The sequence below is a fragment of the Equus caballus genome, chromosome X, assembly GCF_041296265.1.
Source record: "Equus caballus isolate H_3958 breed thoroughbred chromosome X, TB-T2T, whole genome shotgun sequence".
In the NCBI taxonomy this organism is placed as follows: Eukaryota; Metazoa; Chordata; class Mammalia; order Perissodactyla; family Equidae; genus Equus; species Equus caballus.
The window spans coordinates 33,625,150-33,913,507 of NC_091715.1; the positions used below are offsets into that span (position 1 = coordinate 33,625,150).

A 288,358-nucleotide genomic window follows, 5' to 3' on the forward strand; every position below is an offset into this window, starting at 1 on the left:
AATTTGCATTTTGAAGAGAGGGTCGATGGTAGAAACAATTCAAAGATTTCAAGTTTTTTTTTCTTTTTAGTCTGTGCCAGGACTTTGTTTTTTAAATTCTGTATATGCCACTGATTTCTAGTTCTTGCTAAAAGGCCATTTGCCCTTGTTTAAGGGCCATCTGTAAGGAGGCATCTAGATCGTTAGGAGCATCCTGTTTCATAGTTGTACGTTTGTTACAGCAGAATGTATGGACTTAAATTCTTAGAGTGATACTTGGAAAAAGAATTTGCTGATGTTTAGAATTCAGCATATTGTTCAGTCATAATTTAGTATGCTAAGTCAATACAGAATGGGGAAACGTATATTTAATCATTTTCACCATGGATGCAAAAGATTTATGATGCTGATCATTTACTAATCTGTTTTCTTTTCAGGTGTTTTGGGAAATGAGTTTAGTATATTAAAATCACCAGGGTCTGTTGTTTTCCGAGATGGAAATTGGCCTATACCAGGAGAGCGAATCCCAGACGTGGCTGCACTGTCCATGGGCTTCTCTGTGAAAGAAGTATGTGTATTTTAAAAAAAATATTTGGAACTGTTTCTGAAAGCATTTTTGTTAACTTCTGCTAATAGCCCAAGAAAGCAACAAGCAAACATAAGTACATTTGGTACAGGTTATAAAAGTAAAGAAGCTCATTTGTAGTTGGGGAGATTTAGATAAGTGCTTCAAGCTTGACTTATGAAACCAAATCATTATAAATCATTAACCATGTAAGACTTTATTCATAGTAGTGACATTCTTTGCATATAAGAGAATGCATCTGGCCTACTATTAATAGGATGTATAATTTTATTTTATTTTTTCAGTACATGATAGATTTGTGTCTCAGTTCAGGCTGCTATTAGAAAGTACAATATATAGACTGGGTGACTTATAAACAACAGAAATTTATTTCTCACAGTTCTGGGGGCTGGAAGTCCAAGATCAGGGTGCCAGCAGGGTCAGGGTCTAGTGAGGGCCCTCTTCCAGGTTGCAGACTGCCAACTCCTTGTTGTATCCTTATATGGTGGAGAGAGGGCGCGAGAGCTCTCTGGAGTCCCTTTTATAAGGGCACTTACCCCATTCATGAGGGCTCCAGCCTCGTGACCTAATTACCACCCTAAGGCTCCACCTCCTCCTACCATCACATTGAGGATTAGGATTTCAACATGAATTTTGGGGGGGATACAAACATTGAGTCCATTGCCATTTATTATGAATGATAAAATGTATATGCATCCTGCCTGAGTTTAGGAAAATCCTGTGGTCAGCAGCTGTGGGAGAGCCTGGGACCTTGGTTTCCTGCAGTGAAGCCATAATCTGTTGTAGTAACTGGCTGCTTGCGTGAGGTAGCGGAGGGGGCCTAGACCTAGTCAGTATGAGACATCTGAAGTTAAGGGCTAGAAGAAAGGAGATGCAGTTTCTGTCTTCCTATCATTATCTCCTCCCACTGTATAAGTTTGGTGCTTTTGATGTGGTCTCGAGATATCATCAGTCACTCAAAGGAACGTTCCTCTTAGGTCCTGAGTGCCCCTACAACCAGAAGTAATGCATGGGAACTGCCTCTGCGGGGCCCACAGGTGGAACCCCTGAGCTCCTTGCATGAACATGACTGGTTGTTTACATTTAAGGATGAAGTCTGTACCCAGTTCTTTACGAACTTAAATTCGACTACAAAAAGCTGTCAAAATAACCTTTAGAAATAATTATTAGTAAACTAATATGAGTTAGGCTCAGCAGGAATTTTATTTATAAAGAGCTCAGCCTAAAGAATATGTTGTAATGATAGTCTTGCTATGTAACTGTGAAAGAGAAAACTGATGCTGTAGATAAGGGCCAACAATGACATGGGGGAGAAAATGTCCGTGGTTAGATGAAGAGGAGAATATTTTGTAACCTGGAATTTGAAAAGTACCTATTTTTGTTTACTTGCCTGCTTTTTTCCATGAAAGGTTTGAGATGACTTACTGTTAGATTTTAATATTTCAAATCTGGAGAAGTTTAAGAAGATGAAAAAGGTAGAAATCAGCCTCCTTGAATAGGAGATTGCAGCTACAGTCGTGCGTCACTTAACGGCAGGGATACGTTCTGAGAAATGAGTCATTAGGCAATTTCATCATTGTGTGAACATCAGAGAGTGCACTTACACAAACCTAGATGGTACAGCCTACTGCGCACCTAGACTATGTGGTACTAATCTTACGGGACCACCGTCGTACGTGCGGTCCGTCGCTGACCTAAATGTCGTTATGCAGCGCATGAGTGTACTGCGTTAAATAAAACGTTTACTCTCCCTGTGAATTTTCATTGCCAGTGTCATCCCAGAGCCCCCTTAACTCTGCTCATTAGGTGATATTGGGGAAGTGGTTTTCTGGGTTGATAATGAAGTACCGTTTGATGCTTTTCAATGTTTAGGACCTTTCTTGGCCTGGACTTGCGGTGGGTAACCTCTTCCATCGTCCTCGGGCTACCGTTATGGTGATGGTGAAGGGAGTGGACAAACTCGCTCTACCCCCAGGCAGTGTCATTTCCTACCCTTTGGAGAATGTGAGTATTATAAAAAATTAAAGGGATGCATTTTAAATTTTGTCTGGTCAGTTGTCATTATGGATTGTGTTCTAAGCACACTTGTCTTTTGTGATGCACTGATTGATAAGTAAAACAGTTTCTTTTTTTAAAAAAATTACATGGTGGTTTTAAATTTATTGAGACTTGGCTGTTTCTTATGGATGAGAGTACTTTTCTAAGATAAAGAGGTAGTGAGCTTGCCCCACTCTCAGAATAGTCGGAGGCTTGACTAAGAGAAACCAGTTGAGGGTGTATCTGTTGCTATTTCTTAGGCATTATCGTATCACCTTCCCTTCAGAATTTTATCTCCTTTTTGTGTAAGGAGGAGACTGGAAGCTATTTTGCTGGCTCACTTGTTCCTTTGCTGGCCCTTCAGGCAATAAGGCTGACTGAGCTGTTGTGACAGGCCCTTCTTCCACTGCAAGCATGTAGAAGTCACCAAAACATTTTCACATATATTACTCAACTTGAAAGGAAGGAAGGAATACACACACACACAGGTGCCAGACAGGAATAGAAAACTCAAAAGCCACAGTGGTAAGCGGGAGCTGAAGCTGGAATTGTGTTCCCCGCAGAAAGCCAGGCGCTGTAAAATGCTGTCTTGTTCTTAAAAGGAGGACTGGTAAATCCCCAACTGCCCTAGGGCTATCACGGAGGACCTGGCTTGCCACCCTTGGCTGTGGGACCCAGAGTCCCCTAAGAGAAACCGGAACTACCAGCTTGTGCTGTCCAGAGTGGTGCGCTCCGGATTCACATGACCCACCCTGTACAGACACCTCCACGGCCCAGGGCTCCTTTGGTAAAAAAAGTGAAGAGGAGTCAAATTTACAGAACACTTGAAGGAAACAACACCACGAGAGAATCAGCAGGTGCAACAAACAGAAGTCATCTCCCTAGAGCTGCAGATAATAGCGCCCTCTCAAAGAGATGCATACGTTAAAGTTGTGCAAGAGTTAAAGGAAGGGATAGAAACGAAGAGGCAGTCATAAGACATTTTTGATATGTGGTGCTTTCATTAGTAGTCACTTCTAAATATTTCATAATTGATATTGTGATTTCTTTAACCCATGAATGATTAGAAGTGTTTAACATGTGGGTTCTTTTAAAATAATTTTTCATTTTTCATTTTCTTTTTTTTTTAAAGATTTTTTTTCCTTTTTCTCTCCAAAGCCCCCAGGTACACAGTTGTGTATTCTTAGTTGTGGGTCCTTTTAGTTGTGGCATGTGGGACGCCACCTCAGCGTGGCTCAATGAGCGGTGCCATGCCCATGCCCAGGATTTGAACCAATGAAATCCTGGGCCACCTGCAGTGGAGCGCACGAACTTAACCCCTCAGCCATGGGGCAGGCCCCAATTTTTCAGTTTCTCATTTCATTGCATTGTAGGACTGTGGTCTGTATGATGCTGATTTGGGGGAATTTTTTCAGACTTCCCTGTGGTCTAGTATAGATTATTTCCAAGCACACATGACATGCTTACAAAACATGACCATGTGGTAGGCCACAAGGCAAATCTCAACAAATAATAAAGAATCAGTATCTCATAAACTACCCTTTCTGACCACAATGCAGTTAAATCTGAAGACAATAACAAAATGTTACATTATTATTTTTTTTTTTTGAGGAAGATTAGCCCTGAGCTAACTACTGCCAATCCTCCTCTTTTTGCTGAGGAGGACTGGCCCTGAGCCAACATCCATGCCCATCTTCCTCTACCTCATACATGGGACGCCTACCACAGCATGGCTTTTGCCAAGTGGTGCCATGTCCGCACCTGGGATCTGAACCAGCGAACCCCAGGCTGCTAAGAAGCAGAACGTGCGAACTTAACCACTGCACCACTGGGCCGGCCCCAATGTTATGTTATCTTTATTTATTTTTTTGCTAAGGAAGGTTAGCCCTGTGCCAACATCTGTTGCAAATCCTCCCTTTTTTTTTTGCTTGAGGAAGATTAGCCCTGAGCTAACATCTGTGCCAATCTTCCTCCACTTTATATGTGGGACACCACCACAGCATGGTTGATGAGTGGTGTAGGTCCGCACCTGGGATCCAAACCTGCGAACCCAGGCTGCCAAAGTGGGGCATGCCAAACCTAACCACTATGCTGTGGTGCTGGCCCCAAAATGTTACCTTAAAAATGTAATTGGAAATGGTAAAAACAGACGAAAGATATGACTCCTCAGGTTTAAAACACACTGAACGCCCACTAGGTTAAAGCCAAATCAACACCTAGACACAGTGAAATTGAAGAAGCATCAAGGACACTGAAAATCTTACAAGCTATCAGAGAAAAGACATTGTCATTACAAAGAAGTGAGAGTAGAATGAGTAGATTTCTTATCCATTGCCGTTAGGAACCAGAAGAGTAAGAACAGAAAAGCAGTAATTGTATAGTGTAAGGCTAGGCTGAGAATATTGTTTACAGAGTCATAATAATGAAATGATATTGAGCCAATGACAATTTTAACTATTGGGAGGGTGGAGAGAGAGAAGCAGTGCCTGTATGGGGCAGGGGGTGGGTTGTAGGTGGTGATGTGGCAGAGCTTTCTCTATAATGGGTGATAAATAGATAATGCCTAAAATTGAAAAATCAAGATGTAGTCATACAAACATTAGTTAGAGATGGTGGGAAAAGGAAAAGGAAACAAAGGATTTGAACGTGAGGGCTTCAGAGGAAGGGGAAATGAGGGGAGGGGCAAACTTATTTTTCAAAAAAAGTCTTATAGAACTATTTGTGTCTTTAAACTGTGTATATATATCTCATCTTTCTATATAACTCTTGAAAAATTTTTTTAAAAGTCAACAAGAAAAGATAGTTGGCACTCCTAAATAATTCATGGGTTGAGGATAAAATCATGGTGGAAGTTTCAAAATTATTTGGAACTGACTATCAATGAATGTACCATATATAAAAAATTGTAGGGTGCAGCTAAAGTGGTAAGAAAAGGAAAATTTATGGCCTTAAATGCATGTGTTAGGAATTTAAAAGACTGGGACTTAATGAGCTAAAGAAACCAGAAGAATTTCAGAGTAAATGGAAGGAAAGGAACAATAAATAAAAATCAAGAGGCAGATTTAAAAAAAAAAAATTTTTTAATCCTCACAAGGATTATTTATTAAGTACATGATTATGTGATTTCTGTGAAAATCATTGTGGAAGATCCCTTTAAAGTAAGTATATAAAAATATAAAATGCTGTTAAGATTTTCATTAGTATACAGTCCAAAACTAAACATTTTAAAACAGACTAGCCTTATTTTACATAAGTAGAAGCTGTGGAAAGAGCTTGTGTTGCTTGACCCTGACTGACTGCTCTTAATACTTTTCCTGGCAGTAGGTGGGGAATGAGATATAAGGCTCAAGGCAAAACCCACAGAATATAGAAAAATCAAATGTCTTAGAACTCCACTTAACAAAGCTTCTATTTTATTATTTAGCTCTTTTCATTAGAATTTCTAGTCATATAGATAGAGAAATTCTATTTTATCCAGGACAAACATGTGTATCCTTATAATACAGTGGAAGAAAACAATGATTAGATTTTAAGCGGCTGAGCTTTTTCCCTTTTGAACTTAGTGGTCCATATAATTTTTCTTTTCCTTCAGTTTGGTGCTCATCTGATTCAGTAGCTCCTCCAATTTGGTTGCTAGAGGTGTGTTACCTTTAATCTTCAACTTTCCTGCCACGAGTGCCATTCCATTAGGTGAAATGAGGCTGGAGAGGTGGTGTTACCTGTTCTCATATTCCCTCCAAAGCCTGAGGCGGCGAGCTGTGACTGCAAAAGGAGTGCACTCGTGGCTGACTCAGGGAGCTGGTAACAGGATGCTTTTGCAAGTTTGAACTCTCTTTCCTCTTCAGTTACTCATTAACTCATTTTACTTAATTTAATATTACTTAATTTAATAATACGTAATATTTAATGAGCTTTAATATACTTTCTCTATTTTATATGAGGGACGCCTGCCACAGCATGGCTTGACAAGTGGTGTGTAGGTCCACGCCTGGGATCTGAGCCTGTGAACCCCGGGCTGCCAAAGCAGAGCATGCAAACTTAACCACTATGCCACCAGGCCAGTTCCCATGAACCTTTTAATAGTAAAGAGAATTACTGAAAAAAAAAAATCATTGTAAGAAATCTCCATTAGCACAACCAGAGGCACTCAGAACTAGAATATTACAACTATGTACTGGGGCTTTGGGGAGAAGAAGAAGAAAAAAAAAAATCTCCATTAAAACAAAAACACTACCATTATACTGCTTGTTTTAATACTTGTAATAATATTGGGAATAAAATAATTTTTAGGGGAAAATTACTGTAATTTGTTTTTAAAAATATAATGTGGAGCAGGGGCTGGCCCCATGGCTAAGTGGTTAAAGTTCTGTGCTCCCTGCTTCGGTGGCCAGGGTTCACAGGTTTGGATCCTGGGCATGGACCTACTCCACTCATCAGCCATGCTGTGGAGGCATCCCACATACAAAGTAGAGAAGGACTGGTGCAGATGCTAGCTCAGGGTGAATCTTCCTCACAAAATAAAATAATATGGGGCAAAAACAGATCTATGGGGATAGAAGTCAAAATTTTGGTTACCTTTGAGGGTGGAGTGGCTTCTGGGTGCTGATAATGTTCTGTCTTGATCTGGTTGGGTTATATGAGTATATCCACTCGTAAACATTCCTTGAGCAACAACCCCAAGATTTGTTTACTATATTATACGTATGTTACACTTTAATAAAAAATTCAAGGAAAAAAAGTAGATTTTACCACAATTGGTTATTTTAGTTTAATATCATCACATGGTCCTAAGATAAAGGCTTCAAAACTCTGACATACTTTATGCCCTGAGTCTTTCGACTATCTGAAGACAAACCCTAAATCTTACTAAACATTTTTAAAATTTTGAAATGAAAAATGAAGTCTATTTCTCTTTCAATTAAATTCAATTCTTCAAATTCCTCTGACCTTCTTAAATACGAGTTAATACTTTATTGTAAAATATACATTCATTGTGGCATGTTTAATTAACGTTGAAACCAAATGTGTTGCTGCTTAAAATACACAAATGACCACCAGAAGATGATGGTTTGTGCAAGATGGTGTTGTGTCCTTCTTGTGTGCAAGTTGTTTCCCTTTAGGCACCTTGGGAGACATGAACTCTCCAGCCCATTAGGGCTATTTAATCTTCTGTGCAGGTGTGATTTGGGTCTTTTGAATTTACATGGAAAATGCTGGTGCTTTTTTTTAAGGCTCCTTTTTTAATGTGAATGGTTTTTCTTCCCACTTTGGTTTAGATAATAATTAAGGTCTTACTCTTGAATTTCAGGCAGTTCCTTTTAGCCTTGACAGCGTTGCAAATTCCATTCACTCCTTATTTTCTGAAGAAACTCCTGTAGTTTTGCAGTTGGCTCCTAGTGAGGAAGTAAGTGGTACAGTTTTTATTTGAGATGCTCTAAAAAATAAGCTTTCATTATTAATGAAAATTTAAAACTAATTTTATGAAAAATGCTGCCAGACCTCTGTATGTTGGAATTAATCTGTAGAATGTAACTTAAAATTTTGGATTCTTGTTGCAGCGAGTGTATATGGTGGGGAAGGCAAACTCAGTTTTTGAAGACCTTTCAGTAACCTTACGACAGCTTCGCAATCGCCTGTTTCAAGAAAATTCCATTCTCAATTCACTTCCCCTCAATTCTCTGAGTAGGAACAATGAAGTAAGTGCAGTTATTGAATGAATAAATGAATATCATTACTAGTTTCCCATTTCTTATGCTCCTGACTTCTGAGCAAACTTGAAATTTTAGAAAATGAAAAATTTTGCAACTTTACTGCTGGGGTTGATTTTCTTTCCTTTAGTGTAATTTTCTTATGAATCTCATGAATAAACTGACTCTTTTCATGAGTTGTGCTGTAGTAAATGATATTATATTCTAGCATGAGGGGTGCCACCAATTAATCCGGGCAAACCAGAGATCACGGTATTTACTTGGTGGCTGGTGGAGCTGTGTTGACCTGGTGACGTGGGAGCCATTATTCACCGCCGCTTCGAATGTCTTGCTTCATTTTTCTCATTCATTCTCCACAGTACAGGGGCGGGGGCCACTCTCACTTTTGACTCCTGTCTGTCAGCCTCCCCACCTGCTCATGCACCCTCTTAACCACACGGCACGCCACCTTTGTGGAAGCCTCCCCTCTGCCTACTGTGGATGACCAGGACCACCATCGTTTATTCCCTGATGTGGAAAGTGCTCAAGGGATGTGAGCAAACTGGGCCTTTGGCGGGACCTTGTTGCAGTGCGCCAGAATATGCCGATGCCTGAGGGAAAGCCACTTTAGAGTTTGCATGCTTTATCATAGCTTTATCAGAAATACAGCTGTTGAGTGCTAGTCACTGTCCTGGGGAATGACCATCACCTTTGTCTTAGGAAATAATGTTTTAGATGCATTTTCAATTGAAATGAACCTACCAAATGGAGGACGTTGTTGCATAAATTCACGTCTGTGCTTAAACATTTGTAATGTCCTGTGCCTTACTTGGTAAATGGCAAATACAGCTGTCAGATGCTCATTTCTCTCTGCTCTCTGCAGGTTGACCTGCTCTTTCTTTCTGAACTGCAAGTGCTACATGATATTTCAAGTTTGGTGAGTAGGCTGTTCTAATTTTTCAGTTCGTTTATTTTGGTTTCAGAAGACATTTCTAGAGAATCCTTGAATGATATTGAAACCAATTGAAAAGTTTGATTAAGTATGCCCTAGATTTATGATCCCACGAAAGTTGAGAAATTAGTGGTGATGGTGGTGGTGGGAATTCTGAGCTCATCTCATGTTACAGTCAAATTATGTTGCGTTTCTACTTTTGGGAGAGACGGTCAATGTATCCTCCGAGAACAGGGCCTGGGAGTAAGGCCACCCTGGCTGTGGTCCTGACTTGACTGTTGATTTCTTGTCAGACATTAAGACCTAATTCCTCTCTATATTTCTTTGGGTCTAAAATAGAAATAACAGTTTGAACTAATAATGCTGTCAACCAAGTCAGGAAGGAAGGGAATAAATCTGCCTGAAAGGACTTCTGGGGGGATTTTTTTGGTGAATGATTTTTTAAAATTCCTCCTGTGACTGAAATTAAAAAAAAACTTATCTGATTGCTTTCCACTGAAGTTGTTGCCCAAAGTTTTTCAGCAGGGTTGCTTAGGGAAGTCTGTAAGCATAGTGCTGGGGGCCAGTGAGGTAGTCCAGGAGGGCATATAGATGGCGTCTACTCTCTGAGCACCAACGGCTCATGCTCTCCTGGGATCAAACTGGTGCAACCATCTGTTCTTTCATACCCTGGCCCACATCTGAGGTTTTATTTATTTATTTATTTATTTTTAAGAAAGTTTAAGGTATGCTTTTTTTTGGTGAGGAAGATTGGCCCTAGCTAATATCTGTCGCCAATCTTCCTCTTTTTTTGTTTCCTTCCCAAAGCCTCAGTACATAGTTGTAGATACTGGTTGTAGGTCCTTCTAGTTCTTCTGTGTGGGATGCCGCCTCAGCATGGCTTGATGAGTGGTGCTAAGTCCATGCCCAAGAGCTGAAGTGGAGCATGCGAACTTAACCACTCAGCCATGGGCCCGGCCCCTGAGGTTTTAAACTAAGGAATTTTTTAAAGAGCTTTTATTAAATATCCAGGGAGTAGTGTAACTGCCCCTAACAATGAGATTTGTGTTGGATTTGTTTTACCAGAAACTCCCATTTAAACCCGTTCCACTTCCACCATTTTAGACTAGCTGTCCCTTGTGGCACACTGGGTGGTCCTGTTCAGCCTAGTTTAGTTAGGCCTGGAAATTCACTCAGCTGTGTTTGACATTACTTTATCTACTGCCTTTTGTTTGTTCTCCCAAGTTGTCTCGACATAAGCATCTAGCCAAGGATCATTCTCCTGATTTGTATTCACTGGAGCTGGCAGGTTTGGATGAAATTGGAAAACATTACGGGGAAGACTCTGAACAATTCAGAGATGCTTCTAAGATCCTTGTTGATGCTCTGCAAAAGGTAAATTATCGATGAGATACGAGAGGTTAGAGTATGACCGTTTCACTTTTAGTCTCTGAATGGAAAAACCTGCTTAGAGACCGCTCAGGAAGATTTCTTCATTTCCCTTTCCTACTTCCCCATCTTATATGCCAGCAGATTCAGTCTCTTCTTCTTAAAGTAGTTTTATTTTGAACATTTGAATATATTGAAGCTTAACAGTCTTCTGAATATTTTAACATAATCAAAACCTTTAAGACCTGCCTATTTTAACACACAGTGTATTTCATGAGCCCATAAGTAAGAGTATATTGTTCTTGTAGGTGCACAGAAGCTTTACAAATAATTTTAATTAGTATGTGTTTAAGATTCACAAGAATGTCGGTAACTCTTCAGTTTGCAGATGACATGTACAATCTTTACGGTGGGAATGCAGTGGTAGAGTTAGTGACTATCAAATCATTCGACACGTCTGTTGTGAGGAAGACAAGGACTATCCTTGAGGCAGAACAGGCGGTAAGTACAGTTTTAGATCCTGCTTCAAAAGTTTAAACTTAACTTTAAAAAACCCACTAAATCCTATATCACCTATGGGCTACATGAATGAGCAGTCAGTAAATCTGAAAAACAGTTTCAATTAAAACATAGGTTTCTCCTTCACATAGGGATGTGTGTTTTGCCAGTGAGGCTCAGTTCTTTGGGCTTGTAATCAGATAATGCAAGAATTTGAGTTAGGGATAAAAACAAATCTCTCAAAACTGATAAGATAATTCAAATCTTGGTATTACAAGGAGACATCAGCAGTTAACGTGAGGCTGTGATGTGGCTCTCTCTGCCTGTGGCCTCTGCTTTTCCAGGAGGTACATTGTCTTTGTGGCATAAACCCTCAGTTTTTGGGATCCGCTATGTACACTCTTTATAATTTGATTTACACCTACAGTTTTTTGGCCTGGACCTTGCTTTGATCTTAAGCATTTAGAGTGTCATAGGCAAGGGTGCCGGCCACGGTAGAATGTGTGTGTACATGCACATGTACAAGAACAGCAGTGTGGATGCTCCAAAATGTTGTGTGGCCAAGAGCATTCTTTATTATATAAACAGAATCATATGTATTTTTTTGTTTTCTTTGCTCCGTGTTGTTTTGAAGTCATGCAGGCTGATCAGCATAGCTGTAGTCAGTCATTTTACTGCCGTGTGTCCCACTGTATGGATGTGCCACAGTTACCCATTCTGTTGATGGACGTCCTTGTCCATGTCTCTTGGTGCACACAGAGAAGTTTTCGCTAGGGTATGAACTTGCTGGATCACAGGATATGTACACCTTCAACTTTATTGGCATTGCCAGATTTTCTCAAGCAGTTGGACCGGTTTATACTTCCACCAACAATGCGCTTATCTTCTCCATGAAGGTGCCCCTTCTTGGCTCCTCCTAGTATAAGAAGTTCTTATGCGACTTATGAATAATTGTTTGTTAGATAAATGAATCACAGCTACTAAATTGGGGTAATTTCCTGTCTTAAAATTCTTCCCTCTTGCTTTTCTTTCTTTTCTTTGTTGTAGAAGAGCCCATCAAGTCCCTATAACCTTGCATATAAGTATAATTTAGAGTATCCAGTGGTTTTCAACATGGTACTTTGGATAATGATCGCCTTGGCCTTGGCTGTGATTATCACCTCTTACAATATTTGGAACATGGATCCTGGATATGATAGCATCATTTATAGGATGACAAACCAGAAGATTCGAATGGATTGAACTTTCCTTATGCCAAACTTAGAAAAGGGGTTTGGAAATTGGCTGTTTTCTTAAAATAAGTCTTTTAGTGTAGTTTAAAGTAGATAGTATACTTTGAATTTATAAAAAAGCAAATTTTCTTCTCTATTTTGCGTGTACCTGTGATGTTCTTTTAAGAGTGAATTATAGTATTGATGTGAATTGATTTGTGTGATGTAGATCCCATAATATGCTCAAATATTATGATATAACCATTTAATATAATTTCATTCCATTTAATATCTAGAAATATGCACTGAAATAAATGTAAAACATTTAGAATAGTTCATGCTATTTATGTTGGAAAAATGCACTGAATTTATTAGAGAAACTTATGAATGCTTAACTTCCTTACACAAGATAGGTGAAAGTGATATGTGGGCTGTTAAATACTATGAACCATTTGTAAATGTCTTAATTTGATGTAAATATCTCTGAAACAGCAGAAAAGGTTTTTACCTTGGGGCAGCCCTAAACCATGAACGCGCTGTACCGTGGCTTGGATTTGAACTACATCTGACTGACAGCATGGCCGTTTTTTAACCTCTTCTGAAAGTCTGGTGATCCGGATAGTCTAGTGCGGATATTAAACATATTACATTGATCTCAAAGGAAACTAGCTTTGTGGAGTTATAGATGTTTGTAATTATACACACAAAAACAAATATTTGGAGGAAATCTTGGCATGAATGTAAGCTCTTATTTCAGTCGCTTCTCCCCCTGTGTACGTTACTGTTTGTGGTACAGCATACATAGAATATTACATGGAAGTAGATGCTCCCTGCTTTTCATGTGGAAGTGGACCAGTGTCTATAAAGAGTGGCAAATAAAGTTAACAATGATTCCAAATTTGTGTCATTTCAATATTAAATCTATTTGATATTGTAAAAACCTGACTAAACAGGGTTTTATTTAATCAGAATTGGCTGCTTTGTTACACAAATGGTTCCATACTTTTTTTTTTACATTTGTTTATTCTCACTGCCTCCTGAGATTCAGTACCAGTATAAGGAAGACACTTTCATTACCATTCTTATTATTGAATTTATACAGAACATATGATAAATTCACACTAGACTTTAGGTAGGAAAAGCTTAAATTTCCCTATAGCATTTTAAAAGATGAATAAGCAACTAATTGGTTAGAATACGAAGGACTATCTAAAGTAAAGGCCTAAAGGTTATAATTTTATTTCCTAAAAGACTTACATGTTAGAATTCTAAGTTTCATGATTATGTAGCAGAATTCTTTTAGTATGAGAGTTGTGCTGTCCTGTTGCTGGGAACGCTCCTTGGGTACAGTATTAGCTGTTTCTGCCTCTTCTGTGCAAAGATCCTCAAATCATTTCTAAATAACATTGAGGTTGGCAGCTTTGAGAAGATGGAGTCTATTTAGTTGTGTTTTCTACCACTTACTGCAAGATACTGTTGACAATTACAGTCTTAAACCTCCATAAAGTGGAGGAAGTTTTTCATTGAATTATAAATAGTGAAGCTGATAATCAACTCCACAGGGAAGAAAAACTACATTGTTCTAAAATCACTGAAGTATTCTCCACTGCTTCCCCCTGCCAAGTTTATGGGGGGGGTGAGGGTTTTTCAGCTACCAAACCCCAAAACACTCCGACCCCCATGGAACCCAACAGGGCCCCTGTTTGGGGAGCAGGAGTCTATAATGCTGCAGAGTGGTTAAAATCCATTTTTCTTCCACAAGTTTCTTATATAAACATTGCCTTAGAGGTTAGATTGTTATGATTAAACATGAAGTAAACCAATGCCTTTGTAATTTAGAACTGAGGAGACTCTAAGTTCTAGGGGAAGAAAAACAATTACATGACAACACTAATCCTTACAGGGTAAATGGCGTCAGCACCCTTCCGTCTACGTTAGGCAGAAAGCAATTAATTAAAGTAAATGTTCTGCCAAGATTATTATACCTGTTGCTGATGATTTGCTCTTAAATTAAGTCTAATTTGTTCAGGAACATAAATCACAGTGTCGAGATCTGTGTGAGAGGCAGGAAAACCAGATTCTTGGCAGACTATTCCACTGACATTGAAAGAGAAAACCCATCACTTTCTATCAAACTGGTGGAATATTACAGGTCTATAAAATATCTGAAATTCTGCACGTGACAGATACTGTTTATGGCCTCATTCTATTAGGAATGATATAGAACTAATTTTATTTTCTTTGGCTTTATCTTTTTTGAAGGAATGATATTCTGAATCCATTATTTTCATTGGTATCAAATAATATGGAAGCTCTAAACTTACTGTTTTGTTTTTTTTTTAAGATTGGCCCTGAGCTAACATCTGTTGCCAATCATTTTTTTCTTCTTCTTCTTCTTCTCCCCAAAGCCCCCCAGTACATAGTTGTGCATTCTAGCTGCAGGTCCCTCTAGCTGTGCCATGTGGGATGCTGCCTCAGCATGGCCCATCCAGTGATGCCAGGTCCGTGCCCAGGAATCCGAACCAGCAAAACCCTGGGCCGCCGAAGCAGAGCACGCGAACTCAAACACTCGGCCACGGGGCCGGCCCCTAAACTTACTTTTTTTTTTTTTTTGTGAGGAAGATTAGGCCTGAGCTAACTACTGCCAGTCCTCCTCTTTTTGCTGAGGAAGCCTGGCCCTGAACTAACACCCGTGCCCATCTTCCTCCACTTTATATGTGGCACAGCATGGCGTGCCAAGCGGTGCCATGTCTGCACCTGGGATCTGAACTGGCGAACCCCAGGCCACCAAGAAGTGGAACGTGCGCACTTAACCACTGCGCCACCCGGCCGGCCCCTAAACTTAGTTTTTAACAGATGATCAAACCAATAATTTCCAAGGGACACAAAAACTGGAGTCAATGACCAGGCCTACTGAGTCATGCAGTGCAATGGCATCAAGCCTTCTAACCTTGGACTTAGGCAGTTTCTTTCTAGCCTTTTCATGACAGAGTAACTATGCAATGGTTTCTTGGAAAAATGAAGAGTTGTTGGAGAAGGCTATTAGTAAAAAGCTCTGTGATTAAAATGCATCAAGAGTCATACAGGTGAATTCAGTTTACCACTTCACCACTTACTAGCTGAACAATCTTGGGCAAATCCCTTAATCTCTCTGAATCAGTGTTTTTAATCTATATAATGGGGACGGTAATTTCCAGGTTTGTGAAAATTAGCATTCAGTGGGAGAACATGTTCTGAGGCTTGTGAATGCATAACATAAACTAGAATAACAGTACTAAATTCAAGGAATTCTGCTTGGACCCATCTTTGTACCATTGAGAATAGCCAATTTCTTGGTTGCAAACAATAGTAACAAGCTTTGGTTAAATTATGTCACTTGTCCTACTAATGACCTTTTGCTGGACCAGGATTCAATTCAGGAGCACACATTGCATTTAGTTGTCATGTCACCTTAGTGTCCTTTAATCCGGGACAGTTCATTTTTGAAGAGTAATGGCCAGTTATTTTATAGAATATCCCTCAATTTGGGTTTGTTTGACACTTGCTCGTGATGAAATTCAGGTTATACATTTTTGGAAGGAATACCGCAGAAATGGTCTGTCCATCTCAGCAGATCCTTATCAGGAGGCACATGATGTTAATATGTCTCATTTTTGGTGACCTTAACTTTAAGGTGGTATCTGCCAGGTTTCTCCTCTATAAAGTTACTAATTTTCCTTCTTAATTAGACGCTTTAAGACTATACTTATATCCCACTTTTCATTCACCCATTCATTTTAGCACCCATCGATGATTCTTGCCTGAAATATTACTGTGGTGTTTGCCAAATGATGATTTTCTATTTCCATCATTCCTTCTATATTTATTAATTGGAATTCTAGTGTCAAGAAGAGCTTTCCCTTCTCTCCCAGTAATTTACTTATTCCATTTATATCAGCATGAACTCATGGATATTTGTTTTAATGTCTGTGTTATAATTCATTACTATCATTTATTTTGCTGCTCAATTGTCCCAGATTTGGCATTGGGAACCCCTTTAGTTGGCTCCTGTGTCTTTTTGACATATGCCCATCATTTTTTAAGCACTTGTTTACTTTCTGGCACCACGTGATAATTGTGGACTAAATTTTCAACTGGACCACCAACATACCTTTATGTGATGGGGAGAAAGATGGGTAGGGGGCAGGTAAAGAAAGAAAAAGTGGTATCAATTGGAATATGTAAACATACACGAGAAAATAAGGAAGGAATTAGGGGTAGCTGTTCTTGTTTTTGTCACTTCAAAAGATAATAAGGTGATAGTTGGATTTTAGGACTTTTTTCTGGTCTACTACTCCTTCGATGTTCCTTTGACTTTCAGTTAACATCTCAGCTAGTTCTTCCCTCATCACAGAAACCCTCTATCCCTGAAGATAAAGGAGTCTCCCAGTAACTTGCCAGTGGACCAAATGGGCTGCTCAAAGTGGCCTGTGGGCTCGTGCCAGTCTGTGGGCTGCTACCAGCCTGCAGTGTGGTAAGCATAAACATTGAGATCAGTGTTGAGAAATTTCTACAGCAATTTGACATGACATGCTGTCCAAACACATGATCAGTAGACTTACCTCACTGAGCAAGGCACAGAGCAGTGTGGGGGTTGTGAAGCCTGCGTGGTGAGCCACATAGAGAACAAGCTGCGTCCTGGTCCTGCACAGCAAAAGCATGTCATCGTGGGAGAGATTTTACAGTTAGTTTGCCAACTGTTACCCAAAAGTATAAAAAATTCAGAATTTATATTTAACTCTAACTTTTACATCAGAAATTGTTGGAAATGGATGATGATTTGAAGACATTTTGGGAATAAATCATCACTTGCTTTTATTTTGGATGAAAATTAAAAATGAATATCCTGAGCTTGCTGAATTACTTTAAAATTTCTTCTTCCATTCCTGTGAACATAGCTCTGTGAGACTAGTTTCTCTACTATAAATGTTATTTAGACGAAACAGAGAAATAGTTGAGCTATGTATCATCTGCTACTTGTAGCATCGTCGTCAGTCCAAACTCAGTTAAATAGGTTAACAAGCAACCAAGCTTATCTATCACATTTAAAACTTTAAATTTCAATAAACATGGTTTTTGTTCAGAGTTTACGTATAGGCATTTAATACAGGAAAATTATTTCGACTCATAACTATTTACAATTGTGGAATAAAAGTAATGAATATAATAGTGATTATCTCAATTAATTGCCTATATATTCACTTTTATTGAATGTATACAGTTTTTATAATCTTTTTCTTAGATTTCTTCTGATTATATTGATAAAAAATGCAATTTTATCTGTTAAATATAATAAAACAATTGGGCTTGTATTTTTTTGTCATTTAAAATATTCAATTTCAGAGTAATTCATTTTCATTGTATTTTACAAAAATACTGGCCCACAACAGATTTGAAGTTAAAAATTAAAAACTGGTCCTTTACCACAGATAGCACAGAGGTATTGCCCCAGTGGAGCCCCTGCCTGACCCTCCACCCAACTCCCGCCTCGGGTGGCAACAACCCGATTTGCTCTTTGAGAGGAAGCAGCAGCTGCTATTGAACTAAGAGCTCTGTCCACAAAATGCCTGGGAGTAGGAAAAAAAATTTAACTTGATGCAAAACTACTTTAAGAAGAAAACAGAAAATAAAAATCAGCTGATGAAAATTCTCCCCACAAAAGCCAACCATGAAGCAGAAGAAAACTCTTAATACAAAAATCCAAATTGAAATAAATACTCTCAAGCACGTTTTTCAATATAAAAAATCCTAAAATCAGAAATGTAAAAACTAAGAATGGAAATGGACAAAAAAACAGGTAGAAATGCAAGAGAGTTGATTGAACTCGGGAAAGAAATTAAAAGTCAAGTTCTCAGAAATGAATAAATTACAAGGCACCCAAGGGAGAATAGATTCAAATGAGAATTTAATAAAGGATACTGAATAGAGATGGGGGTAAAGACAAGAAAATAAAAAGCAGATAAATAACTAAAAAGGGTCAGAGAAAAAAGTGGTTGAAATGGAAAACATGCAAGAAAACGCCAAAATATATATAATTTGAGTCCCTGAAGAAAAACCACCATGGAAGAGAACTGATTTTTTAAAACTCCAAGAAAACTTTCCAGAAATAAGAGAAAGCTTAAATCTACATACTGAAAGGGCCCACCATGTACTTGGGAAAACTGACCTGAATCTATCAACTCTGAGATGTATCTTAATAAAGTTTTCGACTTTTAAGACAAAAGATCCTCAGGGCTTCCAGGCAAACAGTCAAATTACTTATATGAGTAAGAAAATTTGCCTGGGATCTGACTTCTCCAGCATAATACACAAAGTACTGCAAGAGTGGAACAGCATTTGTAAGACACCCAAGGAAAGAAAATGCAAGCCAAGAATTTTATATCTAGCCTGGCTGCCCTTTAAGAATCGTGTATACAGAAAACAAGTGTCAATTTTGAAACACTCCTAAAAGACACAAAAATAGACTTGGCAAATGAAAAGACATCTTTTTGAACAGGAGAACAACATGTATATCAATGTGCTCCAGAGAATATATGAAATAATATATATTTATATATATACATATCTTCATACATATACAGACAGATTTATTTTAAGGAACTGGTTCATGAGATTGTGGGGGCAGGCCAGCAGGCTGGAAACAGGCAGTATTTCTATGTTACAGTCTTGAGGCCAAATATCTTCTATTTATAAAAACAACAGTCATATTGGAGTAGGGACCCACCCTACTCCAGTATGACATCATCTTAACTAATCACATCTGCAAGGACCCTATTCCCAAATAAGGTCACACTCTGTGGTCCCAGGGATTAGAATTTCAACAGGTCTTTTTGGTGGACACAATTCAACCCACAACATCATAAAAGATGTCAGTTCTCCCTAACCTAGTTAACAAATTTAATGTGATCCCAATGAAAATAAAGATATTTTTATGGAGCTAGACAAATTGATCCTAAAGTTTATATATGGGAAACTAAAAAACCACAGAAAAGGAAAAGTGACAAGGGTGAACTAGTCTTAACAGATATTAAAACATAAAGCCTCAATGATTAAAACAGTATGGTCCTGGTGCATTAATAGACAGACATACCAGTGGAATGGAATACAAAGTCCAGAAATAGACTGAAGTGCATATGGAAATTTAGTATATGATAAAGGTGGCGTCTCAAATCACTGGGCAAAGGTAGACTTTTTAATAAATGATGTCGAGGCAAAAGGATACCCATTTAGGAAAAGATAAAACTAGATCCATATCTCCCAGCATACGCAAGAATAAACTCCAAATGGATCAGAGATCCAAATTTTAAAAAGAAAGAAACCACAGAAGTATTAGAAGAAAACAGGGTGAATTATTTTATAGCCTGAGGTGTAGGGAACAGCTTTCCTAATTTGACTCAAAATCCAGATGCAATAAAAGAAAATATTGATAAATTTGACGATCTAAAAGTTCAAAAATTTTTCTAGCTTTATTGAGGCATATTTTAGATATCATATAACATAGCTATTTCAACTGTACAATTCAATAATGTTTTAGTAAATTTACCAAGTTGTGCAACATCACCATAAATCAGCTTAGAATATTCTTGTCACCCCAATAAGATCTCTTATACACATTTACTGTTAATCCCAGTTCCCACCCTCACCTCCTGCCCTGGCAACCACTAATCTATTTTTTGTCTCTATAGATTTGCCTTTTCTGGATGTTTCATATAAATGACATCATACAATATGTGGCCTTTTGAGTCTGGCTTCTTTCACTGGGCATAATGTTTTTGAGGTTCATTTAAGTCACAGCATTTATCCATAGTTCATTCCTTTTTATTGTTGAATAGTATTCCCTGTATGGATATACCACATTTTGTCTATCCATTTATAATTTTGGGCTATTATGAGTAATGCTGCTAAAAACACTACAAAAAAGTTAAAAGACAAACTAGGAGAAAATATTTGCAACATACATCACAGATAAAGTACTAATATTTCTAATATATAAAGAGCTTTCAAAATTTGAGGGAAAAATGCAAAATTCCTATTTAGAAATAAGCCAAAGACATCAATAGACAATTCACCTAAAAAGATATTAAAATGGCCCTTGAACATATGAGAAGATGTTCAAATTCACTCATAATGAGTGCAAACTAAAACTATACTGAGAACACCAACTAGGATGGCTATAGTAAAAAAGAGAATGACAAGTGTTAGCAAGGATGTGGAGAAATAGGAAGCATCATATACTCCTGGTGGGAATGTAAAATGTTGCAGCCACTTTGGAAGACAGTCTGGCAATTCTTTAAAAGATTAAACATAGAGTTACCACATGACCCAGCAATTCTTTCCTAGGTATCTACCCAAGAGAAATGAAAACATACACCCACACAGAAACTTGTACCAGGATGTTCATAGCAGCGTTATTCATAATAGCTCAAAGTGGAAACAACCCAATGTCCATCAACTGATGACTGGATAAACAAAATGTGGTCTGTCCACATCGGGGAATAGTATTCTGCCATAAAAAGGGATGAAGTACTACCACCTGCTACGACATGGATGAACCTTGAAAACATGCTAAGTGAAAGAAGCCAGACACAAAACATCACATTGTATGATTTCATTTATATGCAATGTCCAAAAGAGGCAACTCCTTAGAGTCAGAAAGTAGAGGTTGCCCAGGGATCCAGGGAGGGGAGAATGAGGGGGGACTACTAATGGGCACACGGTTTCTTTTGGGGGTAATGAAAATGTTCTAGAATTGATTGTAGTGATGGTTGCACAGCTCTGTGAGCATACTAAGAACCACTGAATTGTGCACTTTAAATGGGTGAATTGTATGATATATGAATTATACCTCAATTCAGCTGTTATTAAAAAAAAAAAAACAGTGGCCAGCCCAGTGGCATAGTGGTTAAGTTCACATGCTCCACTTTGGTGCCCTGGGGTTTGCAGGTTCAGATCCCAGGCGTGGACCTACACACCACTCATCAAGTAATGCTGTGGAGGCATCCCACATACAAAAAGTAGAGGAAGGTTGGCACAGATGTTAGCTCAGTGACCATCTTCCTCAAGCAAAAAAGAGGAAGACTGGCAACAGATGTTAGCTCAGGGCCACTCTTCCTCACCAAAAAAAAATAAAACAAAACAGTGAGATACCATTTCTCATATATCAGATCACCAAACATTCTAAAGCTTGACAATATAGTCTGTTGACAAGGTTGTGGGGTAACAGACACTCTGGTACATTGTGAGAATGAAAAATGGAAGGTGAATTTGGCAGTATCTAACAAAACTAAATTTGTATTTACCCTTTAACCCAGCAATACCATTTCTAGGGCCTTACTCTTAAAATACATGTGTAACAACAAGAAAATACATATACATAAGGATATTCAACATTACTTGTACTTGCAAAATAGCAGAAACTACCTAAGTATCTAAACAAAGGACACTGGCTAAATAAACTATGATACATCCACACAATGGAGTACTATGTAGCTGTAAAAAAAGACTGTGGAAGATCTCTATGAGATGATACGGGGTGGTTTCCAGGACATATTGTAAAGTGAAAAAGAGTATAAATAGTCTGTTCCCATTTGTGTAAGAAAGGGGAAATAAGTAAATATACATATAGCTCCTTATTTTTGCAAAAGGAAACACGAGAAGGATGAACCAGAAAACAATGAAGTTAGTTACCCATATGGTGTGTGTGTGGGGGCGGACAGCATGGAATAAATCAAGGTATATGGCCCTTACAGGGTATATTTTTTTGTGTAGTTTAATGCCAAAAGGTCAGAGGAGACAGCTTCAAGGGGCTCCCACTGTCCAAATATGGGCCAAGTAATCAAAATTAAGAGGACAGTAAAAGATTATACACCACGGAATAAAATAGCAATCCATGAGACCACATTAGTAATAAATAGGTAAGTACATAAACGGGGGGAGAAGGGAGGTTCTTCCTTATAGCAATGCTGCCTGATATATACGGAAGGACTGATGGAACTGGAAAACTGTCATTTTGCATACATCATAGTAAATATTGATTTGGACAAGAAGCATCACTGGATGCTAACTCTATGGGAGAGGAAGTCGGATAAGGAGCCGGATATTTACATAGTCTTTAAGTATCTACCTACTGATCATTTATTAGACGCAAGGGGCAAAGCTGTAACTCGACATTGGAGAAAGGAGGATGCCTTGACTAGGCGATCAAAATGCCCCTTATACCGAAGAGGGGCAGGTAGATGTGTGCTTCTGGATGCGACACTCTGAGAAGGACACAGATCACTTTGATAGTATTTTGGCTGAGAAAGTATAACTTGAATCTAACTATGAGGAAACATCAAGCAAGCCCCAACTGAGGAACATTCTATAAAATAACCGGCCTGTGCTCTTCAAAAATGTCCATGTCATGAAAAACAAAGACAGACTGAGGAACTGTTCCAGATGAAAGGGGACTACGAAATGTCCTGCATGATCCTGGACTGGATCCTGTACTGAAGGAAAAAAATGCTATAAAGGACACTGGGGCAATTAACAAAGTTGAAATATGGACCGTAATTACATAAAGTACTGTGTACAATGTTACCTCCACGACAACTGTACTGTGGTTACATCACAGAATATCTTTGTTCTAGGAAATACACACTGAAGCAATAAGGAGTAAAGGAGAATGATGTCTGCAATCCACTCTCAAATGGTTCAGATACAATAAATAGTAATGTGTGTTTAGACATCTATGTATTACATATATATAGATACACATATATAGAGATAGATAGACACACATATATACACACACACACACATATCCATAAAGAAAATGCTAAAACAAACATGGCAAAGTTTAAGATTGGTTGTAGTGGTCTGTACTAGGTCAGCCTGGTTAAGTCAGAACAGTGTTTCCCAGAATCCCCTTCCCCGTATGGTTCCAGGTAAGAGTTGGTTCAGAGATCACTGTCAGAGATTTGGCATACAAACATGACTCAGAAGGCAGACAGGGTTAAATGCAGTGGAAGACAGACGCAGAGGTATTGGCAGATTCCAGTTTGTTCTATTCTCTTCCGCTCTGTAGCCAGCTCTTCTGCCCAACTGCCCCCTCCCCAGGCCCATCGCCAGACTCTTGGCTGCGGCATCTCAGAGGCAAGAGCCCCCCTAGGCCTCTCCGCCAGCCTCCCTTCAAGGGGCCCAGGCCCCACTTTGGTGGCTGAATGAGCCTGGCTCCTCACATGGACCAACACCCCCTTTCAGACCCCGTCACCTCCTCAGCTCCCTCCACAGCTCTGTCCTGTCTATTCCCTTTAATAAATCCCTTCTCACTCACAGGGCCCTGCTTCCCTGATAGGACCCTGACATTGGTGAATCCGAGTAGAGGGTATATGAGAGTTCCCTGTATTCTTGAACTTTTTTGCAACTGAAATATTTTCAAAATAAAGTTTAAAAAAAATCAAAGTTCTATGTTTTTATGTATTTTTCTAAGATTTAAAATATTGGATGATCTTCTCACTAAAAGGTTAAAAAAGACTTTTCATTTCTGGTGCGAAGATTAAGTACGAGGAGTAGGCACTACCCTATTTCCCATGACAGGACTCTCCAAATGAGGCCCGGCAGGAGAGCGGGTGGCGGGAGGCTCCGCAGCCTTCTGCTTGTTTCACCGTTAACCTGGTCTGAGGACACATGAATAAGGCAGAGATGAAACAAAAGATTGGGAGGAAGCAACGGTTCACTAGGGGCTGGACCCAACCGATCCCCTCCTGCCACTTGATTGCATCAAGTGACCCAAACCAGACTACCACACAAGGGGCATTTTATAGCTAGAGAAACTGAGGTCGACACACTTAACTGACATTCTCACAGCTACTGGAAGATGCCGGATAACCACCCAGCCTTCAGCTATTGTATTCATGTACAGAGAAAAAAACAGTGTAAGAAGGAAGAAGATTAGAATCAGGGTCACAGATGGCTCTAAAATTACTTTCAGCAGTAACTGAAAAGAGCAGAGCCAATATATCCGCCTATTGTTTTATTCATCCAGCTTCTCTTGAGGCACTATGCTATTTATTCCCTTTGGTAGAATTTAAGAGCAAATATTCCAAGGAAATCAGCATAGGATATGCGTGGCAAAAAAAAAATTCATAAAATATCCAAATCGTAACATTCAGTTTTCACAGCCACAATTCAGAAACAGTCATATGTTTTGGAAATGTTGGCCAGCATTTCAGGGCAACTTTAATGAAATACAATTCCTGACTTTTGTTTTAAACCACAAGAGAAAAATCATCTAAAAAATAAAATGTTGCCATCATTAGAGTAATACTTGATTCAGGCAAAAATCATCAATGGATGCTAAAACTAGTAGGTTAAATATTTGATGAGGAAATGGATATTTACATAGTCTTAAAGTGTTTCCCCACAAATGACTTATTAATTACAAAGGGGCAAATACCGACTTTACGATGGAGAAACCTGGTGAACCCTACCTTAATATCACCAATAATCAGACATACAGACATCACGTGCCTCCCAATGTGATGCATGGAGGACAGAACATCACTCCCGGGGGGTTCCTGCCCAAAATGAACACCGTGAAGGTAGGCATGAGGAAACATCGAATGAACCCAAAGTGAAGGACGTTCTATCAAATAGCTGGCCTGTACTCTTCTAAAATGTCAAGGTCACGAATGCCAAAGAAAGGCGGAGGAAGGCGCAACTGTTCTAGATTAAAGGAGATTAAAAGGACATCACAATTGAACGCAATGTGTGATCCTGGTCTGGGTCCTGGATTAGAAAAACAAAATGGTTATACAGGACGTTATTGGGACAATTGGAAAAATTTGACTAAGGACTGTAGATTATAGTATTATATCAATGTTAAATGTCTTGATTTTGATGGGTGTATTGTGGCAAGGTAAAAGAAAGTCCATGAGTGCCCATATGCTTGGGAAATACACACTGAAATTCCTAAGAAACACCCTTAGGGGTAGAGGAAACAATAAAAACATGGCAAAATGTTAACAGTAAATCTAGGTGAAGGATATATGGGAGTTCTTTTGACACTTCATGCTTTGTTATTCTCGTTTTAAACTATTTTAACTTTCCTGTCAGTTTGAAATTATTTCAAAATAAAAAGTTAAAAAGAACAATTAAAAAGGTGCGCTCTCTATGGTCTGCTGCATTGGAACTCACTGAAGAGTCATCTGGGTCCAGGATCAGTGACATCAAGCAGGATTTCATGGGACCTGTGACCTGGAATCTTCGTTAGAAGAAAGTGTGTGATGGCACATTTTCAATAGACTGGGAAAAGGTATGAATCTATCTTTGTATTTGCTTGTCTTCTCCCATTGTTTTCCTTTAAAAGATGACAGTGAACTTGCCAACCATGTCCATGTTAGTGTCTGCAGGTTGAGTCACACAGTGGGCCCTGACAGCCCTATGTTGGAGAGGCAGCACACAGAGAACTGCTACTTCCAATAACATTAATGGTAAAGAAATAGTATTTAAAAAAAATGATAAACTTTTACCTGTTTTTTCGTTTTTGTTTTTTGAGGAAGATTAGCCCTGAGCTAACATCTGCTGCCAATCCTCCTCTTTTTGCTGAGGAAGCCTGGCCCTGAGCTAACATCCATGCCCATCTTCCTCTGCTTTATATGTGGGATGCCTACCACAGCATGGCGTGCCCAGCGGTGCCATGCCCTCACCCGGGATCCGAACCGGCGAACCCCGGGCCGCCAAAGGGGAAGGTGTGAACTTAACCGCTGCGCCACTGGGCCAGCCCTCCAAACTTTTACCTGTTTAGTTTCATCTATTGAAACAGTGAAATCCACAGCAGGACTAATTCACCTGTGAACAAGGGTAGTCACAGGACAGCCTTACTGATCTTCTTGAATCCTCAAACTGTTTTGTCGCTCTCTTTGCTTCAGCCAGGTAGACTTCTCTATAGCTTTGCTCATTCCTCACCCTGTGTCTTGCTCAAGTCTCCCTCCAAGTGTTGGCCAAGTTCCATCACAATGTCTTACCCTTCATCTGGGCCATGCATTGCAACCGTCATAACCAATAAACATCTACCAGGCACAAACCTGATACAAAGACTATGTTTGGTCAGTCATCTACCAGCCTGGGATCTACCAGGAAAGCCATTTACACATTGTCTGTACCTCTATTTCTCTAGCTGTAAAATGCCCCTCTGAACAGGCAAACCTTGTCTTGTTCAATTTGGGCCTCATCCAGTCAACACATTAGAAAGGCTTGTTGGAAGAAGGAACTTTTCGTTTGGTGATACCGTCCTCGGCCTGAGGGAATTTACAACATAGATGGAAAGACAGAAACACACAAGATCTTAAAGTGATTTGTGCAGAGGATTGACGTGAGAAAAGGAAACCTTAATCCTGGTCTACCATGAATTCAGTGTGTCACCATGGCAAAGGACAAAATCTCTTAAGGCTTTATGCCTCATTTGTAAAATGAGGGGGTTGGATTGGATGATAATAATGATGCTAGCTAAAATTCACTGAGCACTTATATACCAGGCCCCACCCTAAGAGGATAACACACATGGATTAACACACTGACACCTCACAATACTGCTGTGAGGTACGTACCACGATCATCCCCATTTCACAGATAATCCGAGAGATCCCTTCAACTCTAATATTCTATAATTACGTGATTTCGAGTTAAGTACTATGATAGACTGTATTTTCTAAAAGTGGCCACAACAACGTTTCCCATCCCACACGCTCTTCTTAAAGTGTGACTCTGCCACTCCTGCCTTTGAGAGGTGGACTATGTCCCCTCTCATTGTATTTGGGTGGGCTTGTGACTGGAGAAAGTGATGTTAATAACTTCTGAGGCTAGATCGTTAAAGCCAATAAAGCTTCTATTAGTTTTCTATTGCTGCACAACAGATCATCACAAACTTAGTGGCTTAAAACAATACCCATTTATTAGTTCACAGTCTGTAGGTCAGAATTCTGGGCACAGCATGGCTGGCTTCTCTGCTCAGGGTCTCACAAGACTGAAATGAAGGTGTTGGCTGGACTGTGTCCAGGGAAAATGTGCTTTCATGCGCATTCATGTTGCTGGCAGAATTGAGCTCTTTGTGGCCGCCGGACTGAGGTCTGGCTCTCTTTGCTGGCTGTCAGCGGGGGCTGCACTCAGCTCTTAGAGGCTGCCTGAATTCCTTGCTGCGTGGCCACCTCCACCCTCAAAGCCAGCTAGAGAGAATCTCCCTCACACTTCAAATCTCAGACTTCCTCTGTCGCTGACCTCTAGACCCAGGTTTAAATGGCTCATGTGATTAGGTCAGGCCCATCTGGAGAATCTGCCTGTTAAGGTCAACTGATTTGGGGCCTTGATTACATATGCAAAATCCTTTTTGTTGTATAATCATGGGAGTGATATCTAATTATATTCATAGGTTCTGCCCACACTTAAGGAGAGATTATGCAACTTGGCAAGGGTCATTTCAGAATTCTGCCTACCACATAGCATCTGTTTGATTCTCTTATACTTTTCTTAAAGCTTAGTTACCATGCTGTGAGGAAGCACAAGCAGTTTGTGGAGAGGAGCCGAGGCCTCCTGGCCAACAGTCCCAGCTGAGCTCCCAGCCAACAACCAGTATCAACTTGCCAGCCATGTTAGTGAACCATGTTGAAAGTGGATCTTTTAGCCCCAAGCTGCACTGCCCTGGCTGGTGACGCATGGAGCAGATGAGCTGTCCCCACTGAGTCCCACCCAAACTGCATATTTGTGAGTAAATTAAAGGACTGTTGTTCTAAGCCGCTTTTTGTGGACAAGGAGTAGTAACTTACACTTTTTTTATGATATTGGAGCATCTAGCAATGTAGGCCTAAAATGTCATTCAGTTCATGCTTGCTGATTTATTACTCAAACTTACACTGAACTGATTTACACAAGCATACCAGTCATCCATATTTGAAAGCCCAGCATTTTAAAAGGGTCACCTAAGAATTATGCTGCCTTCCTTTTGAGCAATGGCTCTACCATATATTTTAAAGCTATATTTGTAAAATATTTGGGGTATAAATGAACATAGATAATGAATGTATTAATTTTAAAAGTACAATGGGCTTGTTTATAAATCACTACTTAAAGTATTAATATTTCAGTGTATACTTGTTCACTTTCAACAATTATTTTTATTGGAAAAAGTAGAAAACACAGGGAAATAATCATCAGTTTTGTCATTAAAAATTTTAATCAATGGATATTAACTATTAGGTAAAAGACTATTGGAGAATAGATTATCCATACACTCCCAAAGAGGCTCCCCCCGGATTATTTGTTAATTACAGAAAGGAAAAGGTACCTTTACAATGGAGAAACCCAGCAAATGATCCTTAACCAAATGATCAAACTTAATATCACCAATGATGGAACAAAGTGACATCACGTACCTCCCACTGTGATGCACTAAGAACACATCATCACCTGTGTAATATTCTTGCCAAAAAATGTTTAACCTAATTAGGAGAAAACAGACATATCCAAATTAAGGACATTCTGAGAGGCCACTGACTTGTACTCTTCAAAAATGTCAGTATCACAAAAGACAAAAAACGCTGGAGAACTCCTTTAGATTAAGAGAGATTAATCTCAAAGAAATTATAACAAAATGTGAATCTTGATTGGATCCTGGATCTCCTCCCCTCAACAAGAAAGAAAAAAGCCACAATACTGTAACATTTAACTATGCACGGCACATTAGACAATAGTACTGCACTGAACGGTAAGTATCCGCGTGGATTATCGTATTGTGGTTCAGTAGGAGAATGCCCTTGTTAAGAGCCAGATGTTGAAATATTTCGGGGTGAAGCGTCACTATGTCTGCAAGTAACACTCAGGCAAACTGTGTAAGGACTACAATTCTGTACCTGGTTGAAGTGTTCTGTATCAACATCCTGTCAACACCATCCACAGGGTGGACAGAACAAGCAAAGCTGCCCTCTGTGTAGCCGAGGAGAAGCAGGCAGGCACACTCTCACCTCTCTGGGCGGCTCACGGAGCCCTGGGAGCTTTACGGGGCCCGCAGCATCACGTGGCCCGAAGGACGAGGCTGCGGTCGCGCCTTTGCCGGCAGGACACACACACGCCCCCACGTACCACACCCTACACACTTTACGGCAGCCACGCTAAGGCGTGAGCTTGAGGCCACATCTCCGACCCAAGAGGCGCGCACGACAGCGGCACGTGCTGTCCGACGCCCTTTACGGCAGGCACGCGGAGGCGTGAGGCCGCGCACGGACGCGCGTCGGGACAGGCTGCGGTTGCGGGTTGGCGCCTCACCTCCCTGGCGGCTGCTGCTTCGTGTGTTGGCGCTCCCGCGGCTCGGCGATCATGGCAGCCGTGGCGGCACTGTGGCGGCGGGCGAGGGACTACATGAAGACCAAGGAGTTCCGGGAATACCTGATGAGCACGCACTTCTGGGGTCCAGTGGCCAACTGGGGGTTACCGCTGGCCGCCTTTAAGGACATGAACGCACCGCCGGACATCATCAGCGGCCGCATGACGACAGCGCTCATCTTGTACTCGATGGCCTTCATGCGTTTCGCCTACCGCGTACAGCCTCGAAACTTGCTGCTGATGGCGTGCCACGGCACCAACGTGGTGGCGCAGAGTGTGCAGGCGGGCCGCTACCTAAGTCACCACTACGGCGACGGTGCGGCTGCCGCCGCCACCACCGCCGCCATCACCATGACTGTCGCCTACGACCCTGCTGATGACAGCTGCCGCTAGAAGTTCGCGCTAGCCTCAGTCCGTAGTCCCCGAAACGTTGCTGAGAGGGCCGGATTGAAGCTTTGCGGCTTGGAAGCACTGAACTGTTATTCTTCCTAAAGAAAAGACCAGTGAACAGCTTGGTGTTGACACTGAAACAGTGCGAATCTGATTTAAACCTGCAGTTTGGTTAATAAAAAAATAGTAAATAGCGCATAACTGTTTATGCTGTTGAGTGTTGTTTATTTCGTGATCTGGAAAGAAAATGTTTTTTAGAAGGTGAGGGTGGATTGGCGGGTCTTCCTCTTTACAAGACGGGACCTGCAACTCGAAGTTTAGTTTATATAGGGGAAGAACACTGTTTGAATGAAGATGCCTCAAATTATCTAACTCATTGCTTTTTTTTTTTTTTTAAAGCTCTCTTGGGAACATGCTTTTGTTACTTGTTTTGGGTGTCCAGGCCAAATAGGAGTGCTTAGTACTAAGCACACATGACCTAAAACTTAGTATGACCATCAATCTCTTTACACCAAAAAAGGCCCAGGGGCCATTTCTACTGAGGGAAATACTTTGAAGTGGGTTTAAATGAATTCAGCGAAATACAGTTTAGACTTTTAAGGAGTACGTATTAAGAGAACCTAGAATCTCTTGGTGACCAAGAACAATTATGGAATCTTTCATGGGAACAGAATAAACAACTCCAAGATCAGTTGCTGTCAACCCTGGATGCTAGGTAATTAGAAAATACAGATGGCAAAATCAATCACTTTGTGCTGAATGCTAGTTAGGGTTGGGGGTGAGGGTCAGTGGTCAACAGTATTAGCGCAGAGTGTCCCCCTAGGATTCCTATGGGTGCTAAGGACTTTTCTGAAACCAGGGAGCATGAGGAGGGAAAAGAGAAGGGTGGGACAGTGGGTGTGAGGACATTACCTCTGCAACAGAGGCTGTCCTCTAGAATTTGATGCCAAATCTCCCACCGCTTCTGGAGGAAATTCCAGAGTGGTCTACTGGGAAACTCTAGTGTATGTGTTTAAGAGTGCTTAAACTCTGCTTTTGTTAATAATTTCAAATGCAAAGAAATTTAAAACAACTGTCTGAAAGGTTCTGAAGACATCAGGTCTTGGATAAGACAGGTGCAAGATAAGTGGAACTCTGGAAGATTCCCCTTTATCTTCTGTCGCATAAGCAGTAGTCCTCTTTGTAGGCAATTGCTGCATTTCACATTCTGCATACCGGGTCAGGGTAACCGGTTTGGGCTGCAGTCTCTGAAGACTTGCCTGGGGCTAGAGGAACCACTTCCAAGCTCACTCACACAGTTGTTTGCAGGCTTCAGTTCCTTCTGGTGTGGGCCATAGGGCTGCTCACAACATGGCTTCCCCCAGAGAAGGTGTTCCAAGAGAGAGAAAGCCCAAGATGGAAGCCATAGTCTTACAGCTTAATCTGGGAAGTGACATACCATCACTTCCGCTATGTTCTATTGGTCACATGGACTAACCCTGGGACATTGTGGGAGGACAATACAAGGGTAGGAAGGCCAGGAGGCAGGGATTGCTGGGGGCCATCTTGGAGGCTGGCCATCACACATGGTTCTGAAATAAAAATTTGCATGCCTTCCTGAAACTCAGTAGAAGGTAATAAAGCATGTAAGGTCACTGCCCACCTTCCCAGAGAGATGTCAGAAAATGCTTAGTTTACAGTTTTGTGGTCATTACTAACATGCACATATCATAGAGCATGGCTTTGAGAAGTAGGAAAGAAGTCTCGAAGATAGTGGTAGTTCCTAATATCTTAGATAGTTCAGACTGTAATGCAATAATAAAAAGCAGTTCTTAAAGTTCTGAAGTGAATCATAACCTTTTGGGAAAATTTTTACTAAAACTTTAAAGGATTTTCTTCCCTTCACTGTTACAATGAGTAGAAATTAATGTATTTTTAGATTTGTCTTGTTACGACATGTATTTTGTAATTTGAGTATTATATTTCAATAAAAGGCCACTGTCTGTTTAAGACATTTCAGAGCAGGTAGGTCTCTAATTAACCTGGTAAGGGAAAAGGAGGTAATCCTTGGTGATCATTTCCTACCACTCTACATTCATAGAAGGCAAAATGATTAGAGAAAATATCCAAGATTGCACACCTCCACTGCATGCCATGCTCCACTTACATGATCTAATTCATAGTATGCCCACCCAACTAAGAGTCTCACCCTTTGTGGCCTAGGATATTACTGCTGAAAGCCATATAAGTGATTAGTACCATAATAAAAATGAACCTTTCAAATCATTAGGGTGACAATCATTTCATAATCTCCCAAAACTCTCAAAAGTAATCCTTCCTGGCCTTGGCAACTTAAACTGTCTACAGATCTCCACCACTACTTTATGAAGCCAATAACATTTTCTGAATTGGCAGTTATTTTTCCAGAAGTTTTTGTTACTGACACACTTTTGTTATTTCCCAGAATTCGTGTTTTATGCTGAGTTTAATAAATAACGTCTTTCTCCTTAGGTCCTCTGGGTTTCCTGACGAAGCACAGGCTAAAATCCAAGAATTGCCTTATCTTTGCAACTATAATGCTTAAACCATTTTTGTCCTCTAATTCTTTCAAAACTATGAACCACCTATTGCGTCCCAGGGAGAAGCCGAGAGAAAATCACAGTGCTGGGTGAAAACAAGGCACACTGAGACGAAAGAGCCCTGTGCGGCAAGGAAACCCCTTCCCGGGCTTCTCCTGACCCTCCCCACTCACAAGGGCCACTGGAGGTGGAGCGGATACCCACAAAAATGGAGGCGATATTGTATTCCAGAAAATGACACATAAGCCTTGCAGTTTGACCTTATATTATTCATGTCTCTTTATTATTTTGAAATTAAAAATTTTAATTAAAAAATCTCAAAATACATGAGTGCATGTTTGTTGTAAAAATTTCATACGCAAGTATACAAAATAGAAAAGCTGAATTTCTTCCACCCACCTCCCTCAACCCCAGTCCTTTCACAGAGGGAACACAGTAAAAAAGCCTGGGAAAAGCACACAACTTTCCAGACCTCTAGTATTTGAAAATACAAAGAGTTTCACTGCATGCTATGCATTGTTAAACATTCTGCTTTTCTATTAATATGTCTTAGAGACCACTCATATTACTGCATTGCAGCATTACCTCATTCTTTTTAACACTTGCATAATACTCTAGCGTGGACGTGCTGTGATTTATGTAACCAGGCCTCTCTTGATGGCTGGCCGCCAATGCTGCCGCGAACACCCTTTTGTGCACGCCCTGCGCTCACGTGCACAGACTACGTGCACAGATCTGCAACAGAGGCCCACAGGTTGATGTCCCTGTACACGCTCCATTTCCTTTTAAAGCCCGCTCTGGGCATGTCTTCCTTTCTTCATTTCACTTTGGATGTAATTAAATGTTGACAGTATGTTTTCTGAACAATATCTTTATCAGAGCAGACAGTTAATCCAGTAAAATGATAGCTCGTATACAATTGTCCATACCTCACAAATCCTCACATTTGCATCTACTTCAGTGCCTGGCATAGCCAAAAAATGTTTGTTGGATAGATAAGGAAAAGCTAACTAGATATGAGAGGTGTGAAATAAAAGTGTTCATAACCCAAAGTTCCTAAAGTTAGAAATTAGGTCTTAAAGTGGTTAGAGAATCAAGATTTAATTTGATCCCAAGTTTTGTATCTTCTATCTAGAAGCTGGGAAACAGTTCATTAAGTTTCTTAGTTTGGGGGGGAGTTGCAAGATGAATGAAAATCCTTACTTTACTATTGAAGTCTTCTAAAGGAACTCCATGAAATGAAGGAAGAAAATGTAAGATTAAAGACTAAATAGTAACAGGAAAGATTAAAGCAGGAAGTTACAGGCATATCTGGATTGATCCAGGTTTTACTGAATTACCATACATGCATTTTAATGCAAGAATATACCAAATATACCTACCCTCTGCCCATCCTCTACTGATCGCATCCTTGATGGGCAGCTGGGTAAGCAAAGGAGTAAGGCTTCACTTGGGCTTGGAATGAAGTCCTTCCTCCAGGTGGTGAAGAACATGGCAACTCTGTCCCTGAAGGTCCATAGGCGACATGGCCCAGTTAAGTGCTGGGGGCTCTGAAATGAGCAGATGTAGGGGAAGGTAGGCGTGAGGCTGACCCCGCAGACCACTGCATACAACAGGACGGTGGTTTCGCAGTCCAGGAAACAAACAGGACAAAGTCAGAAGTGGATGACTTTTTGCGTAAAAGGAATAGAGGAAGTATGAATGAATTCATGAATTTGTTGAAAGAAAATGATGTCTCAATTTCCATAAGGATGTTGAAATTTCCTTCTTAAATGTCACAATGAAGGCCCAGGCTTAGTTAATCGTCTAACTAACATTTACATCTCTGAATACTCCTAAGCTATCGGTTGACCTTCAGTCAACAAATAGTCATCGAGCACACGAGGCCAGGCCTTGTGCTCAGAACAGAAAGAGCTGTGACTGCCGTGGGAGTTGGCTTTTCCTAACGGTGCCATAAACAAGATAGCCAGTGCAGAGCTTTCCCCGACACCCATTTGTGACGCTGGCCTGGGCCCTGCCCCAGCTTTGGTGGGTCAAGTCACTGTGTTCTCCAGTCCCCACTGACCGGCCTGAGCCCACCTCCTTGCCCTGCTGCCTCAAGATACCAGAGACACCGGGTACTAACAGTTCTGTAGTAATTGGAAATGGCTAGAAAATGGCCTGTTAGGCAATTGTTTTTCTTGCCTTCTTCCAAAAAGGAAGGATTTCTATCTCAACACTTATATCACAGCCCACCCTGTGGGCATCCTCATGAAAAAGACTTTTAGGAAGGGTGGGGGGGGACTGGGGACAGGACTTGTGTGCCAGTGGGTAGAAAACCGTGTGACCCTTCACACAGGCCTGGCTGAACACAGCCTTTACTATGTTAAATAGCTAGAGTTTAGGACCAGAAAAGAATCTCACCTTTTAAATAGTGAACAAAACAAAACAAAACAAAAACCCCTCAAACAAAAACACACACCCTGGGTGATAGCAAGCTTTGGCAAGAGAGTATCTAATATTTTTCAGTCAGTTTAGATTATACAATATCAAGCTTATGAATATTAAAAAAATACTCCCAAAGAGTCAAAGGAAAGTCCAGGAAAAGACAACAAAAATTCCTTTTTGTTTGGGTGGAGTACTGTCGTAAAAGATTTTCCCATTGTACAGAAAAGGATGGCTGAGATGGACGCCATGTTGACTTTCACAGAACATGCCTGGTTTTTGTCCAAGGGCAACCTAAAATCAAAGAAAATATTTAGTTTTGTTTGAAGGAAGAAAAGTAAAATACCGAAGGCATTTATTTTAACAAGTTTTTCTTCTGGAAATTAACGAGTTGCTATTCATGCCACAGCTAACGGCTAGGCATCAGCAGCACCACTTTAGGGCTGAAAGGGGTTTTGATTATCTTATAAAGTTGATTCACTGCAGACCAGCCCAGTGACTTCAGGTATATTTGACTCAACAGAGCTGACAGGGAGTTTATGTTGAATTACTCCACAGATGTGAGAAGCATCAGTCAGAAAGAGCACAAAGCTCAGTGTCCTTTCTTTCAAATAATAAGGACATAGGGAAACCTCAGATGAGACTAAGGTGTGTGTTCATTATGGCCTTACATAAGAGAACACATATCTGAGAGACGAGGCTGGTCTGTCCTTACTTAACATCGTATGCCTAACCTCACCTCAGGCTTTTCCTTCAGGTGTCTGCGCCCCAGGCTCCTCTGAATGCGGTTTTTGATGCTGTAGATGGAAGCTGTCTAGCTTCTGCATGTCTTCCGTAAGACCACTTCTAAGATCCTCATTGTCTTTCAGAAATTCTTTCAGCACTTCCAGTCGATCTGAGATCTGCAAGAGGAAACCGTACAGTGTACAGCTTAGCTAATTTTATAGCACACTTGTAATTCAGATGAAAAGCTTACCAGCTCCAAGACTGGCTGCTCAGGTGTTCACCAAGAGACAGAAACCTTGGCTACAGGCATCTCTCCACAGACAGGTTAAGGTTTGAAAACTAAAACCAAAACAAATCCTTTAAACAAAGCATCCTCTACTCAATTAAAACCCCGGATAGCTGGTTCTGGGCCACACAAGGGGGTGTTTGCTTGTCTCCTCAAAGTTTTTTGTTTTAAAACTTCCTGCATTTATATGAAAGGACTTCATATATATACACGTACACACACATATATATCACACATGTATACACATATACACATATATGTATATAAAAACAAAATGAACGCTTTTCATTTTGTGTTATACCCATACATGTATTACTATTAAATATATATACACACATATATGTACATATGGATAGCCATACACACATATATGCATCCATATACATATAGATATATATGTAGATGTATATAGATATATAGATTTTTTTTTTTGAGGAAAATTAGCCCTGAGCCAACTACTGCCAATCCTCCTCCCTTTGCCGAGGAAGACCAGCCCCGAGCCAACATCCACGCCCATCATTCCCCACCCGATACGCGGGATGCCCACCACAGCATGGCTTTTGCTAAGTGGTGCCACGTCCGCACCCGGGACCCGAACCGGCGAACCCTGGGCCGCCGAGAAGAGGAAGGCGCAAACCCAACTGCTGCGCCACCGGGCCGGCCCCTAGATGTATATATATTTAACATGGATGGGTACAGAATTTGAAATGAGCACAAGGGTACAAGGTAAAAAGTTGGTCCTCTTCCAAACCCTGTCCTCAGTCACCCAGCTGCTCCCCCGAGAGGTGACCACAATGAAGTTTCTCGTATTTCTTCCAGAGATATTCTATGCATTTACATGTGAGCATGTGCATATATTGTATATACGTTTTTAAAAACATAAACGGCAGCACAGTAATCTTTGTTCTTCAAGTGATTTTTTCTATATCAGATCAGAAAGAGTGGCCTCATGTATTTTTGAATGGCCAGATAGTATTTCAGTTATGGATGCTTCATATTTTAACATATTTCAGACTTTCTGCTAAGACAAATACTGCTGCAGTGACTAACCCGGCGCACGTGTCAGTTTGCTAAGTGGTAAGTCCACTTGTAGGATCTGTTTTTAGAAGTGGAATGCAGTTTTAATTCTGATGGAGTTTTTTGTTTTAATTTATTAATAGACTTTGCCAAAACTGCCCTCTATAGAGGCTGCAGCAATTTAAATTCCCACCAGTGACGTTCTTCCCGACATTTTAACCAAGAAAAGCACTCTCAGCCTAGTACTACAGAAGTGTTTTCACGGGGCTCATCCCAGGATACCCTCACCGGTCACTGTGCTTACTGCAAAGATGAGAGTTACTCATATTTTTGGGTGGGGTGAATTTTTTTAATGGGGCACCCCCAACTCCAAGCTAAGTCCAGGTGATCTAAATCTAAGGAAGATGGAGTACCCTACCCCTAGCTGAGAGGCAGATCTTAAACTTTAGAGATGCACGTAGCTGATTCAGATGCAGTAGGTCTAGGGCGGAACCTAAGCAGGCACTCAGGTTGTCGTGATGTCAGGGAATAAAATAGCCAGATGCTGGACGCCGGCTGCCAGGGATGGAAGGGAGGGGGAAGACTGGCTATGGCTTGTGGCCAGGATGAACAGGGAGCAGGGGGGGCCAGGGAGGAGCTGAAGATGACTGGAGGTCTTCAGATAGCTTAGTAAGTAGACGGGGATGTGCCTTTCAGCTGGAGCTGTTCATTACACGGCTGGAAACAAGCCTACAGCTCCTGAAAGATACCTGGGCTTTAAATAATAAACCTGGAAACCATAAAAACGTGAAGTGAAGATTACACCAATGATATTATTCACAGCACACATTAGTAACCATGGGTACTGCACTGGTAGTGCTTACTGCCTGCGCCTGGGGCTCTAGACGCACCGCAGGTCCTTGCTGTGGTTTCCATCAGATGCCCACGACCACAGTGGCTGGGTCTGTGCACCACATACACGCTCCAAGACAGAGTGGGGTCTTCCCTCCTCCTGTTCGGAGACCTTCTCATTTGATGACTTGGGAGCTGTGATCCTCTCTGCTGTCACCTCTTGACCCTCTCTGCTCTTGAAATGTGCTTAATAGGAGCAATTCTGGGGCCAGCCCAGTGGCCAAGCGGCTAAGTTCACGCACTCCACTTCAGTGGCCCAGGTTTCGTCAGTTCGGATCCCGGGCGTGGACATGGCACCACTCATCAGGCCATGCTGAGGTGGCGTCCCACATGCCACAACTAGAAGGACCCACAACTAGAATACAAAACGATGTACTGGGGGCCTTTGGGGAGAAGGAAAAGTAAAAAATTAAAAAAAAGAGAGAAGCAATTATCTTTTAGCTGGGTGGGGAGACAGAGTCAAAAGGAGCTTTTTTTTAAAAAAATTAAGAATGGGGATCGCTTGTGCACGTTTATATGTAAAGGGAGAAGAGGAAGCAGGGATGGAAAAACTGAAAGTACTAGAAAACTTATGGTATATCCAGACAGACCTGGATATTGAAGCCCAGCTTTGTCACTTAACCAGCTGTGTAACTTCGGGCAAGATACTTGACCTCTCTGAGCTTACTTCCATGTATGCAAATAACGGATGATGATACCAACACCAACTAGGATTCTTGTATGGATTAGAAATCTACTAAAAGCACTTAGCATTGTGTGTGGTACATTCCTTCCCTCCTGCATTCATTTAACAAATGTTTATTGAGAGTCTACTATGTCCCAGGCAAAAGATGCTTAGCACCTCCATCCTCCCAGTCACTTAAGCCAAAACTCTTGCACTTGTCTTTGACGCCTCTCTTTCTCTCACACGCCACACCTGCCCACCTTCTCACCACCTCTGCACTTCCACCCTGGCCCGAACCACCATCTCTCCTACCCAACTGCAGCAGCCTCGTGACAGGTCTCCTTGCTTTTACCTTTGCCCCCTCCCCCGACAGGGCAACCTCACCCTAGCAGCCGTGTTATTCTGCTGCTCAGAACTCGGCCACAGCTCCCGCCTCAGGAGTAAGAGCCTAGATCCTCCTAATGGTTCACAAGGCACAATATGACCTGCTTCCTCCACCTCCACTTTTCACCTCCCCACCTGCTATTCCTCCCCTCCCCCCCTCCAGCCACCCTGCTCACCTTTTTGCTGTTCCCTCTGCCTGAATGTTCTTCCTCCAGATGTGCACGTCGCTAATCCTCCCCTTCTCCACGAGGCCACTCTGACACCCATGCCCACTCTGCCATTCCTGATCCCCCCAGGCTCTGCTCGACACAGCACTTCTCCTCCTTCTAACGCACCACATCCTTTACTTACTACGTTGTCTGTATACTGTCTGTCTCCCCCTACAGGGATCTTTGTTTTGCTCACCGAGGCACATCAAGCTTCTAGAACTGTGCCTGGCACATAGCAGGTGCTCGCTCAGTAAATATTCTGAAATATGAAAAATGAAGTGCCTTTCGCTCCTTGCCCTGACTGCCTCGAATACATTCTGTCACTGCTCCTTCTCCCCAAGCTTCTCCACGGACCTCTGAAAAGGTGGGTCCCTAACCAGGGTTTAAGAAATCAGTAATGATTTTTAAAGGATGCGCAAATTCTTTACACGTTTTTTAGCTACTTATTGCTCTCCATGTTCTCTAGCTAAATTTTTAAGCCCCCAGATCCTAACAGAGCACCAAGGGCTGGTGGGATGATGTGAAGGGCTCTTGGGTGGCAGCTGAATTGGCCTGCAGACGGGCCCATGGTGGACACACTCCACCCGTGTCCCGAGGGGGCTGAGCAGCTGCTGTTCCCATTGGCTCCGAGGCAGAACGCAGTTTACAATCACAGTTATATGTGCATAGTGTACTTTAATGGGAGCCCCTTTTTATAATGTTATATTGATATATTAAGGCTTGTCAGTGGAACAGAAAAGAATGGAGATGATAAGCTCTCTCTGCGATGCGCTCCTTGGCCTCCCAAGCTCCGCGATGCATTTGCAGGAACTGTCACACTAAATTACCAGCATTAACCATTTTTTCCCAACTTGGCGTTCCAACCCTAGACCTACTGTTTTAATGAATACCAGAAACAGGTCTTGTTAAACATTTGAAAAAAAGGTCTCATGGCCATAATATAATCACTGTATTTCTTGATTTCTAGATGCATATCTTAACATCTCAAATGAGAATGCATCTTACCATTGATAGTGTCTTACAATAAACTGGCAAGTTCTTCTTTCTTAGAAGTAACTGAATTAATGGTGTGTCTTACAACTGATGGCATTTTAGACTCACTGAAATTCAGTTTATTGACTCTTCTGACTCTGGAGGCTAACCCTAAAGAACATGGATAACCATATACGGTATTGAACTTTCAAAAGAGGTCAGTTCCACACACCATGGCAAGCCAACCTTCACTTCTTAAGAGATAACATGCCAATCAATCTGAACTTACATTTTGATCAACTGAAATATCAAGAGAAATGCCATGGTCTACTGAACAGAAAGCATGAAAGATGAGCATTTATCAACTCTGTCTAGAGACTTTGGGACCCAGAGGACAAGCCAATTAACCTCAATTTGCTCTCTGTAAAAGAGAGATAATGAGAGAGTGAAATTTACAGTTGCTAGCTCTTCGGTGATACAAGATCTGCAGCATGGCATGTGGAAAGGCACAGGACCAGAGCGGGGAGACCGCCGGGCCAGTTCTCACAGCCCAGCGTGTCGCCTTGCATCTTTGCATCCATCAGTGCCTCCTGCTCCTTGGGGTCACTGCCTCATGTGAAAAGTGGGGGATATGATGATTGTCAGGTTCTCTTCCAGCTCCCAACTTACACGGACTCCTGGCTTGAGTGTGTTGCTACTAATGCATTTTGCTCTTTGTTACACAAACAGGATAAGATCTGCAGCGCCCTCAAGAGAGAAGAGAGAACTACTGACAACTCAGGGGCCTGGAGCCTGATCCTCCGGTTAAGACTTTTTCTGTTCTGCTTCTGAAAGCAGCAGCAGAAGGAGAACTGCGGCTGGCTCCAATGGCATTTTAAAATAAAGCAAGATGAAACACATGGACTCAGATAATAGAAGATTTAACATTCTTATTCATCATTTTAAATTCCTATTGTGTGCCAGGATGGGCACCCCCAATAACCAGTGGTACCCAGTCCCTGTGCTAAAGGAGTCTCACCATGCTGGATAAGGCATCTGGGTCAAGGTCAGAACAGTTAATATGGACCAGTAAGGAGCATGGCTTAATGAATGAAATACACACTTCGTATTACATAAACACTCTCCCTGTGTATTTAGTGAAGTAATCAGCAAAACTACTTTGCTCGGACAAGGTGGAATGGAGAGGTAAAATGATTTGTTCAGGATCCCCTGGTGATCTAGAATTGTAATCCAGCAAGTGCTGGAGTATTTCTGAATCTTCCTAGAATACAATTCTACTACTGTTGGTTTTTTTTAATACCTTGCATGTAACAAAGGGGAATCGTTTCTCCTGCACTCCCTATCAAGACTTAAAACCATCATTAGCCTGCAGTGTCCTAAGCTAGAAACCTGTTGATCCTTTAACTGCCCCCACCCCTTCTCCACCTCCTTCCAGCCCCATGCCACCTCTAAGTAATCTAAGCAGCCACTAGGAGCCATCAGCTCTGCCCAAGCAGTGCCTCCAGAATCCGGCTCCTCCCCACCTCTAGTTTCTGTCCTCTTTCTCTCACCCTCACACAACCCCAAGAGCCTCCTGGCTAGTCTCCAACTCCCAACTGCTGGAAGAGTGACCTTGCTAAAAGCCACCATCTGATCCATTGCATCTACTCTTTCTTCTTAAAAACCTCTGTCTGCCCCCTGCTGCTTTTCAGGAATAAGGTCCAAACACCTTGGTGTGGCATGGAAAAGCTTTCAACATACAGCTTCAACCTACCCGACCACCCTCACCTCTGACCCACCTCCTATGCCTGCGCAGGCCCAGGCTATTCTTTCTGCCTTTCCCAGTGCTGTTCCTTCTGTGAAGAACGCCCTTCTCCTCTTGCCAATTTGCCAAACTCTTAACGAATTCTTAGTCCCAGCTCAACAGTGCCTTCTCAGCGAGGCCGCCTTTTGCAGCCGGCCCTGGCCTGCAGAGAGCCCTCAGGGCCTTTTGTTGAGGGCTCCGTGGCAGCCCTTCTCGTGCTGCTCCACTTTGAGGCACACCCTCAGCATTTAAATGCTTGCTAAGGGAAAATATTTAAGGGTAATAGTAATTTGTGCCAAAAGAATATTCACTTCTGGAAATTATCTGACTATAAATCAGAAACATAACTGGCAATATGTTAAAATGAGCCACTTTTCCTCCCTGGCACCCCTCTTCGTTTTGTTTACTCACACAGAGGATGTAATATTTTTTACCTCTTCAGGCAACACTTCTTGTTCTTTTGCTTGTAGATACATCTCTTGCAGTTTTTCCTTTAGTAATTCCATTTCTATTTCATTTATTTGGTTCTCACTCAGGTAAACTCCTGTTTCATAGTTACATCCATCTCGTTCATCTTCCTCGGGAATGTGAACAGCCCAGTCAGACGTCAGCAGCTGTTGGATTACCAAACAAATATATGAACCGATTGAATGGAAAAGATATTCTATTGGATTACTCAAAGAATTTATAATTCGGGGCCGGCCTGGTGGCGCAGTGGTTAAGTTTGTACGCTACGCTTTGGCAGCTCGGGATTCGCCAGTTTGGATCCTGAGTGTGGACCTATGCACCACTTATCAAGCCATGCTGTGGCAGGCATTCCATATATAAACTAGAGGAAGATGGGCATGGATGTTAGCTCAGGGCCAATCTTGCTCAGCAGCAGCAGCAGAAGAAGAAGAATTTATAATTCAACATCATTGAGTGGATCCATTGTAATAACACCCTGTGACCACAGAAAAGCTCTTCAGCCTAGCACAATTCTAGATTTCATATCAACATTTCTTCCCCTACTTACATTCTAAAATTTCACTTAAATCGAATAAACTTCAAATTCTAAATGAGTGACTATGTTTTTGTTCCCCCTTAGTTCTTTATGCCAGAACTGTTAAATATGATTTTTACCTGTTCTATTCTGGAGTATACGGCCACAATCTCTGGGATATTCGTGAATTCATTCAGGAAATTTCGGATTTTCATCTGAAAATCTCGAAGCCACACAGAAGACACTTTCATCTCTGAAGAGTGCATGATCTCATTACGACACTTAATCACCTAGGAAAGACAAAAAGGATAAAAGGCTCCAAAGTCAAACAATAGGGTAAAGTGAGATTTTGTAGTTCCAAAGAGAACGTGCAGAAAGGCTCTTATTAATTACCAAATCCACAAGTGGGGCCCGTGGGTGCTGTCAAGGCTCAAAGATATGTTCAACCCCCTGCCGCTTGAATACTAAATTAATCAGGGTAAGAAATACAAGCAAGCGTCCAACTACCCTTAGCCCTTGACATCGAGTGACTGGCTGGATATCTCTCACCCAATCCCCCAGAATCCCTTGACTGAAAACTACCCGCCAAAGAATAAGAGTAGTGGCCACTGGCCCTGGGTGAACCCAAAGGCTGAAGCAGACAATGCAAAAACCTTTAAAATGTTGTTGGAGCTCCAGGAAGCTGGGCCAAGGGAGTTTTTGGTGTGAAAACCATGATGAAAAGAAAATCAACTTTTGCCTACATTTTATGACAAATAATTCTGTCTAATCATATATTAATATATAATTCATGTAAAGTCTTCCCCATTTTTGGTTAAAAGATATCAAAGTACTGTGATAGTTTTTGTCTCTGCTGATGTCATAAAGGATTCTCCATCCTTTCAGCTCTTGGCATGCTAGCAAAATAGACATGTATTTCCTCTACATATAAATAATCCAAGGATGCTATACACTCTTTTCAATGACCCAATGAGCAATAAATGTGCAAGAGCTGTTCTCTGGTGAAGGAGGGGAAGCCTAAATCTCCCAGAGGAAATCTGACAAGCATAGCGATCTATTCTGACCTTGTTTATCCATTAGTGTTTGTATTTTCTTCAGTTCTATGTAACTTGATCTCTCAACTGTTTAGCCAATGAGACTCAAAGGGCAGGATTCAAATGCTAGCATACAACAGACAGAAGGATGCACTGCTCTGTATCTTTTTTTTAACATGGAAAATTACTTTGCTTCTGTTTATGGCAGAACAGGGAAGAGAAATCTGAGGTTCATCTATTTTAGCAGCAAAAGTACAACAGCAGGCTGTTGGGAAACTTCAATTCGCACGGGGGTTCTTGGACATCATGGAAGGTGCACCTAATGTGAGCCCCGCTAGCCTGCTTAACGATGCCAACTTTGAACCAAAGCCTAACTTTCTGTGCACACCACTGTTCTGGGGAGAAACTGTGAGCTATGTCTGCACCGCCCACTTAGCATCCCAGGGTGTTTCTTGGCTGGTCTTCACGGTACCGACCTGACTCTCACTGTATGGTTTTAAATCTGACAGCTCTTACCTCTGTGACTTTCTTCCGATCAACCATGAAGTGATCACAGGAGTTGATGAGACTTAGAAGAGCAACTGCATCACATTCCTCGGGGCCTGTTTTGTCTGCCAGTCCTCGGGGCATGAAGGCCTGTAGTAGGGGAGGCACAAGGGGCATCAGTCTCCTCCAACTCCAGGAGTAGGTGGGGCAAAGGTTATTGGCTTGTTTCCCAAATGGTGACTGAAATTCTCTTACTGAGGTTTCAAGTTAGAGCCTCGTGAGTCCAAAACACAAGTCAGGAAACTGTGACAGCTGAGCCTCGGCCAAGGGCAATAACTGAAGAGTGGCTCTATCTGTCCCTCTGCTATTAGAGACCACTGACATAACTGGTTTTCTGTCCTTTCTTAAGGACATAAGAGCAGGAAGCATGGGTAGTATGCACTTTTTTTCTTTTCCTTACTGAAGTTTCAGTGGCTGAGTTGTTAAAGAAGAGTTAAAATTTAAAAATAATAGTTACTCCAAAGTGGACACTTTAAAATGACTTGAGAAAGTTACGTATGGTAGTATAAAGTTAAGAGTCTGGGCTGGTTCAAATCCCAGCTCTGCCACTTGCCAACTGCGAGACTTTGGGCAAGTTATTTATCCTCAGATTCCTCACCAGTAAATGGAGGATAACTGTCCTCATTGACCTCAAAGGATGTTCCGAGAATTCAATGAGTTAATGCGGGTAAAGCACTTGAACGGTGCCTGGCACATGCTAACAAACAGCCCAGAAATGTTGGCAAGCATGTTGATGGTGCAAGGTGAGCAGGACCTACAAAGGAGTTACAGATGGACCCCCAGGCTTGAGATACTAGATACACCAGAAGGGCCTCATTCTAGCATGATCTTGCCGTTTGTAGGCTTTTAGGGCATGGACCCCAAAAATGGTGTTATAGCAAGGCCTGGGCATATTTCTTTCTTGAAATATTTCCGAATTTACTTCTGAATGCAACGATTTTAACAAGCTAAGAAGCCAAGAGTACCTTCCTGCCAAGGGACTAGAAAAGAGGACTATGAAAAACTCCTCACAATAAGAACTCTGGATAGAGACTTGCTCCCTTGAAAACACGTTTCAGTAGGCAAGCAGCCACAATGCCTCCTCGAGTCCCTCTCGTGCTGGTATTTCAGAGACTTGTGGTAGTTGCCGACACGCCCCAAGGAGAGGCAGGGCTGTCTTCCTGATGGCGGTGGAATGCTGCACCCGAACCTCACGTCATTCAGCATTTTATATACACTGAATGGCCCCTATCAAAAGGTACAGCAGCCGTACTATCACTGTCTTTTTACGTCTTAACAGCCAGGGACAGGCCGACCCTCTGAAAGAAGCCTATTATGGACGCTACAGATGTTAAAAAGAAGTTAACTAACATGCCACACTAATTCAATAAAACAGAAGAAAAGAAAGGTCGCTTACTTCACCTGTGGCTGAGAAGAAAATCCAAAGTTAGAGGGGCCTCAAAACCAAGCATAGGTTTGCTTTCCATTGTAACGTATGTCCTGTCTGGCATCTTCTCACTGATAGAAACCTGTCTCTTCCACGTTCAAGTTTCATTCTAGTACTTACTCCGCTTCTTCAGAACTAGACGGCGACAGGGAGGGAGGCTCTGCTGCCTCCTTGCCACGGAAAGCTATTTCTGAAAACTGTACCACTTCCACCGTGTTCCATATGGTAAACACACAGTGGCGAGCAACACACCCGACTGCCTCACACTACCCTCTACCGTTTCTTCACTGAGTAGTAGGAGACAAGGCTGGAGAAGCAAACAGGGGCCAGATCATGCTGGGCCTTACTGGCTCTGGAAAGGAGTTTGGAGTTTCTTCCAAGGACATCAGGAAGCCATCCAAGGGTTTTAGGCAAGGGAAGAAAATGGTCCAATTCCCACTTGAAGACCACCCTGCTGTGTGAACAGACCAGAGGGGACCAGAGCCGCAGAGGCGGGAGGTGGCTGCAGCCGGAGGCCAGGCAGGAGACGGTGAGAGCTGTGATGCGCAGATGGAGAGAAGGAAGAGCCCAAAAATATTTTGCAGGTACAAACAAACAGGTTAGTGAGAGGGGAAGAGATGCAACAAGAATTACTGTGGTTGGCTGGTGGTGGGGCATGGGCGCAGTTTTCGTGGGGACAGATGCACTGAGTCCTGCTTGAGAAGCATTACACTAAGTGAAATAAGTCTGAGAGAAAAATACCTCACTCACATGTGGAACCTAAAACAAAACAAAACAAAACAAAACATCGAGCTCACAGATACAGAGAATAGTCGCCAGAGGCAGGGGGTGGGGGGTGGACAAAATGGGTGGAGGAGGTCAAGAAGTACAAACTTCCAGTTATAAATAGGTCGTGGGGATGTGATGTACAGCATGGCGACTGCAGTTAACAATATTGTATCACATATTTGAAAGATGCTAAGAGAGTAAATCTTAAAAGTCCTTATCACAAGAAAGAAAAACTTTTGTAACCATGTATGGTGACCAGTGTTAACTAGACTTATTGTGATCATTTCACAATATAGACAAACATCTAATCATTAGGTTGTACACCTGAAACATAATGTTATATGCTAATTATACCTCAATAGAAATTTTTTTTAAAGTGTACAGTTTAGTGGTTTTTAGTATATTCATTGAGTTGTGCAAACATTATCATAGTTGATGTTGGAACATCTTCACCACCCCAAAAAGAAACCCTCTACCCATTAGCTATTACCCGCTTTGTCCCCCAGGCCCTGGCAACCACTAATCTATTTTTTGTCTATAGAGATTTGCCTATTCTGGACATTCCATGTAAATGGAATCATACAATATACGACTGGCTTCTTTCACTTAGCATAACATTTTCAAGGTTCAGCCAATGCTCTGGCACGGTCAGTACTTCACCCCTTTTTATGGCTGAATAACATTCCACTGTGTGGATAGACCACATTTTGCTTATCCATTCAGCAGCTGATGGACATTTGTGTTGTTTCTACCTTTTGGCTGTTGTGAATAACGCTATTATGAACATTTGTGCACAGGTTTTTGTGCGGACGTATGTTTTCATTTCATTGGGTATATACCTAGGAGTAGAATTGCTAGGTCATATAGTAACTCTGTTTAATCTTTTACTTCTTAAAAATTAAATAAACCGAGGCAATATTAAAGCTATTTGGATGGTGACGGAAATAAGCTGGGAGGGAGGAAGAGTGGCTAACTGAAGACTCAAAGTCCTTGGCAGGTGGGAAGGGACAAGGTCCAACACACAAGGGGAGGGACGGAGTGATAAGAGGAGAGACGCCCTTCCTCCTCTGTAGCAGAAGGAAGAATATGGAGCACATGAAGGCAGGTTGGTGGGTCTGGTAAAAAGACAAGGCAGCACGTACATGGGGGCATTCGACTCCAAGAAGTGGGAGCCAGGTTAGCAGCTGGGAGTGAGGGTAGAGGAACAGGAGCCTATGGAAAGACATGGCCAGACCGTTAGGGCTCGTGATCATGAACTGAAAGTGAAACCAGTCAGCTCCCTTGTGAGAGTCTTCCCCCGAGTAGAAGCAGATGATGGTGCCATCAGGGCTGGAGTTGGGCCAGGCAAGTTCACGGAAAGGAGAAAAAAGGCCAAAATGACTGCAAGGGACTGATGAGAATGATGGACCGTGGAATCTGGGCTGGCTAAGGAGACAAAGGGAGCCAGAAGGGCAGAAGTTGCTGAGTATTGGGAAAGCAGTGGAAGCCTCAAAGATGTGGAAGCGAGGGGCCGGCCCAGTGGCCAAGTAGTTAAGTTCGCACACTCTGCTTGGGTGGCCCAGGGTTTCGCCAGTTCAAATCCTGGGCACAGACATGGAGCTACTTGTCAGGCCATGCTGAGGCGGCATCCAACATGCCACAACTAGAAGGACCCACAACTAAAATATACAACTATGTACCAGGGGACTTTGGGAGAAAAAGGAAAAATAAAATCTTTAAAAAAAAAAAAAAGATGTGGAAGCTGGGCAAGGGGTGGGGCGAGGGTGTTTGAATAAGTGCACCAAGGGCAAGCAAGCAAGATGTTGGACACTGCGACTTCCTGTGCTGACACGGTCCAGGTGTGAGCATGCAAGTGGGAGGCTGAGGTGGAGTGGACCAGAAGATGCTAGAGCAGGGAGCCCAGGAACTGAGAGGATGGGAGGTGGACTAGGTCTGCAGGTGACAGCAATGAAGAGGGTGAAAGGGTGGCATGGGCTTCAAGAGGATTCTGAGGGTATGAAAGCAGCAACAGAGACCAAACAAGTGAGGGACAGTCACAGAAAAGGGTAGAGTTTTGTTTTTTTCTTTTCTAAGTAAAGACAGAAGTTGGCAATGAAAAAAAAACCCGGGAGGGTGTAGATATGGTGGGTTTACTGGTCCATGACAGCCAAAAGTCTGGGGTCCACTGATACAGTCCAACTTCCTCATTTGAGGTTAGGGAACAGAGGCTGGCCCAATGTCACACCACAGAAGCTGCCTGTGGCTAACTAGCATGCAGACTGACTGACTCCCAAAGTTAATTTGTGTTACGAGGCCCCTTTGACTGCCCCTCCTCACCCCCTACTGACCTGGCAAACACGAAAAAGTTACAATTCTGGGCCCCGGCCCCGTGACTGAGTGGTTAAAGTTCTGCATTCCACTTAGGCGGTCTGGGTTCACGGGTTCAGATCCCAGACACAGACCTATTCCATTTACCAGCCATGCTGTGGAGGTGTTCCACACACCGAAAAAAAAAACAAAAAAAAACGGAGGAAGACTGGCACAGATGTTAGCTCAGGACTAGTCTTCCTCAGGCAAAAAAAGAGGAGGATTGGCAAAAGATGTTAGCTCAGGGAGACTCTTCCTTAGCAAAGAAAAAAAAAAAGTTAAAATTCCGCAATCAGCCCAGCTAGTAAGTCAAATTGCCAAGACCTGAAAACAGGCCTAATAGTCTCCTTCTGGCTGCCTACCCCACCCCCACCTCCCCAAAGTTGTATCCCCTCGCTGAGTACTTAAGGTCCTTTCTATTTTTTTTTAAAGATTTTTATTTTTTTTCCTTTCTCTCCCCAAAGCCCCCCAGTACATAGTTGTATATTCTTCGTTGTGGGTCCGTCTAGTTGTGGCATGTGGGACGCTGCCTCAGTGTGGTTTGATGAGCAGTGCCATGTCCGCGCCCAGGATTCGAACCAGCGAAACACTGGGCCACCTGCAGCGGAGCGCGCGAACTTAACCACTCGGCCACGGGGCCAGCCCCAAGGTCCCTTCTATTTTAGCCCTAACTTCTCTTGGTTTCTCTGCCATCCTCATGGCACCCTATACCCAAAATGAGCTACCCTCAAAAACGCCTCACATGCTTCCCCCTCTGTGCCCGTGCTCGCGATGCTCGCTCTACATCTTGCCCCAGCATCTCCTTGTTGAAACCTTTGCTATCTAAGCAGGAGTAGCTAACTCAAATGCCTGCAGGAGGCAGCCAGGTAGAAGAAAGCTTCCACTTACTTCACTAAGCTGACTTGGGTCCAAGATAACAGCCCTGAACCTCCTAGATCAAAGACCCAATCTCTCTCTCTGCATCTGTCTCTGAGGCCCAGGCTTCCACACAGAGTCCACAGACGCCCAGGGCTCCAGCTGACCCCTACCTGGTGAGTCACCTCTTCCTACCCTCTCGACCGCAGGTGCTTACCTTGGCTACCTCCCAGGCGTCGACGGGCCAGCGGCCCGGCCGGCAGTTTCCCCAGTAGACGTCTCCATTTCTGTTGGTATGATGTTTCAAAATTTCCTGTTTCCACGCTGCGCACACCTGACACTGAGGCTGAAACTACAAGGGGCGGCGGTGAGGAGGGGCCCCGAAGGGAGGGGCGCGTCTGGGTATCCGAGCCCCGGGCACTGCAGTCGGCCGCGCCCCAGGGAGGGCACGGGACACTGCGCTCGCGAACGGGGTGGGGGACGGGGATGGGGTGGAGGGCGGTGGCCGGGGCCCCGGTCCAGGTGCTCACCTGGCGGGCGCGCGGGCTGCACCGCGAGCCGCTGCGGCAGGCGGCTTGGGGGCCCAGGCCGGGGGCGGCGGCGAGCAGCGCGCGGTGGAAGGCGAGCACCTCTCGGCCGACGAAGCCCTGCAGGCAGCCGCGCAGCAGCAGCAGGCAGTGGCCCGCCTTCACCCAGTTCTTGTACTCGGCGCAGTTGAGGCGCGCGGCCAGCTCGGACGGCACCATGGCCCGATGGGGCGCCAGAGGATACAGGGAGAGGGGCGGGGCGGGCGGCAGCGCGCAGGCGCAGAAGCCTGGACGGAGCCGTCAGCGGGGCCCCGCCCGGAGGCCGCCCCCACGCGCAGGGCGGGGCTGGTACAGCGCGCCGCGCGGCGTCCTCGAGCCCCAGGGCGGGGCCCTCTGGCTTCCTCGGCACGTCGGCCCCACCCCAGCCTTAGGTGACAACAGACCGGGGAGTACTTGCCCGGTGTTTGCCCAGAAAGCCTCTACCTGAAACTCTCACACTCCCTTCTCTGTTCCCCCCATCTGAGACCCCGCTGGCCCCCGATTCGACTCCCTCTCTAGATGTCCGTGAAACACAGAAGGTGCTCAAGGCACACTTCTTGAACTACATGTGTTCCTTGCATTATACAGTTCTATAAAATTTACTTAACTGGCTCCTAAACCCACAGATTGGCTGTAGTGAATAGGGGCATTAGTGAAATGTGTGTCGCGCAAAATAGCACCTGTGGTGTGCCAAGGTGAGAAAAAGCTCAAAAATATCTGCCATTGGGCCACCTAGCAGAGGCAAACAGGACCACGCATCACCTGGACTCTGGAGAGCTGTACCGCTTCCAGCGGGAGAATGGCTTCTTCCGCGATGGTCCTGAAGCATCGAGCTTAGATGATGACTATTTAGTACTCTTGGTTATCTGATAATTAGCGCTCCTTGCATAAGGCAGTCTTAGTTAAATGCCAAGTGGCAGGAGGGTCAGAAGGCAATGGATCGTCAACTCCAAATGACAAGAAGTCATGTCAGTTATAGTTGCTTTTATTGAGCTTCTTGAGCTTGCAAAAAAAGTTAAAATTTACGTGTAGTCAAAAGGCTTTGAGGGAAGAGTCTAAACGTTGAAGTCTTCCCCTGACTCCGTGGTTCACAGCAAAGTGGCGCAGTGTTTAGGAGCGCTAGCTCTGGACTCAAACTGCCCCTTCTTAGCTGTCTGATCTTAGGCAAACTTAATTTGATCCTAGCAAATTACTTCATTTCTCTGGACCTCGGTTTCCTCATCTGTAAAAGGATGACTATTAATATTCTTTAATATTAATACCTAGCCCAATGGGTTGTTGTGAGGATTAAAAACACATTGAAATACTTAGAACAGTGCCTGGTAATAGTAAGCTCTCAGTAAATATTAGCTATTATTTTATATTGACCTAAATGTGCCCTTTCATCAATCAGTCATATTCTGGGCAAAGGTATTTTAACAAATCAACGGCCACTTGGAAGTGGAGGCAATTTATAGAAAATTGTGAGCAGATCACGGTCTCCTGGAGTTGCATAGCACAATGCTGGCTGGCCTCGGCTAATTTTTTCTTAATAACCTCAGTACTAAATCCATCCTAAGTAAACTTCTTTTTTTTTTTTTTTTTTTTAAAGATTTTATTTTTTCCTTTTTCTCCCCAAAGCCCCCCGGTACATAGTTGTGTATTCTTCGTTGTGGGTCCTTCTAGTTGTGGCATGTGGGACGCTGCCTCAGCGTGGTCCGATGAGCAGTGCCATGTCCGCGCCCAGGATTCGAACCAACGAAACACTGGGCCGCCTGCAGCGGAGCGCGCGAACTTAACCACTCGGCCACGGGGCCAGCCCCCTAAGTAAATTTCAAATCATTCCCTTAGACACACTATCCACTCCCATCAAACCAAATGAAAAAGAAAATTCCACAAGAAACAATGAAATATACATTAACATTTTCCCTTTCTGTCCCTTAAGTTCCCTGAACATAAATTCTCTTAAAATCTTCTGTATATTGATTTTATATGAAGAACATTTGGATGATAAATATTAAAGTGAAATGTAATAGGTATTTCTTTGGGGGAAAAATCATGAAAGAAAGGAACAACTTTTTAAGTTGGAATTGGATCTAAATTTAGAGCAGCAAAATTATACCTCTTGAAGTTATCAAATTAACCATGGTCCAAAGAATGCCTAATAAACTGTTAGTATCCTGTGGCTGAACAGGTTACTGTGTTAACTGCAACATAGTAAAGCTATTAGTGGTATTTATATTCAAATCCTGTATAGTTTAGTTTATGCTTGCATTAGCTCACTCAGAGTTAGTTTTCAAACATAAGGTTCAGCCTGTTATTAATAACTTGATATGCTGTGTTGAAATTTTCTCTTTCTCCCTCTCTAATTCTGAAAGTACGTCTATAGATTCTGAAACAGCATTTCAGCAGACGGAAAAAAGAAGGTGCCAATCAAGACCAATTTCTTCCTTCAAGGTTAAACTAACACTAAACCAGACTACTATCCAAAACATCATCATAAAAATTAACTAGAGAGAGTTGGTAGTTCTCTGAAACTTGTGTAAGTTTTATTCATTACTGAAATTACTAGAATCACATTGAAAACACCTTAAAGTTAAGACCCAAACCACCTATTAGGAAAAATCGCTATGGGCATCCAGTGCCTTTGATTGAACCTGGGTAACAAAAGAGGCAAAAAGACATGGTTTGTGATGAAACCTAAGATTTGAATGCTAATGTTTTCAGGCTTTAATAAAGTGTATACCAATTCCAAGTACCAAGCATGATATCAAAATTCGTATTCCTGGGTTTACTGTTCATAAGCATCAAAAGCAAATTCTGTTCACTGAATCCTGTCTTACTTTTGATTTGCACAATGCATTCAGAGATGAGTTATAATGAGGAAAAAAAGTGTCCACTGAATGCATCATGTTTAAAAATGCAATTAACATTTCCAAACCACACTTAAAATGGAAAATACTTGAAAAGTTAACTATTAATTAATTTGAGACAATATTATCCTGCGGATAAAAATACATTTTCTTGTATATACATGTAGATTTCCACATGAAAGAAAGGATTCAGCTGCAAATAAAGAAGGGCTGACCCTTGATAAAGACATCTCAGACTGCCAAACCTATGTGATTACCATTGAAAGGAGAACTGAAAACAGAAGGATAAAAGGTAAGTTAAAGGAAGGATAAAAGTTTAGTCACCTGCTCCTGACTAGTGGCAGAGTTGGGCAAGAAGCAGGAGATGAATGCAGAAGATAAAGAAGAAAGGCGAAGAAGGCCTCAACTCTGACCAGAAATGAGTGGAGAATCAAGCAAAGTTGAGAACAGATATGATACAGCTGCAGTGAGATGCTTGAAACTAGAATTTGGTAGCTGATAGTTACAGAAGCTCAAATCAGCTTAAAATGGATTTAGACAAAGCATCTAAAATTTACTGGAGAACAAATATTACAGTGATCAGATAACTCAGCATGGTATTACCATTTTAAAAACTCTTCCAAATAACATCAAGTCACCAGAAGACCTTTGCTTCCAATCATGTTCTTTGAAGCTTAAAAAAGTCCCTGACTGACTGGGAGAGACAGCACAGTACTCCAAAGAGAAACTCTGCCGAGATGTGTCAGTACCAGAATCTCCATTTGCCCCTGGACAGGCCCTGGATCTTGGATTCTTCAAAGTGAGAGGACTGTACCAGGCTTCTTCCAAACAAAACGTTTTATCATTTTGTTGACAATGAATTAAATTGAGATTGTTTAGAACAACCCCAATTTTGGTAGGAAAGGCAAGGGGGAGAAGTTAAGCAAGATAAAGAAACGTCATAGAAATTTCATGCAAGGGTGCTGTGTTCAAATTCTTTGTTTCCTAATTAGTGCTGTATGCAGAAGTATCCTGTAAACTGAGTCTTACAGGATAACTGAAAAGTTCCCAAATCCTCAACAGATGAGAATGATTACAGTATTTGGGATCGTTGATCAATATGAACTACTCACTGTCTTTTCTCAAAGACTGGGTTCCTTCTCGTTTTCCCCCAAATCCTACTGTGAAAGACAACCAAGGTGCTAAATGTTCACCACCAGTCAAGTTAGGAATATCTGAAGAAAATAAATTAACCTTGAAACAAAGAAGCAGATGTTTTTGGTCAAATTTCAGACACGTATCATTAGAAATTAATTACTGGCCCCACCAGGTTAAAGATGAAGGGAGGCCCTGAGAAGTCTATAGAGCTGATATACACACAAGTGAGTGTCACTGTTTGTTTGTTTTTTTTTTACCTAGTTTTATTAAATATTGCTTCCTTGGGATGAGTTTATAACAACTCCCAGAACATTTTCATGTAAGGATCCAAAGCGGTCATATTAAAATACAGCTTCAATATAAAGTTTATCACAGTTTTACAGTATTCAAAAATGACAGACCTGCCTTAAAAAACAAAACGAAACCAAAAAAGGACTATTACACCCAAAACATAAGAAAACAATTAAATAAACAAGATTGGCATTTCCATAACTTTATAGTATAAAACAGAATATTAAATCTATTACTGGCAAGCGGACACTGACATATTACCTAGTTTGAAATGTGTCCCATTTAAACACACTATACAAGTTCACTATACAAAAGACTGATGGTCTTTTTGATGAAAGAAGTGCACCCTGAAAATTTTTGCCAGTTTAGAATATTAACCACTGAAAGTCAAAAAAGTCCTTTTTCTTTTTTAAACTGAAGGCTGAGTTCAGATTTTTTTTTTTGTTGTTTTGTCTCATTTGTCAGCCTTCCTGGTTTAAAAACAATAGTGTCTATGGACGCCCACCAGGGGGCAGTGTAAGATTAGCCATTAAATCACGAACAGCTGCAAATATTGTGCATTCACCTGCAACAGAGAAAAATGGTCATTAGCTATTCGCAACACAGGAAAGATGATGTTAACACACCGGTGGGGGTAGGGGTAATTAACTCTAAAATTAGCAAGAACTTTAAAGATCAAAATAAAAGACTAAATTTTAACTGCACAGGTTATAGGGGATTAAGTTTTGGTGTTACGTATCAAATGATATTTGTTTTGGATTTTCTTTTTCCTCATGAGGACATTTTGGGCCAGTCCCAGTTAGATTTGAATTTAAGAAGATATGCCTAGAGTTTCTCTATAGAAACACTGGAGCATTGGATAAGCCGTTGAAGTTGGGCTTCAAGGCTACTGACAACTTGCTTATGCATTTTGAAACTAATGAAAAGATCTCGTTTATATTTATGCATTAGTTACAGCATTAATGATGTCCTTCTAATGCTGCATTAAAGGCCAGGTAAAAATGTCTATGACAGGACTGTCCAAGAGAACTTTCAGTGACGATGAAAACATTCTGTATGTGCACCGTAGCTTACCAAGCATTTGTAATGTAGGAAGTGTGACTGAGGAACAGAACTTTAAATTTTGTTTAATTTTAATTAACTTAAATTTAAATAGCCACATGTGGCTAGTGGTAGTCATATTGGACAGTGCAGTTCTATGACATCTACTGGAGTTTTCTCCCAAATTTCAAGGAAATGGTCAACTTCTGGAGTTCAACATTAAAATCAATTAATGTAAAATAAAGTGATTTTTCTTAAAAGCACTTCACCAGTGGGGGGAAGTGATGGGTTTGGGAGGAAGGGAGGGAGGCTGAAGTATGGCACAGCAACAATCCAGAAACAAGATCTGTTAGGGGTGAAGGGAGGCTCATGAGTCATCCTCTCAATTTCCCCTTTGCTCAAAGAAACCAAATACCCTGCCTGTTACTTCTTATAAATATTACATATATTTAAATATAATAAACCAAAACCAGTTGTAACTATGATAAACCAAAAGCTGGATCTCTTCCCTAGAGCACAGCCTAACACTACAGTGGCTGCAAGTGAGAGAACGGAAGGCCTCAGCTGAATAACGGCCTCTGGCAAAGGGCAGGATGTGCAGTGACCCTGTGCACAGTACTGCAACCTTCTCTCCAGCCACTGGAAAATTAAGGTACAGAAAGAAAATGAAATCCAAAAGGTTTGCCCAGTCTAAGGCAGAAATAAAAGAACAAAAGAAAAACACTTCCAAAATATCACAATTTCTTAAATCAAAGGGGAAGTTATATCTTTTTCTTTTTTAAAAACACATCTTCATTATTGATAGGTAGAAAAACTTGCTTGATCTCAATAGGATCAAAACATTCTTTCCTTTTAATTTTAAATTCTACAAGACATTATAATGATAGTCATCTGCTTATGAAGGAACGGTGTTTATTAGCAAAGTTTTACCGGACTGCTACTTTGAAAATTCTGATAGCTTTAAACTTTGATTTTTAAGGACCCATTTTTAGCTGAAAGAAGAGATAAGTCAAAGGATGAAAGCAGGAAATTGTAAGAAGCAGAAGAAGTATCACAACAAAAGCAGCATACCTTCTCCACTGCCCAGTGCACTCCTCATAGACCGCACGTGAGCGAGAACTCGCCTACGTGCACAACATGGGGAAACAAACAACTAGAAACGACTTCTCCCATGATTCCTGTGTCTAGTAAAATTTGACTGTGGTACCTAAAAATGTTTCAGAGAACAACTTCCCCTCATTTAAAAACACAGTTTTGTTATCATACTATTCTAAACTGAAAGATATCGAGGACTTCCTTAATATTAGAAATGAGCAAAATTTAATGTCCTTAATATTAAAAATAAGCAAAATGGAAGAAAAGTTCTCTTTGCTGAGCTTTATGTTTTGTAACCAAAAAATTTAGCAGTGCCAGGAGTTACATGTTAAGCGTAGGCTACTACAGTATTGGAGGGACCTTGTTTGTCTGCCAGAAACATTCTGGTTCCTGGAAAATGTTCGGTTTGAGAGCTTCATCATGCACTTGGTGAAAAGCTTCACTTGCACCCGCCTGACACTTCTGTAAGAAGCCCAAAAAGCAGTGATGCCGTTTGTTCTTCACAGCTTTTATTCTTCACAAAACATTTAGAAGATACAGAACTTTGAATGGTATTACTCTACTCGTGATCGAACCATGAAATATGAGAAATCCACATGCATTTCAACGTGGTGATGTACAGACTGGCAAGTATTGATGGTAGGGCAGGAATTCACAGCCATGGAAAATTCTATCATCCTAACCTAGGGCTTTGTGGCAATGTGTGCTATAAATACAAGCTTCTGGCATTAGCAACTGGGTCAGTCCCAACAGTAAATCACTAACAAAAATAAAGTCCAGGCAGCAGAGACATGGACAAAAATGAAGAACCAGTGAGGAAGGAAGAAAGCGACAGGCAGACATCAAGAGGGCCAGGGCAACCAGAGCTCTACTACTAGGATTGGGGGGTGAGGTGGGTAAAGAGGGAGCAGAGGGGAGAAGGGGGAATCTCTCAAAAGAACTTTTATAACATATACGCAATAAAATACCATCTACTGGTCATGTACCTTGTCGTGGTGGGTTCATCTCTGCAAACCTCTTCAGAATGTTGCTGACCGTCATGGGAGCAGCAACAGAAGAGTTCTGCTGTCTGGGAATGTCTGCCTGCTGGGTTGTACCTGAAGCCATGTCATAAATGATTGGAACTATAATACTAACAGGTTCTTGGGGAGGGACCGATGTTTTCTGAGTTAGTTGAAGCTGCAGACACACAACACACACAAAGAGAATAAAAACATAGTAAGAAAATAAAATATTTGACTAAATTTATCAACGGTACTATCATTTACTCTACTGTCAGATTAAGATACATCAAGCAAAAGAAAATTAAATATGACAAGAGTGACAAACAACTGAATATTATGACTAAGATGCAACTATGTCACACAATAATCTAGTTCAAGTCTGTTATTACTAAAGGAACCAGGATTACATTAAGTCTAAACTGACAATTAAGGCATCTGGGCCTCTATTTGGCAGCAAAGATAATTTCTGCAGTTAACCAAAAGTTGCTCTATTATCCTCACATGGCTTTTTCCTCAGAAGCTCTGCACACACACACATGCCGGGTGGTACTTACAAAAAATAGCATTTTGGATTTTAGCACCACGGCAGGCGTCCCAGGAGGTGCAATCGGTGGTGCGCTGGGAGGGATCGTCAGGCAAAACTGAACGTTCCATTTTAGCTGTGTTGCCTGGTCAGGAAACTGTTTAAAAAAAAAAATCATGATAAAATCATATGAAAATTTAAAATTATATTGGAGTATAGGAGTCTAAAAGGTTAGAAAGAATTTTATTTTATACTCAATTAACAACGGAACATAAAATTGATAATCTACATTTTTTCAAAGGAAATATATATGTGAAGTTAGTGAAAAGTCAACTCTGGATTTGTGTGATAAGTTCCCCTACCTTCCCTCCCACTTCATTAATTCCCAAAGCCTATGGATGCTGCTTCCTTAGTGTCTCTGACATCTGTTCCCTCCTCTCTATTTTCACTGATGCCACCAAGCTCAGGGCTTCATGACTTCTCCTGCAGCCCCCTAATGGTCCCAGTCCCTTCCAGTGGCTGCTTCTCCCAGTCCATCCTTATACCACTGCCAGACACATGTCCTAGGGCATGGTTTTTATCTAGTTCACAAATGTTCAGTTAAATGCAGTGACATATGTTCCCCCACTCCCACCCCACCAGGACCAAGACCTGGCCTTCAAGGCCCTTCGTAACTGGTGCCAACCTAGACTTTCCAGTCTCATTTCCTACTCCTTCCCTAAAACATAGTAGTTAAACTGTGTTAATAATTTTATATAATATTCACTGGTGCTTTTCCAGCCACATAAATATTTACTACTTTAAAAAGTCAAATGGATTTCTGTTTGATACAAATAACCTTTCCTATAGCCTATCAGAACAGAAGCCTAATGTTGAGACTATTAGCAAAGGAACACTGTTGTCCCAATATTAACAGTAAAACACCAACTGAGAAAAGGAGAGAGGTATTTGGAATTACCCTAAGCAATACTAGAAACATTAAAACGAAAGGACTACTGTGAGATTGGAAAAATATAATCAGCTGCCACCTGGATTCCATCTATATAATTCTATACTTTCATAGGAAAGAAAAGGAATTAAAAATAATCTCCCAAGAGAAGATAGATTTTTCGATAAATGGTATTAGGGTAATTGGGGGCATCTGAAAAAGTTGGATCCATACCTCACATCTGACACTAAGATATATTTAAAATGGATCAAAAATTTAAATAATTTAAAAAATGAATCCCTAACAGTATTAGAAGAAACCATGGGAGGATTATTTCATTATCTGGGAGTAGGAAGAGTATATTAAATTTATTTGCTTTTGTAAGAGGTAAGCCACTGGCAACTCAGGTTACCTGTGGGGAGGGGGACTAGATGGCTGGACAGGGATGGGTGGGAAACTTCCCACTCTATCATCTTGTTCTAAATTCAAAAGATACAAGAGGATTGTGTTACTTATTCAAGGACGAAGTTTAAGCTAAAAATTAAGAATTTAAAAGAAAGGGGCCGGCCCCATGGTCGAGGGGTTAAGTTCGTGCGCTCCGCTGCAGGTGGCCCAGTGTTTCATCGGTTCGAATCCTGGGCACGGACATGGCACTGCTCATCAAGCCACGCTGAGGCAGCGTCCCACATGCCACAACTAGAAGGACCCACAACTAAAAATATACAACTGTGTACCAGGGGGCTTTGGGGAGAAAAAGGAAAAAAATAAAAAAAAAACTTAAAAGAAGAAAAAGAATTTAAAAGAAAAATGGAAGTACACAAGTGGGTGAAAACCAACAAACACTGCTCCCACCAACTCCAACCTCCTCAGACAGACCTGGCTATAAAAGTGTGTTTCTCTGTGACTTACCAGCTCTAGCTTCATAATATGCACACAGTCTCTGAGGATGTGTGTAGGAGCTCCTAACAGCTTGGTGAAAGCTATCAATGTATTGGCTTTAAATGGCGGTCCAGCAACCTACAGGGATAAATACAAGTTACTCTTCATTCTACCTTGACTCTTCGGTTACACTGATTATAATGAAATTACAATGCATTAATAAACACATACTCTTGTTTCAAAGAATTTCTCCAAAACTTGGAGTTCATCAGGTTTCCACTGCCCTGCATTTTCAGGTGTCACTTTTAGCTGAAGTGTTTGGTTGGTTTTGGGACTAAGGGCTACTCTGCATTTCAGTGCATCAGTCTTAAACATGATCACTCCAGGTTCATTGGAATTTATCAGCTGTAGCTACAAAACAAGAAGGATGCATCAAATTAACATGTGAGACAACATGTAAGACAAAGAGAAAATGAAATGTTGCCAAGAGAGTCATTTGAAAAGGAAAACAACTAAGTTGATACCTGTTCTAAAACAAAGGTATCTAGGCACTGAGCAATGATAATTGCTAAAAACATCGCACAGAGAAAGGCAATCAGACAGTAAGTGACTCCTGATGGAAGACCATAACACCACTTATGAAATATTCTTGCAAAACAACAAACTTGAGCCTGAATTCAGTAGTTAGATCCGTAGGATTGATCAATATTATAGAAATATGGGAGTCAAAAGAACATGTTAAATGATTCCAAAGGGATACGATCAGCAAAATCCAGACTGTGAGAAACCCTACAGGATAAATGATATGCTTTCTTCAACAGATAAAATGTATAAGGAGAAATGGAGAGGGAACCTACAGTTTAAAAGGAACTTAAAAACTTGTTTGGGTTCTGATTCAGACTGTAAAAACTGACAACTTGGGAAATCTGGACACCAACTAGACATTTGATGATAAAGAAATTGTATTTAGGGATGAAATGATGTCTGGGATTTGCTGTCAAACTATCTAGGGGGAGGAGCTATGGCTGAAACAATATTGGTATGAGTTCACTGTTGAAGGTGGGTGATGAGAACATAGAGGTAGAGGTTCATTATACTATTCTCTCAACATTTGTATATCCTTAAAATTTTTCACAGTAAGTTTTTAAGAAATGGCACATTAGAAAAAAAGAATAGAGTTCAATTACAAAATGTTAGCTGGAGTGGAACCTTATGCTAGCCCAGGGGTTGGCAAACTTTTTCTGTAAAGGGCCAGAGAGTAAATATTTTAGGCTGTATGGTCTCTGCTGCAACTACTTAATGATGCCATCACAGCTGGAAGCAGCCATAGACAATATGTAAATGAATGGGTGTGACTGTGTTCCAATAAAACTTTATTTACAAAAACAGGTGAAGGGCAGGACTTGGCCCCTAAAACTAGGCCTGTAGTTTACTGACCTCTGCTCTAGCCTAATATGTTGATTTGCAGATGAGGTTCAAAGAGCTGAAAGCTTACATGGCTTGTAAGTGGCAGAGGTGAGGCTAGATCACAGGTCTGATGATTAACATTTTAAAGGCTAATTTATTCAACTTATGTTAAAACTTCTATTTTTTTCAAATCTGAACATGAAGGTTGCAAAATAGCGTGGTGCCATCTATGGAGTGGATATTTTAAACATTCACCATTCTGACTACCTCATTAACACATACATATATTAATAATTATAAATAACTAATATGTATTAAATACCAAGATATTATGCTAAGAGCTTTATAGAAAATATCTCAAATTCCCCCAATTGTTCTGAGTTAGGTAGATATTATTATCTACTATTATCAAAATCGTGAAGAAATTTGCCCCAGCTTGTACTAGCAGGTGGCATGGCCCGGCTACAAACCCAGGTAGCCTGACTCTAGAACTGCTGCTCTCCACTCTGAACTATCTCCTAAGGGGACCACCAAAGGATAGGTTAGAAGTCATTTTCTATAAGAGTTTGAAACCAATTCAATTGTTCATGTATTTAAAAAGTAGCTTTCATCCTTGGGATCATAAATAATTTTATTTCAATGGAGAAACAGATTCAAAGTCAGCCTGCCTGCAAGGGGATTTGAGAGGGGAAATAGTTACTTGTATGCTATTGTCTGCAAAGCCAGATCCTGGGCGTACTTGTCCTATGGTATTGTGGGGACCTAGCTCCAGGTCCACGTTAGCCACAGCACAGCCAACTATAAAATGCAGGAATATGTTAATGTAAAAATGTAAACGAAAACAGTGGAGTCCACTTTTAATGCCAGGGCAGGGTGAGAAGCACAATTCTAACAAACTGGCTAAAAGAGGTGAGGGACTATCACTTTAGTTCAGATCCTATTCTGCCGGGTGATTTAGCACTCGCCTTTGACAGTCACCACTTAGGAGTTCACTAGGGACTCGTACCGTTTCTTGTTGAATAATTCTTTGAAGGTGTCTTCTCATGATGACTGATCCAAGGAATCTCTCAAGCGGAGAACAAAGGTAACTACCTGCCAGGCCAGGCACAAGGCCTGGCGTGGGAGAGGGCAGCAACAAAATGTTCAAGGCACTGTGAGTGAGGATGGTAGGTATGGAGGCCGCCCAGGAGCGCTGAGGTAGTTTACGAGGCGGAGGCATGTTTGTTGGCATCGTTTGGGAACCTTTGGGGAAGGAAAACATGTCATTTAATTTACAAAAACATACTATTTCACTGTTCTCTGTTTTGCTTTTATTACTAATCTTTGATATTCTAAAGCAATCCATACTGTTTTAGTTACTCCTTGTGGTTTACCAATCGTGTATCAGCTTCCTGTTAGCAAAAGTAGTCACACTCACTCTCCTCCCTGTAGCCAGGTCCCCTGCAATGTGACTCTGCAGCAACTCCTTCAAGGGGTGGAATCTGTTTCTCTACCTGGAATCCAGGCTGGCCCTGCAACTTGCTGTGGCCTACAGAATGTGGTGGAAGTGACATGGTGACAGCTGCAAGGCTAGGCGTCCATTTACTTTCTTGGAACCCTGTCCAGCCACCAGTGAACAAATCTGTGATCAAGTATGAGACCACCTTAGACCAGTCAGGCCCCAGACAACCCAGGAGCTGACTGCAGATGCAAGAGTGAGTCCAGCAGAGCCTGGAGGAACTGCCCAGCTGGGCTCAGCCCAAATTGCTAACCTGCAGAATGGTGAGCTAGTATATGATTGTTGTTTGAAGCTACTAAAACTCACGCAGCAAAAGCTAACTAATATATTTGTCCAATTCTTCTCTTCTGTGTTAACTTGCATAACCTTGTCAGTTAACTTGAGGTATCTTTTCAGGTCTAGTACTATAGCTAAGTTAGTAGTCATAACAGAGGTACGGGGACACGGGGACTCACCTCAGAAGACTTCTGGAGGAGACATTTCTCTTTCTTACATTTTGCCTGACTTTGCAAATTAACTATTATTACAACCAATTTACTAAATGGATAAAGTTTAAGTTATTAAGCATCCCCATTCAACAAATAGGTCATGACTTTCAAATGTGAGGATGGAATAAAATAGGTCGTTTGTTGGTTATACTAAAAGCAAACATAAAAAAGTTGATGACACTCACTTGTTCCAGCTCGAGGGGAATGAGAAGCATCTGGAACTGGAGAATGTAGTGATGGGTTGGCTGGTGACATTCCAGGCATGCGTGTTGCTGGTGAGGGGCCAGACACTTGAGGAGACCCCGGCCAGTTCCCTGCTCGTCCACTTGGTGACACCATAGTGTATGGAGAACTAGGGTCCAGGGTTCCTGTAAACATGTAAACAAATTATTTTCAAAACCTGTATTTTAATAACTGAAAAATATTCAAATGCTTACACCTTACATGGTGATAATTTTATTTTTCTTTCAATAAGATATTTCACTAAGGCATAATGTTTAACATGGCGGATATGAATCTCTATTTTATGTAGTTTATGTACTTTTTAACCTGCTACAAAACTTAGAAAAATTGAAAAAGACTGAGAAAGGATAACATTTGCCTTCACACAAGCTTCAACACACGTAATATGTGACAATCCACTTTATGCTATATAATAACCTACTATAAGCATGAAAATATTAAGCAAAAAAGTCTCAAAGCTCCTTTAAAGGTAGAAATCTTCTATTTTTAAACTAACTCTGACAAATTATGTTTTCATTCTAGTCAGAGAAAGCTGAGGAGAGGGAAATTTTCCACTTTCTTTATTTAGTAAAGGCTACACTGACTAAGAAATGAACCAAGAATCAAGTTTTCAAAGAGGCAACTTTCTGAACAATTTGATATTTAAATTTCATCCTGCAGATACCTTTAACATATTATTTATACCCCTTTGTAACCAAATGACAAACTGAGAAAATACTTCCACCATATATCAGAGTAAATGGTCCTTACTTAGAAGTCTTACAAATTGGTAAGAAAAAACACAAGAACACAGGCAAAGGATATAAACTGGCAGGCATAAAATAAGAAATACCGAAGACTAATGAAAATAAAAAAAAGGTTCAACTTCACTAATAATCAAAGAGATGCATATTGAACAATAAGATACCATTTTTCACCTATCAAAATGACCATCATTTTTAAATGCTTTTGAAAAATCATAATACCCCATGTTGGCAATGATGCAGGAAAACATTCTCGTATGATGCTAGAGGAAATTGATACAGCCTTTCAGGTGAGCAATTTGCAATATGCTTCAAAAGCTTTAGAATTTCTCAAACCCTCTGAGACAGCAATTCCACTTCTAGGAACTTACCTAAGGAAATAACCATGTGAGCAGACATGACACCATTTTTAGTTGTGAAGAAATGGAAACATTTTAAACGTATAATAATAAGAGAGCAGTTAAATTCTGGTATGCCCAGACAAGGGAATACCATGAAGCCATTTAGTATGACGATATAGAATTATTACTGACAGAAATGGTCCCACAAATATTCATAGTAAAGAGTAAGATCATAGATGCTACAGAGCTCTAAAACCGAGGAAGCTCTTTATGTTCTGATCTGGCATGGTATTCATGATTTATTAAGTGAAAAAACGCACTGAACACTGTGTGAGGGATGCCGCCGTGTGTGTAAGACGGGGAAAAACACTAACATGTATTTGCTTGTGTACGCATAAAACACCTCTGCAAGAACGCATGAGAAATAAACAGCACTAAATGCCTCTGAGAAGAGGAACTAGGTGGTTGGTGGAACTGAGAGAAAACACTTCACTGGCTATCTCGTCTATTCTTTATCTATTTGAACCAATGCAAAATAGAATTTTTGAGTTAAAAATTCAAGTCTCAAAACAATACATATAGTAGAGTACCAATTTTTTTTTGGGGGGGTGGCATCCGAGGGGGAGACAAGCAGACAGGTAAAGAGCAAGCGAGAGCAACAGAGATGTGAGCAGGCAGGCAAGCAGGGGGTGCGTGACAAAAAGAGCAAGACAGTGAGGGGGAGAGAGAGAGCAAGTTCAAAGCAGACACACTGTTAGATCTCTGCACGGTGGGATTAGGAAAAAATTATCTTCTTTTGCTATTTCCCCAATAAACAAGTGCTAATTCTGCAATAAAATAATTTAACAAAAACTACTTTTCACGTTAAACTCTTATGCTATAGCGATTTCCATGTATGGACTCACCATGCGGACTAGCAAAACTGGCCCCTGGTCCTATTGAGATTCCATGCGAGGATGGGGGAGGAGTTGGAACAAAGGACGCTGGTGATGGGGCTCTCAAAGCCCCACTGGGGGAGCTGGCGGCATGCAGATTTCCTAATAAAGGAAAATAATTATAGATGATCTTGCAGGACATATACTATGTCCTGTCCAAGGACCCCAAGTTAAGACTCTCTACAGACTAAAGAAACAAGTAGTAAAGCTCCCATAAATAGCACAAGGAAAAGCTGGAACAATTTCATTATGGAAAAAAAGAGAGATCAATTCCATGGGGCCCACATTCTAGCTCTTGTATTGACTGATTTATCCAGTGTCCTTTTTAATTCACTCATTCAACAAGCAGGCATGAACATCAATTTCATGCCAAGCGTTGTTGTAGGCATTGGGGATGCAGCAGTTAATAAGAGACAAAAATTCCTGCCCTTGTGGAGCTTACATACTAGTAGAATGAGAAAGACAAATATATGTCAGGTTGTAATAAGTGCTATGGAGAAAAACAGGGCAAAGTAAGGGGACAATATCATGTAGCAGTGGGGGTGGGTGCTGTTCTTTTATATAAAGCAACCAGAGAAGACCTCTCTAAGAAGGGGACATGTGAGCTGAGACACGAAGAAGGTGAAGGGTAAGGCATGAGGGTATCCAGGAGATAAGATATTCCAGGCAAACAGAAGAGCTGGTGCCAACGCCCCAAAGGGAGCAGCAGTTATAAATAACAGGGGGAGGCCAGTGTGGCTGGAACAGCGTGAGCAAGGGGGGATGGGAGGAGATTAGGTCAGAGAGGTTGGGAGGAGGGCCCCAGATCACACAGGGACTTGTAGGCCACACTAAGGACTCAGGGTTTACCCTGAATGAGATAGGAATCCACTGCAGAGTTTGAAGCAGAGGAGTCTTGAACTGACTTCTGTTCTAGAAAGATCACTCTAGCTGCTGTGTGAAAAACAGCCTATGGGGTGGGGGACAGGGGCAGGGAAACCAGTTAGAGGCAACTGCAATAAACCAGGTAAGAAATGGTTAGTGACGTGGGCAAGGGTGAAGGTTGATGGGGTGAAAAGTGGTTAGATTCTGGATGAATTCTGGAGACAGAGCTGACAGTATCTGGTAACTGAATGTGTGTGTGAAAGAAAGGAGTTCTCCATGACTCTAACAGCTTTGGCCCAAGTAGCTAGAAGGAAGAAGCTGCCATTTCCTGAGATGGGGCGTCTGACAGCAGCAGCACAGGGCAGGGTCGGGGGGTTAGTTCTGGCCATGCTGAGTTTCAGATGCCGACTAGACATCTACTTGGAAATGCTGAACAGATAGCTGGAAAAGAACAGGACTCGAGTTCAGGGGAGAGGCCTAGATGGGAGATATGAAAAACTGGGAGACATGAGCTTAAAGATGGTATTTAGCCACAGGACTAGCTTTAATTTAGGATTATGAAAGGGGGACCTATGGCTACCAAAACTATGGATAAATGCATTATTAAAATACTTGATACATTACCATAACTATCCTCAATATCAGCAGGTTGCAAATTCTCTAGCACATAAGAGAATTTCACAATTTTTTATGTTCTCCAATACCTAATGCAGTGCCTTATATTCAATAAATATATTAATCAATTTGATTAACCTTTAAGTGTTATATTTACATATTTAGCCGTGTGACCTGGACAAGTGACTCTCCATGCCTCAGTTTTCCTTATCCCTCTATAAAATGGGGATAATAATAGGACCTACACCACGAGCTTGCTGTGGGGATTAAATGAGCAAAGTGCTTACAACAGGGCGTGGCACACAGTAAGCACTATATACCTGTCTGCTATTGTAATTCTTTCAAAATAATTATTTCTCCTTCCTTCTGTGCCAAACCAGTCTCAACTCATAGCCTAGAAACACACTCCCCTTGGGTTCTATAACCCTGTTTCTCCTGTTTTCCTCCGTGCTCCCTCGCAGCTCCTTCTCAGGCTCCAACAGCACTGACTGCTGGCACTCCTCAGGGGATGGGCTCACCCACCCACTCGGGCTTCAGTGACCTTCAATGACATGGTAGCAACTTCCAAGTCTTCACCTGTGGTCCAGCCATCTGATGAGCAGGTAAGGGATTATCTACCCAAGAAATCTGATACCCATCTTCCTTGCCAGATAAGCTCGAGCGCAGGGCTGGTGTCTGGCTCACTGCTGAATCCCCAGCACCGTGCAGCACTCGCCACAGAGCAAGTGCTTAAGAGACACCAATGAATTGTTCAGTTAAAAGGAGAAATTTGGCATTCTCAAGAAATTCTACAATGCACTTCAGGGGGCCGCCAACAGAACCATTTTGTTTGGACAAAGCAGGCTGTGCACTGCCCAACTCTGGGGGCAGGGCACCATTCAAGTATAGCAGGGCTCGGCAAATGTTTTCTGCAAGGAGTCGTTGTAGCGGGAAAGCAGCCACAGACACTACACAAATGGGTGTGGCTATGTTCCAATGAAACTATTTACAAAAACAGGTGGTGGGGGGCTGGCCCCGTGGCCGAGTGGTTAAGTTCGCGCGCTCCGCTGCAGGCGGCCCAGTGTTTCGTCGGTTCGAATCCTGGGCGCGGACATGGCACTGCTCGTCAGACCACGCTGAGGCAGCGTCCCACATGCCACAACTAGAGGAACCCACAACGAAGAATACACAACTATGTACTGGGGGGCTTTGGGGAGAAAAAGGAAAAAATAAAATCTTTAAAAAAAAAAAAAAAAAAAAAACAGGTGGTGGGTAGGACTTGGCCCCCAAGCCTTAATATGTCAACCTCTGACACAGATCATGTTGTGAGTAGCTCTTGGAGTTGTGCCATGAGTCTGGCTCCAGGTGACAACTCCTCCACTTAATTCAAACCTTTTAAAGTGCTCCTGAATCAGGAACACAGATTTCACAACCCTGCCATAATGAATGACTGGCAAATATCTAGCCAGAGACTAGAAAAGGAGTTGTGTCTGAAGTCTAAGGCCAAATGTGTAGTGCTTCTCAGTGGGTGTACTTTGGTTTTGAAGTTGAACACGACAAGAGAATAAGTGATATCTTACCTGGAGACTGTGTGTGCATCATAGAGGGAGACTGGTTAACTGTGCTGTGATAAGACGTAGGGGGCGAAGTAAGAGGATAAGCACCTGATGATCCTGGCTGTTTTGGAAATGGCTGAAAAGAAGAAAATTAAATGTTGGTAAAATAGCCAACCACATATGGTATGATGTGGCTTTCCCTAATAAATAGCTACAGAGTTAACATTTACACACTTCATTGGTTACCAAATAGAAACTGTGAGGTATGAAAATGCCTCATCAATATACAATCAAAATATACATCAAAATATCCATCAATAACACAAGTTTTTAAAAACACCCTTACTTTCAAAATGTTTTAAAAATAGCAATATCCTCATTCCTGACCTTGCAATACCATTGTTTATATCCCTCAAGATGTTTATTGCTCATTTTATCTACCTATCACTAATTTAGCTATATCATTTATCTACTATTTCATTGATTCTAAGGTAATTTCCCCCCACATTTTAACATCTCTGAAATCCGGGTGTGTCTTTCAATTCATGGCATGTCATAGTTTAACTGGCAGTGTTGTTTCTGGCAGTACATAAAAAATAGTGCATCTTACATTTGGTGGAGTTTTAGAGTCAATGAAATATGGTAGTTCAACCTGACCTCTACTCACCTTCTACTTACCCTCATTTCCAGTAATGAAAAACCTAGGACAATGTAATCCTTCCTAGTCTATTTTTTAAAATTGAAGTACAAATCACATAAACTGCATAAATCTTAAATGTACAGTCTGATGAATTATTACAAATGTAACTGCCAAATAGATCAAGATACTGAAGAACATTACCAGAACCCCAGAGGCCTCCCTCATACATCTTCCAAGTATTATCACCTCCCCAAAGGTAAGTACCATTCTGATTTCCATCACTCAAGCTTGGTTTTGCCTGTTTTTATAGTTCATATTAATACTGAACGTACTCATTAGTGTCTGGCTTCTTTTGTTTAACATTATGTTAGTAAAATTCATCATGTTGTTGTGTGTAGCAACAGTTTGTTTTTTCATTTCTGTAAAGTATTCCATTGTATGAACATACCCCAATTTATTCACTCATTCTACTGTTGCTGGATATTTGGGTGGTTTATAATTTTTTTGACAAATAACGTTGCTATGAACATTCTTGGTTTTACTGATGCATTTCTATTGTGTATACACAGAAGAGTAGAATTATTAAATCATATGCATGAATAATGTTCAGCTTAAGCATTCTGGAATACTGCTAAATACCACTGCAAGGTAGTTGTACCATTTTACGCACTCTTCAGCAGCAAATCAGAGTTTCAGTTGCTCCTAATACCAAAATGTTGACAAGGATTATCAATTTTTTTCTTAGAGCCATTTCTGTGGGTATGGAATATTATCTCACTGTGGTTTTAATTTGTATTTCTGTGATGCTAAATGCTGTTGAACACCTTTTTTGTGCTTACTGCCATTTGGACACCCTCTTTTGTGATCCCCTGACATCATTTTAAGAGCATGTGTCTGAGGTTAATGCTATTTCCGGTATGGTTAACGCCATTTCTGGTACTATTCACTCGCCATCACCGGAATCCTCATCTCCCTCCGTCACTATTTTTTCATATGGATTTCCTGGGTATCTTAGGCCCACCAACAATCTCCTTGCCTTTCAACAAAGAAGCCCAGACACGTGTAGAACCTGTTAACTACACAAATGCGATACCATTTGGAATTTCAGCTACACATCACCTGTTGCTGGGGTGGTGGCTGGAGTTGTGAGATTAAAGAATCCATCATATCTCCTCCTATAGGAGAAGGAGGATTATCATCCTCATTTACAGACCTTCTTCGAGCATCCTGATTGCTGTCAACAAACATATTCAGGAATGTCTATGGATATAAACAGGTAAGATTTAGATTATTCTACCTAACTTTAATATGATATTTTTAATCATTTAGAATGTTTTAATAGAAACAAACATATTATGTCCATCTCTGAAATATGTTTGACACATGACCACTATTATTAGGACAACCTGGAGAGATACTGATAATTTTGAAGGAAGGGAGGAAATTGAGGAAAACAGTTAACCACCACAACAAAAATAATATCTAAGTTAAAAAATCCTGCCAACTAAGAAGTGCTGTGTAAGCAAAATGCTGAAGAAAGAAGTACACCCTGGCACCTCCTAACACCAGGTCAAGACATTTTCTTATTAACTTCTGAACTAGAAAGGGGGAAAAAAATGAAAAGTTGTATGCTGGCCATACATATAACTTAAATGACTTGGAAAATTTCCTATTGAGTGAGAGTTCTCACTTTTAAGCTAGAAAATATTACAGAGGAAAACTGAATAAAGAAACTAAGCCACTTTTTCACTTTTTATCTTACATGACTTAATCTTGAACCATCAAGAATGGGAGGCTTGTTTTATAGAATATGTCATCAAAATTAAGCAAGGCTACCAGAGTTGGTGTCTTAAGCACAGATTTTCTGGCTTTTAATACTCTCCACCTTCCCAATCTTCAAAACTATAGACCATAAGCTTATCTGACTCACTAGAAAGCTTTTAAAAGTAGAGAGCCTGATTTCTAATTAAAGGTGATGGATTCCCAACACACATTTCATTTTCTCCCAATACCCCACTGAAACACCTAAAAAAATTTTTTTCAAAGCAGTAAGTCACAAAGATAAAAAGAATGGGAGAAGAGAAAAATAGCAGTAAATTCTGGAGGCTGCAGAGCAGATGGCTGAGTGGTAACTGAACTATCCAACGTGAGGAAACTGTATCCTAAGCAAGCAGTGGGGAAAGCCAAGAAGCAAAGCTATTTCCGTCTCTATCTCCAAGACGTGCAGGAACTGGCAGCACCAGACACCTCTGGAAATAGGGATGAAGGTGGGACCAAAAACAGAAGGATTGGGTGGAAGTCTCTTTAATTAAGAGAGCCTCCGAGAGCCTCTGTTACTTCCAGAGTTAGGCTGACCTCTACCACCCTGGCAGACTCGAGAATAATTGAGAGAAGGGGTACCATATTAAAAATGGAGATTAAAGTTTACAATCTGAATGGTGAGAATACTCGTTTCCTTCTCTTATTTGACTTGCCCCAAATTGGGAGCCAGATGCACACCATCTATGCAGAGACTTGGAAACTCTTCTCTTGGTGCTCACAGCAGCCCAACAAAAAGACCTAATGCTACTGACTTTGGGAGTTACCCAAAGAAATGGCCCCAGCAGATCATCCTGCAGTGAAGACCGGTCAACAAATCTCACCTTTAAATAAGAGCAGAAAGTTAAGAGTCACTTATATAACAGAGAGAAAAAAGCAAGGTGGATGAAATGGAGATTATGTAGGAATCAAAGAGATAAGAGAAGACATTGTAGCCATATAGAACAGGATGGCATAAAATGAACATTTAGAAACAAACAAATAAAAAAGCCTTGGAAAATTTTTAAAAGATGGTCCAAAAAGAGTTGGCAGAAATAAAAAACAGAAGGAGTGGAAGGAAAAAATGAGGAAATCTCCTAGAAACAAAGAGATAAAAAACAGAAAAGATAAGAAAATTAGAGGATAAGTCCAAGATGCCCAACATCAGAATAGTAGGGCTAACAGAGCTAACAGAGAAAAAAAAGGAGGAGAATTAAGAAACAATGCAAGGAAATTCCCCAGAGCAAAAGGATGTAAGTTTCCAGACTGAAGGAGCCCACTTTCTCACATAAGGTTCAAGAAGTGGAACAGGATTAAACATCTCAATGGTCACAACGGAAGCTAGAAAACAATGCAGCAGTGCCTTCAAAATGATTGCAGCCTAGAATTCTACATCTAGCCACTCTTTCAATTAGATGAGGGTAAACTAGTAAAGACGCTTTCAGACATACAAGGTCTCAAATTAACCTCCCACGTACTTTCTCCCAGAAAGCTATGTAGGAAGTATTCCACCAAAACAACAGAATAAACCAAGAAAAAGACATGCGGTCCAAGTCACAGGGCATGCAACACAGGAGAGAAGTGAAGGAACTGCTGCTTCACCATCCTTCTGCAGATTCCTAAGTCAAAATTGTGCAAAAGGTCTAGAGTGTTGCCATTCCAGATTGGAGGTCAGAGGACTATGGAAGACACTTCTTCAAGATGGAACTGAGAAGGTATGTGATATGTGAATGTACTGAGGGAAGAATTACACACGTGGGAGAGACTTTAAGCTTGAGTTAGTGATAAGTATGGAGAAAGCTAAGCAGGAAAAAAAAGGTAAATTAATAATTCCCAGGAAAATAAAATGTTGATCAAGAAAGGAAAAGTAATCATAGTAAGCCTGGTAGAATAGTATTTACATATTCATGAGAATTAAATTCTCATCTTCCATTGTGAGACTCATATAATACCCTCAACTCAGAGGTCAACAAACAGCAATGTAAGCATGCTACTAAGAAATAAGGATGTAAATACCCAGAAAATCAGCTATATAGAGTTGAAAACAGAGCAGGAAAATGGAAAGAGTGGGTTGCAGGGGACTTATTTTCAAAACAAGCCATTTGAAACTATTTGACTCAAAATTATAAGCACATACAATTGAGCTATTATACCAGAATCTCCAGGGATTGTGGCCCAGGACCCAACATTTTAAAAAAGCATCATAGTTGAACTGATAATCAAACTTTCTTGATAATCAATGATAAAGACTACTTTTAAAGTCCCTTAAAGTTCCAAATAGCAAACAGGACTCTCTTCAGTATTTTCCACCTTACTCATCACAGGGTAAGAACATAAACGAAGGGATATTTTCTCATCTCATACACATAGGCACAGCACTTGATCAGAACTTCTAGCTTCTTCAGAAGGAAGTTGCAGAGATGATGAATTAACACAGCTACTTATTAAATTTAAACAGGAATTTGTTGCTTTTCCCCATTATTTTCTCCTCAAAGGAGTTCTTTCAGAGATCATATTTATGCTTACTCATGTTATAACACTAAAGTCTGTTACCTTTAGTCCTGGTGCGGGATAAAAACCTTCAACTAACTTGCTATTATCAAAAAGACTATAGGCACCATCCCGTATTGCCACAACGCCTCGACTCCGGCAGTATATATCAATGCAATACATGTTCCTGAAGGCCAGCCTGATGTGCGTGGACGACTGTGGCAGAATGGAGAAGCACTGGTAGGCAGTGTTGGTTCTCTGGGTCAAGCCCAACATCGGCACAGTGGGGAGTTTGTTGATGGCATTTAATGGAGCTTGAGTATCAAACAATACCTATATGGAACAAACACAGTGAGAGCGGCCAGTTTCTGTACAAATGCTAAAACCTCACAATTTTCCACGTATAACAGTCACAAACGAGACAATGTCCTTCTGGCACATTCCCTAAAGCTTTCCCTTGAAGAGAATGCAAACTAGATCGCTGTGTCCACTTTGAATCAAAGAAAATTCTCCAAAAAAGAGTGCAAGATATAAAACACAAAGGCTCTCATCCTCGTCATTAAAGACAAGAACACGAGTTTTTAAGGAGTTTTACATGAGACAGGAACACTGACCGAGACTTATTTTTAAACAGAAAATAAACTTAATTACCTGTAATAACTGAACCACATTTGGTGTTTTGTTGAACATTTCTTGAAGCTGATGGAGAATGGTATTGTGACAGTTACTGCAACCTGAGTTTGGGCCAACAGTTCCCAAAGAAATGTGAAATTTCTGATGTATAGAATTCCATTGGATACTAATCTAAATCAAAGAGATTACATGTTTCAGAAACTCAGAACATAACAGATTCAAGTAGAAGAAAAAAATAATGTTTAAACAGTAAGGTAAAATGTCAAAGATCTAAACGAGGTCTTTTCTGAAAGCAACTAATAAGGCTGGACTCTGCAAACTCTAGATATGCTGTTACTATGGACCAGTACATTCTAGTAAGTAAAACAGAGAAGACGCTAAAGACAAAATTTTGATTAAACTTTATTTGAAAATTATCATTGGTGTTTCTTATTTTTCATTTTTCTCTTGAACTGAAGAGTTACTCTCTTGGTGAGCACTGTCACAAAGGGAAAGGAAGCTGCCCCCAACACAGACACCTTCAGTTAATAGATTTTAAAACAGCTGAGTCATTTCTCTTTCTGAGGAAGATTCGCCCTGAGCTAACATCTGTGCCAATCTTCCTATTTTGCATTTGAGACACCTCCACAGCATGGCCAACAAGTGGAGTCAGTTCACAGCCGGGACCCGAACCTGCAAACCCAGGCCACAGAAGCAGAGCACATGGAACTTTAACCACTCGGCCCTGGCCGGCCCCTTGAGTAATTTCTGATATAACTTGATGTGGAAGAGTCCAGAGAGAAGCCAGGGGGCTGAATTTTTATATGAAATTTCTAGGGCTTTACATATGGGGTAGAGGAAAAATAAGGAACCATGGATTGTGGGGAATACCTTTAAGATTAAGACAGGACCAAGCAATGTTAACAATCATGTAACCAAAAGCATAGATATATCATACTGTCCAACATACATGATCTTCAGTACAGTAATTACATTGCTAAATAAGCAGATGTGAAATCAGTGAAAAAACAAATACAAACACCAAAAATATGTTTTCTTCTCCAAAACTTTTAAGATTATAGACCCCATCAAAGAGGGTACTGTTTTTGTTTTCAATTTTAAAGAGTTAAGCATTATAGTATACAATATTTATATTGACAAAGTATTCAAAATTTACTATTTTATCCCTAATTTTTACTTGATCCTTTAATTATTTCAAGGCAGTTTTCATAATTTGTGAATTCTTTATTTTTAAAAGATTTATGCGAGGAATTACAGTTTAAATTAATTCATAGACTTACTGAGCTTCCCTTGGTGGTTCCATAACACAAGATAAGTTTTCGGTAATTATAAACACGAACTTCTGAGAAAATATTTAGATGAGCAGGTATATCTAAACAGAAAGGAAAAAAGGAGATTAAAATTATACATGCAGAATTTTAAAATATATATTTGAAAAAGAGGACATTTTGGTAATACTATATGCCTAGATAGAAAGGTCTCTAAATACGTGCTTTAGAAAGATAGATAGCAGGCTTTCATTTCTAAAAAAGGGGGCCAGAGCAGGGATGGGGAGATTTGTCTCTGTGAATTGTTTTCTTCATTTGTACAATGTGGAAGAATAAAATACCCTACCTCACAGGGTGATTGTGAGGATTAAATGAGTTAACACAAGCACTGTGTTTATTACATTGTATGGCACATAGTAAATTCTCAATAAGTACTGACTAGTATTATAATATGGCATACCGATGTATAAAAATTTCTGGATTTAAGAAACTTAACAGTGATTGTCTCTGGGGGAAGGAAATGGAAGTTTAAGGTAAAGGGAAACTTATTTTTCATTAGATATACTTTTTTTTTTTTTTTTTTTGCTGAGGAAGATTTGCCCTGAGCTAACATGCATGCCAACCTTCCTCTATTTTTTAGTATGTGGGCTGCCAGCACAGCATGGCTGCTAACAGAGCGGTGCAGGTCTGTGCCCAAGAAGTGCACCTGGGCTGCTAAAGAGGAGCACAATGAAGCTAACTACTAGACCACTGGGGCTGCCCCAACATTAGATATACTTTTGAATTTTTTTTTTTTTATAATGTGCATACTTTACTTTTACAGCTAAAACAGGAGGGGGGGCTTTTTCTACCCCCAAAGGAAGATTATCACATGTACCTGGTAGAGAACGTGCAAATTCCAATACACACTCATACAATCGTGCAATGCTATTCCAGTCATTAAGGAACATTTCAACCACTTTTCGACCACCAACAGGTTCAGATAACAGGTTTTCATATGTCAGATAAACATGCCGGGATGGTCCTACAGGATTAAAAGAAAAGATTAATAGCAATCAATACTGAAAAAATCCAGAAATACGCAAAGACAAAGTGTGTGAATCATCTCACCTTGCTCCCTGGTAGAAGTGCCATTAAGTGGACAATTTGCAAACACTAACTCTGCCACCCACGTGCGGTTATTTCTACCTTGTAATCGGAAAGTGCAATCGAGGAGAGAGCGGTCCAGAGCCTTTTGGGTTTCCTCATTTACACCCTTACAGGGAGGAATTCTGGTGATGAAAGACAGCATATAAAGTATACTTCACATCAAGAAAGACAAAAGCACAATCCACACAATGACAGGCAGGGTATCATGTTAGAGGTTCAGTTCAAATTCCACTACTAGGCACCTTCTGCAAAGGAAGGAGGCAATTCATGGCAATTCACAGCAATTAATAGCATTTAACCCATTCCCATTCACAAAAACATGGATTAGGACTCTCACTTTATGTTTGTCTTCATCCTTAATCTTTTTATGAGAAAAGACTACAGTTCTTCAGAATGAAAATCAAGGATATTGACTTTCTACAAAATCTACCTAGAACATCCTTAAGAAAAGCTAAGGGGAACAAAAACCTTGTAAAACCACTTTTCAATGGCGGGATGATATAGTAAAAAGAACAGGAGCTTTGGAGCCAAAGACCTGCACTCTCATTCTGATTCAGCCACATTTAACCTCTCTCAATTTCAGTTTCCCAACTATGAAATGAAAATAAATAATTACCTTATGAGTCACTGATTTTAAAATGGCAAAACACATATAGAGTGCTTATGGTGGCTGCTATAGCAGGTACTCATATATGTTAGCTCCTCCTGGCAGTAAAACCAAGTCTTGATCACTAACTGCCATGATAAGATTCCAGGTTCATTGGGCCCCCTTCCTCCTCCTCTGTAGATAGACAAACTCCGCATTGTGATGGAGTTTTACATGTATTAACTCATTTAACATATATATTGTCACTTATATCTATCACATGTAAAAAGGAATGTATTAGCTTTGGTGTTTTAAAATACCTACCTATCCATTTTCCTTTTGCAGCTTTATGGACTATCTTATTTGTCGTAAAATGTTATGAGGTGATATGTTTTAGCTGTTAATGAGTTATTTCAGTAATGGATGAAATAATGAGATAACAGATTATTTAATTACATGTTATGCTTTAACTCATAGGGAAGATGGGTTAATTCTCAGACTCGGTATAATTATCATCAATATCTAAGGCAAAAAACAAATATAATTGGAAATACGGCATCTTGGTTCAGTCCTCTTATTCAGAAGGCAACACCACCTCAATCTTGGCAATATTGACATTTTGGGCTGGATAAATCTTTGTTGTGGGGCTCTGTTATGTGCAGCCCTGGTTTCTACCTACTAGACACCAGTAGCACCTCCCACCCGCTCTTCTCAGTTGATAATAACCAAAAGTATCTCCAAACATTGCCAAATGTCCCCTGGAGGGCAAAATCGCCCTGGGAATGAGAACCACTGACCTAGAATAAAACACTTCAGAGAGCAAAAAAGAGACAGAGACTGCGGACGGTAAAAACAAAATTTGTAGGGGGGAAGGAAGAAAGCTATACAAGTTGCATAAAAACAGAAATAATGTAGTTCTGAAATTTTCTCAATTAATTAAAAATTCCACCACAGCTCCTCTTAAATGTACAAGTTAAGTTTGTCAAAAGTTAAATCTTTTATACTACATACTTTTTATCACTACCAGAAAGATTTCGTCCAATGTTATTTGGGGTAATTATTATAGAACTCATATACACTGCATATATGCTTCTCAACTTGATTGGTATCCTGAGGACTTCTGCCTGCCCCTACCCCTCAAAACATAAGCCTGACCCATAGGAGTTACAAAGCAGCCAATTCAGATAGATTTTTAAATCTTGACTTTGAAAATAAAAATGCAGTACACTATCTTCTTTAAAATAGGTGTTCCATGAAATTTATCTGGTCAGAAAATGCACACACAGAAGCCAGCCAGCATGTTTTCAAGTAAGAACCAAGGTACAAGTAAGACTCCTTTCAATTTATGCTGTCAGGGACAACACGACCCTGAAAATGCATTCTATGTCACTGTCTTAATCTATGATACAGATATAATTGGCTCTTCTTCAAGAAACCTGCAAAATATTTACTTGCTTTTAAGGTTATAAATGTAACAGAGAGAATAAAAATAAACTACAATTGTAACTTTAATCTTCCCCGCATGATCACGTGAGGGGAAAAAACAAAAGGTTGCCCAAACAGAAATCAGACAAAATTGTTACAAATGCAAAATAGTATTATATTTGCCAAAAATTAAGAGCTGAGGAAAATAAAATTAAGAACCTTATCTGAAAATTTCTACCAATTCAAAAAAGATTTTTGATCTGAACAGCTACTCCTGACTGATTTTTCTCCTATAATTCTGAGTACTGAACAAATTTAGGAACTAGGCTTTGGTCTTCTAGGGCAGATGTGTGTAAGCACTGCTCCTTTTTTGGCTGCCATGTGCTGTGTGTCAGTTTCATGCTGAGAGGTTTTACAAACATCAGTAACCACATTATGTCCAGGTGGTGCAAAAGTGGGGCGATCACTGAAAGTGCTAGTAAAAGAAGCGCATCTGTGCCTGCAAGGAAAGTGAAGAGGGTTTTATAAAAGTTGCACATGCAGATGCAGAAGGACTAAGTCACACAACTGACACAAGGTGAGTCACACAACCTGCAAAAAGAGCTGTGCCTATGCATTAATTGCATAAGCTACAAGAGGCAAAGAAACGCAATGGACAAGATGAAAAAACCTCCTGGGTGTGGCTAGAGGACCAGCACCACCACCCATCACTGTAATGTTAGTTCAAGAGAAGGTGGGAAGTCTGCTCAAGAGCTCCAGACTAGGCAGTGTGAGCATGCTGCTCTTGAGACTTGTTTCGTTTGTGCTGGTGGGTCCAGGCCCTTGTGAATCTGCACAAGGCACCGGTCCACGAACCTCAGCAATCTAAGGTGTTTACCAGGAGACACAGCAAGGAGGCCTGCTCAATAGTCTCAAGGAGATAAGTTGAACAAGAACAGAACAGATTTTTAGCAAAGAGAACAAAAATGTGCTCAATTTTAAAGTTTTGAAGTATCAACTTATATGCTCATCTAGGACTAAAAGCTTTTAAAAGAAGTTTCTGGGGGCCAGCCCCGTGGCTGAGTGGTTAAGTTTGCGTGCTCCACTGTGGCAGCCCAGGGTTTCGCCGGTTCGGATCCTGGGCGTGGACATGGCACCACTCATCAGGCCACGCTGAGGTGGCATCCCACATGCCACAACTAGAAGGACCCACAACTAAAAGTACACAACTATGTGCCCGGGGACTTTGGGAGAAAAAGGAAAAATAAAATCTTTCAAATAGAAGAGTTTCTGAATATTAAATGCATTAAAGCAACTATCTACTAATTAGATCTATGCCAGATTTTTAATTTAATAAAATCATGGTTAGATATTTATCATTTACTTTTTCCTTCTTCATTTCTATACTTTACCCCCATAATGGACAGCATGTACCAGACAAACAGATATCTTTAATGTATCCATTTCTATATATTTTCCTTTTAAGCTTTTTTTTTTTTTTTTGGTAAGGGAGATTGTCGCTGAGCTAACATCTGTGCCAGTCTACTTCTATTTTGTACGTGGGATGCTGCCACAGCATGGCTTAATGAGCGGAGTGTAGGTCTGTGCCCAGGATCCGAACCCACGAACCCCAGGCTGCCGAAGCAAAGCACATGAATTTAACTACTACACCAGCAGGCCAGCCCCTCCTTTTAAGTTTTAAATAAAGAAAACAATAGCCAGGATATAGTAAAGACTTTCTTAAAAATTACTGTAAAATGAAACTAAAAAATATGAAGTGCTTCCTTCCTAGGTAGAATTATTATGAGTTCTCTTGAGTTCAAGAAGAAAGGGGACTGAAATTTCTTTCATAAAAATGCTGATAGCAAGATATTTTAAAACTCTTGCAAAACATGAAAAATATAACTAAAGAATAGAACACAAATGTTAACATCATCTAGTTATCCGCAGTTGCCAAGAAGAGTGAGGAAAAAAACCCTTAGGCAGAAGTAATTCAAAACCAAAGGCAATTAAATGAAAAGTATTACATTTTCCTATTGATTTCCATTCTAAGACCTGCTCTCCTGAAAACTTTCGGTAGAGACGGTTTTAAGATAGCAAGGAGGGGAAGCTATTCTAGCTCTTCAACTCTTTCTCTAAAGTGAGCACCATGACACAGGGGTGGAGTGCACGCTATTTGCCATTCCTTCCCATTTTCCACAGAAACAAACTGATTCCCAAGTAGCAAAAATTAAAGCCCCACTGGCTCGAACTGCAGAGCTGCCATTCTTGATAAATAAAAAATGCTTATATGATTTATGTTATTAAGTACCATCTAAGAAATAATGCAAATGCCAAAAAGAGAGAAAGGTTTCTCTCTTAAACGGCATGCTAGCTTTGCAAGTCCATCCTGGTCACCTCATATAGCACACAGACTGTGTTAGCTTTCCTCCTAAGCATTCTTTGACCCCTTGTCCTCTATCTGTTTAGAAGCAAACCCTCTGTCTCCTCTTTCCTCGTCATCTAATTTACTATCCCAGCTCAATTACTACCACCTTGGTAATGATTCATCTATTTCTCCTGCCCAGACCTGTCACCTGAGCTTGAGACACATCCTTGTCTTCCCAAACGGATGTCTAGGCACCCCAAACTTAGCAAAGCCCCTTCAAACTCACATTCAATGTCCCTTATCTCAGAAAACACCACAATCATCCATCATTTGCCCAAGATAAAACAGAGTCATCTCTGCTACCTGAGTCTCCTCTTTCTTACCTTCGACATCAATCTAATCACCAACCCTTGAATATTTCATCCCCTAAGTCCTTGTGGAACCTTCTCTGGTCTAAGCTACCAACAACTCTGGTGTGAACCATTTCAGCAACCAGCCTTGCTACTTCAGTCTTGTTCCCCTCCAATTTATTCTCTATATTGCTATCAGAGTGAGCTTTCAAAACACCTATCTAATGATGTCAGTTTCCACTTAAAATCATCTGATGGCTTCTTATCACCATTAGGATAAAGTCTAAATTTCTTAAGGACACTTACAAAGCCCTAGCGGATCTGACCCCTTCCTACTTACATCTCTGGCCTCATCTCACCCAATTCCTGCCATGGTGAACTTCTTTCAGTTCCAGGATGGCGAGCATTCTCTCACCTCCAAACCTTCACATTAGTAGTTACCCCTTCTGGTTAGAACGGCCCACTCCCACCCTAGCTCCCTCTCCTCTGGTAAATTTTCACGTATCCTTCAGTCAGAGTACAATTGGTACTTCCCTAGGGATAACCTTCCTGACTTTCGAACTAGCCCAGAACTCCCTGCTATGTGAACCCCTGGCATCCTGAAGGGCCCCATCAGAATTCAAGCCTGATACATAGTTGTACTGAGTAAACATCTGAGGAATGAATGAAATACAGAGGAAAGACATCCTAAAATACCAAGTGGCGCTGGATCTCCACTCAGCAGGTGAAAGAGAATTCTCCCCCAGATCTTAGAAATGCTATGCAGAAATCTGTGACATCCACAGGTTCTGAACTCTGCTTTATGCTGTCTCATGAAAGGAGAGGATTAGCTCTGGCAGTCTGGCTGCAATGTGTCTAGCGCCAAGTGAGACACACGACAGGGACTTACTTCAATAAGCGAATTGCGTGGCTGAAGCCATCACCTTCCATTTGCACCCCTTGATGTGGAATCTCCAGATTGGACAACTGGAAAGAGAAAAGTACGGTTATACCAGACCACCAATTTTACAAAGGAAATTACCTTTTCTAAGTACTACTGTCTCTATTCTCATGGCATCTGTTCTAGGGCCACTGTGTCCCAAAGTTACAACATATTAGTCATGAGCATTGTCTCACATCATTTGATTTCCTGGGAAACTACATAAAGTCCAGTGAAAATCAAAGATGACCTAGAGCTTCTAGTTAACAAAACACCTCCACAGGTGGCAAATATTCAAAGTTCAGGAGAATTTACCTAAATTTTATATCAAGCCAAAAGTAGTCAGAATCAATTCTGGTGGTTCTAAATGATGCAACTGTAAAATAAGATTGGTTTTCTTGTGTAATTCCATTATATTTGTTCAAAACAAAGTTTGAGTCGCTCATATCTCACTTTTAATCACAAACAGTATTTTTTAGTTTCTAACTTTTCTGGAATACATTTCTATTTTTAACAATTAAACTATTTCCTGCATGAAACCAAAGAAGAAGGGATTCCTGACTTATTCATTTATCCAATAAGGTATCTTACCCAATTGAAGGATTCAGAAAGTGAGTTAAAAAGATGAATGCAGGCATAGCGCCTCAGACCCTACCAGTGGAACTACAGATTATTTAGGTATGACAGCAAGTCACTTGATCTACCAAAGAACTGCTTGCCTTTGGCAGATATTCCCAGGTCTTCTACGGCAGACTATTTATTTACACCTACCTTATTCCAGACAGGATTTAAGGCAACCCTAAGTATTTGACTGAGCCCTGCTTTTTGGGTCTGGGAAGAGCAAAGATTTGGGAAAATAGCTGCTAATCAAATAGGCAGTAGGGGTTCAAATTCAAAGGCAGCGAAGCGTGGGAGGGCTCAAAAGTACTACCTCCATTCTATGGATCAGAGATATAAAGATCCCTGGTAAGATTAAATTTGGTTACTCACGTCTCACTATAAATTACTTTAAGCAGACAATGTGCTTGCTGTTGTCTTTAACATGCCTTTTTCATTGAGAGAAGGAAAAGGTGGTTAGTTTTTAAGAGCTTGATTGAGTTCAATACAGCACAGGCATACCTCGGAGACATTGCGGGTTCGGTTCCAGACCACCGTAGTAAAGTGAATATTGCAATAAAGTGAGTCACATGAATTTTTTGGTTTCCTAGTGCATATAAAAGTTCTCTTTACACTATATTGTAGTCCAGTAAGTATACAATAACATTATGTCTAAAAAAACAATGTACATACCTTAATTAAAAAATACTCTATTGCTAACCATTATCTGAGCCTTCAGTGAGTTGTAATCTTTTTGCTGGTGGAGAGTTGTGCCTTGATGTTGATGGCTGCTGACTGATCAGGGTGATGGTTGCTAAAGTTGGGGTGGCTGTGGCAATTTCTTAAAATAAGACAACAACGAAGTCTGCCACATTGATTGACTCTTCCTTCCACCAACAATTTCTCTGTAGCATATGATGCTGTTTGATAGCATTTTACCCACAGTAGAACTTCTTTCAAAACTGGAGTCAATCCTCTCAAACCTTCCTGCTGCTTTATCAACTGAGTGTACGTAATATTCTAAATCCTTTGTTGTCATTTCAACAATCTTCACGGCATCTTCACCAAGAGTGGATTCCATGTCAAGAAACCACCTTCTCTGCTCACCCATAAGAAGCAACTCCTCCCCCGTAAAGTTTGATCATGAGATGGCAGCAATTCAGTCCCATCTTCAGGCTGCACTTCTACTTCTAGTTCTCTTGCTGTTTCCACCACATCTGCACGCACTTCCTTCACTGAAGTCTTGAACCCCTCAAAGTCATCCATCAGGGTTGCAATCAATTTCTTCCAAACTCCTGTTAATGTTGATATTTTGATCTATGAATCACAAATGTTCTTAACGGCATCTAGAGTGATGAATCCTTTCCAGAAAGTTTTCAATTTACTTTGCCCAGAGCCAACAAAGGAATCACTATCTTTGGCAGCTATAGCCTTATAAAATCTATTTCTTAAATAATACAACTTCAAAGTTGAAATTACTTTTTGACCCATGGGCTGCAGAATGGATGTGGTGTTAGCAGGCCTGAAAACAACATTCATCTCGTTGCACATCTCCATCAGCGCTCTTGGGTGACCACGTGCATTGTCAAAGAGCAGTCATATTTTGTAAAAAATCTTTTCTGAGCCAGAGGTCTCAACAGTGGGCTTAAAACATTCAGTAAACCATGCTGTAAAAGACGTGGTGTCATCCAGGCTTTGTGGTTCGATTTATAGAGCACAGGCAGAGTAGATTTGGCGTAATTCTTAAGGGCCCTAGGGTTTTCAGGATGGTAAATGAACACTGGCTTCAACTTAAAGTCACCAGCTGCATTAACCCCTAACAAGAGAGTCAGTCTGTCCTCAGGCATTGACTTCTCCTCTCTAGCTATGAAAGTCCTAGATGACATCTTCTTCCAATGGAAGGCTGTTTTGTCTATACTGAAAATCTGTTTTTTAGTGTAGTCACCCTCATTAATCATCTCAGCTAGATCTTCTGGAAACTTGCTGCAGCTTCTACAGCAGCACTTGCTGCTTCCCCTTGCACTTTCATATCACGGAGACGGCTTCTTTCCTTAAACCTCATGAACCAACTTCTGCTAGCTTCAAACTTCTCTTCTGTAGCTTCCTCACCTCTCTCAGCCTTCTCAGACATGAAGAGAGTTAGGGCCTTGCTCTGGATTAGACTTTGTCTTAGGAGAATGTTGTGGCTGGTTGATCTTCTATTCAGAGCACTAACACTTCCTCCATATCAGCAATAAGGCTGTTTCACTTTCTTATCATTCGTCTGTTCACTGGAGTAGCACTTTTAATTTCCTTTAAGAACTTTTCCTTTACATTCACAACTTGGCTGTTTGACTCAAGAGGCCTGGTTTTTGGCCTATTTCAGCTTTTGATATGCCTTCCTCACTAAGCTTAATCATTTCTAGCTTTTGATTTAAAGTGAGAGACTTGCAACTCTTCCTTTCACTTGAACACTACTTAGAGGGACCATTGTGGGGTTATTAATTGGCCTAATTTCAGTATCACTGTGTCTCAGGAAATAGGGAGGCCTGAGGAGAGGGAGAGAGATGCCCATCGGTGGAACAGTCAGAACACACACAACATTTATTAAGTTCACCATCTTACATGGGTGTGGTTGGTGGTGCCCCAAAACAATTACAATAGTAACATCAAAGACCACTGATAACCATAACAAATATAATAATGATGAAAGAGTTTGAAATATTGCAAGAATTATCAAAATGTGACAGAGATATGAAGCGAGCAAATACTGTTGGAAAAATGGCACCAATGGACTTACTTGAGGCAAGATTGCCATAAATCTTCAATTTGTAAAGAAAACTGCAATATCTGCAAGGTGCAATAAAACGAGGTCTGCCTGTACTACAGAATGTTCTTACACATCCTATGTGTGCAACAGACAGAGAAGGAGGAGAGAGAAGATGTCTGTCTATAGGTGTTAGTCTATGTGGGCACTACAAAGACACAAGCTTTTGCAATTTCTAGCCTGTGGGAAGGGGGAGAGAAGCATTACATTGCCCCTGGGTACCATGTAGCCTCCCTTCCCACTGCAAAGGTAGTAACTGAATGACATTCATGTAATCAATCCACATGGACAATGAAAAAGCCCAAGAACATGGTCAAGTAGATAAGAAACGTAGACACTGTACAGTTTAGGAGCCATGGCCAGTACCCAGACAGAGGACATTCATCAAGCTCACAGTTCTAGGAGCTGGGACATCGAGGACATGAGTTTTATTTTAGGTGCCTGTTTCTGGGCTTGGATTTCTCTGGGCTCTTGCTGCTCTTCACAATTTCACACCTTATCCTCTGCCTTCAGATCCTGAAGCCCTATAAAGCAGGGGTCAGCATATAATAGTTCATGGGCCACATCTAACCCACCGCCTGTTTTTGTAAATAAAGTTTTATTGGAACATAGCTATACTCATTTGTTTAAGTATCAACCATGGCTAGTTCACACCACAACAGCAGATCTGGGTAGCTACAATAAGAGACCATATAATCCACAACACCTAAAATACTTCCTATCCGGTCCTTTACAGAAAAAGCTTGCTGATCCCTGCTCTAAAGCATGAAAGTGTTTTCAACAAGTCTTCCCAAGACTATCGTAAGCTCAACTGAAATAATCCACTTCCACATTTCCAGGTCTCTTCTTCACTCACAACAATTTACAGAGGCGAAGAGTCTTACAAAAAGTAAAACTTTAAAGTAGAGGGAAATAATTAAGGTTTAGCATATTGCTTTTAAGGGCTGCTGATCCTTGGCCAAAGCCTTTTCTGGAAATATAAAAATACAGGTTCTGTTACCTCCCTTTAGTTTCATGTTTGGGGATCATGCTGGATATCACAACCGTGTATCCTTGAAAGATATTAATTTTGCAAGTCTATTGCTTCTTCCACGTGACAAAAGTAAAAATTTAGTTTAATGTTCTTTCTGACCTGCTTGACAGAAAGGAACCCAATTTTATTAGTGTGTAAAGCAATATGTATGGCTTCACCTAAGCCACCCCTTTATCAACTAAGCATCACTAAGTGAGTTAAATAACGCTCCTACTAAGAGGTATACAAGCAGATGTTAATTCTCAAAAGTTGTCCTTTTTTTTTTTAACTGGGAAGAATTTACTTTCCATTTTCATAAAGAGCAGAAGGCCTACAATTTGGATTCAGAGAGATAAAACAATTTAAGTCATGTTTTAAATGTATACCATGAGATACTATGATTTCACCCCTACCCCTCCCAAAACAAACAAGATCACAACCATTGTGGTTCTCCTAACGGAACCTATGTAGCTTTAGCAAGGCATTTTAAAAATTACTCTTTCATTTAGAGTACCCAAAATTGTTCCCAACAATTACCTCCAACCGAAGTCCTACAAACGGCATATTTGTATCACACATAGCGACAAAGTGAGCTAGGATTTTATTGAAGGCACACATTTCTCCTGATCGTTTGGTTTTCTTGGGTTCTACTGGACATGGGTCATCAGACAACTAGAATTTAAGTAAAGAACACAAATGGGTAAAAAAGTACATGTGGTACAATTAGTTAAGGCAGTTAAACTACTGTAACAAAGCTCAAAGTGAACAAAAAAAAATGCTATTCATTCAACGAATATTTATTGAGCAAATATTGACAGAAACACTGGAAATACAGTAGTAAATATTGTGTATTTAATAAGTTCTCTTGTGGAAAATGGTATATAATTAATTACAAGACAAGCATTTTCAAGAAAATGTAGACAATTGTTACTTAAACCTTATTGCTGCCCAGTCTCTTAAAAATCATATCTAATTCTTTCCCATATTAAAAATGGTTAAAGAACACAACAAAGTTAACTTAATACACAAATTCTGTGGTCATTTCCACATGTGATCATACCTTGCGCTTGGTACCAGTTCTAGGCTGTTTCCCGGCTTTTGTACGAAAAACTACCTCCTGGACGTTCTCCTTGAACTGCTGCAGTAGGAGTGCCATGACGGGGCTGTCCTCGCGATCTGTGGCATTCACAGACATGAAGTAGTACTTGTACAACAGCTGTGTGGGTTTATTTGGAACCTCCAACATCTCCACAACCTAACAAGGCCCAAAGCAGAAATGAGACTCAGAGAAATAAGAAGTGTTGCATATTTTCCTCCTTATATCAAGTAGGGCTCAGAATCATAAATCTAATGTAGATGTCTTTTTTCTTTAAACAAGGACAAATCAATCATGATGTCCAAAAAGCCCACATTTGTAGTAAATATATAATTTGCTTTCTAAAAAATAGATCAGACTAAAGAAGAACACTAAACTATACCATAAACTATACCAAATGGGACATTGAGACTATCAGTATTAGGTGTTCTTCATAGTCATTCCACAGCTTATAAACTGACAACATTGTATGCTGAAGTCCAGCAGCTCTACTAGATCTTCTAGAATGGTATCTATTTTAAATTGCCCTGCAGTCTCCCTTAACCATTAAAACATCTTAAGAATTCCACTACGACGGCAGAGAAAAATGACAGCTCTCTCATACTTGGAAGGATATAAAAATAAACTTATTTTTTCAAATGAAAAATCTGGTAATGTGAGGATAAGGATAGCAACAACATCAACAATAGGTTAACATGACATAGAGCTTGCTATGTGTAATGTCCTGTCCTAAGAACTTGACAGATGTTAACACATTTAATCCTCCTAATAACTCTGTGAAGTCAGGATTATTATCTTCATTTTTCTGATGAGGAGACTGAGGCACAAGAAGATCAGGGTACTTGCCCAAGGTCTCAGAGCTAAGAAGTGATGGACTCATGCTTTGATCCCAGAAGACTGGCTCCACAGACTTTGCTCTTACCCACTAGACTAGCTTACAAAGTCTGCCTAAAATTTAAGAAAAGTCCTCCAAATACTTTAGTGAGAGAAATAAATGCCACTGGACAAGGCTCTTAACCAACACACACTTTCCTGTCTCCCTTCCTGCCTCCCTCTCCCCGCCCCCATTCTCTTCAGGAAATTCTTTGGTCAACACCTCTAAGTGTCACACTGATGGAAAAAGACGACTTGAAAGTAAAACGGACACTTCACCAAAGGATATATGGATGGCAGTTAAGCACATGAAAACACATTCAACATCATTAGTCATCAGGGCAGTGTAAATCAAGACTGTAATAAGATACCACTATACATCTATCAGAATGGCTAGAATTTAAAAAAAATTACACCACCAAGTGCTGGCAAGAATGCGGAGCAGCTAGAACTCTCATGTATTACTGGAAGGAACGCAAAATGGTCTGGCTACTTTAGAAAACAATTTGGCGGTTTCTTATTTAAAGTTAAACATACACTTAACCATATGACTCAACAATCCCACTCATAATTACTTATCCAAAAGAAATGAAAATTTAAGTTCACAAAAACACCTATATGCAAATGCTTATAGAAGCTTTATTCATAATTGCCCCAAACTGAAAACAACCCAGATGTCCTACAACAGGAGACCGGTTAAACGAACTGTGCTACATCCATACCATGGACCACTACTCAGTGGTCCTTTTACTCAGTAAAAGGAATGAACCATTATATATACAACAATATCAATGAAAGTCAAAGGCATTATGCTGAGTGAAAGAAATTAGACTGAAAGGCAAAAACTAGAGAGAGAAAACAAGTCAGCGGTCACTAGTTGAGACTGAGGGGAGGGTGTGATTATAGAGGGGCAGCATGAGGAAATTTTGGGGGGTGATGGATCTGTTCTGTTGAGATGCAGGTTACAAAACTGTATGCATTTATTAAAACTCAGACGCTAAAACGTCTGAATTTTTACTGTAGGTAAATTGTATCTTAACAAAGCTGACAAAAGTAGAATGGCTAAATGACATTCAAAGGCAGCAAGCCTTTCTGCAGTTGTTCTTAATGTTCATGGTAGCAGTTTTTTCCACTTATATGAATGTGTCATCCCTAAGTGAGGATGAAGAGTAACATACATTCAGTTTTGCGTCTAGGTCACGTGAAACAAATTATTGTTATATAATAAATCACTAATCATTGAAACCAAAGCCTGGCTTTTTGTTGATACAAAATAAGGTCAGAAAACAATAAATTATCACCATTTTATTTTGTATGTGGCTGAGTATAAGAGATCTTTGTGTGCTCACAGGTTTGATTATTATGTGAGTATTCTGCACATCATTTCACATGTAAACCAGGCAGCTGAGAACTGAAACAACAATCCTTTGTCACGTGTCAAATCTAGGTCCATAGCTGGTGTTTTAAAATTCAGAAAAAAGTGAAATTCACATCAACGATAGACTTACTAGTCTACATAAGTAACCCCCACTTAAAGTACGTCAAGCTACACAGGATAACTCTTAAAGATAATATCTTTAAAAAGTACAACTCAAAACCTTAAAAAAGTTTACTCCCATCACCTTCAACCAACAATCCTGAATTACGTTTTTCAAACATCTTAGATTCTTAGCCAAAAGTATCTACTTGGTGTACACAGAACTTTCTACAAGTAGGGAAATACACTTAGGGCGAGTCCATATTTCAAGTTTTTGGAAATTTTAACCAATTCAAAGATCTCAAAGAAACTAACTGGAAAGCACCTAGAAAGAGCGAAAAAAAAATAAGAAAACATCTTACCGTGCCCTGAAAGGTATAGGCAGTCAATAAAATGGATATGTATCTGCCTTCAATCAATTAAGGATGAGAAAATAAAGCTACTTAAGGCAGCCCATATTTAAAAGCCTGCATTATGCAGGTTAACATTCCAGTAAAACCAAACAAGTTGATCTGACACCAAAACATCTCCAGAGCTTCAGAGTAGGTGCTTTCAAATTTTTTCTTCTATACAGAGGAGATGCCTCATTCCAGGCAGAAACTAGACCTTTCTATAGGAGAGGGTGAGGGATGGGGGCATAACCTTATATTCCCCAACTCTGATTGACCATTATATAATTTCTTAGAGACATGACTGTCCTCTCTCCTTGCTCTCCTGGGTTGAGAATCACTATACAAAAGTCAAATATGCAATAAAATCAAACAATAAATCTTTCAAGATACTAACAGAATTACTCAACTCAATCACCCAAATCACCCCTTTGCATACTTACAATGTAGTATTGTGGAAGACGGGTAAGTTTAATGAAAAGCTTATTCTTAGAAAGGCTTCCAATAGGATGGGTTGAGTAATTGGACAGCTGCAATGTTTCACTACTTATTGTAGGCAGATGTTTTATAGATTGTTTGCAACGCTGTTGTCCAAGCCAAAACCTTAATTTAAAAGAGAGAATCCACATCACAAAATCGTAGACTTTTCTGATTAACTGTGTGCTATTGATTTATAAAGATTATTGAAGACCACTAAAAAAACCAATTAATTTAAAACCTAATTGACCTGGTAAAAGGACACATGATCGTGGTGATGAATCCTTTCTCCAGTTTTGTAATGGACTGTTAGTTCTAGTTCTAGTTTAAGGAGTTTAAACTGCAGTGTGAATGATTTTCATCAGTTATAAGGTAGAATTAACTAGTTCCAAGGCAGAGACACTATCAGTTTATTATAGGGGATGACAGATTTCCTACGGTTTATGATAGCACAAACTAATCTGAACATCCTTTATAAAATGCCTGAAGTGTTTACAAAACAAAATAGAACAAGAAACAGTAAATAAGTATAAAAGTACTTCATTTTTCTATCTCTGGAGATATACAGTTCCAGTTCTTAAACTGTGTGTAAAGTAACAAGTATACCTAGCAGGTGCCAGTAAGTATTCATTTCCTTCTTTCCCTCTTCTCTCTCAGTGAAGCCACCAAATTTCACTCTGATGCTTTTCATAGTACTCTTCTCATTCCTTCTATGTGATTATCTATCCCTGAGGCTAGAACACCATATAATATGTGAATAAGGGATAAAAGGATTGGTTCACAAACTCTCACTGACCCATAATGAGATGACTACAGAAAATAAGAATACGAATTCAGAAACTTCCACACCAACACAACAATGCCACAATATCCAAGCTCATGATCAGTAAGCTCACCTTGCTGAACAGGGTATAGACCAGTTCAAGATCAGTTGCATTTGGGTGGTGAGCTGCTTATGGTACAAACTGTGTACTAGTCAGGTGCAGTAAAACCATGTTATAATATATAACATTTTAAGGGTAGTCTGCCAACTATTACCCAAAAATGTATAAAATCTGGAAACCATTTAGAAACAAGCTGAATTTAACTGCAACTTCACAGAATCAATTGCTAGAACTGGCTACTAATGAAGGAATGAAGATAACTTTTGAAAATACACCAATACTTCATTCATTTTGGATAAAAGTTAAAAATGAATATCCTGAACTTGCTAAAATTACTTTCAAATCTTTATTTCTAGTCCCATAAACATATCTTTGCGAGACTGTTATCTCTACTATGTTCTTAAAAGAAAAACATAGAAACAGTTAAGACACAGATTATCTCCTGTGAGTAGCATCATCATGAAAAGAATCTAGATGAGTTACAACAAGCAAGAAACAAGCTCACTTGTTAAACATTCTAAATACAAGATATTCTAAACACAAGATATTCTTTTCAAAGCGTACATGGAATTGCTATTTTACTCTTGACTTTTTGTTTGGTTATGACTTTGTGGATCAAAACATTTGAGCATAAGAGTGAATTTTCTATATTAATCGCCTATATATATATTCTCAATGAAAACTGTGTATAGATTTTTAATTTTTTTCTTATATTATTTGTTCTGATTATATTTATTGAAATGTAATTTCAAAAATTAAGGCTTAGGGGCTGCCCCTGTGGCCGAGTGGTTAAGTGCACGCACTCCGCTTCAGCAGTCCAGGGTTTCACTGGTTCAGATCCTTGTTGTGGACACGGCACTGCTCATCAAGCCGTGCTGAGGTGGTGTCCCACATAGCACAACCAGAAGGACCTGCAACTAGAATATACAACTATGTACTGGGGGGCTTTGGGGAGAAGAAAACAAAAAAAGAAAAGAAGACTGGCAACAGATGTTAACTCAGGTGCCAATCTTAAAAAAATAATAATAATTAAGGCTTATATTTTGTACATGTTCTTTCATTTCTTTTTCCAGAATTTGTTTTCATTGCATATTATAAAAAAAGTAATCACATGAACAAATGCTCAACATCATTAATCAATAGGGAAATGTAAATTAAAACAAAAATGAGATATGTCATCACACTCACTAGGATGGCTATAGTCAAAGATAGTAACAAGTGTTGGCAAGGATGTAGAGAAATGGAAACCCTCATACATTGCTGATGGATTGTAAGATGGCACAGCTACTTTGGAAACTAGTTTGGCAGTTTCTTTAAAAAGTTAAACGAATTTATGGTATGACCCAGCAATTCCACTCTTAGTGGAACAAAAACATAAGTTCACACATAGACTTGCACATGAATATTCATAGCAGTATTATTCACAATAGCCCAAAAGTGGAAACAACCCAAATGTCCATCAATCAATGAATGGATAAACAAAATGTGGTATATCCATACAAGGGAATATTATTCAGCCATAAAAAGGAATGAAGTACTGAAACACTCTACAACATGGATGAACCTAGAAACACTATGCTAAGTGAAAGAAGCCAGTCACAAAAGACCATATACTTTATGATTCCATTTACATGAAATGTCCAGAAAAGGAAAATCTACAGGAACAGAAAGTAGCTTCATAGGTGCCTAGGGCTGAGGCTGGGAATGGGGATTAACTAAACGAGCACCTTTCTGAGGTGATGGAAATGTTCTAAATGTTCTAAAAGTGGATTGTACTTATGGTTGCAAAACTCAGTAAATTTACTGAGTCATTGTGTTGTACACTTAAAATGAGTGAATTTTATGGTATGCAAATTATACTTCGATAAAGTTATTTCAAAAAAAATTCATGTCCCATGATAGATTAGTGATAAACTGATCATTCACCAAAGATCATTTAAATGAGAAGCACTATTATGAGTGACAACCAGGGGACCCTTCTTATGGATAAATTATACGAGTTTAAGTATAGACACACATTTGATAAGTTTAAGGCTTTTGGGACTAAGCTTTCTGGTTTTAGTTTACTTCTGCTTGCTGAACTGCCAGATACACAACCTCAAGTTATGCAAGATGTGAATTACTACACATTTACGTACTTAAACTTTGTTTGGCCAAAATGCACAAAAAATGATGCTGAACTACTAAAAATTTTTGGAATTGTTACCCAGAGTACTATCATTTTTCATATACAGATAAACTAAACACCTATTCAAAAGAAAGCTCATATATTATGTATCTATTGGCATTAAAAACCATGTCTTCTTAATGAAAAATTACTTGATTATATCAAATTCTTCAAATATTTACAAAATCAAAACTGGCACAAAGAGAAGGGGTAGGCCAGAAGATCACAAAATCAGTAGATCCCACTCAAGAGTCTAGCCGCTCCCCCCACCCCCATTTGCCAGTTTGGGTTTTGATGTCTGAAATTTATTTTTATCCCCTGGGATTTTGTTTTATTAACTTTAAGAGAGAGTTTGTTAGAGTTGTAATAAAGGCACCCTTGTGTGCCAGGGTGGTAATGAAGCCTCACAGAATTAGCACGAGCTCCATTTTCAATCTTATTTAGTTTAACAGTATGAAGCATTCAAAGGATTTTGAGACAAACTGAATGACAGTATTAAAGCAGTAGAAACAACTATTCTGAAAGTACCAGCTGGCAGATTCATACCGTGAAGATTATCTTGGATAAGAACAAATAAGACTCTATTGCAGAGAAGACTAGATACAATAAAATTCATTGTGTAAGTGACTTGTAGAGTACTGTTACAGGAGAAAACGTGGCAAGGAATCAAAGTTGAATGTCATGCCCCTCACACCTATATTTGCTCTAGACGGGAATTTAATACCAAGCACTGCCATCTTGGACCTATTCCAAGAGAATTTAGATTCTAAGTAACAAAAGTTGCTCAAGTTTCATGTCATAAACATTAAGGACAGTGACTATCAAGAGTAATGACGGAGAAGAAAATATATCTTGTCAAAATAAGTTTCCATTTTTAGTCTTGAGCTAAATAAATAAGCTTACTTAAGTTGTTGAATCCAAGGAATGATCCGTTTCATATCATCATTTATAGACTTCTCCATGTCATCCAGTGTGGTCTGGTCTATAGAACAAAGCACTTCATTAATTAATCACTTGCACAAGACAAAATATCTAGGTAGCCCAAGACTTAAACGAAAATTAGTATTTTAGGCAGAAAGTAGTGTTATTTTTGAGTCAGAGAAAAACTAAACTAAATGCATCATTAGCATAAATTAATCTAATTTGTTTTCCCTATTTAACATTCAGGGAGAGCTATAGTTAAGACAACTAATTAATAGCAAATGTACACTGGCAGGAAGAACAAGTAACAAATACATGAATTCCTTGCCTATATTTTAATTCCCAAAACTCTTAGTCTAGTTAATTAACATTTTAAAGTTATATGTATTTAAAACTCATAGTATTACCAGACTTAGAATCTTGAAAATTATAAAAACTATAAAACTTCATTAATATGTGTATTAAACACAAATGGTCTCTGGCAGAAGGGCTGTTGGCTGAAGATTAGCTTGCTAAATGTTACTTAGAATTTTTAATGATACTAGAAAATGATAAAAATAGAATGCTGAGCAAAAAGCAAAATATAAAATGATTTCAAGTAAGACAAAAGTATATAAAAATTAGAAGAGCATTGCTATGGACTGAATTGTGTCCCCCCAAATTCATATGTTGAAGCCCTAACTCCTAATGTGATGGTATTTAGAGGTGGGGTCTTTGGGAGGTAATTAGGTTTAGATGAAGCCAAAAAGGTGAGGCCCTCATGATGGGATTAGTGCCCTTACAGTAAGACACACCAGTTTGCTCTCTCTCTTCCTGCCATGTGAGGATACAGCAAGAAGCCAACATCTACAAGCCAGGAAGAGAGCCCGCACCATAACATGATCATGCTGGCAACCTGATCTCAGACTTCAATCTCCAGAACTAGGAGAAAACAAATTTCTGTTGCTTAAGCCACACACACTGTCGTTCTTTGTTACGGCACCCTGAGCTAAGAGAAGCATACATCCCCTAAAATAGCAATGACTGCTGACAGGTAACTATTTTTTGCTTCTTCTCTCATTTTTACACGTTTAGGTTTTTTATTTATGAGTATCTACTGTGTTAATAATCAAGAAAAGAGTTAAATAAAAAGTTTTGAAGAACAAACAACTGCCTTATTGGTTTGGAATCATAGTTAAAAGGTCATTCATAAATGTGATGTGATTCAAAGTAATCAGGACAGTTTCCATCAGCAGTTCACAGGAACATCTATCTTTAGAGCCATACAATATAACCAGAAAACCTTTTACTTTCATCAATCTACCTTGCTTAATATTAATTTTAATGGCAACATGCTAATATATTCAAGGGCACTGTTCAATTAACAACAAAAAACACTAAGTTCCTGGTAACAATTCAGTAACAGATCATGTTAGAAAGCAAACTTTAATTTCTACTGTGTTTAAGCCAGAAAAAAATCCTTTCCTCCAGGATTCTGTACCCTAAGTCATCTTAGATGTTTATACTGTCATAAATAAGTTCTTCAGCCATAAATGACATTAGAATCCTTGTAGTCATTTCCATGTCAACCAACTATTGCTGGTAAAATAGTTAATCTAAAAAACATCAGCCATCAGCATTATTGCTTTTACATAAGAGAAACAACATGAATGTACTTCATAATGGGAAGGTTAACTTCAGGTACAAGAAAATGCAGAGTTAAAGTGGGTGCCAAGGAAGAGACATCAGCCAGAGTTTTTCCTTCCATATCTACTTTCCCCACTGCTTATACCACCCCTCCCAATATGTAATTGCAGAAAATTTTTATTCTGCTTTTGATAAAAATATTTTTCCTTAGACTGAGTGACTACACCATTTAGTAACTTACCAAGTCCATAAAGCATCAATTGGAACATTCCAGAATGCAAATCTACAAAAATGTGTAGACACTCGGAATTACCACAAGGCTCCAAGATGGGAACAACGAGAGCTGGAAGTGCAGTCTCTATGGAAGCTGAACAGTTAAGAATTAAAAATTATATTGATATCAATATTTTTTTAAAAAATATTTCTCAGTGAGTAGAAATGAACCAACTATTGAACAATCCTGAATGTTAGAGGAAAAACATGATTCTGAAAATTGGAATAGTACTATTATGTCAATTAGCAGCTCAAAAGGAAGAATGTAATCTTTAGGTTACTTGAAATAAACATACTTATCTTAAATACTACAGCAAAAAAAATTCCAAGATTCCTTAAAGAAGGTTAAAATAACTAGTGAAAAGTTAACCTCATCAGTGACCTGAGTTCTAGTTTTACTTTCACTCAGTAATTTCTAATAAGTTAATTTTTGATGTAGTGGGAAGAAAATTAGTTGTTTGGTAAATAGAATAAATTTCATCTATGACCTAAATATTTCCAATGCCATTCTTCATAAACAGAGGTTTTCTGGCGATTAGGGCCCATGTGTTTATAAAAACACTTGAAAACTAGTAAACATTATTGATTACGTAGTAAAAAAAAATTTCAAGTTATTTATGTACCTCATTTTCAAGTCACAGATGAAATAAGAACATAGGCAATTGCTAAACAAATTCCCAAAGCTGCCAATACACTTGTTCTAGAGTTTCATAGTATTTCCACCAGATCCAATTAACTTTTCCCCGAATCCCACAAATTGGCATAACAAAATCCAGGAAAGGAGCAAAGCACTGAAAGCACACCATGTGCTGATCGGACTGAGGAGTCATAAAATGAATATGCTCTTCTGGTCATCATAGCACTCTAAAGCCACAACAAAGAAAGGCCTGCAGTGAGGAGAGTGGTAATATAGGCCCAGGCTTTCACCAGCTGTGACTTCTCTGTGCTACTTTGTTAAACAAGGACAATAACATCTTCCTGTCTATGCCATGGGTCCTTAGGAGGAAGAAATGACAAATTTGTAAAGGTGCTTTAAAAAGCAAGTGCTCAACAATGTACATTATCTGTACTCCTTTATATGAGCCAAAGAAACAAACTGAAACCTCTTACTGTGAATTTGCAATAATTAAAATGGGTGAAATTACCATTGGTACTGTCCATACAAACTAACTATCAAACAAATTAATAAAGCAAAAAGACTGCAGGAGATATGTTTAATCAGACAAAAGCAAATTGCTTTCAAGTATATCTAATAGACATTTGTATACAAATGTTTAACCTGCAGATCCAGCAGAACTCTCACCTAAAAAAAAAAAACAGAAAGGCACAAAGAGAAATTTCTTATACAATATCTTATAATTCAAACCAGTGTGACAAATTAGTTCAAATCATGTTTTGCTGAAGTTACTACATTAATATAATAAGTGCTGGGCCGGCCTGGTGGCGCAGTGGTTAAGTTCAAATGTTCTGCTTCTTGGCGGCCCGGGGTTCGCCAGTTTGGATCCTGGGTGTGGACATGGCACCGCTTGGCAAAAGCCATGCTATGGTAGGCATCCCACATATAAAGTAGAGGAAGATGGGCACAGATGTTAGCTCAGGGCCAGCCTTCCTCAGCAAAAAGAGGAGGATTGGCAGTAGCTAGCTCATGGCTAATCTTCCTCACAGATTCAAAAATATATATATATAATAAGTGCTTACAGAATTGAAGCAAGGTTGCTGATTTTTAAAACATATCTGTACTGTTATCATTCCTAAAGGGGTAGGAATGTATTCTTTAAAGGTAAACCTTCCAAGTGTAGCAAAGGAGTAAAACTACTTCTGAGAATTGAAATAATTATAATTTCAATCTAATTATAAAAATTGAGTATTCTTGAAAAGATAGGGCATCAGAGAAGAATACAGAGAACACAGATGTCTGTCATACCCTTTCTTTAAGGCCGGCGTTTGCATTTTTATTAAGTTAAGTTGCCCCTCCCTCTAGTCTTTGGCTGGTCTTAGGCTCTTTTTCACTTCTATTCTTTCACTTTCCTTGAATGAATATTGTATTCTAAATATAAATTTACTTCCCTGACTCTGTCTTTTCTTCAGGCAGCGTTTTCATCTACTCCATCAAAGTGGTTTTAATTCGGTGTTACTAGTCTGTGCCGAAGAAGCTACCTTTTAAGTACAATGGACTGAGCTGGGCTCTGTGATGATGAAAGGCAGTAGCTCTGCTCCTAGTGCTATTAAGACTTCATACTTACATGGCACTTCACCTACATCATCTCACTTAATTAAAGGCTGTTCACTGTGGGCAAAAGGTAATCATGGTCAAAAACAACTGGGGTAGGGATAGTAAATATGCTCATTATGATACTGTGAAACTATATTCCTAGAACAAAAGCACTTACTTTCTGGATGATTGACTGTCCCCAAAATATATACTGAAATATACTTACTAGGTAATTAAACTTAGAAGATTTTTCACTGTGTGTGTCTATTTGTATTTCTTATTTTGAACCCTGTTAATGCATTAACTCAAAAAATTTTTTAAAAAGACAAATTCTGCTTCAAAGAGGCACATTTTATAAATACATTACAAATATTTGCAAAGCTGCCTTATCCTTAGAAGAAACTTTAAAAATAAGATTCATATTAAAATGTTAAAATATCTTCCATTTCAATAGAAAAAAATTTTAATGGGAAGACAATATGCAAACATTTCAAAAATAAGGCCGAGCTAAATAAGAAGAAAATAACGGGAAAAATTAGGACAAACTTGGCAGATCACAAGTTAAAATGCAGAAATGCCCAGGCTTCGCAACAAAACTAGTATATCAGGAAAAAAAGTTATATTGAGAGAGACCCTTCGTAAAAGTGGATACTAACTGAAACAAAATAAAAGACAGAAATGCCAAGTTAAAAGAACCTACAGTTTTCGTTGGCATTGAAGCCTCTAAGAATGGCCTTCAGTTCCTGGAGCTTCTGATGAGCTCGTGCATGGACGCTGTCAATCAGGAGTTTTTCTATTGATAAGTGATCAATCTGCATAAACAGGAACAATAGAATTATATGTGCAACTTAAACATTTTTACTCTAAAAGCCTGAGAGATTACTGTGATTCAAGATATTTCCTTTTAGAATCACACTGATTAAGTGTTAATCAGTAAAAGAAAGTAAACAAAGTTAAAATAAACTTACATGGTATTAGTAGCTTAACACTTTGGTGAGTACAGATCAAGATACTATACGAAGAAGTTATCATAGTGATCAAGTGCCAGACTTTAAAAATAAAATGGCGATTTGATCTAAATTACAAAATTTGAAAGAACATCTTAAAAATTATACATCATAATATTAGATGTTAAAAAAAACAACAAATGTAGAAGCACAACATTCATTTAAAACAAGTTTTAAAAAGGGTTTTAGGAACAATTAGTACTTTAAAGAATTTGTGCTAAAACTTTTAGTATAAATGGTAAGTTATGTACATTTAATCAAACCAATATTGAAACATATTGAGCTCTTTTACCTTCATGGCTCTTTCTACTAATTTGGAATCAGAAGCTGGCAAAGGAGGATCATGAAAAATCTGTAAAGGCTTGGAGACATCATTCTCATCAATTTTAATTGTAACTTTGTGAACAGATGCCGTCCCCGTTTTCCTCCCTAGAACCTGTTGACTAACGAGAAAAAAGAAATATTAAATTTTTTTCAACACAGCCCATTAACTCTTGGAATAAAATAGACACAATCTATTGTGCACCTTAGCCAGAGCCTGGAACACAGCAGGCCTTCATTGTTTGTGGAGGAAATAAATTAATACTGGGAAGACAGCTATTCTGTAATCCAACACAATATTTGATTTACTGCATTTTAAAAATATAGACACAGAATTTAAAAATAAAACACATGCACACATACCAAAAAATCCCCAAGCAAAATAACCTGTCTTCTAAGTGGTATCTGTTCACCTCTGATTTCTTTACAGAAAATGAGAAATAAGCAAAGTTCAAACAGGGAATCAAAGACTATAAATAGCCTGATACTGATTTTCCCTAAAACTCTCCCAAGAAAGTTTTTAAAAGGTGCACTTCAAAATGTAAAACGGTGATAAGCAAGCATGTTTTTAAAAATGATACCCAATAATCTAAACTAAAATGGTCTTTTAGCAGCCTGGTATGAGCCCAGAGTAAACCTTTTAAGAATAGTCAGTCTTAGTACAAATAGATAATGTCTAAGTATTTAAAACATGCCATGTTCTAAGAAAGGTATCAATTATGGATGTCCTATCTGGTCTATATAATACCATGGGACCTTACTATACAAAATCATGTTGCCAGAGGCACACAGCTATTGATATAAAGTAAATCAGACAAATGAGAGAAAAAGACAGAGTATTTACAGTCATAGCATGAACCCACCAGAATCAACTTTACTTACTTCCAAACTGAGAGGGAGAGACACTTTCCAGCATGATACCTTTCCACCTGCACAAGGTCTCCCCACCGCTCTCGGATTAACATTAGAGTCTGGGAATGTAGCACTTCTAACTGAAGTGATAAGCAGAAAGAATCTGATGGATCTCGTTAAGCAAATCTAATATAACATATCACTACAACAGTAATGAAGTACAAGCAAACTTCATTTAACAAAAGCTCTATTCCCAAGAAGTTGACTATGAAGGAAATTTCTGGAATTATATACCTCCAATGACTCACCCTAAAAAGTGTTATAATTTGTGGCATAATTTTAGAAAACCAATTTAATTTTGAACCAATATAAACAAATTATAAGGTCCAGTTTGCCCCTTAATTCATCATAGTTTAGAGAATATAGATAGACCAAATAGTGCTATTTTTTTCCTCCAAATAGTACTATTTCTAACTCATCATTTTTCACTTTTACCTGCAAAGTCAACAGTAAAATTTAAAACTCGATTTATTATAGACATATCACTATTCTTCACACTGGCCAGTTCCCCAGTCCCATTTCTACTCAAAAAGGGGCGAGGGAGAGTTTTGGCTGCTGCAGTTCAGGACTAGGGGCAAATGGAATTGTGGGGGAAGAGGGAGACACAAAATCCTTACAAATACATGTCTCAAATTCCAGAAGGATACGTAGGCAGTTGTACATGTCCTGAAGAGGTTTCTCATCAGCAAAGAGCCTAGACTGTACCAGCTGATGGATAAAGTTGATTTGCATACTATGAACCAAGGCTCGCCCATCTTCCATTGGTAGGAGAAAAGAAGGTGGTTAATCAGAAAAGCGTACAGATCGTGTCACAGTACCAACTAAGGAAGAGTATACTAATTAGAAATGAGTTAAGAAAAAACTGAAATTATCTATGGAAACCAGAAAACATTATTCTTGAGAAACACTGAAACCTCTATAGTTAGTAGGTAGTTATGATTATCATAAAATCTGCTTCAAATTACAGGATAAATTGGTAAACACACTTAGTATTATGTAAGAATGTTTCAATAATATAAAAACACCAAAGATTTAAATCAATACTTACGATTTAAATCAGTATTTATGATTTACCTCCGGTTTCCTTATCCTCAACTAGAATTTCTAGCTTGAGAAGACGCCATGGAACATCCGGGTCATCTCCCATCACGGTTAAAGTGGCTTCAAATTCTCCTTCAACTCGAAACTTCACTCGGCCATTTGCTTTTAGAAGAAGAAGAAGAAGTCTACTTTGCTAGAAAATGAGCAGCCTCCTGCTAACCTAGAACTTTCAGTCTTGCTTATAAGAGATTTTAAAAAGACTGAATGATTCTTCCTAAGTGTTCAAATAATTCAGTGGTTTCTGCATAAACAGTAGCCAGCTTCCAAGTCATCAAGAAACCAAAGGCAACTCTTCTAACATCAACACTATTTTCTTGAGGTTCAACTCTGGGACCAAGTCTCTCCACCAGCCCCATGAGATCTTACCCACTTCCCAGCTTCAAATACCAGCACTGTATTTCCAGGTACTAAAGAGAAATGATATGGCTGACAAGTCACAGATTCCAACACTACCAAAACTGTAGGTCAATACTTCACAATGATATTTCTTTGAATAAAATCCCAAAAGCTGTTTAAAAATATTCTAACAAGTCAATTCTTAAAAAATAAACTTCAGATACATACCAACTGTAAGATTTGCTAACTGAGGAGGAAGATCTGTGGTTACAAGCCGATGTCTAAGAATCTGGTTCAGCTGGTGAAGTGTGGCTTGTTTCTCAATTTTGGTAATTGGGTCTGGCGGGATAATTTTATCCTACAAAAAATTTAAGTAATTTTTAAATAATGTATGAAAAGACATAATTTTTACCCGCGCCTGCCTTAACACAGTATTTTCTTACTTTACCCAAGAGAATCTCAAAACTCATTTCTTTTTCTTTTTTTTTTTTTTGAGGAAGATTAGCCCCGAGCTAACATCTGCTGCCAACCCTCCTCTTTTTGCTGAGGAAGATTGGCCCTGAGCTAACATCTGTACCCATCTTCCTCTATTTTATATGTGGGACGCCTGCCACAGCATGACTTGCCAAGCGGTGCCATGTCCGCACCCGGGATCCGAACCAGCAGACCCCAGGCCGCTGAAGTGGAATGTGCAAACTTAACCACTGCACCACCGGCTGGAGAAAACTCATTTCTGCAGTCTATATCCAATAATAGTGACCATTACTATCATGCATTAGAGTGCCAATGATTCTACCAGTCATCCGGCTAAGATGGTAATCCAACATGAACTTCTTCATGCTCCATTTATGAAACCAACTTAATGTCACTAGGTAACTTCCACCACTTCTTAAAAGTATAAACTACAATAGCACCATAAGGAAACAACTACCACAACAATAAATTTTAAAACACACTTCAAAAAGCAACTAGCATGCAGTATTTTCACATATGAAATAGATGCAAGTTATATTTGCATATCTGTTCACCCTCACACACAGAAAGATTCACCCATTTTGACAGCTATTCACATTTTGGCCCCAATTTATTTTTTTTAAAACCCACAATTTTAGTTATAAAAGGAAAAAAGCAAACAATATGAAATATCTGTGTTAAAAATATAAAACACTTTTTTGCTGGGCTGCTTAATAATATAGCAGAATCCAACGCCAAAGCCTTCAACTTTTAAGAATGGGGTGGGAGTGAGGGAGAGGAAGGAATGCGCTTACCCTAATGCAGGTTGGCAGCCGTGGGTAAGACCCAGTAGTCAGTACATCAATGGCATATGGGATGGCAAAACTAGGCAGGCGTGCATGGACCAGAGCATCTCTAGCCAACGAGGCCAGGCGATCAGCAGTGTCCACAAACAGGATGGCTTGCTGATCTAAAAAGCTCGAGATCATCTTTAAAGCAAAGGGTAAATGTATTAAGCTTCCTTGAAAACCGGCCGCTTTTCACTTCAAATATTTATTCATTCAAAAGTAAACTTTGAAGGGAATTAATACAGGTTTTCCATATTTCAAAATATTTCTTCAAAAATTTTACCAGTAATTCAAAGAAGAAATATTTTAGAAACCAATAATTTTCTATCAATTGGATTTCTAATTCATTTCTCCATTCTTAACATTTCACATACATAATATCACAAGTTAGGAAAAATAAATAGAATAAAATCCTCTTTACTCTTACAGACTTTTAGAGTTGGTTGGTAACAAAGTAGTCAAAATCAAAGACCTCCCGGACCCAGACTGTCTTAGCCTCAATTTTAATTCCACAATTTACTAGCCCTATAATCTTGGGCAAGTTACTTAATCCCTCTGTGCCTCATTTTTTTTCAACTGTAAAATGGAGATGATTTCTAACCTTATACGGTTGTTCTGAGGATTAAGAGTTAATGCAAATGAAACCTTCGGAACAGTACCTAGAACACAGAAAACACTCAATAAACACTGCCCGTTATGAGATCTAAGCCAACTTCATGCCCAATACAGAAATCCTTTCCATCAGTTCTCTACTCAATGCATGTCATAAGGGCACCTAAACTAGTAGAGCTCATCACAGAGCTGAAAACTACTTCCTTGAAACTTTTTATCTTCTAGCTCTATTCTGGAACAATACTCAAAGTCTCTCCTATCCTTACAACAGCAGAAGCCCACCCTATCTTCAAGCTAAACATTACAAGTCACTTCAACTAGTCCTCACATCTCCAAATTCCTGATTCACCATCCTTGTTCCACTGCCTGGAAATGCTCCAGTTTATCAGCGGCCAACTTAAAATATGGTGTCCAGAATTAGTACATCATGCACACACCATGCCCTACATTTTCTCAGTATTTCCACACTCATTTTATCTGATTTTCACAACTCTAGTAAAGAGATAAAAACAGATAATTACTATCACCTCAGAGATGAGAAAATTGAGACTTAGGTTGAGACACTTGTCCAAAAAAGGACAGTCAATAATCAGAGAAGCTGGAACCAAAAAATGTTTCTTCCAACTCTTAGACTAGCACAGCCCAGTAGAAGTGCTACCTTCTCTGACTAGTAAAATGGATTTCTATCAATGCCACCAACACTAACTTCTTATTAGCAGCCATGATACTGTTAATACATAGGAAGCTTGGAGTCAACTCAAAGGTCTTGATCTTTTGTACATGATCTCTATCAAGCAAGGTCTCCTTTCCCATCCTGAACCTAAAGCAAGACTGTAATCTGTCTGATTTTAACATACTTAAAACCATTTTGAGTCCTACGTCTCTCAACTGGTTTTTACTTAGATTTAGGTCATTCCAAGTCTCCCTTCACTCAGGACACTAAAAATGCTTATCAGACCAAAGCCAAAGCCAAATAATACTAAAGACCCCCTCCAGAAAGACATGTATCAATCCTAGTGGGGTGCCACAGTTTACCCAGCCCACATCGCTCCACCTTAAACATGCGTAATTAGTGAAACACTCTAAACTACCTTGCTCAACTCAAAATACACTAGCTTCAGCTATATTCCTTTGACTTAGAAACCAAATTAATAAAGATAAAACTTTAGTTCTGAGTAACTTATTAGTGAATCCATGTAGGTCCCTAATGATCACCACGTTCTTTGTTTTTTTGGTTTTTAAGGTACTCACATACCAGCTGTTAATATTGTTAATAATCTCCTTTAAAATTTAACTGAGCACCAAATAGACATTTCTCTAAGGAAAATATACAAATGGCCAAAAGCACATGAAAAGATGTTCAATATCACTAGTCATCAGAGAAATGCAAATAAAAACCACAACGAGGCGCCACTTCACACCTACTTAGGATGGCTTAGAAACAACATGTCAAACAATAACATGGGTTGGAATGGAGAAAGTGGAACCCTCATACATTGCCGGTGGGAATTTAAAATGATACGGCCATTTTGGAAAACAGCCTGGCAGTTCTTCAAAAGATTAAACATAAGTTACACTAAGACCCAGCCATTCCACTCCTAGGTATATACCCAAGAGAAACGAAGACATATGTCCACACAGAAACTTGTATTCGAATGTTGATAGCAATATTATTCATAATAGTCAAAAACTGGAAACAACCCAAATGTCCATTAACTGATGACTGGATAAACAAAATGTAGAAGATCCACACAATTCGGCTATAAAAATGAACAAAGTACCGATACATGCGACAACATGGATGAACCTTGAAAATGTTATGCTAAGTGAAAGAAGCCAGTCACAAAACACTACATATTATGATTCCATTTATATGAAATGTTCAGGATATGCAAATCCACAGAGACAGTAAATTAGTGGTTGCTTAGGGCTGGGGGTAAGATTTGGGGGTGACAGCTAAAGAGTACAGGTTTTCTTTTTGAGATGATAAAATGCTTTAAAATTGACTGTGGTGATGGTTGCACACATCTGTGAATATACTAAAAACCACTGAATTATACCCTTTAAATGGGTGGATTGTATGGTATGTGAATTATATCTCAATAAAGCTGTTTTTAAAAAAGCTCTAGGAGAATGAGAGAGATATTTTCTCTTTTTCTTAGATAAAACATTATCCAGACTGTTTTACCATTAGTCAGAGTTCTATAAACTGTGTATTTATACACTCAGCTACACACATAATATGTCTGGCATAGCTAAAGATCATTATCTATTAAGAACCTCTAATGAGACCAGTTAAATAATCATTAGGCTGAGAAGAGAAGTGTCAAAACATGAATAATCGTCTAATTCTTCAGCTGATGGACTTTATCCCTGACAGAGACACATCTGTATCTACATTCATGAAACAAAAATATCAAAACTTTACATAAGTTCAATATGAGACTTTATTCAGAATGTGACTTCTTGGAATGGTCAATTCAAAAAACCGATAGAAAAATACTATACTATGAATTAACGAAAGATGAATACAATATGTCTCATATCAAAAACGAGAGTTTTGGATTTTGCTTGATATTGTTATTGAGCACAATTCAGTAATATCAAACAGGTAATTTAAACACTCATAGTATAACTAGAGATTTAATGTCAGATCTGAAAAACTGAACACTTAGATTTGATATACTTCAGTAATACCTAACTTTCCATGGAAAGTCTGAACATCTTTAAGAAAAGATTACCCCAAATTAACTAATTATTGAAAAGAAACCTTAGGCTTTTCAGAAATACTATATACCATGCTTCTTCATTTCAGTCCAAATAGATTCATTAGACTCGGTGCCCAAATTTCCAAAATGACAAAATGAATTGTAAACTTTCTGATAAATAAGCTTGGAATAAGCCTGTTTATTAATATTTATAAAAAAACTATTCTTTGAATGATGCTTTACAGTATACAAAAGACTTTTTGTCTACAAACTTTAATTTCCCCATTATGTCTACAAACAACAGATGCATAAAAGGACCTTTTTTCCCTCATAAGGAAAACTTAATATATAATACAAAATATTCTCTCCCTAAATAAACTTTTGATCAATGTTATATAGAAGGATGATATCAGCATCCTCCTAGAGACAAAAGGTATGTGGCTAGAATGTGTCTTACAGAATTCTTCCAGTCTCATCACTGGCTTAGCTAGCAGAGCTGGAATTGAGTGTTAACTTCAATGTAAATCAGGTTTTATTTTTCACTTAAAAAAAAAGAATATTTTAGAATTTTAAATTCTCAACTTCTTCATAACCTCTTTTTTCTTCTTCCTTTCACTTGAGCAATTTTCACATAACCTCGTGAAACTGAGGAGAGCAAATGCAGTGGGCTCAAATTGAGGTGAAGGTGTCAGGAAATCATGTGAAAAACACAACTGTGTTGTAGATTTCTTTCTGAAGTGAAATTTTATGGAATAGGCAAACCCCAATAGATTTGCAAATACAAAATTACTATAAGAATATTTTCAACTTAGCTTGTCAAGGTGCTAACAACAAATTTATTATGGTACCTCTATACTGACTGGGTAGCTGCTAATTTTAACTTATCCAGGAAGCTTGACAAACTTAAGAGAATTTAAAAATGACTTGAATATAATTTCACCGACGTAAAGTTGTTTTCCTGCTTTCATCTATAAAAAGTGACAGTTTTTTTGTTTTTTTAAAGATTTTATTTTTTTCCTTTTTCTCCCCAAAGCCCCCCAGTACATAGTTGTAATATTCTTCGTTGTGGGTCCTTCTAGTTGTGGCATGTGGGACGCTGCCTCAGCGTGGTTTGATGAGCAGTGCCATGTCTGTACCCAGGATTCGAACCAACGAAACACTGGGCTGTCTGCAGCGAAGCGCGCAAACTTAACCAGTCGGCCACGGGGCCAGCCCCCTGATAAAGTTTTTAAGTGTCATTACATAATTGAGTGAAAGAAAATTTAAGCATCAGTGTCAAGCTTACTTAGAGCATCTACCCACTTCGCCCCGCTTTCCAAATATAATTGACAGTGGCTAGGAGGTTACTTGGCCTTGTAGAGCTGGGCCTGGAGAGCTGACTTCAATTAAAGTGAGTAAATACTCTCATTATTTTGCGATTCTATTCATTTTATGATAATTACTCTACCCTTTCCAATATGAACTCCATTCCCCTCATTAGAAGTGACTGAAGTAAAACAGGAAGGAGTAATTGTGTATCTCATCTGTTAACACCACACCATTCTCCCCAAGTTATGAGCGCAATAGGCCAACACAGGATCCCTACTGATGTGGTCCCTCAACACTTCTTGAACATAGCTTAAAACTTTCTTTTTGGGGGCAGATTTTAGTATCTTTGGTACACTTTACTACATGTCTCCTGTGAATTCAAAAGAGTGATTCAACAGTCAAAAGACTATGAGTTTCTTGAGAGCAGAGACTGTGTCTTATTAAAGTCTCCATCCACCAGACCCTATATACTATGCTCAATAAAGGTTTGGAGAATGAGTAGACAAACAAACAAACGAACAGATAAATGCTGTCATCAGCTCTGTGACCTTGAAGAAGTCATTTGACTTCTAGGAACCTTATTTCCTCATCTGTAAAATAACAAGAAAATACCAACTGCCATTCTCACAGGGCTATCAAGAATCAATAGGCAAAACTTAAGGGAGTAGTTTGCAAACTCTAAGGAACCGTACAAATGCAAGCTAACCGTTTACCTCCTTTAGTGCAAGTCATTTAATGTCTTCTAGAGTAATGATACCTCCAGACATCGTCTACTCTTTTTCTGATTAAGCATTCATAAACAAATACTAAGTTTCTACAGAAATATATTATACATAATCATACAGAAATCTGATTACTCACATAAGTAATGTCTCTCAAAACAAATCAGCAGATATAAGTTAAAGCTAAAATTAGAAACTATGTCTATTATAAATTAACATTCAAAACAATTATATAAAATAGAATCAAAACTTTAACTCACCGCACATTTTTCCACTTTGCCAGCATTATTTGCCCATTTTACTAAAGCTAATAATCGAACAAAGAGTTGGCGTGTCCGGCTAGCAAACTGCACTATTTCTATTTTCCTATAAAATAAAATAATTCTTAATGAACCAACATATTTGAAAGAGTACTTCACAATTTATTTCATCTCAGCTAAAATACAAGTCAATCTTTGTTTACAACCATTACAATGAAACGAACCACCTAAAATATTTATCTAAATGTGAATTATTGTCACATTTTGTATACCACCTGCATATGCTTTATTTGTCACCTCAGAGTAATAAATTCAAAGAATGTTTTAGCAATAGATCACATTTTAAAAATTAATTTTATATTGCAATAAAAGTTGTTTACTAAAATATACTAAATTCACAGATATAAAATTACTATATAGATGTTAACTGGGTCAGAGAGGGGACCAAATTTGGAGTCACGAATTATGAATTTCATAATTGAAATTATGAGTTATGAATTAGTAACCTTTTTGGTAAGAGAAATGAACTGAAACAGATCTTTACCAAAGCTTGAAACTGCACTCTTTCTACAAAAGCAAGGACCTATTTTCCATCTTGCAAGAGCATGATTTAAAAAGTCGAATAATCAAATAACTTATTTGGTAAATAACTTAACCAAACTTACTTCAGTGACAAACTTAAGATATTAAATTATCCAAGCAAATTTTAAAAAGTTGGGTACTAAAAATAAAAGCTAGAAGGTCTGTCCATACCCACCACAATGCTGCTTTTCCCAATACTCATCAGTATTTTTATCATCTCCGTACAAAGCCTTAAAAGCTTTACTAAAAGCTTTATGCTGTCAATCAATGTGTTAGCTAGACCTCTCAACTTCATGTCACAGCCACAAAACTGATAATCATACCTTTCATGGTTTACCTTAAGACACTGAAAAAATATCCAACAGGCTAGAACTGATGACAGGACCCAGCAGGACTCCAACCTCCCTCCAAGTGGACTCTGACCTATTAATCTTAACACAGCTGTTCAGTGACCTACAGATCCAACCCACATCTTTGCATCTTGCCAATATCAACACCACAAGGTAACACACCAAAATAAGAGTTTTTGCTGATATATAATCCTGAGTGAAGACCTCAGAGTCTAGCTCCTATTGAGAGCATACGCAGCCCACAAACCACCTGAAAGGATTCCTTAAAGATCAGCCAGCAATATGATTATTGGTAGTATAAAGAGAAGAACCAAGGACACAGAAACATTTATGACTCTGCCAGTGTCTATGAAGGATCCTAGGAGATAAAACAAGCAGAGCACCACAGGAAAGACTGGGACATAGCAGAAATGTTAAATGGACATTAAGCTCTGGCAGCCCCCTTGGGGCTAGGAGCCTCAGTACTGTCACTCTAACTCAGCAATGGCTTACAGAGGATGTGAGGTCTCTGCTTCTCTTCCAGAGCAAACATATTTGCATATTATTAATTAGGTTTCCTAAATGAGCTCCTCTACCAGAAAGGAGACGTCCCCCTTTGTAAACTATTATAACATGGTTTTTTTTGACATCGTGTTGTCTCAAGTGATAGGCAGTGTGAGTCAGTTTTCCAAGGCCTTCCTGCCCCACAGTGGACAGAAGAAATCCTGACTTTCATTTCCTTCCTTTAAAACTGACCAGCCAAACCATAACACAGGTATGCTTCAATTGTCTCTTCCACCTCTACCTTTTCGATGTATGTCTAAGTTCTATAATAAAGGTCAGTTGGGGGTAGAATATAGTCACTAATAAATGCTAAAATCCTCCCTAGTGACTTGGTATTAAAAAAAAAATCAACCAAGGAGCCTAAGTAGTGCCAAAGATATAGTCAAGCAGCCTATATTGCAGCCACACTTTAAATCCCAATCGCATGATTGCTTTGAAATCTTAATTTATCTTGTTCCTTTGGCCTATGCAAACACACTAGTATTTAGTTATGTCTTAAGTCCCAAACTCCAACTGAATCAAAATTCTCTCAACTATAAAACAGCAATAGCAGTAAGCAAATATCAATTCTCTAAAGATATCAAATGGTAAATTAGCAGCGAACTTTCTAAAGTCAGTCTGCTCCTCAGCTTCTTCCATTAGGGACTGTATCTTCTACATTTTCCTATTCCCCTCAGGGACTTGACCTGGTCAGTGACTCAATAAAGTCCTAGAACAGAAGGTCCAGAGTCAGTCTCACACCAAGTATTGTCAAGGAGGAGGAAATTACATTTCCCAGGGCTCCCAAAACATATGGTGTGAAAAACCACCCTAGGCTCTCTGGGCCTAGGTTTCTGATCCACAGCCCTACCACCCATTCCCACACACACACACACACACACAATCATAGATATATCAACAAAGAGACAGATTTAAGGTTTTTTCATACTCACCTTTCCACATCAGATTTCCTTGGCAGTCTAAGAAAAAGGGAAAAAAAGAGAAATTGACTAAATACATGCATATCTTCATCAAAGTATGATAATGGTCTTTGACTCTTTTAAATACTTTAATGTTTCAAAAAACTGGATAAATAACCACTACAAGCTTGTGCAGCTATCTACTCTTTTTAATTTTTGAGTTTCCAGCAACAAAGCTATAAGGGAAAAACCAACAAAGGAACATCTCTTTCCATTCAAAATTCAAAATCAAAAGGGAGTGCATGAACCTCAAAGATTTAAAAAGCCCAAGTCTTACCTTAGCACACTATATCATAGGGAGTCAGAGAAAATATAAGACCAAAATGGCCATAGATGCAGAGTACTACTTAGTTGCCAGCCTCCCATAACCAATGGAACCTTGCTTCCAAGCAATAATGCCTCCATGTTTTGTTATGGTGGGAAAAGTGGAAGCTAAGCACACAGAAGGGCCAGTGTCAGCCAAGGGTTTTACTGTAATTATGACGTTGCACGGCGGTTAGTCGTAAATGATTTATATTACTCGTAAACAGCTCTAGTAAGGTTTTGATTTCTTTTTTGCTAGTTCTCCAGTACTGATAGCCAGAAACCAATGTCCCCATTTTCCCTGATAAATTATACCATTTAACACTCTCACGTCCACTGATGCTTACAAAGGTCCTAATGTGCCTCCTGAATCACCACATTCTGTAAACCTCTATCTCATGGTCCAAGACTCAACGGTCTGAACAACTCTAAAGGCTCCCCTACATCTCATCACTTCTTGAAGAATACACGGCGAGCCGCTTAGATGTTCTTCTCCCACCCACGTGCCACAGGTGCAAAAAAACTAAAACCACCTCCAGAGAGTCGATGTACAAGGAGAGGAAACTATTAAAATGAGTTCTGCCTTGTAGTTACCTATAATTCTTAGGGCAGACGGTGGGATGGAAGCTGAAGCTATGACCCGAGTGATAAAGGAAACTAGGTAGGAGCTGGAAGGACCAGCAGATCAGAAGATGAAGCAGAAATTAAGGCCCTACTATAAGATTGCAATTGGCCAGTTCTTCTACATGCAAAAGCTCCTGAGAACACTCCTCTAGAAGCCACAGCCCTTGTCCTCAAGGGAGGGAGAGAATGAGAACCATGGATGCTAGTGTGTGCATAAGAGAGAAACAGAAGAGTAGAGCCTTTGGGGGTAGAAAGAACAGGAAGCATTGTTCCAGCTCTTCCCACCTGCCCCAGAGACCCTAAAAGGATCATCTCATGTCAGAGGTGGTGGCATTTTAGGGACAAAGGATAGGCTTTGCTGCCTGCATCCCTTTTCCCCCAATTTCTCCTAATCTATTTAAAATTTCTTTATGGATAACAAATCTACCATTTGGGGCAACAGCTCTAAAATGCAAATTTTTGGAAGTCACTCACAGAAACCGATTTACACCAAAGTGTGATAAGACAAGTTTACACGACTGAGATCCTAGCATTTTCTCATTTTAAAAGAGGTTTAAAAAAAGGACTAGAACCTAGGTCCCTAATAAGTCAAGGCAGTGTAAACTCTAAGATGAGAGCATGTACACTGGGGGGAAGGAGGAAGTAGACAAGCAGAAGGAAAAAATCAGAAATCTGGGGCCAAAAACAAACCACCTAAAATTGCCAAGGCTTCGTTTTCACTTTCAGTAGTTCACAGACAAGCATCAAATGTGGCAGAAATATGACTCTTATAAAGTGTACCTAGGGGCCAGGCCTGTGGCCGAGTGGTTAAGTTTGCCCGCTCCGCTTGGGGCAGCCCAGGGTTTCGTGGGTTCGAATCCTAGGTGCGGACATGGCACTGCTCAGAGCCATGCTGAGGTGGCATCCCACATGCCACAACTAGAGGGACCCACAACTAAAAATACACAACTATATACCGGGGGGCTTTGGGGAGAAAAAGGAAAAAGAAAATCTTTACAAATAAATAAATAAAGTGTACCTAGAACACTGCTTTTACATTAAAACATTAATCCTGACAGTTTCTACCTGGAACAAGGAAAAATACATGTTTTAGGAACTTCCAAGGAAAATTCCTAATTTTGGTTACCACAAATCAAAAGAGAAAAAGGTTATTTTATATGCCTATGTACCAAAAATAACAGTGAATTTTCCCATTAAATTCTCCATGGTCTACAATGATAATTCTAAAAATTCATTTGTTGATGTATTAAATCAATAAATACTTAGTTAAGCCCCAACTATGTGCCAGGCATCGTTCTAGGCCCTGGGGAAAGTAGCAAACAGATCAAACTCCCCATCCTCATAGAGCTTCCAGTGGGGAGGGGACAGGCAAGAAAGGAATAATGGCCAGTGGTGATAAGTGCTGTAGAGAAAAACAAAGCAGTGAGTAACAGAGGATAGATTGAAGGGGCAGAGTGCTTTTCATGGGTGGTCAGAGAAAGTCTCTGATAAGTTAGATCAGAACAAAGACCTAAAGGAAATGAGAAAGCAAACCACACAGATTTCTAGGGGAAGAGCAAAGGCTCTAAGGTGGGTGTGTGCCTGGCACTATCAAGAAACATCAAGAGGAGTAGTGTGGCTGAAACAGACTAAGCAGGGAGGAGAGTATTAGGAGATGAAGTTAAAGACGTAAGGGAAAGAAGGCACAGATCATGCAGGGTCTTAAAGGTAAGGTGACCACATGTCCAGTTTGCTCAAGGCAGTTCCAGTTTATGCTTGTTGCTCCGACACTATTATTAACAGCACCTTTCATGCTCAAAAGTGTCCTGATTTGGACCATAAACTTTACGGTCACTCTACATATTGGTGACTACAAAAACTTTTTACTCTAAGTGATATGGGGAACCACGGGAGAGCTGTGAGCAGAGGAGTTTTAAAAGTATCATCCTGGCTATTTAAAGGAGAAAAACCTGTCGAGGGGCAAGGGCAGCAGGCGAGATACCAGCTAGCAGACTACTGCAGCAACATGGGCGAAGGATTCACACTGGATGGAAATGTTGAAAAGTGGTCAGATTCTGAAGTCAGAGATGACAAGGCTTGCTGAGGTACTGGGTGTGGGATTCAAAGAAAGAGGAGCCAGGAATTACTTGAAAATTTTTGGCTTATGCAACAATAGGGAGAAGGGAGATACTACTTAGTCAAAGAGGAAAGGTTTGGGGAAATCAAGTGGAATCAGGAGTTTGGTTCCAGACTAGGCACATTAAAATGTCCATTAGGTATTTAAATATAGGCATCTGGGTATAGAGTCTGGAGCTCAGTGGAGAGGTCTGTGCTGGAGATATAAGCACGGGAATCATCATTATATAAAGGGTGCGGGACCAAAACTATATTCTTATTCTATAACAACAACACAGATATTTCTCTCTTCATAACTAAGTCCTAAAATAATAAGAAAAAGACAATATAATTCAAATAATTTCTACAAACCCCCTATGGAAAAACAAATTATACAAATCACACAACCACTGAGAGCAGTTTTCAACATTTTAGGACAGGTGACTGTCACATACATCAAATTTTCTCATGGATACTCTTGGATTTTTATGAAATCTGGCAATAACTGGTGCAGAGAAGTATATTACTACAATAATCCCTAATCATGACAGCTATTTAAGTTTCTCATTAGGCAGCGACAGCCTTCCTTCTGTCCCCTTCAATAAAGTACAGTATACCAAATATGAGTGAGAATGACGTTTTCCAGGAATAAGTGGAATCTATTCTTTTAGTCACCTGCAAACAAATATTTTAACAGTCTGTAGTAACGAATTACTGTGACACTTTACAGCCTAATATCTACATACTAATGTATTTCAACAGAAAACACTGATCTGGAGTCTAGCAATAGATAGATAAAAACTAACCTGGACAGAAACGAATAATTCTGAACCTGGATTAAAAAATGTAAAATAGTAATTCAAGTATTTATACCCCCCAATTTTATAGTTCTTTTCTTCACACACTGAAAATCATTACAGCGTATTCTGATCCTGTGCCTGAAGGGATTAATATCCTAATCATGTCCCAAGGCATTTCATTGGTAACTTGGTGATTTATAAACTCCCTTCATACTCCAGAGACAATAACAGCAGGCCAGTTAGAAAAAACCTTTTACTTACATTAAACGCGTGAAGACTTCAAACACTCTGAAACGTCCCAGGAAAAAAAAACCTTGGAACCTCAAATTTTGGATGCTTTTATACACAATACATCTCCTGAGTTCAAACTTTGTCAGAAGCAATTACAACCTACATTTAAAATGTACAGTCAAGAGGCTGTAAAACAGATTTCTTGTCTTTGGGCTTTTCTTTTTAAAGCCCGAATGTTATGTATTCCTAAACCCAGCCTTGGACTTTGGACTAAAAAGCTTCCAGCCAAGAAATCAATAGGGTTCTGTTGGCAACTGGAGCAAAAAATCCCAACGACGGGATTTTCAGTGAAAGCCTAACAACATGCATAATTAACAACTCTCCGGTGCTGCACCTCCAGAAAAGACCCCAAATGCAAAGCTGCTCCTGCACCTCCGCTGAGCCCCACGAATTCAGAAATTCTAGACCAAGCAGCCCGGCGGAGAGGAGAAAACAGCAGCCTTTGCGGAGAGGGAGGTGCGAGCCTCTCTCCGCCGGTTGGGCGGGAAGGGGGGGCTGGGGAGCAGGCATGGGTTTCGCGGCACTTACAGGTCCGTCAACACCATGAGCTCCGAGTAGGCCCGGTGCAGCAGAAACTCGATGAGGGTGCTCAGCCGGTAGCCAGGGCTGGCCGCCGCCGCAGCGGCCGCCGCCACTGCGGCTCCGGGAGGAGGAGGCGCCGGGGCAGACGCGGGGCCGCCGCTGCCCCCGCCGCCGCCTCCGGGCGGGACCAGCTGGTGGTTCTCCAGCTGCACTGGGGCCATGGCGGCGCAGGGCCTGGCTGGGCGCAGCGGCACAAGATGAGGCCCTCGAGCCTCCCGGGCGCTCGGTCACCGCGCCGAAGCGGGCGCGGGCAGAGTCGCCGCCACCTACTGCCAGGCGGCCTCAGAACAGGAAGCCGTGCGCCGGCCGCGGAGGCCCGCCCCCATGTAGCGACGAGCCCGCCGGCCCCAGGGACGGGAGCGAGGGGCGGGGGGGAGCAGGGAAGGCGGAGAAGCGGGGCGGACGCCGCAGAGAAGCTGCGCCTCCGCAACCGCTCAGAGGCCGCTTTGCCAGGCAGCCGCGGCATCCATGTTGACGGCCTAAAGCGGAAGTCGTTAGGCAGAACGGAAGGGGAACCTGCAGGGGGACTTCCGACAGCAACCTGTGCCTTTTCTCGCAGCTGTCGGGCGCCAGGACTCTAGTGGGGCGCGTGGGAGCGGGGCGGGGCCGGCGCGCGGGCGGGAAAAGCGGAAGCGGGGGCGCGCGCCGCCGGAAGCGGGCGTGAGGGCGGAGCCGGCGGCGTCACCGTGAACGTCAGCAGTTGCCCCGCCCTTGCCCTCGGCGCACTCCCAGGTTTCAAAGGCACCAGTTTGGCCTGAGGTATCTCTACGCGCTCCGCTGTGGGGCGCGAACGCGGCCGGGAGGGCTCCCCGTCCGGTGTCTGTGACTTGGGGTTCTGGAATCGGGAAGGAATTGTAGCGGCTGCGCGCTTCTGATTTCTCAGCTCTCTGCCCCGCCCACTGTCTGCCCATGCGCCTTTCGTGGGATAGAAGACGTTTCCGTCATTGTGTGGGTTTTTTTTTTTTTTTAACTGTGGGAAAAAATGCGAGAAAATATGATTGGGGGTAGGAGCGGGGCCGCTGGCAGAATAATTTCACTTTAGTACAGTTGGATATATGCTGATTTTATTACCAACCCCGAATCTCGGCAGTTATTCCACAGAAACAGCCCTTAAATCCTCTCCCGCTGCCTCTCACTCGGTTCTTGTCCCTGCTCTTGCAGTGGCCGCCCAGCCCTTCAAGGGCTTTCTGTTCCTCTGTGTCCTGCTGCCGCTCTTTCTCCCGCAAAATTCACCTTTAATGTTTTGCCTCCTGCTTGAACATGGTGATTCTCCACCTCGCTTGCACGTTGAAATCACAGGGGTGGGGAAGGGCTTTAAATTTACTTATGCGTGCGAAGACTTATGCCAGCCCCAGAGATTCGGCTTTGACTGGTCTGATGTGAGATCTGGGCTTCGGGATTTTTAAAGGCTTCCTGGGTGATTCTAACGTGCAGCTGGGGAAGAAATCCACTGTTAGGAAAGCGTCCATTGCTGCAACCCTTTTCAAACATCGTTTTGCAGATTCCTATCTGTAACTCCTAGGTGTAAGATGCTTTTGCTGTTCTCTAAGGTTAAAATACTTTCATCCTTGTCCACTTGTGTAATTCTTAGTCATTCTGGAAGGCCATTCACCTGTCTTCTGAAGGTGGGACATTTGGAGTGTAATCACTTGCTCCCTCCATTGTGGTCCTAAAGCACATTTACACACAGTCTCAGGGTACTTATCAAAAGGCATTAGGATTACTTGTACCCACTCCAGGTGCAGTGGCTGGAGGGCAGAGACTATCAGCCATCCCCATGCAAGCTACCTTAGGAAACAAATTTTTTATGTTAGCTAGAATCATACCATTTCTCTTGCAGCTATTTTGATTTGTTTTACTGAAGATTTATTTCCTCTTTTGAAAACTACTGACTTCAGTTAAAAAACCCTGGTGGTCACATACACACAAAAGGTAGGTGGTTGTATGAGATGGTCCTGGAGGTCTTTTCTACCATTCAGATTCTGATTCTTTGTGATGTTGATAGGATTTTAACTCTGCCCTATTGCATATGTTAAACACAGTTGTACGTCAGGCATTTTGGTATTCATTCTATTTGGCACTAAGGGTCTACCTAGAGAGAGTGCAAGCATCATGCAAATAAAAAATAATTTAATAGGTGGATGGTGGTTGTTTTAGAACACAGAAAATTTCACACACATCTATCAGATTAGATTCTATTGAAATTTCTGTGTTTGAATAGGTATCTTTAAAAATTGAAAAGTACTAGTTATTAAAAAGGATATTCTAGAGGAAAATTGGGCAAAAATACAGGAGTAGGACTGTGAAACTTGCTGTGCTTGAATTGTTGGAAATCGGGGAAGTAGTGTAAATGAAAGCTCCTAGAAGAGATGATAGCCCACCTCCCAACCTGGTAGTATAACCACTAGGCAAATATAGGAAGTACTAGTAGAAGAAATGAATGGGGAAGGAGAGAAAATGTTAGCATGTTTGGCTGAGTTACTAAAGGAATGACTCACATTCAGACCACTTTGGGAAATAGTGTAATTTATCATTTTAAAACCAACAGTTCAATGTTTGGCACTGTAGTATATGTACATAATTCTTTCGTTCACACTTTTCAATTGTTCCTCTGTTTGCTCATCGCCTCATTCTGTCGCACCTCAGATAGTTCCAGAACTACCAGCATATTTCCTCAGCTCTTAAATTGACCTTAACGCTTTAGATCTTTCATGGAGTCAATCTGATTTTAATAAAGGGAACAAATTGATTGCAAAATGTGGAGGAAAAAAGGTACATTTCCTTTTAAGCCTTTTTGATGAAAAAGTGAAATTGTCATCATTTGGAAACATACAGCTGCCCCTCAGACACAAAAAGGCGGGAAAGGAATTGAAAAGTAATTTTTTCTTCTCTTTTTATTTAATATTGTGATCAAGTCCTCCAAAACGGAGAGTAAAACTGGTAATTGCGTTCATTCAACGGATGCTCCATTCATAGTGGAGTTGAAGGAAGGAACTCACAATACCGTGAGTGAGTATGGTCTGACTAACCTAGAAAAAATGAGAACACTTTAATGGCTTTGCATATAAAAGAAAACCCAAACTTGTTCCTGTGGCCTCTAAAGCCATGAACAGAGTGGCCCTTGCCTGCTTCTTTACCTCCCTCTCCTGCCGCTCTTTCCCTCGCTCCTTGCACTGTAACCTCACTGAGTCTAGTACATGCCATTCCCTAGGGTGTTAGGGCTTGTCCACCGTTCCAGACACCTGAAACGATTGTTTCCCGACTCTTCGTGTGGCTGGCTTCTCATCCTTCCAGTATCAGCTTAAATGAGAAAATCCTCAGTGAGGTCTCTCCTGACTATGTGACATGTCGGCTGAAATAGAGTCCGGTGATATTAGTGAAGGAGTTTATTCAGTAATCAGCATGAGGAGTTCAAACCCCAGGAAACAGTTCAACAGAGTGCTCTGATGGAACTGCTCTGAGGGGTGCGAGTTTAGGCACAGCTTGTATCTCTTTCACAAACAGTACAACTAGATTTAAAAAAAAAAAAGAAAAGGGGGATAGAGTACATCTGGGCTTTTCTCTAGATTATACATTGAAGGTAACACAAACGAGAATTTCTTGGTTATACATCAAACAAGTTCAGAGATGCTGATGTTATCTATGTGTGGAGGGAGGCAAGGACCAGGATCAACCTCTAAGAAATGCAGCTGGGGGCCGGCCCGGTGGCGCAGCAGTTAAGTTAACACATTCCGCTTCTCGGCGGCTTGGGATTTGCTGGTTCGGATCCTGGGTGCGGACATGGCACCGCTTGGCAAGCCATGCAGTGGTAGGCATCCCACATATAAAGTAGAGGAAGATGGGCACGGATGTTAGCTCAGGGCCAGTCTTCCTCAGCAAAAAGAGGAGGACTGGCAGTAGTTAGCTCAGGGCTAATCTTCCTCAAAAAAAAAAAAAAAAATGCAGCTGGGATTGTGAGAAGGAGGTCCCCTTTATCTCTTCCTGTTGTGGATCTGTCCAGTGGCATCTTCAGTCAGGAGGTGTGGGGTTGCAAGGTCATTTTGACACAGGCTGAAGATGGCCTGCGCGGCTCCTTCACAGTCCAGCATGGATTTTATTGTGCTGACTTAAAGCCTACGCAGTTTGCTCCTTAGATTCACCTGGTAGACCAGGGAGAGGGGGCCCGAAAATCTGTCCCCAGGTGTTAGGCATGTACAAGGAAGTTCATTGCAGCATTGTTTGTAGAAGCAAAAAGATATGAGCAATCTTAACTGTCTCTCAGCAGGAGAATGGATATGTAAGTTACTATATTTCTACATACCTATTCAAATGAATGAATTAGACCTACAAATACCAACATGGATACATCTCAAAAACAATATTGAATGAAGAAAGCAATCTTTTTTGATACCATTTCTGTCCATTTTAAAAGCACACAAAATAACGCTCTATAATTTAACATAGTGTAGTAAAAGTAAAAAATGAATATGAGGATGATAGACACCACTTTTAGGATAGTAGTTACTTCTAGGGAGGGGTGAGGGATGAGGTGATGCTTTATTGGTTCTTAGCTATTAGTTATATGTAATGGGTTTCTTGAAAAACCTGAAGGAAATGTGACAATATTAATATTTGTTAAATCTGAAGCTAGAGATATGATTGTTAATGTATTCTGTACTTTTTCAATATTTTTAAAATATGTTATAATTGTTTAAGTTAAAATTTTTCTATTAGTACAATTATTTACACTAGCTGCCATAACAAACCAACCCCAAAATCTCAGTGACGTAACACAGGTAAGAGTTTATTTCTCATGCTCACAAAGTTCGGTAAAGATGGACCTGATGGAGAGGCCCTCCTCTAAGTCATAACCCTGAGATCCAGGCTCCTTCCATCTTAGGAGGCCATCACTCTAACCAAGAGATGATTTTTTGTCTTTTTTAACATCCACCCACATTTCATTAGCCAGAATTAGTCACATGGCCCATTTAAAGGCTAGGGAGCTGGGAAATACAGACAGTCTTCTGTGTGCTAAGAAGAAAATGAAATGGTTTGGTGAACAAATAACATTGTTTTTACCTCAATCTTAAGGTAGTCTTCTCTCTTTTTTTTTTCCTTACAGCAGAGCCTCTGAAATCAGACCTCTTAGAATAAAATCCTAGCTCCACCACTTAAGATCTGAATGCTCTCCAGCAAGTTCCTGTACTACTCTGGGTCAAGTTTCCTCATCTGTAATAACAGTATTTACCTCAGAGGATGATTGTGAAGAAAAAATGAGTTAACGTTTGAAAGGGCTTAAAACAGTAAGTGATCTATAAATATTAACTATTCTCATCATCATCATTTAGGAGCAATAATTCCTGTATTTGTTTTTTCACCTAATAACCTATGAACTTTCTGTCTTCTCCTGCCCTCATGTGGCTCTCTCTTGGATATCCAGCACCTAGCATAGTGCCTAGCTATCTGGCTTTAATGAATGAGTGGGACAGGTATACACCATCTGTACACTGTAGTTCTATTTATATTGCGTTAACTTATTTGAGATTAAGGTTAACTTACAGAGCCAGCCCTGACTGCCTAGCGGTTAATGTTCAGCACACTCCACTTTGGCAGCCCAGGTTCAGTTCCCGGGTGTGGAACCACACCACTCATCTGTCAGTGGCCATGCTGTGGCAGTGGCTCACAAAGAAGAACTAGCAGGACTTACAACTGGAATATACAACTATGTACTGGGGCTTTGGGGAGGAAGAAAAAAAAAGGAAAAAGAGAGGAAAGATTGGCAACAGATGTTAGCTCAAAGCGAATCTTTCCCAGAAAAAAATAAATATTGACTTCTGTATATTTACATGTGAAATAAAATGTTTAGGATTTCTTTTAAAATACTGCAGAAAAAAAAGTTGGGGGATGTAGATGAAATAAGATTGGCAGAATGTTGACAGTTGTTAAAGTTGATGATGGATACACGGGAGTTCATTGTACTCTGTTCTTTCTCTTCTTTTCTGTATGCGTGAGAATATATATAATAAAACCTTTTAAAAAATTGAGAGTGGGTGGTCAACTAAAGGCCCAGATCTTTTTTCCTTTCCTAACAAACAGCCTGTAATGTATATCTACTCAGTATTTCTGATTTTTAAAACATTTTTGTAATTTATAGAGTGTTTAACATTAAAAATAAAAGAAAACTACAAGGAAACTTCAATTATAACTGCTTATAAAAGAGATGAAAGTGTCAAATATTTTAAAAAGTTTGGTTTCAGGCCTTGAAATAAGAATGCTTCTGAGGAGCTCTCAAAAAAAAACTTATACAGTGGCATAGCAGTTAGATTCATGCGCTCTGCTTCGGTGGCCTGGGGTTTGCTGGTTCAGATCCCGAGTGCGGACCTACACACTGCTTATCAAACCATGCTGTGGCAGGCGTCCCACATATAAAATAGAGGAAGATAGGCACAGATGTTAACTCAGGGCCAGTCTTCCTCAGCAAAAAAGAGGAGCATTGGTGGTGGATGTTAGCTCAGGGCTAATCTTCCTCAAAAAAAAAACAAAAACAAAACACACAAATTTATAATCTTAAAAATTTCTAGCTATGCTAAAATTCAATATCTTTTTTCACCTCACAGTTACCTTTTTTAGAATTTTTGTGGCGAGAACATTTAAGATCTACTCTCTTAGCAACGTTGAAGTATACAATACATGTTAATTATGGTCATCATGCTGTACATTAGAGCCCCAGAACTTATTCATCTTATAACTGGAAGTTTGTACCATTCAACCAACGTCTCCCTCTTTTGCCCACCCCCTAGCCCCTGGCAACCACCAGTCTACTCTTGGTTTCTATGAGTTTGGCTTTTTTAGATTCTGCATATAAGTAAAATCATACAATATTTGTCTTTATATGTCTGACTTATTTCACTTAGCATATTACCCTCAAAGTTCTCTATGTTGTCACAAATGGCAGGGTTTCCTTCTTTTTTATGCCTGAATTATATATATATATATATATTTTTAATTTTCTTTATCCATTCACCTGTCTACAGACACTTGGGTTGTTTCCACGTCTTGGCTATTGTGAATAATGCTGCAGTGAACATGGGAGTGCAGATACCTCTTTGTAAAATTAAATACCTTTTAAATAAATGATTTCTAATGGGTAAACAAAGGAAGAAGAAAAAGAGGGTTATTATTAGAAATAGAAAGAAGGGAGAAGGAGCCCATTTAGAATGCAATTATTATATTCTTCCTTAAGAGAAAAATCTCACGTTGCCTTGTTCTTTGTTAGGGACCAACCCCCAACCTCTGGATTGCAAGGAGTAAACCTGCATCCATGTGTGCCAGAGAGTAGACCACGTGATCGGAGTAAGACTCAGCAGAGCAAACAGCGGGGGCAGCAGCACAGTAGCTCTGGTCTCATGCCCCCAAGTCCCATGGAGTGACACGATGGGTCCAGATGGAAACTCTGTCCTCATGAGTTGCCACACAACTGAGGAACCAGGGCCAAGGGCTCAATGCCTTAATTCTCATCAGGCAAGGTTACAGTGGTGCACACATGAGGAGGGAGCTGAGGTATTAGGCACAGCCGGGCAGTCCTGCTTTTGTGAGGGTGTTGGGCAGAGCTGACTAGTCCTGCTATCATGAGGGCGTCCAGCACAGCAGAATAGTTCCAATCCAGCCATGCTCACGTGAGCTAGTCTGTTTTCATAGCACGAGGACGGGATGATAAACTCAGCGGCAGGGTCATATTGCCAATTGCAGCTGCTGCTTGACTCAAGTAGACCATGTGATTGTTTTGCAATGCTGTGGTACTGGATCTAGGGGACAAAGAAAGCATCAAATGTTCCCACCACCCCCGTACCTCCTAGGGATGAAGATGTTCCTTCCTCAGTACCAGGGTTGTTGTTCTCTTTCCATGCCCACGTAGTTCATTTGTTCTAAGTCAGTGCCACTGTTTCTCTCTTCATTCAGCCATCTCCCACCTCTGCGCAGACCTTCTTCCGTTTCAAATGGGCATGATGGTAGCCCTTGCAACAACCGTGATGTCCCCTATCACTGCCCAAGCCGGCCATTGTAGGCATGCTCTAGGGTTCATGAATTTCACCAACTGATTGTTATCCTTATGGTCAGCACTCTTCCACACACAACGACTGAAACCAAGTGGTAGCAGAAGCAGAAGGGTATAGTCACCTTTCCACTTTTGTCTAACTGCCACCTTAAGATGAAATCAGTCAGGCTTCCCAGGTGCTAGGACCAGAGGGAAAAAAAGAAAAGGAGTGACTAGAGATTGTCAGGGTGGAATCACAAATGGAATCGCCAGTCTCCCATTGCCCCCACCCCTTCAGTCTTGACTTCCCTAAGCAGCTGTTCCAAAGAAGACGTTTCCTAATTAGGCCCAGTACGCCATGTGGTTCCATTGGGTCTGTCGACTGAAGTAAAGAGTCTAGATGATGTCAGTGGAGGAGTTTATTCAAGAATCAGCATGCAGAGTTGCTCTGAAACAGTTCAACAGAGTGCTCTGAAGGAAGTGCTCTGAGGTGTGCGAGTTTAAATGCAGCTTATTTCTCTTTCACAAAACAGCGTACATGCAGGGAAGAGGAAAAGAAAAAAACTTACAACTAGATTTTTTTTTAAAAAAGTCATAGGGACTATGGCATAGTGGTTAAGGTGGCACGCTCTGCTTTGGCAGCCCAGGTTGATGGGTTCAGATCCCAGGCACGGACTTGCACCAATGGTCAGCCATGCGGCAACCCACATATAAAGTGGAGGAAGATTGGCACAGATATTAGCTCAGGGCTACTCTTCCTCAAGCAAAAAAAGAGGAAGATTGGCAACAGATGTTAGCTCAGGGCGAATCTTCCTCAGCAAAAAAAAAGGGGAGGATAGAGTATATCTGGGCTTTTCTCTAGATTATATATTGAAGGTGACATAAACAAGAATTTCTTGGTTATATATCAGACAAGTTCAGAGATGCTGACATTATCTATGTGTGGAGGGAGGCAAGGACCAGGATCATTAATTAGTCTCTCAGTCTCTAAGAAATGCAGCTGGGAAATGTGACAGCGAGGTCCCCTTTTATCTCTTCCTGTTGTACATCTGTCCAGTGGCATCTTCAGTCATGAGGTGTGGGGTTGCAAGGTCATTTTGACACAGGCTGAAGATGGCCTGCGCGGCTCCTTCACAGTCAGCATGGATTTTATTGTACTGGCTTAAAGCCTATGCAATTTGCTTGCTAGCTTTGCCTGTTAGACCAGGGAGAGGGGACTCAAAAATCTGTGCACAGTCTCATCTAGGTGTGAACTCTTTGCACAGGTGTCCACCTGCGCTGCATAAATGTCCTGTTGGCCTGTGGCAATGGCTTTCCAGAGCTCACAGCCCCACAGAGGGGTGTTTTTGCCACACCAGTCACTCGTCACCCAGGCACCTGACCAGATAGCTAGGGCATTAGCCACAGCCCAAGAGTCAGTGAAAATATAACATGTGTGGTCCTTAGGCGAAGGTGATGGTTTTCAGTTTATCCCGTTGTGCTGACCAGCCCTTACCACAGTTGGTCTTCCAGAGTTGTTGGGGCTGGCCAGCTGCTGCTGCCCAAGACAGATCATCAGCTTTTAGTTGGGCTGAGCCATCAGTAAACCAAGCCCAAGCATCTTTAGAGACTCTCCGGAAATGGGGTCCCTACGTAGCTGCCCCTATGAGTGATTAGGAGAGAGCGCTACATTGGCCTCCAAACGCGTGGCCACAATCTCTTCCTGTGGGGAGGACACACCTGTGGGACTAGGCTTGCTTCTCCCTTGACTATATCATTGTCATTAAATCAGAAAAGACTGTTGTGCCTTTCCAACTCTGTTAGCATTGAGCAGACCCAACCCAAGATGAGAATATCTAGGTCCAGTGTTACCTGGAGGTACTGTGTGAGACGCTCAATCTCCCCAAGTGCCCCATAGCCGCCCAGTAGGTGTCTTTCAGATGAAATGTGGTGGGTAAGTGTCAGCAAGGCAGTGAGTCCAGAACACAACAGGGCACCTCCAAGCAGAAGCAGCTTGCCTTTGCCAGAGGGGTACGACAAGGGTCTGCACAGCCTGACTCAGATGGTTACAGTGAATTTTCTTGCCCATTTTACTCTATGTCCAAATCTGGCCAGTTGACTGCACAGGAGTGAACGAGTACTGGTATTCAGATGAGTCATAAAAATTTTTATCCTACTTCCCTGCCACCTCACCTCATTGTAACCTCATTGGAGACTAAGGCCTCGGTCTGCCCTGGGGGTGGAGAAGCTTCCACCCCATCCCTAGCCCCCTTTCTCCTTGAAGGCAGTTACACAGTCAAGCAGTGAAGGTGCTGAAGGAGGAATTTGTTTTAAGGCAGCTACTTGTCTTCTTAGTTCCTTCAAAAGAGAGAGCAATTCTGTGGAGGGATCTGGTTTTATAGAGGCACTTTCAGTTCTAACTGGGCGGACAACTAACTGCCTGCTTGGCCCTCCCCTCCCCCGCCCACCCAAACCCATAGCTCAATATCCAGAGCAAATTTCATGGACATTCACACTCTCAGTTTCTTCTGCGGGAACCCCTGCTTGAACAGCCACATCCACATTGTCTTATGCGCCCTTTTAGAGGGAGTTTGATATTCCCTTCCTTAGTTTTCTCTTGGATGGCAGACTCTGCCTGTTTCGGAGTGCCCATCTTTATCCTGGGCGTTTTGTGGCTCAATGTCATCATAGCCTGCAACAGAGGGCCTCCAAGTTCTAAAAACAAAGCTGGTGGAGTCTTCCACTTCGGACAGGGGGGCAGATCGCATCTTTTCAGCCATTCTCTGAAGTAAGGGGCTCCTGGGGGCTGTCGTTCTGTCCACTTTACGGTCAGTCTGGAGCACCTACAGCACTCAGGCTTTGAATGGCTTTTTCCATGGTATTCCGTAGGATTTTCATCAGCCTTGGGGAAATCTTCCTGGGTTGGCCATAATGTAGTCATTGAAACAGCAATCCAAAGTAGCTGAGGGCATAATTCTGTCCCAACTCAGTAGTCTGCATGGTAGCTTAAGGCATGTGAGACAGCCTAGCTGCTGCCATTCATCCTTGCTCCCTAGTTACACACACACACACACACCAGCCAGGTCTTTGACAGCTCCCCAGTCCGTTGGCCAAAGCTGTCTCGTGTTTCTCACCACAATGGGTCAATAAAAACTGATTTTGTCAGACTACAGATTTGTCCCTGGTGATCTTGGGCTGATTAGGCTAGGACAATTTGGAGTTTCTACCAAGATGTGGCCGAGACCCTCACTGCCGTGGACCAGGACTGTTGACTCCTAATAACGGGCACATCTGTGGCCCCTTGCATCTCTCCCACTTGAGGCTTATCTATCCCTGATTACATGGGTTTTGCACTGAATCAGGATTCTGATGATCTCTTTGGCCCTTTGGTGTCAGATTTGTTAATTGTCTCCTGGGATTTTAGAGTTCTAATCAGACTTTCGTATTCTCTGGTGAAATTTGGCTTCTAACACCATCTTCTATCTTTGGCGTGTCCACCATCTTGTTTGTTGTTTGAGAACTTAGGAGAAATTGGCTTTGGGAGAGGTCTTTGTAAATATTCTGCCCTCCAGGAGGCTGCTGATTTTTCCAGTCAGCAGTTGAAGTGACTTAACATTTGAGTTCAGGGCCCAAGTCATTTGTAAGTCGTATTTTTATGTTTGACCGAGGGTCAGCCAATTTCTCATGGGTTTGTTTGTTAATAAACTTGCACTAACTTCTGGCATAACTTCACTGAGGGCAATTTGGAATTCTAGTGGCCGCTCTGGGCAACTTTGACATGAATAAGATTGTTCATCTGAGAGATGCTTCAGGACAAAAAGAAAAAACTCACGAGGAGACTGGCTTGCCTGAAAGAGAGAGATCTCATTATTTTTTCCATATGTTGAGTATGAATAAGTACTGGCTTTTTAATGGTATGATGAGAAAATTATCAAGTCCCCAAGTTATTGTTTAGAACACCTCTAATGACTCTGTTTTGGGTGTGGGTATATGACTGTATGTCACAATGGATGTTTCACTTTTACAGTGATCATTTCATTCTAAAACTGGCGCCTTCTCTCCTCTTACATTTTTTTCTTTTTCTCTTTTCCTCACTTGGGAAATTTTAAAGATAATTGATCAAAAATTCATTCTTTCATTATGTGCATATTCTAGGAATATCTGGTACAGATAGTCATAAATGTCTGAGAAAGAAAGAAAAGATTTAATAAACTGTGTTTCTTTCACTTTAAAAAATATATGACAAGTAAATTTAAATAATAGCCTTTGTTACTATGATTACAAGGTAAGAAGAATGTCTTCTCCTGGTTTTAATCTATAGAATTAATGCAAGCCAGTGTTCTGGTTTATATAAAACTAAGGCTAGGGGCTGGCCTGTGGCCGAGTGGTTAAGTTCAAGCGCTCCGCTTTGGGCGGCCCAGGGTTGCGCCGGTTCGGATCCTGGGCGCGGACATGGCACTGCTCATCAGGCCATGTTGAGGCGGCGTCCCACATGCCACAACTAGAAGGACCCACAACTAAAAATACACAACTATGTACTGGGGGGATTTGGGGAGAAAAAAGCAGGGGAAAGAAAAGTGTATTCAGGGAAAATTAGCTAGATGGTTCTTGGTTTCCTGTCTAGTGGTTTTCTCTGGGTCTGGAGAAAACTGAAGTTGGCTATGTAGATAAAGGAGATAGTAAAAGCAATTAATACTATACATAATATAATAATTACATAAAATATGAATATATGTACAAGAAAATGGACAGGATTTATCTGTTACTTAAGGAAATTATTTGTTAAAATAGTAATTTCAACATAATACATATTTTATTTAATGTGATAACACTAATTATATTTAAAGTTGAAGCCTTTAATTTTATTGTTTATTTATATTGCTATATATTTACATCCAAACACATTTATATAAAGGTATATTAAGGAGTGATGTCATGAAAACTGCGGAGTAGGGAACTCCAGGGCTGCATCTCTCTGCAGAACCAACTAATGAGGTGGCAGAAACTATCATAATCAACTTTTGTGCAACTCTAGAATCTAGTCAAACACATGTGACAACCAGAGGAAGGCTTGGTGAAGACAAAAGCTGCTGCATTGTGGAAAGAGAGCACAGTGGCACTTAAAATTGCCCACCTACGATCCCCCACACCCTAGATTGGTGGCAGCCCTGAGGATAGCAGCCCATACTCCTGGTGCAGGTTGCTAGAGCCTAAGAGAGCAATATAGACCTTATTCCCAAATAATTGTGGTTGTGGGTTTAGACTTGTCCGGCAGCTCCCTAAAGGCCCAGCACAAGGCTTACCCTTGTTTCCCTCAACTAAGAGCATTACTAGGCCTGGGGCTGCTCCCCCACCAGCTTTTGCCAAAAGCTTTTAAAGGCCCAGGTATTGGCTGTAGCAGCCTGGGGCAAGGGACAATAGTCAGGACAACAAATAGACAGACCATAAAGCCTTGGAAGGAAGAGATTGGGAAAGGAGGTGTATGGGAAAATAAAAGACTTTGAAAAGCTCCCACATATACCTGGGAATTGAGAAGGCCACATGCACGCCCAGGGCTGGATGCATGCTCAAAAAAACCCTGAAAAGGCCCTAAGCTTTCACCTCTGGTTGGTCTTCAGATTCCACACAAGCAGGATGTGAAGGCAAAGGCAGAGTTGTAAATGGCCTGGCTGAGCATTGAAGAAGTGCTCCAACTCTGAGCCAATCTGCAAAGACACGGAGAGTGGGGTTTTTTTCTTTTTCTTCCCTTCTCCTTGTCCTTGTCCTCTCCTCCTCCTCTTCTTCCTCCTTCTCCTTCTCCTCCCTTTCTTCTCTCCACGTATTTAAGGAAACTCTGTCAAAACACTAACTGACCACAAAGCTATCAGAACAGAGACTTAGGTGGCCACGTATGACAAAGAATACAGACTTTACAAAAATAATTTAGAAAAGTCACTAAACAAGAAAACAACAACGTACATCTATGGAATAGAGGTGAGAGTTTAGAAATATATGTGTATGTTGGGCCAGCCCCAGTGGCCTAATGGTTAAGTTCATCATGTTCTGCTTTGGCGGCCTGGGTTTGGTTCCCAGGCATGGACCTACCTGACTCGTCAGTGGCCATGCTGTGGTGGCGGCTCACATACAAAAAAGGAAAATTGGCAACAGATATTAGCTCGGGGTCAATCTTCCTCTGCAAAAAGAGGAAGATTGACAGCAGATGTTAGCTCACGGTGAATCTTCCTCAGCAAAAAGGGGAAAAAAAATGTATATATATACACCATTCAGTGGGGAAAGAGTTGTCTCTTCAACAAATGGTGCTGGACAGATAGATATCCGCATGCAAAAGAGTGAAATTGGACCTTTACCTTATACAAACATTAACTCAAAAATGGATCAAAGATCTAAATGTAAAAGCTGAAACTATAAAACTCTGAGAAGAAAACATAGAGGTAAAACTTCATGACCTTAGATTTGGGAATGAATTCTTAGATATGACACCAAAAACACAAGCAGCAAAAGTAGATAAATTGGACTTCATCACAATTAGAAACTTTTGTACATCAAAGAGCACTATCAAAAATAAATAGAAAGTGAAAATACAACTTACAGAATGGAAGAAAATATTTTTGAATCATAAATCTTATAAGGGTCTAGTATTCAGAATGTATATAGGACTCTTGCAACCCAACAAAAGATAAACAAGATGATTTTAAAATGTGCAAAGGACTTGAATAGATATTTCTCTAAAGAAGATATACAGATGGCCCATAAATATATGAAAAGGTGCTCAACATCACTCATCATTAGGGAAATGCCAGTCAAAACCACAATGAGATACCATTTCACACCTAGTTGGATGGCTGTTATTAAAAAAAAACAGAAAATAACAAGTGTCAGTGAGAGTATGGAAAATTGGAGCCCCCAAAAGTTGATGGTGGAAATGCAAAATGGTGCAGCTGCTGTAGAAAACAGTTTGGTTGGTCTTCAAAAAGTTAGACATGTAATTACCATATGACCCAGCAATTCCATTCCCACATATATACTCAAAAAGAATTGAAAACAACACAATGGAATACTACTCAGCCATAGAAAATGACAAAATTGTGCCATTTGTGACAACATGGGTGGATCTTGAGAGTATTGTACTACGCAAAATAAGTCAGAGAAAGACAAATACCATATGATTTCACTCATATGTGGAAGATAAACATAGAAAAGGAGAACAGATTGGGGCTGGCCCCATGGCCGAGTGGTTAAGTTTGTGCGCTCTGCTGCAGGCGGCCCAGTGTTTCATTGGTTCGAATCCTGGGCGCGGACATGGCACTGCTCCTCAAACCACGCTGAGGCAGCGTCCCACATGCCACAACTAGAAGGACCCACAACAAAGAATATACAACTATGTACCAGGGGCCTTTGAGAAGGACCCACAACGAAGAATATATATACAACTATGTACCGGGGGGCTTTGGGGAGAAAAGGAAAAAAATAAAATCTTTAAAAAAAAAAAAAAAAAAAAAGAAAAGGAGAACAGATTGGTGGTTACCAGAGGAAAAGGGGGTGGGGGGAGAGTGAAAGGGGTAAACAGGCCATGTGTATCATAATCGATAAAAACTAGACTATTGGTGGTGAACACGATGCAATCTAGATAGAAACTGAAATATAATAATGTATACCTGAAATTTACATAATGTTAAAAGCCCATATAACCTCAATAAAAAAATAAAAATAAAATAAATTTAAAAAAAAGAATTGACAGCAGGTACAAGCAAATACTTGTACACAAATGTTCACAGCAGCACTATTCTGAATAGCTGAAAGATGAAAACAACCCAAATGTCCCTCAACCGATGAATAAACAAAATGTGGTGTATCCATACAATGGGATGTTATTCAGCCATAAAAAGGAATGAAATACTAGCGTGTGCTACCACGTGGATGAACCTTGCAAATCTGCTATGTGAAAGAAGCCAGACACAAAAGGTCACATGTTGTGTAATTCCATTGATCTGAAATACCCAGAATAGGTAAATCCATGGAGACAGAAAGCAGATTAATGATTGCCAGGGCCTGGGGGGAGGGGAGAATAGGGAGTGACTGCTTAACAGATACAGGGTTTCCTTTTGGGGTGATGAAAATGTTTGGAACTAGATAGAGGTGATGGTCGCACAACATTGTGAATGTGCTAAATGCCACTGAATTGTGCACTTTAAAATAGTTAATTTTATGTTATATGAATTTTACCTTGTTATGAAAGTATATTGAGATTAATTTTTAAAAGGCCTATAAATAGTAAAAAAAAAAAAGTTAGGGTATATCTATCGATGTTGATAGATTTATTTATCTAAAAAGGCACATAAAATACCTTGCTGCAAATTACTATATAGATGATATACCAAAAAAATAAAATTAGATTTGGGTTTTCTTTTTAAAACAACCAGCTAATTCTCTGCCTAGATAACAGAAGTTTGTTATGACCTATTTAAAAATCATAGGACATAACTTTGTTAAGACCAAAAATATTCTCTTTACTCTTTGTACTTCTAGCAAACTCTTGGATAATTTTGACGAAAGTTTCTTATTTTTTTTAAGTTAAGTTCCTGAAAATCACTGTTAGTTATTACTCTGGTTTTAAAAAATATATATCTGAATCTTGGGTTTTCAAATTATGACTGCACAGCTAATAAGAAATAATATTTCTCCCAAGGACATGCTGCAGGTGTAAAATGTCATAATAACCGCCTTCTTTGGTGACTTCTGCTGCCATATTCGCTGACAGACTTTGTTCTCTAAAATCATACACTATCAGGGCCGGCCCAGTGGCACAGCAGTTAAGTTTGCACGTTCTGCTTCAGCGGCCCTGGGTTCAATGGTTCAGATCCCAGGTGCAGACATGGCACCGCTTGGCAAAAGCCATGCTGTGGCAGGCGTCCCACATATAAAGTAGAGGAAGATGGGCATGGATGTTAGCTCAGGGCCAGTCTTCCTCAGCAAAAAGAGGAGGATTGGCAGCAGTTAGCTCAGGGCTAATCTTCCTAAAAAAAAAAAATCATACACTATATCAGAAACTTTGCTATTTGAAAATACATCTTTAAGAATAAAACATCCCACTCTTGCCTGGAGGATCTGTCACTTTGACCTAGAGAAGAAGCTACAATTTCCACCCTAGGTGCAGAGATTCAGTGTTCCACATATATCCTAACTTTGTAGATTCCAAGGATCCAAGGGTTTACACTGCAACTTAGAGGTGATGTTGATCCCTTTACACACAGCCTTGCTTTGAGCCTACCAAAACACTGCTTCATTTAAATTTCACCTAAACTCCACCCTTCCCCCAAATTCTATAATGACTCTATCTTTTTCTTCATTTGATGAAATGCCCTGTGGTTCCTCTGGTGTGGTCTCCCTCATTGCAGTGTGTCAATGAACCTGATTGTGTTACACTGCAGGCTTGTCCTTGGTTGTCTGATTGGGCTAACCCAGAGCAAACCCCTACTTCCACAGATGCCAAAAAAGTTGATAATGAGATTCAATAACTCAGAATAAAACATTTTATTACAGCATAGAAAACAGTAGGAGCATCAGCATAATAGTGCCAGTTCCTATGCCCCCAAGTCTCATGAGACGATGCGATAGGCTACACACATAGTGGATTGACCTGCAGCTGAGGAGCCCAGGGCCAAGAGCTCGGCATGTTTTGTAGCAAGCATTAAACAAGCCAGTCCCCCCTTCCCAGGGACCAAACAGTCACATTGTAGTCATCTTTTGGTCACCCTAACCAACTTAATTCTATACGTGACTCTATAGAAACTACTGAGTACCAGGGGATGGTTAGGCCTTAGCATGGCGCACTTAGCAAGGCCATGCAAGGGTGCTTGAGACCTGAGGTGGACTACCTCTCCCATTAACCAGTGGAAAGATTTGTATAGAATTCATTTTTACTTCAAAAAAATTTAGCTCATTATTTCTAGAGATTTTCGAATAAGATAGAATGAGCTAAAAGGCAAGGAAACTCCCAATTCTAAGTTAAAAGCAAAATTTAGAGAGAAAACAATGCTCCTCAAGAAAATGTGAATTATAACTTTGATTTTTGTTTGATATTTATGAAGGTTGCCAAAATTACTTCCTCTGAACGTTCTCAAAAGACTGTTGAATTAGGTACTATCAAGAGCTAGCTAGTGGTATAGCAGAGTATTCACTAAACCAAGCGTCTAAAATAAGACTGCCAAATATTAAGAGGTTGTCAGTTCTTCAGTAATTCCATTCATAGTTGTTTTCTTAATTTTTCAGAGTTTTATCTTTTTGCCAACCCAAACGACTGGAAATAGATTTGTTGTATCGGAACCTAGACTATATCAAATCCAAGCTATTTGACTTTGAGAGCCACCAAGATATAAAAATGCATCTGGATGAATCTATACCTTGAAATCTGATATTGTGTTAAGCATTTATCATCCCTTGGAATCGCTGTATAACAATTTTTTCACTGCAGAAAAGTTAGACTACCTTGACTTATATTTGGCAGCAAAGTAACAGTTCTGTCATGCTGAGTTTTCATATCAGTCAGTTATTTCCTCTTTATGGATGTTGCATTCAATTATTCTGATATTGTAGGTCATTATTTAATGTCAAAGCATTTTCTCTTTGACGACAGAACACTTTTCCAGATAGAATAAATAATAGATTTAAGAGACCATGCAGAAACCTGTACTGATGAGTAGAGGCACCGAACACTAAACCCATCTGTCTCTGGTATGTAGTTGTCACAGGCCATTTACAGACTTTCCCAGTTCTAGACCTCAGCCAAATACTAGATTAGGTTTCAAAATTGTTAGGACTGTGGGCACTGACTTGAGAAAAATAGAATAAATGAAACTCTGCCTGAGTAAAAACCAGTTCTACTTTATTCTCAAAAATTCTCAAAGCCAGACTATCTCCCATTGTATCAGCTAGGAATGATTTGGGCTGCAAGAACAGACACTGTGGCTAACAGTGGATGGCAATTCCCTTTTCTCACATAACAAGGTGTCTGGAGATTTGTGGCTGCTGGGGAATTGGTTCAATGTCTCAAGTGTATCAGGATCCTCTGCTCCATAACTTCAGTGTCACAAGATGGTTGCTGCAACTCCAGACATGGCATGAAATAGAGAAAAAGAAATGGTCCCAGGATATTTGTCCTTTTCATTATAAAGCAAAACTTTCCCAGAATCCTTCCAGCAGATTTCTGCTTGTAGTTCATCAGTTGGACTGTGAAGCATGGCCACTACTGGCTTCGAGGGATTCTGGAAAACCAAGTTTTTTGTAGCCTCTTGAATGGAGACAAGACAAAGGCAAGAGCAGATGGGTACAGACATTGGGTTAGCCTACCAACGCATGTGAAACACATGTAACTTCTGTGCCATTCAGTTCTATTCAATGGGACACAGGGTGGCAAAATAAAGGAGGAAATCAAAGAAGTTCTGTCTGCCGGGGGTTCATAATCTTGTTTCATTTATTTTGTCAAAATACAAATCAAAGCCACTGTTCAAGCTTTATATACTAATATTTCCTTTAGTGTACTGTATGATCTGACCCAATTTAATTTCCTGCCTCTGTGCATTTGCTTATGCTGTTAGCTCAGCCTGAATAGACCTCTTTCTCCATTTCTACCTATTGAACATTTTATTTGTTCTTCACAACCTAGCTCAAATATTCTCTCTCTCATCAAGTGTTCTCAGTCTCCTCAACTGGAAATTATCTGCGAGCTCCCAAGATACACTATTGTTGTCTAAAATAATAACTTGAGTGCTTTACACAGGAATCTCAATCTTCACAACCACTCAGTGAGGTAGGTACTATTGTTATTCCCATTCTATGGTTGTTGAAACTGAAGCTTAGAAAGATTAAGTAATTTGGTCAAGAGCACACAGCTCGTAAGTGCTAGAGCGAAGATTCAACCCCAGCTCTGTCTGATGCCCGAATCCATTCTCTTAACGCTGTATCATATTGCTTTCTCTATATACTCACTCACTGCAAGAGGGTAAACTAAGGTAGGAATAGTGTTTTATTCGCCTCTAACTAGCCTCCCCTCCTTTACTCACCCACTGCCTTAGAATTCAGAGGTGCTCAAAAAGTTATTAAAAAATTAGTAAAGCTGAAGGCTCTGTCAATATGACAGCAAACTAGTATATAAGAAGGAGATTAGAAATCAGACCGCCTGAGTTCAAATCCTGACTTATTTGAACAATTTATTTACCTACCCGATATCACAGTTTTCTCACCAGTAAAAGAGGAATAATGGCCCTTCCTCCATATTATAGAGTTATTTTTTTAGATTAAAATGAAATAATATATATAAAGTACTTAAAACAGTGTTTGACACAAAGTAACTGCTCAATAAATGTTAGCTGTTATTTATTTTTCCAATAATCCTTTTTCAAATTGAGATTAAATAGAGGGACCATTTTCAGATGGGCCTACCTAACAGGCCATAATGGAAATATAGTGTTACAAATAATTTACTGAGTAATTCTGTTTCTTTCATATAATTGTTCCTGTTACATTATTTAAATTTATTTCTCATAAACTTGTGGCATTAATATCTATATCTTTTTCTCTAACTCCACACCCTACTGCCACAAAGTAAGAAGCTGACCATGCACTCAGTGTCCTCTTCTCCCTGTGCCCCTCACGTACTCAGATCACCTGGGAATTGAGTTGGACTATTGATTTTTTTTTCTTTGCAGAATGCAGCAATATTTACTTAGATTTGTTTTCTTTTTTCTTCTTTCTTGACTCATTTTTATTTTGCCAAAGTACATCTTCAAATAATTCTTTCAAAAATAGTTTACACATCCAGAAACTGAGAAATTTTGCAGTTTTCATGGTCTGGGAAAAACAATTTAGAGGTGCTCAACAAAAATGTTTCATTTAGCCCTCAATGTTGAATGCTAGTGAGGCTTGGTATAAAATCCTTGAATCAAAATGATTTTCCCTCAGAACTTTCAAGATATCGTCTTATAGCATCCATTGTTACCAATTTTATTCTCATTTCTTTATAGGTAACCAATTTATTTTTCCTCTGATTGCTTTTAGGATTTTCTTTGATTCTAAGATCAAATTTTCACCATAATGTATCTAGGTGGAGGATTTTGTAAAAATTCCATCTGTACACTTAGTGGAACCTAGTGGCCTGAAGATTAGTATCTTTCTTGAACTCTGATGATATTTCATTTGTTATTTCTTTATTCCTTCCCCTCCACTCTCTCTGTTTTATCCGTGAAGAATCACCATCATGTGGATATTTAAACTTCTGGATCTATCTTCCATGTCTCTTGATGTGTCTCTTATACTTTTTGTTTCTTTGCTCCTATGCACTGTATTCTGGAAAAATCTCCTGGCTCAATCTTCATCTGTCTTTAAGGCTGAAAGTAAGCCAGTATACACTGTTAGGGCATACTGTTCCAAGTCTTACTGGTTAGGTGTATATTCTGATTGCTTGATATTTGTACCAGGGTATGTTTGTTATTCTTTTTAGCCCATCTCTTGAGCTTTTTATTTCAATGATCATATATTTCATTTCTAAAAGTTCTAGTTATATCTTTTCCCTCATGCAGTTTCCTCTAGAATATCTCTGGGGATATTACACTTATATTTCTTTGAGATACTTTATTATTCTGTCTGTGGATTTTTGTTCCATGTAATGAATTTGGCCTTGTTAGCAATGAGAGGTTCTAGATAGGTTTCAGTTATCTGATTAATCTATAACATAATTCTTTCAGTACTAAAACATATAAGGATTTTTGTGTGGACATTGTTATGTCTGTATCATTACCTGACACATGGGAGTGGGCCGATGCCATATGGGAAGCTTTAAGGGGAGAGAGTCTCCCTAAAAAATCAAAATCCAAGGGATACACCTCTTCTGGGGTTGAAGTCCACATTTATACTACCCACATAGTTTGATAATCCCAAACTATGAAATCAAAGTAAAAAATTGGTCCTGGCCCAGTTATACCTCCTCAAGAACCTGATGTGCCAATTATCAATTTGTTGCCTCTCAGCTCTAAGTCTACCTTTCTTTGCCCTGCTTTGTGATAATGGACCTTGTAAACATTTCTCCTTTGCCAGATAGTGTAATGTTAGGCTTTGTCAAGTGAGGGTGCTGGAGGAACAGTGCAAAGCATAGCAGAAGCTGGAGCTCCTCTTTCTGGTCTGGTATCTTTTTTTTTTTTTTTTTCCTGAACCTATGGTACAGCTGTCAGTGGTGTGCTGGAGACCAAGTGGTGTCCCTTATTCAGCAATTTTCACCAGATTTCTAGCAGGCAGCATCCTTGCCAGCAGTGTAGGAGACCCACCATCCAGTGAGTTTCCCTGGCACCCAGAGGCGGCTCCCTGCTCGCCAGCCCTAGCTCACTGGCCCCAGCTCACCAGCACCTGGCAGTCAGCTCCCTGATCTCTAGCCTTGGCCTGCCAGTGGTGGACCAGCTCTGATCTGTTGCTCCTCAGAGGACTTTTCCACCAGTCAGTGGGCTGCAGCCCACCCTCTCTGACGAGGTCTGAGTCTCAGCCTGGGGGTGGGCGAAAGGGCAGTGCTCTTTCAAGTTTTTTCATCCTTCGATCCTCTCCCTCAACTCTAGAGGCAGTAGCTGCTCCCTGCAATGCTATTCCTGTAGTCTTCAGAGTTCTCTTTTATCCTTTTAGTAATCACCTTTAACTCATTAATGATTCTTTGTGTTAATTATGTTCAAATTACTGGTGTGGTTTCTGTCTCCTGACTGGACCCTAATTGAAACACCTGACAAAAGTAAATGCAAAGAGCCCCAGGTTGCAATGGCTGCTCATAGAAAAATAAACGCCCACCACTTATAATAAAAAATTATAAAACCTCACAAGGAAATAACCCACCACAGGCAGAAATAAGCAGACATAATAATTGGAAGGATTAGAGTTCCCAAACCAAAGGTAATAGAATAAAATTTGAAAGAGAATATAAAATCAGTATATTTTAGATAATTGGAAACCAAAAAGAAGGATCAAAATGCTAAGCAAAGAACAAGACACCATGAAAAAAGAACAGATAGCCTAGGAAAAAAATTACCATAGAAATATAAAGACAAAAAAATATAGGCACTGAAAAGCAATTTGAAGGATGAGTTAAAAAAATCAACCTAGACACAGATAAAAAGAGAATAAATGAATTGTAGAATAGATTTGAGGGAATGTTCCAGAATTCTCTGACACAGAATGTCATAAAGATTGAAAATATTTAAAGCAACTGAAGAGACTTGGAAGACAAAATGTATAAGACCCAGAGCAGTATTTATAAGAAAGAGGAAAATAAGACTTTTGTGTAAGAAAGAAGAAAATAAGACTATGTATCCATATTTTATTATATTTCTATAAAAGCTCAAAGGGTACACAAAAATTTGATAAAAAGTAGTATATGTGTGTGAATGTGGTTGTGGTGGGAAGAAACAGTAAATGTGGCCAAGGGTGGGACTTAGACTTTTATTACTGTGTATATTTTGTCTTCAAGCCAAAGGAGCCCATCAGAGGAGTCACATGTCTTGCAGGAATGGGTCTGCCTTAGTATCCTCGCCGCCTTAGTCATTGATTGAGAGCAGCCTGTGTGAAGTGTGGCCTCCTGTGGCCTCCATGCTAATGTGATGGTGGATTCAGAGTAAGTGATCTGTCAATCACACTCCTGTAGCAAGAGATCTGAGTGGCATATTTTCATAGTCACCACACCATGTGATTAAATTTTATATTCAAAGGAAGGCAAAATAAAGACATTTCCAGACAAAGACGGAAGAAGCGTATCACTCACAGACTGTCACCCTAAGAACCTCTGAAGGATTCACTTTGGAAAGAAATGTTTTGACCTGAAAGACAGTGTAGGATGCAGGAAGCAAAGGTGAGCAATTAAATTGGTAAACATGTGGGAAAGAAATTGGTAAATATGAAGATAAATCTAAATAGGCGTTGACTATTAGAAAAACAACAAAGATGACAATAATGATTCATTTGGGTGTACTTAAAAAAAAGGTGGAATTAAAATATTGGCAATGACATGTAAGATTGGAAGGGGAAATTGGAGGTAGAGTATTTTAAGGTCCACGTGTTAGTCAGGATGTAATCAAATTAAAATGAGGTCATAGTGAATTAGAGTGGGCCCAAAATCCAATGACTAGATTTGATGAATAAGAGAAAAGAGGGAGAGATTTAGATAGAGAGATACACAGAGGGAAGAAGATCATGTGATGATGGAGACAAAGTTTGAAGTGATAAGCCAGGATATAAACCAAGGAACATCAAGAATTGCCAGGAACTCCATAAACTAGGACGGGGCAAGGAAGGATTTTTCTCCACAGTCTTCATAGAGAGAATGGCCCTGCTGACACCTTGATTTTGGAATTCTAGCCTTCAAAACTATGAGAGAATAAATTTCATTGTTCAAGCTAACAGGTGTGTAGTAATTTGTTATGGCAGTACTAGGAAACTAATACACTGCCAAATTATTTTCCAGAGTGGCTGTAGCAGTTTACATTCCCACCACCAGTGTATGCGAGATCCACTTTCTCTGCATCCTCACCAGCATTTGGTATTATCATTATATTTTATTTTAGCTATTCTAATAAGTTTGTAGTGATAGCTCATTGTGGTTTAAATTTGTATTTCCCTAATGACTAATAATGTTGAACATCTTTTCATGTACTTATTTGCCATCCATATCTCTTCCTTGGTGAAATGTCTGTTCATGTCTTTTGCTCATTTTATGATTGGATATTTTTTCTGTTAAGTTTTGAGAGTGCTTTACACATTGTATGAAGAAAGCTTTTGCTGGAAATGTGGTTTGGAAATATTTTTTGCCACACTGTGGCTTGTCTTTTCATCCTCTTAATAGAGTATTTCACAGCACAAAAGTTTTCATTCTGATGAAGTCCAGGTTATTAATTTTTTCTTTTAATAAACATGCTTTTAGTATAGTTTCTAAGAACTCTTCACCTAGTCCTAGGTCCTAAAGATGTTCTCCTACGTTTCGTTCTAAAAGTTTCATGGTTTTACATTTTGCAGTTAAATCCATGGTCCATTTTGAATTAATTTTTGTACATGGTGTGATGTTTAGGTCAAGGCTCACTTTTTTCTTTTTTTTTCTTTTTCTCTATGGATGTCCAATTGTTCCAGCACAATTTGTTGAAAAGACTGTCCTTCCTTCACTGAATTGCTTTTGTACCTTTGTCAAAAATCAATTGGCCATTTCAACAAATGATGCTGGGAAAAGTAGATATCCACATACAAAAGAATGAATTTGGACCAATACCTCACATTATATATAAAAATTAACTCAAAATGTATCAAGGACCTAAATGTAAGAGCTCTCTGTTGTTCAGATTGTGTAATTTCTATTGATTTGTCTTTGAGTTCACTGATTCTTTTCTTCATCCTCTCCAATATACTATTGAACCCATTTAGTGAGTTTTTAATTTCAGTAATTATATTTTCTGGGGCCAGCCCAGTGGTGTAGTGGTTAAATTCGTGCACTCCACTTCATTGGCCCAGAGTTTGCAGGTTCAGATCCCAGGCGTGGACCTACACACTGCTCATCAAGCCATGCTGTGGTCGCATCCCACACACAAAATAGAGGAAGATTAGCACAGATGTTAGCTCAGTGACAATCTTCTTCAAGCAAAAAGAGGAAGATTGGCAACAGATGTTAGCTCAGGGCCAGTCCTCCTCACCAAAAAACAAAAATAAAATAATATTTTCTGGTTCTATAATTTCTCTTTGGTTCTTTTTTCATATCATCCATTGCTTTGCTAAGAATTTTACTTTTTTTTCATTTGTTTCAAGAGTGTTCATAATTGCTCACTGAAGCATTTTTATGATTGAGGGTTTAAAATCCTTGTCAGATAATTCCATCATGTGAGTCATCTCAGTCTTGGCATCTATTGCAATTGTCCTAGTTTTTGGTATGACAAGTCATCTTCAATTGTGTCCTGGGTATTTTGCATATATGTTGTGAGACTCTGGATCCTACTTAATCATTCTTAGCAGGAAGTCGTCTCTTTTAGGTGTAAGGAACAAGTCCAGCTTTTTGTCCATTTATAAAATCAGTTTGTTTGATTTCTTATTATTGAGTTGTAAGAGTTCTTTGTATATTCTGGATATACAAGTCCTTTATCTGGATATGTAATTTGCAAATATTTTCTCCCAGTCTATGGCTTTTATTTTCATTTTCTTACTAGTGTCTTTTGAAGTTCAAAAGTTTTGAATTTTGTTGACATTGGACTTATTAATTTATTCTTTTATGAATCATGCTTTTGGGGTCATATCTATGAAATCTTTTCCTAACCAAAATCTTTAAGATTTTTTTCCTGTTTGCTGTTACAGGTTTAATAGTATTAGCTTTTACATTTAGGTCTCTGATCCGTCTTGAGTTAATCTTTGAGTATGGTGTGCGTGTGGATATACAATTTTCCCAGCACCATTTGTTGAAAAGACTATCCTTCCCTGCATTGAAATGCCTTGGCACCTTTGTCAAAAATCAATTGATCATAAGTATAAAAGTTTACTTCTAGATTCTCAATCCTTTTCCATTGATCTATATGTCTACCTTTATGCCAACACCACACTGTATTGATAATTATAGCTTTATAATAAGTTTTCAAATTGGGAAGTGAAAGTTCTCCAACTTTGTTTTTCATTTTCAAAATTGTTTTGGATATTCTAGGTCTATTCCATTTAATTTTAGAATCAGCATTAAGTCAGAAACTATGAAGGATCTGAGATTTTACCCTACTTTCAAACTAACTAGTTTGTCACAGTTTCATATACATATACTGACAGAAGACATCAGACCCCTGTGTCAAGGACACAGATTGCTTATTACTCATGGTAAAAGCATCATCCAGAGTAGCATCTTGCTACAGTTCCCCCACGTGGCAGTTCTCCACAGGGCAACACAGATGAAGGTCAGATGTTTACTTGCACATGCAGTGTGTTTCACCATAGGGGAGGACCCCCCAAATTATGAGACTCTAAGCTTATATAAGTTTTGCTACCACATCTGCCCATCCTCCCCTTTAGGGAGAGAGAGAGAATGACTTCATCTTCCCTCTGGAATGTAAACAAATCCTCTCTGGGGAAGGGAGGGAAAGATCTCTAGATTTATTACCTTGGAATATAATCACATGTCTCTTGGGGAGACACATCTCTAAATCTCTAGCTTCCCAGGCCTTTGCTGTTCAAACATGTTCTTTGCTCGGAAGACCTAGACTGTGCAGAACTGTGAAATATCCATGTGGAATTGTCTCCCAACAACCAGCTTGTCAATTTCTGCAAAAAAAAATCTGTTGAAATTCTGGTAGGGATTGTGTTCACCTATAGATCAATTTGGGGAGAATTTTCATATTAACAGTACTGAGTCTTACAATCCATGAACATAGGATGTCTTTTCCATTTATTTAGATCTTCTTTAATTTCCCTCATCAGTGTTTTTAAATTTTCAGTATACATGCTTGTACTTATTTTGTGAAATTTATTCCTAAGTATTTTTATTCTTATTAATGCTATTGTAAATGGAAATGTTTTCTTTATTTCATTTTTGGATAGTGATCATGTCGTCTGCAAATAAAGACAGTTTACTTCTTCATTTACAATATGGGCGCCTTTTGTTTTTCTTGCTGGATTGCACTGGCCAGAACACCCAGTACAATACTGAATAGAAGTGGCGGGAGCGGGCGTCCTTGCCTTGTTCCCAGTTTTAAGAGGAAACATCCAGTCTTTCATCGTTAAGTGATGTAACTGCAGGGTTTTTGTGCATGTCTTTACCAGGTTGAGGAAGTTCCCTTCTATTCTAGGTTTGTTGAGAGTTTGTATCATGAATGTCAAATGCTTTTTTCCGTATCTATAAAGATGATCAAGTGGTTTCTGTCCTTTATTTTATGTTGTTTATTTTCAAGTGAATTTAGTTTTCCTGAGTTTTTAGAAGGGAGGTATGGATTTTATAACTTTATGGCTAGAGCTCTCTCATGTTGTTTTTGTGAAGTGTCCAAAAGTGTGGTGGCTTAATATCTGAGATCTCCAGCCTCTGTTCCCCTCCCCTACTTTTTCTGCATCTGTTCTTTCCTTTGTCTCTATTGTCACTACCCTGTTCACTTGAGATTAATCAGCTGATCTCCTCAGTGTGAATCTTTATCCTCAAAAGATGCTTTGGCTGATTAGTTCTAAGAGCTCATATGTTTTAGCCCTCTTAGACCTTACTGCAGACCGATGGTGCTCACTTCCCCTTACAGTTTTAGCTCCTGTCCTCAAGTTGGCTTTATGAGCTTTCAGGGAATACCTGGTGGGTATTTTGTTGTTCTCAGGTCAGTGAGAGGCCTTGTTGCTTCCCCATGCTTCCTTCTGCGCATAAGCTGATATTGTAGGTGTTGTAGTGCCACTAGTTTGTCCCTACTTGCTCATATTTTGTTTTTTTGGGAGGGAGAATTTATCATCTAGTTTTGTTGCACAAATAACTCCTATTTAAAAAGAAAAGCTAGAAGCTGAATAACTTGAACATGAAAATGAGAAACCAAAGAACAAAAGTGAAGTATGTCAACTCCTGGGACCAGGACTGTGACAGATGTATGTGTGTGTGTGAATGATAATCCCTTTTGTTGGACCACACCTACTGTGAACCAGGTGGCAGAAATAATTGGGAATGGACAGGGAGTAAACAACAGAAAGTGACGCTCTTCACCTCTACTACTTCAACTTGCTAATTTATTTTTTAAAAATTTAATGAAAATTAAGATCATTAGGGAGCCTGGAATTATATTTTATGCAGGTAGTTATGAGTGGAGAAGAAAGGCAATTAATGAGCTGGTGCGACAGATGTAATTTGAATCCTTCAAATAAAGATGTTTGAGGGTTTTATAGTGGTGGGATAATGAGACCTGTTATTATAGTATATTCTCTGTTCAAAGAGGGGGACCTTGAGAGTGGATTTTACTCCCAGCTGCCATCGGAAGACAAATAAGCAAATACTCCTGACCTAAATACAAGTGATTACTCAATAAAATTAAAGTCCAACAAATTTGAAACCAGTAAAAGTCATCTAGAGGCTCTAGGTAGATACTTTTAAACCGAATAACTGTGCCTTTGATTGTACCACAAGATGATTTATAAGAAGGTAAATATATAGATTTGAATTTTAAAATAAATATTTTTAAATGTGCCATGATGTGTGATTAGAATTCTCAGTGACTAAAACAGGGGATTTTCATCTTTAAAAAGTACAATGTTGGTCTTTGGATATTTCAAACCCACCTCCACACACACTATTTTTATCCCAAGAATTTTATTTCACCCATTGCGTAACATTTTAAATTTCTCCATAAATAACTTTATACTTTTGTCTTAAATTCCCCAAATCCTTAACATCATGCATTTTAAACCTTAAAAAAATCCCTAATACACTTAGTAATTTAATGGTGCCCAAGCATGGAAGTATAACTCCAATTCACTAGCCGAGAGTAACTTTTTAAAAATTACAAATAATCAAAAAAATAAAGATTAACAAAAAGTATTTGTTTTGAATATTGAACCTTCATAATAAAAAGTAGGGGATATACTTCGGTAGTCATTGTATTTTATTTAGGAGCCATAGAAGGAAACACACGTACTTGCAAAATGTTTTTAATGTACATACATTTGAAAGCAACTCTTTATTTTTAAATCAATGTAGTTTCAAATATTTTTCCAACTGCCTAGTATATTCTAATTAAATGCTGTAATAACTGATTATGCTTTAAAATTATAGGAAGCATAATTAAAGATTTTACTCAGGAAAATTAAAAATGCATTGCAGAGTGATGATGTCCACATAATTTGAAAATCTAATTTAAAATTAACGGGCAGGGGCCAGCCCCATGGCCGAGTGGTTAAGTTCATGTGCTCTGCTTCGGCGGCCCAGGGTTTCTCCAGTTCGGATCCTGGGCGCAGACATGGCACCACTCATCAGGCCATGTTGAGGTGGCGTCCCACATGCCACAACTAGAAGAACGCACAACTAAAATATACACCTGTGTACTGGGGGCATTTGGGGAGAAAAAGCAATAAAAAAAAAATTAACGGGCAAGTGCCTCATTAAACACCATCAGGCAATTCTGATATTTGAGGAACACAGATGCTAGTTCCAGAAGCCTCCCCTGCTTCCTTCTTCATCCTACCAATGCTATTTGTAGTGTTGTCAGTGAAGAGAGATTTATAGTAAACAGAGCTTGATGAATAAAACTGTATGTCTGATGATATCTGTATCTAAGAAATAATTTATTTCACTTAACCCTACTCAAAATTGAGATAACACTGAAAAAGAGATTAAGGTAAAAGATGAAAGGTTTTCCTGGATATCAGCCAGTCTCCCAAATTTTTTAGGGCAGGGGGTGGAGGAAGAAGATGAATGACACAAGAAAGGAAAGAGATCACAAAGGAATTGTTGAGAGAAGAAAGAAGAATAGATAACCTAAGAACAAAACAAACAAAACTCTGGCTCATTATGATCTACAGTCGAAGAAGAAGGAGAAGCCCACATTCACAACTCATATAAATACATCGAATGGGGACTCGACAGAGAATACTGTCTTTTATTATTTGGAGTTATAACTATTGATATAGTAAAAAATGTTGCAATTGAAAGATGTGGAAGAAATAGCTTATAGATAATATTTGCCAAGTGACTAGCATTATAGCTAATAAAGCATAATAGTCAGTCAATAGTTCCGTGTTGAAACACTTAATTAGAGTAGGCAACATGATTCATTTACAATATTGAGCACCTACGATGTGCCAGGGATGGTTCTAAACACTGAGAATAAAGAGAAAACAAAACGGATAAATATTCGTACCTTCATAAGATTGTATTCTGGTGGGAAAAACAGATAAAAATAGGATAAATATGTAAAGTTATAGAATATAGATATAGATATAAAAAGAGCTATATCGATAGTGCTCAGTGCTAAAGAGAAAAAATAAAGCCAGGGAGGAGGATAGAATGTCTTAGGCAGGGGTGCTGATGGTGGTGGTGTGCAGATAAATAAGAAGGTGACATTCAGTTATATCTGAAAGAAGTGAGGGTATCTGGGGTAAGAGCATTCCAGGCAGAGGGAAGAACAAATGCCAAGATGTTGAGACAGGAGCTTGTCTGATGTGTTGGGTGAATTACAAGAAGGCCAGTGTGGCTGGAGCAGAGTGAGTGAAGGGAAGAGAAGTAAGAGATGGGGTCACCTCGTATAGTTACAAAATTTTTTTTCCTTGCAATGAGAACTTTTGAGATCTGCTCTCTTAGCAGCTTTCAAATATACACTAATACGGTGTTATTAACTAAAGTCATCATTTTGTACGTTACATTCCCAGAATTTATCTTGTAACTGGAAATTTGTACCTTTTGACCACCTTCACCCAGTTCTCCCACCGCCTACTTTCTGCCTCTGGCAACCACAAATCTGATCTCTGTTTCTATGAATTTTGTTTTTTAGATTCCACATATAAGTGAGATCATACAGCATTTAGTACACAGTATACACAGAACTGACTTTTGTAGGCTGACCAAATAAATAACTGTGAATGAATGTTAACTGAACTCATCGTGGTAATCATTTTGCAATATATACATGTATCAAATCATTATGTTGTGTATCTTAAACTTATACAATGTTGTATGTTAATTATATCTCAATAAAACTGGGGGGGAAAATGACAACACCAAGTGTTAGCAAGAATGTGGAGAAACTGGATCTGTCATACATTGATGGTGGAATATGAAACACTACAACTAATTCTGGAAAACAGTTTTGCAGTTCCTTTAAAAACTAAAGGTACACTTACAGTATGGCCCCCAGCAACTGCACTCCTGGGCATTTACCCCAGAAAAATAAAAACTTATGTCCACACCCAAATCTGTACATGACTGTTCATAGCACTTTTATTTGTAATAGCCTAAATTTGGAAACAGCCCAGATGTCTGTGGTCCATCTGTGCCATGGAATACTACTCAGCAATAAAAAGAAGTAACTGTTGATACATGCAGCAGCTTAGATGAATTCCAAGGGCATTATACTGAGTAAACAAAAGCCAATTTCAAAAGATCACATACTGTATGATGCTATTCATATAACATTCTCTAGTGACAAAATTATAGAGATGTAGAACAAATTACTGGTTGCCAGGGGTTAAAGTTGGTCGGAGGAGGGAGGGGAAGAGGTGGATGTAACTATAAAAGGGTAGCAAAAGAGAGTTCTTTATGGTGATGGAAATGTCCTGTATCTTGATTGCAGTGGTGGTGACACAAATCTACATATGTGATAAAATGACAGAACTACACACATACGTTGTACCATGGCAGTTTACTGGTTGATACTGTTCTACAGGTGGGTAAGATTAAACTATTGGGGGAAAATGAGTGAAGGGTACCTGGGATTTCTTGGTACTATCCCTGCAACTTCCTGTGAATCCGTAATTATTTCAAAATAAAAAGTTAAAAATGTAATTAAAAAACCAAAAAAAATAAAACTTTATTGAAAGACATTGAAGAACTATTAAAAAAAAAAAGAGATGAGATCAGAGAGGTAATTGAGGGCAGCTCATGCCCAACAATGTGAGGTATAGAACTTGACTCTGAGGGAGCGGCAGAAGTACTGGAAGATTCGGAGTGATGTTATCTGGGTAATGTTTTAACAGGATCACTCTGACTGCTGTGATGAGAACAGAATGAATCAAGAGAGGGCCTCCTTTTAAGATTAGAGAGATAGCTTCTTTGCAGGTACACTGATGGAATAGTCCAGTAGAGGGGGGGATATTGATGATGCAAAAGAGAGAGGGGAGAATTATAATTTATCGGCAACTTAGCAGAGATAGCTAACCAGTCACAGTAAGCAACCCAAATGCATCTAACCTACTATCTAATTTACTTATTTATTATATTTCTTCTTTGTGGTCTATCTCCCCCCACTAGAATGCAAGCTCTGTGAGGGCAGGGACTTTTGTTTGCTTCTGGATGCCAAGCATATGTAGACTATTACCTGGCACATAGTAGATGCTTAGTAAATTCTTGCTGCATGAACATATATTTATAGGCATAAAGAGAAAAAAGTTCTATCACGTAAGCACAGCACTTGGTTTTGGGTGTGGGACAGCACTTGGGGATGATGGGAAGATATAGTGCCTAAAGGAGCACAGAGAAAAATGCCAAGCCAGGCATTAGTTTAACACCATCCTGTAGGTACACAGAAATACATTGTCCTTTTATGTTTCATGTTTTATGCTTAGTTTTGAAAAATCCTTTTGTATCCAGAGTAAAATATAGGGAAAGCTTTCCATTCTCTATCACATGATTACCTGAAGTATGTACTAGATGAATATAGTGTGAAGGACTACCCAGATGAAAGGTTCTACTCTATTTTTCAAGGGCTCACCAGGCCAGTGATTCTGGTATCAGACCATATATAACTTCCTAAAGCATCCCAAACCCTGAGGTACACATACCTACCACCGTGAGAATCACTACTAAAGATTAAATATTTTAATTTTCTTAAAGATGATTTTTAGGGAAGCATTAAACATGTATTCATTTGGCCAGACCACAAAAGTCAGTTCTCTCGATTTTTTTATACAGTATGCTGAGTATTCTTTCTGACAGTAACCAAGGCCTGGGGAATGGTGCTGCTGCTGTGGCACAGTGACCCTCTTGTTCAGAGCATTCCAGTAAATGTCAGGTTCTCTTCTCTAGTTTGGAAAACTTAAGAAAGGGCATATTCTCTATAACACAAGTTATGATTTCTGACACTTACAAGGGCACCTTATTTGAAAACAGTTCAGCTTGAAATACTGTTTAAAGGCTGAATCTCACATACTGCTTTGAGCTTAAATGTTCATTGCTCAGCTAATAAACTGGACATTATTGTAAGTGATAAATACATGTATCTCTGTAACAGAGAATAATCAACACGTGCCTTTCCTGTCCTCAAAGAAACAGTTGTCATCGTCATAACCTAGTAAGTTACAACTGAGTTCATTATCTCATTCACACAAGGGTGCCATTTTAATTGAGGGAATTAGTACAGTAAACAATTTTATAAGTAGAATAGACAGAAGCTATATCTTTTAAAAGATTTCTTGAGCTCTGTATTTTAGGGCAAAGTCAATCTTTGATCTCTCTTGTGACAGAGATGAACTGATCTGATAGGTTAGTGGGGGTTTTTTCCTTAATTAATACATAATATTATTGACATTTTGTGTGCATACTCTTCTATGAATTCTAACGCATCTATAGATTTGTGTAACCACCACCACACTTAGGATACAGAACAATTACATCACACACCCCAGCCCAGACTCCCTCGTGCTAGCTGGTTGTAGCAGGAGTCAGCAAACTAACCGAGTCAAATCTGGCCCAGGGCCTGTTTTCTCAGGGCCCAGAAGCCGAGAATGGTTTTTACATTTTTAAAGCATTGTAAAAAGAACAAAAGCAATAAACAAAAATAGAGGAAAATATGCGACAGAGACCATATGTAGCACACAAAGCCTAAAATATTACTGTCTAGCTCTGTGCATAAAACGTTGGCTCCCCCTCTGTTTTACAGTCATGCCCTCACCCCACCCCTAACCCTTGGAAACCACTAATCTGTTCTCTGTCACTATGGTTTTGTCTTTTGGAAAATGTCATACATATGGAATCACACAGTATGTAGCCTTTTGAGACTTTGGAACACAATGCCTTTGAGATTCATCTGTGTTGTTGCATTTATCAGTACTTCCTTCTTTTTTATCGCTGAGTAAAATTCCGTTGTATGGATGTACCACCATTTGTTTATTCATTCACCTGTTAAGGGACATTTGGGTTGTTTCCAGTTTTTGGCATTTATGAATAGAGCTGTTATGAACATTCATATACAGATTTTTGGATGAATGTAAGTTTTCATTTCTGTATGGAAATATCTAGGAGTGGGATTGCTGGGTCATGTGGTAAGCGTACGTGTAACTTTATAAAAAACTGCCAAACTGTTTTTTAGAGTGGCTGTACCAGTTTGCATTCTAACCAATAATATATGAGAGTTCCAGTTGCTATGCATCCTTGTCAGCACTTAGTATTGTCAGCATTTTTTATTGTAGCCATTCTAGTAGGTATATAATGGTATTTTCTTGGGATTTTAATTTGCATTTCCCTAACAACTAATGATGTTGAACATCTTTTCATGTGCTTATTTTCCATCTGTATATCCTCTTTGGTGAAGTGTTTTTTCAAGTCTTTTGCCATTAAAAAAAAAAACAAACCTTTTTATTATGAAATAACTAAATTCATAGGAAGTTGCAAAGATGGTATAGAGAGGTCCTGTGTACCCTTCACCCAATTTCTTGGAATGGTTGCATCTTGCATAACTTTGGTGTAATATCAAAACCAGGAATTGACATTGGTATGATGTATGTGTATAGTTCTATGCCATATCGTCATTTGTGTAGATTTGGCTAACCACCACTGCAAGCAAGAGGCTCCATGGTATAGATGTACCACAGTGTGTTTAACCATTCAACCACTGAGGGACGTTTGATTGTTTCAAGTTTTAGGCTACTGCAGATAACGTTGCTATGATCATTTGTGTATAGATTTATGTGGACATAAAGCTTCATATCTCTGGGATAAATACCTAGGAGTGTGATTGGTAGATTGTATTTTAAGTTTTTGCTCACTTAGAAAATTAGGCTGTTTTTCTTATTGTATAGTTTTGAGAGTTCTTTATATATCCTGGATACAAGTCCTTTTTTTTATAATGGATCATACTTTTGGTGTCATATCTAAGAAATCTTTGCCTAACCACTGACAATGATGATTTTCTCCTATTTTACATTCTAAAAGGTTTACAATTTTATGTTTTACATTTAGATATAGGATCCATGTTGAATTAATTTTTGGATAAGATATGAGGCTTAGATCCAGGTTCACTTTTTTTGCGTATAGATGTCCAGTTGTTTTAATACCATTTGCTGAATAGTCTGTTCTTTCTCCATTGAATTGCCAAATGTGGTGTATCATACAATGGAATGTTATATGGCAACAGAAAGGGAGTGAAGTACTGATACATGCTGCAGTGTAAATGAACCTTGAAACATTATACGAAGTGAAAGAAGCCAGTCACAGAAGACTGTATTCAGTCCATTTATATGAAAAGTCCAGAATAGGCAAATCCGTAGCGACAAAGTAGATTAGTGGTCACCTAGGGCTGGTGGGTTTGGGGGGAAATGAGGAGTGACTGCTAATAGATACAGGGTTTCTTTTTGAGGTCATAAAGATGTTCTAACATCAATTCTGGTGAAGCTTGCAGAACTTTGTTAATATTACTAAAACCATTAAATTGTACACTTTAAATGGGTGAATTATATGGTATGTGAATTTCAACAAAGCTGTTATTAAAGTTTTTTTAAAGAAGGAAGAATGTTTGTGAAATCAGGTAATGACAGAACATGGAAATAAGTGAAAATTAAGGATAATTGAGCAAGAGGTAAGTAGTTTCAGACAATTTTAGAACAGAGCAATAGTATTAGGAAGGGTTGCTCAGGAAGCAAAATAGTGAGTTTATGAAGTGTTTGATGAGTTTTGAACATAAGTTTCTTTAAAATGACCCAAGCCTATCATTCATACAGTGTTGGTAGGAGTGTAAATTGACGTAACCTTTATTGGAAGCAGTTTGTAAATAGGTATCAATATATATCAAGACAAAAGAAAAACCCAGTAATTCCACTTTGAGGAATTTATTATCCTAAGAAAATAACTTAAACTATGTTCAAAGATTTATGAGCAAAGACAATACCAAAAGTTCGGAGATAATCAGAGACCATGGCTAAGTACAACCATGCAATGAATATTGAGCAGTCATTGAAAAATCCTTTTTCCAACACCTTTATTGAGGTGTAATTAATATATGAGAAACTGCATATATTTAAAGTATACAATTTGGTAACTTTTGAGATATATGTATACACCCAGTAAACTATCACCAAAATCAGGATAATGAACATATTCATCATCCCTAAAAGTTTCCTCATCCCCCTCCCTCTTACTCCTCACCACCACCACCACCTACCAGGCAACCACTGATCTATTTTCTGTCACTGTAGATTGTTTTCACTTTCTAGAATTATATATAAATGGAATTATACTACTGTGTACGCTTTTTATATGGGTTATTTCACTCAGAATGATTATTTTGAGGTTCATCCGTGTTGTTGTGTGTATCAATAGTTCATTCCTTTTTAATGTTGTGTAGTATTCCACTCTATAGATATACCACTATTTATTTATTCATTCACCTGTTGATAGATATTTGAGTGGGTTATTTCCAGTTTGGGACTATTAAATAAAGCTTCGGTGAAAATTTATGTACAAGTCTTTTATGGACATATGCATTTAGTTCTCCTGGATAAATACCTAGAAGTGAAATAGCTGGATCATATGGTATGTGTATGTTCAACTTTTTAAGCAACTTCCAAATTGTTTTCCAAAGTGGTGGTGCATTTTACATTCCAGTCAGCAGTGTATGCAAGTTACGAGTTCCTTCACATCCTTGCTAACTCTTGGTATGGTCAGTCTTAATTTTAGCCATTTTGAAAGGTGTGAGGTAAATGTATTATTGTGGTTTTAATTCATTTCCCAAATAACTAGTGATTTTGAGCATTTTTTCATGTGCTTATCTGCCATCCGTGTATCTTCTTTGGTGAAGTATCTGTATAAATCTTTCACTCACTTTATTTTTTGGGTTGTTTATTTTCTCATTGAGCTTTGAGAGTTCTTTATATATTCTGAATACAAGCTCTTTCTCAGATATATGGCTTACAGATATTTTCTCCCAATCTGTAGCTTATATTTTCATTCTCTTAAGTATATCTTTTGAATAGGAGAAGTTTTATTTTATTTAATTAATTAATTTATTTATTTTTAGGAAGATTAGCCCTGAGCTAACTGCTGCCAATCCTCCTCTTTTCGCTGAGTAAGACTGGCCCTAAGCTAACATCCGTGCCCATCTTCCTCTACTTTATATGTGGGACGCCTACCACAGCATGACTTGCCAAGCAGTGCCATGTCCACACCCGGGATCCGAACTGGAGAACCCCAAGTTGCCAAAGCAGAATGTGTGCACTTAACCGCTGTGCCACCAGGCTGACCCCTGAATAGGAGAAGTTTTAAATTTTGATGAAATCTATTTTTTTGTTTTCATGGATCAGGTTTTTGGTGCTGTTTCAAGGAAGTCTTTGCATAACTCAAGGCCACAGTTGTTCTCTTATGTTTTCTTCTAGAAGTTATAGAATTTTTGCATTTAGGCCATTGATCTATTTTGAAGCCATTTTTGTTTATAGTGTGAGATATGGATCCAAATAAAGTTTTTTGCAAATAGATAACCAGTTGTTCCAGCACAATTTGTTGAAAAGACTATCCTTTTTCCCAACTGTCTTTGTACCTTTGTCAAAAATCAGTTGTCCATATATGTGTAGGTCTATTTCTGGACCCTAATCCATTCCGTTGATCTAATTGTCTATCTTGATGTTAATCCCACACTGTCTTGATTACTGTAGCTTCATAATAAGTTTTTGAAATCAATTAGTTTTAATCTACTAATTTTCTTCCTCTTTATCAAAGTTATTTTGGTGATTCTAGGTCCTTTGCACTTCTATATGAAATTTAGAACCATCTTGTCAGTTTCTACCAAAAAGCCTGCTGGAACTGAGATTGCGTTTAATCAATAGACCAATTTGGGGAGAATTGACATATTAATAATACGTCATATGACCCATGAATATAGTATCTCTCTCCATTTATTTAGGTCTTGTTTAATTTATCTCAGCAATTCTTTGTAGTTTTTAGTATACAGATTTTTCACGTCTTTTGTTAGATTTATTGCTAAGTTTTAAATATTTTTGATGCTACTCTAAATGGTATTTTTAAATTTTAATCTCTGATTGTTTCTTGCTGGTATATAAAAATATAATTTATTTTTGTGTATTGATCCGAACTTCCATTCCTCGGACAAACCCCACTTCCTCATGATGCATTATCCTTTATTATATTGTTGGATGCAGATTGCTAAAATTTTGTTTAGAACCTTTGCATCCATGTTAATGAGGGATATTGATCTTTAATTTTCTTCTTATAATGTCCTGGTCAGGTTTTGGTATCAAGGTAGTGCCAGCCTTATAGAATTAGTTGGAAAGTATTGCTTACTCAGTTTTTTGTAAGAGTTACAAAGAATTGGTATTAGTTCTTCCTTAAATGTTTTGTAGAATTCACTGGTGAAGACATTTAGGTCTGGTATTTTCTTTGTAGGGAAGTTTTTAACTGAAAATTCCATTTATTTGATGTAGGACTTTTCAAGTTTTCTGTTTTATCTTGAGTGAACTCAGTAGTTTAATGTTTTTCAAGGAATTTGTCCATCTCATCTAAGTTGTCAAATTTATTGGCGTAAACTTGTTCATAATACTTCCTTATTATTCTTTTAATATCTGCAGAATCTGTAGTATTTTACCTCTCTCATTTGTGATACTGGTAGTTTGTGTTTTCTTTCTTTTTTCCCCTATCTGTTTAGTTAAAGGCTAATCAGTTCAATTGCTCTGAAAGTAGCAGCCTTGGGTTTCATTTATTTTCTCTGCTGTTTTTCTGTTGTCTGTTTCATTGATTTCTGCTCTAATCTTTATTATCTACTTTCTTCTGCTTAGTTTGGGTTTAATTTGATCCTCTTTTTCTAGTTTCTTAAGGTAGAAGCTAAAGTAAGTGCTTTGAGGCCTTTCTTATTTTCCCATATAAGTGTTTAGTGCTATAACATTTCCCCTAGGTACTGCTTTAGTGGCATCCCACAATTTTGATATGTTGGGTTTTCATTTCCATTCAATTCAACATACTTTCTAATTTTCCTTTTGATTTCTTCTTTGACCCATGGATTATTTAGATATGTGTTATTTAGTTTTCAAATGTTTATGGATTTTGCAGATATGTTTGTTATTGATTTTAATTTAATTCCATTGTGCTTAGAAAACATATTCTATATGACTTAAATCTTTTTAAATTTATTCAGACTCATTTTATAGCTCATAGTATGGTCTGTCTTGGTATATATTCCATGTGCAACTGAGAAAAATGTTTATTCTGCTGTTGTTGGATGGCGTGTTCTACAAATGTCAGTTAGGTCATATTGGTTGATTGTGTTGTTCAAGTCTTCTATAGCCTTACTGATTTTCTTTCTGCTTGCTCTGTTATTTACAGGGGGTATTGAAGTAAACTATAATTGTGAATTTGTCTACTTCTCCTTGCAGTTTTCTCAGATTTTGCCTCATATATCTTGAAACTCTATTATCACATGTAAAAATTTTGTAGATTATGTCTTCCTGATGAACTGACTCCTTTATCAATATAAAAAGATCTTCTTTATCCCTGGTAGTATTCTCTGCTCTGAAATCTACTTTGATATTAATCTAGCTGCTCAAGCTTTCTTTTGATTAGTGTTAGCATCATATCTCTTTTTCCATCATTTTACTTTTAACCTAGTTGCATCTTTATATTTGAAGTGCATTTCTTAACACAAACCTTCATGAGAAACAGATTTATCAACTAGAATAGGATGACTATGTTCCATTCCTTATCTCTGTAGCCTTATAATTTCCATTCAAAACATCATTTTCCAAAGTTACGTAAGTCAGCTTTTTTTTTGGTTTGCATACATTAGAGTTCACTCTTTGAAATACATGCTTCTATGGATTCTATAAAGTTCAAATGCAGTCATGTATCCAACACTCCAGTACCATACAGAAAAATTCATTCACGCTAAAAGTTCCCTTGTGCATCCCCTTTGAAGTCAACAGCTCAAGTCTCCCAAGCCCTGGCAACCACTAATTTGTTTTTTGTCCCTTAGTTTTTCCACAGCATCATATGGATGGAATCATATAATATGTACCGTATATAGCTTTTTTTTTAACTTTTTATTAAGATTATGATAGTTTACAACCTTGTGGAATTTCAGTTGTACATTATTGTCAGTCATGTTGTAGGTACACCACTTAACACTTTGTGCCCTCCCCCCAGCCCCCCTTTCTCCTGGTAACCACCAATCAGTTCTCTTTGTCTATGTGTTTAACTTCCAACTATAAGTAGAGTCATACAGAGTTTGTCTTTCTTTATCTGGCTTATTTCACTTAACATAATACCCTCAAGGTCCATCCATGTTGTTGTGAATGGGACGATTTTATCCTTTTTTATGGCTGAGTAGTATTCCATTGTATATATATATATCATATCTTCTTTATCCAATCATCAGTTGATGGGTACTTACGTTGCCTCCACGTCTTGGCTATTGTAAATAATGCTGCGATGAACATAGGGGTGCACAGGACTTTTGGAATTGCTGATTTCAAGTTCTTTGGATAGATAGCCAGTAGTGGGATGGCTGGGTCATATGGTATTTCTATTTTTAATTTTTTGAGAAATCTCCATACTGGCTGCACTAGTTTGCATTCCCACCAACAGTGTACGAGGGTTCCTTTTTCTCCACAACCTCTCCAACATTTGTCACTTTTTGTTTTGGTTATTTTTGCCATTCTAACAGGTGTAAGGTGATATCTTAGTGTAGTTTTGATTTGCATTTCCCTGATGATTAGTGATGATGAGCATCTTTTCATGTGTCTATTGGCCATCCGTATATCTTATTTTGAGAAATGTCTGTTCATGTTCCCTGCCCATTTTTTGATTGGGTTGCTTGATTTTTTGTTGTTGAGCTGTGTGAGTTCTTTATATATTATGGAGATTAACCCTTTGTTGGATATATAACTTGTAAATATTTTTTGCCAACTAGTGGGTTGTTTTTTTGTTTCAATCCTGTTTTCCCTTGCCTTGAAGAAACTCTTTAGTCTGATGAAGTCCAGTTTGTTTATTCTTTCTATTGTTTCCCTTGTCTGAGGAGATATGGTGTCTGAAAAGATCCTTTTGATACTGATGTCAAACAGTGTACTGCCTATATTTTCTTCTAGAAGACTTATTGTTTCAGGTCTAATCTTTAGGTCTTTGATCCATTCTGAATTTATTTTTGTGAATGGTCAAAAAGAATGGTCAATTTTCATTCTTTTACATGTGGCTGTCCAGTTTTCGCAGCACCATTTGTTGAAGAGACTTTCTTTTCTCCATTGTAGGTCCTCAGCTCCTTTGTCGAAGGTTAGCAATATGCAGCTTTCTTCTCTGCCTTCTTTCACTTAGTAAAATGCACTTAAGATTAATCCATCTTGATGAATGAATCACTAGCTCGTTCCTTTTTATTACTGAATAGTATTCTATTATATGGATGCACCACAGTTTGTTTATCCAGTCCCCTGATGAAAGACATCTTCATTGCTTCTAGTTGTTAGCCATTATAAACAAAGCTGCTATAAACGTGTGTGTACAGGATTTTGTGTGGATATAATTTTTAAAATCACTTTATATGTACACAGTCATGCACTGCATAACAACATTTCACTCAACGATGGACCACATCTATGATGGTGCTCCTGTAGGATTAGTACCATATAGCCTAGATGTGTTGTAGGTTATACCATCCAGGTTTAAGTACACTCTATGATGTTTGCACAACAACAAAATCACCTAAAGATATATTTCTCAGAACATATCCCCACTGTTAAGGAATGCATGACTGTACTGGGATTAAACAAAGAAGTAAACGGATGGTGGATGGTATGTCCAGGTTTCTCACTGTCAGAGAGGAAAGTTACACATAAGCAAGAAAGGACAGCAAAGATGACCCCTGTGATACTGGATTAGAGTCAGAGACATAAGAATGGACTTATCTTTAACTGTAAGATAGATAGACAGACAGACAGATAGATAGAGAAACAATTATAGATATGTGTGTATATGTGCATTAGTATGCATACATATATTACTTAGCTCTATCCACTGAGAGGGCCTAGAAGCAATGACACCCAATAGCAATAAGCACACTCAACATCCAGATCTTGGTTTTCTAAATACTATCTCCAATGAAAGAAACCAGAATCCTTAAGTAAGTGGTTGACTTTAGGACCAGGGCAGAGAGAATCTTGTAGTATCAGAAAATAAGAAAATACTACAAAGAAAACACACACACACACACACACACACAAAGATGAGGGTATGTCAAAGTGACACAGGAACCAACCTGAAAGAGCTACCAATGGCCAAAGCTGGAACGAATTGAATGTCTTTTATGATTTCATTTTCTCTTCTTTTTTTTTTTGCCATGTTAACTGTAATTCTTTGTTTTGTTATTTTAGTGGTTTCTTTTGAGTTTATAGTATAGATCTTTAATTTGTCACAGGGAACTTTCTAGTAATATTATACCACTTCATATGTAGTTTAAGAGCCTTTCGATAGTAAGTTTCCATTTCTCCTTTCCTGGACTTTGTGCTGTTGTGGTCATGCATTTTGCTTTTACATATATTATAAACTCCATACTTCATTGTTAGTTATTTCTGTTTACAGAGTCAAATGCCTTTTAAAGACATTTAAATAATGAGAAAAAATATTACATATTTACCTGTAAAGTTACTGTTTCCAGTGCTCTTCCTTCCTTTGCGTAGATCCATATTTCCTTTTGGTAGCATTTTCCTTGTGCCTAAAGGATTTCCTTTCACATTTCTTCTAGTGATTATCTGCTGGCAATGAATTCTTTCACCTTTTGTAAGTCTAAAGAAGTATTATTTGTCTTTGTTTTTGGAATATGTTTTTTTCCAGGTATACAATTTTAAGTTGACTTTTTTCTTTCAGTACTTTGAAGATGTTGTTCCACTGTGGTCTTGCTTGCATTGTTTCTGATGATAAATATGCTGTCGTGTCTTTGCCATAGAGCATTCAGTCAGGAAGGTAAGATCACAAGCAGAGTGGAACTCCATAGGCACAAGGCAAAGCGGTTGTCCACAGGCAGAATTTCTCCTCTGTTTCAGGGAAGCCCCAGCTCTGCTTTTAAGCTCTCCAACTCCTATTGTCATGGCTCATCACTTCAAGCAAGTGCTAATGATTAAGCTAACGAAAGGTTGTGTCCCTAATAGCATAAAGAGGAGATACCCTTTTATACCCTTGAGGGGTGGCAGCAGAAGTGACCAGCCACAAAATTAGGGTTCTCTTATATGATATTTCATTTTCCTTGTCATAGAATTAATTCACCCTTTTTTTTTAAAGATTTTATTTTTTCCTTTTTCTCCCCAAAGCCCCCCCGGTACATAGTTGTATATTCTTCGCTGTGGATCCTTCTGGTTGTGGCATGTGGGACGCTGCCTCAGCGTGGTTTGATGAGTAGTGCCATGTCTGCGCCCAGGATTCGAACCAACGAAACACTGGACCGCCTGCAGCAGAGCGTGCGAACTTAACCACTTGGCCACAGGGCCAGCCCCAATTCACCCTTTTTTTTGCTACATCTTCTGGACTATCCCTCTTCCTTAGTCAGACTTTTAATGACTATGTATTTTAAGTGAAAGATAATGATTATTTGAGATAATTGGGTAATGAAAAGAAACCAGCAAAGTTAACTTAAAAAGTACCAGGGCCCAATTGAAAAGATAAGCCAATATAAGAAGTATCTGGACTTGTACTTAAAAATGAGTAAGTACTCGCAGAACTCTGATTTTTTTTGTTGTTGAGATCTTCCCTTGGAGGTGTGTATGGCCAAGTGACTAAGTTCTGGCTAATGAGATGTAAACAGAAGTTTTGGGTGAGGATTCTGGGAAAGCTCTTTTAAAAGGGGGTTGACTCACCTGGAAAGTGCTCTTCTGCCCCTTTTCACTTCTCTTTTCCTCTTTCCTCCATCGTGGAATGCAGTCGCAATGGCTAGAGTTGCAGTGGCCATCTTACAACCATGAGGCAAACTTTAGGGTGGAAGTTGTATGCTAAGAAGGGCAAAGCAGCAAGATAGGAGAAGCCTGGACTTGGGTGACTTCATGGGCTTTTCAGGCCACCACTGGATTGCCTACCTCTGCCTGGAAAAGAGAAAAATAACCTCCCAATTTATTTAAACCATCCTTTATTAAGTGTTTCTTTCTAGCAGATGAACACAATTCCTAAATTATGCACTCACATCCATGTGGTGGGCACCATCTTCTCCCTGATACTCTTCTTCAGATGAGACTAGTGTGAACCAGAATGGAATACTTCGGACCACAAAGTTAGGGTTGTGTCTCAGTTGGCCTTTCTCTCCACTTCCAAACATAGTGCCTTCCAAGTAGTAGGTGCTCAGTAAAAATTGATTGACCAATCAAGGGCCTGACTTACTCAGGATGCATAACTCTCAGACTTCAGACTCCAGTTTGGTCAGGCAAGCCATGTTCTGTAGCCCTTGTGGTTCCTGCTTGAAGACAGCAAACAAACCTTGCTTCACTTTCAAGGTAGTAGGGTCTAAAACAATCACAAGGGTACTTAAAATAATAAAGGGTCATTGAAAACAGGAGATCAGAACAATTTCTAAAATGAAAAAAGGAAGATGATGATAGAGGTATAAGAAGATTCCGGGCCTGTGTTTCTTTTTATTTCCTAATCCAGCTCTCTGTGGCACATGTTGTGTCTCTTGTTCCTCTCTCCTGCCCTACAAATGCTCATCTGCTTAAACATTTGTAAAGCAATCATTTAAAATAAAGTGACCTATATAAATAAATAATTATCATGAATGAATAAATAACGAGCAAAGGAAGGAGGAAGGAGTACACACACATGCTCATGGGTGACACACATCAAGAATCAACATTGGCGTTCTGCTAGGTCACCAGGACAGGAGAAAACCATGAGGGAAGAGAGAGGAGTCAGAGGCAGAATATGAGCAGAAAAGGCTTATATAACTGTTAGAGGAAGGGAGCCTTGCAAACCAGAGAACAAATTTTCTCTGACTTTCAAATATGCGTTCCAAAATGACTGGAATTGCTGGCATCTAGCTCTCCTTCCAGACCATGGGAACAGTGTTATCCCTATGACAAACCTACAGCCAAGGAAAATAAAATTCAGTGAGCCCTTCAGACAAGAAGGCCCTGGAGGCCATGTCTGTAGGAGAGAGGACGTGAAGCAGTTTAAGCTACAGAGTGAATTACTCATCCATCTTCTTCTTGTGACACAAGGTCAAAAGCTTATGATCCTAACGTTATGGAAGTGTGTTTGGTCCCTGAGTTGAAGAATATGTGACATATGATAGACTATTCAGACATAGCAGGGTGGACTCGTAGGAATAGAGCCATGAGAAGTCATAGATTTAGACTTTTTGTCCTTACTTTACTTCTAACTTTGCCCATCACAACTTTATCTCTTGCATTTTATCTTTGGCTCAGCATATTTATTTTATTTTATTTTTTACATGTTATTTTCTTTTTCCAACCTTTTTTATTTTGAAAATTTTTAATCCTACAGAAAAGATATAGAAATAGTACAGTGAACACCCACATACCCTTTACCTAGATTCACCAGTTGTTAGCATTTTGCCAAATTTGTTTTCTCTCTATTTAAATGTGTTTTGGGGTAAATGTGCACGCATGCGTGTGTGTGCACACGCACACACACACACAGTTTTTTATGAAAGATCTAAGAGATTTAAACATCTTGACATTTCACCCACACATACTTCAAGCATAGTTTTCTTAAGAAAGAAGACATTTTTCTACATAACCATAATACATTTGTCACACTCAGGAAAAGTATCACACTCAGGAAATTTAATATTGATATGATACTGTTATCTAATATGCGTCCCATATTCATATTTCTTCAATTGTCCCAATAACAATAGTGTCCTTTATACTGTTTTTTTAAAAAAATCCAAACTCCTATTAAAGATCACACATTGCGTTTAGTTGCCATCCTCTCTTTATCTTCTTTTAAAGATAATTTCTGAACTTTTTAATCTTTCATGGCATTGATGTTTTTGAAGAGTTCAGGTCAGCTATTTGCATAATGTTGCTGAATTTGGTTTGTCTGATTATTTCCTTATGGTTAGAATCTTTTTGTTTTTTGCAGGACTACTTCATGCATGAGTTGTGTCCTCAGTGCATCACATCACAGAACACATGATATCAATTTTTCTCATTTTGGTGACATTAAGTTTGATCATTTAGTTCAGGTCGTATCCACTAAACCTCTCCATTTGTAAGGGTACCTTTTTGTTTCTCTTTGTAATTAGTAATTGTAACTAGTGGTTACTTCGAGGTTATGTGGCTGTTTTCTTCCCTAACAACCTTTCATTCAATGATTTTACATCTATTGATAATTCTTGCCTGACTCAATTATTATAATAGTGATTGCAAAATGTTGGTTTTCTAATTCTAACAGTGCTACATTTATTAGTTGGCATTCTTCTGTAAATAACTTTTCCTTCACCTCCTCTTCCTGCCTTACTTTTTTTTAATGATTAGTGTTGGCCTGAATTTTTTTTTATTCAATGTGTTATAATCTATGCCAGTTCTTATTCATTTTGACACACAAATTGTCTCGTATTTAGCAAACAGGAGCCCTTTCAAGCTGGCTTCTGTTTTCGTTTTACATGACCCCATCAGTTTTTGAGCACGTCCTTATTTTCTGGCACAAGATATTCCAAGCCACATTTATACTTTCCCTACTCTAAGCTGGAGTCATCCAGTTTTCCAAGGAGCCTTGGTTCTTTTTAGTGGGATATAATCTCTACAAAGATCTGGGCACTACATGTGCTCATTGCTATTGTGGTGTTATCCACAGATATTTTAAACAGAAAAGAAATACCATTGGAAACAGTCATTTCAGATGGACTGTGTAAGGATGAATGAGACAAGAATGTGAAAAATATAAGGAGATTTTTAGAAGGTAGGTAATAATTCCAATAATAGTTTTCGTTTGTATAAGATGATCTAAGCACATGACACCTAGTAATGTCAAAACTGATGCTCAGAAAAATACCAAACAGCTATAGTGAACACGCTTTCATCAGCATGGTAATATATATTCTCCACATATAATCTAGAATGTGATTTGCATCATTTAAATGGATTTTAAGAACCAAATTTATATTTAGAGTAAATTTTTCTCCCTAAGGTCTGAACTTCATTTGTACTTACAGCCATTTTCAGATTTTATTTGAGAAGAGGGGGAGAAAAGATGAATGAAGAAAGAAGAAGGAACCACAAAGTGCTTTAATGAGAGAAAATCACTGGATTTCTGGTAGTGAAATCTCTCATCTGAATGAGTCTTAACATGAAGCCTAGATTTATAAGGGGATTTCCTTAATTCTCAGGGTATCTGTGTGACACAGGCTATTAACTTCCCACAGGCAGTACTTCCCACTCTCCCTAGAACTGAGCAAAGTACGAGCTTTCATAAATTATTTTAAAAGAAATAATGGTTGTATATATAACCCACATAAAGCTGAGCTGTACCATGGCCCAGTCTTAACATAGTGCTCTTTTCAAAGAAATGTCAATTCAAAATTCAAGAAACAATTTCAAAAGCAATTAAATTTTTTAATAAAATAATTTTTAAAATTCCAAAGGGTGGGGTTCTATTCATATTACACAGGAAAACCTTTATTCCCATCTTTATTGAGGTATAATTGACAAAATTGTATATATTTAAGGTGTCCAATTTGATGTTTTGATATCCATATACATTGTGAAATAATAGCCACAATCAAGCTAATTAACATATGCATCATCTCACATAGTTACCTTTTTTCTGTGTGTGTGTATGGTGAGAACACTTAAGACCTACCCTCTTAGCAAATTTCAAGTATACAATACAGTGTTGTTGATTATATTTACATTACTGTACATTAGATCATCAGAACTTATTCATCCTGCATAACTGAAACTTTGTACCCCTTGACCAACATCTCCCCATGGCCCCACCATAGAGCCCCTGGCAACCACATTTCTACTCACTGCTTCTATGAGTTCAACTAGTTGAGATTCCTCATGTAAGTGAAATCATGTAGTATTTTTCTTTCTATACCTGTCTTATTTCACTTAGTATAATATCCTCCAGGGCGGCCCGCCCCATGGCTGAGTGGTTAAGTTCACACACTCCACTTGGCAGCACAGGGTTTCACTGGTTCAGATCCTGGGCATGGACATGGCACTGCTCATCAGGCCATGCTGAGGCAGCGTCCCACATAGTACAACCAGAGGCACTCACAACTAGAATATAAAACTATGTACTAGGGGGGCTTTGGGGAGAGAAGAAGAAGAAAACAAAAGAAGATCGGCAGCAGATGTTAGCTCAGGTGACGATCTTTAAAAAAAATGTCCTCCAAGTTTATCCATGTTGTTGCAAATGGCAGAATTTCCATCTTTTTTAAGGCTGAATAATGTTCCATTTTATATATATATATTTATATATATATATATATATAAAATGGATATATACATCACATTTTCTTTATCCGTTCATCCATTGATGGACACTTAGGTTGCTTCCATGTCTTGGCTATTGTGAATAATGCTGCATTGAACATAGGGGTGCATACATCTCTTCAAGATACTGATTTCATTTCTTTTGGGTTTATACCCAGAAATGGGGTTGCTGAATCATAAGGTAGTTCTATTTTTAATTTCCTGAGGAACCTCCATGCTGTTTTCTATAATGGCTATACCAATTTCCATTCCCACCAACAGTGTACAAGAGTTTCCTTTTTTCCACACTCTTGCTGACTCTCATTATCTTTTGTCTTTTTGATAATTGCCATCCTAACAGGTGTGAGGTGGTATCTCATTGTGGTTTTGATTTACATTTCCCTGATGATTAGTGATGTTGAGCACCTTTTCATGTACCTGTTGTCCATTTGCATGTCTCCTTTTGAGAAATGTCTATTCATGTCCTTTGCTCATTTTTTAATTGGGGTTTTATTATTTATTTATTTATTTGTTTATTTATTTATTTTTGCTGAGGAAGATTTGCCCAAGCTAACATCTGTTACCAATCTTCCTCTTTTTGCTCGAGGAAGATTGTTGCTGACCTAACATATGTGCCAATCTTCCTCTATTTTGTATGTGAGTCACCGCCACAGCATGGCTGCTGATGACTGGTATAGGTCTGTGCCTGGGAACTGAACCCAGGCCACTAAAACAGAGCGTGCTGAACTTAACCATTAGGCCACAGGGATGGCCCCTTGTTTTTGTTTTTTTTGCTATTGAGTTGTAGGAGTTCCTTATGCATTTTGGATATTAACCCCTATTGGATACATGGTTTGCAAATATTTTCTCCCAATATGTAGGTTGCCTTTTCACTCTGTTGATTGTTTCCTTTGCTGTACAGAAGCTTTTTAGTTTGATGCAATCCCACTTGTCTATTTTTGCTTTTGTTGCCTGTGTTTCTGGTGTCAATGTCAAGAAGCTTTTCCCTATGTTTTCTTCTGGTAGTTTTATAGTTTCAAGTCTTACATTTAAGCCTTTAATTCATTTCTCTTCTACTAGTACCCCCTGCCCTTTTTAGTGTAAATCAATTAAGCTTGTTCAAGTACCTCTTACTTGTCCCTTTCACCCATTAGTCAAGCCTGGAACCTAGCTTCTTATTGGACAGGAAAGTGGGTTAGGCTATGGATAATTCTTATATATTAAAATAAAATTAAAATATATGAGTTTTTCCCTACTCGTATATATTAGTTACAATTTAGTGAAGCTGCCAACATGTGCCTTGTTTAATGCAGGACAACAGTACAAATCTTATTCTATATTTTATATCTAGTTTTAAATGTACAAAAGTAAGTATTTTAGAGGGTGTTTTGAAAATCCTCATGGAAGCTTGACTTTCTGGTACCTTCCAAAGAATTGCTTTTCCTTCTTATGAAAAAGAGGTTTTATTATATTTGTGATCAGTGTTCTTAAGAAAGATCTGCCAAATATTACTATATCTTTCAATGGAGTTAGCAACAAGTTTGTAGCCAGAGAGAATAAATAACAATTACAAATCCTATCCTTGTATTTCAGGATCCCACTGGCAACCCCACCTCATCGTAATCTATGTAAGGAGTTTTTCTGGTTGTTTCAGGCTTCAGTTTGGACTTTGCATTCTTGTCTTTGTCCTAGGGGAAGCAGCAAAAAGTCAGAGCACCCCTTCTGTCTCACAGGATCCTATGAAAGGATGGCCCAGAAATTCCCTGAAAAAAGTCCACTGTAGACCACACACACTCATCTGACCGCCTCACCCCTATTTGTCCACTTCCTTGCATGAGTTAGCAACACTAGCTGGGGGCCAAGAACTGCTTCAATGTGCCAAATTTTCTCAGTTCACAGGGTTCACAGAACTCTTAACGTCTTAGTAATTTGTTCACGGTGCCCCTAGGCCAAAATAAATACCTAACAGTTCTATTTATTAAGTGGTTGAATCCAAACAACTTAATAGGTATTTATATCCTAACAGTTTACTAGCCATTTGAAAAACTACTACATACATTGAAAGAAAAAAAACAGTTTTTCTATTTCATTCTTATAAAACTACAGTTACCTACTAATAGGGTATGTGTACCTTTTGGGCCGTGCAGTTTCTCAAACTTTGGAATCTGCCTGGACACCACCACGCTCATTTCCTGTTCCACATTCATTCTCATGTGGTACTTGCTCTGCTCACAGCAACTACCAAAACCCTAGCTTTGCAAAGATATGGCATCACTGAAAGGAATGTAGTGTGATCTCTGTATTAGGGGCTTTTAGAGGAAGCCCATACCAGAGGTCCCTTGGTCCCCAAGGTGGCCAGCCCTTTTGGCTTTATATCTGCACAGCCTTTCCCCTCACAGTAGAGCAGTCAGTGTACTTGGGCACGGAGGGCCCCAAGCAGCAGCCATCACACTGTGCCTGTACAAACTGCCCTCTCCGTGTATACCAACCTTTTTCTTCTTTTGGGGTAAATACCTTCAAAGGGAGCCCACAGTCACTTGTTAATGTTTGCCTCTGGCATTCTTGCTCAGATATCTCTCTCTATGTCTGAACCCAGTCACTGACATTGTTCAAAGTCTTTTATTCATGGTTCTGCTTTGACTCTCAATAAATCAACTGATGGAAATCAATCCTGGAGTGGGGGCCTCTTAACACCCAGTCTGTGATTGGGCTGTCTTAGAATATGCAACTGCAAGAGCTGTTACGCATGGATTTTCATTTGGCAAAATAAAGATTTTAAATTTCATCTTTTTAACACATTAGGAAATGGAGGTGGTCAGTAGCCATTGAGTTGTAGGATACTTTTAATTATCAGCTTAAGAAAAGCAAGAGAACAAGTAATAGTAAATACTTCTAAAAGTCACATAATGCTTGTGTTTATTGAGAGAGCAATAGTAACCAGATGGATTTTTGTAATGTGTGGAGGACACTGTGATGTGCTATCCTGATCCAGCTGTGGCCCCAGCTGCCAGGAGAGTGTGTGTGTGTGTGTGTGTATTTTTAAATGTATCTACTAAGGCCACATCCTTCCCATGGCAGCCCACATCCAATTACTAATAGATGCAGACGTATGAAGGCCTGGCCATCTCGGTTTATAGGGAAACAATTCTGAAGGACCGTTTTAGCTCTGGAGTTCCCCTTGGGGTTGGATGAGGCCATCATCAGGCCTGTGTTACGGCTCAACTTCTCTCTGTCCACGCCTGCTTGCTTCCACAGGTGTTAGTTCCCTTCTTGATAAACAGCCTATACAATAAACTCCATCTCAGAATTTGCTTCCTAAGGAACCCAACTGGCAACACAGTGCTTTGCGTACTTAGGTAAGATTCTGGATACTTGGTAGCTTGATATTCACTCTGCATGAAACCCTGCTGTGAGTGATATTACTGTTGCCTGTCTCATTTTGTAGATTCAGTCTCCAAATTATTAGTCACCTCCGAGAAAACCAATTTGGCAGATTAGGTATAGTGGCATCGAGTGCTGCAGTGAATTTTCATCTATCTAGCTATCTAATAAAAAAGCAGGCTTTATGAGCTAGTAATGTTCACCAAATATTCCATTTTCTGCCCTACATTTCTCAGCCCCCTCGCAGGTACGCAGAGCCATGGGGTTAGTTCTGGTCAATGGCCTGCGAGGGGAGGATTCACTTCTGGGCTGAGGTGGCGAAAAGTCCAGGTGATTCTTCAGTCTATCTTCCTCTGCTAGGGGGATTGAGGAGGCTGCATGTGGCAGACCGTGTAGATACAAGATGCTGAAGCTCTGACAGCCTGGGTTCCTGGGAGACTGTGGGAAACAGACTTTTGCTGGATTAGGCCACTGAGATTCGGGGGGTTGTTTGTTACCTTACTCCTTATAACCAGCCTGTCTTCACTAATACACTTCATAAACTATGTTCACTCCAACATTTTAAGACAAATGATTTAAGTAGATGTATATTAAATATATATATGTGTATATATATCTACTAAAATTAAATATATATTAATTATGTATAAATAATATAGAATACTATACATTATATATATAAGTTATAGAAGTAATATATCAAATATGTATATTCCATATACATCTACTTAAATATGTTAAATATATAATATACACTCCATGCCCTAGCCATGACAGCTATTATCAGTTGATTCATATGCTTCCAGACTTTTTCTATATAAAGTAAGATGTTGAAAGCATTAAACATCTAGGTTGCATATGGCAACTTTGTCACCAGTGTCAAGCTTTACCTTTATTAACTAACTCCAAATCCCTGAAGTGGAGTTAAAAGCCCTTTCTAGAAGTTAGTCTTCAACATTTTGTTCAGAGTAAAAGCTGCTTTGGGCTGCTTACCTCTCCTTCCTCTGCCTCATATGGTTGTTTCTTCTTGGATGTGTAGTTATGGTTAATCACTGGGAGGGCAGAAGCCTTCAATCTCCCTGCCTCTTGTTGATTGCTTCCTTTTGCCACAAGAGTTGAAGCCAGAAAAGAAAGAAAATTCCAAGGCACCGTGTCCCAGAGTATAGCTCAAGCAGGAAGAGATAGATACTTTGCCAATGGACCCTTCTAGTTTCCCCACCTCCCACCATCTAGTTAACCTTTTCAGCTTGACTACTGTAGCAGATGCTATCAGGCCCCACACTTACCCCCCTTTTCCATTCAGGAGGTCACTGTGGACACTTCCTATGCATGCTGATGGCTTTCTGTATCTCTGTGCTTTCTGGATGAGGAAGCATGCTGAAAATATCTGGGAATTGACAACCCCAGGGACAATCCTCAGGACTTCAACTAATGAGGGATGAGAGTAGATAAGTACTCCAGCTTCCTTGCCCCTCAGCAGGGCGGTCCTGAGGTATGTTGTACTCAGTGTCTCAGAGGGGCTCCAGCTGGATTAAGCCTCAGTTGCCCAAAGTGATAACCTGCTCGTTGACATACCTTTCATTGGCTTCCCTCCTCTCTTTGTCTCACTTCCTCACTCTCTCACTGTGCTTCCTGGGACCCCCTCCCAAATAAACTACTTGTCTTCAAATCTTTGTTTCAGAGTTCACTTTTGGAGGTATCAAATGTAGGCCACCACAAGGAAACTTGATTGTCTATGACACTAGCTTACATCTAAAGGCCAGAATTCACAACTTCTGCCTAGACCAGGGTTCCTCTCCTACTCTGAGATGTCAAGATCAATCAGGAAATATATAAAAAATTTTGAAATTTGTGAATGATTTCCTTTATAAGTACAAGTTAGAGTAAATTCAAGGTTATTCTGCAAATAGTGCCGTTCTCACTCACTGAGGCTGGGTGTGGAGTTATAGGCGGCTCACTAGGAATTGGTCCCACTTGGGTCACCCATCCTCTGTGTTTCAGTGGAGAAATTCCTAGGCAGGTTTTCCGGAAAAAAATTTTTTCTCAAAGGTGTGTATTCAGTCATTTAACAAGTATTCATTCAGTGCTTATTAAGTGTGAGGATATCATATTAAATATACTGGATAGCATATTGAAAGTATTAAGATTTTTATATGGGTAGTTGATAATTCTGATACTTGAGTTTAGAAACTTTAGTGAGATTTATATAGTTAATTATGCTCTTTAAATGGACTGAAAAAGAAATAGTGACTGTGTTAGTTGAGCAAATTCTCTAAGTTGGCTCACTTAACACCAATTCCACTTTAGTGGTGTTTCAGGCAGAATTTTCCCATGGGTGATTGTGTATTTTTACTGGCTACGTTGTCCTGGCTGCATTATTTCTGGCTGAGTCTTATCCAGTTCCTTTCTGCTTAAAGTAGCTAGAATGAAACTGTTGTCTATGACTAAGAACATTGAATGAGAGAATTGTAAACTTCAGGTTAGAAAAAGGTTGCTAAAGATACACACACTGGTCTGGGCAAGAGGCATTTGGGTGAACCTATAGGAGAGGGCACAGAGTGTGTGGATTTTTGTGTCTCACATTAACACCTACTGCGGAGCATCCACTTCAGGTGCATAGGATGATTGGTCCTGTGGTTGCCACTAGCTTCTTTCCTTGGCCACTCTAGTGCCTATGAACAGAGTGGTTTTGGTGGCAGTATTGGAGGCTCTACATGGGCCCAACAACATGGACTCTTTTTTACCATGGCCAGTCTAACTGCTGCCACTGCTGAATGCCCAACCTTCCAGCAGCAGAATCCAATGCTGTGCCCTCAAAATGGATCACTGCTCAGGGAGATCAGGCAGCCAACAGCATATATTGTCAAACTTTGGAATTTTTGCCAATCTTGTAGGTGAGAAATGCTATACCTATATAGTTTTAATTTACACTTCTCTTGCTATTATTTCTTCTAACTGGTTATTGTTTATATATGTAAAGGCTTTTGATTTCTGCATGCTAATTTAATATCTTTCTATTAAACGAGTTTTCTTCTTTTTTGTGGTAGTTTTTCATTGACTCTTTGGGTTTTTCAGATATATAATAATACCAGCTGCAAAAAAAGATAAATTTTACCTCTTCCTTTCTCATTATTATGCCTCTAGTTGATTTTTCCTGTCTAACTGCATTGGCTAATACCTCCAATACACTGTTTAAAACTAGTGGAGACAAAGGGCCTCCTTGTCTTGGTCCTCGCTCTAGCATGAAAGCCTCTATTATTTCCTTACTCAGTAAGATGCTGGCCTTTCAGGGTAATGTATATATATATTTTCATATTAAGGAAATATCCATGAAGTCCTATTTTATTGATCATCTTTAACATAACTGTCAACTCCTAAATGCATAAGTGTAAAAAAAAGTCATATTATTTATCTAAAAAATCTGTTAATGTAGAATGTGACACATATAGTGGCATCACAGGCAAATGTTCAAGAATGTTTATCCTGAGAAGTTTATAATCCAAGGGGAGGGGTGCCACATTAACCAATCACAGATTAATTCAAAAGGCTCTAGGATGTGGGGTAGGGGCAATATAGTATAGTGGGTCCCTGAATGAAAAAGTCCCGTGTTTGAATCCTAACTCTGCAACTCACTTTGTGATCTTGGACAAGTTACTCGGCCTCTCAGTGCCTCCATTTCCTTTTCTGTAAATGGGGATAATGACAGGAGCTACCGTAAGAATTGTTATGTTTAGTGAGGCAATTGCCCCAGAAGATTTAGTTTAGAAGTCAGCACATAATAAGTGCTAAGTGGTAGCTATTTTCATTAAGTGCCAAAAGTGAATAATAAAGATAATAAATGCTATGAGGGGTCTGTGAAGGAGGGGGCACTTAAGCTGGTTCTTTGAAAGCTGTGTAGGATTTGAATAGACAGAGTGTTGAGGAAGAAAAAGAGGACTTTTGAGGGAGGAGGGAAAAGATCATTAAAATTTAAAAGGTCATCCCCAAACTGCAGTTGATTTCAATTTGTGTTTATAAAAAGGTCCAACTGCCTATTTTGTCCAACTGCCTTTTAAAAGCATCATTATTTAAAATTTGATTTACTCTCATTACATTTTGCAGAATACTTGAATATGAATAGTTTGTTTTATTATGCATATGAGAGAAAAACATTTTGAATCAAATTCCATGCTCTCTATCTTGAAGGCCCCGCTGGCTTATCCATCCTTTATAGTTTTTTGTCTAGTTGGTATTTTGCATTTTAATTTGACTCTACCTTTTATTTATTTGCACCTATTACTAGAATGCTTTTTTAAACTAAATATTTTTTGGTGTTTTCTATTCAGTATTTGATGAATATTTATTACTATAATTCATTATTCAGAAAAACGTACCACATCCTACATCAGTCTTTACACTCCATTATCCATGGGGTCTAAACCATTTCACAGTCATTAAATGAATACGTTATTTGGGAATTAAATCAATGGAAAGCAAGGGAAATGGCATCCAAAGGTGGTGAGGAGGTCGAGGAGGCAGTGGTGAGGTTTATGCGGAGCACGGCTTTCCCTGCAAGCAGGAAATACAGAAAACGCCTCAGCCTTTCCCTTCCTCTGCTTCCCCTCTCTGTGCCTTGGTCTACTGAAGCTAGTAGAAACTTGCATTAATCTCTCTTTCAGACTCGGGGTGGAGAGTGCGGAGGGTGGTTGAACAAACATCTGTGGAACATACGGTCTTAGGTTGTGCTGTCTCAGAAGAAGACCCTGAATCAAGAATTTGAGTGCCAGTTGTTTATTTGGGAGGTGAACCTAGAAAACACCAGTGGGGGAATTGGGAAGTGAGGCAGGAACTGGAAAGAAGCCAATAATTAAGGGTATGTTATTGTCAAGAACTATACAGGGTCATTCATTCATTTTAAATATTAAAAATAATAAATTGTTGGGGCTGGCCCTATGGCCGAGTGGTTAAGTTCACGTACTCCGCTGCAGCGGCCCAGTGTTTTGTTGGTTCGAATCCTGGGCGTGGACATGGCACTGCTCATCAAACCACGCTGAGGCAGCGTCCCACATGCCACAACTAGAAGGACCCACAACGAAGAATATACAACTATGTACCGGGGGGATTTGGGGAGAAAAAGGAAAAAAATAAAATCTTTAAAAATAATAATAATAACAATAAATTTTTAGCAGAGAAATTCCAGAAAAGGTACATATGCATATAGACTATATACATGTATAATATTATATGATATAAATGTCAAAAATTGTGAAGGGTCTGAGACTTTGCCCTACCTATAAGCTAACAAGTTAGCCTGCCACAGATTCATAGATGCTGGCAGAACACGGGAGACTCCTGGGTTAGAGGCAAAAGAATGTGTCACTTATGGCACAGCAGGCAGTCCCCATGTCTCACAGGGCAAGGAAGGTGGATGCTGCACATGCAGTATTTATCACCAAATTCCCATCCCTTATTGACTGGGGCTGCTCCTGGGGGCATTAACTCTGTGGCACTTCTGGCCTATTGATCATTCCACCACACCCAGTTGCCAGAGCCAGTCCTGACCAAAATATGGAGCTGGCTTTGATTGCCAACCTCCCCTTCTCCAAACTTTCCCCAAAGTGACTCTGTCTCTGTCTTCTCCAGGAGAAGATGGGACCATATCTTCATGTGTCTTGGTCTGTTCTTTTATTCCCAGTGAAGCTACCTTTGTAAACTCTTCATTTGCACTAGGGAGGAAATGGCTGGGGGTAGTTGTGTTAACATTGGAACTGGGATGGATGTCCTAAAGCTAAAGAAATAAACACCCTATCTGGGGAGACTTCAGACATTAGATAGCAAATGGAGGAGGCAATGAGATGGAGGGAAAATGCCCTCTTAAGGCTGGGATTTTTTGGGTGATCCTCAAGTGACCTGGCAAGGTCAATGCCCTGCTCTGAGTGCAGCCTTCCAGACCTTGGGAAGAAAAGTCCTTTGACATCCCTGCAGCTTCCTACCATCCCCTCTGCTTCAGCTCTCTACAAAATCACTTTGATTTGGGGGTGACATCCACAGGGGCCCAACAGTCTTCCTACATTTATACTTTGTCCATTTTCCTCTTACTCTTCTCCCTAAATGATAGAGCACTGGACTGAAAACAAAATTCACTTGTTTCAGATAGTTATGTCACAGCATGACCAAAGTACAGAGGCTCCATTCTTCCTTCATCACAGGACACTGTAGTGAGAGGCCCTGCCCCCCTTCTCCAACAATTACAAGCCAGCTACACCAGAGGATAGACAGCTCAGTGTAGCATATAGATTTGTGATCAGCCAGCATCACTAGGCCAGGGAACATCATGGGATGGGAGGGACCTCAAGTCCTTGAGAAACAAAGAGAGCCTCCTGGGGCTTTACTCCTCATGTCCAAAGTTAACACCGTGGTACATACTGCTTAGCTCAATGTCATTCCACTCTTGCTGAGATCTATCTGAATTTCATTCACCCCATCTTTCTTTTCTCCAGGCTTTCTCTGGGCAAATGATATATATGTATATTCCACTTTCCAATGCTTTTTCATATCCATGAGATAATTATTTAGGGCACTCACCTCTTTGCTATCATTATTATTGTTATTGTATCCTATGGCGATTCAGAAAAGATCTGGTGGTTTCAGATATACGTCCTCATACTATGACATTAATCTTTCTCCAACTTGCATTAGTTGTCTGTGGACATTTCTAATCATTTCTTCTAAACTGTCAGAGGTTGTCTTAACCATAAGCCGTAGAGTCCAGAGAGATCAGGGCAGGGATTAGAGCAGTATGAGACAAAGACAGCCTTATTTGTCTTTGGCACATGCCATCTTTGAAATAAATGAATGAGAAGAAATCTGAATACTCCCTGTGACCAAATGTTTCCGAATTTTTGGATCAACTTCTCAGTTTCCACAAAAATGTCTCTTGAGGTTTGTTTGGTTTTTTTAAGATTGGCACCTGAGCTAACATCTGTTGCCAATCTTCTTTCTTTTTTCTTCTTCCTCTCCCCAAAGCCCCCCCAAGTACATAGTTGTATATTCTAGTTGTAGGTCTTTCTGGTTGTGCTATGTGGGACACTGCCTCAGCATGGCCTGATGAGTGGTGCCATGTCCGCACCTAGGATCTGAACCAGTGAAACCCTGGGCTGACAAAGTGGAGCTTGTGAACTCAACCACTCACCCATAGGGCCAGCCCCTCTCTTGAAGTCTTGATTGGGTTTGCATCAAATCTATAATTTCATGAGAAATGGTGTCTTTATAATATTAGTCTTCTAATCCATGAACATGGTATATTTCTCAATTCATTTACGTCTTTAATATTGCTACCACACAAAAGTGGGGTTCTCTTGCCCTCTGCACATAAAAAGCCAATTAATTATGGCATCAGCCTTTGGGAAATGATATCAGCTTTATTCTGTGAGATTGATCTGTAGGGAGACAGGGGGCATGTGCCCTCAGATCTGTCTCCCCAGTTCAGGATTTGGAGTGAAATTTAAGAGGTTAGGGAGAACAGGCTGGTACTTGGAAACACTGGCAGGAGAGGTTTTGAGTGATGGGCTTCAAACATTTATGGTAACGTTGTAAACATTTATGACAGAGTGCTAAACTTTTGTGATAGGGTTCTAAACATTTATGATAGGATAGGGAAGGAATTTTAACACTGGGTCTTCCTGAATGAGGGACCCCTGGCTTCTGATAACAGTCCAATTTTTAAGTTCCAGTTGTGTCCTCATCCTTTGCTTCCATGGGGGGGGATAATCTTTGGTTCTGTGGTCATTTCAGGTCAAGATTTCTTCTTCTGTGTGTGCTCTGGCTACGTGACTGGGCAAATATTTTGACAGGCAATTCTTAATCATTCTGTTGATAAGAGATGGGGTCACTTGAACTGGTGCTGGAGGGCCCATGGTGATGAATCCCCCCTTTTTGTTGTTCATTCCTCAGTCTTGAGGGATATAGGGCAATGACTGCTCTAGCTTCTTGCTGCCAATAAGGGGCATAGGTTGTTCATCTCATTGAGCCAGTCTCTTAGTAAGACAGTGATGTAGGTAGCCTCCCAAAGTTAAGCCTATATGGTGTAAGCAAGTAACAAGGTATTTAATAAGAAGCTTTTCTAGAGAAGCAAAAAGAAAAACAAAGTTAATGGTTGGAACAAATTATAAACCAGTTTTTGAGCCCAGAGGGTAGCCAGTCAAAAAGATTTCTAAATGTCAGGGTCAAAGCATCTTTTGCAGTTTGAAATGTCTCTGATGATGTCACTGGGTGTTCAGGGATCTTCCTGAGCGGTTTATATAGCAACATACATGAATCTCTCTTAAGTTTATATCAAGTTGTCCAGCTTCAGTTTGCAGGGCTTCAGGAAAAAGGGCAGTTTCAGTTCTCAATGATTCCAAATGAAAATGATGGAAAAAACTGAAAACATTAGTTTGGAGATTTGTAGCCAGATATTTCAAGAGACTAGAATTCAGGATCCAGTCCAGTTTACAGATATAAAACAAAACCTCCAAGAAAATTATCAGAACTAGAATCTAATATCCATGAATGTGTACTATAGTTTCTGTTGAAACATAATTTTCCCTCTAAAACCATGCTCATTTTTACCAAAGATGCCAAATTAGGACTCTTTGGTTGGCAAAATGTCTAGTTTCAATAAACTTGGCCCAATTATTTTTTAAGTATAGCAAGAATAGTAATTGATTGTATAGGCTCTTTTATTTTTATTTATTTATTTATTTATTTGAGGAAGATTAGCCTTGAGCTAACATTTGCCAGTCCTCCTCTTTTTTGCTGAGGAAGTGTGGCCCTGAGCTAAATCCATGCCCGTCTTCCTCTACTTTATACATGGGATGCCTACCACAGCATGGCATGCCAAGCAGTGCCATGTCCGCACCTGGCATCCAAACCAGCAAACCCTGGGCTGCTGAAGCAGAATGTGCAAACTTAACTGCTGCGCCACTGGGCTGGCCCCCTGTATAGGCTCTTTTAGATCTGCTTTGCTGAGACTTTTTGTAAGGAATCTTAGATTGAACTTTAAAGGCCTCTCAAGACCAGGAAAACCAAGCCAAGCACTTGTCATCAGACTCTGCCTGCAACACCTATAGATTTGGGTGAATGCCTCTCTTCCTCTTGAGATTCCCCAAAACATCCTGAGATTCTTTGCACTTGCCAGGGAAGTGATCTTCTTTACTCACCTGGTAAGGTTGCTGGGAAACTATAAGCAAGATACCAGGCCAATATTCCCAAATTGCTTTATTCCATAAAGTCAATCTTTGTCCTTTAGCTGTCTTGTCATATGTGAGTCTGCATGTTTCTCTCAAATATGACATTCCAGTCAAAGCATTGTTAATATAACCAATGTTTCCAGTTATGTCCTGTTATAAGGAGAACAGATTCTTAGTGAACTTATGCAAATAACTGTATTGCCATGAAAACAATAATCACTAAGAGTTTCCAAATTCTGGAAGGATCACGTAGGGAGTAAAAAGATAAACACTTCAATTCTGCTTACAAAAGTATAATTTACCAAATTACTGTAACTTATGGTTAACTTAAGAGAAAAAGGTTTCCTTAAATCTGAAAAAAACCAAAACATTAAAAATCAGCAATATCTCAAATTAAGTCATAAAAATTATAATCATCCTCATCAGTTCATTCAGTTCTGTGCAATTGATTCTTGATCTTAATCTTCTGTTAACAGTTTCATGAAGTCATCAGTTTCTCCATTAGAGTTCTATAATTTCTTACCCAGTTCAGTTTTATGATCTGAAAGTTTATCAGAAACCTGTATTCTAGAGTGTCAGAGTCCATTCCATGAATCTCTCTGAAGATGAGATACATCTGCAAAAACATCAGAGTAAAACAACAGCTATCTGCAAATGACAAAAGACTCAAAAAGGGCAAATGACAAAGAAACTTGGCTATTTCTGTGACATATAACATTTCAAGATAATAACTAGAATTATGACTGACAACCAGGATGGATCAGAATTTTAGGAATGTTATATAATTTCTAAAACACTTATATCAATAACATTTACCCACATAATATCATAGGTCCCTATGAAACAATGCTTAGTTATCCATTTAACCATGATGACAAAGATTTTCAGGCAAATGCAAAGAATTAAATGGCTGTAAGAAAAACCTTACCACCTGTGATTAAAGACCTCATAAAAACAATACAGGAAATTTATTTTGATAAAACATAAAATCCCTACTCTTCTGGTAGACTACTCAAGGAACCTTTCATAATCTCTTTATCAAGACCAGACTAAAAGTTTAAGAAAATTATCCTTTGAAGAGAGAGAGGGACCAGCCTGGTGGTGTAGTTGTTAAGTTTGCAAGCTCCACTTCAGCAGTCCAGAGTTTACCAGTTCACATCCTGGGTGTGGATCTACACACCCACTCATCAAGCATGCTGTGGCAGCGTCCCATATAGAAGAACTAGAAGGACATAAACTAGGATATACAACTATGTATTGGGGCTTTGGGAAGAAAAAAGAGAGAGAGAGAAAATCAAATTTTAATTTTTGCAACAGCTTACTTTTTACATTAAAACTCATTTATTTAACTGAATTCATTTTAATCTTAGCCAACTTGACCATGCACAAAATTCCTTCCTCAGGGTTCCTCTTCCACAACCCTTCTTTAATTTTCTTTTTACATTCAGAATTTGTCCCATGCCTTCTTTCTTCCTTCCTAGTACGTTAGGACAAGTTTATCTTTCTGAACAAAGCAAACCAAAATATTTCCACTCTTTATACCTTCTTTACTGAAAACATACATCTTACTTTCCTTGAATACAAAGATGTTTCCCTTATAAATTTTTAGAAGCTTTAATCACATATATTAATTATAATGTTTAACCCTTACAGACCTTAATTTTTAGTGAAAACTAAGAAGTAAGCAATTATGAGCTGTCTTTTACATTAGCATTCTGTGGCTTGGCAAGTTTATAAACACTTTTCATAATTTCTAGAAACATGCTACGTCATAGTACAAGTTTTAATAAAATACAAGACATGTTTACTAATAGACCCAAACATCTTTTTTTTCCTCTGTAATAAGAAACCAAAAGTAGATAAACTTAGATATATTTAGCGATAATGTTTCAGTATTTTATCTCATTTGAAAAAGACCCAGATATTCAATGAATTTTTTATCATTTATTTTCACCTAGAAAAACTTAAAAGTTTCAAGTTACCAGAGACATTTTGGAAGTTATCTTAAATATACCTGCCAAAACACATAATTATTATTAAAAAGTTCACACAGCATTTTTATCTTTTTCATATCTATTTAGTTTAATTTTCCCAATAATTATTTAAATTGCCTATAAAACTTCATGGGACATTAGACAAAATTAGCTATCATTTTAAGTTATTATTTTTGCTAACCAGTTTTGTAATAGAGACAATGTCAGCTTATTTGACCAATAAAGGCTGCATGTCTGCATCATATCCAATGCTGATAACTCTCTGGATAGATCCATTTCAATCAAACCAACAATCTTAAATAAGCTTTCATTTACCAAAGATTAATTTATATCATGTTAACTTGAAAGACATTTGGGTCAGTTTCTATTATGTTTAGAAATAATTTATATAAGTGTTTACTTTAAGCCAATTAAATAGGGCTCTTTAGAAATTATACCATCCGGAGGTAAGATATCACACACACACACATTTATATGTAGAGACACACATACACACAGGCTCCACAGCTATTGTTTTAAAATTACTGTCATGAATCAGGTACAGTAATACAAGATTCCCTATTTATGAATCCAAATTTTGTTTTCAGCTTTTTCTACTAATGTTTGCAGAGAAGACACTTGAGATGCTAGATTTGGGGCAAGGGTGCTCTTACGGCCATTTTTCTTTCCTTTTTTCCTGTTTTTTTCTTCAGTCTTAAGACTCAGTGATGTGCTAGATAGTTCCCAGAGAGTTTACAAACTCCTTGAGATAAAGGAAATAGGTGGAATCTGAACTGACTCTAGAGCTGCTGCATTTCCAGTCTTGCAAGGATTTTTTTAAGGACAGTTGGTCTTAATTCCTCAGAAATTGGGTTGTAACTTAAATGACATTATAGGTTGGTCTACCTGTGCAACTATATCACAAAGGCACAAGAGAACACATTCAAGTTATCTCCAAGATCGAGTTTCTGAGACATATTTGCCTTATCATTTTCTAATGTTCCAATATCTATGAGCATTATGAGAGGAACAGGGGAGGCTTTGGGATTGGAAAAAGAACAAGTGAACTTTGAACTGCTTTCTAGAGCTGTACCTCTGGCCCTGCAGGGATTTGCAAGACAAAGATGGTTGTTTCCAGTTTCCCAAAGAACTGGATTACAGTCTGATGATGAAAGAGGTTGACCCACCCTTTCTGCTACATTTTTCCAATTGCTTCTTTATAGCAGGGAGACTTTTAACTGAAGAGGTGAATCAAAACATTTTTATGTTCTAACACTTCAGGGCAACGTATCACACTTTTAAGAAGTCTGCACAAAGTGTTTAAAAAAGGCGCTCTTTCCAAGTGCACAATTCAACTCTAGACCAATTTACTCTGGGGAGGAGGAGCTTTCATTAGCATCTGTAAGACCATGAGAGGAGGCTGAGACCCCAGATCTGATTAAGTTATTAAAACTAGTCATTACAAGAGCTCTCTAAAAATTTTTCCAATTTAGAAGTTTTTCCAATTTAAGGATCCATCATTTGGCCACTGATGAGTAGGATCTTAATAGCAACTCAAACCAATAAGCCTTTAACGGCTTAATTATAGATGCAAGAGGTATCCCCAAAAGAGAGTGCAAAAGAAGCATCCCTCACAAGATCCAGAAAGTTCACTCCCAAATAGTCTAAGAGAGCAAGGGCCTTCATTGCACAGGTGGTAGTACACTAACAAGCAATGGAGGGTGAGATGACAAAGGCCCCTGATGGACTGAAACCCCCCATGACAAACTCTCCTGTAGAGCTGATACAGCCAGACAAAGAGAATGCATCTTGGACCCCAAATATACTCGACTGGCCCCCAAGATGCACGCCAGTATGTGCATCCTCTGGATGGAGAGACCAAAGAGGTCACAAAGCCAAGCTCTCAAGACATAGAACAAGACAAAAGAAAACTCCTCATCTTATATGCACTCTAGCGCTTTAGCTAAGCCTTGGGTCTCTCAGAGCCAAACTAATACCTAGGAGGGAGGTGCTGTGGGGTTGGGGATTGTGTGTGTTTTACAGAGTACCTCATTGCACAGAAATTTTCTTGAGGTTGGTGGGGGACCTGTGTCATTTTACTGCATTCCGTGACTAATTTATCCTATCATGGGAGTCTTCAGGTTGCGAGCACCCTACTGGCTCTTGACTGCTCAAACTGTGCCCACCAATTTTGCAGCCTTGTTGGCTTCAAGATGCCCTTAGCAACAGCTTTCACCTCACGTGCATATTAACCCACAGCAAAGTTCACTGTGGACACGGCCAGACAACAGGCTTATGGAGATGCCTCTACCTTGCCCTATGGCTTTTTCCTTTTTATGACAAATGACACAAAAAACAGAGACAACGAAAAATAGTGACCATCTCTGGGAGGAGAAGGATCACTCAGTAGCTCGTACTACGTACTTATAGCTAAAAGTCACCCAATTTGGGAGAATACAGCCTGGGGGCTACAGGTGGGGATCAAATTAGCATTTTCCATTGTTTCATAATTTAGACATGATCGTCAAGAGTATGTTTATGCTGCACCTAGAACCAGATCTCGGAAATATCAGGCATCTCTGAAACCAAGACCTTCACAGTGAAGGCCAAACCAAGGCTTCCTTCAAATAGCCAATGTAAATCCCCTGAGGCTGACAGCAGTTTGGTATGACCCTTAGTCACAAACAGGAGTACAACCCGCATTTCTGCCCCACCATCTCTGACCACAAAATGGGGTGCAACCACATTTTTGTCCAACAGTATTTTGAGACCTCCAACCTGATGATTATTAAGCCAAGCCCTCAGGACACTAAACAGGCTTGGTAAGATTCTGCAGTTCTTTGTAAACATTTACAGCTTCTGGAAACTTTAGGTCAAAAGGTGGAGCCTTGACTCTTTTAAAGATTAACGATTTTTCCTTGTTCCTTGGTTTGGAGGCTCAAAAAGAGCCCAAAATGGCCACTGTAATTTTAAATTATCCCCGGTTATCTTGACAGCTGTTGACAGTTATCCCCATTTTAGGAGGCTTTTCCCAAGGTGGCCACAACAAACAAGGTAATTTCTAAAGAGAGTTTGTTGTGGTTACCGAGAAACTCAGTCCCCAAAACAGCCAATTCAGTTCAGACAAACATTAACACACAATACAATTCTACATATAATACAGACCAGAACACTAGCTAGGAGCTAGTATTCTGAATCAGTGCTCAGAAGCAGTGCCAGGAACTACCAAAACCAGATTGCCAGGGGCGAGTCAGAAGCAGTGCCAGGGCTTGCCCAGACCCAGAAGAAACTTCACGAGTGAAACTTTTTTCCTGCCTCTAATTACCTTGGGTGGTTTAGGCTCAAGGTTTGGGTCTCAGCCTGCCAGGATTCCCCAGAATACAAGCTAAACTTATGTTTCCAGGAAATCAAACCAGAGAGACGAGGTGAGGATCAGTCACTTTCTTAAAGTTACTCACCCGAAGCCAAGAGACATCTTGATCCAGAAGCTGTTTCTTCTCCCAAAGGAAAAAAAAAAAAACAAAAAACCACCTTGGGGCCTGGAGCACTGCAGCCAGGAAACAGAAAACAGGAATCTGATCAGTTGAGCCTCTAGACAAAGCTGTCTAGGTGGCCGCTTAGGGTCAATGAAAAGACCACACACCATGCTGGGGGCTCCAGAGCCTTGGGCAGGCAGTCACAGGACATTGTCCCTTCATGGTCACCAAATTGTTACTGGACAAAATTGGGGTTCTTTTGCCCAATGCACATAAAAAGCCAATTAATTATGGCATTAGCCTTTGAGAAAAGAGGTCAGCTTTATTCTGTGAGACCAATCTGCAGGGAGACAAGTGGCATGTGCCGTCAGATCTGTCTCCTGGATTCAGGATTTGGGGTGAAATTTAAGGGGTTAAGGAGAACAGGATGGCACATGGAAACACTGGTGGGACAGGTTTTGATTGGTGGGCTTCAAACATTTATGGTAAGGTTCTAAACATTTGTGACAGGGTTCTAAACTTTTATGATAAAGTTCTAAACATTTATGGTAAGGTGGGGAAGGAATTTAACACTAGATCTTCCTGAATGAGGGACCCCTGGTTTCTGATAACAGTCCAACTTTTAAGCTCCTGTGGTGTCCTGGTCCTTTGGTTCCAGGGTGAGGAGAATCTTTGGTTCTGCAGTCATTTCAGGTCAAGATTCCTCCTCTGTGCATGCTCTGGCTACGTGACTTTGCAAATTTGCTGACAGGCAATTCTTAATCACTCTGTTGATAAGAGATGGGGTCAGTTGAACTGGTCCTGGAGGGCCCACAGTTACAATATCTCCTAACAAAGTTTTATAATTTTTTCCATAGAAAATCAAAACTTTTTTTTTCTTTACTATTGCCTGAGGTTGAGGTGTGCTTCTGGTTAGATTAGATTAAAGGTATAAATTCTATGGATAGGGCTTCCATATTGTTTAACTCCAGAAGGTTCCATTCACATTTTCAGTGAACATGCTGTAGACTACAGTGTGAATAGAGGTGCCACCTATATTTGGGCAACATGATGGTACTGCCTTTAGCGACCCAGCTTTTATAGGAGAAGAGTTTCCTATTCAACTTTCCACCTTGGGTGTGCCCTGAGCATAATTACCTATTCCCTACATGCCTTGAGACAAGGAGTTCAAAGACTTGAGTAATGTTACTATAACAAAACTCCTTCCATTACTACTTACTTATTTATATGAATAAATTTTCTCAATATTTGCATCTATAAAAGTGAAAAATAGGAATACAGTTGATGTTGAACTTGTCTCATTTTAGAAATAAGTACTAGTCATCCATGGATACGTGGACTGGTGCCGGCCTTGATATCAGTTCCCCTACATTGAACCCAGCATATATGGAGTTAAAACCAAAGTGCTCATTCCCTGGGCCCCCTGCTCCAGAATCCTCTATCCACCATGGAGACAAACAGCCAAGGTCACCCACCTGCAAATTTCCTTATCATCCTCCTCCTTGTAAGCAGCCATCCAAGGCTGAATACTGGCCGGTGGGAAAGCTCCGACCAGCCAGGCCACTGACTCCCTCTGCCTCTCTACAAGCAGCCACATTCCTCACAAACCTTTAAAACCCCTCACCTCCCTTCTTTTGGGGAGATGAGACAAAATGAGACAAATTTGAGGGCTCACTCTTGTCTCCTGGCTGATGTCATCTGAAATAAAAACCCTTTCCTTGCGATAAGCCTAGCATTATAATCTTTATTTGGCCCCTCTTGTGTGGTAGGTAAGGAACCTATGTTTGTAGGTGCTAACAGGACTATTAAAAAAAGTCCATCCAACTTAATAAGTGATGTGTTTTAAATAAAGGTTTAATAATTAATTTTTAAAATCTTTAATAAATTTATGTTGTTTTGATCAATTGGGTGCTATTTATTATAATGATTACTTAATCTAGAAGAGCACTTATTTAACACTTAGAGCCTTTGGTCACAGAAAACTAAACATTTATTTTAATTTTAAAATATCTATATATGTATACATATATATACACATAGGTTTTTCTCCAGCTTTCCCACATATATTTTTGTCTCAGGGAAGTGTGATAGGATGATTAATAAAAGATTTTTCACACCTAAAAATATATTACATTAGTATAACATTTTGTAGGGGGCCTGAAATGAAATTGTGATGTCTAGGAGTGAAAGAAACAACTCAATATATCCAGCTGTTAAAGAATATATTCAAGTTTTTTAAAAAATGGACAATGGTAGATATTAAAACACTAAAAAATTGAGAGTCCATTGGATACATTTGAAAAATTGATGTACATTTTATTTTAAAATGTCAATTTAAATAATATGTTGGAATTTATTCTGTGATGGAAATTTCTGGCTTTCCACCAAAATCTATTCTCTCCATTACTGTAACTGAGATATGGATAGCCAGCTAGGGACTAAATTTCCTAATTTTCCTTGAAACTAAATGTGACCATAGGACTCAGCTCTCATTAGTGGAATTTGAGCAAAGTAATGAGTACAAGTCTATTGCTTAGGAGACAGTTCCTGGCTCTGAATGATCCTTCCTTCTTCTGACCACTGGCTGCAATGGACTGGCTACAGTGACCTTGGAAGTCTCATATTAAAGATGGCAGATCTCTCATCAACCTGGGTCCCTGTCTGACTATGTAGAGACCTAGAACCCTCAGCTCAGAATGTGACATGAGAGAAATAAACTTTGTTTTTTAAGCCTCTGAATTTTAGGGGGCCTCTTTGTTACAGCAGCTAGGCTTTCCTTAACTAATACAGGAATTAGTACCATGAAAGTGGAGCACTGCTATAACAAAAACCATTTTTCAGCATTTGCTTAATGCCTAGGCAGCAAATGATGAAGAAGTAAATAGTGCAAGCTAGAAAGCTGGGGACCCCAAGACAACTGGTACAGTTGTTACCTATGTTAACTTGGAAGGCAGACCACCTGCCTACCAAACCAGTTGCTCTAAGGCAAAAGCCGGAGTGCCAATGTGTAGTGGTTTCTCCTTGCTGCTTTAGCAAGGTATTACAAGAAAAGGATGAGCTCAGGCAAGAAACAGCCAGTTTGCAAGCAGAAGTGGAAGGGAATAGAAAGAATCGTTATAGTAAAAGCCTCAAAAGCCTCACAGGGCTGGAAAATCCAACTGCTTCTGGACCCAAGAGATGAGTCTGTTATTCAAAATTTATTTAAAGACTCATTAAGACCTCTATGTCAAATGTGAAGACAAACAATGGCTTCAGCACAGAGGCAAGGATCAGATTACGGTCATCACCTCTCCTCCCATCAAATCTGTTGTTTCAGATGGGAACAAGTTAGCTGACATTAAGAGAGAGTCGTGGAGACAGTAATGAACTAAATAGTAAAGCAGGCCTAAGAATTATGTCCAGAAAATTACTTTGGTTGTAGATACTAGCATGTGAAAGTGACTGGAAGCAACCTAAATAGACACCTACTTTCATACTTCATCAATTCTTTTTTTTCTTTCAGTTTTATTGAGATATAATTGACATACAGCACTGTATGAGTTTAAGATGTGCTGTATAATGACTTGACTTAGTACTGTGAAATGATTACCACAATAAGTTTAGTTGACGTGATATTGTGATTTATAAGAAATAAATATTTGGTCATTGAGATAACCAGAATATATTTCTCATATATATTTGGTCTTCCTCCACAGTTCCTGGCTTACAGGTACCAAAACCCTTGGAATTTCCTAAGTGTTGAGAGTGATAAAGGTGTCTTTTGTTATGTTAATGAAGTGACTTTTGGAAAGCACCTAAGGATGGGGGCTGGTCACCAGGAGACCCAACCATGTCATTAGAAGGTTGGAACTTGCAGGCCCCCCCCACGTCCCCCACGCACAGACCCCCCAATCCCCTCCCCCCCACCTCCAGGGATGGGAGAGTGCCTGGAGGTTGAATCAATCGCCAGTGGCCACTGATTTAATCAATTATGACTATGTAATGAAGTCTCCATAAAACCCCAAAAGGACTGGGTTCAGAGAGCTTCCAGGTTGGTGAACATATGGAGGTGCTGGGAGAGTGTTGTGCCTGGAGAGGGCTTGGAAGCTCCACGTTCCTTCCCACATATCTTGCCCTATGTATCTCTTCATCTGGCTGTTGATTTGTATCCTTTAATATCCTTCATGATAAATCTGTAATCTAGTGAGCAATCAGGCTTTCCTGAGTTCTGTAAGCCGTTGTAGCAAACTAATCCAACCCAAGGAGGGGGTCGGTGGAAGCTCTGATTTATAGTCCATGAGTCAGAAGTACAGGTAACAACCTGGGCTTGCAACTGACGTGTGAAGTGGAGGGCAGTCTTGTTTGACTGAGTCCTTAACCTGTGAAATCTGATTCTATCTCTGGGTAGATAGCGTCAGAACTGAGTTGAATTCTCGGACACCCTGCTGGCATCTGAGAACTGCTGGTTGGTGTGGGGATGCCTCCACACACACATGCTGGAATTGGGTCCAGGAACCCTTTGAAGTTAACATTCATCATGTCATATAGATTTAAAAAATAAAAAAAAGGGAGAGAAGAAAAAAAAAGTTTTTTCCATGCGATGAGAACTTTCAGGATTTACTCTCTTAGCAACTTTCAAATATAATATACAGCACTGTTAACTATAGTCATCATGTTGTACATTACAGTACTTATTGATATCATAACTGAAAGTTTGTACCTTTTGACCACCTTCATCCAATTCCCTCCCCCACCTCTGATAACCACAAATCTGATCTCCTTTTCTATGACTTTGATTTTTTTGGTTTTTTGTTTTGTTTTTTAGATTCCACATATAAGTGAAATCATGCAGTATTTGTCTCTGTCTGACTTATTTCACTTAGCATAATGCTCTCAAGGTCTATCCTTGTCACCAAAATTGGCAGGATTTCCTTCTTTTTATGGCTAAATAGTATTCCATTGTATATATATACACCACACCTTCTTTATCCATTCATCTGTTGATGAACACTTAGGTTGTTTCCATGTCTTCACTATTGTAAATAATGCTGCAGTGAACATATGGGTGTATATATCTCTTTGATTCATCAATTCTAAGACATGCTTTTTTGACATTTTAACATTCTAGAAATCAGGAGTGTCTTACAATTGATAGCGAATTACAATCCCTGTTTGTCAAGTGTCTGTCCTGATGTATTTGTAATTGTTGAAACATGCAGGAATTTAGCCATAGTAATTCCTATTGCTATCACTTTGTTTGGATTATATGCACTGTTGATATTATATATGTTAAGTTCAGTTGCCATTTAAAATGTTTTCAGAGGCTGGCCCCGTGGCCGAGTGCTTATGGTTGCGCGCTCCGCTTCGGTGGCCCAGGGTTTCGCTGGTTCGGATCCTGGGCACAGACATGGCACCACTCATGGAGCCATGCTGAGGTGGCAACCCACATGCCACAACTAGAAGGACCCACAACTGAAAATACACAACTATGTACTGGGGGGCTTTGGGGAGAAAAAGGAAAAATAAAAAAATATTTTACCATTATTTGCCATTGAAATGAAAAAATATTGTATTTGCAAAAGGCACAGAGCAGCAAGGCATGAATTTGATGTTAGTGAAGGTTTACGTTCTTCTAGTAGAAACTAGAAGTGCCAGCATCAAAACTTGCAAAATGGATGCTAATGGCTTGAGAAATCCCAGAGACGATAGTGGAATGTTAACTAATGCAGCATTACCAACCCTCTAGATGGTACAAAGGATGGTAATGTTTGGAAAAACCCGCAGCAGCAAGAACCAGGTTGTGAAAATGAGATAGCTCCCAAAAAGAGTATTTCCCTAACTTCGTCTTTCTATGTGATCATGGGGAATAATGGACAAAGAAGAAACTCCCAGAGAACAAAGCCAGGCCCCCTAGAGGACAGAGATCTTGGGAATTCTCCCATCAGCAGAATCAGGGCAGTCAGGTTAGTCAAGGAATTTAACCTACTATCAGGGGTAGGAGTCTTTGCATTACCTGCTAAGTGGGCTTAACAATCACTATGGATCAATGACTATTAATGTTTGTAATTCTTCCTTTTTCCAAATGGGAGTTTCGTTATGGTTATCCTGTTTCCACATCACCGTTGGATATTGAGTAAGGAGGGAGCAGATAACTTGTCTTTTATGTATAGATATACAGACCATGAGGAGCCACACTCACTAAATTCCGTTCTCCCTTCTTCCATAACATAGAGCCATAGCTACGATGTGGCTGCCTGGCCTGGGACTACATTTCCCAGGCTTCCTTGCAGCAAAGTCATGGTCATGTGACAAAGATTTCACCAATGGAATGTGAGCAGAAGTGATATAACTTCAGCTTCCCTTGCTTAAAAGAAATTTCCCTGGTCCTGGGATTCTGCTCTTTCTCTTTGTTAGCTAGAATAGTAATCAGAGTGACCTTAGAAGCCATGTGATGAAGATGGAGAGTGTCCTGCCAGCCTGAAACTTGGAACCATTATATAAGAAAGAAGGAAAGTTCTTTATTCTTTAAGCTACTAAATGTTAGGAATCTCTTTGTTACAGCATATAGCCTTTAACCATAACTAACACACGTAATTTACAACTACTTAAACTTATAATGAAAAATTTTAGACAATGTAAATGTATGAAAAAGTAAATTGTGTTATTTTGTTCTGTTTTGTTTTGTTTATTTAGTTTGTTTTAAGGGATTCTAAAGCAAAAGAGGTTAAAGACTCGTGGAATAGTTCATACTCGATGGTCTCTGCTTCTTCACTTTCTAGCCACTCACCAACCAATTATGTTCTTGTACCCTTCCCCTCCAGAAAGAGGGGGTGCAGATTCCGAAGAGGTTGATATATTAATCACTTGCTGTACCCTCTACAACCTCTAGATATGTCAGATGCCTTACCCACCCATAGTTCCTTCTAAGGGAACCCAGCCTACCTTCAGCTCCTGTTGAGAGAGCTGCCCCATATTTTGTTCCATGTGACCCAATGCACCCCTCTTCCCCACCACTGCGCATAGTCACAGCTGACTGGGTCAGGGTGGGCACCTGACCAATGAGCAGCCAATTCATAGACAGGCCAGGAACCTCTGATGTCCTGGCTCAAAAAGCCAAACTGGCTCTATCATATGACCTCTTTTTTGAACATATGAAACAGATGGCAAAGGGAGCTGAAGATGAGCACATGTCTAGAGAGAGACCATAAATTAGTTCTGGTACCATTCAGGGCAGAACAAACTCAGGTTACAAAGCAGTGGAAACTGTGTATCAGAATAAGCTTAGAGGTAGAGAAGAGCTGTATAGACTAGAGGAAAGAAGGAAACCAGAGAGGGCATTTCTGTTTCATGTGTGGTGTGCCAGTTATCCTAGTTATTTAAAAACTTTCAACTACAAACAAATGGGAATTCTAGATAAAATGTAACAAATACCCTTTAAAATGCATAGCTGAGGTAAAACAATTAAATCTGGGAGGGGAGGGAGGAACAGAGAAAAACCAAAGTGGTGAGCTTGCACTGATGTTTTGCACTGATGGAGGCTTTTATTGTTCTCAGCAAAGAAGAAGGATGGTGGGGATGAGAGATAAAGAGCTCCTCTCAGTGAAAGGATGGACTATTATTCTACCCACCAACAAAGGGACATCACGAAGATACTTGTCAATCTAAGCCTGACAATTGTCGGGGTCCCCAAATGGGACTACATCAGTTAGGGAACACACATTGTCTCCAGTGGGGCCTCCCAGACAGCTGGTATACTTTAGGTTCCTAATTCTGTTTGAATAATTGAATCTAGTCCTCGTTTTTTGGAAGGCCAGTCTGAGGGCAGTTATCCAATCTATTTGTCTACACTACCAGCCAAATGACATTTGTTCACCCAGTAAAATGAGTCATGGCTATGGGAATGAGCTTGGGGAAGACATCTGAGGGTGCTGACAGATGTTTTGTGGGAAAGTTTAGCAGCTGGGGCCCTCCTCTGCTGGTTCTGATAGACTTCTCAGTAAGATTAAGGGTAATGGTGATCAAATCATGGTCAGAGCTGTCTGGCAGAGGACAGCAGACCCAACAGTCAGCTAAATTATAAAGTGCACAAGCAAAACAGTTATGGAGAGCCACACCAGAGCATTTTCCTTCATGAGGAACCCTCCAGGGATGGTTGTAAAAGACAAAAGGTCATTAATGTCCTTCCCTCCTCTGCTCATCTTGGCATCTGAACTGCTCCCACCCCAGGTGCTGGTGTTACTCTCCTTCCACCTCCACGAAATTGGTGTGGCTCATTCCAGCAGCTATAACTTCACCTTTTTCCAATCATCTCTTATTTTTATGCAGACCTTTTGTCCACAAGGGTCAGTTCAAGAGGGACAAGGGTATTTTTGTAAAACTTATGGAGATCACATGTTCCCCACTTTGGCCCATGTGAGTCATTGCAGGGAGACTCAGTGAGCAGTGTACTCAACCAAGTGATCATTAACCTTATGATCTAGACCATAGCAGTACATCAAGAGACTCCAGATGGCTGAACAAGAATTAAGTTTCAGTCCTCTAGCTTGTTTTTGGACTAGGCTTCCACCCAGAGAGTGTATCAACTAGCCTGGCTTGGGGTTGCCAATAGGGAAAGAAAGAAGTATCATGCCTAGAAATGGTCAAGATGGAGTCCTGAATTTTCAAAATAGGTCTCTAATAACCCCATCTCTTTTGGCCTGATCATTACTCAGGAAGTAGCTGAGAAGGGATGATCTCTCTTTGGGGACAACAGTATTCGGTAACCAAACTGCCTTACTAAGGTGTGCATACCAGGAGGAGGCGAGGAAAATAGAGTCAGAGATATTTTAAGTCGATTTTTGAGGAGACTAGTCAAACCGCACAATATCAGATGCCTGTGGATGGTAGGAGCATGGAAGGACTATTGAATACCTTGACAATCAGCCTGTTGTATGTGGCTTTTGCCACAAAGGGGGCATTATTGTCAGCCTGAAAATGGTCTGGGAAGCTGATCACATGACACAAATTAGCTTTAAGGGCCACAGTGATTTGTTTGGACTCAGCTGATCAGACTGGAACAGCAGGACGGTAACCTGAAAAAGTGTCGACAGCAGTGAAGCCCCAGTGATAAGCCTGAGAGGGGTTCAAAGGTCCAATGTGGTCAATATTCCAGGAGGAGGTGGAGTGAATTCCCCGTGTAAGGTAGCTTCCCGCACTGTGAGATAAATGGGTCAACTTTTGGCAGGAGTCACAAGTCTAGCATGCAGTGGTAGCCTCTGAATCGGAAACATAAAGTTCTTTATTTTGTGCCCAGTCTGTGAGGGTGGATGTGTTGCCATGTCTGACCTAAGCAGCAATGGTGATAATCTGGGCAAAGCAGGCTTGATTAGCAGCTTGATTTTCAGATGGTCTCAGAGAATTGACCTTTCCATGGGTATTTACATGAGTGACTCAGAGGATTTGGTCAGAGGTCATGATTTGTTTCTACAATACATGGCCCCAAAGAGGGGTGACTTTAATCTATAGATCTCCACGTGGCAGACCAAGCAACTAAGGTATTGACAACAGCCAAGAAGTCAGTAAAAATTTAACAAGGGTCATCAAAGGGAGTATTGGTCAGAGCTATGAGAATGGCCTTGAATTCTGCCCACTCAGTGGAGCCACATTCATTTTTGGTTCTGCATGGCTGGTGGTGAGGTTGAAAAGCTGCAGCATCCCAGTGGACACCATTGGGTTTCAGTTTGAACCATCAGTGAACTAGGCCCAGGCATTAGGGGAACTTCTGTGAGTCGAGGGTCTTATTGAGCCCAGTAGCTTTGCTTCAGGCAACAGAGTGAGGAATAAATTTCCCCCCAAAGAGATATCTGTCACTTTTTCATGTAAATTTGATTTGATGCTTGGGCCAGGCTAGCTGGTTTTTTTGAATATATCATTTCCTTTTGACGAGTGAAGCTTATTGGGTCCAGCCCACCTTATTAGTTATGGAGTTCTAGTTGACTTGCTCCCAGATGGCAATATCAGGCTGGTGAGTCACAAGCCCTACATGGGTCAGTTGGTCAGTTTTGACAAGAGCTCAGTAGCTAGCTAATAGCCGCTTTTCAAAAGGGTTGTTTCTAGCAGCCATGTCAGGGGAGTGATTAGTCCAAAACCCCAAGGGGCATTTCTGGGTGAAGGCTGCCTCCCTTTGCCAGGGCTCAATCAGCAAAATCATCTGTCATGATCATTAAGTTTATGAGACCCTAAGGAAGTGAGCACACCATAGCTTGTAGGACAGCTTCAAACACAGCCTGTTGGTATAAGCCCCACTTGAAGAATGCTGATTAGCAGGTTAGCTAATATAAAAGACCAAGAAGTATGCCTGAGTAAGCCACATACTGTCTCCAGGACCCAAAGAGTCCAATAAGGTGCTGGGCTTCCTGTTTGGTTTGGAGGGCCAAAGAGATAGCAGTTTTTCCATGACTGCCAGAGGGATTGACTGTTATAAATCCACTCACTTAGTCCCAGGAAATTCGCTTGGTGACCACACCCCTGAATTTTGTCAGGTTTATCAGCTACTCCTCCTTGCTACCCCCATGGTGTGATAGCACCACTGTCAAGATCATTGAGACTGAAGCTTTTTTTTTTCTAATTGAGGAAATTGCTTTTTTTTTTTTAATTAATGTTATGATAGATTACAACCTTGTGAGATTTCAGTTGTACATTATTGTTAGTCATGTTGTGGGTACACCACTTCCCCCTTTGTGCCCTCCCCCCACCCTCCCCTTTTCCCTGGTAACCACCGATCAGATCTCCTTGTCAATACGTTAACTTCCACCTATGAGTGGAGTCATATAGAGTTCGTCTTTGAGACTGAAGCTTTTGATGTGCCAACAAGGCATCATTCATATATAATGAAAGCTTTCAACATCGAAGGGTCGAGAAACTCAAGCTAAATCCTGGCTTATCAACTGGTGGCAAATGGCAGGGGAGTTTAGGTACCCCTGGGGGAATACTATAAACATATATGAGAGGCCTTGCTACATGAATGTGAACTGATCTTGATCCTCAAGTGTCAGTAAGAGAGCAGAGAAGGTGTTAGTAATGTCTAAGACAGCATACCAAGTGTCATCAGGCTGTGTAATGGATTCAGTTGCAGTCATCACAATGTCTGAAATAGCCAGGGCTACGAGAGCAACAATTGAAATCACTTGGCAATAATCTGCTGTGAGCCTTCTGTTAGTGAGCTCCTGTTAGTCTTTTTTACTGGCCTTTCAGGGCTTTTGTATTGAGATATTACATCAGTTACCACCTTTGATGCCTTTAAGTCCTTAATCAAGGCTGCGATTTCCCTTTCTCTTCCTGGAGTTCTTTAGCTTCTGGTGAACAACCAGAGAGAAGACAGGGAGGTGGACTAAGAAGCTATTTATACTTCTGCTATAGACTGAATGTTTGTCTTCCCCCAAAATTCTTATGTTGAAACCGAAGCCCTAATGTGATGGTATTAGGAGGTGGGGTCTTTGGGAGGTGATTAGGTCATGAGGGTGGAGCCCTCATGAATGAGATTAGTCCCCTTATAAAAGAGATCCCAGAGAGCTCTCTCACCCCTTCCACTGTGTGAGGACACAGCAAGAAGGCAAGCATCTGTGAACAAGGAGGCAGGTCCTCACCAGACAATGAATCTGTCAGTGCTTTGATCTTGGAGTTCCCAGCTTCCAGAACTGTGCAAAATAAACTTCTGTTGTTTATAAGCCACCTAGTCTATGGTATTCTGTTATAGCAACCTGAACTGACCAAGACAACTTCCCATTAGTGTTTCTCTCTATGCACTTATGGGATGGGGATATAACACATCAATTCCTACTATACATTCAGATGAGGAAGCAATAACAACAGTACATTAAATTGGCCTATTGGATCCCACCCATAAGTTAGATTTCCTTCCCCATTGTCAACCCTGCCTAAGCACCGTTAGCTGGATCTGAGGGCATTTTCCTTTCCCAGGTCCAGGTAGGATAGTGACTTGGGAATCTCTATCCAACAGAGCCATAAAAGTTTGAATCCCTCACTTCTCCCAAATTCTTGTTGAATGGGTGCACATGGTTTTCAATCCCCCTTCAGGTCAGTAAAACCTTGACCCCACTTCTAATCATCTTTCTTCTTAAAGTGGCCAAGGTGATGTAGAAGAGGAGAGAGAGATTGGGGGCGTGGAGGGAGAGAGTGTTATTAAATAAAAATAAAAATCTGTGCTATTAAATAAAAAGGCTTTGCATTCGAGCAGTGTGGCAGCAGCTCATGATGCAACCAAACAAACTTCCAATGTTTTTATCCCACCCAACATGTTATATCGAGCAGCAAAGTCCTATGGCTGACACCATTAATTTCAGCTTTGGGGACCCCTTCACTCAGTGGTCCTAGCCATATGGCTTCCTGACTGGAGCTATTGGGTTTGCGCCTCCTGACTGACTTGGGCGTGGCTTGCACAGCAGCAACCTTCTTTGAGGATTCCACCTTAATCCAGGGCATCTGCTGCCCCACCACCAAGATAACATCTCTTATGTTCTCACCTGGTTTCAACTTAAGTGGAGTTTTCCAAGGCAGCAGAGTTGACTGTAGAATCTACCTGGGTATGATTGGGTCAGTTTCTCACTCTCCAGTGGGTCACCTTCACCAGAATTGTAAATCCAGTCTAAGGCAGTAAGAGCCTGAAGACTAGTCAATACCTCATCTATGGTTTCCCTCGGTGCTTTGTCTGTTTCAGGGAAATCTCCCTGGGAGGCCCAAACCTCCCTTATAGGAGCCAGGACCCACTGCAAAAAACTCTGAGACCTTTTACTGTCCTCCTCATGGAGCTAAAGCAGGCGATGTAGACCGCTGGAGGGACTGAGCCAGAAGACAGCCCATCTGCTGCCTTCTTCCTCGGTGAGCATTATTAGCTCCACTCCCTCATCCCCCAAGTGACCCAGCCAAACTTCTAATGCTTTGCCTGGCTCCTGCCCATAGTGATTGTGAATTCTCCTCCTTTCATAGATCTGTGCAACTGTTGTGTAAAAGAGGACAGAATCTTTTGTGCTCCCTGGACAAATCTTAGTGCGGTTGTTGCAATGGGCCATACCTGAGGCTAACCAGCAGACTGGGGAGGAAGTCCCCCAGCTGGAGGAGATTTAGCAACAACCAAGGCACTGTTTGGGCATCTGTCTTTGAACCTACTTCCTGGTACTCAGCCTACATCCACCTCTCCAATTCCTCTCCATTAACAGGCAATAAAGTGGAGCACATATAGTGCCTGGTTGAGCAGATAATTTAGTCAATATATTTATTCCCAGTTCTCATGGACTTCCCTCAGATCACATTAATTTACTCACAGCGTCCTCATCCTTCCTCTTCTAGCTGCCGTGTTTCTGTTGGCATCCCATCCTCATCACCAAAACTTTCAAGAGCTGTGAAAAGTCTGAGATTTTACTTGCAAGCTAACAAGTCAGCCTGCCACAGTTTCATGGATTCCAGTAGAAAACATGAAACTCCTGGGTCAGAGAAGGAAAGTTTACTACTGTGGCAATAACAGTAGACAGATCTAAACATTTTTGCACTAGTTTTTTGTGCCTCAATTCTGTAAGGGGTACTTCTCTGTGCAAGCACCCTGACAACCTTGCATATGTCCACAGAGGCCACATGGGCAAGGCTCAACTCCAGGCAGACCCATGCCTTGGTGGAAGGCCCTGTGATCCTCCCAGAACATGGGAAGATAGGCAGTCTTGTGAGGAGCTGCTGCAGAGCCATGTCTCATCTGCCTCTCTACCTTGAGGGAGGCAGCCATGAGACAGATTTTTATCACCTCCCTGGTTCCAGTGACATATGGGACATTCCACCTTGACCCTCCTTCTTAGGGTAGAGCTGCAGGCTACCAAACTACTTAGCTGCAGTAGAGAAATGGCTCCACCACTCATGTTGCCTGTCATTGGGCCTCTTTTGTTTGGTGTTGTCCTGTGGGACAAGGGACACAGGGAGCTGACATGTTGATCTTTCTTTTTCTGTCAGTGTAAGGAATAGCCTATCTGGCTTGTTGTCCTCTTACCAGCCAAATCTGCATGCTTGCTTGACAAATTCTCACAGGGCAATGCAAAGAGGACCAGTTAACACCTGACATGCAGCGGGTTGCGTTTCAGGAGAGAAACTCTGAGCTTAGAGAATCTGAATCTTTATAATGGGCAGTAAGCATGCCTCCCCTTCACTCCAGAGGGAGACATTATTTTTACTATACTGCATAGTAAGTGTTCCTTCTCTTTGCTTCAGATATAAACATTATCTTTACTACACTGGGCAGTAAGCATACTTGCCCTTTTCTTTGGAAGGAAACACTATCTCTATCTTTCAAGTATGTCCTCTACATAAACCTCCTTAAAAAGGTAATCCAGAACAAAGGACAGTCAGTGCCTCACTTACAAGATGTGCAAAAACATGAGAGACCTATGGGGAATTGTCTCCAAACAAAGGATATATACAGTAAAATACTACTATTTAGATTAGCTTTCTTTGTTCAGTCTTTTTAAAAAAATTTTTTTAATTTTGGTAAATATATACAACATAAAATTTGCCATGTTAACCATTTTTATGTATATAATTCAGTGGAATTAATTACATTCACAATGTTGTACAACCATCACCACTATCTTTTCCGGAAACTTCATCATCCCAAACAGAAATTCTGTAGCCCTTAATCAATAACTCCCCCATTCTCCCTTTCCCCCAGTTCCTGGTGACCTCTAATATACTTTATGTCTCTATGGATTTGCCTATTCTAGATATTTCATATAAGTGGAATCATACATTTGTCCTTTTGTGCCTGGCTTATATCACTTAGCATCATGTTTTCAAGGTTTATCTGTGTTGTAGCATGCATTACAACTTCATTACTTTTTTAAGATTGGCGCCTGAGCTAACATCTGTTGCCAATCTTCTTTTTTTCTTCTTCTTCTCCCCAAAGCCCCCCAGTACATAGTTGTATGTTCTAGTTGTAGGTCCTTCTTGTTGTGCTATGTGGGACACCACCTCAGCATGGCCTGATGAGCAGTGCCATGTCCATGCCCAGAATCCAAACTGGCGAAACCCTGGGCCACCAAAGCCAGAGAGTGTGAACTTAACCACTAGGCCATGGGGCTGGCCCCTCAACTTCATTACTTTTTATGACTGTATAATATTCCATAGTATGGATTTACTACATTTTGTTTATCCATTCATCTGTTGATGGACACTTGGATTGTTTCCATCTTGGTGATTGTGAATAATGTGCCAATGAACATGGGAGTGCAGATATTTCTTCAAGATACTGGTTTCATTTCCTTTGGATATATACCCAAAGTGGGATTGCTGGATCATATGGTAGTTCTATTTTTAATTTTTTGAGGAAACTTCATACTGTTTTCCATAGTGGTTGCACCAATTTACATTTCTACTAACAGTTCCTCCACACCATTGTCAACACTTTTTATCTCAACACCATCCTAACAGGTGTGAGATGATAGCTCACTGTGGTTTTGATTTGCATTTCCCTAATACTCAGTGATGTTGAGCACCTTTTCATGTATCTGTTGGCCATTTGTATGTTTTCTTTAGAAAAATGTATATTCAGGTCCTTTGCCCATTTTTTAATTGAGTTATGTGTTTTTTCCTATTGAGTTTTAGGAGTTCCTTACATATTTTTGGATATTAACTTCTTATCAATTGTATGGTTTGCAAATATTTTCTCCCTTTCTATAGGTTACCTTTCTATTTAGTTGATTATTTCCCTTGCTGTGCAGAAGCTTTTTAGTTTGATATAGTCCCACTTGTTCATTTTTGCTTTTGTTCCTGTTTTTGCTGTCATATCTAAAATATCATTGTGAAGACCAATATCAGAGAGCTTTTTCCTATGTATTTTTCTAAGAGTTTTATGATTTCAGATATTATAATTGTCTTTAATCTATTTTGAGTTAATTTTATTATGTGGTGTAAGATAGGGGTCCAGTTTCATTCTTTTACATGTGGATATCCAGTTTTCCCAACAGCATTTATTGATGAGACTATCCTTTCTCCATTGTTTATTCTTGGTCCCCTTGTCAAAGATTGGATCTTATATGTGTGGGTTTATTTATGGGTTCTCTATTTTGTCCCACTGGTCTATGTGTCTGTTTTTATGCCAGTACCATACTGTTTAATTACTGTAGCTTTGTAATATAGTTTGAAATCAGGAAGTGTGATGTCGCCAACTTTGTTCTTCTTTCTCAAGATTGCTTTGGCTATTTGGGGTCTTTTGTGGTTCCATATGAATTTTAAGATTGTTTTTTCTGTTTCTGTGAAAGATGCCATTGGGATTTTGACAGGGATCACACTGAATCTGTAGTTTGCTTTGGATAGTGTGGCCATTTTAAAATACTAAATCTGCTAATTGAAAGGGAGCAGAATATGAGACCTCAAAATATGCCTCCTTGGCATAAGAATTATCTTGAGCTGGTTATTTTTAAAAAACAGCAGACACACAAGAGAAGCTCTGAAAAACAAGTAGAAGGTACCCTTTTGTAAGGTACATTTACATTTATTAATGAAATTTCCATTTGTAAGCATGTGTGTGTGTGTGTGTGTGTGTGTGTGTGTGTCTCTGTACCAGGAAGAGAAGGGTGGCTCTAAATCTCTAGAAACTCTTAGCAATGGAGAAGGCACCTGGCACCTACTGAAATCTGCATAACAACCTTACCCTTGTTTACTGTCCTTTTTCTGATAATCTCTCATAACTGGCTCCCCCCTTCCTCTCCACCATCTTTCTTTTGTCTTTAGCTGAAGGTAGTATTGAAGGGGGTATCTTCAGCCATTTTGAAGAGTTACTCAGTTTTCCTGGGTATCTCCCATATATACAGAAAGTAAACATGTTATTAAACTTCTGTTTGTTTTTTTCTCCTGTTAATCTGTTTTTTATTACGGGGGGGGCGGAGGGGGTCTCAGCCAAGAACCTGGAAAGGTAGAGGAAAAATTATTTTTTCTCTCTTACACAATTCAAGAACATAGGGATATCTTTCCATTTTTGGTGTCTTCTTTAATTTATTTCATCAGTGATTTATAGTTTCTGGTGTACAAGCCTTTTGCTTCCTTAGTTAAGTTTATTCCTGAGTATTTTATTATTTTGATGCTATTGTAAATAGGATTGTTTTCTTAATTTCCTTTTTGGGTAGCTCATGGTTAATGTATAGAAATGCAACTGGTTTTTGTACATTGATTTTATATCCTGAAACATTACTCACTTTATTTATTAATTCTAACAGGTTTTTTTTTTTGAATTTTTTTTTTCCTTTTTCTCCCCAAAGCCGCCTGGTACATAGTTGTATATTCTTTGTTGTGGGTCCTTCTAGTTGTGGTATGTGGGACGCTGCCTCAGCGTGGCTTGATGAGCAGTGCCATGTCCACACCCAGGATTCAAACCAACGAAACACTGGGCCGCCTGCAGCGGAGCACGTGAACTTAACCACTCGGCCACGGGGCCAGCCCCACAGGTTTTTTTAAAAGGATTTTCTACATGTAAGATCATGTCATCTGCCAAAACACAGTTTTACTTCTTCATTTCCAATTTGGATGCCTTTCGTTTCTTTTTCTTGCCTAATTGCTCTGACTAGGACTTCAGTACTATGTTGAATAGCAGCGGTGAGTAGGCACCATTGTGTTATTCCTGGTCTTAGAGAAAAAGCTTTCAGCTTTTCACTGTTGAGTATGATGTTAGCTGTCAGCTTGTCATATATGGTCTTCATTATGTTGAGGTATATTCCTTCTATACCTAATTTGTTGACAGGTTTTATCATAAAAAGGTACTGTTTTGCTTACTGCAGCTTTGTAGTATATTTTGAAAACGGGAAGTTTGATGCCTCCAGCTTTGCTCTTCTTTTTCAAGATTGTTTGGGCTATTTGGGGTCCCTTGAGATTCTATATGAAGCTTAAGATGAGTTTTTCTATTTCTGCAAAAAAATTCATTGGTATTTGGATAGAGATTGCATTGAATCTGTAGATTGCTCTGAGTAGTGCTAACATCTTAATGATATTGTCTTCCAATCAATGAACATGGAATGTGTTTCTATTTATTTACGTCTTTTAATTTCTTCCAGCTATGTTTCGTAGTTTTCATTGTACAAGTCTTTTACCTCCTTGGTTAAGTTAATTTGCAAGTATTTTAACCTTTTTGATGCTGTCATAAATGGAATTGTTCTTGTAATTTCCTTTTTCGATAGTTCATTGTTAGTGTATAGAAACACAACTGATTTTTGCATGTTAACTTTGCATCCTGCAACTTTGCTGAATTCATTTATTAGTTCTGACAGTCTTTTGTGGAATCTTTAGGGTTTTCTACATGTGATCATATCATCTGCAAACAGAGATAATTTTACTTCTTCCTTTCCATTTGGATGCCTTTTATTTCCTTTTCTTGCCTAATCGCTCTGGGTAGAACTTCCAGTCCTATGTTGAATAGAAGTGAAAGCAGGCGTCTTTGCCTTGTTCTTGGTCTTAGAGGAAAAGCTTTCACTTTTTCACCATGAAGTTTGATGTTTACTATGGTTTTTTTATATATGGCTTTTATTATGTTGAAGTAGTTTCCTTCTACTCCTTGTCTGTTGAGTGTTTTTATCATGAAAAGATGTTGATTTTGTCAAGTGCTTTTTCTGTATCAGTTGATAGATTTTTCTGTGGAACCATCTTTGCATTCCAGGAATAAATCCCACTTGGTCATGGTGTATAATCCATCATTTTAATATGCTGCTGAATTAGGTTTGCTAGTATTTTGTTGAGGATTTTTGCATCAATGTTCAGAAGGGATATTGGTCTGTAGTTTTCTTGTAGTGCTTTGTCTGACCTGGTATCAGGGTAATGCTGGCCTCATAGAATGAGTTAGGAAATGTTCTCTTCAATTTTTTTGAAAAGTTTGAGAAGGATTGGTGTGAGTTCTTCTCTAAATGTTTGGTAGAATTCATCAGTGAAGCCAGCAGGTCCAGGACTTTTCACTGTTGGGAGATTTTTGATTACTGAATCAATCTCCTTACTAATTTTAGGTCTATTTTGTATATCTTTTTTTGTGTGAAGTTTTTTGTTTTTGGAGAGGAAGACTGTCCCTGAGCTAACATCTGTGCCAGTCTTCCTCTAGTTTGTATGTGGGATGCTGCCATACATGGCTCAATGAGCAGTGTGTAGGTCCACACCCAGGATCAAACCCTGTGAACCCTGGGCCACCGAAGCGGAGCACGCAAACTTAAGTACTGTGCCACCGGGCCAGCTCCTGTGCGAAGTTTTTTTCGAACTTTTTGCTGATTTGTTAATTGGATTGTTTGTCTTATTATTGGGTTGTATAAACTATATATATATATATGTTGAATATATGTATTGTGAATACATATGTTAGATATATGTTAGCTATATGTATTCTGAATATTTTCTCTCAGTCTTTGGTTTGTCTTTTTACTTTTTTAATACTGTCTTTTAGAGAGCAGATATTTTAATTTTGATAAAGTCCATTTTGCTAAATGTTTTTCTGTTATAATTGGTGTATTTTGTTTCCCATCCAAGAAATCTTTCCTTATCTTAAAACTGAGAAGATTTTCTCCAATTCTTTTTCTAGAAGTTTTATAGTTTTAGCTCTTAGGTTAAGGTCTTTGAGCCATTTCAAGTTAAGTTTTTGTGTATGGTATCAGTTAAAGGTCAAAGTTCACCATTTTCCACCTATCTTTTTTCCCTCTACCCATCTTAGGTTTATTGGCTGGGCCTCCGTAAATTAGACTAACAAAAGACAGATTAACAAGAAAAAAACAAGCAGAAGTTTATTAGTATATGCATCACACATATACATGCAAGCTCTCAGAGATGAGTAACTCAAAAGGGTGGTTAGAACTTGGGCTTATATATTATATTAACAAAAAATAAATAAATTTTTAGAGAAGTAACAAGACAAAGGAAAAGGACTTTGAGTTTCTAGGGTGGCAAATTGTGGGAAGACAAATACATGGGGGGAACTAAAGGAAGATAAGGGCTAGTTAGTAAAGTTTGGTATGTAAATTCTTTTGGCCCTGTCTCTGGGCTGATAAGGGTGGAGAGTTGTCTCCAGTGATTAACTTTTGTCCTTCTTGGTAGAGAGCGGAGGGGGACACCCCTACAAATTTATGTTCTGCTTTTAGGCAAATAGGGGGAGGGCAGAGAGCTTTTCTTGTATCTGCTTCTTCTCAATTGCCTTCAACACAAAATGATTGTTATGGCACAGTGGCATATTTTGGAGTGGCATATTCTGCTACCCTTCAGCGCTTAGCATTTATATTATAATTGCCCTTCACAAATTTTATTCCCTGCACTTCATCCTGATGTCCTCAAAAGTAGGAACTATTTCGTTGTATCTCCAGTACCTAGTTAAGTCCCTAAAACACAGGAGGTGCTGAATTGAACTTTACCTTAAAATCGCTGCACTTCACTCTTGCTCAACAAATGCTATAAAATGAGTGTCCAAAGGAAATGATTCTCTGTCAACAGGCTCTAGAGACCATGGTCCCTAATACAGTCCTTTGTTCATACATTTTTCATTTTGTATTGTATTTGTGTGAACAAGAATTCATTGCTAGTCTCTGACAAACTGATTCACATTACAGCAAATTGTATCCCCACTCTGAGATTATTTGCATTTAAAAGTGAAGGATGAAAAGAATTCCTTTTGCCAAAGTGGAATTCCAAGCATCTGTTGCTGGCCAGTGAGATGAATTTTTAGAAGGGGCCAGAAACCGTTTGAGGGAGCAACTACCGAGTCATCCCGTAAAAGGAAGTGATTTTATTTCGGTCATAACTAGCAACAAGAACTATCCTGGAGACTTGAACCAAGGACCCTGAGGAGGCCTGAAGTTGGAAAGACAAGGACGGTGAATGCACTAGCAGTTAAAGAGTTAAAGAGAAATTATGCTTCTGCCAGCAGTTCCTGGGATTCTGTCCAAACGGCATGCTGTCAGCAGCATCAGCCAGCAGGAATGCATAATCTTCCACCCTTTGGTTTTAGTGGGTAATATTAGCTAAGAAAACACTCCAGATTTTTTGTGTTCGTATGGTATAACTCACTCATTTCAGACATGCCCCTTTCTCCAATAGTTACTTCCGATACCTGGGAAAATTTCTTTTTTTTTTTTTCTTTTTTGCAATACAGTGTCTAATTCAGGAAACCAACCAGCATCTCCCAGGACAAAAAGCAGCTTTTCAGACCATAAGGTCACTTTTCTTTCATTCCCATCATTCTTTGAGTCAAAGGGTCACAATGACCTCAGGTTTTAACATTTCTGAAATCAAACGTACTACCTGATTCTTTTTTCTCCCCTGAGAAGCTCTTATTAAGTTGATGGTCAACTAATAACTCTTGGCATCTTAGAACACAGGAAAGACATACTATGGAAATGCCCTCCCAGTCGTTACCTTTATCCTGGTAAGAAGAGTGCTGCTTGGATCAGGAGTCCTCCCCATCTCTCCTGAGAAACAAAGAAAAGAGACATCACATGCACTACACGATAACTTAGTTCAAATCAACAAAATTTATTGAAGATTTATTATATATAAAACTCCATGGTGTATATAGAGCTGAATAATTTAATTCGACCTAAGCATATTGAGGTTTAATGGAGTTGGCACTAAGGTTGCAAAGAATAAATCATGGCCCTTACTTTCAGTAGCTCAGTGTGCTCAGGGAGCCGGTCATCAGATAAATATAAAACAATGTGATAAACACTATAGTGGAAGCTCGGAGGAAGAAACCATAAAAATTTTGTGTGGGGAGTGGAACTTGAAGTTCCTTACAGAGCACTATGGTAGCTTTCAAACCCTTTGCTTTGTCCCACAGTAAGTAATACATATTTTTGCTTGGAATTTTTATTGAGATAATTATGGATCCACGTGCAGTTGTAAGAGGTAATACAGAGAGATCCTATGTACGCTTTGCCCAGTTTCCACCATCGTTATATTTCAGCTTCTATGTAGACTGCATCATGTTCACCACCAAAGTCTAGTTTCCATCCATCACCATACAAATGTCCCCCTGGACCCCTTTCACCCTCCCCAATCCCCCTTCCCCTCTGGTAACCACCAATCTGTTCTCTGTATCTCTGAGTTTGTTTTTGTTTTGTCTTTTGTTTATTTTTAGATTCCACATATGAGTGAAATCATACAGTATTTGTCTTTCTCCATCTGACTTATTTTGCTTAGCATAATACCCTCAAGGTCCACCCCTACTGTCACAAATGGCAAGATTTCATCTTTTTTTATGGCTGTTTAATTGTTTAAGAAACTGATAAACCGTTTTCCATAGTGCCTGTACAATTTTATACTCCCACCAGCAATATATGAGAGGTCGTTTCTCTGCATCCTCTTCAGCATTTGGTGTTATCCTATTTTTATTTTGTAGCCATTCAAATATGTGTGTAGTGATATCTCATTGTGGTCTCAATTTGTATTTCCCTAATGACTAATAATGTTCAACATCTTTTCAAGTTGCCATCTGTATATCCTGTTCAATGAAGTGTCTCCTCTTGTCTTTTGCCCATTTTCTAATTGGATTGTTTGTTTTCTTGCTGTTGGGTTTTGAGAGGCTTTTTAAAAAAATATATTCTAGATGGTAGTCCTTTGTCAGATATGTGGTTTGCAAATATTTTTTCCCAGGCTGTAGCTTGTCTTTTCATCCTGTAGGGGATCAGAATTTGCCACCTCAAGATGTGTCTCTCTGGCATAAGGATTATTTTTGGCTTTTTTTTTTAAACTACAGACATGGGAGAAGCTCTGAAAACCAAGTAGAAGTTACCCTTTGTAAGAGACATTTACATTTGCAAGGAAAATCTCCGTTTGTAAAGATATCTCCCTCTCTGTACCAGGAAGAGGGGGATGACTTTATAGCTAGAACCTCTTATCAATGCAGAAGGCAAGGACTTAAATCTGCATAATAACCTTACTCTTGTTTACTGTGCTTTTCTGGTAACCTCCCATAACTGACTCCCCCACCCCCAACATCTCCTTTGTCTTTAGCTCAAGATGGTATTTAAGGTGGCGACCTCAGGCACTCTGGTGAGTTACCTGGTTTTCCTGGGTTTCTCCCACATACACATGTTATAAAGCTTTGTTTGATTTTCTCCTGTTATTCTGTCTCATGTCAATTTAATTTGTAGTTCAGCCAGAAGGACCTAGAATAGGTAGAGGAATTGTCTTCCTCCCCCACAATCCTCTTCATGTAGACTTTCACAGAGCAAAAGTTTTTAATTTTTATGAGTTCCAATTAATCAATATTTCCTTTTGTGGCTCACATTTTGGTGTCAAGTCTAAGAACTCTTTGCCTACCCCTAGATCCTGAAGATCTCCTCCTGTTTTTTTTCTAAAAGTACAGAAGCCTTTTACTCATTTCAGAGGAATCACACTGGAGCTTAATGGAAGACAGGCAGTGAGTTAGAATTTAATAAGAACATTATATTAATGTGCTCGGGCTGCCATAACAAAATACCACAGACTTGGCGGCTTAGACAACAGAAATTTATTTTCTCGCAGTTTTGGAGGCTGAAAGTCCAAGATCAAGGTGCTGTCAGGGTTGATTTCTGGTGAGACCTCTCTTCCTGGCATGTAGAGGGCTGCCTTCTTGCCTGTGTTTTCACAAGGCCTTTCATTTGTAAGAGCAGGGAGAACTCTCTGATGTCGCTTCCTCTTCTTGTAAAGACACCAGTCCTATGGGATTAGGGCTCCACCCTTATGACCTCATTTAACCTTAATTACTTCCCTAAAGGCCCCATCTCCAAATACAGTCACATTACTGGTTAGGGCTTCAACATATGAATCGGGGGAGGGGCAGACACAATTCATTCTATAACAAACACAGGCCCAGAGTGTTGGACCACCTGTGCTGGCTTTTTTGGACCATGTATGCTGGCTGTCATGGCCAGCATAACACGTGGTCATAGATGCCAACACTGCCTGGTTTCAGAAGTCCCACCTAGTAAATGCCAGTTAGTTCATGTGCTTGTCTGCTCAGCATGTTTCTATTCCTCCCACCTCCCTGGTTTTCTGGGAATCACCCCTGCTCCTCCCACTCTGGTAATGAGGTTCTTACCCTCAGAATTGCTGGCTTGGTGCAGTGTGCCCTGGGCATAGCTGGTTAGTCCAGGAAAGAGAGTAGATGCAAGCTGGGCCAATCTCAATCCTTCTCTGGGAATTTTGACTTTTAAGACTTAAACTCACTTTGGCTATTCTATCTAACTAAAGAAATCTAAGCTTGGGGGCCCTTGGTAGAGGCCATTTTCTGCCATGTGAACTAGGAAACAGGGATGGTGGGTTTACCATGAGAATGAAAATGGAGTAGATGCAAAGAAATAGAAAGAGGCAGAAACGAGGATCAGAGAGCATTCCAGCCCCATCCTTCTCTTGCTGTATCCTGTCCTTGGGTACTGTGAAACACCCAAAAAAAAATTGCCCTTTTTGCTTTGAGGAAGTTGCAGGAGGCAGGGAAGGATGGGGAGGAGAAAGCAGCCCCTCAGAGCTCTTGCTCAATTTCCTCTCCCTACTTTCATTCCCTTCAGAACTGACTTCTAGGTTGGCATACTCTTTAGAGCAGCTCTGTCCATAAAATATAATGCAAGCCACATATGTAATTTTCAACTTTCTAGCAGCCACATTTTAAAAGGTAAAAAGAAACAGGTAAAATAAATGTTAATAATATACTTTATTTAACCCAGCATATCCAAAATATTATTATTTCAACATGTAATCGTTTCAACATGCAACTCTGAATTTTAAAAATTGTCCCAGGTGATTCTCATTCAAAAGGCTTGGGAAACATATACTGTTGGTTATCTCAAGGGGTCTAGAAATTTCTCTGAGAAGTGGGGGCTGAAAGAGGGTCTACAGCCAGGCTACCCCTGGGCTTCTCCATGGTGGCTCTGTCCTGGGAGCCGGGGCAGCCATGTGAGAATTCCAGGTTTCAATTTGCAACCAACCTGACCGCCTCCCTAAGGCCTCTTCTAAATACATCTGTGATTCTAGTTAACACTCTAAGAGCTAAGAGTAGTCACTTCCTTCCTTATCAAAACTCTCTCTCTAGCTAGCTAGCTATCATCAGATAAGCTCTAAAGTCAGAAATCTGTGTATTTGAGTCTTGCCTCCATGTCTCTTGGGCAAGTTATCTCAAGTTCTCTGAGTTTCTCTTTTCATACCTGTAAAATGGGGATAATTACAGTACCCGCCTACCTCTCGCTCATGGAATGAGGATTAAATGAGTGAAGTATGAAAAATGCAAGAAGGATGAAAAGCACAATGTATATGTTAAGTGCTCCGTAATTGGTGGCCATTGTTATGCACAGATCTCCTCTCTAAAGGACTGACAGCCTTCTAACAGCAAATAGGAAGAACAGAAAAGGTAACATACAAAGAATTAAGAAACCGAGACGCTTCAAACTTTGATGTGTAACAATACCTAAGGCTTAGTAAACTTCCAGTCCACATATGGGTTTCCACTTGAAGGCCAAAATAAGATTAAAGCCCTTTCCATGCCTTAGCATCTATTTGCACTCTAAATTTTGGATATTGGCTATTCAAATGAAATTCTTCTTATGCAATAGTCCCTTCTCCTTCCCTTTGCCATAGGTTGACCAAAGTGTGCAGATCTTTTAGCATCCTCATTGAACACACCCACTTTCCATTCTCCCTACAAATCACAACCCTTTGCTTCTGTCGTTCTAAATGATTTTCCTCTGCAGCATACATAAATAATTTCAAACAGCAGCCCTGGAAACTACTTTTGCCATTAGAAAAAGAACCCCTAAGGTGATCTGTAAGTGTGTTTAGCTGGAATCCATTCACTTCCCCACCGAGCTAAATGCCCCTATTGCAATGAAGGGAGGACTTTCTAGAGAGAGAAATAAATAGCAGAAAATTCAAGCTGAGAGAGCATTTAGAAAACATTTCAACACAATCTTTCTTAAATATTATACCTGAGGTACCTGGGGCCCAGAGAAATTGGCAGCACATGTTTCCAGTGTGTTTCCCAAACACCTACCCAGCCCATACCTGCAGGGTAACCGTTGCCATGTTGCATTATGGTTGTTAGTGGTTGTTAGTATGACTGTCTTGTCTGCTACCCTCTGAGGCGATCAAAACAGGGATCAAGTCTTATTCATCCAAGTCTCTAGCACTGTACTTGATACATAGTAGATGGTGAGTAAATGTCTAATAAATGAGTGAAATGCTTTGGACTTGTAACAGTCTATCTTGGCATGGTATCTGGCATTAATAAAAGATCAGAGTGAGGTCTTTAGTTTCCATCTTTTTTGTTCCCGGAGCTTGTCTGTGTTCTCTGGTATGTATTTGCTCTTCATTGGGCTGAATTTCTGTAAAATGTGGCTGAGTAGGCTGACTGGGGTCCCGGACATAATATGAAACAAAATTATCTGATGAGGATTTCAGTGTTATGAGAATTAAAAACCCTCAACCTACCACACCTTAGAATGGACATTTTCATTACCAAATGGAGAGATCTTGCCTGAAAATAAAGCCTAAACAGAGGAATTGGGGTTAAGGGAAGGAGAAAAAGGCATCTTTCAGATGACATCATCTGGGTCCTGCATCTAACCATACCTGAATAAAGTCAGTACACCTGCATGTGTCTCTTACATGAGCCAATATATTGGCTTTTCATTTAAGCCAGACTGAGTTAGGCTTCTGTCACTTGCCACCAAAAGATCATTGATTAACAAAATAAAGACCAAATAATTAGAGAACAATAAAAGCCAACATATATAGTGTTATAATGCATGTTACTAATTATAAATGCAATAGAAGTCCAGAGGCAAGAGCTGGGGAGAAGTTAATGGAGATAATAGGAGTTGGACAGGCATGATCACTGTTGTAATTATAAAGAAACATCAAGAAGGACTGTCTATGGCTGGTAAACTATAGTAGTATAGTATAGTATACAGTAGTCCCCCCTTTTCTGTGATTTCACTTTCCATGGTTCCTGTTACCCATGGTTAACTGCGGTCTGAAAATACAGTACAGTAAGATATGTAGAGAGAGAGACCACATTTACATAACTTTTATTACAGTATGTTGTTATAATTGTTCTATTCTACTATTAGTTACTGTTGTTAATCTCCTTACTGTGCTTAATTTATAAATTAAACTTTATCATAGGTATGTATGTATAGGAAAAAACATTGTATCTATAGGGTTTGGTACTCTCCGCCATTTCAGGTATTTCACTGGGGGTCTTGGAACGTTTCCCCCACGGATAAGGGAGGACTACTATAGTGTAGTATAGTATACAATCACAGAATATTAGATAAGAAGGAAGAAGAGTGGGCCAAGTGCAGTGCTAGCCTTTATCCTCTGTGAAGGTGATTAAGAAGGCTGATAGAGGGGGAGAAAGTCAACGTGGTGCAAGATTGTTAGATTTGAACAGTTGTACAAGCCTACCCTCGCATCTGGGCCAAACATACTCTATTCTCTGGTCTAGAGCAGTGGTTCTCAACCTTGTCTGCATATTAGATACATTTGGGGAACTTAAAAAAATCCGGATACCATATATACAATGGGATATTGTTCAGCCATAAAAAAAGAAGGGAATCCTGCCATTTGCAACAACGTGGATGGACCTTGAGGGTATTACGCTAAGTGAAATAAGTCAGGCACAGAAAGACAAATACTGCATGATCTCACTTATATGTGGAATTTTAAAAAGTCAAACTTGTAGAAACAGAGTAGATTGGTAGTTACCAGGGCCTGGGGTGTGGACGAAATAAAGAGATATTAGTCACAAGGGTACAAATTTTCAGTTACAAGATGAATAAGTTCTGGAACAAAAAAGACCCCAAATAGCCAAAGCAATCCTGAGAAATAGGAAGAAAAGCTGGAGGCATCACACTCCCTGATTTCAAAGTATACTACAAAGCTATAGTAATCAAAACAGCATGGTACTGACAGAAAAACAGACACACAGATCAATGGAACAGAATTGAGAGCCCAGAAATAAACCCACACATCTATGGACAGCTAATTTTTGACAAAGGAGCGAAGAACATACAATGGAGAAAGGAAAGTCTCTTCAATAAATGGTGTTGGGAAAACTGGACAGCCACATGCAAAAGAATGAAAATAGACCACTATCTTACACCATGCACAAAAATTAATTCAAAATAGATTAAAGACTTGAATGGAAGACCTGAAACCATGAAACTCTTAGAGGAAAACATAGGCAGTCAGCTCTTTGACATCAGTCTTAGCAGTATCCTTTTGGATATGTCTCCTCAGGCAAGGGAAACAAAAGAAAAAAAAAACAAATGGGACTATGTCAAACTAAACAGCTTCTGCGTGACAAAAGAAACCATCAACAAAACAAAAAGACAACCTACCAATTGAGAGAAGATACTTGCAAATCATATATCTGATAAGGGGTTAATATCCAAAATATATAAAGAACTCATACAACTCAACAATCAAAAACAAACAGCTCAATTTAAAAATGGGCAGAGGATCTGAACACACATTTTTCCAAAGAAATGGAATGGTCATTTCTTGGCCAAACGGCACATGAAAAGATGTTCAACATCACTAATTATTAGTGAAACACAAATCAAAACCGGAATGAAATATCACCTCACACCCACCAGAATGGCTGTTATTAACAAGACAAGAAATAACAAATGTTGGAGAGGATGTGGAGAAAAGGGAACCCTCGTACACTGCTGGTGGTAATGCATACTGGTGCAGCCACTATGGAAAACAGTATGGAGATTCCTCAAAAAATTAAAAATAGAATTACCATATGATCCAGCTATTCCACTTCTGGGTATTTATCCAAAGAACACGAAAACATTAATTTGAAAAGATACATGCAGCCCCATGTTCACTGCAGCATTATTCACAATAGCCAAGACTTGGAAAAGACTTCATAAAAAAAAGATGAAATTTTGCCATTTGCAACAACACGGATAGACCTTGAGTGTATTATGCTAAGCAAAATAAGTCAGACAGAGAAAGTCAAACAGTGTATGATTTCACTCGTATGTGGAAGATAAAACAACAACAATAAACAAATGCATAGACACAGAGAACACATTGGTGGTTATCAGAGGGGAAGAGGAGTGGAGAGAGGGTGAAAGGGGTAAAGGGGCTCACATATATGGTGACGGATGGCAACTAGACTTTGGTGGTGAATTCGGCGTAGTCTATACAAAAGTTGAAATATAACTATGTAGACTTGAAATTTATATAATGTTATAAGCCAATGTGACTTCAATAAAATAAAAAAGAAAATATTTTCATATTAAAAAAAGATAAGTTCTGGGGATCTAATGTACAGCATGGTGCTTGAAATTTGCTAAGGGAGTAGACCTTAAATGTTCTCACCACAAAAGTTTAAAAAGGTAACTATATGAGGTGATGGATGTGTTAACTAACCTTGATGTGGTAATCATTTCATAATATATACAAATATTAAATTATCACATTGTACCCCTTAAACTTACACAATGTTATTGTAAATTATATCTCAATAAAGCTGGGGGAAAAAATCCAGAGACCCAGGCTACACCCAGACCAAGTAAATCAGAATCATTGGAGGTGACACCCAGGTATTGGTATGTTTAAAAACTCCCAGGTGATTCCAGTGCGCAACCGGGTTTGAGAACAAGCACTCTGGGGCAGTGCTTCTCAAACTTTAATGTGCATTTGAATCTTGTTTGTCTGGAGTGGGGTCCAGAATTTAGGGAGCTAAGTGTAGTTTAGGACTGTGGTAATGGTGGTGGGAACTTCCCAACTCATCCGACCAGATTTCCCAGAAGTAATCTGTGGACAGCTAAGGGTGGTGAAAGGTTGACGGACTACATGATAACACCAGTTCTGACGCAGGATATAGGGTGACCAATTGTCCTAGTTTGCCTACGTCTCGGGGTTTCCTGGGACATGGGGCTTTCAGTGCTAAAACAAGAAACTCATAGGCAAATTGGGATAGTTATTCACTCTACCTGTCCCTGACTCTCTGACCAGTGAAGTTCTGGCCACAGTTATGAAGTTTTTCCAACCAAATAGGCACCATTGGTAAAGTGGGAGCAAATGGGACCTCAGAGGATGCTCCTGGGAAAGGAGAAGGGAATTGCTGGACACGTAATCCTCCTTGAGGCCATCAGTAGATACAGGGGCAAGGGAAGGAAAAGAAGTGCTCTGGCTTTGCGTGGCTCACAGGCACCTATCCAGAAGTGAGGAGGCCTCAAGACAGAATAGTCTTTAGTTTAACACGGAGAAACTAGAAGCTTCTCGCTAATGTGGAGAATTCAAACTAGAGTGTACAGGAGAATTACCCAGGGAGCTCATTCAAAATGCAAACTAGGCCCCTCCCCTAAGAAATTCTAATTCAAAAGGTCGAAGGCCTTTTAACTAGTATCCCAGATGATTCCAGGCCAGACCACACTCTGAGAAACACTGAACTAAAGGGTCTGTCTGCCAGTAGTTTGGTCTGTTAAAGAAAGCTTTCCTGACCAAAGGATGGGCTGATCCAAAGAGACTCAGCAGATCTGGTAGGTGATGGTAAAGTCTCACAAAACAGCAGGTCCAGATGGTTTCAGAAGTGAATCCAGCAAATCTGTAAGGAACAGATAATTCTAATGCTTTTAGAGTTCCAGACCATGGACAAAGAAGGAAATACAATTCTGTTAAGCCAAGATAACATTGAAATCAAACCTGGCAAAAATAGCACACTAAATAAAACTGCAGACCAATCTCATCCATGAATGTCAATGTGAAAATATGAAATAAAATATTAGCAACAAAATCCAGCATCGTATTAAAAGAATAAATTACTGCCACCAAATGGAGTTTATACTAAGAATGCAAGGGTGGTTCAGTGTGCAGGAATTTATTACTATGATACATGATATTAAATAGAGCAAAAGAAAAAAATCACATGCCTATTTTGGTAAATGTAATAGCATTCAATAAAACTCAACATCTACTCTTAATGTTTTTTGAAAAATACCCATTATGAGCTGGATGTTATCTGATCTACCAAACCAGACACTTGGACATACATAGCAGTTTTCCATTATAAAACAGAAGTAAAATATATGAAACGAGGCCCAAGCATGTCAGGAAAGCAAGAGAAAACTGCACAAGCAGGTGGCTCTGACTCCCGTGGTACCTACTCTTACTGCTACCCTGCCTCTTGTTCAGTTATACCTGTGGCCTCATGGCCCCCATTCCCTGTTACCTGTTATCAGAGAAGGAAAAAGCCTTAGCCCTCTTCCCTAATGGGTCTGCTTGGTATGCTGGCACCAGTCAGAAATAGATGACTGCTACATTACAGCCCCATTTGGGAGTGGCCCTGAAAATGTTGATGGAGGAAAATCCTCCCAGAAGGCAGAACATTTGGTTGTTTGCTTTGTTGGGACTGAGATGCCCAGATGACTGGATCCACACTGCCTAATGGCAATGACAATTGGGTTATCCGCTTAGTCAGGGACTTGGAGAGAACGAGACTAGAAAATTGGTAACAAGGACGTCTTGAGGGCAGGTGTGTGGATGGACCTCTGGGACTAAGCCCAAAATATGAAGGTATTCATATCCTTGTAAATGCCCGCCAGAGGGCATCTACTGCAGAGGACACTCTCCATAATTAGGTGGACCAGACAACCCATCCCTGGATGTCAGTCACCCTCTTCCTCCAGCTACCCTGGTGCTTCCTCAATGATCTTGTGAACTCGGTGTCAGAGCATCCACAACACAGGCTTCCCTCACCAAGCCTGCTACTGATGCCTGACCAGCCAACAGAGGCCAATGCTGAGTCTTTGATATGGCACCATTCCCTGAGCGGTCCAGGCTTGTAGAAGAGATAGAAATGGGACTCGCAGTCTGGAGTCAGCCTGGCCCAGCTGAGCCCAGCCTCAATCAGCTGAACTACAACCAACCTACAGACCTGTGAGCAAGAAATAAAATGTTTGCTCTACTAAGCCACTGAGGTCATGGTGCTGGTTGTTATGCAGTAGAAACCTAATATAGTCCTTTTATTAATCCTCATTGAATTATCCTAATTTGATTGTGCCATCTGTTTCCTTTTGGAACCCTGACTGAATCGCTGTCTTTTTGCAGACGACTCAAGGATATATAGATCTCCAGTTCAGAACTCGCCTCTCAGTCCCAGACGCATATAGAGTCAGTGGTCTGCCCAGTATCTCCTCTTGGATATCACAAAGGCAGCTGAAACTCAACACTTACTGCTCTGTCACAAACCTGGTTCTCTTCAGTGATCTCTATCTCACTCAACAGTACCACCCATTGGAGAAACCTGCTAGCTCTCCTTGAGACCCACCTCCCTGTCACGCCTGTATTCAAACCAGCACCAAGTCATGTTGATTTAACCTCCTAAATGTCTCTTAAATCTGTGCCCTTCTCTTTACCACCACCACCAGCACCACCCTAGCCCAAGCCACCAATATCTCTCACCTAAAATAATCTCCCAGTTTGCCCTTCTCCAGTTGGTTCTCCATACAGCATTCAAAAATATCTGTTTGAAAATTCAATTTTGATCATGTCCATGCCTCAGTTGAAGCCCCCAGTGGCTTCCCATTGCTTTTAGGATAAAGACCAGAATATTTCACATAGGCCTCGAGGCTCCATGTGGTGTGGCCCTGGCTCCCCTGCTTTATCTCCTCCCTCTGCTCTCTTTATTTGCTATCAAAGGCCACATGGCCGCCTGTTTTGCTATGTACCATCTTACCCCCTGCTGTTCTCTCTCTCCCTGCAAAGTTCTTTCTCCCCTCTTTGCCTTATTAACACCTACTCGTGTTTCACATCTCAGCCCAAGCATCACCTCTTCAAGGAAGCCCTCTCTGACCTCCCTAAGTCTGGCTCATAGCATGGTGTATTTTACATTTGTGTGATTGCTTGGTTAATATTGGTCACCCCCTACACACACACACACACACACACACACACACACACACACACACAAACACACACAAAACCCATCAACAAGTGATCTTCAAGAGGGCAGAGGCTATGTCTGGTTTTGTTCATCACTGTGTTCCCAAACCAAGCCTGGCACACTCTAGGCACTTGGCACCTATTTATTAAATTAATAATGTGGTAAATCAAGTGTTGAGCTGGGACGTCTCTGGAGTTCATGTCGTCTCTAACCCTCTGGGCTTCCTTTTCAGGTCCTGCCTGTAGGATAGAGGGGTGGTGGGGAAAGCAGCCAAGTGGGGTGAGTTAGCAGCCTCCACACAGTCAAAGCATTGGTTAGAACTCGAAGAAGCCCTTCTGCTACTTCAAAGATCCTGCTAAGAACAATGTGGCAGGTTCCAGCTCTCGCCTGGCCAGACAATTCTCAAGGAATGCTTGACACAGGCCAGAAAACCCAGTGCCAGAAATTCTGGGACAGAGCATTTTGCCAGGAGGTTCCCTGCCTTGTTGAGCCGAGCTGAAAGAGAGCGATGGCTCTAAATGCCACTGATTAATCACCAAGGGTGATGCTCAGCCATTCCAGCACTCTGCTTCTTGTCAAGTCTTCACCCTCCTGCCCCTTCTAGAAAGACTTCAAGTCACTGCTGTCTTAAAACCTTCTCAGATGGTTGGCTTGGCTGTTGCCCAAATATCTCTTGTCCCACATTGAGGTGTTGGGGAAGGAGGGACGGATAAGCTACTTTTCTAGCTCTTGCACTGTATGCTTCTGTTATTCTAAATTCTGAGGATTCCTTCCCCTTTTAAAGAGTGAACTAATTCCATTTTAACAGCATGACTTAGACTCCATCCAGGGGAAAGAGGTAGGGAATTCCAGGTACATGAGTCATTTTGCCTCCAGGGGTGGAGGCAGTTCTTCAGTCCGTATCCCACAGCAAGGACAAACTCTCTCTCAAGGTCAGGTAATGTTCTGAATCCATGCTCACCAGGCAGCCCACCACTTCCAACAGAGCTTCTCCCAAGGCCCAGGAAGGAGGGCTTGGCTGAGGGACCTGGACAATTTGGCCCTTAGAAAGGGGTGTTGCTCTGGTTGTGAATTAAGAATCCAACATCCTGTGTAAGGCAGGAAAGAGGAGTGAGTGCATGGCTGGGTCCTGAGTTTGGCTCGTAGGAAAGGTGTGTCTATTCATAAGATGGAATACTATACAGCAGTTAAAATGGATGACCCAGAGCCACACTATCAACAGGGACTAATTTTTTTTTATTAAGGTTATAAAAGTTAACATCCTTGTGAAATTACAGTTATACATTATTATTAGTCATGTTGTAGGTACACCACTTCACCCCTAGTGCCCTCCCCCCACCCCCCTTTCCCCTGGCAACCACCGATCAGTTCTATTTGTCCATATGTTAACTACCACCTATGAGTGGAGTCATACAGAGTTCGTCTTTCTCTGTCTGGCTTATTTCACTCAACATAATACTCTCAAGGTCTATCCATGTTGTTGTGAATGGGACAACTTTGTCCTTTTTTATGGCTGAGTAGTATTCCATTGTATATATATACCACAACTTCTTTATCCAATCATCAGTTGCTGGGCACTTAGGTTGGTTCCATGACTTGGCTATTGTGAATAATGCTGCAATGAAGATAGGGGTGCATGGAGCTTCTGAAATTGCTGATCAGGTTCTTAGGATATATACCCAGTAGTGGGATGGCTGGGTCATAAGGTATTTCTAAACAGGGACTAATTTTTAAAACATAATGTTGGAGGGAAAAAGCAAGTTGCAGAAGGATACATAGATTATGCTACCATTTATAAAATGTTAAAATATGCAAAAATATTATAAATCATTTATTTTAGATATATATATCCTTAAAGATTTATAATAGGATATAACTTATATAGGGTTTATAATATGTATATATGTGAAATATATGTTATAAAAATACACATGGAAATGATAACATCAAATTTGTGGTTGTCTCGGGGGCAGAGAGAATGAGAGAAGGGGTACACAGAGGGCTCCAACTATATCTGAAATGTTCTAGACATTAAGCTGGGCGTTTGTTATATTGTTCTGTATACCTTTTGTATATCTGAAATATTCCATGATGATTTTTTTAAAAGCAGAAAGAAAGGTTTCAGGGGGCTCGAGTATAAAGTTAAAACATTGACTTGCATGCTGATTGGGACAGTCCCTCAATTATGACCGCCCAAGTTACCAGTGTTCCATGAGCAAAATCACCCCTGCGTCCAGGGACTTTCCTCTCGACTGCAGCTGAAGCTATAAATACTCCCACCTCTGCCCTGCATCACTGCTGGGCCCGCCCCCGCTCCTTTTCCCTTCTTCTTTCTGTCACTGCTGGGAAGCCCCTGCTTCTGCTCACAGCCTTCTGGACATCTTCCAACCCCTCTTCCTGCCTTGAGCGCAGCAGTCCCCCAAGCTGGAGGAACTCCCACTCTGACTGCCGAGTGGAGCGGGGAGGAGAGAAGGCAAGCTGCGTTTCTGTTCTCCGAACTGGGAACTCAGCGGCTTTTCACTGGGAAATAACGCTCTACCCAAGAACTGATTTGCTGATCATCATTAACACTGGAGTCCCACTTTGTTATGGTTGACATGGGCTCTGGCGGCCTGCTTGGGAGTGAAAGTCATTCATAACAAACTGAGGAAAATTTGTTCTGAATTCTAAGACAGATTTTCCAACACACGTTTGGAACCTTACCAATTTTTAAGTTGTCAGTTCCCTATAAAGCCCTAAGGAGCCAAGCTATGTTTTCCTTGGCTAAAGGGAATGAATCCAAGGAACCAAGGTTGCTGATGGGTGAAGTAAGATAGGGAACTTCAGGGGAACTCCAAAAGAATTTCCTGGGAAACGAAATTACATCATGGCTCACCTGCCCAGTTGCCTGAGTTCTTTGGAGTGTCCGTGCTTCTATTGAAAAAGCCTTTTTCTCTTTGCAGCCCCACATTTTAAATATGAACAGTATAATAACAAGCTCCAGTGAGAAGATCTGATAATCTGCCACACAATGTGATTTCTAATTGCTTGAATAATACTGCACAATGGAATAATTTCCTACCCAGTAAAAATGATTTCTCTGCCTGAGTGATAATATCCTGTTGAAATATAATGCCATTCCAGACAGTGACTACATGATGTCTGGAGTCTTTTTTTTTTTTTTTTAATATAACCTTTAAATGCTAGGCATTAGGAGGAAGGCAGTAGCAAGTGATAAAACATGTTCCAAGATGAAGAGAAGAAGTCTTTGGGTCTATGTTGGAATCTTCTAATTACCCAATGTCCTTGGATAAAATAGTGAGTCAATAAATTTACAATGCACAGACAGTCTTTGCTCTGTTCCTTTGGAGAAGATCAGTTGTGTGACAAGAATGGAAATGGATTTTTCCGTAAAGCTGGTGTGTAATATAACATCTTATTTGGACAGGCACGCACACCATGTTGTTAATTTTAATGCACCAATTTAACTCTCATTATGTGCATCACTGGACTCATAAAAGTAGATTTTTCTTTAGAAAATGAAATTGCAAGACATTTGTTGTCCAGTGACCTATGTGCCCATAGGTCCCTGTGTGCAGAGTTTTAGGTGCTTTCTAGGAATATGGAAGGAAGGGAAGATGTGGTCCTTGTTCTCAAGAAATTTAGAACACAGGCAATTCTTAGAAATTCAGAGCAGAAAGGAGCCATACATCAAAGAGACAGGAAAAGCGAGGCCTAGAAAAGGAAAATGACCTTACCAAGGTTACACAGTCACGGAATGGAACGTTCAGATGACAACCAAGTGTCCAGAACTGGAGCCCAAATGGTAGCCTCTCCAGCACAAGCCCTTCACAAGACCCGTGTTGAGACAGGACTGACCCTGTGCTAGATTGGAAAGTTTCTGTCAGCCGGGCCACGTGCCTGCGCACATGGCTTCCTCCATGAGGCTCATGGGAGACTCCTTTGCTGGGTCCCTCTGACTGCAGCTCTTATAATGCAGACCATACACTGTTTCTCCAACTGCCACCCCCGTTTTGGCCCCTGGCTTTGGGACTGAGGTGAGAGGGTGGGGGCAGGGGCGCTGTACCTAGGCTGTCATTGCTGGGTCCACATTCTCTCCAAGAAGTCTTCTTGGGTAAGACTTTGAACTGCTCCAGATTTGACAAATACCACCCCTGTGACCCTGAAATCCCACTCCTGGGTCTGTCCGCAAGAGAAATGTGTACATGTGTTTACCAAATGAAATGTGCTAGAATGTCCATAGCTATTCATAATAGCCCCAAATTGGAAACTACTAAAATGACTATCAACTCTAGAATGGATGAATAAATTGTGGAATGTTTATGCAATGGGATACTATACAGCAGTGAGAATAAACTATCCACAGCTACATATATGTGTGTGTGTGTGTGTGTGTGTGTGTGTGTAATGATGAACCTCATAAATAGAACGTTGAGCAAATGAAGCCAGGTACTAAAGGGTACCTACTGTATGAGTCCATTTATATAAAGAACAAAAAGAGGCAAAACTAATCTATGCTATCAGAGATCAGGATAGTGGTTACCCTTAGGGAGTAGCAGTGACTGAAAGGGGGTACAGTGGTCTTATGGGATGCTGGTAATTAATGTTTTGGTTTCAGGAGGATGTTCAGTTTGTGAAAATCCATCAAACTGTAAACCTTCTTTGTGCACATTTTAATATGTATCATATATTTCCAAAAAGGTTAACACAAGAAGGCTCCAGCCTGACTCTTTGCCCCCAGGGCTCGCATATCCAGGAGTGCTGGCTAATTCCAGTGCAGCCCCTCTCTCCCACTGCCACAGGCTGTCTTAACTCAGGCTCCAGTCCTGCCTCCCCAACCACAGGGAACACACAGCAACCTCTTTAAGGGGTCTCCTTAATGATCTGGTGAGGTGACCTGCTCTGCCTGAGGTCACACAAGTACGACTACATGAGAACACTGGGACCCCAGGCCAGGTGTTCTGACTCCAGATTTATTCTCTTTCCCCTCCATCAAGGGAAGGCCAAGGTGGGAATGTATCAAGCGGAGAGAGGAGACTGGGACATTTCTGCCTGCTGCTCTGGGAAGTGAGCTTTGAAGAGGCAGGCTTGGGTTTGAGTGGCAAATCTACAACTTGATTTGGAGTTAGGTTATTTCGTCTCTCTGGACCTTGGATGATAATATCTACTTCCGATGGTTCTTGCGAAAATCAAATAAAATAGCCATGTGAAATACCTAGCACAAGGATTTTAAAGGGTACTGGTCTCCTTCCCCCTTTGTACAAAGTCCACTGGTCTAAGGAAGAGTAGGTGGGGAGGGACAAGAGCGTTAACGAAAGAGGAAGATCTGCATAGCTGCTACGGATTGTGAGACTGCAAAATATGGCCCCTCATCAAGTCGGGGCAGAACTTATTCCTCCATAACACTGTTTAGTCTGTTTAGTATTTGGAATGAACAGTTTAACCCAAACTGCAAAACTAGGCTACCGTCCAAGTTCTAGGACTCAGTAGCCAGGTGTCTGGAGTAAGGAAGGTAGGTAAATTGAAAGAACTTAAAACTGCAGATAAGACTTTCCATGTCAAAAGTTGGAAATTATTCTGCGAAGAAATCAGGAAAACTAGCCAAGGGGTTCTCCCTACCTTTACCTCTTTTTGAGCATTTCCAGCACTGTTTTGTATTTGCAGTAGTTAAGAATTACCAAGTATAACAGACACTGTTGGCTACCTAACTAAATCCATTTCTCCTTCTAGAATCACCTTCTGTGGCCATGTGTTCAGGGAAAGTATTCCCCCCACTCCCAGACAATTAGTGATTTCATTCCTTTTGTCCGTGGTGGGTTTAGGCGGGTGTATATGATCCAAACTTGGCCATTGAAATCTAAGGGGAAGTCTGCTGGGGGGAATTTTGGGAAAGTTTTGCTCATTCTTCAAAAGGAACACAAAACAGGAAACATCTCCCCTTTTTTTGCTCCTCTTCCCAATGGGAATGCTCCTCTGCCCTATTTTTTTGAGGATGTGATGCCTGAAACTGCTGCAGCCATCTTGTGATCATGAGGCACAAATGTGAGGATAAAACCCAACATACTAAAGATAGGGAAACAGTAAGAAAAGAACCCCTGAGTCCTTGATAGTGTTCTACCACTGAATTAGACAACTCTGGAACCACCAACCTCCAGATATATTATATGAGTTAATAAATGCCATTATTTGTAAGCCAATTTTAGCCAAGTGTTCTCTCTTTGCAACCAAAACCATTCTCACCAAAACAGCAAATATTTTAGTACCATATTGTTTTTTATAGCATTATTAATATTCATTTATTAGATAATTTAGCCTAACAGATACCAATCAGAAGAGAGAGAACACAGGGTTCTAGTGCATAAAAAGACAAATGAGGTATTAGAGTGACTGGATGACCAAAAAAGGGTAGAAAGATGGAGGGCATTCCCTTCGCCAGATTGGAGATGGAGTTAAAAGAAAGCTCTAAGTATGCTGCAGCAAAGTATACTACAGCACAGTAAGCTCTGTGCAACACATTTCCCCTCACACACCGAGGTGAATGTTCATTTTATGGATTAGACTTTCTCCACAGAAGCAGTTATGCTCTGTCTATGTGCAACCTCAAACAAGAAGGAAAAACCCCTAACCATTAAGGAACAATCAACAGCTTTCTTGTATTTAGTAGTACTGAAATTATCTGTTTGGTGCTCTTTTTCATTTCTTTTTCTCTTTAATGGGCCAGATAACTAGGGATGAATAGTTTTTAAAGAAGTTTAGATTCATTGGATGATCACTCTGTGCCAGACAGTGTGCTAAGGGCTCTATAAATATTGTCTACTTTAATTCTTCCAGCAACTGTGGCAGATACTGTTAGTTGTCTATGGAATATCCGTTTTGCCCTTCTGCCTTGCCCCTCTCACGATGCTTGGGCTGGACAGCAGCTCCCCTCCCTCCCTCTGGGCAGGGGAGGGGATACTCAGAGCATGGTAGTAGCCCTCTCCAAAGAATTCTCTGACAGATCCTCCTTCCTCACGTGGCTCTGGCTGTGTTCCGGGTGATAATGTGACATCACCTTTCCAGACTTCTGTGTTTGGGGAAGCCTATGACAGAGTCTTGGACAATGAGAAGTAAGCAAAGTTGCTGCTTGGGCCATTCCGGAAAGCTTGTGTCTTTTTTTAAACATTGCAAAGGAGCACCAAAATATGTATGTAAAGGTTGTATTTGCCTCCTAGTAACGTTCATAGAGAGGGTATGCACTACATAGATCTGGGCTTATAAGAGAAAATTGGACTGTTTGGAACTCTGTTACCCAATTTTCATGGGCATAAATGTAGGCAGACTTATATATGCAAAATTTCCAGTATTTCGGACATAATTTTAAATTCTAACAATAAATAGGTAAAATAAAATTCTACCCATAAGTGACTTAATATTGGTCAAACAGTGCCTCTGCTCTTCTGTATTTATACCCCACAGCCAAGACACACAAGGCCAGGAGTAGTTTGTGAGAGAGTTGCTCACAAACATTCCATTTTATAATGTGGACACTTTACAGTAACTAACCTGAGGGCAAGGTCACTTTGGAACTAGTGCCAGGGAGCTGAGATGCCATTTTAGTTATCGTAAATGTAAACTTCTTTAATGAAGCACAACATGCTCTCATTTTTGTCATACACTTTTCCCTAGATTTTAGTTCTTTTTATTTCATCATAAATAGATTTTAATCGTGATTTAAACACATGAGGGCCTGGTTTCACTTTTTTTAAAACTTCATCATTTATTTATTTAAATTGAGATATAACAGACATATAACACTGTATTACTTTGAAGTGTACAAGGAAAGCTTTTTAAAGCAGGGTGGGCAACTCAGCCCTGGTGGCCTCGTGGTTAAGATTCAGCCTGGCCTGGGTTCGTTTCCTGGTCAGGGGACCACACTACCCATCTGTCGGTTGTCATACTGTGGCTGCTGCGTGTTGCTGTGATGCTGAAAGCGATGCCACCGGTATTTCAAATGCCAGCAGGGTCACCTATGGTGGACAGGTTTCAGCAGAGCTTCCAGACTAAGACAGACTAGGAAGAAAGACCTGGCCACCCACTTCTGAAAAAATTGGCCATGAAAACCCTCTGAACAGCAGTGGAGCATTGTCTGATAGAGCACTGGAAGGGGAGAGGATGGCACAAAAAGACCAGACAGGGTTCCGCTCTGCTGGACACAGGGTTTTCCGGAGTCAGAATCCACTCTAGGGAACTAATAACAACGACTCAGCTAGCTTGCCTCTTGGGCTTTTTGCCCTTTGTCCTTTGCCATTCTTCCTGGACTATGGACGTGTTACTTGGTGGTCAAGCAGCCATCTAAGCAGCGTAAAGACAGAAGCCAAGCATGATGGTGCTTGAAGCTAGGAGGAGCCTGGCTGCCCTTGGCACTATGGAGATATTGTACTAAGCCTGGACTGCTTTCCCCCGAACTTCTTCATTATGGGAGAAAAATAGGCTCCTCATTAAACCTCTGTGGTCAAGTTTCTATTCTGTGCAGCTGGATACGTGCTAACTGACATAGTTGTACACTGACGTTTATCTTTTCAAAAATTGTGAAATTTATCATGCATAGAACGATTGAAACTCATAAATAGGATTTAGAAATAGAGTAAAAGAAGTTCCCCAGCCGCCTCCGCCCGGATCCTGCTCCACTCTCCTCCCCCAGAGGAGAGAATCATCCTTCCTGACTTATTGTGGCAACATTTTTCCAAAATCGTTGTTATTCCCTTTAAAAATTAGTCTCCTGTTCTTATTTGTTAAAAATAAGTTCCATTATGAGAATAAACAAGATTTTTACAAAAGCAAAACTCTACAGGGATGAAGAGGTTGGGAGCTAAAATAACACCACAATTTTAGAAGCAAGAAAGCAGATGGACAAGTAGTTATTGACCCAGCAGCCCAGGAGAGGCTGACGCTTAAGTTTCCAAGGGGGTTCGGGAGACCGAGAAGCAAGCTAATCTCTGGTGTGAGACTCAGAAAGACTCAGGATTTGGAGCCAACCCATACCTCTGAAAGGGGGGTGTAAGTGGGGCTGGAAAAAAAGAAGTTCCATCAAAAGTGGGTGTATCAGTCAGCATCTAATCAGGAGACAGAAACCACACCAATTATTTGAACAGAAGAAAGTTAATTGTTAACTAGGCATAAAGTTGTTAACTGGGTAACTGAAAGGGTAAAAGGAGAACTCTAAGGTATCATGGACACAGTAACTACAGGAACAGCCACAATACTCAGGGCTGGGGAGAAAAGGAAAAAGGATGGAATTAGCAGAACCTAGAAGCTTGGAGGAGGGGCCCATGGGGCTGCGACCCAGACCTCTGAGAAGAGCTTGCCGCTCAGCTGGTGCTGGTGTCTCTGGCGTGGGGCATGATGAGGCTGGTTCTGCGAGTAGCAAAAACACTGCAAACCGACCTCAACTGTTGCTGCAGGAAGGAACTGCTGCTGGGGTGAGGAAGCATTGCTGGGTGCTGCTCGCAGCAGTGGGAAGACAACAGGAAGCAGCTTGTCCCTTCTTTGCCCAGCCTTCCAGTTTCCCTCTGATGCCCTCTATGGACAGAGCCTAACAAGGAACAGCTGGCAAAATTACTGTGGTTTGCAGAGTCCCAACCCCAGTGTCACAAAGCTGAGGACAGATGGGTTGGGCTTAGAGCTGGGAGACAATAACGTAACTGGCAGTGCTGGTATCAGAAGCAAGTCTATGCCCAGATCTCCAACCTGAGCAAGGCAACTGCTGCTCCCTCCACTCCGGCTGAATACTGAAGTATATTCTCTGGAGGGTAGGCAGTCTCTGGGCTGGGGGACGGTAAGCATGTTGAGAGTGGGATCCTATCCTGAAAACAGGGATTAAGCGAAGGCTTACTAAACATCAGGACCTCAGCCCTCTTCTCCCAAATGCCCTCCACTGAAAGCCAGATATATATTCTCCAGGCAGGGGATTGGAAGCTGCTTCGCTGTGAACCTGACAGCCAAGACAAAAGACCTAAATATCCTGACATCAATATAATAGACTAGTTAGGTTACAGTGAAGTCTATACCAATAACCCCCACCAAGCTCTCTTCCAATCAGGTTTTTAGGTTATAATCTTAAATGTGAGCAGATAGTCTAGCGCTACCAGACATCTCAGGAAACTCTCTAAGGTGGAAGACAGAGGCCAAAACATTGAGAAAAGAAGAACTTGGAGGAAACAGAGACTATGCTGAGATACCATCTTTGATATTTAACATTTTCTGAGAATAAGAGAAGATATTGCAACGAAATAAAAACATTTAGAGAATAGGAAAGAACTCTTAGCAATTAAAAATAGGATAGCAGAAATAAAAAACTGAGTAGGAGGATTGGAAGCTAAAGTTGAAGAAATCTCCCAGAATGTGGAGCAAAAAGACAAAGGAATGTTGAGGCCAGACCCATGCCCTAGTGGTTAAGTTTGGCATGTTCCACATCCATGGCCCAGGTTCAGTTCCTGGGCACAGATCTACACCACTTGTCAGTGGCCATGCTGTGGCAGCAACCCACATACAAAATAGAGGTAGATTAGCACAGATGTTAGCTCAGGGTGACTCTTCCTCCCCCCCCAAAAAAAAAAAAAAAGACAAAGAAATGGAAAATAGGAGATAAAAGATAATAAAATCATTGGGTCAGTCAAGAAGTCCAACATATGAATAATATGAGTTCCAGAGTGAGAACACATGGAAAGTGGAAGGATAGAAATCATCAGAGAAATAATTCAAGAAAGTTTCTCTGACTTGAAGGATATCAGTTTCCAGATTGAAAGGGCTCACTGTGTATCCAGAACAAAGGCTGAGAAAAACACAACTATACCAAGGCACATAATCATGAAATTTTAGAACACGGAAAAGATCCTATGAGCTGTAGAGGAAAAGAAATTAGTTACACCAGGCTAGGGCCAACCTCAGGAATCTTTGTTGGAGACCTCAATCTGCCACCCAAGTACTCTAGCAATAATTATATGCAACTATAATCAATACCTATCACTTATTAAGCTCCAAAGACTTTACATGTGTCATCTCTCTTAATTTTAAAACATCCAACAAACCAAATAATCCTATCCCATCTTACAGATGAGGAAATTGGAGCTCTAGGAGGTAAATGACTTGAATAAATTCATACAGCTATTAAGAGTTAATAGCTAATATATATTTAATGCTCACCATGTGCCAGGCTACATGCTGTAACAGACTCCCTTGGTTGTCTAGCCAACAGCCATCCACCCCTTACCTGATAACAGAATCCTAACTTTGTTCAGATATCTTATCTCCAGCATGATGGTCCAAGCCAATCAGAGTGATCCTATTCCCCTTTGTCAGTAGTAAATTAAAGGCAGACTTGTGACCCAGCTCTGGCCAAAGATGTGGGAAGGGAAGGCGGTGAGGAATTTTGGGGAAAGGCTTTCTTACTTTTAAAAAGACACAAAAGAGATGACTCTCTTCTGCTGCTACATGTTGTAGTGTCTGGATGTGATGTCTAGTCCTATGGCAGCCATCTTATGACCATGAGGGTAGACACTGTAGGAAAGCCTGCAAGCTGAGGTTGGAAGAGCGTAAAGCTAGAAAGAACCTGGGTCGTTGATGAACTAACCAATTCTGAAGCTTCCCTACTTTTGGACTTCTTGTTAGATGAAATAATAAATTTTATTTATTACTTTAGAAAAAAGTGAGTTACATAGGATCCTATATCAGAAGGGGTCTGGACTTCTCAACAGCAACACTTGGAACCTAGAAGATAATGGAGCAATGCCTTCAAAATGCCAAGGAAAATGAATTCCAACCTAGAATTCTCTACCTGCAAAACAATCAATTAGTGTGAGGATAGATTAAAGACATTTTCAGATATGCAAAGTCTCAAAAAATTTGCCTCTCATGCACCCAATTCTCAGAAGCTACCGGAACTGCTTCATCAAAATGAGAGATAAAACCAAGAAACAGAAAGATATGGAAACCAGGAAACAAGGGATGTAACTCAAGAGAGAGGTGAGAGGAGCTCCCAGGATGACAGTGAAGGGAAACTCCAAGACAACAGCTGAGCCCCAGGAGTAGAGAGTGACCAATGTAGATTGGAGCAGGTTAGGTATCTCCAGGAAGGAGTTCTTCAAGGAGATGAAATTGATGGAATACTTGATGAATTTGAACATATTGAAGGGAGATTTAGACAATACAGGAAGATTTGGGGGATGAATTCGTTATGAGTATATAGGAAATGACACAAATGAGAAAACCAGACAACTATTAATTCCAAGAAAAATGAATGAGTGAGGAAAAGGAATTATGGGGTACTACATAGCTTAGCCAGGAATTACGTTTATGTAATCATAATATTGTAAAGAATGAATATTGGTTTAGCCAAATTATGATCTCTCTATATTGGGAGGTTTGGGGAATGGAAAGTGTCACTGAATGTGGTAAGCAAGAAGGGGGGAATTAGTGAAAGAGCAAAAATCTTTGTTTTTCAAATTGAGACATCAATAGATAATGCCTACACTGCACAAGGCAAGAGTTATCACTATAAGCGTGTTATGTAGTGATATGAAGGGAAATAGCAAAAGAAACAGTTAAGAAAGAAGCAAATGGTTGCCTTCGGAGGGTGGAAAATGGCGGCACTGCGGCGCAGAGGACAGTTCTTGTCTTCAGTCTTAGCCTTGTAGAACTGATTGACTGTTTAGGAGTTTGAGTAAGTTTAGTAAAAATAAAAAGTAAATTTAAAACAGGAAACCAAAGAAAAATTTTAAGAAAAAGGAGCCAGTTATTAACTCCAAGGCAAATAAGAGTTACTCAAGAAAGGAAAAAAAACACGAAATGTGCTCAGCTTTAAGTACTAGTTACATAATGTGCCGTCCATGTTCTCTTTGCCTTCCAGATCCATCCCCACTTCTCCACCTGCTCTGTGCCCAGAGACCTCTATGGACTCCACCAACAGGCTCCTGAGCCTTCTGGCTTCCAGGTGGGTTCTGCCCCTGGGGAGCCCCAGCAGAAGCTCAGAGGGAGGGAGGAGGACAGGGTGGGGGTATGTAGTTCCTGGCTCTGTTCCTAGCGTGGTCATCTCCGGCTGGCTGCATGCCTTGACAACGGTTACAGCTGCTACCAAGTGCGCTCTCTGCATACAGCTCTCAGTCTCCGGGTTCTTTGGAAGCCTGACGGAGCCCCCACAGTTTCGCCAGCCCTATCTCTAATGGTTTCCCTATACCCTGCCCACACTTTCACAAATGGTCCCTTATTAAACTCGTCTCAAATTACCCAATTTGAGTGTGCCATCTGTTTCTTGCTGGGACCCTGACTGATACACACAACCGTGAGAATATAAACAGTGAATGTTGACTTAATCAAAAACTCCTGATATATTGGGAGGTGAGGAGCGGAAATATGTGAACATTTGAAGAAGGTGCATGGAAGGGAGCTAAGTCCTCATTTTCTGTAAGAAGGAAATAGATTATATCTAAAAGCAAAAAATTCAGAAAGAGGAGTACATTCATATTATTTAGAAATATGAAAGTAAATCTCAGAAGAAATAGCAAAACATGAGGAAATGACAATCTTTCTGATTTATTATTTGGATATTAGAGGAATAGCTTCAAAAATTGTATTTTGACTGTGGTTTGAGACCCATTAGTAGATTTTGAAATTGATTTTGTGAGTATTAATCAATTCTTTTATTAATTAAAACAGAGTAGAAGTTATCAGCATTTATCTCACGTAGTGAGGGTAAATATGGTTTTGTTAAACTGTTTAGTTCTGTATTTGTGTGTGTGTGATGTAAAATGTATTTCTGCCTGTGAGTTGGGCCAGAAAAGCTTGAAAGTCAGTATTCTAAAAGATAGAATGGTGGCTGAAGACAGGACAGAGAAATAACTGTCATAACCAAATGGGGTTGAAGGGTTATGTTATTCTCTGGGGATGCAGTTACATTTCACGTGGCTGACAGGGGTAGTAATTCACTGCACTGGAGTGAGGCCCTGCCAGGTTAACAGTTCCAGACACAACTCTTCGTATGTGCACTCTGTGCATGATGATGTTCTTGGCTCAGCAGCCAATAAAGAAATAAATGCAAAGTCTCTCTGGTGGAATGATATATTGCTTTATCATGGAAGACACTACCTACGAAGAAACATAATTGTTCAGGATGGTGCTGAGGGAATACCACAATAAGGCTAGCAAGCAAGAATAAAAATTACATCCAATACGCTAGGAAATGAATAGAAATCCAGACCTAGTTGCGATTAACTGATACTTAATCTACCAGGCAGGTGATGCAGGGCTTAAGCTAACAGAATTCCTAGCATGTAAAAACAAAAACATCATCTTCTAGGAATAAGCACTTAACTCTCCTTTTGTTAGAGAGGTGAAAAATGAGGTCCAGACTGGTGAAATAAATTGAAAAAGTGTACGGTTTTCAGTCTATGAAAGAAGAGAGTTGAAATCAAATCTTCATGGTACCATATTTATCATAGATAGTTGAAACTCTAATTATGGAATTCCAACTATATTTATTCTATAATTTATGTAATTCTGTAAATACATACATTGAGAGGAAAATAAGGAATTAAACCACAATTTTTCCACCAACTTGTGTAAAGAGAATAACAGGTGGCACTGAAAACCCAATAATTCCCATGCACCAGAATGTCCATCCGTTTGAGTTCTTCACAGTTCTAAACACATCGGACTGCTCTCACTGCTGGGTATAAGCTCCGCAGCTCACGTGGCCAACGCTGGGCATGGGACACTCCCACTAGGTTCCTGCTTCCTGCTTCCCTGAAGGCTGGAAGTCTCTCCTTTGGGCTCTGCCATCCTCACTAGAATGGATTCTGTGCCACGTCTCTGCCTTCACTCTCTTCCAAATCAAACTCTCGTGGGAGCATCATTGCATACCCACCCCTGGCTGCAAGTCAGTCTGAGAAAGCAAGTTTCTGCCTTCTGCCTTGGGAGGCAAAATGTACAGAGTCTTCCTAAGATAGGGAAAGTGTTCAGACGTGCCAGTCAGCCAAAAGGCATGGAAAAAAAATGTTCATTTGTTAAGTGAGCCTAAGGCAGAACGTACACAGAGTTCCAGTTTCACGTTGTTGACCTCTCTACAGACTGCCTCGGTGACATTTGAAATATGGCATTTCCCATCCGTTAGAAGGGCACAGTGACTCTCTTCTTGATCTTCCAATGTCATGGGATGCTTGCGTAGGTGGAGTGACCCCAGACAACAGCAACAGCAGCAGGCAGGAGCTAAAGAGGGACACGGCTTAGGAAGTGCCTCCTGACACACACAACACCAGTGATGTGCTGTGCTTATGTTAGTCACTGAGGAAAATCCTGGATTGCGGTTCAGATGCTTATTTGCCTGATAAAACCTCGCACTGAAATAGGACTTCAGTTTCATCTTCAAAGCTGGAACATAAGGTCTCAGCAAGGATTAGCGGTTGTTTTAGTTTCCTGTGGCTGTTGTTACAAATGACCACAAACTGGGTGGCTTAAAACAGCGCGCCTTTGTTCTCTCAGGGTTCTGGAGGCCCGAAGTCTGAAATCAGTGTCGCTGGGCCGACATCAGGGTATGAGCAGGGTCACTCTCTCCAGAAGCTCTAAAGGAGAGCCCATTTCTTGTCTCTTCCAGATTGGCTGCTGGCGTTCCTTGGCTTGTGGCCACATCACTATAATTTCTGCCTCCACCTTCACATCACCGTGTGTGTGTGTGTGTGTGTGTGTGTGTGTGTGTGTGTGAAATCTCTCTGCCCCTCCATCTTGTAAGGATAAATGTGATTGCATTTAGGGCCCACCTGGATAATACACGACAATCTCTTCATCTCAAAATCCTCAACTTAATCATGTCTGCAAAGACCCTTTTTCAAAATAAGGTAACATACACAGGTTCTAGAGATTGGGACCTGACATCTTTGGGGAAGATTATTCAGCCTACTGCAGTGGTAGATGAGAAGAAGATAGGACTAGAAGAATCAGGTAAGAGTGGGGCCAATAAATTATGTAATTTGGTCCTTTCCTAAATCCCCTCAGCCAACCTCTGGTGTCCTTGGAATTTGGCAAAACTAAATGTCCCCTGCCCCCAGACTTGGTTCTTGGAGCGATTAATCCCTTTGACATGAAGTTGGCTTCCAAGCTAACATTAGTAAAACCATTTGGAAAGTAAAATAAAGGTTGTTAGTGAAGAACATCTCTTGACCAGTATAGACACAGACCTAGGTTTGGTCTCGCGTGTTTGTTCGCTAGTTACTTTAGACAACTGATTTTTGCTGGTTCAGCTATGGCTAACTACAAACTAACACCAAGGGCTTGTCTGTGATGCTGGGTTTGAATCCTGCTCTGCCACCCCTCATGGTTTGACCTCGGGCAAGTTCTGTAGTTCTCTGTGCCTGTTTTCTCATCTCTAAAATAGGGATCATAATGATAGTCACCCCATGGACTTGTTATAAGGCTAAAATGAGATAGTGTGTGTGAAGAATACCTGGCACACAGTAAGCACTGAATAAACGTTAGCCCTTGGTGTTGCTCTTGTAATTGTTGTTATTACAGTTTCCACTGTATTTTATAATCTAATCCTTTTCTACAAATGTGGTATATATGAGCCAAACCATATTCAAGGGGCCTGTAAACAATATGAAATTAGTTTACAAGCAACCCTCTACAAAAATAGAAATTTAAACATTAAAGTTTGTTGAATTGGATGGAAGGAAAATAAAAGCCGAAGGTTACAGTATCAAATAGGCCCCCTATAAGTTAAATGATGTTCTTGTTTGTATAGCATAACAGTGATTCCAGTGCAATGGCAAGAATTTTTGTCCATGTAAAAGGCTTTACAGACCTCAGGATGTAGAATCTATCTTCCAGGCTTAAAATAGCTTCTTTCATAATTTTTTAAACATATGCATTTCCATGCGGGACAGCGAGGGCGGCTTTATTACCCACATTTCACAGTTAAATAGTGAGTTGTATCAAATATCGTGGGCTACGCATTTTACCCTAATCAGGTGGAATCAACAAATATATATTTTATATTTCTGTTCATATATTCGCAAGAGTATTTCTTTGTTTAATAAAGCCCACAGTGTGGCTGGTAATTGGAAACGCTGACTGAACCAGGTTCCCTTGTACAAAATGCAAGGCTTATGAAGTTTCATTGTAGCTGAGTCACAAAAGCCCTTTTAAACAAATTAATGGCCACTGATGGAAATAATCTGATGGCGTACCCACAAAACTTCAGTTAGTCATTTCACTAATTTTTTCCCCTTTTCGTAGCACTTGGTCCTTTATTCTACTGTCTTGTCATAGTTTTATGACAACACAGGGTCTTCTATTTACCAGTATTTTTGTGGATTGGTGGTGTATCCTGACACAGTTTTAAAAGTGCAACATAGCAAAAGTCTCGTTAAACTTTGATTAGCATAATCAACACAAAACATAAACCATTGGTAGGATTTCTACTTTCCAGCGTTTAGAAAAGCAGCTTAGTAAGTTGAGAGAGTGTATGCGAAGAGACTATTTTAATATATTTTTGTCTTTATTACGGTCTCTTAAAATATGACTTATAAAATCTTATTTCCTAGTGAGCTCAGATTTGCAAATGGAAAGAGCTAGGGTCCCTCTAAAATCTGGTAACAGATGTGTCTAATTCTGAGTACAGAGGATCTAGAAAAGCAAAGGGCTCTTTTTAAGCTAATATTTTTTAGGTAGACATTCCTCTAGAATAAAAGGGGCAAAAAAAGGCTTTGATGCCTGGTAAAGGCGAGAAATCTCCGAGTGGTGTTTATGATCTTAGAAGAGCTTTGCCTCTTAAAAGATTTAGTGTGAGTTTAAACACACATTCTTGTCAAGCCTGGAGAGTGGGTGATTAACAACTCTTACATCTTAGTGGTTGTTTTTCATTCACATTTAGATGTTTATATTCTTCTAGTCGTTAGGTCTCAGATTTTCTATGGTCTTCATTTATATCTTAGTTTGGATTCCTCCAGAAGCTGATTCTGAGAGGAGGCTTCAAGAGCAGGTAGTTTATTTGGGAGGTGAAGGAAAATATGGGTAGGGGATTAGGGAAATGAGTCCACGAAGGGAAGGCATTAAAGGGTGGATTATCCAGCAAGATACAACTGTGGACCACTGGGGCCTAGTCCCTCTGGGAAACTCTGGGAAGCGATGTGGAACATGAGCCTCAGAGGCATTCCACATTGCAGGTGAGGGAGCTGGGGTATTGCTACACTAACAAGCCATGGCCTTTGGTTGAGGGCTGCTCACGGGGTTGTCAAAATCCTTGGCACTTCCAGCCTGCCATCCTCTGGGCCGAGCTGTTAGGCAGATAGAGGCAGTTGGAGCACACTGAGGTGGTAGTAGGATGGGACCTGTGCTAGGGTCAGGTCTCACAAGATCAGGATGGCAGAGATCTGGATTCTGGAGTGAGGGGCATCAGGAAGGCCAGGCACATCGAAGGGAAGCTCTTTCCTGGAAATGTCTGGACAAGAGGTCGGGAAGTAGGGGGGACTGTGTCCTCTAATTCTCCTGCCACCCTGGGAGCTCGAATGGGCCCTTCTGCTGCAGTCATTTGAGGAGAAGATGGCCCCAAGTATCCTAGCTCCCTTAGAGGGACAGTGGAAGGCCCACAGTTCAATTGTCACAGGAAAAACTGTGAACAAGGCTTGTCTTGTTTTGCCTGGCCTGAGAAAAACAACAAACAAACAAGAAACTTCTTTAACCCTCAATAACCGCAACGAACAACAACGAAAAAACTTTTCCCAGCTCAATGGGGCCCAGGAACCCTGTACTACTTAGTGAGGGGAGACTAGTCAAGTAATTCTTCAGAAAATAAGAAGAAAATCTCCTTTAGAGGCTTTTCCAGCCCTCTCTAGAGCTTGAGGGACAAATTTTGATGCAAAAGAGAGGGAAAAAAATACATATTTCATCCCTGTAGCTGGGCATTCTATCCAGATGTTATTTGTATCAGGGGCCAGGTGATTCTCATGTAGCCTGGCCCAGACGACCATTCTGGAAACGCGGCCCCCAGGATAAAGGGTCAGACCCTCAGAGGAGCATCCAAAACCCTCCAGTGTCAGCCCCTGCTCACCCCTTTGGCTCCCCTCCTGACCCTCTTTGCCTGACAACATCAGCCCAGCAACACAACAACCTGGAAGGTCTTTGTACCCCTCCCTCTGCTCAGCTCCTTTCCCTGCTGACTCTTACTCACTCTTATTTAGTGGTTTTCTCCATTTTAGCTCCAAGGTGGGTTAGATACCACTCTTCTAGGCCCTGCTGCTGTCTTATGCGCACCCCTATCATTGCCCTTATCTCACCATGTTAGAATTATTTATTTGGATCTGTCTCCTTTAATAAACTATGAGAACCTTGAGAATAGGGACCATATAGTGTTAATCTATGCACCTCCAGTATAGCTGGCCCAGAGCACAGAAAGAAGGAAGCAAGAGAGCGAGGGAGGAAGAAAGAGAGGGACTGTAATAGTTTGGGTCTTCAGAGATGCAGACACAAAGATGGGATGAAACATGCAAGAAATTTATTAAAGAAAACGCCTATGAGAGAAAATGTGGGAGGGAGACGGAAAAGACTGGGCGACCTAGTAGGCTTTGACGTAGTCTCATCTGTGAAGGAGAGAGGAAGGGAAGAAAGAAGTTCAGCTGGAAGCACCTTAGACTGCAGCTCAGTCTAAGGAAGGTTTGGCAAGGCCGATGGGGAGTCCTTGAGCCAAAGTTGCCTATCGAAGGAGTTCTCTTGTCTCTCAGGAACGGGCCTGCCTTAGTATCCCTGCTGCGTTCAGTCATTGGTGGGGAGCAGCCTGCGGGAAGCGTGGCCTTAGCAGCAATGCGGTGATGGATTTCAGAAGCTATAGAATTTTATTTTTTAAAAGACCTCAGATGCGGGCCTGGTGGCATAGTGGTTAAGTTCACATGCTCTACTTCAGCAGACTGGGGTTCGCTGGTTTGGATCCTGGGTGCGGACCTACACACCGCTCATCAAGCCATCCTGTAGCGGCATCCCACGTACAAAACGGGGAAGATTGACACAGATGTTAGCTTGGGGCGAATCTTCCTCAAGCAAAAAGAGGAAAATTGGCAACAGATGTTAGCTCAGGGCCAATTTTCCTCACACACACACAAAAAAGGCCTCAGATGATTCTGAAGCGTAACCATGCAGCAGAAAATAATCACAGCTTCTTGAGGGCTGATCCTACTAACCCAGACCTAAAACTCACCAACACACCATTACAGCTGGTCATCACAGGGCTGACTTCCAGTTCCACGCTTACGATTTACTTGAGGAGTTGCTTTGTACTGTTTTCTAATCTGCCTCTTCAGTGTCCACATTAGGAAATAAATTCGAAAGAGACCCTCAAATAGAAAACTCAGCTGACCCCCAACCTCGGTCCTTCCATCTGGGTGTTATAAAACTGCGCCTAATTAACTAGGAAAAACTCAAGTAACTTCCTTCAAGGCGTGGTTTGTACTGCTATTGTCTTAACCGTTTCTGTGTATACATTGGCACAGTCCCCAGCTGGCCTCTCAGGACAACCCACGATACTTGGTGACAGTTTCAGAGACCAGTTAGAGCAAAGAAGATTTAATTCGTTTAATACACAGTAAAATAGTCCACGAATGCAGACTTTTTTTTTTTGCTGGGAAAGATTCACCCTGGGCTAACATCTGTTACCAATCTTCCTCTCTCTTTTCATTTCCTCCCCAAAGCCCCAGTACATAGTTGTATATTCTAGTTGTAAGTCCTTCTAGTTCTTCTATGTGAGCCGCCACCACAGCATGGCTACTGACAGACAAGTGGTGTGGTTCTGGGACCAGGAAGGGATCCCAGGCAGCCGAAGCAGTAAGAGCACCGAACTTGAACCACTAGGCCATCAGGGCTGGCTCCAGACTTTTGATTGTGCCAGTTCTCACAATTCCTGAGCTTCCCAAGGATAGAGATAGTGATTTGTTATTTGTGTTTCCAGTCTTATTCAGTCCTTGACACACAGTAGGTACTTAATAAATGTTTGTTAGTAAGTGAGAATTTAGGACCCCTAACCCAATTTAATGTTGCCTTCCCTGATGCAGCAACATAATCAACATGGCTTGTGAGGATTTTTTCGTTCTCTTTTGCTTTGGTTTACTTGCAAAGGTGCTTCTTGTATCTTGTAACCAGTTAAATAAAGCATAGGACATTTAGGAAAAACCGTTACCTCTCCACTCTAATCCCACCCCCTGAGGTCACCAGTGTTAAGTTTGGTTTATATTCTTCCACACCGTTCTTTATGTTCATACAAAAATATACAAATGCACATGTATTAAGGTTTTCCAGAGAAACAGAACCAATAGGGTAGGTATAGATAGATATAGATATAGATCTGTGTGTATATAGATATATATCTTCATATATATCTGTATGTGTATGTGTACATACACACACAGAGGTGGTTTATTTTAAGGTATTGATGCACATGATTGTGGGAACTGGCAAGTTTGAAATCTCCTGGCAGGCTGAAAATTCAGGTAAGAGTTAAGGTTGCAGTCTTGAGTCCGAATTCCACAGGGCAGGCCAGACAGGCTGGAAACTCAGGCAGGGTTTCTATGTTGCAGTTTTAAGGAGAATTCCTCCTTCTCCAGGGGACCTCAGTCTATTCTCTTAAGGCCTTCAACTGATTGAACGAGGCCCACCCACATTATGGAGGGTAATCTGCTTTACTCAAATTCTCCTGATTTAAATGTTAATCACATCTAAAAAATATCTTCACAGTTACATCTAGACTAGAGTTTGACCAAAGAACTGGGCACTACAGTCTAGCCAAGTTGACGCATAAAATTAACCATCACAGCAGATATACAGATTATAGGGATGTTTTTCACACAAGTGGAATCATACCACATGCTTTCCTGTGCAACTTGCTTATTATCTTACAATAATATATCATATTATTGTTAATAAAATAATAATATCGCATACTTATCTCTTCACGTCAATCCTTATAGGTCCTACTCATTTTTTTAAATAGTTGTATAGGGCCAGCCCCAGTGGCCCAGTGGTTAAGTTCAGTGCACTCTGCTTTGGCAGCCCAGGTTTGGTTCCCAGGTGTGGACCTACACCACTTATCTGTCAAGTGGCCATGCTGTGACAGTGGCTCACATACAAAAAGAAGAATATTGGCAACAGATATTAGCTCAGGGCAAATCTTCCTCAGCAAAAATAAATAATTAAATAGTTGTATAATATTCAACCGTTTGTCCTTTTGGGGGGATTATTTCCAATTATTATCAACACAAAAAACCATCTTTATACATATATACTTATGTATTAGTGCATTTATTTCTGTAAGCTAGAGTCCCAAAAGTGGGATGGCTGTGTTCAAAAGTATGTGCATCTTTAATTTTAATAGATTCTACCAAATTATTTTCTTAAAATGCTATAGCAATTCTCCCTCTAACCAGGAATTAAGGCAAGTACACATTTCCCCACATCATTGTCAAAATTAGTTCTAAATTTTGCCTGATAAGTGAAAAATGGTATCCTGTTATTATTTTGATGTGTTTTCTAAATTTTTAATTGTTGCAAAATATACATAGCATAAAATTTACCATCTTAACCATTTTTGTGTATAATTCAGTAGTGTTAAGTATGTTAACATTGTTGTGCAACCAATCTCCAGAACTCTTTTCATCTTGCAAAACTGACACTCTGTACCCATTAAACAGTAACTCCCCATTTACCCTTCCCCCAGCCCCTGGCAACCACACTATTTTCTGTCGCTATGAATGAGACTACCCTAGGTACCTCATATAAGTGGAATCATACAGTATTTGTCATCTTTGTGACTGGCTTATTTCACTTAGCACAATGTTTTCAAGATTCAAACATATTGTAGCATAAGCCAGAATTTCCTTCCTTTTTAAGGCTAAATAATATTCCATTGTATGACTATATCACATTTTGTTTATCCACTCATCTGTCAACAGGCACTTGGGTTGCTTCCATCTTTTAGCTATTGTGAATAATACGGCTGTGAACATGGCTGTGCAAATATCTTTTTGAGACCCTGCTTTCCATTCTTTTGAGTATATACCCAGAAGTGGAAATGCTGGATCATATGTAATTCTATTTTTAATTTTTTGAGGAACCTCCCTACTGTTTTCCACTGCAGCTTTTATATTCCCACCAACAGTGCACAAGGGTTCCAGTTTCTCCACATCATCACCAACTTGTGTCATTTTCTGTCTCTTTGATAGTAACCATCTTCCTCCTATTATAACTTTCACTTTTATATATAAATATGTATATACATGTACTTATATATCTATAATTGTGTATTTATATGTTGGCTATTTACATTTTCTTTTATATAAATTTCCTGTCTATAGTTTATTATCTTCGCCTTTTTTCTTTTAGGTTGTTTGTCTTATTCTTATCAATAGATAGAAGCCCTAAAATATATATATAAAAGCAAGCCCTATATGTTGGGTTAAAATATTGAAATTGCCATTCTTTTTTTTTTTTAAGATTTATTTTTCCTTTTTCTCCCCAAAGCCTCCCAGTACATAGTTGTGTATTTTTAGTTGTGGGTCCTTCCAGTTGTGGCATGTGGGACGCCGCCTCAGCATGGCCTGATGAGCGGTGCCATGTCCGTGCCCAGGATCCGAACTGGCGAAACCCTGGGCCACCGAAGCGGAACACGCGAACTCAACCACTCGGCCACGGGGCCGGCCCCTGAAATTGCCATTCTTTCTGGTCATAAATAGTTAATTATCAGCAATTTCATATAGTTCAACTAAATATTATGGATATGAATCCTTTATCTGCAACTTGTTGCAACTATTTTCTCACAACCTATTATTTATCCTTTGACATTTTATGGTGTCTTCTACCACTGGAAAATTTTAATTGTCTATATTATCAAATCTGTTTCATTTCCTTCATGGCTTCTGAATGTCTTATATTATTTAGGAAGTCCTCCATACATGAATATTATGTAAATATTCTCCTAAATTTACTGCTAGAATGTTTGTTTTACCTTTGCATCTTTAATCCATATGTAACTAAAGAAATAGGGGTCTACCTCTGTATTTTCCATGTAATAGACAATTATTCTAGTACCATTTATTAAATAAGCCATCAATGAATTGAAATGCCACCTTTATGATAAACTGCATTAAGTTCCCATAAAATCTGTTTCTTTCTTCTCTATTCTATTCCACTGATCTATTTGTCTGTTGTATACAAGTTTTTTGATTGTTTTGTTTTGTTTGAGGAAGATTAGCTCTGAGCTAACATCTGCTGCCAATCCTCCTCTTTTTGCTGAGGAAGACTGGCCCTGAGCTAACATCTGTGCCCGTCTTCCTCTACTTTATATGTGGGACGCCTACCACAGTATAGCTTGCCAAGTGGCGCCATGTCCACACCTGGGATCCGAACTGGCGAACCCTGGGCTGCCGAAGCGGAACATGCGCACTTAACCGCTGTGCCAACTGACCGGCCCCTGTGTACGAGTTTTAATATCCATTAGGGCAAGATACTAGTGGAGTATTACTGGTCTGGTTTTTCAGAGTTTTATTAGCAATTATCACAGAATTGTTGAGCTATTGTTCTTCACCCAAATCTACAGATATCCCTAGTTAACAGTTAAATCACTTACACATCCTAACGTCTCCCTCAGCTCATGAAGTTAGTTGAGTTCCAGCTTAACCAGCACTTACCTCTTAGCTTTGTTCCGTTTGGAAGGCCAATACCCGGGGCTTCAGTAAATGATTGGCTAGGAGCACGGAGAGGAGGAGGAGGAAGAAGCAAGTCTCTCCAGAAGCCCTCAGCATGGGCCTGTGGTTGCTCAGAATTGCTGCCCACTGTCCTCAGGATGGCCCTCCCAGGTAGATGGGGTAGTGGAGGTGGAAGAGCAGCAGAAACAAGTGACCTGCTTCAGAGTTCGGGTTAGGAATGGCCTTGTTCTTAACAAATATTTAAATGACGCTGAAGTGTAAATAACAACTCCTCTGCATGCCATCTACAACATCACTTATTAAATGAAACATATGGAAGCTCCAAAGTGGCAGCAGGATCTTAGCTAGTGGTGAGGACGCTGTAAGTGAGCCAAGAAGCCAGTCTTCTTAGATTTCTCATTAAAAATTAACATCCTGGTTGACTAAATCGCCAATTGGTTAAATTTTATTGAGAGGAAAAGCATTCTACTTTAGCAGATCCCATATTGCAGGCTAGGAATAAAGAACTGAGCTGGCTAGAGGAGAGGGAGCAGAGGCCAGCCAGGGCATGGGGTGTGGAGAGAGCACACGTGGGAACTCCGGGGAGGTTGCCATCTAGATGCAGTCCTCACAGACACAGGAAGTGCGGCCTAAATTCCGGCAGCCATAGGGAACCTTAGGGAACCTGAGGTGCGGGTGTGAGCCTGTGCACTGGCGATGGAGGGCGTGTCTGGTAGCCCACTTGCAGAGGCAGCTAGTTGTTCAGGGCATGACAGGGTGCAAGAAACAGAGCAGGCAGAGTGGGCGCAGGAAGCTAGCCCTCTGCCTTGAAGCTGGGGCCCGGAGCAGGTACCCTCCTTACTGGGAACACTGCCTTTTGTGGACACTGGAGGATGAACAGAGAGAAAACTCAAGAGCCCCAGGCAGAAGAAGACCATTTAGGCTGCCCCACCTCCTGCTGGAACTACTCAGGGAGGGAGACCCTCCCAACCCCCTCACCTCCGCCCCTACCCTCAGGAGTGCTGGTAGAAACCACCCTGGGCGAAACTGCAGCAGAGTATTTCCAAACTCAGACGGTAGGTCTGGTGTCTTCCTTTTGCCCCTCCAGATCCACTCCACCCTTCTCCCTGCGCTCTGTGCCCCTGCAAAGAGACCTCAATGGACTCCGTCAATGGGCTCTTATGCCCTCTGCCTTCCAGTCACCTTTGGCCACCACGAGGAGATGGGAGGCTGGGAGAAGAGAGATCAGAGTATTTCTTTCCCTCAAATGCCTCCTTGCTGGGTCTCTGAGGGCTGGCTGGTTGCATCCCTGAACCAAAAGCCATTGCTCCTGTCAAGAGGCCCTCTTCACAGAATTCTCTCTTGAGGTTCCAGTAACTGCTCCCTCCTTCTGCTCCTTCTGCCCTTTGGTTCCCCTACACCCTGATATGCCTTTGTAAATAGTCTGGTAAACTCATCTCCATTTACCCAATCTGAGGGTGCCATCTGGTTCCTGCTTGTCTGACAGGGCCTATTGACGGAGAGTCCAAGGACCCCCTATTGTTCTAGGCAGAGGTGGGGAAGCCTGCAGACAGCTAGAGGTTACTACAGGCACCTCGAATGAAGCTGGGAACTTGAACTCCTTGGAGGTGGGGCCTGTCTTATTGTCTTTGCAGCCGCAGCAGTATGGGCAGGGTCTGTCTTTTGTAGGGGGCCCTCTAAAAACAGGTTTCCTCTCTTCAGTTCAGGACGGCCTTTCTGTCTTAGAAGGGTCCCCTTCTCAAATGGTGATGTTCCCAAGAGATTGCGCTTAGAATGATTTTCTACTATGATCAAAACAGTCAGTGAGTCCTTGAGCAGGAATTAGACTCCAGCATTCTGAGGGGAGGAACAGGCCCCAGGAAGAGGCGGGGGCTGAGGAGATGAGGATCTGGAACAGCCCTGGAGGAAGAGTATGCCTGAACAGGGAGAATTAGAGGGCTCCAGAGGCCTCTGCCCATTCCATAACTTTGCTCAAAGCCAACTTCTGGGCCAGGAGGAGATGCTGATCCAGCTTAAGAGAAGCAGGAGAAAAACAAGAGCTCCCACCACTGTGCAGGGGTGTGTCCACCTCTCAGCGGGTGGCAGGCACAGGACAGTTAGCTGCAAATTTTGCAGAATAGAAATATGCTAACAGTTGTTAGAAGATTATGTATACGTGGCCTTTTATCATTTTTTTGAAAGCCAATATACACCATGATTACAACTATGTCTAAATATATATCTTGATAAAGACTGGAATACACATGAGAATATTTATTGTAGAGTATTGAGGTTATAGAATAATTTTCTTTTTTTTAGTTTTATTGAGGTATAATTGATGTACAAAAAATTGCCTACATTTAATGTATACATCTTGATGAGTTTGGACATATGCATACACCTGTGATACCATCACCACAATCAAAGTACTAAACATATCCATCACCTTTAAAAATTTCCTTGTGTTCTGTTGTGGTGTTCTTTGTTGTTTGGGGTTTTTTTGGTAAGAACACTTAGCATGAAATCTATCCTTTTAACATATTTAAATGTAGGTGCTATGTTGTACAGCAGATCTCTAGAACTTATTCATCTTGCATTTTGCATAGTTTTTCCATTAAAAAATTAATCTCATAAAATTATAATTATATATAATTATATATAACATATTATAATAATTATATAATAATATAATAATATTATATATAATTATAATATAATAAAATTATTTATTATAATAATAAGTAAAAATGGAGGAAAAAACACAAAGTATTTATATGAAATTGGGCAAGATATTTTCTTTATAGTCTCCTTTTCCTCATCTATGTAATGAGATAAATGTTCTCTACAGTTTATTCCAGATTTTATAAAATGTGATTCCGAACTGTTAAAATGAGTCATAAAAATGTGAATACAGAGAGAGAGAGATTTTGATTATTTTAACATTTCCATAAAAATCAAGGAATAAGTAGTATGGTTTTGTCCCCACTGGAGATGTGGTAACTGAAGTTCTGTCTGTCCCACATGGTTCCCATTTCTGCCTCTGGGTCACTTGAAGGTCCCTTCCTTGACTCCACATGGCCCTGGTCGGCAGGTCAATCATAGTGCCCTGCCCCACCTTGACAGGCATTTGGTGGTCACATGACCAAAGTAGAGCCAATTAGAACCTTCTCTAAAATTGATACATGGACAGAGGACAAAGAAGGTCTCTTTCTCTTGGAGCTGCCAAATCTTTCTGCCTGTTACCTGGGTGACCTTAGACAAATCATTTAACTTCTCTGAGCCTCCATTTTCTCACCTTAAAGGAGGATAATAATGTAATCCACCTCATGAGAACACCTGAGGATCAAATTATGTAAAGCATGAGCAAAGCTGTCATAAACTTTAAAGTGTGTTGTAATATTATTAATAAATTTATAATTATTAAATATAAATAAAATTATATGATAAACTAATCCATCATAAGGTATTGATCAATAACATCTTAAGGCATTGACTCTCCCAGGGGTATTTCCATTTTTAAAGGGACCCACTATATAAAGTACAAAAACAGGCTGCAGTAATCTACACTGTCAGAAGTTAGGATCGTGGGTAACTTTGCAGGTGAAGCTAGCGATCAGAGGGGGCTTGACGGATCTTCTAAGGGGTGTTGGTTGTGTTCTGTTTCTTGACCTGAATTCTATTACATGAGTGTATTGGTAGTGAAAATTAATTGGCCTGTATGCTTAAGACATATGCCCTTTTCTGTGTTTATGTTATGCTTTAATAACAAGGTTTTTTTTGTTTTTTTAAAGATTTTTAAAAAATTTTTCCTTTTTCTCCCCAAAGCTGCCCAGTACATAGTTGTATATTTTTAGCTGTGGGTCCTTCTGGTTGTGGCATGTGGGATGCTGCGTTAACATGGCCTGAAGAGTGGTGCCATGTCCGCGCCCAGGATCCGAACCTGTGAAACCCTGGGCCACCAAAGCAGAGCACATGAACTTAACCACTCAGCCACGGGGCCGACCTGTAATAAGTTTTTTAAACTTGAGGACTTCTATTTCTAAGAAGATGGAATAGACATACTTTTCCTTACTCCTACCACCAAGTACAATGAGAAACTCTGGACATTATGTATGAAACAAATATAAGAAGACTTTGAAAGGGGAGAGAAGAAGACCAGCTAAGGACCTTAGTGCCTAAGTAACAACAGGGTAGTGAGTTCTCAGGATTTTCTTTTTTTTTTTTTTAAGTTGAAACGTTTAAAAAACTTTATTTTATGTTTATAAATTACTTCCAATGTGATTATTAACTTTGAAGGAAATCTGATCTATTGTTTTACCCTTTTTAAATTGTGAAATATAAAACACATCTAGAAAAAAGAAGCAAAATTGAAGTTTACAGCTCAGTGATTTATTACAAAGCAAAACATGTGTATAGTCACCACTTAAGTAAAGAAATAGAGTATTACCAGCAACCCCAAAGCCTGCATCTTCAGGATTTTCTTTTTAACTCATATATCCCAGATCTGTAGCTGAAGAAGCTGGCACCCAGAAATGAGAACAAGTATAGACCAAAAAAAGCCCAATAAAAGCCTGCTCTTTCTAGCCAAAGGACCAGGAAAGAAACAGCATAGGAATAGAGAAAACTTTTAGACAGTAACTACTCTACTCAAGCTAAACACCACAGAAAAAACTGTGGCTCCACCCCCACCCATGCCAGCACAGTCCAAACGAGGAGCCTCAAATTCCACCCTTTCCAGACTATAATGAGTTCCTTCAACCCGTCCACCAAGGTGGCATCAGAGAAGGCCAAGTATGAAGCCAGCTCTTTCATCCTTGCTAGGTGGTGATGAAGAAACCACATGGGGAACCTGTGCTTCCACCCTGTGTCCTTCCTGCTGGGGTGGTATCAAAAGAAGCTAGTGGAGAGTCAGGACTTCCCCATTGTTCAGTGATATTGAGGCCACCCTCTCCCAGGCGTATCAGTGGAGACCTAGTGGGAAGCCTGAAGTAATGAGCAATGCCTTTCCAAGATATCAACAGAGGTTGGTTGGACTTCTCTGCTGACCTGGCAGTAACAAAGGGACACTCTCCCCTTTTCCTGCTGGAGTGTTGTAAAGAAACAGCTAGAGTCAGCCCTGGTGGCCTAGTGGTTAAGTTCGGCATGCTCTGCTTCAGTGGCCCGGGTTTGGTTCCCAGGCGTGAACCTACACCATTCATTTGTCAGTGGCCATGCTGTGATGGCAGCTCAAATACAAAAAAAGAGGAAGATTGGCAACAGATGTTAGCTCAGGGTGAGTCTTCCTCAGCGAAAAAAAAAAACCCAAACAAACAGCTAAAACAGGAGATTTAAATCAGATACAGAATCATAACATAATACCCAAAATGTCCAGGTTTCAATCAAAAATCTCTTATGATACTAGGAACAAGGAAGATCTCAAACTAAATTTAAAAGGATAATCTATAGATGCCAACACTGAGATGAAACATACATTAAAATTATCTGACAAAGATTTTAAAGCAGCCATCAAAAAAATAATTCAATGAGCAATTACAAACACACTTGATACAAATGAAAAATAGAAAGTCTCAGCAAAGAAATAGGAAATATAAATAAGAACCAAATGGAAATTTTAGACTAAAAAATACAATAATCAAAATAAAAAGCTCAGTGGATGGGCTCAACAGCAGAATGGAAGAGACAGAGGAAAGAATCAGTGAACTGGAAGGTAGAACAATAGAAATTACCCAATTTGAACAACAGAGAGAAAGCAGGCTGAAAAATAAATAAATAAATAATAAACAGAGCCTCAGGGACATGTAGGACTTTAACAAAAGATTTAGTGTTGGTATCACTGGAATCCCAAAAAGAGAGGAGAAAGAGAGTAGGGCTGAAAAAATATTCAGAGGCACAATGGCTAAAAATGTCCCAAATTTGGCAAAAAATATAAACCTGTAGATTCAAGAATCTGAGTGAACCCCAAACAGGATAAACCCAAAGAAATACAAACCAAGACAAATAATCAAACTTCTGAAAACCAAAGACAAAGAAAAAATCTTGAAAGCAGCAAGAGAAAAATGACATGTTATGAAACAAGAAAAATAATTTGAATAACAGAGGATCTCTCATCAGGAAAGAAAACTAGAAGGAAGTGGCACAATATCTTTCAAGTACTAAAAAAAAGGACTGTCAACCCAGATTCCTATATCCAGTGAAAATATCCTTCAGGAATGAAGGGGAAATCAAGACATTCTCAGATGTAGGGAAACTAAGAATTTGCTGCCCACAGATCTACCCTAAAGAATGGCTAAAGGAAATTGACTAAACAGAAAGGAAATGATAAAGAAGGAACCTTGAGACATGAGGAAGGAAGAGAGAACACAATAAGTAAAAATATAGGTAAATACGATAGACTTTCCTTCTCCTCTTGAGTTTTATAAATTATGTTTGATGGTTGAAGCAAAAATTATAACAGTGTCTGATGTGGTTTTAAATGCCTATAGGGGAAATCTTAAAACAATTATAAATGGGGGAGGGTAAATAGACACAAAGAGAGGAGAGATTTCTACACTTCACTCAAACTGGTAAAGTGATGACACAAGTAAGCTGTAGTAAGTTATGTATATATAATATAATTCCCAGAGAAATCAGATAGAAAACAATACAGAGATGCACTCAGAAACACCAGAGATAAATCAAAATGGAATTCTAAAAAATGTTCAGGGAAATCCCAGGAAGGCAGGAAAGAGAAAATAGAAAATGAAAGTGAGGGAGAACAAACAGAAAACAAGAAGGAAAACAGTGGATTTAATTACATTAAATGTAAATGGACTAAATATACCAATTACAAGACAGAGATCAGCAGAGTGCATTACAAAGCATGACCCAATTATATGCTGTCTACAAGAAACTCATTTCAAATGTGATAAAGGAAGATTGAAGGTAAAAGGATGGGAAAAGATATATAATGCAAACATTAATCAAAATAAAGTAGGAGTGTTATATTATTACCAGATAAAGTAAACTGCAGAGAAAATAAGTTTACCAGAGACAGAGAAGGACATTATATAATGATAAAAGGGTTAATACACCAAGAGGACACAGCACCCAAAATGTGTGTGCACCAAGCAACAGAGCAGCAAAGTATGTGAATAAAAATATAATAGAACTAAAAAGAGAAACACACAAATTCACAATTATAGCCAACAGGATCTAATCAACACTTAAAGAACACTCTACCCAACAAGAGCAGAGTGCATCTCAAGAATCTAGAAAAAGGAGAGCAAAATAACCCAAAGCAAGAAGAAGGAAGGAAATAATAAAGAGCAGAAATCAATGAAATTAAAAACAGTAAAACAATAGAGAAAATCAATGAAATACAGAGCTGCTTCTTTGAAATCATCAATAAAATTGAAAAACCTCTAGCAAGATTGACAAAGAAAGAAAGAGAAAAGATACAAATTACCAATATCAGGAATGAAACAGAAGATATCACCACAGACCCTGCAAACATGAAAAGGATAGTAAGGGAATACTAGGAACAACTCTACACACATAAATTTGACAAGTTAGAGGAAACAGATAAATTACTCAAAAAAACAAACTACAACAACTCACTCAATATGAAATGAGTAATTTGAATAGCTCTTTAACTGTTAAGGAAATTGATGTATATTTTTGAAACTCCCCAAAAAGAATATCTATAGTCAGATGGTTTCAGTGGAGAATTCTACCGAGTATTTAAAGAAGAATTAATACCAAGTCTACACAATCTCTTCTAGAAAATAGAAGAGGAAGGAAAAGTCCCCAATTCATTTTATGAAGCTAATATTACCTTGATAGGAAAGCTAGACAAGGACAGTACAAAGAGGGATTACAGACCAAGATCCCTCATGAATATACATGCAAAAATTCTTAACAAAGTATTAGCAAATAAAATTCAGCAATATATAAAATGAATTATACACCATGACAAAGTAGCCTTTATTCCAGAGATGTAAGATTGATTCAGTTTTCTAAAACCATCCAGTGTACTCCACCATATACAGGCTAAAGAAGAAAATTCATACAGTCGTGTCAGTTGATGAAGAGAAAGCATTTGATAAAATTCAGTACCCATTTATGATAATAAGGAAAGTCTCAGCAAACTAGGAATAGGAGGGCACTTCTTCAACTTGATAAAGAACATCTTCAAAACCCTATGACTAACATAATACTTAGTGGTAAAAGTCTGAATACTTTCCTGCTAAGATTGGGAGCAAACCAAGGATGCTTGCTCTCACTACTTTTATTTAACGTAGTACTGAAAGTCTTAGCACAATAAGGCAAGAAAAATAAATAAAAGGCATACAGATTGAAAAGGAAGAAATAAAACTGTGCCTATTTGCTGATGACTGATGGTCTATATAGAAAATCCTATGGGGCCTACAAAAAAAAATCTCCTAGAATGGATAATGAGTTCAGTAAAGTTGTGGTATTCAAGAACAACATATAAAAATCAAGTATATTTCTATATGCCAGCAATTAGCATGCAGATACCAAAATTAAAAATAAGATACCATTTACAATCATTCAAAACAAAGCATAGATAGGACTTGTATGGTGAAAACTACTAAACACTGATGAAAGAAATAATAGACTTAACTAAATGGAGAAACGTACTATGTTGATGGATTGGAAGATTAAAAATAGTAAATATGTCAATTCTCCCCAAATTGATATTCAGATTTAGCACAATATCAAAATCCCAGAAAGAATTTTTGTAGATATAGATAAGATTATTCTAAAATGTATGTAGAAAGGCAAAGGAACTAGAATAGCTAAACAAAATTTAAAGAATGATAAAGTGGGAGGAATTACTCTACCCAATTTCAAGACTTATCATACAGCTACAGTGATCAGGACTATGTGGTACTGGTAGAGGTGTAGACACATAGATCAATAGAGTAGAATACAGACCCTGACCAGAAATAGACCCACACAAGTAAGTGCTGAAAATAATTTTGTGTGTGTGTGAGGAAGGTTAGCCCTGAGCTAACGTCTGTTGCCAATCTTCCTCTTTTTGCTTTGAGGAATATTGTTGCTGAGCTAATCTTGCCCTGTTTTATGTGGGATGCCACCACAGCATGGCTTGACGAGTGGTGTGTAGGTCCGCACCCAACATCTGAACCTGCGAACCCTGAGCCACTGAAGCGGAGCAGGTGAACTTAACCACTACGCCACCAGGCCAGCCCCTGTGTCAAAAATAATTTTTGACAACTGTGCAAAAGCAATTAAATGGAGGAAATATAGCCTTTTCAACAAATGGTGCTGGAGCAGTTGGATATCCATAGGCAAAAAGTTAACCTCAACCTAAGTCTCACTCCTTATGCAAAACTAACTCAAATGAATCATCAGCTTAAATGTAATACATAAAACTTTTAGAAAAAAAACATCCAAAATTTTCAGGGCCTAGGGCTAGGCAAAGAGATCTTAGACTTAACACCAAAAGCACAAGCAATAAAGGGAAAAATAGATAAATTAGACTGCATCAAAATAAAAAACTTTGGCTCTGAGAAAGATCCTGCTAAGATGAAAAGGCAAGCTACAAACTGGAAGAAAATATTTCTAAACCACATTATCTGACAAAGGACTGGTATCTAGAATATATAAAGAACTCTCAAAACTCAATAGTTAAAAACAAAACAAATAATCCACTTAGAAAATGGACAAAAAACATGAAGAGACATTTCACTGAAGAGGGTATACAGATGGCAAGTAAGCACGCTGAAGAATGTTCAGCATCCTTAGCCTTTAGGGAAATGCAAACTCATCAGAATGGCTAAAATAAAAAATAGTGATGACATCAAATGCTGGCGAGAATGCAGAGAAACTAGATCACTCCTACCTTGCTGGGGGGAATGTAAAATGATACAGCCACCCTGGAAAACAGTTTGGCAGTTTCTTAAAAAGCTAAATATACACTTACCATATGACCCAGCACTTGCACTCCTGGGTATTTATACAAGAGAAATGAAAACTTATGTTCACACAAAAACCTGTACACAAATGTTTATAGAAGCTTTATTCATAATAGCTCCAAACTAGAAACAACCCAGATGTCCTTCAGCAGGTGAACGTAACAAACTGTGGTACATCCGTACCGTGAAATACCACTCAGCAATAAAAAGGAATAAGCTATTGATGTGTGCAACAACCTAGATGAATCTCGAGAGAATTATGTTGAGTGAATAAAATTAATCTCAAGAGGCTCTACACTGTATGATTCCATTAATATAACTTTCTTGACAAAATCACCGAAGTGGGGAACAGATTAATGGTTGCCAGGGGTCAAGGAGGAGCAGGATGGGAGAGAAGTGGGTGTGGCCATAAAAGGGCAATATGAGGAGTCCTTGTGATGATGGAACTGTTCTGTGCCTTGATTGTATCAGTGTCTATATCCTGGTTGTGATATTGTACTATAGTTTTGAAGCATGTTACCATTGGGGGAAAATGGGTAAAGGATACATGGAATCTCTGTATTATTTCTTAGAACTGCATTTAAATTTATAATTATCTCAAAATAAAACATTTAATTTAAAAAGAAATCAGGTGGAGGGACTGTTAAGAGCGGAAAGCCTACAATACTAAGAGGAAAAGCATCTAATGGTATGACTGCAGGCTTGGTGGCAAGTCAGTAGAAGAGGGAGATAGATGCGCCTTTTGTCACCTTCGTTAAAGTCAACCCTGGCACCTAATATAGAGAGATATGAATATTTATATATGGATGATTTAGGGAAGATTCTTCATATATTACCCTTTGTAAAATTTGGAATCATCAGTAAAGGCAAGACAGGAGTTTGTGCGCAATGTCTATCTGATATTCGTAGCCCCAGACACAAGGGACTTAAATATCTTACTTTGTGTTCTGTGTGCTTATGCAATTTAACTATAGTATTTGACATATAAAAAGATTAACAGAATTTTAATCTGTACCAAAGAAGAATTTGCAGCTGAAAACATCTCGGTCCTATCTAGGTAAATTTTCAAAATATCTGCATTTTCTTAGAGAGAAAAGACCCATGGTCTCAGATGTGGTTATAGGATAGTGGTCTCCTGATGACTTATAAAATATTTCTTTTGGGGGAAAAACATACCTCTAGCATACAAATAGGGTAATTTGTCTAAAAAGACAAATTTTGTCAAGTCAAGGGGGTTTTCCTGGGCACGCTGTGTAACTCCTGTTGTGGTGCTCTGGTGGGAAGATTGGTGGAAGAGTGGAGGCCAGAAGGGTGGGGATAGACCAGAGAGACTCTTAAAGAGAGACTCTTGGAACCAGTATCTCTTTATGGTAAGTCTAAAAAGTTTAGGAAATATGTCTTAAGATGAAAAGGAATTGCACTAATAATTTAGTCATTCAGATTCTGAAGAGGACTGTGTGAGGACCAAAAGATCCAGAGGAAATACATTTTAAAGTCGTGACCACGAAGATGGCATTAATGAATCAGTGTGGGCGTTCTTCAAGATTGAGTATCCAGAGGAAGAAGAGAGGGAGGAGGGCTGAGGAGGTGATTGGCATGGTTGCTGGTCATGGGCTTAGGGTTTGCCCATGTTGTCGGCGGGTTCTGAATCCTACCTCAGAAGGGCTGACCAACCTTCATGGGTTGGCTGAGGCAGGGACACCTAGTGCGAGAGGGGGGCAGCTGAGAGCCTGCTGGTAAAATAATTTGGTCTTTGGAAGAGCATGGATATGCAGCCAGCAACCAGGAAACTGAGGCATGATCTAGGCAAGGGCCAAACAGGAGGGGCCCTGGTGCACACAAGGGTGGAGAAGCGGGTATATGGAGCCCTGAACCAGGGACAGCAGCCCGGGTAGCAGGAGCCGACATCAGGCTGAAGCCAATGGCTGAGCGAAGCTGGGCTCAGGAACAAATGAAGATGTGGTAGGCAAAATTCTTAGATGGCCCCAAGATTCCCACGCCCTGCTATACACACTTTGTATCATCCCCTCCCCTTGAGACTGGACAGGATCTGTGAATATAATATGGTGGGTTAATCATTCTGTTTATTAGGTTATGTCATTACAAGATTCTGCCCTAGCAGACTGGAGGGAGATTCTCCTGCTGACTTGGTAGCTGTAGCTGTCATGTTATAAGAGGGCCACATGGCTAGGACCTGAGGGCAGTTTGAAGATGCTAAGAGCGTTCCCTGCCAACAGCCGGCAAGAAAATGGGGATCTCAATCCTATAACTTTAAGAAAATGAATTCCGCCAGCGACCTAAATGAGTTTGGACGAGGACCCTGAGCCTCAGATGAGATCACAGCCTCATGTGGCTGACACCATGATTTCAGCCAGGTGAGACCCTGAGCAGAGGACCTAGCTAATCTGCACCAGGATTCCTCACCCTGAAACTCTGAGTAATAAATTTATGTTGTTTTAAGCTACTAAAGTTTGTGGCAATTTCTTACGTAGCCATAGAGAACTAATATAGAAGGTCTGGCCTGGATTCAGGAATGTCGGGATCAATGAGGGTTGGTGACAGTGCCCAGCTGGGTCGATGGATCCCACAGGGCACTAGCTTCAATTGAGGCCACCGTAGAGGACGCCCCACCCCTGCCACAGCTGTCCTTAAGGGGCCTTGTCCATTCTCAGACATTGCCGGGTAGGAGTGTAAACTGGCACAACCTCCACGGAAGTTCATTTAGCAGGATCTATCAAAATTACAAGAGCGTATGATCTTTGACCCAGTAATTTCACTTCTAGGAATTCACCCCACGCATACATTAGCAGACATGGGAAATGATCCATGTACAAAGTTATCCATTTGAACATTCCCCTGCTCACTCATTCATTCATTCAATACATGTGCATTGTTAGTAATACCAAAAGATTGGAAACAACCTAAACTTCTATCAGTAGGGATAATTAAACACATTACTGCACAATGGAACACTACATACCTCGAACAAAAGAACCAGGAAGCTCTGTATGTATCAGGATGGAAAGATCTCCATTACGTTTTTAAGGGAAAAAGCAGAATAGAGCATAGATCATGTCAAAAGGAGAGTGAGGATGTATATTCACATGTGCTCATACCTGCCCAGTGGTGTAGTGGTTAGGTTCACGTGCTCTGCTTTGGCAGCCTGGGGTTTCACTGGTTTGGATCCTGGGCACAGACCTCCACACCGCTCATCAACCCATGCTGTGGCGGTGTCCCACATACAAAGTAGAGGAAGACTAGCACATATGTTACCTCACCAACAATCTTCCTCAAGCAAAAAGAGGAAGATTAGCACAGATGTTAGCTCAGGGCCAATCTTCCTCACCAAAAGAAAAACAAGAAAATCTCTGGAAGGTTATAGTAGCTTCCTAGTTGGGGAGGATGGGGGCTGGGAAGATGAGGGCAGGCATTTGGGAGAGAATTTTCACTGTGTATCTGGCAACACTTTTATTTCTGAACCATTTTGAGTTATCAGCCATAAAAAATGTTGTGTATGTGTTTTAAAATTAAAACATTTCAATAGAGGCTTTGGCTCAATGGAGTTAAGGAACAACGTGGTCTTTGTAGCATTACCCCCCAGCCCAGCCCAGTTTCCTTTGTTATGTGGGGCCAGGATGTCAGCATGGGAAGGAGCCCCTTCCCCCACCCCTAGGTTTGGGTTTCGCAGCCTGAGCACTATCCTTTCTTTAATGGAGCCACCGCTTACCCTTCCCACCCCAGCTCCCTGGGGAGATTTTAAGGGCTGTTTTCCCAGAGGCCACCAAGGCTTTCCAGCTGCACCAGGGCCCCTGCTGGCAGCTGAGATTCCCCTGGGATGGGAGAATCTGAGGGTCCTGCTAGCCATCAGGCTCCAACCATCTGGGAAAACTTGAGTTCAAATAACCCAACCAGTCCTGTCCTGCAGATCTGAATCCAACTCAAGCAGGGCTGAGATTCAGCCAGGATGCATCAGCGCTGGTGTCTGTACTAGTTGTTTACACCTGGAGTCGGTGCTGACTGTTCAGTGCCTGAGGTCTACCCGTCGTTCAATGCTTTGACTATCACCGCTGTCATCAGCTGCTTCTCCTCTCACTTCAATCCCCACCTCCTCCTCCCTACTACCCTAGCCTTCCTGCCTTGATTCTGCCTCTTGCTGCTGATTACCTTCCAGTATCAGATGGGCCCAGCAAGAAACAGATGGCATGCTCAAATTGGGTAATTTGAGAAGAGTTTAATGAGGGATTATTTTTTATAAAAGTGTGGGCAAGGTATAGGGAACCCACTAGGGAAGGGCAGTACCCTGGGGAAAGGGGAGGGACAGCAATAGCGAGGGATGGGCGAAGAGGGCCCTGGCAGGAGCTGAGACTTGTGGTTGATTAGAGGAGGCAGCCAGTTCACTGTAACTCATGGGGAAAGAGTCTGGGAAACTAAAGCCCCCAACCTCCCTCTCCTCCCTTCCTTCCATCTCCTACACCTATCCCATTTTCCAAACCCCACAGAGGGCACAGGAGCCCGTTGATTCGATCCAGAGGTCAGCTTCCCAGGCACAGAGCATGGTGGGGAAGGATGCAGAGTGGATCTGGAGGGGCAAGTGGAATATATGTAGCACCCCTCCCATAACATTTTAGAAAAACTTCATCATGGAAAAAATTCCAAGCATATAAAAAAAGTAGAGAGAATAGTGTAATGAACCCCACATACCCATCATCCAGCTTCAACAATTTTCAACTTAGAGCCAATCTCATTTTATCTGTATCTCCACTCACTCTGCCCCCTTATTATTTTGCAGCAAATGCCAGACATCATTTCATCTGTCAATAATGCATCCTTAAAAGAGAAGGATTCTTTTTAAACCACAGAACCATTAGCAAAAATAAATAAATAAAATAATTCCTTAATATCGTTGAACATCCAATCACTGTAAAATTTCCAGTTGTCCAATAAATATCGTACATGGCTTTTTAAAAAACTATTTGTTTACTTGAATCCAGATCCAAATAAGGGCTAATCCTTGCAATTGGTCGATATGTCTTTTGAGTTTCTTTAAAAAAAATGTATGGCTTTCCCCTGCATCCCTGGTCTTTTTCTTGCAATTTACTTGTTTAAGAAAACAAGCCATTTGTCCTGTAGCATTTCCCACAGACTTGATTTTGGTGATTGTATTCCCATGGTCTAGTTTAACATGCCCTCTTCTCTATATTTCCTGTACGTTTATAGTTGGCTCTAGAGGCTTAATTAGATTCAGTTCCAATTTTTATTACTATTTCATAGATGGTGGTATAGTCTTCCTTCAAGCAGCACAAAAAATCTGATTGACAATTTTTGTGATGTTAGTAGCCAGGATGATTGATGCCTAGCTCCATTAATTCATTAGAGATTGCAAAATGGTGATATTCAAATTTATTCCTTGTCTTGTGATAGCAATTTTGCACCTTGGTTTTTGTTTTTTCAATTCGTGATACCTCATGGAACTCCCTCATGCCGCCTGGTATAGCCCTAATTCATCCCTTTTAACGGCTGCATAATTTTCATGGTGTGGATGTACTACCATTTATTCAACCATTCTCCTATTGACAGGCTTTCACCTGGCGTCCATTTTTTTTTTAACTATGAGCAATACTGCAATCAAACATCCTTTTACACACGTCCTTACTTACTAGTGCTTTCATTCCTATGGAATACATTACCAGGAGCAGGGTTGCTGGGGAAATGAAATATTTTAATATTAACAGATGTGACCAGATTAGCTTCTAAAATGGCTGTAATACTTCATTGTCCACCAGCAATGTGCAAGAGTACTCTAATCCATATCCCCATCAGCTATAGGTGTTATAGCTTTTATAATTTTTTGCCAGATCATGGGTATCAAATAATGTCTCATTGCTCCCATCTCTGAGGCCAGACTTCTGGGTTTAAATTCTGACTCTGCCACTTACTAGATGTATACTTTGGTCAAATTAACCTCTCAGGATCTCAGTTTCCTTATCTGTAAAACGGGGATAATGACAATAATACCTGCCTTAACATGCTGAAGGATTAAGTTAGTTAACAGATATAAAGTGCTTAGGACAGTGTCTGGCTCACTGCAAGTGCTTAGCATTATTTTTCTGTCTGTTTGAACTTTCTCTCTTTTCCAGCCTAGAGCTTCATGGCATATCACATCAATTCCTCTATTGCCAGCACCTCATCACCCTGAGCCCCCTGTTCTTTTACACTCCCACCATTGCACAGCCCACTCTCCTATCCTCTTACCTGGGCTGCCGGATGCAGTCGTGCAAACAGTGCCCTTAGGAATTCCTCGGATGAGTCCCAAGCACTCATAAGAAATCTCTCCATGTGTCTCTGAGTCCATTTCCCCTCACCCCCCGCAAGGCAGCTATTCTAAATTGTCACCGCACTTCCTGATCCTCTACCCCACTAACCTTTTAGCAGACGACCTTGAATCCCTTACCTATAACCTTACAGAGGTATATTTGGCAGACTGACTTGTTCAACACGCATTTCAGCGTGTAGAGTCTGGAAAGATAAAAGGCTCGTTTGCAGCCAGGGTTTTGGATGTGATTTGAGTTATGTCAATTAGAGGCACTTATGCATGAGATGGTGGCATGCCCTCACAGTGAAAAATAATTTTTTCAAACTGCTTTAAAATACACTGGAATATACCCTAAGAACAAAACACTCTAAAAAAATCTTAAACTGCTTTCAGTAGCCTTAGTTAGTAATATTAATATTGCTATTTCCACACACACACACACACACACACACTTGTATGGGATAAGCCTAATTAATAATTATGTTAACATTGTTAGGAATTAAGATTTTCTGCAAAAGATAAAAGAGAGATGCTAGTATAAATCAAATAAATTAAGTATAAGAACTTTAACCATAAATTCAAATTGAGAATATCAGTATAAACTCATGATTTAGGTTTTTTCCAAAAAAAATTTGCGTCTCTTAGCTTTGTACACTGAAAAGACTTAGATACGATGGTGATTCAGTAGCCGTGAGCACACTCGTACCAAAATGGTGGCCTCTAAATATCATTTTCACCTCAAGGAAACAAGGCTTCTTGGAGACATGGCTGATTCTACTCAAAGGTTGGAAGTGTACAAAGTAAGCAAAGAAACTTCCAATGGCTACTGGGGTTGTGTCAAAAGGACACAGCCACCAACTTGAAGGCACCCACTGGTTTAAGATGAGATAATTCAAAATGTATAGAATTTGGGGCTGGCTCCGTGGCCGAGAGGTTAAGTTCGGGTGCTCCGCTGCGGTGGCCCAGGGTTCGGATCCTGGGCGCGGACATGGCACCGCTCATCAGGCCACGTTGAGGTGGCCTCCCACATCCCACAACTAGAAGGACCTGCAACTAAGATATACAACTATGTACGGGCGGTTTGGGAAGATAAAGCAGAAAAAAAAAAAAAAGAAGATTGGCAACAGTTGTTAGCTCAGGTGCCAATCTTTAAAAAAAAAACACAAAATGTATAAAATTCATCAAAATGAATAAATATTGCAATTGGTTGATAAATACCAATTTTTTAAATTTATGAGTTCACAATGACACTAAAAAAATGAAACAAAAGCCCAGAAAGCTCATTTGTCATCATCGGAGATTACTACAGCACCAATTCATTGTTCTGACAATTGGTTTTTTAAAAAAGAGAAGAATCAAACATTTATCCTGCCTTTCCCGTATATGAACTGAATTTCTAGGTAACCAAATAGTTGACAAAGAGTGTTATTCTTTTTAGAAGAATTCCAGCTAATATGCAGAATAATGATAAAATAAGAATATCACCATTTTTTAGGTCCTAATAAAATATTGGATCTTAGCGATGATCATCAGCGGCTGCTAAAACCATTAGGGGAAAGATTGACAGGGAGTTTTATAATGGACGAATCAGACTGACACTGCCTGATCCTTCTAGTCAATTTTAGCATCACTATATTAGAGACAACACACATTATCTACCTCTTGATGTGATGTGATGGGAAGTACACAGTCACCTATTAAATATTTTTACCTATAAAAAATTTTAATCTGAGGTCGGCCCAGTGGTGCAGTGGTTGAGTTCCCATGTTCCCCTTTGGCGGCCCAGGGTTCGCCAGTTTGGATCCCGGGTGCAGACATGGCACTGCTTGGCAGGCCATGCTGTAGGAGCGTCCCATATGTAGAGTGGAGGAAGATGGGCACGGATGTTAGCTCAGGGCCAGTCTTCCATAGCAAAGAGAGGAGGATTGGTGGCAGATGGTAGCTCAGGGCTAATCTTCCTCAAAAAAAATAATTAATCTAATCAAGCCTCTATTTCTAACTACCAATTATCAGGAAGCACAGGGAATAGAGAATGAGTTAAATGACACCCTGCAGAAGCAAGCAACCAAATCCAGGATATAATATATCCTCCTGGATAAATGATCCAGTTTTTCCAATAAATTAATAGTATGGGGGAAAAGGAGATAGGGCTGTTATAGAATAAAAGAAACTTAAGAGCTATAATAACCAAATGCAATATATGAACCTTGCTTGCATCCTGATGTGAACAAACTAAGTGAAAGTGATATCTTTGTGAGAATTGGGGGACTTTGAATATAGCCTGGGATGAGATGGTATTAAAGAATTATTGTTCATTTTCTAAGGTATAGGAATGGCGTGGCATTTATATTTTTTCAATGTCCTTATTAGGTAGAGATGTTTACTGAAACATTTATGGATGAAATTATATGGTCTGGGTCTTGCTTTAAAACATTCCAGCAAGAAAATATTGGGGTGGTGGATAAATAGAACAAGATTGGCAAAATATTGATAATTGTTGAAGCTGAGTGATGAGTACATGGGGGTTCATTATAGTATCATTCATACTTTTGTGTATGGTTAAAGTTTTCCATATTAGAAAGTTTTAAAGCTAAATGTTCCTTAAAGACAAGGAAGGACCAAGAAATTGTTACAGATTGGAGGAGACTAAGGAGATGTAATGACTAAATTCAATGTGGTATCCTGGATTAGGTCTTGAAAGAGAAAAGGGGAAATCCAAATAATGTCTGTAGTATAAGGTATTGTACTTTATTACATGTTAATTTCTTAGTTTTTATAAATGTACCAAAATTGCCTTCGTCCATTCAGGCTACTACAACAAAATACCACAGACTGGGTAACTTAGAAACAACAGAAATTTATTTCTCACAGTTCTGGAGGTTGGAAATCCAAGATCAGGGTGCCAGCATGGTTGGGTGAGAACCCTCTCCCAGGTTCCTAGATGGTGCCTTCTCCCTGTGTCCTCACATGGCAGAAGGGGCTAGAGATCTCTCTGGAGCCTCTTTTATATAGCACCAATCCCATTCATGAGAGCTCCACTGTCATGACTTAAGCATATCACAAAGGCCCCACCTCCAAGTATGATCACCTTTGGGGATTAGGATTTCAACATGTGAATTTTGAGGGGACGCAAATATTTGTACCATAGCAATGGTTATGTAAGACGTTAACATTAGAGAAAACTGAGTAAAGAGCATAAGGGAATACCCTGTACTATCTTTGCAACTCTTCTGTAAATCTAAAATTATTTTTAAACAAAACGTTAAGAATAAATAAATAAATGTTCTTTCATCTCTACACATAACAAGTTTCTTAAGGTGAATTTATACCTTCAGAGAAAAGTACTTGGGTCTCTATTATTGGCTTTAAATAATTTTTGAAAGATGAAATTGGCATACTTACATGACCTCCATGTGTTCTCCCCCTCTAGGATCTCCAGAATTTGGTTGGCTATATTATGATTTCTATCTATATCATCACAGTATATATATATAACATTTATCTGCTATTCTCTTTCTGTATTTGCTTTACCCTTTAATGGACCCATTGATCACTCCTAGTCATTTTTACTATTGTATCTTTTGGTAGAAATTTATCAGACAGTTGTGTCTTCAAGAAAGGCTCTTGGAAACTATAAGGCATTTGTTTGTGCCATTATACGTGGATGGCAGTCTGGCTTGGCACACATTCTCTTCCCCTGAAGATTTGGTAGGCATTATTCCTCCATCTTCTAATGTTGGATGGTATTATAGAGAGTCTGGAAGCCTCAGGAATTTTTTCCCATTCACAAGTGATTTGGTTTTTTTGCAAGGATTCTCATAAAATTCTTTGTCTCTGAAGTCCATTAACTTCATCAGGATATGTGTTGAAGTTAGTTGTTCTACATCAGTTTCACCTGGAATAGGTTTGTTCTTTCAAGCTAATTCAAGTCTTATTTCTGGAAGCACTCTTGAATTATATATTTGAACATTTTTGTGGATGTTGCTGTTCCATTTAATCTGTTCTCTTATTCAGAAACACCAGTTTTCCCACCACCATTTATTGGAGAGACTTTCCTTTCTACATTGTATGTTCTTGGCTCCCTCATCGAAAATTAGCTGTGCATAGATGTGTGGGTTTATTTCTGGGCTCTAGATGCTATTCCATTGATCTTTATGTCTGTTTTTATGCCAGTACCATGCTGTTTGGATTATTATAGCTTTGTAGTACATTTTGAAATCAGGGAATGTGATACCTCCAGCTTTGTTCTTTTTTCTCAGGATTGCTTTTGCTATTTGAGGTCTTTTGTTGTTCCATATAAATTTTATTTTATTTATTTTTTTTTTTTAAGATTTTATTTTTTTTATTTTTATTTTTTTCCTTTTTCTCCCCAAAGCCCCCCGGTACATAGTTGTGTATTCTTCGCTGTGGGTTCCTCTAGTTGTGGCATGTGGGACGCTGCCTCAGTGTGGTCTGACGAGCAGTGCCATGTCCGCGCCCAGGATTCGAACCGATGAAACACTGGGCCGCCTGCAGCGGAGTGCGCGAACTTAACCACTCGGCCACAGGGCCAGCCCCTCCATATAAATTTTAGAATAATTTGGTCTATTTCTGTGAAAAAATGTCATGGGAACTTCGATAGGGATTGTATTGAATCTGTAGATTGCTTTAGGAAGTATGGACATTTTAACTATGTTAATTCTTCCAATCCAAGAGCATGGAATATCTTTCCATTTCTTTGTGTCTTGTATTTCTTTCAACAATGTTTTCTAGTTTTCAGTGTATAGATCTTTCACCTCCTTGGTTAAGTTTATTCCTAGGTATCTTATCCTTTTTGTTGCAATTATAAATGGGGTTGTATTCTTAATTTCTCTTTCTTCTATTTTGTTGTTAGTGTATAAAAATGCAACTGATTTTTCTATGTTGATTTTGTATCATGCAACTTTAGCATATTCATTTATTATTTCTAAAAGTTTTTTGGTGGATTCTTTAGGGTTTTCTATATATACAATCATGTCATCTGCAAATAGTGACAATGTCACTTCTTCCTTTCCCATATGGATCCCTTTTATTTCTTTTTCTTGCTTGATTGCTCTGACTAGGATTTCCAATTCTATGTTAAATAACAGTGGTGAAAGCGGGCATCCTTGTCTGGTTCCTGTTCTTGGAGGGATAGCTTTCAGTTTTTCTCCATTGAGAATGATGTTAACTGTGGATTTGTCATATATGGCATTTTATGATGTTGAGGGACTTTCCTTCTATACCCATTTTATTCGGAATTTTTATCAGAAATGGATACTGGACAGCCACATGCAAAAGAATGAAAATTGACTATTACCTTACAACATACACAAAAATTAACTCAAAATGGATTAAAGACTTGAATGTAAGACCTGAAACCATGAAATTTCTAGAAGAAAACATCAGCAGTACACTCTTCAACATCAGTCTTAGCAGCATATTTTCAAGTACCATGTCTGACCACGTGAGGGAAACAATAGAAAAAATAAACAAATGTGACTATATCAAACTAAAAAGCTTCTGCACAGCAAAGAAAATCATCAACAAAATGAAAAGACAACCTAACAATTAGATGATATTTGCAAACCATATATCTGATAAGGGGTTAATATCCAAAATATACAAAGAACTCATATAACTCATAAACAAAAAAAATAATAACTCAATTAAAAAATGGACAAAAGATCTGAACAGACATTTCTCCAAAGAAGATATATAGATGGCCAACACACACAAGAAAAGATGTTCAACATCACTAATTATCAGGGAAATGAAAATCAAAACTACAATAAGATATCACCTCATGCCCATCAGAAAGGCTATAATTAACAAGACAGGCAATAACAAGTGTTGGAGAGGATGTGGAGAGAAGGGAACTCTCATACACTGTTGGTGAGAGTGAAAACTGGTCCAGCCTCTATGGAAAAATATGGAGATTCCTCAAAAGATTAAGAATAGAATGACCATATGATCCAGCTATTCCACTACTGGGTATTTATCCAAAGAATGTGAAAAGATGAATGCATAAAGATATATGCACCTCTATGTTCATTGCAGCATTATTCACAATAGCCAAGACTTGGAAGCAACCTAGGTGCCCATCAAGGGACAAATGGATAAAGAAGATGTGGTACATATACACAATGGAATACTACACAGCCATAAGAAAGGATGAAATCTGGCCATTTGTGACATTGTGGATGGATCTTGAGGGTATTATGCTAAGCCAAATAAGTCAAAGGGAGAAAGTCAAAAATCATATGATCTCACTCATAAATAGAAGATGAAAACAACAACAAACAAATGCATAGACATAGAGAACAGATTGGTGGTTCCCAGAGGGGAAGCAGGGAGGGAAGAGGGTGAAAGGGGTGATTAGGCACATATGTATAATGATGGATTGTAATTAGTCTTTGGGTGGCAAACATGATGTAGTCTATACAGAAATTGAAATATAATGATGTACACCTGAAATTTATATAATGTTATAAACCAATGTTACTGCAATAAAAAAAATAATGAAAAAGAAACACTAATCATACCTATGGTAGATCTGCTTTGTTCTCTCTATATATCATTTTCTCTTTAATCCTTTTAAACTTTTAAAAACTGTTTGTTATATTCTTATTCATTTTGCTCACTTTTCTCAATCCTTCCCTCTATGCCTATGGCTGTTTTGTCCAGCAATATCCCTTTTTCTTTTTGCTATTTATAATATGACCTTCATTTCTTATTTCTATTTCTTCTCCATTTCTTTCTTGAGTTCTACCAGCTCATTTTTATCTCTTTTATCTTATTTTTTTCTTGAGCTATTTTATCTCCAAGTTCCTGATTCACAGATTTTGTTTTTATTAAATTTTCTGCATTCCTATGTAAATCTTTGATCATGATTTTCATTTTTTTCCATGGCAAACTATTTCTGGGATGTGCTGTTTAGCCTACTCTTGGTCATACTCCTTTATTCTTGAGGATGTTTTTGTATAGTTCTTATATTGGCTTCTTTTTATTATTATTAATATTTCAATGATGATTGATTTTCCTAGGCAAGCTCTTTGTAGAAGACAAAGGGCAAAGTTGAGCTATGAAGAGCGTAATATTTTCTTCGTTCAGAGTGTGGAGTGCCTTCAAGGTATAAGATAACCTAAGTGAAAAACTCACAGGGTGAGCTCAATAGCGGTATGATGATGACAGAAGAGTTACTCAACCTAAACATATATCAGTAGAAATTGTTCAATCTGAACAACCAAGAGAGCAAAAATTGAAAAAAAGGAACAGAGCTCAGGGAACTGTGGGACAATAACAAAAGGGCTAACTTTCATGTCATCTGAGCTCTGAAAGGAGAGGAGAAAGAGTATGGTGCTGAAAAAAATAATTGAAGAAATAGTGACTGAAGACTTCCTCAATTTAGTGAAAGACTTAAACCTCCAGATTCAAAAAGCTTGATGAATCCCAAACAAGATAAACAAAAAGAAATCCACACCCAGATGCGTCATAATCAAACTGCTGAAAACTAAAGGCAAAGAAAAAATCTTGAAAGCAGACAGAGTAAAATAATGTATTACATATAGGGGGACAACTATTTGAATGAGTGCAGATTTCTTATCAGAAATTATGGAGATAAGAAGTGACCCAAAGTTTTTGTCTTGAAAGAAAAGTCAACACATAATTTTATATCCAGTGAAAATATCTTTCAGGAATCAAGGTTAAACAAGGACATTCTCCAGCAAACTAAAAGAAGACATTGCCAGCATAACTGCTCTAAAAGAATTGCTAAAGGAAGTTCCTCAGACTGAGGGGAAATAATAACAGAAGGAAACTTAGCCCCTCAGGAGTAAAGGAAGAGCAATAGAAATGGCAAATATCTGGGTAAATAAAATAGACCAATCTTCTCTCAAGTTCTTTAAAATATGTTTGATGATTGAAAGCAAAAAATATGTCATTCTTTCATGAGGTTTTCAATGTATTCTGATGTACTATGTAAGACAACAACAACATAAAGGGAGGAGGCAAAGGGATCTGTATGGTGGTAAGGTCTCTACATTCTACTTGTAGTGGTAAAATATTGATTCAAAGTAGACTGTGAAAAGTTAAGTATGTATACTGTGATCCCAAAAGCAACCACAAAAAAGATCTATATGAAGAGATAGCAAAAAAAAAAAAAAAGGATAAATTTAAATGAAATGAAAAAAATGTTCAAATAATCCAAAAGAAGGCAGGAAATAGAAACAGAAGAACAAAAACGGAATAAACAAACAGATAAATAATAAAACATTAAACTTAAATGCAAGCATATTGATAACTGCATTAAATGTAAATGGTCTACACACATCAATAAAAAGACAAAGTTTCAAAATACATTAAACAAAAACTGAGAGAACTAAAAGGGGAGAAATCCACAACTGTATTTGGAAACTTCAGTGCTCTGCTCTCAATAATCAATAGAACTAGGAGAAAATCAGCAAGGATATAAAACTGAACACCACCATCAATCAACTGGATCTAATTGATACTTATATAACAATCCCCCAAGCAAAAGCAGAATACATTCTTTTCAAGTGCACGTGGAACATTCATCCAGATAGACCACATCCTGAGTCATAAAACAAATCTCAATACGTTTACAAGAATTGAAATCCTAGAGTACGTTCTCTAACTATAACAGAACTAAACTAGAAATCAGTAACAGAAAAGTCTCCAATCAGAAATTAAACAACACATTCCTAAATAGTTCATGGATCTCAAAGGACATCAGAAAACATTTTGAACTGAACAAAAATGAAACTACTTTTCAAAATTAGTGGGATGCAGCTAAAGAAGTACATACAGATGGATATTTGTAGTATCGAATGTTGATATTAGAAAAGAAGAAAGATCTCAAATCAATAATTTAATCTTCCACCCTAAAAAAAACTAGAAAAAAAAGAGCAAAAGAAACCCAAAGCAAGTGAAGGAAGGAAATAATAAAGATAAGAGCAGACATCAATGACATTAAAAACAGAAAACAATAGAACAAAATCAATGAAACAAAATCTGGTCTTTTGAAAAGATAATAAAATTGATCTGACAAGACTGACAAGAGAGAGAAGACACAAATTATCAATATCAGAAATGAAGGAGAGTATATCAGTACAGACCTTATAGACATTAAAAGGATAATAAGGGAATATTATGAATAGTTCTACGGACAAAAATTTGACAACTTAAATTAAATGGACCAATTCCTCAAAAAGCAAAAACTACCAAAAATCACTCGATTAAACAGATAACATAAATAGTCCAGTAACTATTAAAGAAATTCAATGCATGGTTAAATATCTTTCAAAAAGGAAAGCTCCAGGTACAGATAATTTTACTGGCAAATTCTACCAAACATTTAAAGAATAAATAGCACCACTCGTACACAGTCTCTTTCAGGAAATAGAAGAGAAGAGAGCACTTCCCAATTCATTTTATGAAGCCAGCGTTACTGTGATACCAACACCAGATAAAGACAATACGAGAAAAGAAGATACATTATTAGCCCTTATGACCATAGACACAAACATCATCAAGAAAACATTAGTAAATCAAATCTAGGAATTATCAAAAGAATAATAATACCCTGTAACCAAGTGGAGTATAATCCCAGGAGTGCAAGGCTTATTCAATGTGCAAAAATCAGTGCAATCTGTTAAATCAACAGGCTATTGAAGAAAAACCACATGATCATATCAAATGATGCAGAAAAAGTATTTGACAACAGTCAACATCCATTCATGAGAAAAACGAAAAACTCTCAGCAAACTAAGAATAGAAAGAAACTTTCTTAACCTGATAAAAGGCATCTGCAAAAAGACCTACAGCAAACATCATTGTTAATGATGAAAGGTTGAATGCTTTCCTTCTAAGACTGAGCTCAAGGGAGGAAATGCATTCTCACCATTCCTATTCAGTTTAATACTGGAAGTCCTAGCCATTTCAATAAGGTAAGGAAAAGAAATTAAAGGTATACATGTTGAAAAAGGAGAAATAAAATTTACCTTATTCACAACCAACATGATTATGTATGGAGAAAATCCCAAGGGATCCACAAAACAATTTTTTCTACAACTGATGAGAGAGTTTAGCAAGGTCACAGGATACAAAATCAACACAATATTTCAATATATTAACAATTTGGCAATTGTGTTTCTATATACTAGTGATTTGGAAAACAAAATATTTTTAAAAGCCATTTACATAGCTCCAAAAAATGAAATATCTTGGTATAAACCTAATAAATCATGTATAGAATCTGTATACTAAAAACTATAAAAAGCTGATTAAAAAATTAAAGACATAAATAAATGGAGAAACATAACATCTTTGTGAATTGGAGGGGTCAACACAGGAAAGATGTCAAACTCCCCAAACTGATCTGTAAATGTAACACAATTTCAATCAAAATCCCAGCATAATTTTTTTTAGATATAAACAAGCTGATTCTAAAATGTATATGGGAAAGCAAAGGAAGCAGAATAGCTAAAATAATTTTGAAAAGGAAGAATAAAGTTGGAGGAAGCACACTACCTGATTTTAAGATTTACTATATAGCTACAGTAATCAAAACTGTGTGGTATTTTGTAGGGGTATAGACACATTGATTAATAGACACATAGATCAATGAAAAAGAATAGAGAACACAGAAATAGATCCACAGAAATATGTACAACTGATTTTCAAAAGTGCAAAAGCAATCCAGTAGAGGGAAAATCACCATTTCACCATGGTGCTAGAGCAATTGTACATCCCTGGGGGAAAAAAGAATCTCAACCTAAACCTCCTATCTTATACAAACATTAACTCAAAATGGAACATGGACTTCAATGCAAAAGATAAAACCATAAAACATTTAAGAAAAGGTAGGAGAAAACCTTTGAGACCTGGGGCTAGGCAGAGAATCCTTATACTTAACACCAAAGGCAGGATCTATAAAGGAAAAATTGATAAGTTGGACCTCCTCAAAATTAAACCTTTTTCTCTGTGAAAGACCCTGATAAGAGGATGAAAAGTCAAGCTATAGCCTGGTAGAAAATATTTGCAAGTCACAAATCTAACAAAGGATTTGTATCTAGAATATATAAAGAGCTCTCAAAGCCCAATAGTAACAAAACAGTCAATTAGAAAATGGGCAAAAGATATAAACGGACTTTCACCAAAGAAGATATATAGATGGCAAATAAACACATGAAAAGATGCTCCACATCATTAGCTATTAGGAAAATGCCAAACAAAAGCTCAGTGGGATACTACCACGTACCTATTAGAATAGCTCAAAACAAAGCAAATACTGACAATTCCATGCGCTGACAAAAATGTACAGCAACTGGAACTCTAATACACTGGTGGTGGGAATGCAAAGTGATACAGTCACTCTGGAAAATAAGGCAGCAGTTTCTTACAAAGTTAAACATATACTTACCGTGTGTCCCAACAATTCCACTTCTAGCTATTTGCCTTAGAGCAGAGGTCACCAGACTAAGGCAAGCAGGTCCAATCAGGCCAAGGATCTCGTTTGGTATTGCCTGCAAGCTAAGAATGCTTTTTACAATTTTAAAGAGTTGGGTTTTCTTTAAAAAAAAAATGTTTTCAGAGACTATACGTGGCCCACAAAGCCTAAGATATTTACCACCTGGCCCTTTACGAGTGTTTGCCAACCTCTGCCCTAGAGAACTGAAAACTTATGTTCACACAAAAACCTGTACACTAATTTTTATATCCCTTCTATTCCTTTTGCTCTGAACTGGAAGCATCTCAAATTTCTTTTCGTTGGTGAATGGATTAACAAACTATGCGATACATCTATAATAATGAAATTCTACTCAACAATCAAAAGGAATAAACTATTGTTCCACACAACTTGGATGAATCTCAAAGGCATTATGCTGAGTGAAAGAGGTCAATCTCAAAAGGTTACGTACTGTATGATTCCACTTACACGGCATTCTCAAAAATAGAAAATTATAGAGACAGAGAACAGGTCAAGCGTGCTTGGGATGAGAGGATGTGACTCTAAAGGGGCAGCATGACGGAGTTGGGGGATGACGGAACTATTCAGTATCCTGATTGTGGTGGGGGTTACGCAAATCTGCATATGGTTTAAAATTCATAGAATTGTACACCAAAGAAAAAAGTCTGAAGGGAAATAATTTAAAAATTCAAAATGGCCAAACATTTGCCAATGTGGAGATATTTTAAAGTGACTCATGAAAGAAAATGAAATTTTAAATTGAGCTAACAGCAGTAATAATAGCAAAACAAAGGCAAGAATGCTGGTGCCATTCCAGATAAAGATTAGGTTGGTTGTTAACCTCTGTCATGTTGTCAGCTTATGCCGGCACAAGAAGATGCTGCAGTGGTTAGGGGGTAAATGTAATGGATCTAGGGGCAGATGGAGGATCATTAGACATGCCAAAAATAGTGTTTTTCTGCAATATCAATGCCTCTGGAATAGCATTACTAATTAAGCCATTTAAAGCTTCATTGAGAATTTGGCACAGGTTAGAACAGTGGGATACAAGTCATTCCCAGAGAGGATAAATAGAATTTTTGATTTTCATAACCAATGCCTAAAATGTCACTGCAGAACAATAACTGGTTCAGCATTCATGGGCAAACACCATAGGGAGTTGGGTTTCTCTGAAGTAAGCCTCTCAAGGGCCTTGCAAGCTCAGGTACTTCTGTTAATGGACCCCTGTGGTAATGAACACTCTAATATTACCTCCAGATGGTGGCAGTGATGAACAATAACTCTAATCCCTCTTCATCCAATTAAGGAGTTCCTAGTCAGGTCTTGCAAACCAAAATGATATTGTTTTTCTTTGCCATCCAAGGGCATATCTCTCCACCTAGTCTCTCAGAATCCATTTTAAAAAGGTAGTTGAAATGTGATCCCTTCTAGATGAGAGAACTCAGAAAAAGAAAATACTGACGGTACAGCTAAACAGCATACATCATATGCTGTTTCCAGCATAGCTGAATCACTACAAGTATCAAGAGAAGAAAATAAATGTATTTTCTTTGATATCCACCTAACTGCAAGGGGGGCTGGGAAATATAGACTAGTAATGTTCCCAGAAAGAAGAATTAAGAGGTTTGGTTAACAGCCATCCAGTCTTTGCCACTAGAAAATTGGTGGTGGTGGAGAATGAATTAGAGAGAGACCACTTAAACAACTTTCCCCAGAGAGTGTTCATTAAGTGATCAGTGTCAGCCAAGAATGAAAACCGTGAGGCAGAGCCACAAGACTTTGATCTCAGACTTATTTATTAGTTGAGTCTTCCAGGAAGCAGATGCTAAGACAGAGTTAGGAGTGAAGAGGTTTATTGATAGATAATGTCTGTGAAAAATAAAAGGAGGAGAATGCAGGCTGGGCAGGGCCAGCTTAAGACTGCAATGCAGATCTGACAGTCTTATTCAACACAATGGGGAGCTCCAAAGCAAAGATTGCCCCTTGTGGGAGTTCCGCATTGCACAGTCATGGCAAGAGCCTGGTATTACCACCATACTCAGTCTTGGGAGCTTGTCTGGGATATGTCCCACCGTACCTGTCTGGGAGCTGCAGAGGAAGAGAATGGCCTTGGCTCAAAAGCTCAGGCAGAGTGATGTCAGCAAAATGGCAGAATAGGAAGCCCCAGACCCTCCTTCCACTCATGGAGACGCCAATTTGACAATACACAGGTGGAATTCCCTTTATGAGAAATCCAGAAACCAGGTAAAAGTCTCCTGTACCCCAGTAAGCATGAAGCCAGCTACATCAAAGCTGGCAGGAAATTTTGTGGCACCCTCTCACCATAGTCCCTACCCCTGGCACAATGCCACGTGATCATAAGGAAACTCCCAGCTCCTGGCTTCTCCCTGAAGAAGGAAAGAGACTAGACTGTACATTCAATGATCTGATTTTTCAGGGGGGCTACCTGAGGCACTGGCTTCTGTCTTGCCTGTCTTGGAGCACTGATAAGACCTAGCAAACTTTAAATGCCTGGGGGCTGCTGAGAACAAAAAAAAGCTGAACAGCAGGCTGCTTCTCCTGAGAACCTGCAGTACACCAGACAGAGGCTGATACAGCTTGGCAGCCTCTCTCTCAGGAGGGAAAGAAAGAGTGAAGCATGTGTCCAATGTTCCAGCTTTTCAGGGGGCTGCCCAAAGGACTAGTTTCTGTCTCAGAGCATGGATGGGATTGAGCATACTCTAGATGCCTGGGGGCTGTTGAAAACAAAAAAGATCAGTGCATCCTGCTGCTGTTCCAGAGGGTACATGGTACAGGAGACAGAGGCTGGTAGAGGTTGGCAGCCTCTCCCTCAGGAGGAAAAGAGAAGAGTGGAGCATGCATCCAACATTCTGGTTTTTTGGGGAGCTGCCCAAGGGACTGGTTTCTGTCTAGCACAACTTGGGGCACTGACAGGACCTGGCATACTCTAGATGCCTGGAGACCACTGCAAAAAAATTAGGTGGTATTCTGCTGCTTCAGAGGACCCACAGTACAACAGACAGACACCAGAGTAAGCAAGAGATTATGAGCTCTTGAATGAAAGAAACAAGCAAATCCCTTTCATTAGCAATCTACATGCACAAGTCCAGAGAAGACATATCCACAGAAAATGTTCAAGAGGCCCCTGGAATCTCTAGCCAGGCTGATTGGTGAAGGTCTTTCCCTGTACAAAGCCAGTTCAGAAAGACTGGGAAACGTTGGCTGTTTTTTCAAATATCAATGGATATCAACACAAAGTTACAAGGAACATCAAAAAACAGGGGAAAATGGCCCAATGAAAGGGACAAAATAAATCTTCAAAAACCAACCCTAAAGAAATGGAGGTATGTGAATTACCTGACAAAGAATTCAAAATAACCATCAGAAATATGCACAATGAGCTCAGGAAAATGATGCATGAACAAAATGAGATAAACAAAGAGACAGAAAATAAAAAAGAACCAAACAGAATGGTAGAGATGAAGAATGCAATAATTGAACAGAAAAAGTCACTAGAAGGATTCAACATCAGACTTGATCAAGCAGAAAAAAAATCACCCAACTCAGACAGTTCATTTATTTTTTTAAAAGATTTTGTTTTTCCTTTTTCTCTCCAAAGCCCCCTGGTACATAGTTGTATATTTTTAGTTGTGGGTTCTTCTAGTTGTGGCACGTGGGATGCTGCCTCAGCATGGCCTGATGAGCAGTGCCATGTCTGCACCCAGGATCTAAACCGGCAAAACCTTGGGCCACCAAAGCAGAGCGTGTGAACTTAACCACTCGGCCACGGGGTCAGCCCCCAGACAGTTCATTTTGAAATTATCCAATCAGAGAAGCAAAGTGAAAAAGAGAGAAGAAAGCCTAAGGGATTAATGGAATACCATTGAACAGATCAATATAGGCATTATGGTAGTCCCAGAAGGAGAAAAGAGAGGAAGGAGTAGAAAGCTTATTTAAAGAAATAATGGCTGAAAACTTCCAAAATCTAGGGAAGGAAATGGCATCCAGATTCAAGAATCCCAATGGACACATAATAATCAAATTGTCAAAAGTCAAAGACGAAGACAGAATTTTGAAAGTAGCAAGAGAAAAGTGACTCATCACAGTCAAGGGAACCTCCATAAGACTATTAGCAGATTATCAGCAGAAACCTTGCAGGCCAGAAGGGATATATACAAAGTGCTGAAAAGATACCAACCAAGAATACAATATCCACCAACACTGTCCATCAAAAATAAAGGAGAGAGGGGCTGGCCCCGTGGCCGAGTGGTTAAGTTCATGCGCTCCGCTGCAGGAAGCCCAGTGTTTTGTTGGTTCAAATCCTGGGCATGGACATGGCACTGCTCATCAAACCACGCTGAGGCAGCGTCCCAAATACCACAACTAGAAGGACCCACAATGAAGAATATACAACTATGTACTGGGGGGCTTTGGGGAGAAAAAGGAAAAATAAAATCTTTTAAAAAATAAATAAATAAAGGACAGAGAAAGACTTTCCCAGATAAACAAAAGCTGAAGGAGTTCATCACCACTAGATCAGCCTTACAAGAAATGCTAAGGGGAGTCCCTCGAGTTGAAATGAAAACATGCTAAACAGCAACACAAAAGCATCTGAAGATATAAAGTTTACTGGTAAGGGTAAATATATAGACACAGTATACAGTAATACTGTAATTATGGTGCATAAACCACTTTTAATTCTGGTATAGAAGTTAAAAGACAAAAGAATAGGGGGTCGGTTCTGTGACTGAGTGCTTAAGTTCACGCACTTTGCTTCAGTGGCCCAGTGTTTCACTGGTTCAAATCCTGGGCACGGATATGGCACCACTCATCAGGCCATGCTGAGTTGGCGTCCCATATACCACAACTAGAAGGATCCACAAGTAAAAATACACAACTATGTACCAGGGGGCTCTGGGGAGAAAAAGGAAAAAGATGAAATCTTAAAAAAAAAAGACAAAAGTTTAAAAAATAACTATAATTATAAAAATATGTTAATGGGCACACAATATAAAATACCTAATTTCTGACATCAATAACATAAAGTAGAGTGTGGAGAAATAGAATTGTGGAGTTTTTATATGTGATTTAAGTTGTTATCTTAAAATAGATTGTTATAATGAAAGATAGTCCCCGACTTATGATCTTACAATTTTTTTTATCAACTTACAATTTTTCAACTTTACAATGGTGTGACAGCAATACACATTCAGTAGAAACTGGATTTCAAATTTTGAATTTTGACCTTTTCCCAGGCTAGCAATATGTGGTACAATACTCTCTCATGATGCTAGGCAGCAGCAGCCAGCCACAGCTCCCACTCAGCCACACAATCCAGAAGGTAAACAATTGATACATTTACAACCATTCTATACCCATAAAAGCATTCTGTTTTTTTCACTTTCAGTACAGTATTCAATAAATTACATGATATTCAATGCTTTATTATAAAATAGGCTTTGTGTTAGATAATTTTTCCCAACTGTAGGCTAATGTAAGTATTCTGAGCACATTTAACATAGGCTAGGCTAAGTGACGATGTTTAGTACATTAAGTGTGTTAAATGCATTTTTAACTTATGATATTTTCAACTTATGATGGGTTTATCAGGATATAACCCCATTGTAAGTTGAGGAAGATCTGTGTAAGATGTTTCATGTAAGTCCCATGATAACCATAAAGAAAATACCTATAGAAGATATACAAAATAAAATAAGAAAGGAATTAAAGCATGTCACTACAAAAAAATCAATGAAACACAAAGGAAGACAGCTAAAAAGAGAAAAGAGGGACACAAGAGCTAGAAGACAAACAGTAAACAATGATCAAAATGGCAGTAGTAAGTCCTTCCCTATCAATAATTACTTTAAATGTAAGTGGATAAAACTCCTCCAATCGAAAGACAAGGAGTGGCTGAATGAATAAAAAAAGATAAGATCCAACTATATGCTGTCCACAGGACTTGTTTTACATTTAAGGATCACATAGGCTGAAAATGAAAGGATGGAAAAGATAGTCCATGCAATGGTAGCCAAAAGAGAGCAGAGGTGGCTACACTTATATCACAAAAAATAAACTTTAAGTCAAAAACTGTCACAAGAGACAAAGAAGGACATTACATAATATTAAAAGGTCAACTCACCAGGAAGATATAACAATTATAAATATATATGCATTCAAATAAGAGCACATAAATGTATGAAGCAAACTGATGGAACTGAAGGGAGAAATTGACAGCAACATAACAATAGCAGGAGATTTCAATGCCCTACTTTTAGTAATGGATAGAACATTGAGACAGGAAATCAACAAGGAAACTGAGGACTTGAACAACACTATACACCAAATGGACCTAATGCACATATCCAGAACATTCCACCCAACAGCAGCAGAATACACATTCTTCTCAAGTGCAGAGGGAATGTTCTCTAGGGTAGACCACATTAGGTCAACTAAACAAGTGTCGACAAATTTAGGAAGATTGAAATCATACGAAATATCTTTTCTGACCACAATGGAATGAAACTATAAATCAATAGCAGAAGGAAAACTGGAAAATTCACAAATATGTGGAAATTAACCAACATACTCCTGAACAATCAATGGATAAAAGAAGAAATCAAAAGGGAAATCAGAAATATCTTGAGAAAGATGGAAAGTAAGTGCAACATGCCAAAACTTATGGGATGCAGCAAAAGCAGTACTGAGGGAATATTACAGCAATAAATGCCTACATTAAAAAAGAAGAAAGATCTCAAATAAACAACCTAAGTCTACCCCTCAAGGTACTTGAAAAGGAAGAACAAACTAAGCCCAAAGTTAGCAGAAGGAAGGAAATAATAAAGATTAGAGTAAAAATAAACAAAATAGATAATAGAAAAATTATTGAAAAAAATTAATGAAACTAAGAGTTGGTTTTTAAAAAGATAAACATAATTGACAAACCTTTAGCTATAGTAAAAAAGAGAGAAGACTCAAATAAATAAAATCAGATTAAAGAGAAGACATTACAACTGATGCCACAGAAATAAAAACGATCATAAGAGACTTCTATAAAAAATTACATGCCAACAAATTGTATAACCTAGAAGAAATGGATAAATTCGTGGAACATACAACCTAACAACACTGAATCATGAAGAAATAGAAAGTCTGAACAGACCAATAACGAGTAAGGAGATTGAATCAGTAATCAAAACCCTCCCAGCAAAGGAAAGCCCAGGGCCAGACGGCTTCACTGGTGAATTTTACCAAATACTTAAACAAAAATTAACACCAGTCCTTCTCAAACTCTTCCAAAAAACAGAAGAGGAGGGAACACTTCCAAACTCATTTTATGAAAACAGCACTACCCTGACACCAAAACCAGAAAAGAACAGTACAAGAAAAGAAAATTATAGGCTAATATCCCTGATGAACATAGATGCAAAAATTCTCAACAAAATATTAGCAAACCAAATTCAACAGCATGTTAAAAGGATCATACACCATGATCAACTGGGATTTATCCCTTGGACGCAAGGATGGTTCGATATATGCAAATCAATTAATGTGATACACCACATAAACAGAATGAAGGATCAGAATCATATGATCATCTCAATAGAGGCAGAAAAAGCATTTGACAAAATTCAACATCCTTTCATGATAAAAGCTCTCAACAAATTAGGTCTAGAAGTAATGTGCCTCAACATAATAAAGGTGATATATGGCAAACACACAGCTAACATTATACTCAATGGTGAAAAACTGAAAACTTTTCCTCTAAGATCGAGAACAAAGCAAGGATGTCCACTCTCACCACTTCTGTTCAATGTAGTGCTGGAAGTCCTAGCCAGAGTAAAATTATTTCTGTTTGCAGAAGCATGACCTAATATGTAGAAAACCCTAAAGATTCTACAAAAAAACGTTAGAACTGATAAATGAATTCTGTAAAGTTGCAGGATACAAAATCAGCATACAAAATAAATTTTATGTTTATACAGTAAGAATGAACTATCTGAAAAAGAAATTAAGAAAAATATCCCATTTACAATAGCATCAAAAAGAATAAAATACATAGGAATAAATTTAACCAGGAAAGTGAAAGATCTGTACTCTGAAAACTACAAAACACTGATGAAAGAAATTGAAGAAGATGAATAAATAGAAAGATATCCTGAGTTAATGGATTGGAAGAATTAATATTGTTAAAATATCCATACTACTCAAAACCATCTAATTAATTAATTAATTTTTTTGATTTTTTTTTTTTTTGAGGAAGATTAGTCCTGAGCTAACATCTGCCACCAGTCCTCCTCTCTTTTACTGAGGAAGACTGGCCCTGAGCTAACATCCATGCCCATCTTCCTCTACTTTATATGTGGGGCGCCTGCCACAGCATGGCACCCAGGATGCAAATCGGCAAACCCCAGGCCACTGAAGTGGAACGTGCAAACTTAACCACTGCGCCACTGGGCCAGCCCTCAAAACCATCTATAGAGTCAATGCAATCCCTATCAAAATTCCAGTGGCACTTTTTACAGAAACAAAAGTAAAACAGTCCTAAAATTCACATGGAACCACAGAGGACCTCAAATCGCCAAAGCAATCTGGAGAAATAAGAACAAATCTGGAGGCCTCACACTTCCTAATTTCAAAGCATATACCACAGCTACAGTAATCAAAACAGTATGGTACTGCCGTTAAAAACAGACATATAGGTGAATGGAACAGAATCAAGAGCCCAGAAATAAATGCATGCATATATGGTCAACTGATCTTTAACAACAGTGTCAAGAATACACCACGGGGAGATAATAGTCTCTTCAATAAATAGTGCTTGCAAAACTGGATATCCACATGCAAAAGAATGAAACTGGACCCTTGTCTTACATCATACACAAAAGTCAACTCAAAATGGATGAAAGACATAAACATAAGACCTGGAACTATAACACTCCTAGAAGAAAACATAGGAGGAAATCTTTATGTCATTGGTCTCAGCAATGAATTCTTGGATATGATATCAAAAGCACAGTCAGCAAAAGCAAAACTAGACAAGTGAGACTACGTCAGACTAAAAAACTTCTGCACAGCAAAGGAAACAATGGACAAAGTGAAGAGTCAACCTATGGAATGGGGGAAAATATTTGCAAACCATACTTCTGATAAGGGGTTAATATCTAAAATATATAAGTAACTCATACAACTCAACAGCCAAAAAAAGTCTGATTAAGAGAACGGGCAGGGGCCGGCCCGGTGGTGGAGTGGTTAAGTTTGCGCGCTCTGCTTCGGCGGCCCAGGGTTTCACTGGTTCGAATCCTGGGCGCGGACATGGCACCGTTCATCAAGCCATGCTGAGGCGGCATCCCACATGCCACAACTAGAAGGACCCACAACTGAAAATACACAACTATGTACCGGGGGGCTTTTGGAGAAAAAGGAAAAAATAAAAGATTAAAAAAAAAAAAGAATGGGCAAAGGACTTGAATAGGTATTTCTCCAAAGAAGACTTACAAATGGCCAACAGGTATATGAAAAGATGTTCAACATCACTAGTCATTAGGGAAATGCAAATCAAAATGACGGTGAGATATCACCTCACATCTATTAGGATAGCCATTCTAAAAAAATTTTTTTGAAGAGAAAGTAAGAGTTGGTGAAGATGTGGAGTTATTGGAATTCTTGTGCACTGTTAGTGGGAATGTAAAATGGTATAGCTCCTATGGAAAACAGTATGGAAGGTCCTCAAAAAAATTAAAAATAGAATTACATGTGATCCAGCAATCCCACTTCTGGGTATTTATCCAAAAGAATTGAAATCAGGATCTCTGAACAGATCAGAGATATCTGCACTCCCATGTTCATTGCAGCATCACTCGCAATAGCTAAGAGGCGGCAACAACCTAAGTGTCCTTCAACAGGTGAATGGATAAAGAAAAAATGGTATATACATACAGTGGAATATTATTAAACCATGAAAAAGAAGGAAATGCTGTCATCTGCTACAATATGGATGAACCTTGACAATATTATTCTAAGGAAATAAGCCAGTCACAGAAGAACAAATACTGCATGAATCCACTTATGTGTGGTGTCTAAAGTAGTCAAACTGATTGAAACAGAGAGTAGATTAGTGATCGCTAGGGGCTGGGGGGAGCGGGAGGTAGGAGGCTGCCGTTCAATGCATATAAAGTTTCAGTCATGCGAGAGGAAAAGGTTCTAGAGATCTGCTGTACGACGTGTGCTTATAGTTAACAATACTGTACTGTACACTTAAAAATTTGTTCAGAGGGTAAATCTCATGTTATGTGGGGAGTTTTTTAAACCACAATTAAAAAAAAAAAAAAAGCCAAGGCAGAGGGCATTAACAGTGACGGCTATCAGTTAACTGCATCCCATGCAGCTGAATATTAAGTTCCTTTTTTTTTTTTAAGATTGGCATCTGAGCTAACATCTGCTGCCAATCTTTTTTTTTCTTCCCCTTCTCCCCAAAGTCCCCCACTGCATCGTTGTATATGCTAGTTGTGAGTGCCTCTGGTTGTGCTATGTGGGGCACCGCCTCAGCATGGCTTGATGAGTGGTGCCGTGTCTGCGCCCAGAATTTGAACCAGTGAAACCCCAGGCCACCAAAGCGGAGCGCGCGAACTTACCAACTCGGGCCACAGGGCTGGCCCCCTAAGTTCCTTCTTGAACATCAGAGTGGCATGCCTCTATGACTACTGCACCTTGTCCTGCTCAACATTTTTAGTAGCAGTGACTGAAATGAAACCATAGAATGATAGATACTGACGTATCTGCAGCTGACTCACACTGTGAAGACAGCCCTTATGATAGGCAACTAAATTGAGTTTGAAAACTATCTTGATGGCTGGGACAGAGCTGGACTGAATCCAGCAAGATGAAATCCTACAAGGATTAATGAAAAACCTTCCATTTAGGTTCATGATAACTAATTATATAAGTACTAATTGTGAAAACATTTTTCCATTCATATGCAAGGATCTGAAAGTTTTGTATGATTACAAGACCAAAAATGATGCAAGAATTTTACTACGGCTATTTAAAAAGCCAGAGAATACTGTGGCCACATTAATAAAGGTATAGTGCCTAGAACAAGGGAGGTGATATCTCATCTGAAGCAGGTGTTCCCTTCTGGGCATCAGTATTTAAGAAGGATACTGACAAATTAGTCAACATTCAGAGGAAGGTGACCAGGCTTTTGGAATGTTGATGAATCATGTAATGTTAAGAACAGATGAAGGAATAGAGTCCATTTGTTATAAGCTATCTTAGCACCCTGTAGTTTTCCTGTGAGGAATTTATATAACATTGTAAAATAATTTTTTAGTTGTACAGATGTTTTCCAATTCCTTTAACTTTTTAAGATAATTATAGATTCACGGGAAGTTTTAAAGATAGTACAGAGAGGTCCCATGAGCCCTTTATCCAGTTTTCCCCAATGATTATATCTGACATAATTATAGCACAATATCGAAACCAGGAAACTGACATTGGTACAATATTTGTGGATACTTTTGTGTCATGTTGTCACATGTATAGTTTATGTAACCACCACCACAGGTTTTATTGGTCTTTTCAAAGAACCAGCTTTTTGTTTCATTAATTTTCTGTTTTTTCTGTTTTCAACTTCATTAATTTCTGCCCTTATCTTTATTATTTCCTTTCTTCTACTTGCTTCGAGTTTATTTTGTTTTTTTTTCTAGGTTCGTGAGGTGGGAGCTTATATTGTTGATTTGAGGCTTTTCCTCTTTTCTAATGTAAGCCCTTAGTGGTATAAATTTCTCTCAGCACTGCTTTAGCTGTGTCCCACAGATTTTGAGAGAGTGTGTTTTCATTTTCATTCAGATAAATGTGTTTTTTAAAATTTTACCTGAGATTTCCTCTTTGACACGTGGATTATTTGGAAGTGTTTTGTTTAGTTTCCAAGTTTTTGGAGATTTTTCTTGTTATCTTTCTGGGATTGATTCCTGATTTGATTACATTGTGGTCAGAGAATGCATTATATGATTTCAGTTCTTTTAAATTTGCTGAGATTTGTCTTATGGCCCAGGATATGTTCTATCTGGGTATATGTTCCCTTGGCACTTGAAAATAACGTGTATTCTCCTTTTGTCAGGTGTAGTGTTCTATAAATGTTGATTAGATCCTGTTGGTTGATGGTAGTGTTTTGTTCTTCTCTACCCTTGCTGGTTTTCTGTCCAGCCACTCATTAATTGTGGAGAGAGGAGTGTTGAAGTCTCCAACTATAATTGTGGATTTGTGTATTTTCTCCTTTCAGTTCTATTAGTTTATGATTCACATATTTAGCTGCTCTGTTGTTTGGTGCATACGCATTTAGGAATGCTATGTCTTCTTGGTGTATTAAACCCTTTTATCATTATGTAATATCATGCTCTGTCCCTGGTAATTTTCTTTTCTCTACAGCCTAATTTAGCAGATATTAATATAGCCACTCCTGCTTTATTTGATTAACGTTTGAATTATATAACTTTCCCATCTTTTTACTTTCAACATACCCATATCATATTTGAAGTATATTTTTTATAGACAACATATAATTGAGTCATTTTTTTATCTATTCTGCCATTCTCTGTCTTGTAATTGGTGTATTTAGGCCATTTAAATTTAATGTAATTATTGATATGTAAAAGCTTAAGTCTACCTTTTTATTCTTTGTTTTCTGTTTATTCTCTGCTTTTCATTTCTCTATTTTCTTTTTCCTTCCTTCCTTTGGGTTACTAGAATATTAGTTAGAATTGCATATTGATTTATCTGTAGTGATTTTGAGTGTATCTCCTTGTATAGTTTGCTTATTGGTTCTTCTAGGTAATACTAATATATATATATATGATCACAGTCTACCAGTGTCATCGTTTTACCAATTTGAGTCAAGTGCAGAAACTTTATCTCCTTTTGTGTCCCTTTACCCTCCCCAATTTATAATTGTCTTAAATATTTTCTTTACATACATTTATTTTTTTATTTTTTGGTTTTTTTGAGGAAGATTAGCCCTGAGCTAACATCCACTGCTAATCCTCGTCTTTTTTGCTGAGGAAGATTGGCCCTGAGCTAACATCTATGCCCATCTTCCTCTATTTTATATGTGTGACTCCTGCCAAAGTACAACTTGATAAGCGGTGAGTAAGTCTCCACCTGTGATCCGAACCCATGAACCCCAGGCTCCCAAAGCAGAGTGCGAGAACTTAACCATTATACCACCAGGCTGGCCCCTCTTTACATACATTTAGGATCACATAAGACAATGTTATAACTTTTGCTTCAACTATCAAACATAATTTATAAAACTCAATAGGAGAAGGAAAGTCCATTGTATTTACTCATGTTTTTGCTCTTTTCTTTGTTCTTCCTTCTTTGCTGATATTCCAAGATTCCTTTTTTTATCATTTGCTTTGTGTTTAGGGAACTTCCTTTAGACCTTCTTTAGGGTTGGTCTGCTGGCGACAAATTTTCTTGGCTTACCTTCATCTGAGAATGTCTTGTTTTTCCCCTTCATTCCTGAAGTATATTTGCACTGCATATAGAATTGAGTTGACAGTTCTGTTCCTTCAGCACTTAAAAATGCTGTGCCACTTCTTTCTGGCCTCCATGGTTTCTGATTAAAATCCACAGTAATTCTAGTAGTTTTTCCCCTATAGATAATGTGTCATTTTTCTCTAGCTACTTTCAAGAATTTTTCTTTGTCTTTAATTTTCAGAAGTTTGACTATGACATGTCTTGGTGTGGATTTCTTGAGATTTATCCTATTTAAAGTTCACTCAGTCTTTGACTCTGTAGGTCTTTTGCCTCGTTTAGGAGAATTTTAACCATTTTTTCTTTGAATACTTTTCCCTTCTCCATTTGGGGCTGTGATGACAGCAGTTAGATATTTTGTTATAGTCCCATGTTTCCCTGAGGCTCTATTCTTTTTTGTTCAGTCTGTTTTCTCTCTGTTGTTCAGATTGTATAATTTCTATTTTACATATTCAAGGTCATGATTCTTTCCTCTGTCCTCTACTGCTACTGTGAGCCCACTCATTTTGTTTTTTATTTCAGTTTGTATTTTCCAGTTCTAAAAATTCCATTTGGTTATTCTTTATATCTTATATTTCTTTGCTAAGATTTTCCGTTTCTTTGGTGAGACTTACGACTTTTTCATTTGTTTCAAGCATGTTCATAATTATTCATCAAAGTATTTTTATGATGGCTACTTTAAAGTCCTTGTTGGATCATTTTAATATCTTTGTCATCTCAGTGGTGGCATCTATTGACTATCTTTTTCCAAGTTGAAATCTTCATGGTTCTTGGTATGATAAATGATTTTCTATTGAAACCTATGTTATGAGACTCAGGATTTTATTTAAATTGTGTGTTTTAAGAGGCCTCCTATGGCACCACTCTGGCCAGAGAATGGGGAATTTCACCTCATTACTGTTGGGTAGGCCTACACGTCCACATTCTCCACTCAGTCTATGTTAACACTGCGAAAGTGGTGAGGAGAGCCCTCTTGTTACTTCTGGGTAGGGATGGGAATTGAGGCTTCCCATTAGGCCTCCACTGGTACCATCCTGGCTGGGAAGGAGAAGCGGACCTCGTTACTGCTCCCCACATTGCCTCTGTTGACGCCAGTCAGCGGTGACCTCATTACTGCTGAGCAGTGGTGAAAGTCCTGACTCTCCAGCAGGCCTCCTCTGATACCACCTCAGCAAGGAGGGGGAGGGGCTTCTATTACTACTGGGTGGAGGTGGACATCCAGGATCCCCCAAATGGTCTCCACTGACACCAGAGAGGGGGGCCTTGTTATCACCCACTAGGAATGAAAGTCCTGGCTCCCCATTTGGCCTTCTCTGACACCCATTGGTAGAGGCTCAGAGCCCCTCCTCACGGCCAGGTGACGGCTGGAATTTCTGAGTTGCTGGCTTCCCCAGCGTGCAGAGGGGTAGATGAAAGCAAAAAAGAAAACCCGGGGAACTCACTGCCATATCCTTCCTCACGTCGCAGGTCCCTAGCCAGTCTGCCTTCTCTCCACCTTTTAGAATCTTCTTATGTTTATTTTATATGTAATATCCAGGGGTTTTAGCCATACTTAGTGGGAGGGATAAGGAAAAGTACTTCTACTCTATCTTCTGAGAAGCAGAAGTCAAAATAAATATTTATGAATTGTGTTTCCCTTCCTAGACAATGAACTTCGGGTTGGCAAGGATCATTTCTATCTTGTTCATTGCTATATCCTCAGCTCTTATGATAGTGTCTGACACATAACTGATGGTCTATAAATATTTGAAATTTGAATAATGCTCAACATCACTAATCATCAGGGAAATGGAAATTGAAACCACAATGAGATATGGCCTCACACCTGTCAGAATGGCTATTATCAAACAGACACAAAATAACAAGTGTTGGTGAGGATGTGAAGAAAAGGAAACCCTTGTACACTATTGATGGGAATATAAATTGGTGCAGTGACTATGGAAAACAACATAGAGGTTTCTCAAAAAATTAAAAATAGAACTCCATACAATCCAGCAATTCCACTTCTGAGTATTTATCCAAAGAAAATGAAAAGACTAGTTCAAAGAGATATATGCACCCCTATGTTCATTACAATATTATTTACAATAGCTAAGATATGGAAGCAACGTAAGTGTCCATTGCTAGATGAATGGATAAAGAAAATGTAGTATATATATATACACACACAATGGAATATTACTCAGCCATAAAACAGAATGAAATCTTGCCATTTGCAACAATATGGAAGGACCTAGAAGGTATTATGCTAAGTCAAATAAATCAGACAAAGACAAATACTATGTGATTTCACTTATACATGGAATCTAAAAACAAAACAAATGAACAAACAAAACAGAAACAGACTCATAGATACAGGAAACAAACTGGTGTTCACTAGAGGGAGGAGGGATTGGGGAGTGGACAAAATAGGTGAAGAGGATTAAGAGGTGCAAACTTCCAGTTATAAAATTAATGTCATGGGGGTGTAGCGTGCAGCATAGGGAATATAGTCTATATATTACAATATTGTAATAACTTTGGTGACATGTTGGAACTAGATACCATGGTGATCGTTTCATAATGTATATAAATGTTGACTCATATAATGTACACCTGAAACTAATAGGATATTGTATGTAAAATATACTTCAATTTAAAAAATTGAATAAGCATTTAACCAGGAAAAGACAAAACTTAGAGGAGACCTGATAGTTGCCTTCGAATATCCAAGAGGTTGTTTTATAGAAGGAGGGTTCAATTTGTTTTGTGGCATTCCCTACCAAGAATAGAGCTAGAATTAAGAGTAGAAGGTACGAGTAGCAGCTTTTGGTCAATAGAAGGATCCGTTTTCTAACAATTAGACCTTTCTAACAATTTCAATGAAGTAGTGAGTTTCCAGCCGCTGAGAATATTCAAGCAGCAGTTGGGTGACAAATCACTCTCCAGGATCAGACTGGAGCAGATTCCTCCACCATGTGGAAGTTTGGGTGAGTTGACCTCCATGCCAGTGCTTCTCAGATATTCATTTGCCTAATACTCACCGGGGGCTCTTATTAAAATGCAAATTCGGATTCAGCCGGTCTGGGATGGTGCCTGAGATTCAGCATTCCTAACAAGCTTCTGGGTGATGCTGATGCTGCTGGTCCACAGACCACAATTTGAGGAACAAGTTTTTCTGCCTCTCTTCTCAATGAATGTTCAAATCAAACAAATTAAATAACTGGTTTTCTGTGTAAAAGAAATATTAACATCTGAGCTCAGAACGTGGATGTCTGTCCCACTAGTTAGTTGGCTGAGACATGAAAGAAAACATAGGTGCCCTGAAATGCAGCATTCTCACCACCAGAAGGACTTGCCTCATGTACTTCTCAATGTTGTGTTTTAATTCTGTAGCTTGGATACCAAGGACTTTCGTAAACTGTATTCCCTAAGATGCCAGCCTCCTGCGAGGTGTTAACAGGGCTTCTTGAGGAAAAAGGATTCCAAGATCAATTGAATTTAGGAACCCTGTAGCCTGCACTTCTGGAAATTACAAGGCCATTAATTTCCTAAAGACTACAAGGGTATTCAAGTGAAGAAATTTGCTTAATTTTGTTTAATCTAAACATATTTGACCCCCAAATCTCCTAACATCTGTTACCATCTCAAAGGCCAGCAGATTCCACGTGCCCAGGTAGGAAGTGCTGCTCACAGTGGACTTTGGTACTTTCCCTCTCATGATATATTCTAGAAAGTACATTATTATGCTAGTGTTCAAAGCAGATGTGCCTTCTCAGGAAAACAACTAAATCCTCAACCTTGAATATGAGACCTCTTGGCTTAGGTTGGACTCCCCCAGAAACAGACCTCAAGACAAGAATTTGAGCACAAATTTTGGGGGCAGGAGGGAAGTGATCTCAGGAAACATCAGTAGAGAGGAGGAAAAGTGAAATGGGGAAGAGAAGGAAGCCAGAAAGTGTGAGTTATTGAGCAGGTTACAGTTATGGGCAACTGAGGCTCAATCCGACTGGAGAACTCTGGGAGATAGAGTAGGACACACTGGTGTCTAGTCACCCCCTCGTAATGAAGAAAGGAAGCGAGGCTATTCATCTTAAACTCCTGTCCATCTTTGGCTGAGGGCCACTCCCAGGGGTGCTGACTTTTTGGCATTTCCTGCCTGCCCTGCCCTGCCCACAGCTGAAAGGGCACAGGCTGAGTCACAGGTGCTTGCCGTAGGGAGTCTTAGTCTTGTATTGGAAGAGTGAGTGCCAAGGGGCTGTGTCTGGGGCACTGACAGTGTCTCCCACATCTCTGAACCCTAAATGTGTTTTTATTAGTTGCTTCTTGGCTCCAGTGTAGTTAAAGATACAACCCTATTAGTAAAATATTTTTAAGGCTACTGAAACAAGCTAAATATAGCTACTTTGAAGTCCAACAAGCCATCTGGGGATGACCAGGTTGTCTGCAGTAAGATGGGGCAGTCTGGGAAGGATTGAAAACTCAAACTACCCACCTTACTCCTTGAAATGGCACAGATGCTTAGTGGGACAGACTCAGTTGCAGGTACATGGGGCACAGATCCAGCTTCTAGGATGAGAGCAGTTCAATACAGCAGGCGGCCCATGGCATCTGACAGCTATGGCAAAGCACAGTGACCGTATGATCTAGGCAGCATTAGGAGAGCCAAACTTGGGTGAACAAAATGTCCCTAAAGGTGCTCAGAGTGTGTGAGAGGGCTTCAGGCAGAAGTAATGCTTAGAGAGCCAAGAAGACAGATGGGCAGCGGGGTACAGAGTCATCTGACTCCAGTAGTTGGGGCCAATCATTGGGAAGGGGTTTGGAGGTGACTCTGGATTCTGTAAGGGAGCCTACCAAGACTAAGTCAGGGCCCCCAGCCTTAGAGAGTTTTAGAACAGGCAGGTGCCCAAGGCAGGGCCTTAAATACAGAGAACAAATCCAAGACCAGGAAAGGGTCAAAAGTAGAATAGTGGCTTCCAGTTAGGGAGACAAGAAGCCCAAGGTCCAGACAACATAAACAGAAAGATGCCCTGTGTCTGGGTCCCAGAATATGGGGCTGGGGCTCCTGAGATAGTCC

The 288,358-nt window shown here is 39.7% G+C and overlaps 5 protein-coding genes across 15 annotated transcripts in view; 3 read left to right on the top strand and 2 right to left on the bottom strand.

The window, feature by feature from the left end:
* Positions 1–13,216, top strand: part of ATP6AP2 (ATPase H+ transporting accessory protein 2) — an 18,566-nt gene extending 5,350 nt beyond the window's left edge. Inside the window, 8 exon segments of the mRNA NM_001309406.1 lie at positions 417–547; positions 2,438–2,569; positions 7,911–8,006; positions 8,161–8,298; positions 9,173–9,226; positions 10,466–10,615; positions 10,991–11,110; positions 12,155–13,216. Of these exon segments, the coding sequence (NP_001296335.1) occupies positions 417–547; positions 2,438–2,569; positions 7,911–8,006; positions 8,161–8,298; positions 9,173–9,226; positions 10,466–10,615; positions 10,991–11,110; positions 12,155–12,349 (1,016 nt within the window). The 3' untranslated portion in view covers positions 12,350–13,216.
* A 16,337-nt stretch (positions 13,217–29,553) lies between these two features.
* On the top strand, positions 29,554–30,297 carry MPC1L (mitochondrial pyruvate carrier 1 like). Its single transcript, XM_070256800.1, has one exon. It carries the CDS (start codon positions 29,704–29,706, stop codon positions 30,100–30,102), a length of 399 nt encoding a protein of 132 aa, XP_070112901.1. The 5' UTR covers positions 29,554–29,703; the 3' UTR covers positions 30,103–30,297.
* A 2,614-nt stretch (positions 30,298–32,911) lies between these two features.
* CXHXorf38 (chromosome X CXorf38 homolog) lies at positions 32,912–50,852 on the bottom strand. 2 transcript variants are annotated; one of them, XM_023633577.2, is made up of 7 exons: positions 50,501–50,852; positions 50,188–50,322; positions 44,546–44,665; positions 43,136–43,285; positions 42,448–42,627; positions 35,821–35,983; positions 32,912–35,375 (listed from the first exon to the last, which is right to left on the bottom strand). In XM_023633577.2, exons 1-6 carry the CDS (start codon positions 50,714–50,716, stop codon positions 35,822–35,824), a joined length of 963 nt encoding a protein of 320 aa, XP_023489345.2. In that variant the 5' UTR covers positions 50,717–50,852; the 3' UTR covers positions 32,912–35,375; position 35,821. The 2 variants fall into 2 exon arrangements, with proteins under 2 accessions (XP_023489345.2, XP_070112904.1); XM_070256803.1 differs by having other exon boundaries at positions 32,912–34,207; positions 50,501–50,833.
* A 2,190-nt stretch (positions 50,853–53,042) lies between these two features.
* MED14 (mediator complex subunit 14) lies at positions 53,043–117,742 on the bottom strand. 4 transcript variants are annotated; one of them, XM_001489243.7, is made up of 31 exons: positions 117,032–117,742; positions 112,365–112,391; positions 109,958–110,063; positions 104,315–104,488; positions 103,275–103,404; positions 102,684–102,812; positions 102,257–102,364; positions 101,580–101,712; positions 100,669–100,819; positions 100,070–100,181; positions 97,126–97,251; positions 95,241–95,319; positions 91,253–91,412; positions 88,035–88,229; positions 87,512–87,646; positions 82,530–82,606; positions 76,894–77,054; positions 76,661–76,807; positions 75,796–75,887; positions 74,534–74,686; positions 73,946–74,215; positions 70,715–70,855; positions 68,980–69,091; positions 65,912–66,043; positions 63,865–64,047; positions 62,700–62,935; positions 60,518–60,697; positions 60,317–60,424; positions 58,511–58,636; positions 57,939–58,131; positions 53,043–55,381 (listed from the first exon to the last, which is right to left on the bottom strand). In XM_001489243.7, exons 1-31 carry the CDS (start codon positions 117,244–117,246, stop codon positions 55,308–55,310), a joined length of 4,365 nt encoding a protein of 1,454 aa, XP_001489293.2. In that variant the 5' UTR covers positions 117,247–117,742; the 3' UTR covers positions 53,043–55,307. The 4 variants fall into 4 exon arrangements, with proteins under 4 accessions (XP_001489293.2, XP_070112902.1, XP_005614136.1 ...); XM_070256801.1 differs by lacking the exon at positions 117,032–117,742 and adding an exon at positions 116,474–116,701; XM_005614079.4 differs by lacking the exon at positions 65,912–66,043 and having other exon boundaries at positions 117,032–117,732.
* On the top strand, positions 117,713–230,605 carry LOC106781341 (uncharacterized). 7 transcript variants are annotated; one of them, XM_070256804.1, is made up of 6 exons: positions 117,726–117,844; positions 118,926–119,017; positions 122,187–122,367; positions 149,354–149,446; positions 230,225–230,308; positions 230,399–230,605. In XM_070256804.1, exons 4-6 carry the CDS (start codon positions 149,415–149,417, stop codon positions 230,535–230,537), a joined length of 255 nt encoding a protein of 84 aa, XP_070112905.1. In that variant the 5' UTR covers positions 117,726–117,844; positions 118,926–119,017; positions 122,187–122,367; positions 149,354–149,414; the 3' UTR covers positions 230,538–230,605. The 7 variants fall into 7 exon arrangements, 2 of the variants coding, with proteins under 2 accessions (XP_070112906.1, XP_070112905.1); XM_070256805.1 differs by lacking the exon at positions 118,926–119,017 and having other exon boundaries at positions 117,714–118,033; XR_011434573.1 differs by lacking the exon at positions 149,354–149,446.
* The last annotated feature ends 57,753 nt before the right edge of the window (positions 230,606–288,358 follow it).

What these genes read in the sequence shown, in the direction of transcription:
- MPC1L (XM_070256800.1), top strand. Translation starts at nt 29,704, where the DNA reads ATGGCAGCCGTGGCGGCACTGTGGCGGCGGGCGAGGGACTACATGAAG.
- CXHXorf38 (XM_023633577.2), bottom strand. Translation starts at nt 50,716, where the DNA reads ATGGTGCCGTCCGAGCTGGCCGCGCGCCTCAACTGCGCCGAGTACAAG. An exon ending in ACGCCTGGGAGGTAGCCAAG is followed by an intron (nt 44,666 to 50,187) that starts GTAAGCACCTGC and finishes CCCCTACTACAG; the next exon opens with GCCTTCATGCCCCGAGGACT. An exon ending in TATACTCCAGAATAGAACAG is followed by an intron (nt 42,628 to 43,135) that starts GTAAAAATCATA and finishes GTAATCCAACAG; the next exon opens with CTGCTGACGTCTGACTGGGC.
- MED14 (XM_001489243.7), bottom strand. Translation starts at nt 117,246, where the DNA reads ATGGCCCCAGTGCAGCTGGAGAACCACCAGCTGGTCCCGCCCGGAGGC. An exon ending in TGAGGATAAGGAAACCGGAG is followed by an intron (nt 102,365 to 102,683) that starts GTAAATCATAAA and finishes TACCAATGGAAG; the next exon opens with ATGGGCGAGCCTTGGTTCAT. An exon ending in CACTTCTACCAGGGAGCAAG is followed by an intron (nt 76,808 to 76,893) that starts GTGAGATGATTC and finishes TTAATCCTGTAG; the next exon opens with GACCATCCCGGCATGTTTAT.
- LOC106781341 (XM_070256805.1), top strand. Translation starts at nt 149,415, where the DNA reads ATGGCAGTTTACTGGTTGATACTGTTCTACAG. An exon ending in TGGTTGATACTGTTCTACAG is followed by an intron (nt 149,447 to 230,224) that starts GTGGGTAAGATT and finishes TTTGCCTTCCAG; the next exon opens with ATCCATCCCCACTTCTCCAC. An exon ending in CTGAGCCTTCTGGCTTCCAG is followed by an intron (nt 230,309 to 230,398) that starts GTGGGTTCTGCC and finishes CTCTGTTCCTAG; the next exon opens with CGTGGTCATCTCCGGCTGGC.